This window comes from Pipra filicauda, unplaced genomic scaffold (assembly GCF_003945595.2).
Source record: "Pipra filicauda isolate LSUMZ 115617 unplaced genomic scaffold, ASM394559v2 scaffold60_size3304689_pilon, whole genome shotgun sequence".
Lineage (NCBI taxonomy): Eukaryota > Metazoa > Chordata > Aves > Passeriformes > Pipridae > Pipra > Pipra filicauda.
Window position 1 is genome coordinate 236309 of NW_024104765.1, and position 288358 is coordinate 524666.

At 40.2% G+C, this 288358-nt stretch overlaps 9 protein-coding genes and 2 long non-coding RNA genes across 23 annotated transcripts; 6 read left to right on the plus strand and 5 right to left on the minus strand.

Annotated features, from left to right (window-relative positions):
- Nucleotides 1-3955: 3955 nt before the first annotated feature.
- Nucleotides 3956-12144, minus strand: CGA (glycoprotein hormones, alpha polypeptide). The gene is made up of 4 exons (XM_027743529.2): nt 12008-12144; nt 6961-7067; nt 5824-6008; nt 3956-4370 (listed from the first exon to the last, which is right to left on the minus strand). Exons 2-4 carry the CDS (start codon nt 7058-7060, stop codon nt 4293-4295), a joined length of 363 nt encoding a protein of 120 aa, XP_027599330.1. The 5' UTR covers nt 7061-7067; nt 12008-12144; the 3' UTR covers nt 3956-4292.
- Nucleotides 12145-33200: 21056 nt separating this feature from the next.
- ZNF292 (zinc finger protein 292) lies at nt 33201-92684 on the plus strand. 2 transcript variants are annotated; one of them, XM_027743530.2, is made up of 8 exons: nt 33201-33384; nt 60488-60642; nt 61157-61235; nt 62565-62700; nt 74610-74812; nt 77627-77763; nt 78979-79120; nt 80843-92684. In XM_027743530.2, exons 1-8 carry the CDS (start codon nt 33223-33225, stop codon nt 88010-88012), a joined length of 8184 nt encoding a protein of 2727 aa, XP_027599331.1. In that variant the 5' UTR covers nt 33201-33222; the 3' UTR covers nt 88013-92684. The 2 variants fall into 2 exon arrangements, with proteins under 2 accessions (XP_027599331.1, XP_027599332.1); XM_027743531.2 differs by lacking the exons at nt 33201-33384; nt 60488-60642; nt 61157-61235; nt 62565-62700 and adding an exon at nt 73950-74035.
- A 507-nt stretch (nt 92685-93191) lies between these two features.
- Nucleotides 93192-109471, minus strand: GJB7 (gap junction protein beta 7). 2 transcript variants are annotated; one of them, XM_039388111.1, is made up of 3 exons: nt 107851-109471; nt 100333-100390; nt 93192-95323 (listed from the first exon to the last, which is right to left on the minus strand). In XM_039388111.1, the coding sequence occupies exons 1-3, from the start codon at nt 108027-108029 to the stop codon at nt 94505-94507; spliced, it is 1056 nt and encodes a 351-aa protein (XP_039244045.1). In that variant the 5' UTR covers nt 108030-109471; the 3' UTR covers nt 93192-94504. The 2 variants fall into 2 exon arrangements, with proteins under 2 accessions (XP_039244045.1, XP_039244042.1); XM_039388108.1 differs by lacking the exon at nt 107851-109471 and adding an exon at nt 101757-105729 and having other exon boundaries at nt 100333-100389.
- A 2166-nt stretch (nt 109472-111637) lies between these two features.
- On the plus strand, nt 111638-121795 carry SMIM8 (small integral membrane protein 8). Of its 5 annotated transcripts, none has more exons than XM_039388127.1 (6): nt 111639-111697; nt 112157-112198; nt 112653-112794; nt 113684-113808; nt 114054-114122; nt 121391-121795. In XM_039388127.1, the coding sequence occupies exons 3-5, from the start codon at nt 112675-112677 to the stop codon at nt 114100-114102; spliced, it is 294 nt and encodes a 97-aa protein (XP_039244061.1). In that variant the 5' UTR covers nt 111639-111697; nt 112157-112198; nt 112653-112674; the 3' UTR covers nt 114103-114122; nt 121391-121795. The 5 variants fall into 5 exon arrangements, with proteins under 5 accessions (XP_039244063.1, XP_039244061.1, XP_039244062.1 ...); XM_039388128.1 differs by lacking the exon at nt 121391-121795 and adding an exon at nt 117275-117292; XM_039388129.1 differs by lacking the exon at nt 112157-112198 and having other exon boundaries at nt 111638-111697.
- Nucleotides 121796-126874: 5079 nt separating this feature from the next.
- LOC120324624 lies at nt 126875-128349 on the plus strand. Its single transcript, XR_005566082.1, has 3 exons — nt 126875-127133; nt 127572-127724; nt 128333-128349. It is a non-coding gene; the product is annotated as an uncharacterized LOC120324624 (long non-coding RNA).
- On the minus strand, nt 127921-133702 carry LOC113999843. Its single transcript, XR_003544997.2, has 3 exons — nt 133630-133702; nt 132509-132631; nt 127921-128000 (listed from the first exon to the last, which is right to left on the minus strand). It is a non-coding gene; the product is annotated as an uncharacterized LOC113999843 (long non-coding RNA).
- A 67-nt stretch (nt 133703-133769) lies between these two features.
- Nucleotides 133770-151827, plus strand: CFAP206 (cilia and flagella associated protein 206). 3 transcript variants are annotated; one of them, XM_027743553.2, is made up of 12 exons: nt 133770-134011; nt 135350-135433; nt 135741-135831; nt 136964-137152; nt 137394-137552; nt 139824-140032; nt 141567-141686; nt 144172-144370; nt 145051-145188; nt 147180-147391; nt 148459-148602; nt 151491-151827. In XM_027743553.2, exons 1-12 carry the CDS (start codon nt 133904-133906, stop codon nt 151719-151721), a joined length of 1884 nt encoding a protein of 627 aa, XP_027599354.1. In that variant the 5' UTR covers nt 133770-133903; the 3' UTR covers nt 151722-151827. The 3 variants fall into 3 exon arrangements, with proteins under 3 accessions (XP_027599354.1, XP_027599355.1, XP_039244047.1); XM_027743554.2 differs by having other exon boundaries at nt 147198-147391; XM_039388113.1 differs by lacking the exon at nt 135350-135433.
- Nucleotides 151828-153693: 1866 nt separating this feature from the next.
- Nucleotides 153694-172399, plus strand: SLC35A1 (solute carrier family 35 member A1). The gene is made up of 8 exons (XM_027743556.2): nt 153694-153819; nt 156921-157098; nt 162656-162815; nt 163182-163334; nt 164683-164749; nt 168805-168981; nt 169374-169508; nt 171435-172399. The coding sequence occupies exons 1-8, from the start codon at nt 153729-153731 to the stop codon at nt 171563-171565; spliced, it is 1092 nt and encodes a 363-aa protein (XP_027599357.1). The 5' UTR covers nt 153694-153728; the 3' UTR covers nt 171566-172399.
- Nucleotides 172400-173385: 986 nt separating this feature from the next.
- RARS2 (arginyl-tRNA synthetase 2, mitochondrial) lies at nt 173386-207035 on the minus strand. 2 transcript variants are annotated; one of them, XM_027743555.2, is made up of 20 exons: nt 206946-207035; nt 206204-206277; nt 205490-205595; nt 202573-202656; nt 201080-201177; nt 199918-199973; nt 198261-198344; nt 194602-194678; nt 191779-191934; nt 190264-190370; nt 189566-189661; nt 186309-186369; nt 183104-183180; nt 181687-181811; nt 180082-180149; nt 179873-179982; nt 178747-178842; nt 175773-175847; nt 174832-174895; nt 173386-173536 (listed from the first exon to the last, which is right to left on the minus strand). In XM_027743555.2, exons 1-20 carry the CDS (start codon nt 206982-206984, stop codon nt 173450-173452), a joined length of 1740 nt encoding a protein of 579 aa, XP_027599356.2. In that variant the 5' UTR covers nt 206985-207035; the 3' UTR covers nt 173386-173449. The 2 variants fall into 2 exon arrangements, with proteins under 2 accessions (XP_027599356.2, XP_039244046.1); XM_039388112.1 differs by lacking the exon at nt 178747-178842.
- Nucleotides 207036-207128: 93 nt separating this feature from the next.
- On the plus strand, nt 207129-241461 carry ORC3 (origin recognition complex subunit 3). Of its 4 annotated transcripts, none has more exons than XR_005566072.1 (20): nt 207129-207222; nt 209609-209663; nt 211543-211640; nt 214164-214308; nt 215583-215687; nt 216459-216613; nt 217543-217676; nt 218726-218885; nt 219695-219808; nt 221619-221752; nt 222179-222242; nt 225193-225309; nt 226176-226255; nt 230330-230463; nt 232858-232943; nt 233229-233509; nt 234405-234546; nt 238752-238868; nt 239608-239687; nt 240890-241461. XR_005566072.1 is itself a non-coding variant. In XM_027743547.2 (20 exons), exons 1-20 carry the CDS (start codon nt 207169-207171, stop codon nt 240993-240995), a joined length of 2178 nt encoding a protein of 725 aa, XP_027599348.2. In that variant the 5' UTR covers nt 207129-207168; the 3' UTR covers nt 240996-241459. The 4 variants fall into 4 exon arrangements, 2 of the variants coding, with proteins under 2 accessions (XP_027599348.2, XP_027599349.2); XM_027743547.2 differs by having other exon boundaries at nt 233412-233509; nt 240890-241459; XM_027743548.2 differs by having other exon boundaries at nt 232861-232943; nt 233412-233509; nt 240890-241459.
- A 4754-nt stretch (nt 241462-246215) lies between these two features.
- On the minus strand, nt 246216-263125 carry AKIRIN2 (akirin 2). Its single transcript, XM_027743549.2, has 5 exons — nt 262482-263125; nt 251705-251848; nt 250982-251131; nt 247201-247272; nt 246216-246898 (listed from the first exon to the last, which is right to left on the minus strand). Exons 1-5 carry the CDS (start codon nt 262684-262686, stop codon nt 246888-246890), a joined length of 582 nt encoding a protein of 193 aa, XP_027599350.1. The 5' UTR covers nt 262687-263125; the 3' UTR covers nt 246216-246887.
- Between the last annotated feature and the right edge of the window lie 25233 nt (nt 263126-288358).

Consider the following 288358-nt stretch of genomic DNA (forward strand, 5'->3'; position numbering starts at 1 on the left):
CTGAAAATCACAATACCTAAGAATCATTGAAAAGTTTTTTAGCCTGGCACCCCAAAGCAGTGAGGCACTCACATTGTCAGTCTGTCCATACAGCTGTCTGACAGCCACTCCTCAGCAACTGTTTAACCTTTTTGTCAGTTTTGAGCATTATTTGATGATGGGTAATGACCTGAGCCTTGGAAAGTCTTACCAGTTTTGTGAAAATCAACACCCGCTAATAGCAAAATATAAAAATTGGGGTCTGACTGAAAAGAAGTTGGTAGCAGCCCTAAGAAAACATTCTGGATGGACCAACAGTGACCCTGGCTCTGGCTAATAGCTCTGCAGCAGCTCAGGAGGGCACATGATGGGACCACCAGGGAGGAAGGGCAGGGATTTGCTGAGGACATGGCAAAATGGATCTTCAGTGAGATGTGGCACAGATAGTCAGGAAATCAAGCTTCACTAGTCTCTCTGCTCACAGAATGAATTTTTTATTAGGACTGTGGTGATGTAGGTTTATATAGGTCATTGTGACAGTAAAAACATATCATTTTTATCTTCAGCCTGCTTGATCTTCAGCATTTTTAATCCACAGTATCACTCTGACTGATTTATTGCTACTTATAAAGCACACTGACAAAGACTTCATTTTATCTCCATGCACAAATACTCTGTTCCTAAAATATAGAAGATGCACATTGGCTATCTGTGTAAACAAGAGATTAGGCTTTTTTCTGATTTTGTTACATTTTCTCTCTATGCCCTCTTGAAGATAGATGATCAACCAAGCCTCTATTTCAGCCATTTTCTAATGCAAAGGAACTGTATCATACTTTTTTTGTTTTCCTTTTCTACCGCAAATACCTTATTTAATCCCTACAAATATAAATCTAGCTTGTCCCTAAGTGCCACATCTACACATCTTTTAAATACCTTCAGGGATGGTGACTCAACCAATCCCTGGGCAGCCTGTTCCAATGCTCGACAACCCCTTCTGCGAAGAAACGTTCCCTAATATCCAATCTAAACCTCCCCTGGTGCAACTAGAGGCTATTACCTCATGTCCTATCACTTGATACTTGGGAAAAGAGGCAGACCTCCACCTCACTACAACCTCCTTTCAGGTAGTTGTAGAGATTGATAACGTCTCCCCTGACTTTATCATACTGGTTTCCAGTATATTGGTCTGTTTCGTTGCTGTCACCAAGATTTGTGGGTCCCTCCTCCAAGTTCCTAGCACTTAGGCCTTGCAGCACTCACACGTGGGATACAAAGCAGGATTACACAGAAAAAAGAAGGGGGGGAAAAAGGTTAAGCAAAGGTTTTAATACCAGTATAGTACAGACTGCAGTGATCAGTCAGAGGCTCAGTCAGACAAGCATATTGATTGGCATCTTGCACGCACGACCGGCCCCTTTCCTTTGTTTTCCCGTGCTTGCTCCTCCCCAGTCCATTCTGGTCCCCGCCACCACCTTTCTCCACCTTTGGCCGCTCCTCTAAACGTCCCATAATAAATTTTGCAAAGTCCCAGGAGCACCTTCTGATATCCCATAACGAGTTTTGCCCAGCCCCCAAGCACCCACCGCACCGAAGGCAGCCTCGCTCCCCCTTCCCACCGCTTAGGGAGCTCAGGATGGCTGCCCCCCCCCCGCGGTGCCCGAGGGCCATCCATAATGGCCCATCAGCCAGTGGCTGAAAGGCTCTGATCTTATTTTCTTCACCACCTGCTGTTAAGTTTGTGTATCTAGGTGTTTTTTCTATCACTTTCTTTGTTACTTTCTTTGTGTTAGCACTCCTAAGCTGAAAAGTTAGATAACTTAAAGGGGCTGGTGCTCCCCCATTCCACATACCCTCACGATACACACTTTGCGAGCTCTCGGTGCCTGAGGTTGCCTGAGAGGGGGGAGGGATCCATGAGTTGAAAAGCTCTGCACGAAATGGCTTTGTACAAGCAGGAGGGGTAAAACCGCTGAAAAAACGCCAGGCGTCCTAGGAGGACACAGGGCTAGAGCATCTCGTGTCTTTTTTAAAGCATGGGTTTCACTCTATTTGGTATTTCTATGGTTTTACAATGCAAAATGTAGAATTTGGTTCAGAAGACGCAAACAAAAGTTTATCATGTCGCCAACCTGCTGTTGTGGGCAGCAAAAGATAGACAACCAAGTACTCGATACTGCCGGAGGAGTTCACTTGAGTAAGAGGTCATCCAAGAAGGTTGGCAACACAAAAAAGCACATCACTCCTGAAAATGAACTTCAGAGAACGTGTTACCCTGCTCTCCCTTCCAATCCTGTAAAAGTTATGAAAAAACGCAATACCATTCCCATCCCCAAAGGTAATCATGCTGCATCTTCAAATCACTCCTCTCTTGTTACCCAGAAATCCCAGGCAGGACCTGGCTCTCCTTTAAAAGTAGCCGCATCAATCATGTTTAATAAAATTATACAACAGCTTGGAATTGTGAGTCAGTTATAGCAGCTGTTTGACATGTGTTTCCGTAGTGTCTTGCGTGATGACCCAGAATGAGAAATTACACTTCTCATGTGAAAACCTGTGCTGCTGATGTTATTAAACTAATCTTAAAGACCACCCTACTGAACTTCCTCCCCTCTGACCAAAAGTAATGTTGAAGCAAATGAGACAGATAAAACACTAAGGGTAAAGCTTTCCAGAATGTTGAAATTTTCCAGTATAATGAGAACAGTGAAGCAACAAGATCAGTCTCTTTGGTAGTTTCTGGAATAACCACTGGAGGTTTTTTTCAATACCAAGTCAGACAAAACATCTCCCAGGAATGGCACACTGCACAGTGAAGCTAGGACATGGGATCAGTGGTTCCCAGGGGAGAGAGACTGAATCAGGGGGTTAAAGGCATGGAGATCAGGCTAACAGGGTTTACTGGAAATACATTGAATAATGATTCTCTAAGGACTTCATCTCCTCTATCTATGAAAAGTCTACACAAAATGCCATAACTGTATTCTCAGAAAATAGCACTGAATTTGCACTCCGATAGATAGAAAGGTGGATGAATGATGGATTTAAACAATCATTAAATCCTAGAAACTGCTGGCTCCTCAAGTGCCCCATCATAGCTTAGCCCTGTGGGGCCTGTCTAAACTCCTTCAGTCATTTGGCATTAGCACAGATATCAGCCATGGCCGTGGCCCGGGACAGACCAGCCACCCTCGAAGCCTCGTCCCAGGAAATCTTCCCTATCCCATTAGAAGGTCTTACTGCTATTCTCACAGCTTCTACTGCAGGGAAATCCCCCACAAATATATCTGAGGGTTTTGAGTCAGCATATTTAAACCCTTGCAGCCAGTGACCACAGAAAGGCTGAAATTAGGAAGAAGAGCAAGGGAATTAATCCACTTCAGTTCCCATGGGCAGTCTCTAGACCTGCAAGCAGTTCTTCCAGAGACCCTGATCCAACCCACTACAACTGAACAAGTTTATGATAATAAGGTCATGTATTCTGAGTACATATACTGTGGTCCTCTTCACACCTAACACATTCCCTACCTTTTCCATTTGTATACCTGGGTCTAGGACAGTGCATTTAGGAATTACTAAAGCCCTATACCATGCTGAAGATAAACAGAAGGTAAACAGCTTAAACAGTTAATGCTGTGATACCACTACTCTATTCCACCATTGCTACATGAAAAATGTACAATTCTTCATCATGTTTGATTCTGTGTCCATCTACCTATCTATATGGGAGAAGATTAAATTCAAAGAAAAAAAAGGATGGCACGGAACAACAGAGTATACGCGTAGATGATATACTGTTATACTTTCTGCCCACAGGGTAAAGAAAAAAATAGAAGAGAAGCAGGAAAAACAAAATGCCCCATCTTCAAAAAGTCTAATCATCAAGTGAAAAGGGAGAAATTATTGCTTCTTCTGTCCACTTTCCCATCCCTCCCTTCCTCCTTCAATCCCTCTCCCATTTAAAAAAATCTAGAAATTAATTGTAGGAGAATCTTTTTTTATGTGTGTGTTAAGCTATTAAATCACCATTTTTTTCTCAATAAACATTGATGATTTAACTGACAGTTTATTTTAAAAATAGATCAAGTGTTTGGTTGTCATGCAAGTGCTGTATTTTATCCTTAATGGAAATAATTAGACTTAGTTAAATGCATGAAGAAGCAAAGAGGAAATGAAAAAGCCATCTATCTTATCCAAAGGTCTAGCCAGTGTCTTGACCAGAAAACATAAGATTTTACACAGTAGTGCTATAAAAGCTGAAAAACAAATATTCCATTCACCGTTGTCCTTGATCATTAACAAAGGGAGAGGTTTTAGGATTTATGATAGTAGCAGGTACTGCAGTGACAATCTGTATGGTTTTCTATCTTCACATTGTCCTTAAGGGTAATCTTAAAAAAAGAAAACACACATAAAATGAATAATTAGGATTAGCTACACAGTAAAATCAGCATTCTCAAGTAAAAGATGTTTGAAGCCTTTTTCCTAACCACAAGGTACACAGGCTCTTTGGGGTACGTTTACTAGAAGGACCTCAACACCTACCTATGAAACTGTACCATCAGTGGTTTTGGAGCTGTAAAAAGAAGGTTTTCAATCATGACATGCATAGTGAAAAAATTTGGTGTCCTTACTTTGGACACTTCTTAAAGTGGCTAATTTTCAAAAAGTGTCAAGTAACCCACCTATGAAAAATCAGGAAGTATCCTTAAAATACTTCACACAGGGATTATAAAAATGAACACCAAACCCACAATCTTTGTATTTACTCACAAACAAATTCTAGTTGCTGCTTCAGGGCAAGTATAATGTTGTTGATCTAGAATAAGATCTATGTTCTCCTCAGATGAAGAGCCAGGATGGGTTCAGGTGTAGGTGTCTATAATTAAGTCAGGTGTCTGGGCTCACATCACACAGCACTCTCTTCAGCTGCACACACCGAGCTGTCAATTGCCATTTGAGAGGTCAGAGGGGATCTCACCAAACCCATGTCACTCTAGAAGTGTCACTCTAGAAGCCCTGCTCTGCCAGCCATACACATATGACTTCAGGACCCTAAGGTATCTCAAATGCACCAAATCTGTGAGTGGGTAACTCGGCTGAGCCTCTGTTTGGCACAATGAGCTGGATTCAGGTCACCATAGGATAGACACCTTAGCTTGTTTCAACAAGCTCACCGTTTATTACATTAAACTTAAGGTTTCTTTACTTGGAGCAGAATCACTCCCAAAATAATGAGATTTAGGAGAATCTCTCTTCAAAAGAACCTTCCAGATGAGATTGTTAAAGGCTCAAGTAGCTGTACACATTCACAGTTCCCTCTTGGTTATAATATTAAAAGCAAACAACAATCTCAATTAATCTAATGAGCACAGATGGTTTTGGTCCCTCATTCACATATATGTAATTGATAGTATTGACCAGACACCTTTCCAGGGAACTCCTGCCTATGCAGGAAAGAAGCAAGACAATCAACTTATTAAAATCAAATACACACTGCATAGCATTTAAGAGGAGGGTGCACATCCAGAAGAATTGAAAATTAGGGGTCAAGTCCACTACCAGAACTACTGGTGTCATGAGACCAAACAGTTTTGCTGAAGTCAGTGGCACTGCACCAATTTCCACATCCCAACTGAATACCAGATCACTACTTGTTGATGTTTTAATTTCCTCTTTAGAAAAAAAGAAAGAACCAAGGCACACAGTATATAAATGCCAAAAATTCTTCCCTCAAATAGTTCTCCAGTGTCCTCCAGCAAAGCCATATTCTCCTCTATTCACTGCTTCAGCTTAATATTGCATCCTAAAAGAAGCTTAAGCAGGTCTCATTCACACCCTCACCTTGGTAAAAGCCTTTGCTACGCAGCACGTTGCTTCTGATGTAATGTTCTTTGGAACAAGCATGGTCTTCTTGGACCTCATCGGAGTGGGATAGGCACGGGAGAAACAGCACCCAGTGCACTGGTAGATAGGTGCTCCCGGCTTGGAAAAGAATCTGTTCTCCCCTAGCTTGCACTCTGGACAACCTGCCACAAAAATATAAGGAAGAGACTTTTAGTTGGTCTCCAGCTGTATTTTCATTTCAAAAAGAAAGGGCAAGTGCAGGCAATAAGAGGAAGCACTGGTCACATTCTTCTTCTTGATGTCTGCAGAACAGAAAAGCACAGACAGCAAAGCTCTCCCTTTAGGATTCTTCACCTCTGCAATGTGCACAAGCCGTAAAACTAGACTGTGGCCTTCTAGGTAAAGCACAATTATTCTTGTATCTTTTCTGGTTTTCTTTTCAATTTTGTTGACAATTGTGGAGGTTTGTTTGTATGTCTACAGCACTAGCTGTCCCTAGAAAACTTCCTACAAGCTATAGATAGCTAAATAGCACCAGCAGGATTTGTAGTGCTTCTTAGACTTTGACTGTTTTCAGGCAAGATTCTCTTATTGAGAGTTTTTAAAAAGTTTGGTGATCCCAAGATTTCTGTAGATCACATTTTTCTATATTCAGTTTGAGGCTAACTGAAAAAAAGGTTCAACCTCCAAAATACCCCTAAAATCTTTCTAATATGCATCTTTCATAAAATAGTACACCACCAACATCCCATATTCTGGGCTCTAAAGAGGAAAAATATCTTGCATATTATGATGAGAAGCTATGGTTCTGCTGTTCCTGATGATACATTGTCATTTAGATCTCAAGAGTACAGGCAACCAAATGTTTCTATTTGATAGTGTTCCAAGGATTAAGGTCACCTACATCAACATGAGGGTGTGGTAATCTGGGACATCCTTGACCTGGAGAAATCAAGTTTAGGAAAGAAATAGGAAGCATACTCACAGTGAAATTATCTTGATTTGTTATACCTTCATTGTCAATAAATGGAACTGAATGATAAGATTAATGACCACATTCATAAAACATGTGAAAATTTAATTTATACTCTTTACGAATAATTCTCCTATTTCTAAAGGCTGAAAGCAGCTTACCCTGCATGAGAAACTCTCCATCTGGAAAAGTATGAAGAAGATGTAGAAATACAGACAAAATGGTCAACGTGACAGCTGCATACTTCCCGTAGCAATCCATGATCTGCCTGAAAATACAAACGTTTTTGAAGGACTGTTTTGCACCGGGTACAGTACCAGTTTCTAGGCTATACAATGGTACAGCTTTCACTGCAAGTAACAAAGACAATCTAGAAGCAGGATTGAAAACTGAAAATGCAGTATACTGATGTGCATTTTATAGGCTCAGAAAATTTACTTAATCACAATAACAAAAATGTGCTTTCCTTCCTAGCCCTAATGATTCTTTTCTTTCTAAATAGTAACATAAGCCACAGTACCAAAACTTCAAATGTCGTAACTGTCTAATATTTATGATAGACTGCTGTGCTGGTTTTGACTGGGTTAATTTTCTTCATAGTAGCTAGTGTGGGGATATGTTCTGGATTTTATTGAAAACTATGGATAATAAAGGGATGTTTTCATTATTGCTGAGCAGTGCTTGCACAGCACCAAGGCCTTTTCTGCTTCTCATGGCACCCCACCAGTGAGAAGGCTGGGGGTGCACAGGGATCTGGGAGGAGACACAGCCAGGACAGCTGATCCCAACTGACCCAAGGATATCCCATACCATATGGGGTTCTGCTCAGCATATAAAGCTGGGGGAAGAAGAAGGGAGGGGAGGAACATTCGGAGTGATAGCTTTTATCTTCCCAAGTCACCATCATACGTGATGGAGCCCTGCTTTCCTGGAGATAGCTGAATACCTGCCTGCTCATGGGAAGTGGTGAATGAATTCCTTGTTTTGCTTTGCCTGTATGCGTGGCTTTTGCTTTACTTATTGAACTGTCTTTGTCTCCACCCATGAGTTCTCTCACTTTTACTCTTCCGATTCTCTCCTCCATCCCACCATGCATGAGTGACAAGATTTCTTTTAGGCTTCATTTTACTGATTTGCAGAATTTCCCCCTTAAAAATTATTTTCTTCTAAAGCGTACACCTGAGTCCTTCCTTTATAAATTAATTACTCACAGTGAAGTAATTGGGTCCACAGATGAAAGAGCTGTAGAAAGGATGCTGAAGTATTAAATTACCAAATTGGGGCATCCTGTGCAGGTGACAGAGACAGCAGTGCTCCTTCGCCCAACCTGGCAGGCCAGGGACAGCCTTACCTTGGAGGATTGAGTTTCAGAGTCTTTTTATTGCTGAGATACAGAGCACATTTCAACAGGAGGCCTTTCCAGGCCCTTGCAGCTAATCCTGTGATGAATTCTGGGCTAAGCACTGGTCACCTTCACCCTCAAGAGTGGGTGCTTGGCTGTGAATGTGCAACAAAGCCCCAGTTCTTCCTTACTGGCTTAAGCCAAGCACCCCATGCAGAAACCCAAGCACACAGTTTCTAATCACCAAACTATTTACCTGCCTTCTCAGAAATGTTATCTGATCATGCAGGTCTCTCCACCTCTGCAGTCACCACCCCAGGCCATGCCTGGAGCTAGCCCATAACTTGTTTGGGCTTTGCCTGAACTGCCGCATGAGTTTCTCCAGATTCTTCCAACTGGATCTTTTGAACAGTTTCTTCTGTGCCTGCGTAGACCACCTTATCCTTGATTTTAGAAGACTGGAACTGACACAGAAGAGCATGATGTGCTAATGACTGATGTGTGGGATAAGACCCCAAGCTGACAACGCTGATATATACATTTTAGATACTGAAAGCTATTGTTTTTAGCAAGCAAAAAAACCTCAACAACCTCCCCCACCCCCTACATGAAATCCTTAACTACTTAAGAGCTTCTCTTCTTCCAAATACACCACTAGCCAATGCTCCTACTCCATGATAAATTTCCCCAGGGACAGATCAAATTGTGGCCCCAAACATCTCTAAAAGTGAAGTGGCAATGAGAAGGACAATAATGCCAGCAACACAGAAATCAGTCTAGAGGTATGCTGTAGAGGTTATTTCAACATGCTATACTGATCAGAGAAGGCATTGTCAACACTAACCAGGAAAGATGGTAGAAAATCAAGTATAATTAAATGAAGATAGCTTTCACATAAAGCTAATGTATTTCTTTGCAGATTTTGCACCTAGCCAGCAAAATCCATGCAAGGACTGCCACAATGATGCAAATGTTCAAATAATGCCTGCTCACATCTGGAGGGAGAGGCAAATCTGAGGTTGTTTAAGGAGAAAAGCCACTTGCTTGGTGTCATTATCTAAGAGTGAACCTGGAGCACTGGGATGCGTACAGAGGGAGTATTGATCAGCAGTGTGATGCTCTATCCCTGCACAAATTCCCAGAGATATGTGGGGATGTGGGGCTGCTACACACAGGTCATCAGGTCTTGGTTCATTGATTAAACAGACATACAATGCAGTCCTCAAAGGCAGCAGTTCAGAAGGCAGGGGAGCACAAGCCCTACGAGGAACCTTTGAAACCAGGAAAAAAGATGAAAGAAAGCTCCATCTTTGCAGTAATCAGAAAAAGATCTTGCCCAGGCATATGAGGCTGAGATCAAAGGCAGGATGAAAAGAGCATGACCCCTACCTGACTGGGGTTAGCAAGGTGGAAAGAAACAGTTTATGAGCAAGGCTGATGTGCAATGCTTTCCAGTGTAATGAATGAAGGCAGTGGAAACAAGCATCTTTCTAATTAAGACAGAAAAAAATAGAGGAAAGAGAATGACCTGAAGCCCAGCTAAACAGAATGGCTAAGAGACAATAAGGTTGCAGTTAACAGGTGGTGAGGCTGTGTGCTGAGTACAAGTGACTTTGCTTCTTCCCTCCCACCTGCCCAGTGAGTCAGTTCATGCTGGCAGAAAACAGAGGATAAAGGAGTTAAAAGCAGACAATGAAAATCATGAGGAAAAACATTAGAAACAATTGTGGAAGCACTGGAAATAAGCATTTGGAAGACATAACAAAAAGCCAGTCTAATGTAGGTATGCATGGAGGCTGTATGCAGCCTGAAATTATTAATCTCTGCTTAGGCTTTAACTAAAAATCCTATAAATACAAGAAATAGTCTCCTGACTACACCTGACCATGAGTGGCAAAGGAAATGGGATGCCATTAACACTGAAGCCCCATGAAAGCATTGAACTTGGCTGTCAGGTTCCTGAGAAGCAGCTGCCAGCTCTCTGTGCCCTGTTACTTCGACAGGAGTAAGCTGTGTCTGCAGGAGAAAGGTGATCCTTCACACTGTGTAGATCCACAATCTCCTATGGTCCTGCCAGATGTTTGGGAACTGCACTGAGCTCTGCAGCATCTATGGATGGATGAATGGATTGGCTGGATCCCTCCCTCCAGCAAATGAGGCTTTTTTTCAGGTTGTTTCTGTATGTGCTCTTTCCAGCACCATAGAGAGGGTATGATTGCTGGCAGACTTGCCTGCACTGGGACACAATCCCACAGTTTAATGTTAAGCCCTGCTCCATCCAAGGGGACCTTCCCAGAGTACAAGAAGCCAGCTGGAGTGTCTCATGCATCAGCAGAAGACAGACAGCCTTTTCTTACCGACCTGTTTCTACATCATCCTGAGTCTTTTGATAAGCTGGGTGCTCCAATGACTCCAATATGATGCCAGTCACAACCCTTGAACGATTATCCTGTGATTTCATGCTCTTTGCTGAAGGCACAATGGCATCCTTCATCCTTATTTTTCTAAGAATACATAATGCTATAATTTGGTACATTGTAAGGGTTTGAGGGAATCCCAGAGGGAAGGTTTTTATATTACATTAACCAAAAGGGGAATTGAAATTGCAGTTTTGCACTTCCTCTATTGAGTCAGACTGTCAGGCTCATACAAAACCACCAAAGAGACCTGTCAATAAACCACAGATGTGATCTTCTCTACTTTTCCAATGCAATAGCTGTTTTGCCCGATGGTCTTACTTGGTTTTCTAACTGTGTCTGTGCGGTTAACCCGGTTAGTGTCTACACTGCTCATTTCATCTCACCATCAAATCAAAGGAAACTTTTACTTTGTTCTATTAAATATTATCTTTCTTAAGCTACTGCAACACTACGTAATGCATGAATTTCAGCAGCTCTTTGGAGAGATGGTAGTTTTAAGCCTTTCTCAGTAGTTAAAGTCTCATCTCATTATTTACAATACCTTGTCTTTTTCTGTAAATAAGTTATCATGTTATCAGTTGCCATCGAAAAGACAGGCAATCACCTGTATTTGCAAACAGGTCTTCTGCTCAGGTATGTGTGGGACTCTGGGTGCTTTACATTCATGTGAAGCTCCACTGGATGAGAATCACTTGTCTAACTCTGTGGGCCATGTTCTGACACAGACACGGTAGCAAGCTCTGTTCAAGGGCCATCCTTTGTACTGATTGTATGCAACAACCTAATGAGTTCAGCATAAACTTGAGATGTCCTTCTATATTTTTCCATAGGGTGACGGTGGTGCTGTCATACCCAACAGCAGTTAAACGCTCTACACATTGTGCTCATTTCTTTATGGGGTGCTTGGCCATGAGGTACAGCTGTGTCACAGCAACAGTGAACTACAACTGCAAAACTTCACCTGCAGCCCCATATCATGCACACAGTAATCTGCTTGCACACTGTTGAAGGCTGAAAAATCTTCACTAACATCTTTTTTCCTTCCTCTTAACATATTTGATCATGATTGGAAATTTAAAGATTCTAGAAGATGTGCTAGTACAACAGGTTGTGTAATATTTGACAATTGACAGCAACAACATTGAGCAGGAGAAAAACACACAGTTACTAACAAAAAATTACTGGACCCAAACAGAAATCACACATCATTAACATTTAGCTGCAAGTCAATCCTAGAACCTCATTTTCTCTAGCTTACAAAACTAGTTTAACCCCAAGCACTGATGTTTTAGTTCCAAAGCAACCTTTCAGTTAATTTTCAAAGTAAAAACTTTGACAGAATGGAAGGAGAAGAGAAAGAGAATGAAATGGAGAGAAGGGGAAATAAAGTGAAAAAATATGCAATTGTTCCCCTTCAACAGTGATAAAAAATTAAAAATATATTACCTCCCTTGTTTAACAAGAATAAATCAGAGAAACTGCAGGATGGTGTTTGAAGTTGAGCTGTCCTCGACTCTTGGATATAAGTTCCCAAAACTGATGTATGAAAAAGTTGCATCTTTCTTTTATACCTGTAAAAGCTAGATCATATTCCTCGCCCACATCTAAGCCATTGGATCAACTGTACATTTTCTCTAATGACTGAACATCACTTTATGTAATTACCAGCCCACCTTGCTGATCTTATCTTCAACTTGACTTTCATAAAGATTATTTTTTCCTTATATAATGAAAGAAAGGTCAGATTGAGAGCACAAACTCAGTGCTGTATGAGTTTCTTAGGGAAGTCAAACACTGAACATCCTTTTTTTTTTTTTGCTGCAGTTTTCAGTGAACAGAATCTCACTTTTGAAAAAGGACAAATTACTAAGGTTTCCTAGTACTTCTCATTAAACTGGAGAATAATACTAAAACCCCCTCCCAAAAAACCCAGCATAAACTACTTCTATACCAATGGCATTGTTTTAGCAGAGAATAAAAAAATAAAGAGCAGCAGTGACCTATACAAACATTTAGAAGAATAATCTCCATTTGAATTTAATGCCCAGAAAATGAATGCATGGATAAATATAGTACAATCGCCTCTGTAAAGGTAAGATTTCTGGCAAGATCTTATCTTGGTTTTAGAATAAAGTTAATGCAATGGAGGCACTTCTAAAAACTGCACCAAGGTGAGATTTTTAAGGTTTAGGGACTTGGAAGTCCTCAATTTCAAGTGACAGTGTCTGTGTTAATTCTGGCTAAATAAGATGGGTTCCGCTTTGACTTGAGGCACCGAGACCAAGTGGCACAGCAGGGCTTGCATCCATTCAGCATTTTCCTTTCCCCCCACAAAGGTGAGGCAAACATCCAAATGCCTATTGGGAACATCCCCTGGCAAAGCAGACAGCCCCGGGTTGGTGCTCAAGGCCCTATTGTGTTTTCAAGTCCTGGAGACTTGAAGGAGGTTTACTTCATATGTCAGAAGTTCACTGCAGAAGTTAACTGCCTAAACCCTAGTTATGCACTCTGGTGCACCTATTTTTCATCACTGAGAGTCCAGGGTAACTACCTTGGACTGCTCGCTGTCCTACCCATAGAAATTTACAAATGTTTTATAGATTCAAAAAAATTACTAAGCATCCAAAGCCCTAAAATTACCTTTCAAGCACTTGGTTTGTGTCACGCACTGTTGGAGATGCAATATTGAAAGAGACCCCCTACACCTTCTTGTGTTCCTGCGAAAGCGAGGCTTTGATTCGCAAACAGTCTCTTACAAAATGTTTATTGTATAATTGGATTTGGAGAATCACACCTCTGCAGATTTCTGCTGTTCAGTTTTCTTCTCCCTTGCCTCGATTTTCTTTTTAGTAACAGCAACAGCCCCAGACTCTGTTAGCTATTTCAGACACATTTATCGGAACCTTATCACCTCTGTCTTCATTAACAACCTTATCTGCTTCAAGGTGTCACGCACTTTTTTCTCTTCCATTTGTTCAACTGATCAGTGTAACAAAGTTAAACCCAAAACAATTGTCCCTAGCCTATACTTGTCTTGAAATTGGCTTCTCTTTCACAACTGAAGATGGATTTCTGCACCTGTAAGCTTGTCTGGTGTTTTGAACAATACGTACTGGTCCAATAAAAGAGAAATAAAAAACCAGTCTCTCTCCCTACAAATCTTGCTTAATTTAAGAACAAAAGCATACCACTGAAATTTGAAAGCTATTGGTAACATAGCTTCCTGAGAAATGTTCCCCTGGAAGACAGAAGCTTAATGTTTGTCATTCAAAGCCAATGGCTGAAGTTTATAAAGTGCTTCTGTCCTGTCCATTTCATATTCATCCCACCTTGCAGTCCTACAGAAAACACAGGGTGACTTGTGATGTTTCACAAAAACTGGATAACTATCTTCATAATTGGGAAAACCATAATTATTGTATATTCATATTTACTACTTATTTACCTATGTATTGTAGCATAACAACAACTAACAAAAAGCAAAAGCTATACAAAATATTTATTTCATTAGAAGGACTCCAGCACAGTGACAGTGTTACTCACATAGCAAAGGAGAAAAATTCAAGTTCCCACAACCTGGTACTCTTTCCCTATCAGAATATATTAGGAATAAATCTTGTGAAGTCAATGGAATTACACTGGTATAAAAGATAGTTTAAAGAAAGCTCCTATTTTTATTAAGAGGATTTCTTACTTTAGCCGCTCCAAATCTCCAACTAAAAATACTTGGTCAAATCTGTCTTAATGTGTGACTGAATGAGAAATGAGAGAATGTGGCTCACTGTCTTGGTGGGGGACAGTTTATTAAAAAAATGTATTCTTAAATCACTTAGCAATACTCTTGCAGGTTTTTTTTGCCACACTGCTCTTATGATTTTATAAGCATAAATAAGACTATATAAGTATATGGATGAAAATGTAGGTAAGTATGTACACCAAAATGGACCATCGAATATGCTTTGCCAAGATTAGTATTTTGCCATTCTGGATTGGAAAAATCAACAAATTACTAAAATTTTCTAGTTTCTTTGAGGCCACTATGTTCCAAAATTGGACTGCAACTCTATTAAGGAACATAAGTGAAACTAAATATAGTGCTTGTTAAGACTGAAATCGTCATGAGCTCAGCACCTAAATGTTATGGAGTTTCAGAACTTTCTGCACTTTTCTAGGAGCTGGGTCCCTACAGTTCCTTGTCTGGCTTTCTCTGGAAAGGAGAGTTTAATGTCTCTTCCTCTACTCTGCCAGATGCTGTCTCGGGGTATCTGTCCTACTTCCCTACTTAGCGATATCTGCTTATCTGCAGGCTCCTTCTTGATGCTGCCTCTTCCTCGCTAAAGGAAAGCTTTTCTGCTTTGCCACTCAGCACTGACACCCAGCACTGTCAGTAAAACACTGGGAAAGGGCTCCCTTGCTACAGAAAACAAACACTTCTATTTAAAATAAGTCTACTCAATTATTAAACAGAAAAACACCCTCCAAGTGTGGTCACAGATTAGCACTATTTAACAAAATCTACCTACTTTTAATAAGGGCAGTATAAGGTTTGCTATACCTTACCCCAGCAGAAAAGACAGTAGAGAGCACCTCTACCTTTTTTTTTTTAATTACTGCTGTGTTCATCAGAACCATGTCTACCTTCCTTATTGGTTTTCCTATTTTTTGTAGATAAGCAAATGAGAAGAAACAACCTTTAAAATGAAGTTTTGATAGCATTTTTTGCTTGGATGGATAAACAGGTTGAGTTTTGGAGGATTTTTTTCCAATAATAAATTACATTTCAGAACTTCATCCAAATGCAGCCAAAATCTACCCTTCATAATTTATGCAAAATGAGAAAACAGCAGCCTTCCATCTGAGAGAAAGGAATGCTCACCAAATGGCAGAAACTCCTCTTTCCTTCTCACTTGCAGTCTTTGAATACCTCCTTGGCATCTTTGTCCAGCCCTGCCCTGCTGGCTGACACAGCACCCACAAGTCTGAGCCTGCACTAGACCCTACACCAGACGGCATCCTGAAAGGCTGGTACTATTTCCTGCATTATGGTGTCACTTCCTTCATTTCCCGCGCTGTCTTTCAGATGTTCCAGGAGGAGACTGGCTCCCACATACCACAAGCTGCTCTGCAGTGGCGTAGGCAAATTATCAGAGTTGCTGAAGAGAGAGAACAACAAATGGCCCCACCAGAATGAGTGAGTGAAAGCATATCCCAGAGAGAAAAATATTTCAGGGATTCAAGGAAAAAAAGAAACTTGAGTGCTAAAAAAACAGATAGGTATTTCAATATTTCACTGAGTCTGCCTACTCCTTCCCCGTTTGCTCCTAATTTTTTCAGCTGCCATCCTGCTGTTCCCAGAGACAATAACACCAGCTCAGTATATATACATATAAAAAAGATTCCCCAAGGCAACATAAAATACAGATACACACTGTTAAGAACTCCTGTCTGCTGAAATACTTCATACTGTATTATGGCAAGAGTGAAAGTAAAATCTTCTGTTCTTTTACAGATGTTTTCAACTGATTATCTCAAACTATCTCTCAAAACCATATTTTCTGGCCTCATTCTCCTTTGCTTAAAATTGATGGGAGTTCTGCCATTATTTCAAATGACACTGGATCAGGACTTTTAAGATTAGCTATTAGCATTCTCGAGCTTCAGCCAAACATTGATTATTCTGAGATAATAAGGCTTTCAGTACTTATCGCACATAAATAATTGACTGGAAAGCCTCTCCCATTCTAAAATCATAAAGAGGGTTCACTAATACTTTTTTTTTTGTTTTTTAAAGGAATTAATATTACATATGATGGCACTTCAGAAATATGTGCAATAAACATTATTTCATGAAAGCTAAGTAAAAATTGTACCATTGATGAAAAACAGAAAGATTATAAGGAATAGATATACTTTATTCCCCTTTCTTACTGTAACTTGTCAAGGTCAAAATGTTTAATCATTTCTCGCTATTGGGCAACTTATGGTACTAATAGGATGATGGCTTCTTTTTAGCTCTGTTTTCATGCTTCTTTTTAGAATAGGTTTATTTGAAATCCAATTCCTTTGAGTAATTTTAGAACAGATAATATTACAATTCTCACAGCATTGCGGAACAGCAAACAAAATGTCATTAACATGTAGATTTAACCTCAAGGCCTTTAGAGACAGTATTTGAATATTCTTTTATTCTACTTTTAATTAATAAAAGTAACGACACCTCATATAATGACTAAATGAGCTCACAAGGTAAAAAGAAGGTCTGTTCCTGTTAGTTATAACAAGTTGAAGTAACCAGGTTTGTTAGACTCCTGAAACATTAAGTGCTTATTTTCAGACAGAACTAAAACACTGGACTCTGTAGTCTACTGATCAAACTGATTATGTCAATGAATATGTTCCTGCACTATAAGGGTAGCTCCATAAGGGTAGCCCATGAGAGATAGATAATGCAGCCTTACTTTAAACATATTTCAGCATTTATCTTTTTTTCATGAAAAAAAACCCCACTACAAAAAACCCACCCCAAAAAACATATGAGCAGATCATTACATGTGAGGTTTAGACCTGATACATAGCCATGTAAAAGTGAAATGTATACCTCTAGCACAGCTAAAACAAAGAAGCCTGATCAATAATGCAGGATGTCTCATTTATGCAAATAGCAATTTCAGCAATTCTCATTATCTTATACAGTAATAATTGTTCAGACAATTAACTACTATCTTTCTCTAACCCCAAATCTGAATGCTTTCATATGCTCATTGTATCACCTCTTCTATTAGTAGAGGTTTCTATCATTAATTGCTTTCACATTTCATAGAAGTGTATTTCTTGCTTTTTACAAATTAAAGCAGAAAAAATGCCTAAGTTCCTCAAATTCCAATCAAATTGCAGCAAGAAAGAAGTAGTCTACAGTGCTGATAATAAAAAAATGTACTGACATAGAAACTTAGCTGTAAAAAGGCTTCTGGAGGAAACAGCTTATTTCTATCAAATTACCGAGAGGATCATTACCAGGTTGCTGTTACTCTCTCTACTGTCACTGAACAGAGAAAACTGGCTACCAGGTAATTTGGCTGAATAAAAAGTTCACCATATTTAGGTTCCATATTGCAGCAGCACCTAAAAAAGCCTCACAGAGAACAAGCAGAGATGGTCCCCTGCTCTGGAGAACTCACCATTTTATACTGGGTTTGGAGAAGTAAAGGCATTCCCCTAAACTCTTTCTGTTCCACCCACTTGGGCATTTTTCTTAAGACATCACCAAAACTTCCAGATGAGGTGTCAGGTATACGTAGTGCAGCAGGTCTGGTCCCACACTCACAGTGATCTCTTCTGATCACGTCTAAGCAGCCCCTTCCCACAGCCACCGGCCTCCTTGGAGGAACTGTGTGTAGCATTTGGTTCACGTTTGCCAGAGACTTTCAGAGCAACTAAAAAAGTGAATTATACATGGTATTTGGCTATCAGTGTGACTCAGCACATGGAAAACGGGCTAGAGCATTATAATTAATGCTGTATCGGAAAGTAAAGCAGCCCAATGTTGCCCACCTCCATACAGTTGTCTATCAGAAATAAAAAGGTCTTACATTTACATAATAACACTTCAAAATAGATCTTACAGTGCTTTGAAAACTTTGAGAGCTGATTTCCCACATTGTTGAAATTTAGCCACTCTCACCAGGCAGAGCAGTAGTCATTTGCTGCTGGCAATATTACACAGCTGTGCTCAAGGGCCAACAATCCAGCAAATTTACACCTCAAATTTGAGGTAAATGTTTATCTAACTATATTACAAAGGTCTAAGTTGTAAATCTGTGGGGAGGGAGAGGGCAGGGAAGGCGGTCTGAAAAACAGTAAAAATTTAAAAGCTGCTATTTTATATTATTTTGTGAACCATGCTATTTCTTAAGGTAAGTTTAGATACAAAATTAAAGAGCTGAGAAACAACTAAATAAAATCTCCTAGTTCAAATGGTGTGTCCTCTTTCATCATCATGGCTAGGCTTCGTGTACGAAGATTTGAGAAGGACTCTACCCATGCTTGCTGCAAGCGCGCTGATGGCTGAAAAGGTCAATGCAAGATAGACAAGCCCGGTTGCAAAAGGCAAAGAGGAAAGTCTCCTTAGGCGGTATTGGCAAGACACGGTTCTTTCTGCATTGTCTTTTCTCCTCAAAAATGATTCTGCATGTATTCTCAAAAGAAGCAGCAGAGTTATGAATAGTGTGTCTCCAGACCTCCCAATTGGAGGCCAGAGTAGACCAGTTATGTTGATCAATATGGCCAAAGCTGAGACATTGTTTCAGGGAGTCCTTGTATCTTCTCTTCGGGGCTCCTCTCTTGTGGCAGCCAGTGGCAAGTTCACCATAAAGCAAGATCTTAGGAAGGCGGTGGTCCTTCATCCTTGAGATGTGCCCTGCCCAGTGCAGCTGTGTTCTCAGCAACATGGCCTCAATACTCGTAACTGCTGCCTGTTCAAGAACAGACGCATTAGTCACATAATCAGTCCAGTGGATGTTTAGGATTGTACGGAGGCAGCGTTGATGGAAGCGTTCTAAGAGTCACAAGTGGTGGCGGTAGATGACCCATGATTCAGAACCATATAAGAGAGTAGACAGCACAATGGCTCTGTAAACACTGATCTTTGTACTTTTCTTCAAGTGTTTATTACACCAAACTCTTTTACGGAGTTTTCCGAAAGCTCTCTATGCCTTTGCTAACCTGTTGTCTATCTCTCCGTCAATCTTACCGTCCGAGGAGATGATGCTTCCCAGGTAATTAAACTGCTGGACTGACTTGAGCTCTGATTCACCAATGATGATATGGGGATGATGGAAGACTTCCTGAGGTGCAGATTGGCAGAAAACTTCTAGCTGACTTCCAGCCCAAAAAGCTCAGCAGCCTCTGCAAAGCAGGATGTTAAATGCTGCAGAGCTGCTTCTGTGTCCTCTTTACAGACATGAGAAATGCCATGGGAAATGGTTCAGGGGGTCACTCCCTGCTTCAACACTCAGGAATTATTTTGTTCATGCAACTTTCTGTGTCCACTTCCATAACAAGCTGTCAAGACATATAGATTATTGATATTTTACCCTTGCACAAGTGCGCAAAAGGAGAAAAGATAGCACAGCAGGATTCAAATCCCCTCAACTTCAGACATCTGCAGTACATATGGCCAATATCCAATCTGGTTGCTCTGGCTACCTCTACAGTCAGTGGAAAGACACAGGCATTTTCAGGGTGTCTACTCTATCTTAGCACTCTCATTAAAATGAAATGGGTGATGCCCTACAATTGCTTGTTTCTCTCCACTGGTTATACACAGGTCAAGAAAGCCGTCTTAGATAGTAATATCCATTTTTTACTATATTCACAATTGATCAGAAGAACCCAGTCCAAAGCATCTTTAATGTTTTGTCTATAATCATACTTTTTCTTTTACATTTAGACAATCTGAAGTCCATGCTGTAACTGGAAGTTCTCTGTAACTTCCTTCAGCCCATCCAGGAGGCTAGAAATAGGAGGAAAGTGAGAATTGATCTTATCTGTTAATTGCCTCCTAAGATTCTTTCTTTTTGTCTGTGCTCTTTGTAATCTCTTGTCTTATTGGGTATTTAGCTTGAAAATTCTTTGAAGGTGATCATTTTATTCAAGTTATTTTTATCCATGATGAGGGCTCCTAGACAGTACAACAACTACAGACCAACACCCTGCTTGCTTCATACTAAGAAGAGAACGGACTGCATCCTTTTAAAGGATGGTGCTGCAAGTGCTGCAGACTTCAAGGAACATAATCGCCTTCCCAGAGCTATTCACAGGTAGGAATAACATCACAAGGACCTAGAGTCTGATAGGCATACAGAAGTCCACAGACTAACACAAAACGCATTTAACAGTATTGGGTTTGATTTCATAGAAATATGTATTATGGTCCTTCAGTTTGTAGAGTCTTTGGTACAGGCAGATACTGACAGACTGGCAAAAAATCATGCTGGCAAGTGCCACACAAGATCCTGAATTCACACCTTCAGCTCCAGCTTCAGGATGTTGATGTCTCAGAGTGCACTACACACAACTCTAAGAAGGCAACCAGAGCTGTTGGCTATGGAGTTAATAAAAACATTTCAATGTCCCCATTTGTTAATTGACTGTATTTTTTTTTTCCTGGGGATATCCTTTACAGTTTTTATGGCATGTTTTTCTAAAAATATTTAAAATGCAATATCTAAATGTTAGATGGAAAATTCTGAGATAGCACAACTTTGCTGCTTCTATTGGCTAGTACCAAATACTACCAAGTGAAGTATGACTAGGGAACTAATGTTAACATTTTATATGTCTTGTCAAACAGAAACACACATTTTTTATTTAAACAGAGCTTCACTGCAGCCCTGCAGCAGGCAGAGTGCACTGGCCAGTGAAACCATATTTGCTGCTCTTTTATATGCTACAGAACATGGCAATTCAACTGATTTATTACAGCAAATGAGGTCACGAGTTTACCATTGATTTATTGGTTTGTGTGAAATCAACTCACTCTGACAGGGAAAAGTAAAGCTCAGTGCCAATATCTTTGTGCTTTAACAGTTTCCAGGCTGTCTGCTTTAGCTCTTCCACCAATGTTGCTTCAATGTGCAGTGAAACAGAGGAAGCAACATCCCTGGGAACTTTTTCAGACCTGATACCCACAGTAGTATGCCTTAAAAAGGTATATTAAGCAAATCATGAATTAGTACTCACAAACATACTATTGGCAGTCCTCAGAGCACAACTTGCAGAATCGCTCTGTGCAAACAGGCAGGACAGGGAACATAGTGAGTATGGATTCAGTTTCCTGGGATGTAGAAAAGGGTCCTCTGGGACTATCTTCAGTTTAAGTTAGTTACCCATCCTGCTTTCTGTGAACCAGTGCTGGGTCACAAGGTGTCTAGGTGCTGGTCTAGCAAATATTTGCAAGAAGTAATATGAATCCATGCACATGCTTTCCCTCCCACTCAACCAATTGCTATATACAAAATTGCCATCAGTACCAGCTACAAATGAGAAATGAACAACCGATAACCACAGAGAATGTGATTCATCAGTCTAGCAAATTAAAGTCTAACAAAATAAAATTGAATGCAGATGAAAGAGTGGGGAAGAGGAATGAGAAAAAAAGCAGGCGTGGATATGAACTGATACTTTCATTATTTACCATATTTGGAATGTATCTTTGAGAGTATGGCTACACATATTCCGCAAAATGTAATTGAATGAGCCTGAGATTTGTCTGATTGAACACAGGCAGCTGCCATGCCACATAGACAGGGAAGCTGACATTCTAGATTCCCTCAGAATCAAAATGGGGGGGGGGGGGAGGCACTTTTAGATCTATTTTTAATGACTATCTCAGACCAAGATAAAGACCAAGACTGCTCTCCTTGGTTATAAAGGGAACCCAGACATCTATCTCAGATGTAGGTATGTACAGCTGCACTTCAGATTCTTACATTTGGCCAGATATGGCTCAAAGCAAGCTCCAAAATACCAAAACCTCGCATTTTAGCAGCCCACCTAAAATTACCCTATCTATTCCATATTTCAACCACTACAGCTTTTGTCAGGGCATCACTACAGACACTGAGGTTCTGAAAGCAGGTTAAAAAAGGCCAAGGCAGGTATCTAGAGGCATTCTGCAGTCACTGAATGGCACCAGGATATCCACTGCTGTGGTATGGCCCTGTATAAACACACCAGCTCAGTTACAAAAGAAGTAGAGACATGTCAGTGTGCTGCCACATCTGAATTACTAAGTTCAGCTGAGAAGCAAGACTTGTCACTGGAGTCACAGAGACATCCTGCTGCAAGTGGATTGCTTCTGTACTCGGGATCAGCACAGCTTAGGCACTCTGCACATGTGTCTCTGCTCAGCGAGGAGCTCACATGATCAACCTGTCCGAAGCCAAAGGCAAGACTTGCTGCTTGAGGCTATGCTGGAACACACCCCACTTTAACACCTTGGTGTGCAACACCCAGCGGTGACTCTGCTCACCTCTGTTCTCCTGCACCATTCACACGCCCTTTCCCTTCTAGCCCGGTATGCAGCGTGATAATTTCCAGGTCCCCAGCTGAGCAGTCTGCAGTTGTTTGCAGAGCAGCCATTGGTGTGAAGTCTCATTAACTTCGGTAATGTAGCAAGTCCCAGTGATTTCAGAAGCATTTAATCACGTACTTACACTTCGGCTGAGCAGGGGTGTACATAAAAACACACGCTTTGCTGATTACAACAATTTTTTGACACCAAGCACACATGTTGCAGAATGGTATTGGGATTGTCAAGTACAAGCTTAAAGAGTCCAAACCCTTGATTCCACGATACTTAGAGGAAAAAAAAAAGTTAAAGGTGTTTTAAATTAGTGGGCTGTGACAAAATTAATCACGAATGTTCAGAGAACTAACTGAAGTAATGCTTGAATTATTAATGATAATTTTCAAGAAATAACAGCAAGCACAGAAGGTTCAAACTCTTGAAAAGTATAAATGCAATACTTATTTTTAAAAGAGAGGGTAGAGAACTTAGAGCATTTTATATTGTCAATCTAACTTTTATCCCTTGAAATGGAACAAATTATTAAATAAAAAAATTGTAAATACTTGGAAGCTTATGCTAATTATTAAAAAACAGTTGGAATGGGTTAGTCATGAAAAGAATCATATCAATTGATGCTAATCTCCTTCTCTGACAGGATAATTGCTTTAACAAATAAGTGCAAATAGCAGATATGATGCATCTTGACAATGACAAGCTTTTGACACTGTCCCACACAGCATTTTCCTAAGTAAGCCACAACAGAGCATTCCAGAGGTGAGCAGCAACCCAGTAGATGCACAGTATTTGCAAAATTGTTCTCAAAGTGCAGTAATTGATGGTTTGCTGTCATTCCGGGAAGGTTTCTCAGGAGGAGTGCCACATGATGCCATCCTGGGGCCAGTTTTATACCCCACATCCATTAACAGCCTGGGCAGTGGCACATGTGTGCTCTGACACAGTTTGGCAGTGACATCGGCTCGGGTAAAGTGGCAAAGTGCTTTGAAGGATGGAAACAGCACTAAAAACAGGCCTCAGAAACTGAAGAAGCAGCCTAAAATCAATCAGACAAAATACAAACCAAGCAATGCTTTGGAAAGAGAAATCTAATGAGGGCAGAAAGTTAAATATAGAATAGGAGACGACTGTGTGGGCAGAAAACAATGTGGGAGATCACAAACTAGAGTCAACAATGTAATAGGTAACACAAAGAGTAATTATTCCACTCAACTCAGCTCTGGCAAAATCCCAGCAAGTGCAGTACTGGGTTTGACACTGGTCACTGTGCTCCAATAAAGAAAAATTGCAATTCATCACGGGGGGCAGGGGACACGTAATACAGCAAGGAGAGTTTAGGAAATACCAGCTGTGAGGAAAGCTGAGGGAATGGGGTTTATGTGGCTTACAAATAGGACAGTAAATTGAGAAATAAAGAGCTCAAGGTGGGATATTATAGTAGCACTCAAAAATGTAGCAAGCTGCCATAAAAGATTTGGTGGCTATTATTCCACTGTGACAACTAGAGGAAGAACAAAGATCCAATGAATTTCCAGCAGAGACTTAAGTCGGGTATTATGAATCCATTCAAACAGTTCAGATTGCAAAGCACTGAAATAGGCTATTTTAGAGGCTGTGAAATCTTCCCTCCAGAAAACCTGATCCTACTTCTTTTAAAATAGCACATAGCAACTTTGTCTGTATGATTAATAAAAATACTAAAGGTGTACATGGTCATCTGTGAGTTTGAAAGGTCGGTTCAGTCCCTGTATGCCAAAAGTTACTCAGCTTCTGGTAATGCTACATCATGGCAACTCCACATCGCAATGATACAATGTTTCTGTAAGCAGGGGCTTAAAAGACAACAGGATCAGACCAACATTTTTCCTTGCACAATGGTGCCTAAGTAGTGGAATGCGTGTCTCGGATCTTTTAATGTAACATAATTTAATGCAGATTTTGTATTTGAATAGTATGCATAAATCACTGCAAAAGAACTGCTATCTCACTATAAGAAGAGAGCTACTAAACCGTGTGTCCTAGACAAAGGAAATATTTTTCAAGAGGTTTGCCTGAGGGGGGATTTAACAGAGGAAGTTAATGCATTCTAGCAAGATTCTCCATCACTATACCAGTGGATTAATTGTAAGTAAATCTATAGCTCCGAGTGAGGAAAATTTGTAGCATGAGGAATGTTGATGAAAAGTGTGGGATGGCTGTTGAAGATAAACACATAGTTTAAAAAAAATAAATTATTTTAAACTGGTTATATTTTTTGTTATTCCTATGGATACACTCAGCTGTAAAAATGAGGGGTTTATTTTATTTTATTCTAAGAAATCATTTTTGAATCAAGAATTCATTACATTTCCATCTTTTCATTTTCACTGCAGTAGTTTCTTTCTCTGTGCAACGATTTTATCATCTGATTGCAATCAATATTGCTGCAACAGGCAGTACATGTAGTTCATCATCAGTCAGAGAATGGTAAGGAATTACAGAATATTTATGCTACCCATGCTTAACATCCATCCCTCTACCTCCTCCTCCTGCCATTTGCAGGTTGTACTTCTGGTTTTGCCTTCTATTGATACTATTATACCAACGGTTTTCAGTATTCATTCATGGCTGGGCTTCGCGAACGAAGATTTGGGAAGGGCTCTACCCACATTTGCTACAAGTGCGCTGGTGGCTAAAAAGGCCAATACGAGATAGACGAGACCAGTTGCAAAAGGCACAGCAGAAAGACTCCTTAGGTGGTATCGGCAAGACACGATTCTTTCATTCTTGAGAAGCATTTTTATGCTTTATCACAGTGAAGAGCTGTGTGTCACTACTAAGTAATAAACCGGTTATAAAACAGCTAAATCACAAACAGTCAGGAATGGAGAATGCAGATCAACATGAAAAACAAATGTTCTTTTAACTGACCTTGCACCTACAAGCAAATTCTTCTTTTACCTATCACAAGGATAGTCACAGTTGTTACTTTAAAGAAACTCTTTCCTCTCCCTCCCCAGGTTGTTCACAAGAACTGCCCTATTCTGATGCCCAATCCCTTTCTTCTGTGCTCATCAAAAAGATCCAGTTCTTAGACACAAAATTTAAACAACCACCAAAAAAAAGAAAAAGTGTTTCTGTGGAATCCTCCTAATTTAAGTGCCTATCTTGTCAAATGGGGAAGGAAATTAAGAAAAGAGTAAAATGACGGGAAAACAAATCCATATCCAGGAGACCCTTTCTTTCTTTTAATAATTTTTAAAAGTATAGCTAGAATTCTGTTAGATTCTCTCAATGAGAACAAAACTACTGAGGATTCAGGAAGCACGCACTGAGAATGAACAAAGAAAATGATAAACAGAAAAGACAATTGGAAAGGTAGAAAGGCACCATTAATTATACACATTAGCATTGTGGTTTGTATTAAATTATGTAAAATGAGAACATTGCCACCCCCTTGCTTTTAAGATAGCTCTGAAAATATTTTGTAAGATTCCCTTTTGAGAAAACAATTCAAGGCATAACCCAGGCTATATTTTCAAATGTGCTGTCCTCCCTCATCATTAATTTGCTCCTTTCTGCAACCTGAAAATGGATGTTGCAAAAACTTTCTCCTTTCCTCCTCCCAGTTTATGCAAAAACAACCTACAGACCACACTCTGTACAGTTGTTTTTTTTTTCTTGGTGTCAGACATATAGGTCATGTTGATTACTGAGTAATGTATAGACCTACATCAGTGATTTTGAACATGGGTGAAAATCGTCCTGGCCTTGTGTGGTGGTTTGAAACTCTCAAGAATCTAATTTTTAAGTTCAAGCTCCCCCCCCCCACAGTTTGCCCTTGTGAGAGGGTTTAGTGATGGTATGGACTTGATATCTTTTTCACCTCATGTGGAGAGTTTTCAGACAAAACACAACCATTCGTTATTGGGGAAAGGGGAAAATATTTACAAAGGTTTATTTACACCCACATATATATTTACATTAAATTAAATTTCTCCTTTTCTTCAATGAAAGTCCAAGAAGAAAAAAGTCTTTCTGTCACTCCTCAGGCCACAGTTCCTTCATTTCAGTTTTTTGTGGCACTGGTTAGTGTCCTTCATTTTCCTGAGGCAGCAGATTTAAGTGTGGCAGTCAGGATTTTTGTTCTTACTTTGTGGAAATTTCGAGCCCGAGCCTTCGGGGAATTTCCTTGTAGATCTTCACTCCTCTTGGGTTAGAACATTGAAGGCAGCTTTCAGTTCAGTCTTACCAACGCTCTTTTGCTCTGTCTCAGCTCGACAGCTTGATAGAAACAGCAACAGCAGCAGCAGAGGGCACGGCCACCTCCTCCGCATTCCGTCCTGGCTCAGATCTTCTCAGGACAAACTCCGGGTTTTCAGCTCCTTTCTCCCTCTCTCTAGCTGCTGCTGCATTTTGGGACTCCCTAAGGGTTTGGAAGTCCACCTCTCCTCTTCAGAAAGTCTCTGGTTTTGGGAAAATAATACAGTCTTACCCCGAAACAGCTCTGTTGAGTTTTCCTCTGTTTTGTTCCCTCCTGCAGGAACATCTCTGCGTCTTTCAGCCGGCTTCACGTTATCTCATTGCTACTGGCTATCTTTTGGCTTTCAGCCATCGCTGGCTCTGTTCAGGACTGCTCCGCTGCCGCTTTCAGTGTCTTCTGCTGCTGCTGACAGTAAGGAAACTTTTCCAGCTCTTGATTACGGGACCCAGTCCAGCTTTGACACTATACGGGGTCTCCCGTAGCCTCGGCTGGGATCTGGAGGCCCTTGGCCCCCCAGAGGGGCTCACTGGCCCCCTGCCTCCTCGTGGCTCAGATCATGGCTACCTCTCTTCTACACTATCTTCACCACCTTCTCTTCCGTTTCTATGGGCATGTAATTTCCGTAGGGCGCATGTGGACTATTGATTGGTCCAGTATTATCAGTGGGGCAAACCATCACTACCTCAGAGAAAAGGTTTTTCAAACCACCACAGCTTGACAGAAGTATTACAAAAGATGTGACTACACGAGATTTATTTTCTTCCCCTTTTGCAGTTTATGTTTTATTTGCAATTAATTTTCATGATCAGATTCCATTGCACAAATCTACTACTTTACTGTTTTCGTGAAGTTTCTATTGTAATCTTGTGAAGGAATACTTAAGTGCCTCAGAAACAGCACTACTTATTGCCTAATGTGATAGCGATGTCTGTTTCAACATATTCAGCAATCAGTTAACACCAGTTTTTCTTTACACACTACCATCCTTTAGCTTGAAAAGCTTTTGTCCTAACTGATGCTTACTTTTACTGTCTCTGGACTGAAATTACACTTCTTTTCACCTTTTGTTTCACTAAGCTAAATGAACCATTTTTATTCTCTCTCAGGAAACAGATTCTCCATTTTACTGATCATCCTTTGAGTCCTTCTCTGTACCTCCTGCAGTGTGATTTCATCTTTTCTGAACAATAGTGACCAGAATCACATAAATTGTTTCCGATGAGATGAGACCAATGTTTTTATCTGCAGTATCTAATGGAAATAGCTGACCTGGCAAGTCATGTGATTTTAGTAATTTTTTTGCAGCTGGATGATATCTATGAGTTGGTCATCACCAACTAATACGATGAGCACTTTCTATCCACTGTCACTTCCAACTTATGAGCATCTTCCCCAGCAGAAAGTACTGCTATCGGTCTCCTCGCATGTTGTGTTATTAAAATTAATCACTTCTATTATTTAGGTTCTAAAAGTCATCTAGTCTTGATCCTTCTCATATTGAAATTGTGTCACCATTTTTTGTCATCAGCACATTTCATTATTACAGCTCATATTTTTTTACTTATATCATTAATGGAAAATTCTGGATGAATAAAGATCTTCTAATGTTTCAGATGGGTGTGTGATAGGTTTTTGCTTTCATCTCAAATGTGGAAACATTCGTTTTCATATCTTCTTTCTCATTAGCCCCTGCTTTAATTTGCTTTGTAAGGAAACTCAGCTGAGCTTCTCAAAAGTCTCACTTTACTCTTACCCTTCTTAATATTTTTCAAGTAATTTTGTTTCATTCCTTTCGAGAATTTGATTGTTCCCAATAACCTTTTTGAAGTGGCTATGTATCCAGCTGGGACTGAGTTGCTCTTGTTTGAGATATGAATTACAGATATGGTTTTTTTCAGAAAGATTTGGCAGATGTCAAGCCTTCTCCACATGCAAATCCTCAACCACCTAGATGCATTTGTCATCAACAACTCCTTCCCTTAAATTTCTCAAAGTTTGACCTTCGAAATTAAGAATCTTAATTATCAGCCTACTTTTACTCCAAGTAGTATTTTTCCTAATAATATAATAAAACCTCTTTCTCTCCAGACTTAAACCCAAACATCTCCAGTGTATCTTCATGCTCTCTAAGAGAAGCTCTTTGCCACATTTCCCCAACACCGACTCAAACCAGTTTTATTTTATCTTTCCTGTTGCTGTTTCGTTTCTTTAATATCTATCACACGGCAAATTCTAATCCTCCATTAATCCTCTTTGCTTCCATGAATGTTTTAATATTTGTGTGATTCTGTCCTAATTTCTATTCTGTCATATCTTCTGTTATCCCTAAAACATCTAGTTTTGTTGCCAGGGTTCCAATGCTATACAAACATCACAGTTGTTTCTTGCTAACATGATATTCTCCTTGGAAGAGTTAGTAGTCCTCCTCCCAACTATCATCTAAATACAGTCTAAGCTACACTCTCATCACTATTCCAATCCTTTCTCTTTGCTGTTGTCATCCTAACCTCTGATACTTTTTTTGTTATTTGCTTGATTTCCCTTTCCTGGAAGGGAGGATTTGTATCTAAAACAAATATTGTGACATTACATAAATTGTTGGGGTTTTTTAAAGCTATTTCAAACAACTGGTAGGTAAATAACTCACATAAGGGGGAGTTTAGGTCATGAAGTCTCCTTTATCTCTTATGCATTTCTAACCAGGCCCTGCATCCCAAAACACAGATAGTATCTGATATGCCCCTCTAAATGACAGTTTTATTAAGACATGAGAATTGAAGCATGGAGCTATGAAAACACCACATCATAATGAATCAGTCAAGGAAGTGGCAAGAGAATAAGAGAATGGGGAAGCATGTATCAGAACCCCAAAGAAATTTTTGATGAGTAATCTTTACTGCCACAAGCCCTTACCTTAAAAATTCATTTCTAGCACACCCAATAAGCCTTTGAATTTCTCTTATCATAAAATTTCATCTTTGAAGAGGTGTAAAACTTAGGTCCTTCCCCTTCCAGTTTTCCACCCTTTTTCTGTTCCTTCTCACAATCTCCACTCTCTTTATTCCTTGAACTGTTTTGGTTGGGTTCCTTTTTTTCACCTCTCATGGGATTCATTGTCCTTGCCCATACACACATCTTCCTCATCTGCTTCTTTCTTCTCTGTCTTTTTCCAGTACAGCAAACGGGTTCCTTGACCATATTTCCACTGCAATAATAAGCCTCCTCTCTCATAAATTCACACTTTCACAGTCACATAGTCTGCCCCACAAGTCCATGGAGGAAATGGGTATCTGAAAAGAACATGTTCTCTGCACAATCTTGTTCATGTCACCATCAAGCACCAGCTCTTCTCTTCCATGAGCTCTATCTACCATAGTGCAGATTTTGTCAGGATTCAAATACAAGATGAATAACACAGCTTTATATTTGATCATGCTTTTCAGTCTTTTCCTCTTTCTCAGGCCATCACCATGCTTGCCTCAGTAGCTGTCATCATACTCTCACTGTTGTCAAACAAGAAAAAAAAAAAGAACTCCTCCGTTATTCAACACTGTTTGTGGTTATTCCTTCCACTCACTAATTCCTTTCTTGGTCTCTTAGATGTAAGCTTAGCAATTAACTGCCTGTGAGTCATGATTAAAGGCAGGAATCCTCCCTTGCACAAGGCCCCTGGAGGCTTAAGTACAAGTCCTCTTCAGGGTAGCACAACTGAAGGACAGGCTACTTTCCACTTGACCCTGATAAGAACAAAACAAACAACATTACCATCTCCAAGTGCTAACCTTTTGCAGGAGCAAGAAACTCACATTCCACCTTCCTCCTTCTTTCCTGGCCTGGGCTCAATTCAGAAAGCCCTCTAGGCAAGGAAGAAACAACACAGCTAGCTAAAACAAGGACAGCCTATGAATATGAATTTTGCTATTGTGGTTTACCCTAGATTGAAAATAATTACAAATAGTGCAGTATAGGACAGAGTTATCCAGAGGAGAAGGTATTTTAGCTCCTGCAGATATATTGAGTGAATAAAAAGGGTTTTATGCAATTGTTTCTAGTATTTGCATCACTGATTAGTAGTGTTGTTATAGGCAGTTTGGTAGTGAGGGATACATGGGAACCAAATTTTTCTGGTACTACATTAAGGCTTAAATGCAAAAGCTGAAAGTTTTCTTCTTCTGCTTGTAACAGAATGCACTTCATGTGCAGTAAAAATCAGAAACTTTAAAAGTCTGAGGCATACAAGTCACAAATAAGATATCTACTTGGATACTTGTATGGAAAACTAGAAACATACCACTTTGGGTTCACTGCTATGACCCAAAATGCAGTCATTTCTGGACCAGACCCCCAGGCCTGTCTCCAAAACGTTGCATATTCAGTGTTATCACTGTGAATGTCTTGCCCTGTCTCCAACACGTTGCATATTCAATGCTATCATTGTGAATGTCTACACTTCCAGACTAACCTTTAGCAGTCTTGGAGGAACCTCTTTTCTTTCCAGATCTGATTTAGTGTTCATTCCACCATATGCCTCAGCTTTCAACTGTATGCAGGAAGTAGATAGTGCCACTTTTCCTTTGTGACCAAAAAAACCCCCCAAAACCAAAAGAGAACATAATCATCAAATCAGTACAATGATCATATAAGATAAGTTAGCGGGTGTGGGATATTTTGTTAAATTTTGTTCGGAGCAAGGCTGATTGGCATATTGAGGAGTCTGCAGCTAGTCTCTTCCAGCCAAAAGACTGTTACGCTTTAAGTTTGTGCAATGCACCAGTGTTCCTTATTTTCCAGATGATGTGAAATACCCAGCTTAAGACACCTTCTCTCACTGCTGGCTGCCTAAGAGAAAACCCAATCCAATCCCAACAGCCAGTGCTCTCATTGCAGTAACACATTTACTTCTCACTTCCTCAATGAACGCTGGTACCATGAAGAGTGTGTCAACCTATGCAGCCTAGAAGACTGTAAAACATGTATCCATGCCAACTCAGTGTCTGCCAGGTCCATGTTTTCCTCCTCCTCAGAATCTATGCCTCAGGCCCATCTCCAGTATTTCCAATACCTGTGACGGTATGAAGGAGTCTCCTCAGCATCTTGAGTAGATGCAGGGAAAGTCAGTGTCCACCACTGGTGCTTTCCACTGCTCTGAGGACTTCACCAGAGTGTGAGAGGGTGCTTGGCCCAGCACGAGGACTGAGTGGACAACAAAGTCCAGAACAAAGCCCAGAACTTCCAGATCTCAAGTGCTTCATTTGAAGAGCAAAGCCACACTTCCCATTTCCAATTATAATAAAAGCAGGATGATCCAGGTTTGAGGAAGCCAACTCAGCGGCATTCTTGAGGCTTACACACCCCATTACTTCCTGCAGAGGAAGAAAGGTGAGGAAACAACATGCCACGAAACTCCAGTGGTGTCAGCCATGGCTGTCCCAGCAGTGGTTGGTACCACGTGCTGCTCTCACAGGCAAGAGGAAAGACTGGATGTGGCACTTATTGTCATGGTCCAGTTGACCCGGTGGTGTTCAGTCACGGGTTGGACTCGATGATCTCAGAGGTCTTTTCCAACCTAATTAATTCTGTGAAATAACCCACTCAGGCCCCTGTCGAGAGTTGCAGCCTTCCTTATGCAACAGCAGCTGCAAGGGTGAAGGAGCTCCAGTACCACCAGGCCACACATACATTGTCAGCCAGCAACAGGATGAGAGGACATGGCCTCGAGCTGCACCACGTGAGGTTTAGACTGGACGTTTTTTCACAGAAAGGGTGACTAGACATTGGAATGGGCTGCCCAGGGAGGTGGTGCAGTCACTGTCCCTGGAGGTGCTTAAGGAAAGACCAGACATGGCATGCAGTGTCATAGTCTAGCTGACATGGTGGTGTTTGGCCATAGGCTGGACTCGATGATCTCAGAGGTCTTTTTCAGCTTAATTGATTCTGTGATTCTGAGCTCGAGGGACAGCGGCAAAGACAGAACGGCCTCGCCCCCCCGGGCCGCCGCCATTTGCTGCCGTTTTGCCGCCAAAACCCGTCGCCGGGCGGGCGGGGGAGGGCCCCATCACGTGGCCGCGCGGGGGCGCGCGTGGTGTCGCGTCACGTGACTCCGGGAGGCCCCGCCCCCTTCCCGGCCCCAGCCGTTGCGCTGCGGGGGGGACGGCGGTGCGCGCGCGCGCGCGCCGCGCGCTCCCGCGCATCTCCATCTCCTCCGCACGTGACCCCCCGTCCCTGGAACGTGGCATTGTGTAATCACGTGACCCGGGAGCGGAGCGGGGGGGGCCGGGGGAGGCAGGGAAGGGGGGCGGGGGGGCTGCGTACGCGACGGAGCGGGGTGCGAAGATGGCGGACGAGGAGGCCGAGCGGGAGAGCGGCGGCCCGGGCGGCGACCTCCTGGAGCTGCGGCGCCTGCGGGAGCGGCTGCTGGAGCTGGAGACGGGGCTGCGGGAGAGCCGCGAGCCGGCCGTGCAGGCGGCCACCGAGTACTGCAAGCAGCTCTGCCAGGTCAGGCCGCCTCTTCCCTTCTCCCTTCCCTTCCCTTCCTCCAGTGCCGTGCCCCCGCCCGCGCCCTCCCCTCCCCCGCGGGGTGTGTGCGGGCTGTGCGAGCCCGGCCGGGCCGGGGTGCGGGGGCCGGGCGGCACCAGCGCCGCCCCCGCCGCGGGGAACCCGGAGCGGCGGCGGCCCGGGGGCAGCCGGGGCTCGGGGCCGGGCCGGGCGATCGCCGCTGCTCGTTGTGGCTGAGGCGGAGCGGCCCCGCGCCCGCTGCCGCTCCGGCCCGGCCCGTAATCCCCATCCCCCGCCTCGCTCCCCCCGCCCCGGTTCTCGCGGTCTCCAGGCCCCTTTGTTGTGCTCTGCGGCTCGGCTTATCGAAGGGCCCTTTGTTCCTGGCGGTGGCGGACCGGGGGCCCCCCCGTCCCTCGGACACCCCTCCTCCCCCGGGGGCGAAGGCAGGGAGGCGGCGGGCCGGGCGGTGGGGGCTCCGCCGAGGGGCCGGGCGGGAGGCTGTAAGTCCGTCCCGGGTCCCTCAGCGCGGTGCTCCTGCTCTGTGCCCCCCTTCTCCTCTCGCCCCTTCCCTATCTCGTACCCTGGGGGGATAGCGGAGTTTCTGCCAGCCTGGGAAAGAGGAGGCGGTGGAGTGGTGATGGGCTGAACTAAGTCGCCGGTGGTGGTAGCAGGTCGGTGGGTCTGCGGTGCTGCTCCCCGTTTCCTCGCCCTGTCAAGGCAGCGCAATCCCGCCTCGGGAGAGGGCTCCCAAGCCGGCACTGTTGGAAGCACCATTGTGTGTAATTATTTTACCGTAGGGAAAAGGCCTGCTTCCAGAGAGCTGGGTTTGGTCCTGGAGCACGGTTTGTTTGCAGGTGTTTCTTCTGAGCTGGTGACCCTGCTGAGTATCCCTTCCTAAACAAACTTTGTGGTGCTAGCTCCACAGTTAAAGCAGACTATTCCATTTTAGTCGTGTGTGTGTCTATACATGGCCCTGATTTCTCTTAGATATCCTTTCTTGGCTGGCGTTAGGTGCGTCCCAACGTATAAAACAAGTTCTCAAATATTTTAGGCCACAGAAATTCACAGAAACCACTACTTCTGTAGCTTTACTATGTTTAACAGTCTGTCTGATAAAAGTGATAATGTTTGTTTACACATTACTGTCACCCATTCATGGAATGTAGGCACATTGTTAAAAGGTGGAATGGATAAGAGCGAATTCACATGGTTGGTTTGAATTGTGTTTTATTTGTGATTTTGTATCTGTTTCCTTAGAGTTGATTCTTGGTAGCCATTGTAGCATGCTAATTTCATGTCTGTCACTTCTGGATTAAACTGAGTTCTACTTTTTCCTAACCAGGAAAATTTACTACTAAATAGTTTAAGCATATTTTTTTTCTGTTTTGTATATACAGGAGTTGTATTTCAGGTTCTTTTTCTCTGGTCAAAATTTATCACATTGTACTTGGTTAGAATGTCTGTAGATGCACAGAAACAAGATTGGTTTATGTTGGTTCAGATCAGTGTGTTCTCAGTCTGTTTTATCTTTGTACCTCCTTTCTTACATTTGTACACTGGGAGGTAGAAATCTGCCGTTCCTGGCTCCGGCTTGACTTCTGACTTGTGAATGAGCTCTTCCTTGAACTGAAGTAGTTGGGTAGGTGGGAATGAAGACACCATCCTTAATGCATACAGAGTAGGTTACTGATGTCTAAAGCAGATTTATCATTGAAGTTGTGGTTGTGTGTTCTTGGTTAGTGGCTTCAAGAGTTGATAGGTGGGTTTAAAGTTTAACAAATATGAATATTCTTATTACGTCGGTGATTGTTGTAAGGCCCAAGTTTACCAGTTTTCTTAACCATGCACCTTTTAAAAACAAATCTCACTGAACAAATCAGATGTGTAGAAATTGAGTTAGATGTAAATCTGTGCTGGTTGGAAATGAGTTACTGTTCCTTCCATACCAAGATTTATAGGAAGGCCATATCTGGTTTTGGAGGCTGAAGGCTGATGCGTAACGCTGAGGTTTGAGACATGCCATTCAATGTTGAAAGATCCTGCTTTTCAAATTTTAAACCAAGGTCTAAACAATTGCTTGATTGTGAAGGAGCAAGATGTATTAAAAAGTGTTGTTCTTGGGCAGGCATTTTTTATGCTGGTTCAGTGGGCATTTTTTTAAAATCTGTTCACCTGTACTTGTGGTGCCAGAATACTTATCCAGCCTCTCCTACACTTTTAATCCTTCATTTGGGTTAACACAAAATAGTATTCATGATTCACATAGTAGATTAGCTGCTTAGTTTGTACTGCATCACATAGGCTATAGAAAAATCATGTAATGTAAAAGCCACCTCAGAAATCTCTTTTAAATAATAGTTTAAAGGCATCTGCCTTGGTTTCCTGAATAAAGTCTTTAAATGTGTATTGATGAAGGAATAATTTGGTCAAATGTACGAAACTCAGAGTTGTTATATAATATTTATCAAAAACTGTGTAAATATAACTTATATCTTAGCTCTGGTGCTAAGTATTTGTCTTGATATGATTTCACCTGCCTTTTCTTTTTTTCTTGGTGCTTAGTTTCTAGGCATGCAATAGCTGTAAAGATCTTGTAAAATCTTGTGTCCCTGTTTTATTTTGCCAGGTAGTGACTCTGGAGCCCAGCAAACACAGAGATTATTGCCATAAATTAACTTTTAATTTATTTTTTTAATGAAGTGGGTAACATAATGTTCAAGAAATCAGTGTATTTTCATACTGATGGAAGCTGAAGAATGTGCAGTAGAGCATGGAAAGATCCTTAGGTTCAAAGGCAAAGAAAGGATTTAAGTATTCTGTGCTCGTTAAATGAAGTGGGAGTTGTACAGCCAAATCCCTTATCTGGTTTTTAAAAAATCTCAATTTGAACTATTTTATTTTTTATAACCCCATAGTGTAGAATTCCTGTTATAAATACAGGAATTGTGTTTATACAAGACCCCTTGTACCTTGACAGAAAATGTTATACAACTGTTTTCTTCTCTTATATGAATAAAGTTTGCTTTGATGTATTTTATATGCAGCATTTCATTAGCTACAAATGTATTTGTGTGTTGCTGCTGATTGCACTGTGAAATGATACAATTATTCTTAAAATTTAAGGAGATTATAGACTGGACCTTAATCCTGTACCATATCTATGTGAACTCCATTGGCAGCGTGCAACATTATTGTTATTAACTGAAATTCACATCCGTATGGATATATGTAAAATGACTTTTTCATTGCAATTCGTGCTCTTCTGTTGCAATTTGGTAATTAGCAAATCCATGACAAATGATGATGTTGTCACAAACTGTATGTGTGCATACTGGGGCAGACAGAATAAGTATCTTCAGCTGTAGTGACTAAAACTTGAAAGTGTGAATTTTGCAGGAATTCAGAGTGGTCCAAAGAAAGATTGTTGTTCTTGTCATCATGTGGTGGCTGATTACATTATTTTCAAACTTAGCTCTTAAAGATGGTCTGTTGTGTTCATTCAGTTGGAGAAGATCAAAATGTTTGGGTTTTTTTTTGCCTGAGAGCTAGGTGAATGTGGTGCTGATGGGTATATGAGAACTCCTCACTATGGGCTGTGTTCCCTTCCAGTTGGTCATTACCCATTGTACTCCTTTTTTTTATATTCCAAATTTCAGGCTGCTAACAGAATTTCTTTTGTCACTAGTTAGTTCTGAAATCTTTGTTATCTCCACCTATTCTGTTTTGCTATGGTTTACATGTTTCATCTTTGAGTCTTCCCTGCATTATTATTTTGACTTTTCATCTTTTTCCTGAATCTGATTCTAAGAGTTTTTTTTCCTCTCCTGCTGTACTTTGTGGTACAAATTCTGCAACACTGTGAGATGATCAGGTTTATTCTACTAATGTACAAATTGTCAACATATAGTGACCTATATTATAAATATAAGGAAGTATTTGGACTGCTGTGCAGTCTTTCCTCAATAACTTTGCCTGTACTTTTGGTTCATCCCTTGGTTATCTTATAATGTCTGCCTGTTATGAGAAAAATTGTGTGTTAAAATATGTTAGTAAGTGTTCTTAGCTGTTAGTAGACACATTCATATCCTTCTAGTGTAGACAGTTTACTCAATAGAAACCTAGGAGCTTCTTAACACTAGCAGAAAAAGTGTAATGCTGATGGAAAAATGGGGAGTCATGAAAGTTTTTAGGTATTTCAAAAGAAACCCCAAAACTTCTTTTGAAGAAGCCTTGTTTTTAACTGCTCTGGCTACACAGAGTTTGTTTCTACTGTTTTAAACTGATTTTTACTGTGTTGAGGTTCTAGTGAAGTATTAGGACCTTAAGGTCCTACCCTATTTTTTTTTCCTGTGTGCTGTCATGCTAGAGTAGATCTTGGTAATATTGGGGAATATATACTGTACTAATCTAAGTTGTCCCTCGTAAAAGCAAACATGCATAGGTCTATATAAAAAAGCTTTTTTTTTTGTTATTATTACATACCTCTGATCACTACTTTTTAGAGTATGATCCCTTGCCAAGGGTAATTCTGTCTATAAAGACCTCAACAGCCTTTGAAAGGCTTTTTTTGCTATTTCATCAAGCACCTGCAGTTGTGATGTCCTTCTTTGTGATGCGACCATAAGATTAGTAGTCACTGGTGGTAAAAAACACCACCAGCAAAATGTCAGGTGCCCTTTTAATATAAGTAGAAGACATTTCCTCTTTTTCTTAATATCACGCCTGATCTCTTACTCCAGACAACATTCATCAGACTCTTCACTGAGTGTGTAGATGGATGTCCACCTTAGATTTTGTTTGGCTCAACAGCTAATAGTGATATTTAAATAATATAGTCACAAGCTGCTGGAATGTGATTGTTAGTAAGGTGGATGTTTTTTGAGCTTTCAGTTCAATGATTTCCTGTCTAACCAAGTCTCTGTGTTTTCTTTTGAGTATGCATGAATTCTGTAGCATCTACTTCTTTAAATAAAAAGTGTTTTCTATTGAGTCCAGTGAGCAATTTTTTACACTGAGCCTAACACTTAAAAGTTTGTTTTGATGTTTGTCTTTACACATTTGCTTCTACCATTCTGTGTTTCTTCTGGTCTCACAGTTGCTATTTTTTGTACATGTATTACCATGAATGTAAGATTCCCATCATAACGTCTAATACTTCTAATTTTGCTTTCATACCTGTGACCTCCAGATGTTCTGCTATTCAGGGAGAGATGTACAGCTGCTAGAAATCACAAGGAATCTGCTAAAATATAGTACACCACACAGATTCCCAAGTGCATGAGGAGAAACAGCTGTCATCACTGTGTCATGTCATGCAAACTTTCAGTTGCCTCGGGCATTTTTGTGCTCCTTCATCACTGTAAGACTTGCCCTGTCAAACAGTGATGTTATCTCTTTGAACAGGGAGCGGGGTAGAAACAATAGTCCCAGATTTTTTTAAGTTAAACTATGAGGAGTCAGGGAAATTGTCTTGCTTTCAAATAAAATGGTACGTGCATATTTTATCCAGATATGTGTGTGACAAATGTGTAGACAAAAACACCCTCACTGTTTAGGGTACATCCAACCAGTGAGCATAATTGTTTTAATACCCATTGTCCTCAGTAATGGCATCAAGCCTCAGCGTCGTTCCAGATTGGAGCTGGTCTTCATTAGAACTTCCGAGCTCTGTACTGTAAGATTTTATTAATAAATTTTCCTATATCAAAGTAATTCAGCTAGACCATGATTCCAAAGGCAGATTACTTATTGGTAAGCCATAGCTTGTTTAATCTGTTCTCAAAAATTTCTGGTAAGAAAGATTCAAAAAACCTCCCTGGATAACACGTTGTAGTTAATTTATCTTTGCCTTCAGTCATTTCCCGCCCCCTTGATCTCTAATCTGTTGTTGCAATTTGACACTACTGCGATTTATTGTATCCCATGTAGATAGGAAAAGTAGCATATTCCCTTTCTGTTGGAAGCACCTCTTAGATTTTCAAAACTATTTTCAATCATTTTCCAGTTTTCGCTTTTGAGAACAGAGTTTTTTGCAGTCCTTGATTTTGAATTTTTACTTTTTTTCTCTTTCCTTTTTGCTTTTTTGTTATATCCTTGAAATGTATGTCGTTTTGAAGTCCTTACTTGCAGGGAAGGTAGCAATCTAATAATTCAGTAAGAAAGTGACAATCTATCTAAGACTTAGGATTTAAGTACTTTTCCTGTAAAACGTAGCCTTCGAAGTACAAATACTCACGGGAACAGTGGTAGTTCTCTGAAGCATAACAAAATAAGGTAGTTAAGAAGATTACAAAAGTAGATGGAGGGCTTAAAATTAATAAAACTTCAGCACCTTGACAAAAGCTCACCTTTCTATGTAGGTTCAGCAAATAGATACTTAGTTTGTTAGTTACCCTGATGCACATGTGTTGCTGGGTTAAAGTTATGTGATGCTTTTACTGAAGTTATTGAGAACTCCTTCTATCAGCAAGCTACCATTTCTCTAAGAAATACTTGCAGTTAATAGTTAATAACTACAGGTCATGACATGTGGATACAGTTCCTGCATAATATCCTTGATTCTTGTTGCCCATTCAGAGACTGAGAGGCATTCTGCTACATACAGTCCTTCAGCTCTTTAAAAAAAACCTCTGAAGACCTCACTGTAGATTTCAATTTACTTGCAGTAGTTGGCTGTAAGCAGTAGCTGCACATCTCTGCTAGCATAACTAAATGTATTAAGTACTTTCTGTATTGGCACGTGCCTTTATCTTTTCCCACAAATCCAAGCTTCATTCCCCACTTTTGAACAATATATATCAATAATGTCTAGGTTGCTTTCTCAAAGTGCAGTTATTGAAGATTCATTGTTTCAAAAACAAGAGGTACTGACTATGGAAAACATATTGTGCAGGACTGTATAAGAAATGTATGTATGTTAATATTAACATTTAGTAAGGCATCTCATTCTATCAAAATATCTTCACTGTGTGTCTGAAGTTTCTTGATAAGAATGTGAGATATCTATTTGAATGTCCAATCCATTGTCTATATATTTTACTTTTTTTATTATTGTTATTTTGATAGAGAGTGAATACCACAGGTTTGGGGGGAAGGTGGCAAAAAAGTGCTCTTCTGGGGAATCTTTACTTCCATTGTGACTAAGAATCAGGGAATTTCATCTGGCCTTTTCCATTTACTCTACCATTTAAATATCATAGTATTTTTTTACTCTTGGCTTTATGCGGACATACTGTATATTGCAGGTTGTTTCTACATAAGACTTCCCTAATTTACAGATCAAACTAGAACAGTTAGGAGACATCAATATTTTGTTTCTTCTGTGTGGTGCATTACCTAAACTGACACACAAGGCAAAGAAACTATTTCGAATTCATACACGTATGGAGCATATCTTCAAGAAATAGTGCTGCGGGCAATGGTTAATATCTATAAAATTTTTTTCATTAGTGTTTTTTAAAGGCCTCCATATAAATCCTTGAGCAGTTGTCATACAGCATGTATAATTCTATAGTTTTCAGGAGGGAATGATGTTTTTATGCCGTCAGTGTCTTTAAAATAATGATGTACGGCAACTTGCAAATTTAAGTTAAAATAACAGGTGAACAGTATGGCTTGACACTATCTTTTGAAATAGCATTCCCCATTTTATTAGATCTGTGCTTATGCATATGTTAAGAACTTGATGTCTCATGTCTTAAGAAGCGTGCAGGTCTTTCTTTCTAAGGTGTGGAATATTTTTTAATATTCATCTTTCCAAATATTCCAAAAACAACCCCATGGTGTTATTCCTCGTATCTTTCATCTCTTAAGTATGCACTGCTTTCATTTGGGAAGAGTTAATCTAGTACCACTTAGTACTTGGCAGAACAAAGAGATTCGGAAAGAAGGTATATGTAACATCAAAAAGGCAGTGGAGCTTTATATAAAATTATTCTCTAAAAATAGACCTGAAATTATTCTCTGAAAATAGGAGATTGGACTAAACTTGCAAAAATGTGTACCTGTAGTTTTTGGTAAGAAGAGTTTGATCAAATGTCTTTTCCATCTTCTCTTCTGTAACTGCTGTACAGTCTTCTGGTATACAATATTTCTGGCTTTGTGATTCCTTGTATGAAGATAAATTAAACGTTCATCAGAGAAACAGAAAAATGCTGTGCTAACTCATGTAGTTCTCACTTTATTATTCTGTTAATTATTCTGAGCTAGTCATACAATTCTTTGTCCTTTTAGGGACTCATGTAACATGGACAACTTCTACCAAAGCTCCATCCAGCTTCAGACATGACTGCTGGACAAATGCATTTGTTGCTATGAGAAACTTAACTTGTGGGGCAAAATTCTTTAGACTAAAGACTAGTCTTTATTTTGTAACTCTCTGTTATCTTTTGAGTTGAATATAAAAGTTTTCATTTGAATGGTAGTGAATATGTGTAGCGTTCTTGGTCTCCTGTATATGATAAAGAACAGAACAATGGAGAGAACAGATTCTGTTGAATAGGCAAATCCTGCTTGATGTTTGTGTACCTAATACCCTGAATACTCTTTTGATGAATCAGTAAAGTACATTCAGTGATCAGGCATTAAATCAAATTAGGAATAAGGAGTTCCTCAGGCTTGTGATTTATAGAATCGTAGAATGTTAAAGATCATCTAGTCCCAACCGGTCTGACATGGGCAGGGACACCTCCCACTACACCAGATTGCTCAAGGCCTTATCCATCCTAGCTTTGAACTCTGTCAGGGTTGGGGCATCCACACCTTCCCTGGGCAACCCGTTCTGGTGTCTAATCACCTTCACAGTGAAAAATTTCTTCCTAATACCTAACCTAAATTTCCTCTCTTTCAATTTGTACCCATTCCTCTTTGTCCTATCACTACAGTTCCTTACAAAGAGTCCCTCTCCGGTTTCCCTGTAGGTTCCCTTCAGTTACTGGAAGGTGCTATGAGGTCTCTTCTCCTCCTCTCCAGACTGAACAACCCCAGCTTTCTCAGCCTGTCTTTGTAGGGGAGGTACTCCAGTCCTTTTATCAACTTTGTGGCCCTCCTCTGGACTTGCTCCAACAATTCTTTGTCTCCGGAGCTGGATACCGTACTTCAAGTGGGGTCTCACAAGAGCGGAGTAGAGGGGTAGAATCACTTCTTTTGGCCTGCTGGCCCCACTCCTTTTGATGCAGCTCAGGGTGTTGTTGGCTTTCTGGGCCGTATGTGTGCATCACTGGCTGATGTTTAGTTTTTCATCAACCATCACCCCCAGGTCCATCTCCACAGGGCTGCTCTCAATCACTTCTCCACCCAACCTGTAGGTGTGTTTGGGATAGGAACAGCCCAGGTGCAGGACCTTGCACTTCACTTTGTTGAACTTCATGAGATTTGCATCAGCCCAAGCCTGTCAGGGTCCCTCTGGATGGCATCCCTTCCCTCCAGTGTGTTGACTGCACCACACAGCTTGGTGTTGGCAGCAACTTTGCTGAGGGTGCACCCGATCCCAGTGCCCATGTCACCAACAAAGATATTGATCAATATCGGCCCCAGTACCAACCCCTGAGAGACACCACTCATCACTGGTCTCCACACAGGCAGTGAGCTGTTGACCACAGCTTTTTGTGTGCAGCCATCCAGCCAGTTCTTTACCCACCGAATGGTCCATTCATCAGATCTGTGTCTCCGCAATTTAGAGACAAGGATGTCACATGGGACAGCGTCAAACACTTTGCATAACTCCAGGTAGATGGTGTCAGTTGCTGTACCCCTGTCCACCAATACTGTAGCCCTGTCGTAGAGTACTTGTCTCAGGAGCTTGTGATAATATGCTGCTTTATAACAGAATGAACACAAGGATGAGGACAAAAAGAGATTAACTGTTCAGAACCACAGAAGACAATCTGAACTTCATTGTTTCTTTAATCATGGAGGGTTGCTCTTATGAAGAGAATTGCAGAGATAAAAAGTAACTTCTGCTTATGAATACATGGTAGTGAAGATGATAAAACTTCAGTATCCCAATTCTACAGACCTGGAACTTGCGTAGTGTTTTAGTTAAAACTGGCATGGCAGTTGAACCCTGCTTTTGGATACCCAGCCAGACTGGTGAACCACATCAGTGTGATGGCAGGAACTTAGAGTTCTCTTCAGGTTTGCTAACATATTCACGAGAAAGGATGGTCTTGGCTCCTCTCCTTCTTCACACATGGACACAGTGGCAGTACTGATAAAAGGATACAGGTTGTTGGTTATTAGTGTGGTAGATGTTGCCTTGTTCTTTCACTGGAAATAAAGATCAGATTGAAGCATCCTTTGGGATGCCAGTTTGACTGTGCTGAGTAGACAAGCTTAAAATGATGATTAAGTAACCTTCCTACTGAGGAAGAAGATTATCAATTAAGTTCTCATCAAAATTAAAAAGGTTTGAAGTAGCAGTGGGAGAAGCTGCATTCATCTGATAAATGCTAATACAAAAATGTAATGCAGTTGAACTATAGAAATATTGTAATGTCTCCTTTTTCTTGATGAGAGAGCAGGTTCAAGTCACCTATGCTGCAGGAAATGCACGTTTCCAGATTAGACACAGTTATTTCTGCCTGTCTTCCTATTTTTAATCTGCCCATATGCCAGTCTGATAATTAAAAGAATAGGTAAATTAGATTTCCTGGCAATGGATAAAAGTTTACTGTAATGAACATCCCACCACATTCATGAAATGCTTGTTTAATAGCCAACTGCTGAGTCTTGTTTTTAACTAAACAGACTAAAATATGTATGTTGGGATGACAAAACTGAATTGAGACCTGAATGAAAACCTGAATAGAAAGAAATGCAGCCTAGGACTATAAGGAGTTCACTTCTTATGTAAGGATGCAAGAGAGAAATTAGACACTGATGACCAGATCAGAAAAAGCATATTGAATGCAAAATGTAGAAAGATTAATGGCAAGCCTAAAGATGAGTAATTTCTAATACTGGATATGACAAAACGTGAGGCTTAATGAAATTATTTACTGGTGTTTTAAATAATTTACTTGTTTTAAAATAGTTTATGGATGTAACCATAAGTTGTCCATTCATTTTCTAGGTATTTTTCTAAAACTAGCTAGTTTTTGAATTCTAGGCAAAATAGGGCTTAAAAATAATGAGAGGAAATTTATCTTTTGTTTTACCTCTTTCAGTTTAATAGTTTGCAACCTGAGCTCATGCAGTATGTTCAGCATGCCCAGGTGAAAAACATGGAAATTGCTTGTGCCTTTTAACTTATATTTGGGGAAAGAAACATCTCTCTATTAGCTAACAGAAGGTTCTGTGTTTGGTAATTAACTTCCAGTTTTCTCTCTTTCTTCTGCTGTTTGTTTTTTTTTTTATTATTATTGTTTTTGTGGTGATGGTAGATGACATAATTATTATGAGAGTTGTAGCAGAGCCCCACAGACTCTTCTTCTATTTTTGCTTCCATATATGCTGGGGTGCTTTTTTTCAAACCTTCCTCCAGTGTAGACTCTGCCTTAAAAATATAAATATATTTTTCAACAGCATAGTAACATCTGTCTTGGTTTTGTATCTCTAAACTGGGGGCAGTGGTACTTCCCTGCTATTCAAAGTTATATACTTTATATATATCAGACTGTATATTGGAGAACAATCCTGGATATTTTCACTGTTACTTTATCTGCCTAGTGAAGTAGAAATAGTTGGATTAGGGTCATGGTTAACTTTTTATGCTTGTGTGTTGAAGGCTCGGGGTGCTAATGTCCATAAAAATTGAATTGTAACAATAGTTTAAAAAAAATCCTCAGAAAGTTAATCTTGGGTCTTTGTGGTTGATCATCATTACCTGGATTCTTCCCACAATTAGTCTTAACTCTATTTACTAGAGATATACAACCCAGAGTGTGAGCTACAGTCAAGTAGTTGTAAAGAACCATCAAGGTCATTAACACCTTATGTGGTGTAAATACTAGGGAACAGAACAAAGGTCTTTATGTAACCTTTGTCGACCTCACCAAGGCTTTTGATACTGTGAGCAGAAAAGGTCTGTGGCAGATTTTGGAACGTTTAGGTTGTCCCCCCAAGTTCCTTAAAATGATCATCTCACTTCATGAGGATCAGCACGGCCAAGTCAGGTATGGCAACACACTTTCTGAGCCCTTTTTAATTAAGAATGGTGTGAAACAAGGCTGCGTTCTTGCTCCTACCTTATTCACAGTCTTTTTTAACATGATGCTCCAAAGGGCCACGGCAGACCTCGATGATCAGGACAGTATCTACATTCGATACCGTACTGATGGAAGCCTTTTCAATCTAAGGCATCTGAAGGCCCACACCAAGACCTTAAACCATCTTGTCCAGGAGCTGCTTTATGCTGATGACGCCGCCCTTGTTGCCCACACAGAAGCAGCTCTGCAGTGTTTAACATCCTGCTTTGCAGGTGCTGCTGAGCTCTTTGGGCTGGAAGTCAGCTTAAAGAAGACAGAGGTTGATGGAGACATCAACCTGCACCTCAGGAAGTCCCCCATCATCCCCACATCACCATTGGCCAATCAGAGCTCAAATCAGTCCAGCAGTTTAATTACCTAGGCAGCCTCATCTCTTCGGATGGTAAGATCGACGGGGAGATAGACAACAGGTTGGCAAAGGCATACAGTGCTTTTGGAAAACTCCACAAAAGAGTATGGCATAATAAACACTTGAAGAAAAGCACCAAGACCAGTGTTTACAGAGCCACAGTGCTGTCTACTCTCTTGTATGGTTCCGAATCATGGGTCATCTACCGCCACCACCTGCGACTCCTAGAACGCTTCCATCAACGCTGCCTCCGCACAATCGTAAACATCCACTGGTCAGACTATGTGACCAACACATCTGTTCTAGAGCAAGCAGCAGTCACAAGTATTGAGGCCATGTTGCTGAGAACACAGCTGCGCTGGGTAGGACACATCTCCAGGATGAAGGACCACCGCCTCCCTAAGATCCTGCTTTATGGTGAACTTGCCACTGGCTACCACAACAGAGGAGCCCCGAAGAAAAGATACAAGGACTCCCTGAAACAACATCTCAGCCTTGGCCATATTGATCACCATAACTGGTCTACTCTGGCCTCCAATCGGGAGGCCTGGAGACACACCATCTATAACGCAGCTGTCTCCTTCGAGAACGCACGCAGGATCACTCTTGAGGAAAAAAGGCAACGCAGAAAGAACCGTGTCTTGCAGAATATACCATCTAAGGAGTCTTTCTGCTGTGCCTTTTGCAATCGGACATGTCTGTCACATATTGGCCTCATAAGTCACCAACGTACCTGTAACAAATGTGGATAGAGCCTTCCCAAATCTTCGTTCGCGAAGCCCAGCCATGATGATGGTGTAAATACATGTAGGGAAAGGAGGGGGGAGTTCAGATAATCTATGCATTCTTGCATTTTCAGAATTGTCGAAATCAATTGTTTCATTATTGCATAGTCATAGTAACTAGAGCTGCAGGGAGTTTTCCTAAAAGAAAAAAAAAATCCAGAAAGGAGACCAAAGTAGATGTGGTTATTTGGAGAGAATTTTTTTTGGCAGGAGTTAAAAAGTAGCTCATGGTAATTTTTATTAACTTTCTATCTTTGCTACACTTTTTTTTTTCTGATTTTTGTGGATTGATATTAAACTTATTTTGCATAATAAACTACATAATAGGTACACTATAAAAGCTACTGAATATATGTATGAATGTGTAGTGGTTGAATAAACTGAGAATATGAGTCACTAATTGCAGGGTAGGTTATGTTTTCTGGATTTCAAATGTATTCTAATTCTTACTAATAAATCAAAATTAGTCAGAAAGTAGTATCAGTTCTTTAACAAGTACCTTTTCTCAATGTGTGTTCTGAAATTACTCTTGTCTCCAAAAAGTCTCCGGGAGGATAGCTTTCCTCAAGTATGAACAGAAGTGTTAGTGCAAGACTTGATTTCTCGCTGTTTCTGCGCGTCCCCTTTTCCCTTTCTGGTGGAGCTTGAGCATAAAACCTAGATCTGTATCATCAATGTTTGCTGTTTTACCACAAAAAAAAAGATGTGCAGTTACAGGTCACTTTATTCTTTGTATTCTGGTTTGGTAGACAACATTTTAGATTTACATGGTTCTGAAAATCAGACTGACTGAAAAAAAAGATGGTGAGAGGAGAATGTTTATGTAAGGAAAAAAGGCTTATAGATGGGTAGGATTTTGCAACACTGTTTTACAGATTAAAACTGTTAAGGAAACTAGTACTTAAAAGTACTGGAGCTATTTTTTTTTTGTTTAGATAACACCTAAAAGCATTAGTTTTTAGTAAGTGATGATTGTCTATACCCGAGAGCGCATACCCCTGTGTATCTGGGTACTGAAGGTACCAATAATAAAAATCAGTGCCATCATGTAGGTGGTACTTCACTCTGAGTACAGAACACAGCATAGATGGGCTTTTTTTTCCCCCCCCGTGGAAGGAGAAGCATTGTAGTAAGAGTGTTCAAGAGTATAAAAATATGCATGCTCATACACTACAACGAAACTACTTTTAATGTTCTGATTTTCTCTCTTCAGTAGATGAATGAGAAAGTGAATGGTTGAAAGAACAATTTTAGAAGACACATGTGAACCAAAATAGTGGGTGTCTGGATCAGACAGGGGGTTCACTTTGAAAGTTATCTCATCATCACTGTCACCACACTTTGTTTTACACTGTGGAACAGTCTTTGCAGTGTTGAAATTTCAGAGTGTTTTGGATGAAATTAAACTACAAGCTATGCTCCAGAAGCAGTTGCAGACAGTCTACTTCAGCCACTAATGGGTGTCTGGTTAATGGAACCAGCTGAAATAAGAAAGTCTGAAATGCAACCACCTCTGATGATTTCACTGGGGACTTGGGTTCTCAGAAATGCCTTTTCTGCTGTATGGATCTCCCCCTTGCACATTGCATTGAAACGCTATAGTCATTGTGAACTTCTTGTGGACCACAACTTAACTACAAACTCCAGTTCTGGTTTTGAACTTAGTCTCTGAATGAGTCTCTCTTGACTTTGTGAGTATTTCTTGGACTCACTGATTCAGTACTCACTAATCTTGACTTGCTTTTCCTTGCTTTCAGCTGTGGGGTGGAGAAGCCAGTGGTATTGGGTGTTAGGATGGCATTGCAAAGTGTAAAAGTAGCTGGAGTTTTCTCTTTAAAGGGAAAGGAAAAAAAACAGTGAAGAAGATTGGAACTGCATCCTGTCAGTGGAGAAGAGGAGTAGTAATGGAAAAAAAAATTGGATAGCTCTGCACCATGCCTGCAGAAATTGATAATGAAAACACTTGCTTAAATACAATCTTGTTGTAAGTGATGGAATGAAGAGTCTGGCTTCAGTCCTCTCTTCTGGGCACAAGTCAATATCTCCATTAGAATTAAAGCAGCATCATCTCACTCTTCAGCCAAAGGCATCTTGGTTTTCTAGAGCTATACTTTGCTTAACAACTTCATTGTGAAACTATTTAGAAGACATATTCAAAGCAAAAATAGTGTATCAACAACTTAAAATCTTGAAAGGTTTTAGAAACTAAAACTGAGTACAAATTGGTATTGATGTTTTTTGATTATAACCATAATTTAAATAGTGCTTGAACACTAGAAAATATAATTGCATTTGATTATGTCATTGTATTGGGTCCGATTGAGATGGAGTTCATTTCACCATAGCAGCCCTCACAGTGCTGTGCTTTGCACTGGTAGCTGGAAAGGTGTTGATAACACACCGATGTTTTGGCTGCTGCTGAGAAGCACTGGCACAGCATCAGTGCTGTCTCTCAGCATTCCCCCCCACCAAGGGCTGGGGGTGGGCAAAATCCTGGGAGGGGACACAACTAGGCCAGCTGACCAAACTAACCAAAGGGATATTCCATCCATATGATGTCAGCTCAGATATAAAAGCTAAGGGAAGGAGGAGGAAGGGGGGGACATTTGTTATTTACAGTGTTTGCTTGCTGAGAAACCACAACACGTGCTGAAGCCGTGCTTCCCAGGAAGCGGACGGACATCGCTTGCTGATGGGAAGTAGAGAATAAACGTTCTTTCTCTTTGATTGTGCACACACGAACTTTCGCTTTTGCCTTGTCTCAACCTACAAGTCATTTTCCATCCTGTTTTTTCTCCCCTGTCCAGCTGGGGAGTGCTGGAGCAGCTTGGTGGGCACCTGGCATCCAGCCAAGGTCAACCCACCACAGTCATCCTTAGTTTTGTAAATACAGTCTGATATTCCGTATCTGATGGAGTTTTACTGTTTGATTCTGGATTATATTGTTGTATTATGTTGTATTATAATAATAAACCTGTAAGAGCTAATATTCTCTCAGCAGTCGTCTAGCTACAAAGTCAAAGTAACAATGGTTGTTTGCCTTGGTAAAAGTTTGTTTACCCTGGTAAACAAATACTGAATCAGTTAAGTAGTGCCAGTTTTCATTTGCATAATTAAACTGCTTTGGAAATTATTTAGAAGTAGAGTGCTATTTTGTCTTGCTGTAAAATGACCTCTCCATGCACAGTTCTAAATAAATAGAAACTGATTTTGTTGATTTTGTTTTGGCATATCTGTGAGGGCAGCAGTGTTTCAGATGGTGCTGTTTTGTCTGAGGCTTGTGGACAAGTTTGAAATTTGCGTGCTTTTCTGTGTAAGTTTTTTTGTAATCTAAAAATCAGTTTGCCTGTAGGGCGTCCCAACTAAAAAACCAAAATGGAAACAGGTCATTTATGTTTGAGTTTCTTTGTTGGAGGCAAAGTTGAAAGGGGAATAAAGAGGGATTATTACTATGGTGATTCAGAGAATGCCTCGATCAGAGGGTACTCCTATTTTTTTTATTTTCCTCTTCTCCCCCATACTTTTTAAAATGGGCAGGAGGTATGATGGGGTTCATACTATATAAACATTCAGTTTACTCTTTCAAATGCTTTAAAAATCATCTGTTACAGTATTTATTTCTAGTGCCGTAAATGGTGAAGTCTCATGGGCAATCTGAGGTAGGCTTGGTTTAAATTAGACATAGTAGTAGTAGTAAGGGGTTTTTTAACATGCAGAACTAGTTCAAGAACTATTCAAGTTTTTGCTTGAATACTCTATTTGATTCACTTCTTAGTTGGATAGTTTGTCCTTGTACAAAGTGGTCATAAATGCTGGTTGCATCCCAGCTACTCCTTAGCTGCCTCTAGCCTCCTCAAATTAAAGTGCCTTTCATGGGAACCTTAACCTAACAACTTAAAAGGAGTTGTAGCAGTTGGCTTTTTGTGTATGAAGTTCTTGTTCTCCATCTTCTGGTAAAACACTGAACAACAAGGAGGAGAGAAATCACAACAATAAAACACGGTCTTCAGCTCTACGAGCTGTAGATCATTGAGTCTGAGAATGATGGTATTTTAACACCTCTGGTTTGTTTTGGTGTCCCCTTAGGAGGTAACTTTACTGTGTGACTTTGCAAAGACATCATCTGGTACTAATGCATTGGTACAAAATCCTGTTCACTCCAGATATGTCTGAACTTGGATTTCTAATATATTTTTAGTATCCCAACTAGTTAATTAAAAAGGAAATGTGTTATAAAGCTATTGTCAACCAGTGTGTTCATTTTCCTTGCAGAAGAGAGACATAACATTTTTAGATGCTGTGAGGACATGACTGCCTAGTCCATGGTTCTCTGCTCATTGGTCATGCCTACTATCATCCTAGTCATCTTTTAATTTACAATGGGTTCTTGGGGCAGGGATGATTTGACTACTGCAAACCAGGACTAACGCTCCACTTTGAAGGGAGAGATCTGTTCACTTAGAGATTTATTTCTATTTTACCAGTTCAATTCCATGACTTTTCATTTGATTCTGTAATGATACTGGGACAGCACTGGAGTTGCACTGAAGACTCAAGGCCAGAAGCCTAGCTTAGTTTGTAAACTGTCATAAATTGACCTCAAAAGTAAACTGTTATAAGCTTTCCAGGAATTTGAACAATGCTCAGTTCTTTAGTGGTTGCAGTAGTCAGTGAGATTATACTTCAGGCTCACAGATTATACTTCAGGCTCACTCTGAAAAACGCAGCCCTCAAGTTGAACTTCGCTTGAATGAAATGAATATCTATCCCCAGCACAATAGCTATGTTTTCCAGAAAAAAAAACCAACCAAACAAACCAACACTTTTATTCCCCTAGTGTTAAGTCAGAAGACAGCATCAGCATCACAACTGTATACCTAGCTACTTGATTAAGAATCCACATCTCAAGTCATCATGTTCCTTGTTTCATCTCTTGGGATTCAAGGGCTTTGTCATGAACTAAGGTGTCTTGCAATTTGTAGCACTTGCTGTCTCTCTAGTACCCATGCTCTGTTTCTCTTTAGAGTCTTGTCACCTCTGCATGCAATTTGAGAAATTTCTTCATGGCTATCCTAAGAAGACTAGAGACCCTTTCTTTCTGTTATCTTTATTCCTGGAAAGCAGTGTCTTGGTGAACATTCAGCATTTTTTGACTCCTTTCATAAAGGTGTTTTATTTCTCACTTCACTGTATTGTTCTGTTCTTGATCTGAAGAATTTATGTATGTACAACAAGGTTATATATAATAGTTTAATTTTTACATTGCAGTTAGACATAGTATAACTCATTGATTTTTTTAAAAATACTTTTTGTTTATATGTATTTTCTGTAGATATTTCATTAGTGAGTTCATCAGTATTAAAGAGAAACACTGTATTAATTTTTTAGAGATTTCATCTCAGATATTTTATTTTCTTTTGAGCAATAGTTAAACATAAGCAGTTGCAGCTCGTGACTAGCATACCTTTAAGGTTATCAATGTGAAGCATATGCATGGGAAAATACTTTTTCAGGGGGAAGCAAATAGGTTTTAGTTTTGGAAGTGAAAACTGACTTAAGAGTACAGACCCTTGGAGTTAGTATTGTGAGGGGTGTCTTTAATCTTACTAATTGGGTTATTTTTGTAACCGAATAGTAGACTGCTCCTTTATTGGAAAAAAAATAAAGTAGAGAGAAATGATCTGGGCCTACTAGTCAGACTTTTAAACCCTTGTCTTCATCAAGTGATTATCTGCAAGGTATGGAGATAAATGCAAAAGGCAACAAAAATGAAATACAGAATCATGAAGGGGAAAAATATTTTTTACAAGAGACACAGTGAATCTCACTTGTCTAAACTTCAGTAAAATTGCTTTTGCATGTCAAAAGCAGAAAGATGGCAGCTCAAGAAGGATGAAATGTGTAGGGTACTGGATATTGGGATATAGTAGCCAACGTTTCCATTTTAATTTCAGTTTAAGTTTTGGTAAGACTCTCAGATTACTTTCAGGGCTCCACTTCAATTTTGTAATACAAGGACAACTGTGCTGGTAATACAAAATTGGGGAGCGTCATCTACTCTGTTTTCTTCACGGGTCATCATAGTTGCATTGACAGTGTTCTTTACATTCAGCAGCAGTCAGTTGGCATAAGAAGACTCTTTCAATAGGTATGATAAGTATTTTCATATCCTTACTGCTGCAGTGTCTTGCTTTGTCTAGTTCCCATGGCTCATCATTGCAGGTTTTAGTAACTTGGACATCAACAAGCAGGAGTTAGATTATTATTGTGCATTACATTGCTGAAGTACAGTTGTGTATATTCGAAAGGTAGTTCTTGGTTATCTAAAGTAGTACACAAGAAATTCGAGGAAGCAAGAGTGGAAATAATTGCAAGCTGGTCGTAACATGGAGCTTTTAAAGGTCAATATTAGAGTTACCACTCCCTTTTTGCACTGTTCATTAGCTGACCACAGACAATATATTTCATGACCTGAGGGAAATATACACAGTTTTATTTTTCCTCAGTTTGTGTGGGAAAAGAAAACTGTACAGTGATGAGTAGCCCTTGAGCAGTACTTATGTGGGAGAAATAGTATGTGGTACTGCAAAATCTTCTTCCTGTCACTTTTGTTGTATGTTTTTAAAGGCAATGCCTGGCACTAGATCTGAGTTTATAATAAGATCTAATGTAGAAGACAGCTGCTCACAAAGAACATCTGTTTGAATCATATTTGGGGTTACCTGACCCAGGTGCAGCACCTTGCACTTGGACTTGTTGAACTTCTTGTGGATACTTGTTGATGTTCTTGTGGATACATTTCCGAAGCTTGTCTGGGTCCCTCTGGGTAGTATCCCTTCCTTCTGTGGTGTCAACTGCATCGCTCAGCTCCGTGTCATCTGCAAAGTGCAGACGGTGCACTGAATCCCAGTATCTGTGTCATTAATGAAGATACCGAATAGCATTGGTCCCAAGAAAGAGCCCTGAGGGACACTTCTTCTGGATCAAGTTATGGTATATGTGTTCTTTCTTGCAGTCCCTTTAGTCCTAAATATCCAACTCTAAGCCAGTCCAGAGAAGTAAGTGGAACTTGATTTGACTGAAGTAGTTACGTTATCAGGCTCATTAGGGTGTACAGCATCTGTCTGCATCTTCTTCTATGATGATGCCAAACCCAGGTTCCCCAATTCATTTTCATTTCTTCATGATCCATCTAATGATACAAGCTGTGAATGGCTCTGGTCATTAGAACATACCTGCCTTCTTCACAGGGGAGAATCTTAAGCCAAGAAAAAGGTTCTTTAAATCATATACATGGTTCATACGGGATACCTGCTTCACTGATTTTCTCAAGTTACACTCTTTCTTGGCTGGAGCCCTCACTTTCCTTTGAAATTTCAGTTGATCCTAGCAGAATTGTAGGCATTCCTTACCAGCTTTGAATTTTTTCTTGAATTGGATCCTTTGATGGTTCCTGTGAAAGCAACTGCTCTTTTGGATCTGTTGGTTGTTGAGAGGTGCTGGAGGAGTGAGAGGTGGGAATGTGCCAACTGAGGGGAGTCCTGCCTTTGTGGGAATGCGCAATATGAACCCGAAGGGGCACAGTGATCTCACTGAGAAGTGCTGTTGCTCCTGTGCTTGCCTGTTTGCATGGAGCTCTGTCATTGCTTTGCTACCTCTGCCACTGTGGAGTTTATTTCATGGAGGGCGTTCCTGCAGCCACTCTGTGTGCAGCTCCTAAAGACTCATCTCCAGATAACTTGAGCGTATCAAACTTCTTGCTTGGACTTTTCTGCTGTGTGGATATGCTTGAGGAAAGTCACTGAAATAGAGGTTTTGCTAGTTACTGAAGTGGTTTGGGAAGTGCAGCTTACCCGTGTGACCACTGTCTGTCACTTTCCCAGCATCTTAGTCCTTTGGATTTAGTAAGGAATGAAAATAATAGTCCCAGGCATACATAAATTTAAGTAAGCTTACCCTTATCCAGATACATACAGGGTAAGAATCATTTTTTAAGAGGTGAAGAAACACACAGATGTGGACCATACATGTGTCACTTCAGTTAATAGTAAATAATGCCGCCTTTTAGTATAAAACACTGCTTTGGTGTTGCAGATCTAGTTTTAGCAGAGAGGGTTGTTCAGTATAACTTTGTAAAGTAGCAAAGCATCCTCTGGTGGGTGTGTTGCTACAGCAACATTCTTGTCAGGATTTTGATAAAGGATTAAAAACGATGAAATGTATTGTTTGAAACTTACCTGTGGCTAAATATTTTCCACAGTTTAAATCATGTGTATAATACATATTTATTTTTATCGTACAGATCAAAATGATTCCCTTTTTGGAGGATTCTTGACTATGTAAGCTGCTGCTAAAATAAAATGCCCATTTCAGTCTCACAGAGGAACAAAACCTTGCTGCTGTGCTCTGAATGCACTACTTGGCTTGATTAACAAGCATGTCCTGACTAGGGAGATAAATAACTTAATGAGGCCCAGGGCTGGGGGTAAAATTCTTCCTTTTTATGGTTGCAAGCAGAGCACAACAATAATTCATTAAGCAAAACAGAATGAATTTGATTTTCTTTGTCCAGTGGCAGTGCTGTATAGTCTAGGGACACTCAGACAAGGAAATCTGTCATATTTTTGAAGGGTGTGGCAGGCATAATATAGTTCATGTAATGGCTTGGAAGTGGCTGATCTATATATATGAGATAAAAATAGCACTATTTAATGCTGAAATTAGTGCCATTGTGCTATAGTGCAGACTTCTCTGCTTGCTTTATAGAGTGTATTTGCCACTTTTAAAAGATCATAGTAACAGGTCACCAGCACAATAAATACTTTTTGTTAGATGATGGATTCTGAGAATTTGCCAATCTGTTGATTATATCTATTTTTACTTACTACTAGTACTAAACCTCATATTTTAAAAATGAAATTTTATTTGCTTCAATTTATTCTTATTAATCTGGATTTGAATTGTAGAGATCTTCATTGGACTCTTGTCGGTTCTGCAAGTGCTTTAGTAATTCTCCCATCCAAGTGTTAAGGTCCACATGGTATTTCTGTAAAGTTCCTAATTATCTGTGAGAATTCTATCTGGATTCTGTCATAATGGGCCAGCAGTCTTCAGTATCGTCCCTTGTGCAGATCAGATGGTGATACTGCCTAGCTGGAAGTGTTTTAGCATGCTGACTACTTGCCTATAAAGTCTGTCTCTCCTGCCCCATGAAACTTGAGGTCTTCTGATCTAGTTGTTACAGGTCTCCCTGGTCACTTGCCACAGCCTCCATTATGAATCAGTCTCTCTACTGAGGCTCTTGATTTCTTCTTTAGGTTCTAGTTTTTGCTGTCTTTGTAATGGCAGGCGAGAATCCTCTTGATATTCTTCAGTCAGGCTTCTCAGATGACCAATCACTTGGTTATATCTCCCCGCCTCCTCTTTTCTCACCCCTCTCTTCTTTCCTCTTCTGCTCAACTTAACACTTTGAGACACCTCCAGGATATGTTGTCCTGGCTTGGTAACTAAGTTTGAAATGTCCTTCACTTGCCAAAGCTTGCATTAGTCTTGTTGCTTGCTGTGGTCTTTTGAAGAGGAGAGCAGTTCAGCGCACACTGTGTCTCACCTAAAAAAAAATCCACTGCGCAGGCTCGAAGGGTTAATGACCTTTCCCAAATCTTCGCTCGCGAAGACTGGCCATACATTACCAGTAAAGGTAGGTGGGCTACATTCAAAATGAGACATCAAGTCTTTAATAGGTTAACCTACTGTTTCAAGTATTAAGTAGGATTCATGACTTCATAGATGAGCTTCCTAAATATCAACTCAATTTACTGGCAGAAACTATTTGGCAAATTTGGCTGTTTGGCTGCCAGGCCAGTTGTAACAAGTTTGGATGACCTGGATAAAAGCTGGGTAAAAATGGTACTTTATGCAACCTCTTACTGCCTTGGTCTAATATGTTAGCTACTGCTTGGGGGGTGGGTTATTGTGTTCTGGTTTGGATTTTTTAATATATTTAGTCTAAAAAGAGAAATATGTTGTATCAAATGAATCAGAAAGGAAAGTAATTCATTATGACAATGTTAGCTTTAACTATTTATCTTCAATTACAAAGCTGACTCTGTTTGAGCTAGGTAGCATTCCAAACGAACACAAAGAATTTTCCCAGCATATCTACAAAACAATATGAACAGTAAGCTGTGCTGAATTTCTGATTACCGTGTTTGTCCCTCTTTTATTTAGTAGCACCAGTAACTTGCTTTCACATTTTACCTTTACAGGGAGAATTTGTTTCTTTTAAGCAAGTGTAAAATTGGTTTTATGGTGAACTTGCCACTGGCTGCCGCATGAGAGGAGCCCCGAAGAAAAGATACAAGGACTCCCTGAAACAACATCTCAGCCTTGGCCATATTGATCAACATAACTGGTCTACTCTGGCCTCAAATCGGGAGACCTGGAGACACACCATCTATAACGCAGCTGTCTCCTTTGAGAACACACGCAGGATCACTCTCGAGGAAAAAAGGCAACGCAGAAAGAACCGTGTCTTGCAGAATACACCATCTAAGGAGTCTTTCTGCTGTGCCTTTTGCAATCGGATATGTCTGTCACGTATTGGCCTCATAAGCCACCAGCGTGCCTGTAACAAATGTGGATAAAGCCTTCCCAAATCTTTGTTCGCGAAGCCCAGCTATGATGCAAATTGTAATACTCATTTAACAAAAAGCAGTTGTGTGTTGTTTTCTGCAGTGCAAAAATACAAGTCATACCCAAGCATTTAAAAGAAGAAAAAGTTTATTCCATAAGGAAAAAGGATTATATATGAGCATGTTTTTATTTTACACTGTGAAAGGTGCAGCATTGATTGGTCTGTTGTATACTTAGCAAGAAACATCAAGTTAGGAAGGAGGGTTTCTTCTACAAGTCTGTGGTATTCATGTAAACCTGAAACTTGTCCTATTTGCTCTTTTAATGTGAATACTTATATCATCTGAACAAGAGGAAGAAATTGTTGCCTGTTCCATCCAAAACGTTGCTTCAAGACCCCAAAAGTGAAGGATTATAGTATACTTTCCTGGAGTGTTTTTTGTTCAGCTTTGCTGTTTTGCCACTGGCATCCTTAAACATGTCACATATGACAAGTCAGTAATAGAAATCATAATACTTCTGGTTATGAGAGTATTAGGACAAAGGCTCTTTGCTTTAGTTTCTTTCAAGATTCTTTGAAGCCAAGTGCTTTGTTCTGATTTGATTATTCTAGTGCATTGATCAAAATCACCAAGTGGTACTGATGTTTGCTAATATTGTTAGCTTATTTATCCAGTTCTTCTCTGTTGCTTCTTTCATACTTCAGCTCTGTTTTGCTCTTCCTTGATTTCTTTGCCATGATATGTGGTGCTTTTTTGCTGCTGTTAGGAGAGCGTCATATTGACGGTTGGAGTAAAACAGACAATATTCCAGTCAGGTTCAAGATTCCAGTAGGAAGCACTAGATGCTGCAGAAGCATCTCCTGCTGCAGGAGAGGGATAGAGTATGTAACTTCTTTTAAGGTGACTGTGTATTAGGCTTTAATGCAGCATTCGCTAAAACCTGCATATTTCTTACCTGTTCTGTGAATGCGAATTCAAAAGAATGCAGTACAATTGATCTGTGTTCAGACTGAGTTATATGTAACCTGGTGATAGTATTGTGACTGCAAATGACCACATGAAACAGTTTTCTGATTCAGTTAGTACAGCTGACATTTTTTATCGAGAGGGTTTATTTTGGACATTGCCAAATATGAGAATTTTAGGTATGTTCTTAATAGTACCACTGGTTAACTCAGTACAGATAGCAAGCATAGACAGGGCAGTGCTGTTAATGCTAATCTAAATTAGGCTAAGCTTAGTAGAGTTGAGGATAGGAATAGTCCAAGTTTTGGTTTGTCTTGTATTTTTTTTTATGTGACTGACTTGCCTTTCAGGAATAGTTAAAGTTTGGTTTACTTACTTTCTAATACATAAGCTTGCTCCAAGTATGATTTTATCACTTGAGTTGCATTGTATCTCAGACATAGCAAGATCTTTTAGATTGTTGCATTTGCATATTAACGATTAAACAAAATCTTACCATTTCATGTTACAATGAGTTGAGAACCACTTTGTTCCATTTTTTGTTCAGGTATGTGGGGGACTCTGGAGCAGAAGAGCTTTGTTGTTTAGAGGGATCTGATTTGCCTTACCAGAATAAACCTTGTCAGAACTGAACCACTATTGTCAAAATTCTTTTAATTATAGCTGACCTTAATAAAAAGGGGAACTGTGACTTTTGCTAAATGGCCTTGACAGTATGAGCTATGTAACTTGCTTTCACCCTGACAAACCTAATTTCCTTCTATGATGAAATAGCTGGTTTTGCAGATGAGGAGATAGCAGCAGATGCTGCTGGTGGGAGCAAGTGAGGTAAGGGAGGTCAGAGAGGCTGTTGAGAGGGATGTCAGTATCCAGGGGGAATGGGCTGACACACAGTTAAGCCAAGGCGAGCACAAAGCCTTACAGGTGGGAGAGACTAGCCCCATGCACCAGTAGAGGCTGGGGACCAGCTCTGGAGACACCAACCCAGCTGCCTTCCTGAGCAGCCTCCAGGGTGCCCTTCTGGCAGACCACCAGCTACATCCTCAGCTGTGCTAGCACCAGCTGAGGGAGATTAATCCCTCTATTGAGAACCTGTGGGACTGCATCTAAGTACTCGTGGAGGAAAATCCTGATAAATGATAGTCAAACAGAAACAGTTTGCCCACAAAGGCTGCAGAGTCTCTGTCCTTCAGGATGCTTACAGATCCATCAGACATTCCTCCAAACAACATGTTCTAATGGCCCTGCTTTCAGCAGGATGTCAGGACAACCAAAATTACTCTCTCTTGCTCTTGGCTTTCTGCCTGTTATGCCCCTCAAGAAGCAAAGAGCAAAATTGATCATCTTAATATGACAGGCTGCGTGCAACCTGCCGTAGGGTAGAATTAGATTGCAATCTGTTAAACTACCCTAGGCTTGAGAGCAGGGATCCAAGAGGGATATGGTTTGGATGTTGACATGAGAACGTTACTAGCTACTCTCCCTTAATGTGTGTCTGAGTCCTCCAGCCTTGACTGAAATTAATAGAAGCCTTTTGTATTTTAGGTGGTAATGATTATTTCATCACTCTCATGAGTTTTATTTTGAAGTCACTGTTTGTAGGTATTCGTCTGGCGAGTAGGAAAACAGCTTTTTGACTAATGATTTTTTGGTGTATAAATGGTGTCTTTAAAATGCATACTTCATATTCCTTTCAGGGCCATGTAAAAAGCAATGTCCTGAAGATACCTGTATCAGTAAGGTGGCAAGACAGAGAAGACAAAGTAAAGGCTAGAACTTTCAAATTTACTTGCTTTAGAAGCTGAACTGTAGAGGTGAATGTCTAAAAAATGAGTTTTCAGTGCCTTAATTATGATATGCTCTTCAGGCTTCTATGCTTGGAAAATATGAATGTAAAATGAATCATATGATGGTACCACAGAGAGGAAGTGTCAGTCATAACATTTTTATATGATCAGAGAATGATTGTGTGTGGAGTCTTAAGTTCCAGTTGTTAATGAAACAATAAATTTTAATGGAAAAAGGCATGCTTTGAGAACATGCAATTCATATTAGGGAGAAGAGATGTAATCATCAAGGAGGGTGGTCTACTAGTGAGGAATATAAAATTTAAAACTTACACTTGTTCTTGAGCTTTTGATTGTTTTTTCCTTTTCCAAACAGACTTTGTTGGAATATGCAGAGAAGTGGAAAACATCAGAAGACCCTCTGCCTCTGCTGGAGGTGTACACGGTGGCTATCCGAAGTTATGTTAAAGCACGACCTTATCTTACCTCTGAGTGTGAAAATGTAGCCTTTGTGCTTGAACGTTTAGCACTGTGAGTATATTCTTTTTCGTTACTAAAACCAACCTGTACAGTTTTAACTTTGCACCGCCTAAATGCTTTCCCAATTTGGTGTTTAAAAGGTTAGGAAGCACCTACCTTCCTCGTGGTGGATGCTGTATGTGAGAGAAAATATCTTTCATTGTTTGAAATGAGGCAAGAAGGACTCCTGATATAGGGCAAGCCAACATTCCTGGCTTGAAACACTTTGCTACTATTGATCTGCTTGCAATCTGAAAGTGCATCAGTTTACACAGGCTTTTAGAGGATCGGATTTGATGACAAATCCTTTTTTTTTTATTTTTTTAACAGTATCTTTAGAGAGTTTGCTTTCACAGTTTCTGCAAGAGTGTCTAGGACCTTCTTTTCTTTATGCGTTCAAAGAAAGCAAACTTTTGTGACTGATGTTTCAAACAAATAACTGTTTCGATATTAGAATAAAGAATTGTTGATTATACGTTTTAAAAGTCAAAAATTGCCTCAAATGATTCTTCCATTTGACTTCCAGAAGCTGTATTGAACTTCTACTGTGTCTGCCTCTGGATTTACCTGAAAATAAATGGGAAGAATTTCAGGCTTTTGTACAGGTGAGTTTGATTCATGGAGTGAAGTCTTAATAGCTTTTTAGAATGGTTTGGAAACTTAGGAATGTTGAGCATGTAGCATGTCTGTAAAGAGCAAAGCCTTCAGCTGGAAATCCTATGTACTCTGCAGTAATTGCTGAAGCTCATGTTCACCTGCATGCAGCAGCTGTGGAGAAAAAATATTTACACATTATTGAAAGAAAATTCATGTTTTAAGATATATTTGTCTATTAACACTCCTAGAAATGAAATATTATCATATAAGTCATTATTTACTATATGTGGTTGTACATTTGAAACTTATGAATGAAAGGCCTCTTGATACTGCAGGATTGTTAGATCTCACAGAGGGCACTAGCTGGTTAAGGTTAGAGCTCTACTTTAAAGGAGAGTGTTGGAACAAATTCTGCTCCTCAGTATTTATCACAAATATGTAGTGGGAGGTCCTGTCTACAATTTAGAAGAAAAGGGGATTGGGGAGGAGGAAAGAATAATACTGAAAAAGACCAGATACTGTTGACTCAGGATTCTCAGCCTAAATAACATAGGAAGATGCAAGGCTGATTATTTTATAGTGAATTTTGATTAGCAACTGCCTTATATAAATCAGTTCTGAAGAGATGTGTTTGCTGAGGTGTTCCACAGCCTTCAGAGCAGGTCAAAAAATAATAGAAAAGGGAAAAGAAAGATGTGAACCTTCTTTTTTTTAAGGACCAGTGTAAGTTGTGCATCGCTACTTCAGCTGATTTTTGCAGGTACGTCGTTTGCTCCCAAGTGTATGTCTGCTCCTAGATTTATACTAGTATATAAATGCAGTGAAAAGTATTTTAATTGATTTTAAGACTCCAGCCTACTTTCATCTTATTTGCATAGAACCATGCAATGGGGTCTTACAGCTAAAATCTTTCACAATTACAAAAATGTTTTTTCAGTGTCTCCAGGACTTAGAAATTGAGCCGCTGAAGCGTTTGAGAAGAGTAATAGTTTAGGCAGCTGGTACCAGACCAATACGTGGACCAGAGAAATTGCTCGTCCATTTTTAAAAGAGAGACCTATTTCAAAATTTAGTTTCAGAAATTTCAGAAAGTAGCCCTGTTATTAAATCTCAAGATGAGTTTGAGGACTCAGTTGTTTTCGTTTCTCAGCCTAAATCTTAGGCAACAGTGGCAGAAGTAAGATCTGTATCAGCTGAATATTAAGATTAGTTTGTTATACATTTAACTCTCTTTCTGGTAAGGGGTTATTTTTTCCACGTAAGGTATAAAGGAGTGTGAAAGACTCATTTTTAATGTCTTTTTAACAATACTTTGTTTTGTAAAATATATTATTCAGGTGGCTCATAAAAACTTGATGGAAAATGGCAGCCGGGAACTGCACATTTTAACTACGCTTACACAAGAGAAAGGAGTATGGAAGAACCCAGTATTGTGTGGTATTCTTTCCCAGGAACAGTTGGACCCAGATAAAGGTAAAATTTAAAATTATGGTTGGGATAAAATATACCTCGTTTTTATAATACACTGATATGTTATTATGATACATGGAAGTTCTTTGTTTCATATAGTTTGTGATAGTTTATAAGCTGTATAAATAAATATATGTGTAGCATTGTCTGAATTATTAAGAGATTATGTTCATAGGAATAGACAAGTTACGTTGGCATTTCGCACAAAACATAATCATACCTTGAGATCTCTTGCAGTTTTCTTTATAAGCCGTGTGAAGGGAGTTTACATACAGGCTAATTTGCAATGGGATAAGTTCAGTACTAGAATACAAAAATTACTTGATGTAAACAAAAAAACCCCAAACTGTACGTATATATATATATATTTAATGAGAATGGCATTTACTCAGTTATGAAATGCCAAGAGGGCCATTGCTGAAGATTTGTTTGGACCTGAGTTCTGAGAATGGCTGATAGCAGTTGTGTGGGGAAGGGTATATGATCAACAGGGGCTTACAGTGATACTGTCCTGATATATTATTTCCATTGTTGATGATTGCAATTCAGAAGAGATATCCTTGTGTTAATAAGTCTTAGCTGGTTTTTTGGTTCTTTGCAAAATTGGTTTTAGAATCTTTATGAGTGTCACACCTGAGCATCTGTGGCAGAGCTGCGCTGTTCTTATATCAAGTAAACTAGTTCCTCTTACCATCTGCCTGCCTTTAGCATGGTGCCTGCTTATTTCATATGATAATCTCTATTTGTTAACAAGTAAACAATTCTTGTGTCTTTTAATGAATGCATCATAAGACATGATTCGTTAGACTGCTGTCGTATCTTCTCTCTTCGGTTGTATCTGTTCTGTATCTTCTTGCTTGACTGTCCCATTCCTCATTTGGGGAACCAAAGGTTTATCCAGCAGTCGGTACATAGGTGTACTGATTTTCTGCTTCCTTCTGCATTCCTTTCATAATGTTTCCTAACATTAGACTTGCTTCTTGACTGAGCATTGAACCAGTGTTTTCTTAAATCAGGACTAAACCAGACATTTTTCTTCCTTGAGGACTAGTACCTGTTTCAGTGTTAGCACTTTTCCCTAGCATGCTGCCTGTTTTTAGGACATTTTTTCCTCAATGAAAATAATTTTGGTGATTTTATCAAGATTTTAGTTTTGTCTGTTATGCCACATCATGGACTGCTAGCATGTTTTAACTACCCTGCTTTTGTCAGCGTGTTTTGTGACCTTGTTCTCTACTGCCCCTTTCCAAACGTTTGTAAAAATGTTGGACATAGGTAGAGGTCCCTGGTACAGATCCTCTGGAAACCCACTGAGTTTGTTGTTTTTTTTTTTCTTTTCTTTTTCTATTAACTGATAATTTATCTGTACAAGGATCTTTGTTTTACTACCAAGAGAGGTTGCTGTCTTCTAGGGATTTGAGGGACTTCTTTTAGTGCCTTTAGAAAATTAATTAGATATCTCCTTTTATTCATAGTACCACAGCTCTCTTGGATAAGTCCAGTAAATGTATAATCTGATTTTTTTTTTTTTTACTAAAGTTATGCTTACTCTTCCACAAGATTTACATTTAGTCACTTCTTTTAATTATTTATTACGCATCTGATAGAGATTGTGGATTTGCGTGCAGTTCTCAGAGTTCCCTGGGGTACTCCTTTACTAGCTTCCTATCAACCACCCTCTAGCCATCATAACAGAAAGGTACTTGTAAGAGAGAGGTTTAATTAATATTTTACTCGCCTTATAGTTGAGGCTTTTTAAGAACTCCCTTATGAGTTCAGCATTGGGTGAGGAGGACACAGGGTAGCAAGTACAATTGTAACCATGGACTTCAGGAGAGCTCATCTTAGCATCTTTAGTGATTTTCTTGGAAGAATCCCACGGAAACAGGTCCTGCAGGGGAAAGGGATCCAAAAGATCTGGTTGATATTCAAGGATCATCTCTTCCAGGGTCAAGAACAATGCATTCCAATGAGCAAGAAATCAGGCAAAGGGGGCAAGAGACCTGCATGCTTGAATAAAGAACTCCTGTCATTACTCGAGCATAAGCAGGAAATACACAGGAGATGGAAGCAGAGTCAGGCTACTTGGAATGAAGACAGAGAGGTTATCGGAATAAGTCAAAATGAGACAAGAAAGGCCAAGACCCATCTGGAATTAAATCTTTCCAAGGATGTCAAGGACAACAAAAAGGGCTTTTTCAAATACATCAGTAAAAAAAGGAAAACAAAGGATAGTGTAGGCCCATTATTAACTGGAGAGAGGACCCTGTTGACAGCAAACACAGGGAAGGCAGAGTTACTTACCTTCTTTGCATTGATCTTCAGTGACAAAACCAGCCCTCAGGAATCTCTGGCACAAGAGACCAGTAGAGTGCCTTCATCAAGTTCACTGATGGCACAAACCTGGGAGGAGTGGCCAGTACCCCAGAGTGCCATGCAGTCCTTCAAAAGGACCTTGACAGACTGGAGAGATGGGCAGAGAAGAACTGTCTGAAATTCAACAAAGGCAAATGCAGGGTCCTGCACCTGGGGAGGAATACCCCCAGGTACCATTACAGACTGAGGGCTGACCTGCTGGATAGAGGCTCTGTGGAACAGGACCTGGGGGTCCTCATGGACAACAAGCTGTCCGTGAGACAACCCTTGTGGCCAAGAAGGACAGTGGTATACTGGGGTGCTTTAGGAAGAGCATTGCCAGCAGGTCAAGGGATGTGATCCTGCCCCTCTACTCTGCCCTGGTGAGGCCACATCTGGAGTGCTGTGTCTGCTTCTGGGCCCTTCAGTACAAGAGAGACATGGAGCTCCTGGAACAGGTCCAACAGAGAGCTACAAAGATGATTAAAGGACTGGAGGATCTCTCTTATGAGGAAAGGCTGAGGGAGCTGGGCCTGCTCAGCCTTGAGAAGAGACAAGTGAGAGGGGACCTCACCCATGTCTATAACTATCTGAAGGGAGGGTGTCAAGATACAGTCAAGCTCTTCTTGGTAGTGCCAAGCAATAGGACAAGAGGCAACAGACAGAAACTGATGTGCAGAAGTTCCTCTTGAATATGAGGAAGAACTTCTTTACTGTGCAGGTGACCTGCACTGGAATAGATTGCCCAGAGAGGTTATGGAGTCTCCCTCCCTGCAGATACTCAAGAACTATCTGGACTCAATCCTGTGGAATGTGTTCTTGAATGACTCTGCTTGAGTACGGAGGTTGGATCATTGTGGTTCCTTCCAACCTTACCCATTTCGTGATTTCATAATGAGTTTGGTTTTGATGACTTCATTTTATCAGTGTTTTCCTGCAAAGTTTTTTACAGACATTTCAGGATTCCTTTTGCTTCTGAATGTTGTTTACTCAGGGATGTTTCTGCCTTGTACTTGATTGATTGAATCTTATAACAGTTGTTGCTTGTATCAGTGGCAAGATTGTTGTTATTACACATCCCTATTTTTGTATCTCAGTTGACAAGCTGTTTTCTAGCTATTGTCATTCTCTGTAATAATGCATTATTTTGTGTCATCTTCTTGCTAATTGAAAGGATATTTTAATAATACCAAAATTATTGTCCTATTTTCCTTGTCTGTAATCAAGCGTTCCCAATGTTCTACCACTTACCCTCTCTCAGTGGACAACTGCCTCTTAGCAGTCTTCAACCTGAACTCCAGTATAAGAGTCTTTGGAATATTTGTAAACGTCACTTACAGGACTTTGCTTTTTGTTCTTAATGTTGCCTTTACCATTTGCTATTTCAGAAGTTCCCAAGTATTTAAGCAGTCAGCTTGTTACACAGGATTATTATCATTTGGCAGACTTGATTAACTCAGTCTTTGAGTAATGGCTAGAGTAAACATTTGTCTGTTGGAGGTGAAATTATTAGTTGAGATTGGAGGTTTTTTTTCCTGATCATCCTCTTAAGCTTTTGATGCCTCTATTTGTTTCAGTTATTCCTTCATGGTTTTTTTATTTTATTCCAGTTTTAGTCATCTCAATTATGACCTGTTCAGAATCTTTGCCATAACTGGGTATTTACTGAGTCGGTGATTATCTCTTATGGAAGGCCTCTGTTGTTGACTCCTGAAGGACAGTTTGCCTCTTTGCATCTCCTGTAGGAAGTGCAGCTAGGTGTCTGTTTCATCTCAGAGATCAATACTTTTGAATTCCTTTATTTTCAGTTTTACAAACCCAGGACATAGTGTGAGATAAGTTCATGTTCTCTGATCACACAGTACAGCTTTTTCGTTCTGATTACAGATGAGGAAATGCGGGCTTCTCTGAACTGGGTTGTTCTCTTGCACTCCCAGTTTTGAGAATAGTCTGTTGCATGGGCTCCACCTAAATATGAGCAGGAAGTACTCGCTTCCTAAGATGTTAGGGAGACTGTTCTCTGAGTGCCATGTCATTAAGTATTTGTCTTACTCCTGACTGCCTTGGGCATTGCTTGGTTTTCTGATGAATGTGTGTTTGTAAGGATTTGTGCACTAAGGAGCTCGAAAAAAACTAGAGGATGAATACCCAGTTGTTTAAAGCAGTATTGAGAACAGCATGCCTGTCACTGATTTCTTTGCTGATGAGTATTGCTGCGTTACTACAAGATGTTGATACAGTACTATGATGTAAAATAGTAAAATCCGTTTTGAACTGTAGTGCAGGAATTACATGCATACAGTAGATGCAGATTTGTGGGTTTGTGCACATATAAGATCTTTTCACATTAGAAGTATTCAGCTACTTGTTTTGTCACCTGCTTGGGTGACAAACATTGGCATGGCCCTGGATTTTTAGTCCATGACCACAGAAGTTGGAAAACACTGCTTAAGTTACTAGATTCTATAATAATAAATAAAAGAGAATAAAAGAGGATCTCTTCTTGGGAACTATTTAATGCTGATACCCCACTTGAGTTGTTTCTGAAGAAAATTTATCTCTCTTCCTCTGCAAGTGAAACATGACTATTGTCATTTGTGACTGTACTTGTTCCCACGATGCTAGTCTGTATTGTGTGGAGGAATAGCCTGGAAATGAATATTTGGATCTCCGATGAGCTGAGATATATATTTTTTCTTGTTCTTGGCTGGTGAGTCCAAAGAAAATTTATTTGCAGCAACTGAATTGCCAGTAGGATTTTTGGTTATCATCTGTGGGCCTCCTCAGTGCATATCTGGAGTTGACAGCATTACTTGTGACTGCCATCTGAGAGATTTTCTGAGAAACTCCTTCTGAGATTCCCAGATCTGTTTGTTTTTGCGTCATGGATCAATCTGCATTAATTTAAGAGCTCCCAGGCAATGTTCCACGTAAGCAGTTCAGTGCTGAAAGGACAGATCCTTCCCCCAGTTCCTCATATCTTCTTGTTTCTTGCCTATGTCTCTTGCCTATGTCTTTACCTAACAGGACAACAATTATGTGACTAGGCTGCAACTTCCTTATTCAAATTCTGGTTCTTCAGCAGTATTACCTCTTAGAAGTGTGCTTAGGATCTGTAAACTACTTGTTTGTTCATGTGAATTTTCGTCTTTTTCCACCCTAAACCTATCTCCTATGCCTTTAAAGAACATTTGTCAGATTTGGAGTTTTGTTTATGTAGCATTGTAGACATTTGAGAAGTATTGCCCAAAATTACAGAATCCCATTGGGTCACAGGGATAGCAAAGTACCAGTCTTCTCAAATAATATTTCAAAGATCCATTGGGAGCAGATTGGTAACATTCTTTGCTGTGGAGCACCACTCCATCACTTACCATCAGCCTCAGATAGTGGGAACAACTAGTCTCAGTACCAAAGCAGAAAGAAATCTGGAAAGACATATGAAAATAAAATATCCACACCATTAAATTCAAGAAGGCTGTATTAGCTGTGATCACTGACTAGTCAGAAAGGAAATGGTTCACCTGCTCATGCACTCATCAGCTGGTTCCATGTTGCTGTCAGACATTTCATTGCATTTGCATGCTGACCGGACCTGCTTCTACTTCAGAATTCACCTGCACGACTGCTTTTTTTCTTGACATTGCATAAGACGAACAAGAAGTACATGTATTTGGAGAGAGGAATTTTCCACGTTTCTCCACTTCATTAATTGTTTAGAGAAGGAAACCTTACTAAGGTTGTCTTACTTTTTCACATCATAGTGTGTTTTTTGTCTTACTGGATACCTCCTGAACTACCAGATAGCCTAATTTGAGACCAGGACTGATCTTATTCTAGAATTAAAGCTGATTTGAATTCACGACAACCAAAAATATAGGTTTCCTGAAGTTGTGTGGCTGTCTGTCCAGCCTTACTTCTTAGTGTGCCATTGACTGAAAGCTGAATTACGCTTCAGTGTTTGGGGTTATGTGATAGCCTATTCAGTGGTGAAACTCTCTACTACTGCACTTTCATCCTCAGTTTCTGTCAGTGTGGCTTGTGCTGTTCAGAACGAACTTGTTCTTCCACCCTTGAGATTGTCGTTTTCTGGTAGTGATGGTGTAATCCTTCAAAGCTGTCATTGGTATCTCCTCAGCTGCTACTGAGGGTGAGTGGAGGAACTGTCTAGAGGAAAACGAGCTTGGATAACCTGACAAAAAGCCATGCTGCCACTGCTTTTTTGATACCTGATTCTCTGACTACCCTTAGAGATTTAAACCTGGATGCCAACCAAGAGTTAAGTTTTAGAATTTTTCATAAGTGTAAATGTAGTAGGCAGGCTTCTGAAGAATGTCCCCCTGAAAAAAGCATCAAGGATACTACCATCACTAATCAGAGATTACCAACATGGATAACAGGCAGAATTTAACAGCCAGCATGGAACTATTTTCAGTAATCAGAGCATCTGTCACCAGAAGTTGAATGATACCGGCAGCCTCACTTTTGAGAGAAACAAAAAACCTAGTGTTTTCATTCTGGGTATATTCAAAGAAGCCCTGTGGACTTTTTACCCTTTCGCCAGACAGTATGCCATCATAAAGGCATCTGGGATTGGTGCTGCATTCAGCAGAATTGTGCTGAGTTGCTGTTTGTATGAAGGATTCTGAGTCCCAGCTCCTGGTAAATATGAAAGTATGGAGTCCAGTTCAGAGTCACCCAAATGTGAATGCACATGTGGACAAACACCTGAAGATGACTAAAGAGGTTACTGACTAGTAACTGAAGTTCTTTGAGGTGGGTTGTTGTAGTGGTTTGAACCAGGTTTTCCCCCAGAGGCTAAGAAAATGGTAAAAACCCCAGGGGGTGGTAAACCCCTGGAAGTTTTGAAGTTTTGTCCAATGGGCGCTCCTGCAAAATGTAAACATACCACAAGCAAACGGAAGAGAAGGTTAGTTGTAGTTGGGTGGTAGAAGTGGTAGCCATGTTCTGACACCACAAGGAAAGGGGCTCTGAGCCCCTTGGGGCTTTGGCCCCCAGCTGGGGGGACTGCAGAGACTTGGAACAGTGTTAGACTGAGCTAGGTGTCTGTAGTTAAGCTGGGAGATGTTTTCTCCACCGTGGGCAGCGGAGACAGAGCAGAAGCAGAGATGCAGCGTCCAGAGGCTATGGCTGAAAGCCAGCTGATAAGAACTGAACCGGAGAAACAGCAGAAACAGCATGCAACTGAGTAAGGAAGACACCGAGTTGTCTCAGAGAGCCGAGAGAGAGCCAGCAGAGAGAGAGAGAGAACTGAGTTCTACACAGTTTTGGGGGTAAGAACTGAACCAGACCCCCCAAACTCCTTTGAGAACTCTGAGAAAGGAGGGAGATGGACTCCTATTAAGGAGAGGAGTCTTGGACATGCAGCACTAGAGAGAGAGAGAGGAGCTGAGAAGCTCAAAAGCATCCTGAAGCTGGACCGGGACGGAGAGGAATGCAAAGGGGGGTGACCTTGGCCTTTCCCCCCCCCTCGCCACTGCTGCCAAGGTGGCAGCCTGAAACAGAGCACAGGAGCTCTGGTAGAACTCTTGAGGCAAAGGCTTTCAACTGAATGCTGCCCAAGATGTTCTGACTCAGGGGTGAACTCCCCCGAGGAAGGGTCTTTCACGAAGATGCCCCTGCATTTCGTGATATGCCCATGGTGAAGCGAGTTTAGTCCCTGCTGGCAGTCCACAGGTGAGACCTTCGCTTGGAGTCGAAGGAGAGCCAAGAGGAGTGAAAGGAGACCCCCTTGTGTCTTGAAAGACCCTCGTTTGGAGACGACGGGCCAAGGGGCTTGGAGATCCCCTTGTGTGTATTGAAAAGAAATCCAGCTATCAGCTGCTGCATTGTGAAGAGGACAGATGACTGCTGCCATAGAGAAACTGCTCAGAGACAAGAAGGGATCTGTCCTTCTTCCTTCCTGGACTTTTATTTGGAGGGGAGAAGAGATCTGATCCATTGTAAATACTTATGTCGTGGTAGAGATAGTTGTGATCGTGTGTATAATGTATTATAATATTTATTTCTACAGTCATTGTAATATATTCCCTTTCCCCCATTCTGAGTCTCATGTTTTGTCTGGAAAAAATCATCCCACATTAGGTTGAGATGGGGGAGGGGGCTTAGACTAGGGAATTAGATTTTTGGGGATCTCAAACCATGACAGTTGTCCACATGTACATTCACTCCCTGGTTTCATCCTTCTTGGCCAGAGCAAGGTTGAGAAGACATAAAGGTCTGTGGTAGATAAATCTATACCTACCCTGCAACTGATGAAGGGTAGCGTAGTAGGATTATGAGTGCTTTATAAGGCAGATGTTCTTTGCTTTGTGCTCTACAAGTCCTCTGGTCAGCCAAAACATGACATATGTGTGTGGACTGTCAACCATAGAGAACCTATTACTGCAGAATTGTGCTTGTGGGTTGTTCCTGCGCTCGTGTGCTGCTAATCTATGGATTACTTTTTCTCTGTTTTAATCCATAGTATAGTATTAGCATTTTCTGTAATAAAAGTTCATAGTCGTCCTCGCAGACTTGGCGTGGAATCCCTTGGTTAGTAGGACCTGACATGCCAGCTATGGGATTCAAGGGAGTAACAGGGAAACTGTGTCTAAAAGGTTATATTCCGGTATCCGCAAGCTAATTTGCTAGAGTGAGTGGATCATAGTACCACCTGTCAAATGTCATCTGCTCGTCTTTTTTTCTCTCATGTTAGTTCTGTAATTTTACGTGAATTCTGCATGTGCCTTGCACAAACATATTTGCAAATTTCAATGAGAAGGGGAACATTGCACTAAAATTACATTTAATAATTTTTCCAAGAATCATTCCCATTAAATACTTCAGGGTTTGTACTCAATTCAGTGACTTGTGCTAGAAAAGCACTTGTGCCTCAAAGCGGTTTTATGAATTTACAATTGTCAATTTGTTACTATTTTTCTACAATAACTTTTGAAATAGACATTGCAAGATAAAACACATTTATTGAATGTTAAAAAACAAAAAAACCACGAAACCGTCAAAATCTCGTCCTTAAGACTGTTCCCCATCAAAGATTTACTCCTGTAACCTTGGCACTGTTTTTGTCTAAAAATGTCATCTGTAGTTCAGTTACGAAATAAATATAATTAAAATTCATGTTTTGAATGAGCTTTCAAATGTTAAACTTCATGATTATAATCACTTGGATTAGAATAAAGGCTTAAGAGCTAATATGTAGCTTTAACCCTGAGGTCTTCCTATATCTTGTTGAGAAGATAACAGAAAATGTTCTGATGCTTATGCAACACAGGCTGGCTGAAGCAGTAAACACTAAAGGAAGGGGATTACTGAGTTCTAGCAGACAGAACATAGAGTCTGAAATATTAAATGCAGTAATTATAATAATAAATCAGAGTGAAACATCTTGGGTTACCGATATAGCTTAAAGTCTAAGGTCTTCCTGTATCTTGTTACAGACATAAGGTAAAATGTTCCAATGTTATTCCAGGCAGACTATCTGGGACTAAATGTTATGAGTGAACGGATTATTGGAACCTGGTAGAGGAAGAGCAAGGCTGAAACTATTGAATGTAGTTAATCACTGGGTCATTTGTGGGTTGACAAGAGTATGAACGTTTTTTGTAAGGCATTGGTAATGACATTAAAGGAACGTTCATCTGCTGCTTAAAAGGCAAATGTCCTCTAATAAATACAAAAAATGGCTACTGTCTGCCAACTGTCTTTTAGTGCACTCTGGTTTTCCTTTGTTCCTGCGTGAATAAAAATCGGGTTATAGCTTCATCAACATGGGGAGAGGAAGAAGGAATTAATATTTAATTTGGGTATTTTTACGCATGAGTTAGTTATCATTAGAGATCATTTGTCACAGGGCACAAGAATCCTGAATAAATAATTGAGAAATTGGTTGGAATGATAATTCAACTATAAATCTGAAAATGCATGAAAGATACTGATGAGGTCTAACAAGCCTGATTTCTGCAAAAGGCTATATATTCTGCCCTAAAATTTTGTGTACTAAAGTGATAAAGAACACAGTTGACCTAATTTCAATTTCAAGATGGACTTTTAGCAATATTCTGTGTAAGTAGCTAGAAAAAGGAGAAATCATGAGATAAAATGACAGTCATGAATCAAAAACTAACTAGGATGGGAGGAAGCAAAGAATAAAATGAGATAATTATTTTTCCTTTAGTAAACTTCATGTTTGATATACTAAGACTCCAAATACTAGAGACACAATTTTTGACATGCTGAAAATACTTATTTCATTAAGACCAAACAGGACTTTAAAAGTCAAGAAAACATTAATTAAGTAAACGGGTAACATGATTCAAGTGAAATTAAGGGCGAATAAATTAAGATTAATATCATGAAGGTTTCTACCAAGATGTGTCAGAAAGTGAGCAGTGGAAATGCCTCTGAAAGGTTTCGGGAAGGGGGGATGAAAATACTCAAAGGCTGGAAAAAAGCTCATTTAGAAAAGATCAACATTTTACCCTATCAGTGAAAGTGTATAATGAATCTGCTGTTTTTCACGAAAGAATGGAAACAAAAAACAGTAGAAAATTCTGAATTCTGCTGATTTTAAAAGATTTGAGAATATGTCATGAAATTGAAATATGAATAATTGAAAACCAAAATATTTTTTTATTCAGTGTATATCCACGTTGAGGAAACAGTTGCCTCAGGGAGGGTTTGATGTCAAAAGAATTAAGCAAAGTGATTGCCTAGGTGTCTAGTTTTAATAACTGACTTTAAATATTTTGAAGGTAGTACTACACCTCATGCTTCAAAGCTGTAACAGTTTTGGTCTTGAAGATCTGGATTAGACTCAAGATGTATATTTAAGAATAGGACTGTTAACCTGTGCTCCCCTTTTTTGTAGGATTCTTATGCCTTCCCCTAGAGCACCTAGAGTTGAGTTGTTAGCATAGACTACAGAGTTTAACTCTGGTAGGAGCATATCTGAAAAATACAGGTAATACCCATGTCTTATAAGTTTTAAACTATGCACAATCAATTGTATACAAGATAAGCCTCTTTTTGTAGGAAACTTATTTGTGTTGAAAAACTTCTAAATAAGTTTGACTGCATTCTATGGATGTGTATACAAAACGTAACACCAATAAAAAGCAGTTCAGATATATCCTTTAATAGTAAGATCTTTAAAAGGCAACTGTGTTAGCAAAGGTGTAGCACAAATGTACAAAGGATGTGAGAGCAGTGGCTTTGTGTCACCTTTCTGTAGAGCTATAATTAAAGGGTATCTAAATATTTTAATATTTATGTGCTTTCTAAATTTGTTTTGTGTATCTGTTTTGCCAAGAAATTAGAATTAATTAAAACCTGCAAGTAGATGCAAGGCCTGTGACAGGGAATTCTTACGATAAAGAAGTACAGTTCACACAGAAGCTTTTCCTCATCTTTGCTTCATACCTTTTGTGACTGTTTTGATTTGTATAAATTTCAGGGGTCAACCGTAAATGAGTAAATGTCGTCTGTTAACTCTGCAACATGCATATAATGTTTTGGCTTTTTTTTGTTTTTTTAAGTGAATGAATTTTTAGTGTCTGAAGGCCCTGTCCTGCTGGATATGCGTATTAAGCACCTAATGAAAACAAAGCAATTAACGCAAGCTACTGCCCTGGCAAAACTCTGCTCTGACCATCCAGAAATCAGTGCAAAAGGCAATTTCAAACAAACCTACCTGGTCTGTCTTTGTTCAGGATCACCAAATGAAAAGCTAATGGAAGAAGTAAGTAAAAAACTGAAGGATTTTTTTTTTTTAGGCTCATTTCTTTAATGATAATAAAATCACTAATCATAGGCTCGTTTTCTGTAGAAGAGGTTTTTCTCTTAAAATATGATCTAAAGATATTTTTGGTATTTTGTTTTTTCTTTTCATTTAAGTCAATTCTAAGCTGAGTAGTCATGACTCAAAACACTTGTGGGAGTGTTAATATTAAGTTGCTAGTAGGCATTTTCTGCTTGTAGGCATTTCTCTGCCACAACTTTTTTAATTTTACTTGAAGTATTTTAAAACTCTGCCTCAGATTGCATTAGTAAGATGAAGATAATGGTTTTCCGATTCTTACTATTCTAGCTATAGCTTTTTGTGTACCTAATACATAGAATGAGGCCCTTTAGATGCTACTTGCAGTTCAGAGAATAAATGTAACCTATTTTGACCCAAATTCCTGGGTGCGATAGAAGGTGAAATCAGATACTTTATCTGGTTTGTAATATAAAATCCTTCTAATTTAAATTCAGAAGTCAAAGAGGAGATGACAGTTTTGCTCTTTTGCATTCTTTCAGGTGGCATCTTCATTTCTCATCCCATCCCAAAGTTTTAGCTGAGCTTTTTTCCTTCTTAAAGGATAATTAACTGCAATTGTCGCTTTTCTTGTCTGTCTGTATCTCTACTGTCTTTTTGTTATTGCTGTCTTTTTATGTTAATAAAAAGTATTAAGCATATTGCAGTTGATCATAAAGAGATGAAAGCTATGCACTGATTTGAGCTGAAAAAGTTTCCTACCCTAGTTATAGACTAAATTCCAAGATGACAGCTTCTCACTGACCTTGTTCTTCAGCTCAGTAGGGTTGGATTTGTCTTGCTCTCCCAGCTCTAACTGCTGCTGCAAACCCTGCCCGAACAGGCTCAGGAGGGGCTGTGAAAGGGCTGTGCAGTCTTATCCTTGTTTCTTGAAGACATTCAATGGAACTTGGAATTTATGAGCCTGCAAATATGCTCCCCTTCATTACTCAGCCCCACCGTGCTCCCAGAGCAGGATGGGCTCGTTCAGTGAATGAACTGTGAATCCCCGAAAGGAAGGGGGGGGTAGCCTTTTTTCTTTGGATGCCATAATGTACCGCGAAGTTCAAATTGAGTTATCGCAGAGAACCTAATTCAGATATTTCCAATCTTTGGATTGCTTGGATTGCTTAGATTTGCAGCTTCAGCTTGCAGCAATGTTTCCAGTATTACTAATCATTCTGGAAAGATCACCAAGAGAAGGCAGATATGCTTTAACATGTCAAGGTGGACTTATGAACTGAGAAGGACAGTAATTTTGTAGTGTGAGAACAGCAAGAAAATTGTAAAAAAAAATAAACTGTAAAAAATTTAGTGGTGTGAAAATTTTTATATCTATTAGGCAGAAAAGTAGCATTTGAGGTCATTTTCAGCTTGAATTAGTCTAGTAGTTTGCTTCAATAATGTGAAGAATTCAGATCTGCAGTATGTGAAATGCTAGACTGACAGACTTCATGGCTGGACCTACACAGACCTTTGTTGAAAACTGGGTCCCTTAGGAAGTCTGAGAGGTTGGTAAAGCTTTTCATGAAAAAAATTCTGTTATTGTAAGTTCAGTTTGCCATATTCTTCTCTAAGCTTTTAATTGATAGTCCCTGTCTGAGATGGGGCACCTGGCAAAGCAGACCTTCAGTCTAAATTGCTATAACAGTTATACTGTTCCATCTTAAGAAAGGCAGTTTTCTTTAGAAGATGACTTTGAGGTTGTTAAACCTCAAATGACGTTCAGTGAAAGGTTATGAGTATATTCCCAAAGTGTCAATTTAGAGGTAAAAATGAGTAGTTGTACTGTTCGACATTGTAGTTTGATTGTTGGAGCAGTAGCTGGATGCCACGGTGCCCAATGCATCTGTGCTGCCACCTTATCCAAAGTACTTATCCAAACCACATGGGTGTTTGAGTGGACACTTCTGGTTCTTGCTTTGGAGGGTCTTGTGATTTCTGAAGAGAGAATTCCAACAGTGCTGCTGCCATGGTCAAACTATTCTTTAGCTGCTGGTGTCAAAGAATAAATACTAGCATGTCCTGCCAGATGCACTAATTGATGTAATCAGGCCAGTCTGCTGAGAATCAAATTAGACAGTAGTTGTTATAACAAGTGCGCTGGTTCAGTACTTATACAGCTGTCTAGTACTACTGGGCAAATGTGGTTTTTCCTTTGATTTGCCGTGAAACTAAGAACTTGAACAAACAAATTATATTCTAGAGACTGTAGTGTTCTTCTAGAAGAGCATTCAGTTGACCTGCTTCTTAATGTACAGCTTTCCTTTTCCTTTGTATCTTTGATTTTTTTTAAAAATACTGGAACGTTTGTGTTAAACTTCAGATCACCCAGCTGTAGTATTAAGCAGTAGTAACATCAGGGACAAGTAAACTGAGTTAGAATTTCAGGTAGTTTTATTTCTGTGTTAGGCTGCAATTTAAAACTATAAATCTGTGTATCACAATTATAAGATTAATGTAATATATATTAGTAATTAATGTTGTACTTCAAAATTCTTAGGTTACTGGGACAGTAGATACAAATAAGTCATATGTCTGAGAAACAAGTTTATATTCACTTTAATAAAACGGTTTTTCTGGTGACATAGTCAGTTTTGACAGTCTTTCTAGGAATGTACTGATTTGTTTTTTAAGCTCATTTAAATATTCACCAAGTTCTAAATTACTGTCTTTTTGCAAAGGCTCAGATGACTGAAATTGAAAACACTTTCTTAGTCTTGTTCTTTTCTTGTTCTATCCTTTCCTCCCTTCTAGATTACAGAAGTGGATTGCAAAGATGCTCTGGAAATGATCTGTAACCTAGAATCTGATGGAGATGAAAAAAGTGCTCTAATTTTATGTGCAGCATTTCTATCTCGCCAGCTGCAGCAAGGGGAGATGTACTGTGCCTGGTGAGTTTGAATCTTGTTTTTGTCTAGTGGAACAAAAATTTGGTCTGGAAAAGTTAGAGCTGATACATAAGCCATAAGTGAACTTTCTTCAGCTGATAAAATCTGTGAGCTAAACAGGAGGGAGATAAGGCTCTTGGAGAGCTTAAAAAAAAAAAAAAAGGATTTTGCAAGATTAGCATCCATTTTGAGAATTTGAAGGCCAAACATATGATGAGGCAAATACCAATAGCTGGTTAATAATTTTTCTGTAGAAATAAGAAATTTAATATCTGCAGGCAACTAGTCAACATTATGTCAACATTTAATGGGTAAGTATTGTTCCCATTTGTCCTTCTGTAATAACACAATGTTTCTTTTTCTAATGCACTTTTATTAAAGGAGGAGCTCTTTACTACTATAACTACAGTAATAATTTAGATGAAGATACTTGTTGTTTAGGGCTTGCTTTCTTTAATATGGGAGCAAATAACTGGTCTTTGTTGGCAGATATTTGAGCTGTTAGAGTCTGAATTTCCATCTGCTAACTTGCAAACCTGTACAATTCCTGAAGGATTAGCTTTGTTTGTGCATCTTTTTTTGTGCAGCAGCAGGAGAAAACTGCTAATGCAGGATTTTGCTTCAAGAGATTCTGGTAAAAGTTAGGGGGTTACACCATTCCACAAGGTGCTAGGAACTCTTGGCTATTTGCACCTTAGGAGGAATGAAATAGTGAGATAAAGTAGATGATAATTACTGTTTGGTGTTGGGGGGCTAATTTCTCACTAAATCACAGTCAGATTCAGCTCTTAAAGCAGAGCAACTTGAGGAAAAAAAATGCATCTACCACAGAGAAAAGGCAGTCTTCTGTAGCAGTTAGTAATTAGTAAAAGTTCAGGAGCGTACAGTTCCAGTCAAACTACTGTGCGAGACCTTTCTTTTTTTTTTTTTTTTTTAAGACCACATCATGAATCTGTAAATTATGTAGCATAAAGTATGGTAATACTGGTTTTATTCTGAACTGACCTTCTGGAACTGAGTCATTGTCATAATTTTTAAATTTAGATACTAATAGCATGGGTATTTTAATAAAAGCTTTTCTTGCTAAGATAATGTTTGAATAAATTCAGATTTTTTCCTTTTCCAAAGACAAAATGGAAACTGTTCTCAGCCTTGCATTTCTTGTGATCAGATCAGTGGTTACATTGCTGGCCCTGAAATATTGTTCTCTTGTTCTAGGGAACTGACTCTTTTCTGGAGTAAACTGCAGCAAAGGGTAGAGCCTTCTATTCAAGTGTATCTAGAGAGATGTCGTCAACTATCTGTGTTAACTAAGACTGTTTATCACATTTTCTTCCTGATTAAAGTAATTAATTCAGAGGTAAGGATACTCGTAAAAGAATATTTTTGGCACTTTTAATAGAACTGTAATCAGGAAAATTTATGAAAGCTTCTTGGATAGCCTGTCTTGCTGTACAGCATCAACCTTGGGGCAATCCTAACTGGTTTTAGGAAAGGCTATAGCAACTTCCTTTTACATTAAAAGTTGATTCATTTTGAATCATTAAAGCTTCCTTGTTTCTTTGGAAAAAAATGGGTGTGGGGGGCAGGGCCAGTAGACAGAAAAGCTGACTGTCAGCAACTGGGATGAAGGAAACACTGAAGGTGAGGCTATTAGCCTCTGCTATTGCCCGTGTCCTCTACATGAGGTATTTTCTGTAAGCAGGCCCTAACATTCCTCGTCATTATTTTCTGTATTTCAGAAATTACAGAAAATGGAGAGGAAAAGCTTATGAGGCAAGGAAATGAAGGGTGTATATTAATATATAAGAAAAGTAAAATTACAGAAAGCTTAAAAAGAAAAAAGAAATTACAAAAAAGAAACCCTTTTTAATTGCTTATTTTAATAAATTAAATACTTGCCTTTTGTGGACTTAGATCCAATGTTGTATTAAAACTGTTCATATATCTCGGCTAACCTCACCTTCTAATTTTCTTAATTTCCTTAGTAGTTGCAATATTTAATATTGATAGTTAAACTGAGCTCTTACGAAGCTTTTTAGTTGGGAGATTTCTGTGAGTCAGGATATTAATTCTAAGAATAAAAATTCCAGTTTTCCTTTTGCAGTGTTCTGGTATTGCTAATCATGATCATCTAATCTTAAGGATTGGTTTTTTCCAAAGATCTGAAATAAATTGGAATTAGGGGGGGGAGGAAAATAACTTCCACAGAGTCTTATGATATTAAGAGCTCTGTCTGTTCCATGCCATATTCATTTTTTTCCAGTGAGTAGTGGATCATTTCACTGATGGCAGAAATTGGAGACCACTTAGGTAGTAAACTGGTGCATTCATAAATTCGCTGGACTTTATTCTCATGTATACCACAGCCTCTCTGTGCAGCCCTGGCAGCATAAAGAGTTTGTAAAGTCGATGTAAATGTAAATGATGTTGCCTGAAGGTATGAATGAGAAAAGACCACATGACCTTTGGAACGTTCAAATGATGGAACATTTAACTATACTTAACTATACTTAATGCTTTCAGTTGGACTGAAGCCATGTGTTCAGTTGAGGTCAGTTGACTTTGAAATGTCATAATCTTTAAAAATAAAAATAAACCTTTTTACCTTAAGTGATTTCCAAATTATAGAACTTTCTGAAGATTGTGTTTTTCTTTAACTTGTAGCACTGTTTACCATTTGAATTCTACACAGTGTTAATGCTTCACAGAAGCTCTTCTGCAATAACTGTGACTCAACTGACAGGCTTTGTTTAATGAAAAGGCTCAGTGTTGCTCTAATATAAAATGAACACCTCTAACATACAGTCCTAAAGTCCTCAAACTAGACAGAACATAGAATTAATTTGTCTTTTAGTTGTATGTAAACTTCCACATTTTTGTCATAGCGTGAAGACATATTATGCAACCTAAGGAGTAGCATCAAAAGACAAACCATTATGTTTCTTAAAGTGAAAAGTATTACCGTGAACTCTAGATGCATTTTTTCTGACACTTAGGATTGAATAATGACATCTTTCACTTACAAGTATAGAAAGGGTTATGATAAGCTGACTTAGTAAAATTAGTCTTGCTTTTACAGATTGATGGTGCTGGACTTGCAACCTGCATCGAACTATGTGTGAAAGCATTGCGCTTGGAATCCAGTGAAAATGCAGATGTCAAGATATCTATTTGCAAGACCATCTCCTGCTTACTTCCAGATGATTTGGAAGTTAAACGTGCTTGTCAACTGAGTGAATTTCTTCTCGAACCCACTGTGGATGCATATTATGCTGTTGAAATGCTGTATAATCAGCCTGACCAGAAGTATGATGAAGAGAATCTTCCAATACCGAATTCTTTGCGCTGTGAGCTCTTGCTTGTGCTGAAAACTCAGTGGCCTTTTGATCCAGAGTTCTGGGACTGGAAAACTCTAAAGCGTCAGTGTCTGGCACTTATGGGAGAGGAGGCATCCATCGTGTCCTCAATAGATGAACTAAATGACAGTGAAGTTTATGAGAAGGTTGAGGACTGCCAAGAAGCGACTAAAGAAACTTCTATGAATGGGCTTGCTGGCCTTGATGAAGCTACAAACCTTCTTAAGGGTATCGGAGATGAAAAGCAGAAAAAGAGAGAAATCAAAAAGCTCAGAGAGAGGGGGTTCATATCAGCTAGATTTAGGAACTGGCAAGCTTATATGCAGTATTGTGTGTTATGTGACAAAGAATTCCTAGGTCATAGAATAGTTAGACATGCACAAAAACATTATAAAGATGGAATTTACAGTTGCCCTATTTGTGCCCAAAATTTTAATTCTAAAGAAAACTTTGTTCCCCATGTAACTTTGCATGTTAAAAAATCCAGCAAAGAGAGATTAGCTGCTATGAAACCACTGAGAAGACTGGGAAGACCTCCTAAAATCGCAACTGCCAATGAGAATCAGAAAACTAATTCTGTATCCAAACAGGAGCAGCGACCCATTAAGAAGAACAGTCTCTATTCAACAGACTTTATTGTGTTTAATGATAATGATGGCTCAGATGATGAAAATGATGACAAAGATAAACCTTATGTACCAGATATAGTGCCAGTTCAAAAGCCACTCCCTGTTAATGAATTCACGTGCCCTGTAACATTTTGTAAAAAAGGTTTTAAATATTTTAAAAATCTAATAGCACACGCAAAGGGGCATAAAGATAACGAAGAAGCTAAACGTTTTCTTGAAATGCAAAGCAAAAAAGTGATTTGCCAGTACTGTAGACGACATTTTGTAAGTGTTACTCACCTGAACGATCATTTACAAATGCACTGTGGCAGCAAGCCTTATATCTGCATACAGATGAAATGTAAGGCTGGTTTTAACAGTTATGCTGAGCTACTGACACACAGAAGAGAGCATCAAGTCTTCAGAGCTAAGTGTATGTTTCCTAAATGTGGCAGAGTGTTTTCTGAAGCCTATTTACTCTATGATCATGAAGCACAACACTATAATACCTATACCTGCAAAGTCACAGGCTGTGGAAAGGTATACCGTTCACAGAATGAATTGGAAAAGCATGTTGAGGATCACAACAAGCAGCCTGAAACAGAGCAGCAGCCTGAAAACCAAAATAATCAGTCCAATCTTAGTCAATCTTCTAAAGCTAATGAAAACACCAGTGGAGTTACTGTTAAACAGGAAATGACATCTCCTCCATCTGACAACCGAAGTAGTTCCACTGAAGAAGAAAATGTTGTTTGGAACCAAATCAAAGCAGAGCCAGTAGGGAACGAAAGTGTAAATGCGCCGACGAGTATACTGCAGCAAGGCGATTCCTTGCCTAGTGCTGGTTTAGAGCAGTCTCCTATAGGCTCAGTGAAAACAGAAGTGACAGTTCCAGCAGGCAGCATGAAACTATCTGTTGTTAACCAGAAGATCCGAGATAATTTTGCAAAAAGAGGTAAATTGGGTGCTATTGCCAGTAAAGTAGATACTGCTAAACCTGGAGTGCAGCAGTTGTGCCCATCAGTTGACTCTTGTCTTCCAGTTTTCCAAGAGAGAAAGGAAGAAGACTGTCTCAGTCAGACTCAGAATATTCAGACTGTTTCTGTGACCTCAGACACACTAAAACCAGAAACCCTTGAATCAAAAAGCTTAGAAAGACAAGTAAGCATTGTAAATCCATTCAGCATGCAGAATCAGACAGGATATCGAAACAGTCTACCCATTTCCAAACTTGAAATTGAAGACAGTATTAAAGCTGCAGCTAATCTGTATAACCTGCCTTTAAAAACTTTAGAAAGTATTACATTTATTCCATCACAGCCTAACATAAATAACTCTCTAGTTCCAGCTGTGTTACCAGCAACCCCAGTTCAGAAATTTAATTGTCAGGTTGAAGGTTGTACTCGAACATACAACTCGTCACAGAGCATTGGCAAGCATATGAAGGCAGCACACCCTGACGAATATGCTGCTTTTAAAATGCAGCGTAAAAATAAGAAACCACGAAAATCCAACAATCTGCAAAATGTGCCGAACGATGGGAAGATTGTGTATCTTACGCCATCGCAAGTGGGCAGTCTCAGTGGTGCTGCTTTTACTGCACAGAACAAATCAAATTTGAATCCCACCTGTTCCAGTCAAGTGCAACATGTCTCAAGTTCACTTTTCCCAACCCACCTAGAAAATTTGGCCAATCCTATGTTGCCTGTAGTGGAAAGTGTCATAAATCCAAGTTTGTCTACTCGTATTAAAAGTGAGCCTGAGAGTGTTTTATGTTCACAAATGGAAAATCTTTCTGGTGCAACCTTACCTTCCCAGTTGGATGATTTAGCAAAAACAGTTATGCCTCTGAATATTGATGGCAGTTCAGATCCTTTTCTTCCTTTGCCTGCAGAAAATGGTCCAATGTCTCTGTTTCCTTCGTCAGCAGAGAATCCTCCAAATTCAGTCTTCTCACAACTGGAAAATAACACAAATAGCTTTTCATTGCAACTAGAAGGAAACACTAGTTCTGTTTTCCCAAAAGAGGAAAGTGTTGATCAAATATTTCCCTCACGATTGAGTAATGAAAATAACTTCAGTGAAACTAGTTCTCAACATCCAGCTTCAGAAAAGGTGAAAAAAGATCGTGGCCAGGGCCCAAATGGGAAAGAAAGGAAGCCAAAACATAACAAGCGGGCAAAGTGGCCAGCAATAATTAGAGATGGCAAATTTATCTGTAGCAGGTGCTTCAGAGTTTTCACTAATCCTAGATCGCTTGGTGGCCACTTATCTAAGAGGTCTTATTGTAAGCCTCTTGAAGGATCAGAAATTTCTCCAGAAGCCCTGCAGGCTAATGGACAGTCTTTGCTTGCCAGTATGATTCTTTCTTCAAATTCATTAAACTTGCAGCAACCCCAGGAGTCTGCCTTCAATCCAGAAACGTGTTTTAAAGATCCGTCATTCCTCCAGTTACTTGCAGCTGAAAATCGTTCCACAGCCTTACTGCAGACTATGTTTCCACGAGCCAGTGTGACTAATACCAGTGGGAATGAGGAAGGAAATCAAATTATAAAACAAGCCTTGGAAAGTGCAGGCATCCCGAGTACCTTTGATAACACAGAAGTACTTCCACGCGTAGTGACAACAAGTTGTGTCTCTGGTACGACTCAGATAAATGCAGCTGTTCTGCCCAACTCAGCCACGTCCCCTCTGCTGCAGACAGTCTGTAACCCCAGTACCCTGCTAACAGACCAAAACAGGACCCTCAGTGCCAAAATGCCTCACGAATGCAAGAGTTTGCCTGGTTTTGCAACAGAGGACTTAATGCTAAAGACCATTGAAAAAGGCTTGTGTCCTAGCTCATTTTCTAATACTGTTGCAACAGCACAAAACTTTGCAGGGAACAGTTCACGAGTTTCAGTTATAAGTAGTCCCAAGAATTCAGGATCGAGCAACTTGAATAAGAAGGGAACCAGTTCTTCAAAGAGGAAGAGAAAAACAACTACACCTTTGTTTGTGCCCAGTATATCACAGAAGGTAGCAGTAAATAATGCAACAGTGTTGGGACTTCTAACCAAAAGCACTGAAGGAAACATGAAAATACAGGGAGAAGGTTTTCAGTCCAACTTGCTTGCAAATTGTGGCTCTCAAGCAGTGGTGGAAAATCTCACGCAAAAACTCAACGTTGACAATCAGTTACTCATGGCCAGTATCAAAGAGAATTTCAAAACAAATATCGAGGCTCATAGAGTGTTGCCCCCTTTAACAGTAAAAAGTGAAAATGGGGATTCCCAAATGATGACTGTAAATTCTTGTGTGCGAGCAAATTCGGAGGAACAGATTTCAGAAGACAATGTTATGCAGAACTTTGAAAAAACCTTGGAAATAATTAAAACTGCTATGAATTCACAGATACTTGAGGTGAAAACTGAAATTCAGGATACCATCGCTGATTCAGGACAGAACTTGCAAGTAAATGGTGCACAGGCTTCCTCAGAAAATTCTGCACCCAGTGCAAAACTACCCACTCCTGCACAGTTCTCTGTGCACACTGGGAATGTCACTGCTGCAAAGGGTAGTTCTGCTCAGTCGGAGACATCTCAAAAGGATGATACTAAAATGTTGGAAATTTTGGAGGGCTTGCAAAAACTGAAGCTCGAAGATGATTCTCCTGTTCAGATCTCTGAGACTGTTTCCCAGTGTCCTCCAGCAGGCACGCTAGCACCAGCAGTCCCGGTTGTATCAATTGAAAATAAGCCCCTCATTCAGATATCTCCAGAGGCAAGTAACATTCAGTTTAGTGATAGAGTTAATAAACCTTTTGTATGTCAGAATCCTGGCTGCAATTACAGTGCTATGACAAAAGATGCATTATTTAAACACTATGGCAAGATTCATCAGTACACTGCAGAAATGATACTAGAAATCAAGAAACATCAGTTGAAGTATGCCCCATTCAAATGTGTTGTAGCTACCTGTCCAAAAACATTCACAAGGAACTCTAATCTCCGAGCACACTGTCAGCTTGTACATCATTTTACAACAGAGGAGATGGTAAAATTAAAAATTAAAAGGCCTTATGGCAGAAGATCTCAAAATGAAACTGTAAACACAGCCCCACAACCTGTTGAAATAAAAACTGCGCAGACACTAGTAACAGAAAACAAAACTGTAGCTCCGTTGGTCAAAGAAGCTCAGATAAAGGAAGTTGTAGAACCTGTAGAAGTCTTGGAAAAACTTCTACCAGAAAATAATATTCCTGAAAGACTGGAAAAACCTCCCCAAATGGTTTCTGTTCCGCTTGAGCAGCATAATGCAGCCTCTTTTGGTAGCACAGAGGCACAACCCAAAGCACGCAAGGTTAGGAAGCACAGGAAGGAAAAAGAGGAGAGAAATGGTAGGAAGACTGTAACAAAGTCTCTGGAGTTTCCCACAAGGTACAGCCCTTACAGACCATACCGGTGTGTCCATCAGGGCTGCTTCGCGGCTTTTACAATACAACAAAACCTAATCCTTCACTATCAAGCTGTGCACAAATCAGACCTTCCTGCCTTCTCTGCTGAAGTGGAGGAGGAGATTGAGCAAGGTAAAGAGGAACGAGAGGAGGTGGAAACCAAACCTGCCATCAGAGAGTTCAGGTGCGAGGTGAGTGACTGCTCCCGCATCTTTCAGGAAGTTACCAGCTTGATACAACATTATATGAAGCTTCACAACATGACCCCAGAGCAGATTGGAAACATGAAATCAGCCCCGGAGGTGGGAAGGTTTTTTTGTGACCAGTCTCAGTGTAAGTCTTCGTTTACAGCATATCTTAACTACGTTGTGCATCTTGAGACAGATCACGGTGTTAAGATAAGGCCAAACAAAGTAGAAGATGATGGCGTATTTAAGTGTGACTGTGAAGGCTGTGACCGTATTTATGCTACTAGGTCTAACCTCTTGAGGCATATTTTTAACAAACATAATGACAGGCATAAAGATCATCTAATAAGACCCAGGAGACTGACACCGGGCCAGGAAAACATTTCAAGCAAAGCAAATCAGGAGAAACCATCGAAGTCTAAACAGAGAGGACTCAAAAACAGATCAGGAAAAGAAGGTAACAGGCTGTCAGTGAAAACAAAACGAAAGAAAAACATGAGCTTGGAAAATACCGACTCAAAAGAAATACAAGTTCAAGAAAATAAGGCTTATTCACTGAAACGTGGCAAGTATGTGTATTCAATAAAGACTAGAAACGATGCCTTATCGGAATGTACAAGCAGGTTCATGACTCAGTATCCATGTATGATAAAGGGATGTTCCTCTGTAGTTACAAGTGAAAGTAACATAATCAGGCATTATAAATGTCACAAACTGTCCAAAGCATTTACTTCCCAACACAGAAATCTCCTTATTGTATCTAAAAAGCAGTCTGTCTCCCAGGTTAAGGAAGCCTCTTCTGAGCAAGAGGAGACTGATAAAAAAGCTGATGTGAAAGAGCCTGAACCGAGTTTGATAATGAGCAATAATGATTCAAGCACAACTACCTTACCACAAAAGGAAACTGAAAAAGGTGAGAAGGATGAAGTGGATGAACTGACAGAACTATTCATTACTAAACTAATTAATGAGGATTGCTCAACTGCTGAAAATCAAGCAAAAATCTCTTCCACTGTAAATAGTGACTTGCAGGAGACCGGCTCCTGCTCCTCAGAGAAGCAAAAATCAAACAACCTGAAAAGAGCAAATAAAGAAAAAAATGTATCTCAGAATAAGAGAAAGAGAGCTGAAAAAACTGAGGAAGCACTGCCTGTTGATGTGAGTAGCATGCATAGGGAGGAAGAGACTGCTGTTGCCATTCAAACGGCCGAGGAGCAACCTGCAGCTTTTGACTGGAGCTCGTTTAAGCCAATGGGTTTTGAAGTGTCATTCCTCAAGTTCCTTGAAGAGTCTGCTGTGAAGCAAAAGAAAAACACTGAAAGAGACTTCCACAGTGGCGGAACCAAAAAAGGATCCCATTCAAACTCACGGAAGTCCAGTGAGAAGACCCCTGTAGCAAGTGATAATGTCACTTGGTCATGTTCTGAAACTGAAACCCTTGTACTGTTTGCCAACCCATCACAGCTCCCATGTGGTGATAATGTAAAGATAGTTTTAGACAAGACTCTTAAAGACTGCACTGAGCGTCTGTTGGAGCAACTTCAGGAAATGAAACCTGTTGTCAGTTTGAGAAGGCTTGAAGGACGTTGGGAGGATAATCCAGAGGTTATAGCTGCAAAAGTAATTGTTTTGGGTACTGAGGAAGGGGAATCAAAATACTGAAAACCTAATGTGTTTAACCGTGACCTGTAATAGAATTTATTTTGAATAGGAAGCCATCAAGCATGCTAGTAACTGTGGAGCTCTTTTATTTTGAAGTGATTTAATCTAGCAAAAAACATGACATGAGTCATGTAAATGTCTTATTTGTTTTTATCCCTATGGGACTTGAAGAACAGAGTAATTGCTTCAGTTCTGTAAATACTTTATCAAGACCTCAACTTTCTATCAGATTGTCCTTTCCATAAACTAAATCTTTGTGAGTTGTCTGTGATTGGTATCTTTCACCAGGTTACTTCTCATGTATAACAGTTCTCTTTATTTGTAGATACAATTTTTTTGTATATATTTATTATTGTAAATCATTTGCTGCCACCAGCAGTCTGTAAGTCTAAACTATTAAATGACACATTTATATTCGGAATTTTAATTTGTAACTAAGTGAGCAAGTTTTTAAAACTGTCCTTCAGTCATTTTAAATTAAGAACTTTTGAACTAAAGCTAGCTAAGTCTGTCATATCCAGTTTATTTTGCATAAAGCATTTATTTACAGAAGAGGAGCTGGATAAGATCACATTTCATAGGTTAAACATACTGACACACTCATTTTTGTAAATTTTGACATCCAGTATCTATGGATGTTATTCATATGTAGTTAACACGTAAATATAATAGTTTTCTTATAGCTACATTTTTCATTGCTTTTAATTGGATACAAAGCATTTATGATTCCATAATAAAAATGGAAATGTGAATAAAAATAGTTTGCTACATTGGAGATTTAAAACAATATTTGGTATTAAAGAATCCGTTGTGAATGTGATAGAAAATTAGTAGTGTGGAGCAGTGTATATATTTGAGGTGGTGATTTGTGAAGTAGCCCAGTATTGCCTTAAATAAAAACACATTTCATTTCTTGTTTTATACATGTGATCTTATAAAGGTTATTTTTGTTTCTGTAACTTAGATTGGTGTATAGTTTAATTTTTGTTAAAAAAACAAAACAAAACAAAAAAACTTCAGAAACCGTTTTTGTAAATAGTGGGTTTATAAAACAGATGGTTTATTTTGATAATACCAGTTTGGTATCTATCCATAAAATACACGAGTCCTTATGCCATACCATTAAAAGCTAAATAAACAAGACACTTCCTGAAAGGGAAGTGAGATTGTGATCTTACAGATAAACTCAGTGGTTGTGCTCTATTGATGGCATGGGCTCCCTTTGCGCTCTTCTGCCTCTTGCTGACTGTACCTGGCACCACTCTCACAACCTCTCTTTTCCACACTGGAACGAGCCTCAGAAGCGGTGCTGCTTGTAGTGCCCGGGACTGGAGCAATTCCTCTGTATGCTGCTAACTGAAATGACAGGTATCCAGTTTGTTGAGTAACCAAAAATGTGAATGCATTGGTGGGAGCTGTCAGTACCCAGAAGTCTTCGGTGTTGGTTTTCACATGTGATTATCTTGACTCAGATGGGACAAGCCAGCTGGGTTGTGTGGTACCAAAAATTTTTCTTGGATTATTCTCATTATTGGGTGTGACCTACCTTCAGTAATATAAAATAGTCTTTAACTTGGGTGAGATTGGCTTGATTTTTATTTTTTTTTCTATGAACTTGTCTTGCCATGTAAAGCTTTGTATTAAATGCTACACTTGATTGCTCTTAAGCTATTCACCTGGAATCTTTGATAGTTTTCCTGAATATCAGTCCAGAGGGCACATTCCTACAACAAAATGAAATTACTTGTTGCGAGAGTGAGGATTATGTATGAAACAACAGGAAGGCAACAGTAGTTCAACTTGAGCATAGCCCTTGGTTTGCTTTGTGGTGCTAAATTGCCTACCTTCACAGACAGCCTGTGCTTCCATTTGAACAGAGCCCCTTGGCTCCTCTCGCTTTTGTTCCCTCCCAGGTGACTAAACTGGTAATTCTGCCAAGTTAGTAAATCAAAGGTGTTGTCTGATAAAACCAAAACAAATCCTTGCATTTTAACTCTAGGAGAGTTTGTTATAATAGTTACAAGCACACAGTGCCATGTTCTACCTATTAGAGGCCACGTGGTCCCCCTGGATGGAGCTGCTGTTGGATACCAGCCATGGTGATTGTAGAGGGAACTTCTGCAGGGGAGAAGAGGACAGAGATCCTCTGGAGTGGATCCACAAAGATCGCCTGAAATCTCATTTTCAGCTTTACTTAGCCACTGCAGTCACTGTCAACAGACCTCGCAGCTGTTAGTCTTTTAGAAGAATTTTTGTGTTGTGAATTGAATAGTTTCAGCATCGACATTCCTGATGATAAATTCCACATCATTTGCAGTTCTTGGACTGAGAATGGTATATAACTATTAGCTAAACAATGCTATACTAGAATGCTATTTAAAAAAAAGAGAAAAGGAAAAAAATTCCAATGTCATAAATATCCAGAAAGTAATTTCTGGTTTGTATCTGAATGTAGGGTCTGAATTTCTGAGAATGAAATATTTAATACTGTCTCATCCCAATCCAATTAAAGTAGGTGCTGTTCCAATATAGTCAGTGCCTTCCTTGACCCTTTTAGGTGGGTACTGACACAGGTAAGCTAGTATGGGGCTTGTTTTTTCCTTTTTTAAAAAAAAAGTGTTTTGAACTTAAAATGGGGGACCAAAGGCAGGGTCTGATTTAAGATGTCACAGACTGCAGAGGGCATTCTGGTTTGGTAATGCCACCTAGAAAGGCTCCCAAGGAAATAAAAAAGGTATATATATATAAAACATACCATTTGGATGTTTTATCTTCGGTGATGTGGGAAACCTCCACTGTAGCAGCAGCAGGATGCCTGAAGGGATGGCTTCTCTGGAGCCTGAAGCCATACCTCTGCCCTTGGGGCTGCAGAGCAGGATGGGACTCCAAAGTGGCCAAGGCAGCTCTACCAGCAGCACCTCAGCCTGCAGGGTGCCCCAACACCCAGAGGTGCCGCTGGCCCCATTGCTTACTCCCTCTCTGTCTTCTGCCTTGCCTTTTTCCTTCCTCTGTCTCTGCCTTCCAGACTTGTCACCTGTGAAGGGGGGGGGGAAGGCATTCAGGCAAAAGCTCGCTCTTTTAGCCCCTTGTTGCCATCAGGAATGTACTGACCAAAACAGAAGTCGGTGCTGATGGGGAAACAACCAAATCGAGGAGTCTGGCTGGATGCAGAGAACAGACTTTTGTGACTGAAAGTCACAGTCAGACTCTGTTGTGGTTAACTATGTTTATAAAGAAATCTATTGTCTGAGCCCTAATTCAGTGTAAATAAGAGTAGTGGGTTTGTCCTCACATGTTTTAGGGGGTCCTTCTGAGCAGGATGGGGGGACTGTGGGTTACACTGGGATGTCAAGTCTATGGCTGTTGGATAGCAAGTGAGCAATGCTTGTACAAGTAACACTAGAACCAGTTGTTGGATCAGGTGAGGAAAAGTAGTTGGCTAATTGTTGCAATGAGTTTCTGTGCCAAAGAGTTGGTTATGGCTCCCACCTGTGCAGGCAGGGATATGCTGCCCTGAGGTTTAGGTCCCCTGAGCTGGAGAAGCTCACGCTCAGCCCTGGCTGGAGCCTTGGCATGGAGAAGGTGATACTATTAAAAGGGTGGGAAACAGGGCCAGTGGTACTGGAGAAGGAAGTAGAGGGAATAAACTATCAGCAAATAGGGAAATATTTTTCTGTGTCTTTTTTTCAAACCTCTTCTGTCCCAAGGCAAGGAGCTTACTTGGATTTTAAAGAAAATGAAAGTCTATGTAAGACATGGATCTTTTGATGTTTTGGAATATGAATGAGGTAAATATTTTTGTATGAATGTGCATGGAGTGATCATGTTTTTTCTCCGTTACTGTATAGGCTCAGATCAGCTTCTTATCAATTGATTATATCCTTGTGGAACATAGCACTTGAATTAAATTTTTTAACATGTCTATTTGGGTGACTCAGAAGTTTAGGGGCCAAGCCTGTAAACTCATTTGAACCAAAAAATATAACAGCAAACGCCTTCAGGGATGTATGGATGAGTGAAACTTAAACTGGAGAACAAAAGCCTATAAAGGCAGGGAAAGGACTGTGGAAGGGAAGGAGCCAGTAAAAGGCCAAATGATGGCCAAGAACAAGGGTTCAGAAAGAGATGAGTTTATTTCTGTTCTCTCAGGTTCAGCAAAATCTGACAGAGCTGCCTTGTGTGACTCTCCCTTCCTTTTTGTGAGTTGCTCTATCAAACACTGAAATTTTTCAGCACATGATGTGAAGGCTACTTGGCAGTTTGCTGTGAGTTGGGTTACGCAGAGTTGGTCCGTAATAATAAATTCTCAGAATATTTCTCATGTAAGGTACTGGCTTTGTCAGAACTGAAGTATCCTCCAAGACTCGAAACATGTTGATTTTGGAATTTATTTATCATTTCATGGCTGTTGGAAGATAGAATTAAAAATAAAACTTTGAACATACATTCCAAAGAATTAGAGTTCTTGTTTCATGGGAAAATTTTTGGTCTAAGTGGGAATCTCTGACCAGCCACAGAGCTTTAGGGGATGCTCTAAAACCCTTCAAGCGCTGACTTTATATACTTTTTTATTAGAGAGCAGCTAATGCACAAATTTATCAGAAACCTGTGTTGTCTAAACTGTGTTTGCTTCTCTTCATTTTCTCCCAAATAAACCTTACTTTAAAAACAATGAATACTTTTTCATTAGTGTGCTGTCTTAAAATCTGTCCTCAATAATTAAAACCCAGACGTTTTAGAAACACTTTTTTCTTTCGTAGTGTTGCCCTTATCTTAAAAAAGTTATGCATGAGGGCACAAAAGGTCCAAGATGATTTTGGGTTTTGTTCTCTGTTACTCGGACTGTGGAAGTCACAGTTTCACAGGGCTCATGGGCAGTGGTTTTGCTTCATGCATTCTTTGGTGGGTTTTGTCCAGTAGCTGCAAAAGACTTTCTAACTGGAATTTCCATCATGAGCCACATTCTGTGTATGTAGAAATTTAACAGGAAACATCCTGAGTTGCGTAAAGCACCTTGTCTTGATATAGGTACTGATTCAGCATCACTCAAGATGTAAAACTTTAACTGGCCACAGGCTGGCAAGGTGGTATCTGAGGGACTGCTGTCACTGGTCAGTTCGGCAGCAAAACCTTATAAAAGTAGGTTTATTTTAGGAGAAAAAACAACACACCTTGAAAATCACAGTCAAAAAGCAAATAGTTTATTCACTAGTTCTTAAAGCTAATTCTGTAACTGCTACCCCACTACTCATAAATGTAATGCTAAAGGGTGCATTTTGATCAGGCTCACTACTGATATCTGTTCAAAGGTCTTTCATTTCAGCAACAGAAAGAGCACACCACCCTGAAATAAGTTTTTTTAGGCACTAGTTTCTGTTGTCTTAAAAGTCTAGGTTCAACAGAAGACACGTCTTAGCTAATTTCTATCCCTTTCCTCTTTTCCCAAATGATACACATAACACAGAGCAGAAGTGTATGGTATTTAAGAGATACTCTGAAACTTGGGGGGAAGGGAATAGATGATTCTTTTTTACTTTGTTTCTACTGGAGGTTTTTCATATTTTTACAGCAGAGAAATCTACTGAAGGAAAGAGCAGCAGTATTTTCAGCCTTACTTAAGGGACCAGATTCCAGGCTACTCAATACTAGGGACTACTGGCTACTGTTCTGCCATATTGCATGGTCTGCATTTCTCTACTCACTCCTGTGGAACTGGGAATGATCCTTTCTCTTAAATGCCACAACCACAAAGCAGAAGACAAATCTAATGACTTGGGAGCTGCTTGGTGCTGCTTGCACAAGTTTGAGCAAGTGCCTTTCCTTAGAGGATGTGTTCTGATGATTAATACCCTTAAAATTGTAAAGGGCTCAGATGCTTTCAGAAGGAGGTGCTCCATAAACAGCTAAATAAGCAAGTCTGTCTTTATCACCATGGGCTAAAATAGATTAGTCTACCTCTTCTTGGTTTTTTCTGGTTTTGATATGTTTTCTAGTCTGGTGGAATGGGCGTGTGACTACATAGTTCACTTCAAACACCAGCACTTTCCTATTGCTGTTGCAACAGTCATCAGATCCACCCACCTGACAAATGCTGTACATCCCCTTATTGTTCAGTTTCTTAATCAGTCCCAGGTTCTTCCACCTCTGCGTATAAAAAGCCTATTTTTGCTTGTACCAAAGCAATTCTGTGCAATATTCAATACACAACTGTGAGCAATTGTTTCACATGATTTATCATAAGCATCTGTGTTTATATTAAAACTTCATGGGATTCTCAGACTTCTACACTTCTTGTTTCAACATGAAAAGATCTCGATGATTTTATGTATGACATATATAACGTAACTGAATTTATCAGCTAGAGTAATGGGGAACTAGTAGAGAAACAGTATTTCCTCCGTAACTATCCTTTTCAGTTCCGTAAAGCACTCATGGGAAAAGCAATTTGTCAAAAGCAGCTTGTGTAATGGGAGGGTGGTCTCCAGCCTTCTTTCAAGTCAATGGGGAACATTTTTCTTGTTCGTCTCGTATATTCAGAGGCAAAGATGAGGAGCTATCGGGGAATCGTCCTGCAGGTGCTGCTCTGTTGTAACCAATGATTTCTGATTTGCGACAATTGCTTTTGGAGCCTTGCTGTTTCTTCATGTATCTCTTCAGATAACATTTTGGGGAGTATTTGAAAATTAGATAAGTCAATTCACTTAGATTTAGTATGATGCACAGGCATGAAGTTGCCACCAGAAAAGAGAGGAAAATCATCTCTGTGGGTTTGGAAATATAGCAGTCTATGCTACTGGGACATGGTCTTATGTCACATTTCACAAGATGTGGCATTTTGAATCCATTGTACAATTTATAAAACAGAACAAGAAAAACTATTTCAAATCCTGTTTTTAAAATGAGGCTGATTAGGTAAGTGCACAGCAATCCACCATCTATCTCTCCTGGGTTTCTGTAAAGCTTCTGGTTGTGGTGCTTCTCTCTGTTCTCTCTGTAAGCAACATGAAAAACAACCAAGAGTGAAGGGGTGGAGACCATGATTAATTGCAAAGCCCAAAGTCTGATGTGGGAGACAGGGAAAAAATGGTCAAAGCAGACATTTTCACAACCAGGCTGTTTGATATTGCATTCAAATTCATCATGTTCATATTTCCAGATGTTTTCTGCGGCTGCAACATAAACCAGTAAGCGGAACATGAACACAACAGCTACCCAAATTCTTCCAACTCCTGTTGAGTATTTATTCACTCCACTCAGCAGATCATGTAGGAATCCCCAGCTCATTTTTCTCTTCAAGGAAAGAAGGAAATGCTGTATCAAAGAAACACAGGATCAGAGATTCTTCCTCTTGGGTGAAGAAAAATGAGACATTCATTCAACATGAAATATAACCAATAGCTGAAATAATTTAAAATTATTAGGCATTTAAAAAGGAAAACAACAACAAGCTGATCTTATTTCTGATAATTTGTACATTCTGAGCCTATTACATAAAATTTATGTGCTGTTTAAATACATTTTGTCAATTAGGCTGAAGCTTAATCATTCTGTTAAACTGTCCTCTGTGAGGGGGTCTTCTGACAGGTAGAGCTTTCTCTGGCAAGTTCAGGCTGGCACTTTACCACTGAAGTACACTTAACTTAGACCTGTCAGTTATGCAAATACTAAGCCTAGGCAAATAAGATTTCACTTTCAAATTTATGTATAGGAGCCACGTGTCCCATAATAACTTGACTACACAAGTGCAAATTGATTTCTTTTTGTCTGTGGTCTAACTTCTGGGTAAGCTTGTGCAACATTTTAAATCCTGTCCTGCTTCATTGGATTTTATTTGTTGTATTTCTTATTACGTGTATATCATGTGTATATCTTATCGCTCCAAAAATATGTGCATCTGTGTGTTACAGTTTCTTATCTGCACAAGTTTTCCCCTGTCCTAAATCTGTAACACTTATTTTGGAAGAGCTGGTTAAGGGAGCCAGTGGCAGTGAGACTCTTGTCAAAGTCAAAAGAAGACCTGAGATAACCCCCAAGAATATACAGTCACTTTTCCACCTGGCCCTATCTCCTGGTCTGAGTGGATCTTTGAGGATATCAAGCTCCCTTGTTTTGAAAGAGCAAAAAGTAAACGTAGTCCCAGGACACAGAATGGCTGGAAGATATGAGGAGGGAAATCAGAAGTTTCCAGATCTTTGTGTTCTTTTAATGTCCTTACCCATCTACTGCTCCTGCGAGCTCTGCCTAGCAGGAGAGGAAATGTACCCCTTTGTGGTTGCAGTGGCACATACAAATCCCATTGCTGTAGCTGCAGTTACTCCTGATGTATGAGCAAGTTCATCCTCTGGCAAGTTTGAGTTCAAGTAGCAATGAGGCCACAGCATCACAAAGCTTCACAGGAAATGTTGTCAGGCATTGGAACAGGCTGCCCAGGGAAGTGGTGGGGTCACCATCCCTAGAGGTGTTCAAGAAGTGACTGGACATGGCTCTTAGTGCCACAGTCTAGTTGACAAGGTTGTGATCAGCCAAAGGGTGGACTTGATGATCTTGGAGGTCTTTTCCAACCTAAATGATTCTGTGATTCTATGAAGCTCAGTACTTCTTTTGCTCTCTCTTGATTCTTCAGCCCATCATGACTTCTGCCTATGGCCAGAATTCTGCTGGGGAGCAAGGTTATTTGGGTATTCCTGCAGTGCTACCATTAGAGCTCATGACTTACTCGAGGAGCTGAAGGACAGCTGCAGAAATTAATATATTGCTGATTTATACTGGGAAGAATGGTTACCAAGCTACTTCTCTATGCTGCAGATAAAAAATAACAGCTTATATCTTTTCAGACATATGCTCCTATGCTTTTAAACATGTTTGGAGGATAGTGACTTCGTGAAATACCTCTTTAAAGAGCTGTTTCTGTCCTCCACATCTGCAAACAGAGCTCAAGCAGAAGATTAAACCAAGTTCTTGAAGACAGCAGCACCAGCGCTTTGATGCTTCCTAGGTAAGTAACACCAAATCACTGCATCAGTCTCAAGGGAGCTGAACAGCAAAGCATAATGATACCACTGTGATAAAGCACAGGCAAGGAAACAAAGGGTTCACAGGAGCAGGTATGAATGTGAGCACATATGTGTGCATCTTGTGGATGAGCTGTCCTCTGAAGAAGATTAGACAGAAAAACTAAAGAGGCCCTTCCTAAGATTTTTAAGATGCACACAAGCACTGTCAAAGGGAAGACTGAATTTTGTTATGCCATGTAAAATGAGTACGGCTGAAAGGGGCTTTTGCTAATGGCCACAATAACCACACCATCCCTTTCTAATGTAAAAAGCCTAATGTCACCTATTAATCCATGCCTGGAATTATACCAGTTCTGAGCCTTCAGCTGAACAGAAATAAAAGATATGCTGGGTCACCAGCAAGGCGCAAAAATCAGTGGCAGCCAACACTGGTGGAAATCAGGCCATGGAGATACCTAAATATAGTCTGAGACATTTACTTTGAGGATTTTACAGATCTGAAGATGGTTCCTGGTCTATGTGCTCTGTTGAGGAGAAACTGAAATCTATTAAAGGACTGCAGGTCAGGTCTTGTGGCCAGCAGTGCTTCTACAGCCAGAAGCCTGCAGAACTTTGGTTATATTTTTTTCCACTTGGCAGCCTTCACATGATATTGAGAAATGGCTGTAAAGGACAACCTTCAGCTTCAAGCCTAAAGGGCCACAGAGCCTGTTTCGTGGTATTGTTTGGGTTATAACCAGCACAGCTCCTCTCTTCAAAGGAGCTGCAAATGTGCCTTTAAAAGATTTGTTTGCTTTATGCACCACTCTTGCTATAGATGTGGATGTTAACTGATGCTTTTGTATGCTTTGAAAATGCAATTAATTCACTGAAGCCTTGCAAAGAACATATGGAATGGAAAAACTAAAATGGACCTCAAAGATAAGGAGTTACTCAACTGATAAACAAGAGAAAATTGACTTCATGGAACAGCACGGGCACAGACTGATGAGAAGTAAAGTTAGCTGAGGCTAGAGAAGACAAAGACATTATGTGGGCTGTATGGAATTAAGAGCAAGGTGAGGATTCAGACAACAATAAAAGAGAAATCTTCTAATAAGCACACAGCTGAGCAGTAGGAAAAATATGACAGTGGTAAGAGGTTTTGTAGCACTTCTAGAAGTGGCAACACACATCAAAGCAGATGCTGAGTGGTGTCAGGGTGTGACACTTTGGCAAAATTATATTCTGACTAACCTGAGGACAAGAGAAGAAAAAATGTGATTCAAATCTTTGTAGCCAAGGAGAGATTTCAGCCTTAGCATTCAGAGGAGGTTCATTTTGTGCAGAATGAATCAAAGGGAGTCAAGAAGGGAAGCTGGCTAAAGAAATTGAGTAGATTGTGGAAAATGTAGATGACATCAATTTACATCAATTTACATCCAATGCTGAGGCTGACAATGAAAATACTCAAAGGTTTAAAAAAGCTACAAAAGTGTCAAAGCAGCATCTATTTGGCACTGTGGACATTAAGACCACAAAAAAGACTTGGCCTCTACAGGAAATTACAAAGGAGGCACTAAAGAGTCTTATCAGTAGAAGATAGATTATTTCACAGAATCATTTCTCAGAATATTCTGAGTTGGAAGGACCCACCAAGTGCTCAAGAAAACATTGAATGGAGCAAGAAGTGAGGTTAGATTTACTTCAACCCCCGGCTTGATACACGTGCACACTCCAATTGGGACAAAAGCTGAAGATCAGAGATACATTGATTTGTTTTACTCATTTCTGACTGAAGTACAAGTGATAAGCATGAGAACAAGTTCTGCCAGTCAGTAAATAGAGCAGGTCATCTCTCTTCCTCCTCACATACATAATTTACTTCCTAGATGTGACTTAAACCAACCACCACCAACATACACACACATTTTTTCCTGCTCACTAGAGACACAAATGACCAGAAGAGCCTCCCCACCCCTTGGTTTCCCTCAAATGTATGAGTGACTTGGTTTCCCCCCTTGGGGCTAGGCACATGCTCTGCTGAGCAAACAGAGTAACCTGAATGCACCATTAACTTCTGAATGTGCTGAATGTACTTCATTGAGTAAAGTGTTTGAATAATGCCATTGTTGTTGAATATATTCATCAAATATTCATTTCTGTCATTCACTGAGGTCTACAGAAGATTGACTAATGTACATTGAGTAATGCATCTGTTGAAAAGCACAGGGCTCAGAGAATTGCTTCACCTAGATTTCAATCAGCTCTGCTAATTTAATTACTTTAAAAGCAGAAAAGGTATCTTTGTGTGGAGGAAAATTGGGGGAGAGGAGAGGGACAGTAAGAAAATGCAAGAACAAACTGAATAACTAAAAAGAAGTGGGGAAAGCATCCAAAGTGTTAGAGGCACAAAGAGGGCAGACGATTTGGAGCTTGGAGAGCTGAAAAATTACAGGAAGAAGGCACAGTGTTATGGGAAATGGAAGTGGAATGGCAAGAAATAAGAGAAAGAACACAATCCTGTGAACAGTGGATCTATCAATTCTGCACATGCAAACTGAATTATCCTCACAGGTTGAGAGATGGAAAAACCCCTTTTTCTAAACTAAACATTCCTGGGGAATATTTTGCTGCACCTACAACTTACCCTTTTTTTATATATATTACAGGAAGAAAGAGAACCGTAAATAGTGGCAAAAATGAGAAAGCAGAGAGCAGAATTAGAAATCACAGAGGAGGGTATAGAATCAAAATATCAGAACTGGTAACAGTTTTGAGAGTTCATCCTCTCAATTTTTTTTTTTTTTACACTTTAATCAAAACAGCATCACAGCACTTTTATTTTTTTCCCAAACAGCAAGGAAAAGAAAAAAGAAGCATTGGCACAATGGTTTCCATAAACAACCAAACAAATAATGAAGCCTAACTTCAGATGTTCATTTAGTAACTGCATTTTCCCCTTACCTTCTCTGTTTGTTGATATAAGGAAGTGTGCATCCATTTTATGGTTGCTGAGTCTTTATTTCATGGACTGCCTACTGCTTCCTTACTGACTGCCAGAGGTGTGAAATCCACAGGCTGAAAAACACTGATTTGCTTTTTCTCTGGCTTTAAAACAGCTTAGTTGTGCAGAAACTATTCCTGACAGTTCACCAGTCCCCATCATGGTCTATCTATTTCAGTGCTCCAGTGCTAGAGAAGAGGAGGGATGAGGAAACCTCCTGGGAACACCAAGGAACAGTACCAAGCTGCACATGCACCAGCTGTTCAAACTGTTGCACATCTGCAATAGGAGCTGAAGAACTATTACTACAAGACACTAACCTTGCAACACCTTTGTTTCCTGTTCAATGACGAGAACTCCAAGGTGATCTCCAGATCCTTATAAGAGAGTAAACGAGAAAACAGAGGTCACAAAAATTAACTTTGACTTCTTCAGACAACTCATCTCTTATCATAGAATAAGTAAAGCTGTAACCTTAATATAGTATTGATACTCATTGCTTTTTAAGGCTCTTCAAAACCAAGCCAGGTAAGGTGTGACAACCCATGAGCAAACGGAGCTCTCCTGGCCGTGTGCTGGCCAAGTTGTTCACTTCTGCCACAACAGTTGCTAGTGGTTGGTAGTGCAGCAGAGTCTGTGGTTCTCAGGCTGATGTGAGCCAAAGGTTTCCCACCTGTTTCATCCTTCAGATGCTTTCAGTGGAAGGTGGAGGCCTCCAAATGGCAGAGGTAAATATATTGACAATAGCTTGCTCTTGTCTCATGGATAGACAAAAAAGTAATCTATAACTTTAGAATGAACTTCATTGATATAAACCCTTCATTAACATGTAATAAGAAAGGGAGTCTTATCCTCAAAACATTGGCAATCTAGACAAAGACAACACTTGCTGTTGAGGTGGAGATGTCCACCAGAGAGGTTTACCAGCATCAGTCAGCACATCAGAAGCAGATCTGTGAAAAGAATGATGATCTCTCATAGCCCAGTCCCTTGCTTTCCCCTTAGCTTACTGATTCTAACCACTCACTGTTCTATGCCTATTATTAACTTTTAGCTCCTTGGAGCAAGAAATAAGCCCTTTCGTACATTGGGAGATAAACCGCTGGTTACTCTGATATTAAAAGTAGAAATCCACAAACAATTAAATAGTGCTTAAAATATACATGTGGTGTGTAAAAACATTAGCCTAGGTGTTTATTTGCCAAACAACTACAGAAAAGGAAAAGAAAAGACTAGATGGAAAAGGGCTCAGCTAGTCATTTAGTTCCATACTGAAGCTGGTTGGTTTGGCATTTACACTTGACTTTTGCATGAGCTTCTGCAGTGATTTGGGACAAATCTTCCTTTCTGGGCTTCAGGATCTTAGCTGCCAAACATTCACTTCTCTGAAAATACAACTTCTAAACTACATTTTCAGTGGCTTCATAACATAAAACACGCTTGGCATTATTATTATAGCAAGTGGTGACAAAATCCTGTCTTGTTTTGTATTTAGGAAAACCACAACCACTACTTAAAAAACCAGCAGCTGCTGAGTGTGATGTTTTGCCAGCTGCTAATTGCTGTGGTCTCTTCTCTGCAGCAATGAATGGGTTTTGAGAGAGGGCAGACACAGTTCACTGTTTTCTTTGTTACTTAGTAAACTCTGTAATTAAAAAAAATTAAGTTCAGCAAAATGACTTAATTTTTTTAAGTCATGATGGACATATTTCACCTACACAACTACAACTGCATTTCTCCTCACCTTCATGCCAAACGAATAACCCATCCCTCCCATGCTCTCCTGGTGTAACCAAAAACCTCCTTCCGAAGCAAATGATCTTCAACATTAATAAGTATTACTGTTCCATTCAGGCTACTGTTACTGTTTTAATGCTTTAGTCAACTCATAAAATAAAAAAAGAATTGAAAAAGTCAAAAGATTTCCACATGGACAAGCAATCATCAATGGCCCCATTAAAATTTTTAACTCTATAGTTATAAAGTACTGCGGTAGTGCAGCAAAAAGAGGATTATATCCTTGGTTTATGCTGACTGATGCTACACTCGATTGAGGCTATTATCAAGCCTATTTGACATCTGAAAAACAACTTCTCCTTCAGTGAAACTGCATTTTATAACAAGAAACTCTTAACTTACCTGCACCTCAGTGAATGATTGCAGCTGGACCCCAGCTTTCTAGTGGAATTAACAATTAACAATAGATTTCCGACAAAGGGAGTTACTCTTTAAGCCTTGAAGATGGAAACTGCTTATCTTCTAGGTAATATAAACTAAATGAGTGAAACCTGATCGTCTCTCCTGGCACACTGTTCAAACCAGAACCATAAAGCATCTTGTATCATCAGAAAGATATGAGGAAACCGTGGCATTTATTTGAAGTCACAGGATTTATCTGCATCTTTTGAGCACTCATTGGCATCAGTTCAAACACTGCACACTTTGTTCTTTCACAGTAGCAACGGCACAGCCTGAAGACACGTGTGTTGTGAGCCTTAACTCCCACCCTGTTTGCTGTCTGACATTTTACATCAGATTTGTATTTTGTGTTGTCTTGGGCAAATCAACTGTCCATAAAACACAAATATTCTTTTAGGCACACATCACTCCTAACAATACACTGCACAGTGCTCAGAAAGGCCTTTCTCTTAGAATTTTAAATTACGGTGGTTTTCCTAAGCAAGTGAAGCCTGAATTTATTAAAATATATTTTGGTTACTGTACCTGTTAATTGATTCCCACATTGGACTAGGCAGATGAACCACTCCTCACCAGAAAGCCTATAGCTTTATTTTTAATAACTAAGCTAAGGAATAAGTGTTTATGTTCTGCCTTATGCATCTTACTGAATATCAATGCTTTGGTGGCCATTTTTACCTGGGATGTGGCTATACTGCTGAGTAACATTACAAAATAAGGAGAAAGACCGAATTCCTTGCCTCTTACATGAATTCTTCGCAGTATAATTTATTCATAGTATAGTTTATTTAGCTTAAACTTACTGTGACTGTTATCCAGGAATTATATGTGAATGTTCTGTAGTTTTACAGAGAGGAAGGTACCACATAGCCTAACGGGTGCCTGAATCAGGACCTTGGTACCCCAGAGAAGCTGATGCCTCTGGAGTGTGACTGAAGGTACCATATCTTGGAGCTGGACTGCAAGTCCAAACAAAGCCTTCCAGCTGCATGCTGGAGGGAGCTACCTGCCAGGTGAGCACCTTCCTCCCGGTACTGCTGCTGAATGCCTGACAAAAGCCATGGATGGCTGAACAAGGTCCCATTCACATAAGTAATTCAAAGGCTAAAATCACTGTAGGAATACTGGGATTACCTGTACTACTGTAGGAATATTGTGATCACCTGTAGTACTGAGAAAATCAAAATTTAACTTTAAATCCAAACTTTTTTATGGCATTAAAGACATCTGAGCAATTGTAACTGTCCTACAGAGATGGAAAAGAAAAAAAGCCCCAAGAGCCTATTGAACTGAGTAGTTACAATCCTATCACTTTAATGTCAAACTGTTTAAGCATCTTTATGACACTCACAGTTGTATCTCCATCGTACCTAGTATATAAACATTAAACAGTGCCACTCTATTGTATTGAATTAAGAGGAGCCAGAGGCCATTGAGTGGCAGGAAAGCTATAACATAGTCACCATCATGGAAATATGGTGGAATAACTCCCATGACTGGAGTGTTGCAGTGAATGACTACAAGCTCTTCAAAAGGGATAGGAGAGGAAGGAGAGGTGGTGGGTGGCTCTGTACATTAGGAAGTGTTTCAACTGTATAAAGCTCAATGATAATGATGATTAGGTTGGGTGCCTGGTGGGAGTCTGTTATAGATCACCCAACCAGGATGAAGAGGCAGATGAACTATTTTATAAGTGGCTGGCTGACATTTCATGATCACTAGCCCTTTTTCTTGTGGGAGACTTTAACTTGCTGGATGTCTGCTGGAAGCTCATGACAGCAGAGAGGAGGCAGTCTAGGACGTTCCTGGAGTGTGTGAAAAATAACTTGCTGACACAGCTCATAAGTGAGCCTACTAGTGGTGGGGCCCTGCTTGACCTTCTGTTTACAAACAGAGAAGGTCTGGTGGGAGATATGGTGGTCAGAGGCCACCTTGGGCATAGCAACCATGAAAATATAGTTTTCAATTTGTGATGAAATAAGGAAGTGGGTCAGCAAAACTTCTACCTTGGACTTCAGAGGGTGAACTTCGGTCTGTTCAGGACACTGTTTCAGAGAGTCCCTTGGAAAACAGCCCCTAAAAACAAAGGGGTCCAGGAAGGCTGGACATACTTCAAGAAGGAAATCTTAAAGGCAAAGGAGCAGGCTGTCCCTGTGTGCCAAAGGATGAGCCAGTGGGGAAGAAGACTGGCCTGGATGAATAGGGAGCTTTCACTAGAATTCAGGGAAAAATAGAGAGTTTATGACCTTTGGAAAAAGGGGCAGGAAACTCAGGAAGAGCACAAGGGTCTTGTTAGGTCATGTACAGAGAAAATCAGAAAGGCAAAAGCTCAGCTAGAACTCAATCTGGCTACTGCTGTGAAAGATAATTAAAAGTGCTTTTATAAATACATTAACATTGTAAAGAGGGCCAAGGAAAATCTCCATCCTTTATTGGATGCAGAGGGGAACACTGTAACCAAGGATGAGAAAAAGGCTGAGGTACTTGATGCCTTCTTTGCCTCAGTCTTCAATAGAAAGACCGGTTATCCTCAGGGCAAACAGCCCCCTGAAATTGTAGACAGGGACAGGGAGCAGAACAGGCCCCTGCAATCCAGCAGGAAGTAGTTGGTGGACTGCTGAGCCATTTAGACCCATTTAGTCTGTAGGACCAGATGGGATTCATCTGAGAGTACTGAGGGAGCTGGTGGAAGAGCTCTCCAAGCCCCTTTCCATCATTTATCATCAATCTTGGCTAACTGGAGAGGTCCCAGTTAACTGGAGGTTAACCAATGTGACACCCATCTACAAGAAGGAGGATCCGGGGAACTACAGGTTCCTTATCTCTAGTGTTGGGCAAGGTCAAGGAACAGATCACCTTGAGAGCCATCATGCAGCACAACCAGGGGATCAAGCCCAGCTAGCATGGTTTTGTGAAAGGTAAGTCTTGCCTGACTAACCTGATCTCCTTTTATGACCAGGCGACGCACCCAGTGGGTGAGGGGATGGCTGTGGATGTAGACTACCTGGACTTACAGCAAAGCCTTTGACACCATCTCCCATGGCATTCTCCTGGAAAAGCTGGCAGCCCATGACTTGGACAAGTTCACTCTTTGCTAGGTGAAAAACTAGCTAGATGGCTGGGCCCAAAGGATGGTGGTGACCTGTAGTGCCCCCCAGGGATCAGTGTTGGGGCCAGTCCTCTTTAATATCTTTATTAATGATTTGAGAGAGAGGATAGAGTGAACCCTCAGTGAGTTTGTAGATGACACTAAGTTGGGTGGGAGCGTTGGTCTGTTGGAGGGCAAGAAGGCTCTGCAGAGGGATCTGGACAGGCTGGATTGATGGGCCAAGGCCAGTTGTGTGAGGTTCAATAAGACCAAGTGCTGAGTACTGCACTTGGGTCCCAACAACCCCTTCAGCACTACAGGTTGGGGGCAGAGAGGCTGTAAACCTGCCTGGTGGAAAAGGACCTGGGGGTGCTGGTCAACACCAGCTGAACATTAGCGAGCAGTGGCCAAAAAGGCCAATGGCATCCTGGCTTGTATCAGAAATACTGTAGCCAGCAGGACTAGGGCAGTGATTGTCCCCCTGTACTTGGCCCTGGTGAGACCACACCTCAAGTCTTGTGTCCAGTTCTAGACATCTCACTACAAGCAAGACATTGAGGTACTGGAGTGCATCCAGAGAAGGGTCTAGAGGGTAAGTCCTATGAGGAGCAGATGAGGGAGCTGGGGGTGTTTAGCCTGGAGGAAAGGAGGCTCAGGGGAGACATTTTCAATCTCTAGAATTACCTGAAAGGAGGTTTTAGCCAGGTGGGGGTCAGCCTCTTCTCAGGACAAGAGGGAATGGCCTTAAGCTGTACCAGAGGAGGTTCAGGTTGGAGACTAGAAATGTTGTCACTGAAAGCATGGTTAAGCATTGGAATGGGCTGCACAGGGCAGCGGTAGAATCACCATCCCTGGAAATGTTCAAGAAACGACTGGACATGGCACTTAGCGCTATGGCGTAGTTGGCATGGTGGTGTTCGGTCAAAGGCTGGACTCAATGATTTGGAGGTCTCTTCCAACCTTAATGATTCTATGATTCTATGTGGTGGTATTTATATATTAAAAAGCAACTGTAAGGTGCAGAAAATCTGAGAGTTCCAGGTTACTGCGTGACAGAGTTCCTTACTATGGAGTTCGCTCTGTTGAACCTGTGAAATTTCTGCCCTCTGTAGTCTTCTTAGGAGCTGTGTTCCCTGTCTGAGATCTGAAGAGTGCCTAGATGAGAGAGGGCACTAGAAGGATTTTAACTTATCCCAGCTTAAACTTATTGGGAGCCCAAGTGTTGAAGGCAGAGGTCAGTCCTGGTCTGTGACCCCACTCCCAAATGCCTTCCCAACTGCATTGGCCTGCTTACATCAGATCGTCTCACTCATCCAGCTGAAAAAAATACTTTTTGTTTGTTTGTTTTCTGGCAATATTAGTTTTCAGCTGGACTAGGGAGTTGAGCAAAAAATTGGCCTACTCCAAGGCTGAGCGAATCTGAGATCGCACACAAGGAAGACCAGAGCAACTACGAGCGCAAACAGGTCTCCCCTTGCCCTTCCTTTTTGGAGATGCAGTCTTAGCTCAAGTTTGTCTTTAAACCCACTCTAAGGTATCTGGCTCCCTATTGTTGTAATGAGAAAATTCAGTACTGCACATGTTTCTCTGTTCTTCCTTTGTAGTAGAAACTAGCTTTTTCTTTCCAGAGGGGATGCTTTCAGTTTTGGTATTATTCTGTTCCCAGTTAGAAACAATTTGCTCACTCATTAATGAAAGTAGAACCAAAGAAAGTGTCTTTTTCCTTCCATACTGAATTCTGTTGAAAAAAATTTATCAGCTTAATCAGAAGAATAATTTTTGTTTGAAGAATAATGACTGCTTTAATCTTTGCTGGAAGGCTTGTTTGTCTCTCAGAGACACAGCTGGCTATCAAGTATTATAGAAGACATACACAAAATGTTATGAAACACAGAAGATTCACTCTAAGAGACTTTCATTTTTAAAATGTAAATTGCCTTAAAACTGTTTTGGATTGTCAGTGGTAGGGGTCCCAACCACTGCATGCTGCTGTCTGAAAACTGCCTTTTTTCAATGGGAATGACAGAAATGAGCAAGAGCTGCTGAAAAGCAGCATAAGGACTCTTGAGAATGACATGAGCGGAGCAGCAACCACACAGAACGCTCTCAATGCCACCCCTGTCTAGCTGGTCTGTTTGTTTTTTCTTCTGCAGTTATGTCCTTATTATGACAATATTGTTGCACATGCCTCAGTGCAACAATGGGTTCCCTCATCATTAGCTGTGAGCAAGGGGGAGTACTTCTCATTCCTAATTTTTGCTTTCCCTTCTCCCGTAGACTTGTTCAGGACAAAAAAAAAAAAAAAGTCCCAGTTATCAACTCTAATTAAAATATTGTGAAACTGACAGTGTCTAAAACATTTTAAAAATCAGGCAAAACAGGAATGCAGACACACAGTTTACACTCACATATGAAAACCCTAACAAACGTGATGAAAGTTGCCCCTCTCAGTACAAGTCATAGCAGTGAAGTCCCACCGTTGATGCAAAAAGAATTTTTTCTTCCCACAACAGCTCTGTAACTGTGTTTCTAAAGCAGGGATAATCTTATCAGTAGCTTGAGGCACCCTATCTTTATGCTGAAGACGATATGAAGCTCTGTTCCTGTGCGGTACTTGAAATAGGAAGGAGCTGTGAGGTCAATCAGCAAAGACGTGGAGGCACTGCTGCTGCTCCCCGGACTGCAATAGCCTGGCTGTCGCATGCTAACGATGTCTGCCGGGCACAGCATCGGGTTTGCTCTGTTCCCTACAGAGGCTCTTCTGCAGCTCAAACGATAAGGGGATGTGAGTCTCAAGAAAAGCAGAAACTGCCATTACGTTCTGAATGAATATGGCATACAGCAGAATCCTTTGAATGCAAAATCCCAAAGGAATTTATTTGAAAGGAAAATAAATCTCAGTAACGGACTTAGGTTTGGAAAAGGAAGAGTTTTTTTGTGTGGTTATTTTTCAGAAGAGATACTCAGATATCAGACGATGGGTGACTCAGAAATTCCACAGATATTTACTACTCTACTCTTTATAGAGTCTCTTCTATAAAAAGATGCCAAACAGCTTTATACGCCCTGATGGATTGAACATTTCAACATCCTGTTGGGTCAGATGATAGGAATAAAATATTCACATTAAAGATAAAATACAACACTTTCCCACAGTCATAAAGCAAAACTAGAAACAGTAAGCAATACAAGCTTTTCATCACTGTATGGTTAACCTGGCTAGCTGGAACATGCTTAGTACACATGCCAAGTAACAACATTCACATCAAAACCCAAACTCTCTTCTATGTCCCTCTTTGCTTCTCTTTCTATGCAAAAAGCCTTATCTCACAGCTCTTCACATGGAGAATATTTTCTCTCTGGCCAATGCTGTTCTTTTTACAGAGTCGAATCCTTCCCTGTCAAGGGTGTCTGGGACTTACCTGTCCTCCATAAGAAAGATGGGAAGTGCCCAACAACTAGCACCAATCTAACAGTCCTTGCCACCATTATATGGCAAATGTGTTCTGACATAAACCCATCCTACCACAACCTGGAAAATACTATCATGACCCTGACTGACTTTGGATCAGAACTTTTATCTGCATGGATGGTGTAACTGCTGGGAAGGTGTGCATGTGCCGATAAGCAAGTGTGCTTTCTCAGTGTGGTGATATAAATGTTTTGCCTTCCCATATAAAATGTGAGGAGGAAAATTGCTTGGGAGCTGTATGCAGATAATCTCTTACAGTACTGTAAAAAAATCCCCCTTCCCCTCAAGAAAATCAAGCTACCTTCCCAAAAATGAAGGCTCCTGCAAAAACCTCCTATTGACTTATTTCAATTAGACAAAAATGAAAACAAACAAGAGCAGCAAGCTTCACTTGGATTTCCTACTCAATAGTTTCCAAACAAAATCAGCTGTGTGGCATATGCTGCCAAAACAATAGCTACCAGATTAGCAGATGATATGTTGTGAATTAAATGTTGACACAAAACCCAGACATACCACTCAATCCTCTCTTGACACCAAAACTTATTTCCCTACTAATTTTCTCGTCTTATATTTAGTCACAAAAACAAAAAAAAATTCTTTAGATACTCCATCTGGATTTAGAAGGGACAAGTTAACCTGCAATATACTATTAATCCGCCATCTTTCAAAAAAAAAAAAAAAAGGTAGCTTGATTACTGAAAAAAAGCAAACCATGGAGCAAGTGGTTCCGAGTATCTGGATACCTCTACATTTCATAGAATCATTAAGGTTGGAAATGACCTCTGAGATTATCAAGTGCAACCATACACCTAGCATCACCATCTTCACCACTAAACCATATCCACAAGCGCCACATCCACATGCCTTTCGAGCCCTTGTTGGGCAGCCTGTTCCAACACATGACTACCCTTTCCAAGAAGAAATTTTTCCTAATATCCAATCTAAACCTCCACTGATGCAACTTGTGACCATTTCCTCTTGTCCTGTCACTTGTCCCTTAGGCAAAGAGACTGACCCCCACCTGGCTACAGACTCCTTTCAGGAGTCTGTATTGAGAACAATAACATCCCCCCAAGTCTCCTTTTCTCCATGCTGGAAGACCCCAGCTCCCTCAGCCACTCCTCATAGGACTTGTGCTCCAGACCTTTCATCATTTTCATTGCCCTCCACTGAACCAGCAGAGGGGCCCAGAACTGGACACAGCACTCAAGATGTGGCCTTACCAGCGCTGAGTACAAGAGGATAATCACTGCTCTAGTCCTGCTGGCCACATTATTTCTGATACAAGCCAGGATGCCATTGGCCTTCTTGGCTACCTGGGCACACTGCTAGTTCATGTTCAGCCAGCTATCTGCCAAGACTTATGTTTGTCCCCTTCTGTCCCCATGGTTGCAATATGCTCCACCAAAGTCCTCTCACACACCCTCCAGGTATGAGGAAGTGTGAACTGGAGTTGGTGAGCCCAGAATTACATATGTGCTAATCCTCCAGCTGGCTGCAGCTAGAAGTCTGTAATATTATCCATCATATCTTGGTTCTGCCAGCTGGTTACCTAGGGGAACACTGATCTGTGTACCTCCCTACCCTCCATGTATTGTTTTTTCCAAAAATTCAAATTTCTCCTCTACTTTCTAATGGGGCTGAAACTGCCCGATGGCACTGAAGTCAGTGGAAGTGGAAAGGGTGGCATGAGCAGTCAGAGGTGATCAGGTGGGCTTTGTTTCCTCTGGACTCCGGGCAATTTTCTTAATTTTACTGTTTACAAATGAAAGGAAACAAAACACCACCACAAAGCAGCATTTACATAACCAGGAGTTTTCAGATGCCCAAAGTCTTGGGTTTGGATCTACACAACAGAAATCAAATGTTTAAAATCCAATGTATTTTTCTGCTCAACCAACTGCACTTCCAGAGACCCGTCTTCACATGGAAATACCCTTTCCCCATCCTGGCACTTAAGATCAACAGACGGGCAAAACTTACTACCCCTCCTTTTCCATTTCCCACATTTAAAACATAATTGCTGACAGCCTGATTGCCAGCATTTGCACTGCTGGATGAATCCCGGGCAGCTCTTGGGATTGGCGTGACCGTGCCCGGGCGCTGAGGGGTGAAGGGCTCCTCTGCCCACAGAGCCAGCTCCTTCCCCCACCTCCTTATTCAGCACTGCATTCAGTTTTGGGCCCCTCAGTTTAAAAAGGACATTGAGGTGCTGGAGCATGTCTGGGAAGGGCAACATGTTTAATGAGGAACAGCTGAGGGAGCTAGGAGTGTTTAGGCCAGAGGAGGCTCAAGGGGAGCCTCATCGTCTCTTTTACCACGCCTGCAGTGAGAGGATGAGGAAATGGCCTTTAGCTGAGACACGGGGGACTTAGATCAGACATTAGGAAACAAACTTTTCACTGTTAGGGTGGCCCGGCGTCGGAATAGGTTACCCAAGGAGGTAGGTGGTGGAATCACCATCCCTGGAAGCGTTCAAGAGGCGCCTGGATCTGGCGCTGGGTGATATGGTTTAGTGGTTTAGGGGTTACAGTGGTAGCGCTGGGTAGACGGTTGAACTGGATGATCTTGTAGATCTCCTCCAACCTTTATGATTCTATGATTCATAGAGGAGGCAAGCCCACAGCCCCGCCCGATGGGTACACGCTCCCCGGTCCCCTCCCGCCGCCGGACGGCTGAAAGGACGGGCGGGGCCCGGGCCCTGTCCCGCCCCTCCCGCTGCGCCACTGCCCTCCGCCCGCGAGGGGGCGCCAATGCGCAGGCGCAGCCCTGCCCGCCCCGCCCCGCGGGGAGGAGCCGTTGGCGGCGCGCGGTGAGTAGCGGCGGGGGCGCGCGCGGCATTACCCCCCTCCCCCCGGCCCCTCCTTCCGCTGCTCCCTGAGGCGGCGGGGACGGCGGGAGTCCCGCGTGTCCCGGGAATCCTGTATGTCCTGGGAGTCCCTGCCGGGCTTTTTCCCTGCCAAACTGCCCCCTTCGTCCCGGTGGCGAAGCCAGGAGCCCCCTCGCCGCCCGCCGGGAGGCGTCTGCCCTTCCCCTGCCCTTCCCAGGGAGGTCCCCAGCACCGTGTCGCCTCTGCCCCTCAGTCAGCAGCGTTAGCCAAGGGCGTTTTGCCACCTTTGCTCAGGTGGCATAGAATCATAGAATCACAGAATAGTTTGAGTTGGAAGGGACCATAAAATCATTTAGTTCCAACCTCCCTGACATGGGCAGAGACACCTTTCACTAGAAAAGGTTGCCCCATCCCACCTGGCCTTGAAGGGATGGGGTATCCATAACTTCTCTGGGCAACCTGTTCTAGTGCCTCACCACCCTCACAGTAAAGAGTTTCTTCCATGCTCTAATTCTTATGTATTCTAACTAGCCTAGATTTCCTCTCTTTCAGTTTGAACCCAAGGCATCTTGGACCTGCCCAATGTGTGCAAAAGTGAGACCTGAGTCCTGGGGCTGCTGGGTGGGTGTACTACAGCAGGGTGTGGGCTGTCCTGACGCATATAAGGGTTAAAAAAACCCAAAACAATGTTTCCTGGCACCATCTTTTTAGCCAGTGGTCTGAAGACTGATGCTGCTCAGTCCACAGGTAGCTAAAGCATTAGCCAAAGGCAAGTGAAAAACCCCCAGCCCATTACCGGAAGATTCAGATTTGCTGTATGAAGATGTGCATCTCCAAAAGTTAATTTTAGGGTGCACAAAATTAACAGGATTGAAAATTGGTGTGCTTAAACTGGGAATGTTAGATGACACCAAAGGCAATCATTAATATATGCACAAACTAAAATTCATGCTGAAGGAAGACAAATTGAGTGTGAACTCCTATTCAGTGAATGTAGCTCTTTTATGTTTTTTACAAAAATGACACCTGTTTTTCATTCTGCTTCTAGGAAGTATTCAATATTAAGTAACATGTCTTCCACCAAACCTTCCAATGAAAATGAAACACCCGGAGAGAGAAAACCAGGACTGAGGAGTGTCCAGACAACTATGCTCTTCCGAGCTGTGAACCCAGAGCTTTTCATTAAACCTGTAAGATGCTCAAGAAACTAAATATGCTTGAAGAGACACAGTTGCTTTAAAATAATGATCACAATTCTGTGTGTGTTATATAACAATCTCTTATGCAAACCACTCAGAAATGTAACTAAAAATATTTTTATTTTTTTCCACTCTGATTGTTAAGAGCCCAGAACATTACATTGTTTATTGCAGCTCTTATTTCACTGTTGTGTTGTCTGGTTCTTTTGTACCTAGTCAAGCTTCTTTCAGAAAGTCTGTTTACAGACATGTTACCCATGTAATTTGACAGGTTAAGTAATAGGAATTGTTTTTAATATTTAAAAGGGAACAAATCATAAAATGCAAACTTCTTTGATATGAAATGAGGGGATTTTTGGTAGCTTTTTGGGATTTTGGATTTTTCTTTTTCTTTTATAATTAAGTTAATGAACTTGAGGTTTTATTTGCACTTGCAGAACCCAGCAATGAATGACATTTTATGCGTATAATAGAAGTAAATTTTGTGATAATAATACAAAACCTATAATCGAGGTTGCTTGGTAGGAGCACAGGACATTGTCCCAGTAGTATATCCAGGTGAATTCTGTTAGAAGTTTGTGGTAGTGACCTTTAGTAATTGGTTTTGGCTTATTCATTCATGCTCAAGCAGCATTTCTGCCCAGCAAAATACAGAGCACTGGGCAACGTGGTGTTCTGTCTCCAGAAAGGATCTTCTTTTTGAGAGGAAATTCTTTTTGCTATCAAAAAATTCAATCTGCAAGAAGGCAGTGATGATTTTTGCAGATGTCACAATAGTTTACTGTTCACTTTCTAAACTAAAATAGAAGAATGTAATGTTTGAGTTGAATGAAAAAAGTTTTCACTAAAAAACATGTACTATCTTTTTATTTCTTGTCAGAACAAACCTGTGATGGCGTTTGGACTGATAACAATTAGCCTCTGTGTGGCCTACCTTGGTTATTTGCATGCAACAGCAGAGAATAAAAAAGACCTCTATGAAGCAATCGACAGCGAGGGGGCCAGGTACATGAGAAGGAAAACTTCCAAGTGGGACTGAGAATGTAAGAAAGGAAATCAGCAAATGAGTCACAGAACTTTTCAAGGCTGTGTTTTTTTTCTCTTTCCATTGCATAATGGGTAAATGTCTCTTGCTATCTAATCCAATTCAAGTTCCTTTATAAAATGCTGGCCCTGTACAAATAAGTTGCAATAAAGATACATGCAAACGTAAAAGTGATTTTAAGAATTGCTGTCTGCAATCTCCACAGCATGTCAGAAGATGTGAAATTACCTTGGACCTGCAGTCAGGACTGGTGAATGCCTTAGAAATCAACACGGTAGTTAAGCTTACTTTTCTCTTTGCTTTGATTAATCGAAATCAGGTGTTTGTCTTTTATTTTTAAAACATGAGGCATAATGTATTGTCTGCGAAATTAAAAATTTGATCTCTTGATCAGTTGAAAGATGATAACAGTGGTGCAAATAAAATAATTTTAAGGCAAGAAAGATCTGATAAAGCAATTGGTGAGAGATTTAATAAAGGAATCTGTAAAATACTGGCCAAAATAATCCATAATTGGATGCTAATATACTCTTCCTTACAAATGAAAAAAGGTAAATCAGCAGCCAGATAGAGGAGAAAAAGTGAAATATTTCTGCCAAAGAAAGACAAGAGCAACTCAGCTGTTACCTTTCCTGTTTGGCATCATACAACAGATCAGTGAACATGCTGGCATCATCCTGCCAGTTGATAGGTTTAACTCCAGGTTGTCCAGAGCTTGTGCAATGTTCTTGACTAGTCAGCAGGACTAGTTTTATTTAAGCTCCATTCAAAAATTAAATTTCTCTCTATTACAAAGCAGATTATATAACATTAATTTCTTGTACGTTACTGAACTCAAAATAAGAAATGGAAAGTCTAAAATCCACAGGTGCTGCTGAGAGTGTGGCTGGAGGGCAGGTGGGCATAGTGGCATTTCCCAAGCACGTGTGGTTGTCCCTTGTGAGCCTTTGGGTAAACTGTACAGGCAGTATCTTTCTATTCCAGCATTGAGGCCTTCCCTCGTGAGGTTCCTCAGCTGCTTCTGGGTGCCTGAAATTTCCTAGACAGTTTTGCCCATGATGGTGACCTCTCCCAGCTCTTAACTCATGAATCCTAACTCATGAATCCTTCAATGTTGTTTTTTTTCTCCTCTGTCCGGTTGCAGAGGGGACTGAGAGAGTGGCCTTAGGTACCTCGCACCCAACCAGGGTCAGTTCACTACACTGAGAAAAGACAGGCAAAGAAAAGGAAGGCAACTGCCTTCTGGATCTGAGCCTTCCCGCACTGCTTCATGAGGCTTTTTCGGGTAGAGCATATGAGCACTCCTCAGCCAGGCATTACACAGTACGTCTGACACCTGTCAGCCTTAGTCTTGCAGCCTCCCACCGACTGCTGAAAGGCACACAGAGGATTGCTGGAGTGTTTTGCTTTGAAATTTTATTTCATATAAATTTCTAAATAGCTGTCTGCTTATACTGCATGTGGTCAGAGCAATATGCGTCGCATCTCAAGAGGAAAAGCAAGGAGGTTTACAGTGATCTAAAGCTTTTGACAGAGTTCATTCCATTTTATGGAGAAGTTTTCCAAGGGAGCTCTGTCTCTTGCTGTCATAGCATCTGCTGACAGTAGCTGGCAGAAGCTTAGTTCCTTGTGTTTAACCATTCAATTACTTGCTATAAGCCTATTATATATCTTCCCAGACCCTAAGTGCTGAGGATTTGAACATGAACCATTTGTCCTGATAGTATTGACTCCAGGGAGTAAGGGCTGGGGAGCAGGTATGGGATTCTACAGCTGAAACATAAGGAGCAGATATAACTGAAGTAATTGCAAGATGTTCTATATTCGTTGGGGGTTGTTTCTTGCAGTTCATTTTAAGAGGTGTGTTAACAGTGCTCACTAACAACTAGCTTAGGTGGTAGCAGAAAATTTACTCATCATCTATCTAGGCAAACACATCACTGAATGAGTGATTGAAGAGGGGTTTTAAGTATAGGATAGTTCAAAGACATCTGCTTTCAGCTGATAGCCTCAGGACTGGCTTTTTGCAGCAGTGCTGATGTGGCTGTTCCACCACGGCTACTGATTTTACTTAGGACTCTTGTAGGCAGCTACTGTTTATTTGTCACTTTGCCTTAATTTTTGTTTTGCAAATGCTAGGGCAGAGGTTGGAACATGTAGTGCTTAAGGAGCTTCCCACCAAGTCCTTCTTGAGAAGGAAAAAATCAGAAAATCCGATCAGAAAATCTTTCACTTAGTTGAGCATCAGCACTTGGACCGTGAGGACCTTTGGCTCCACACCTGTATCCTCAGGTGTGGTGTAAGACACACAAGCTTTGAGCACCTACAGCTTGGGTTCTGAGATTTACAGAGTTGCTACTCTATGTAAGAGTGTGAATGAGTATGTAGAGTACTTGCAAGTGAGTGGTTACATGATCTGAAAACTCATGGGGCTTGAAAGTCAGCCTTTGGGCAAAAAGTATGTGCCACCAGGCATGCAAAATAATTTGCCTATGGGAGGACTCAAGTTTATCTATTCACACATGCTTGAAGCCTGCATGGCTTTAGGCCAGTCTCAGTACATTGATTGGGTCTGAGATTTCAGCCTGCCTAAATGTCTGATTTGTCTTCACTGTGTAATAAGACTTCTCACAGCCTTCAGGTAGTATTCACTGAAGTTTTGTGTCTATTTCATTTGTTAGTCTGAAAACACTGTGTAGGATCTGGAGTGTGAGCTGAGCAATGTAAAGGAGCTGCTCCTTACTGTAGGTGATAGAAAGTATAATATGGTGAAAGAAACTCCATAGGCATCTTGTTTAAGGGAGATTTTAAGTGAAGTAATCTGTGCAGCCATCTCTTTCTTATGCTCAAAAACAACACCAGAAAACAAACAAACAAACAAAAAAAGCAGAATAATCTCACAAGTGTCCATCACTCTACCAAACTAAGAAGTGAAGACAAGTGAAGTCAGTGGTTTCTTGTGGAACAGTTTAATTCATATAGAATACTTTGAACAGATATGTGGCACACTTTGGCACTATTTCTGACTGACATGTCTGCAAAGCTTACTTCACTGAATTATAGAAGCTCTGTGGAGAGCTGACGTTCCCTGTTCATTTTCCCCCTTACATTCACATAAAAAAAAATCCAAACTTCGTGTTCACAATTGTCTAATCAAATGCATAAACTGCACAGAACATGCTGTTTTCATCTGTATGTCTGTGCATAAGGCAACACGAGGGGCAATTCTGCAAGTTGCGTGTCAGAAAAGCAACATCATGATGAAGTACTTCAAGTCTCCTTGAACAAAGTTGAAGTTCTCTTACAGTAATAGATAAGTAGATTTGTTTTGTTTTTCTCTACTATGGAGAATATAATATAATCATCATATACTTCTGCAATGCCTTACTGATGGCATGAAGAAAAACAAGTCACCCTGTCTTACAGGATTAGCCCACTTTTTATCTGGGATACAGTGGCAGTGACTGATACAGGCCATGGCTGTCTGCAGGGGTAAGTCCCTCCGGTTGTACTCAATGCACGATGATAATTATGACTGATTGGCAAACTGAAAAAGAAAAGGCTGTTTCATATTCTATAAAATTTTGCATATCAGGTACTATGACTGCATGAGCTATTGGTAGCTAATAAAAATCCTGAGTTCAGACATACAAGCAAGCCTTTCATTGCATGAAGCAGACAGCATATGTTTGTTGGCTTGATTTTGTTCCTGTTTGAGAAAGATTACAGCATAAGAACTAACACTACCCACTTTACTTGCAGTCTGATTCTGAGGGAGTGTGAATACATGCTTTTTGACTGTTTATCTGAATAATGCAAATAAAGAAGCTTTCAGATAACATCTGGATGCTCGAGTGCCAGTGATGGCACATATTGACAGCAGAGTGCATGAGACAAAACATAGAATGGGGAGCTGTAAGGCTGCAGTGAATAATACAGAAAGTAGGATTTCTCTATTAGTCATTCAGGAGATGTCTAATAATTGCCAGAAAGTACCACAGTCTCAAGAACAGCGAAACTTTCTCTCTAAGGCAATGCTATAAAAGACTGAAAAGTGGGTTGTCTAATTACTGTAGCTGAGCAGCTGAACTAGTACAGAGCTGTGGAACATGGCTGATAAGCAGCTAATTAATAAACTAGAGACATCTTGCTCGTTAGTCCCTCAAAGGTCTGCAGAGGAGCTCTGTGATGTCTTAAAAGGAGGATATGCAGATTGTGAAATCTCTGAATGCCATGCGTGGAGAAATGAAGTGTGAAAGGAACTAATGATGCTGGTGGCATTTGGAGTGCGAGCACACGCTGTCTGTGCATGTGAGGCAATTAAGGAACCACAGTGCCTGACAGGCAACAGACCACAGAACGATTACACTGTCTGTGCATGGGTGTGTGGTACCCACACAGACAGAAACCAGCCACGGTGATATAAGTTACTGATGTGATTTCCTTCGCTGGGCTTAATTAACAACAGTTCAGTGTCACATTTGCTGCTAGTTAAAATACAGATAGAGAAAAGGAATATGAGTGACTAATAGAATGCATCAAGTGACTGGTGGGAGATGCAGGTGATGGAACAACTGGCATTAATATTGGCTATTAAGTACAGTACATGGGTGTTTTGGGGATATGTAGGCAGGGTTCTTCCTGGGGACATGTCAGTGGAAGGAAAAACTGAGCCAACAACAATGATAGAAACATCCTGGGAAGTGAGAAAACCTGTGCCCCCTCCATTGCAGTTTGCTGGGACTAGCAAATAATGAGCTGTCTTTTGGTCTGTGAGCAAACTAAGAGTTAGGTAAACAGCTTGATAAACAACAGCTAGTAAACTAACTCCAGGCTCATTCTTATAATTTCTTTTGTGTACTTGGACTTCTCCAATATATAGCTGCAGTCTTCTGTTATGCTTTTCCTAAAGCTTGAGTGACTAGAGAAAAATCCTACCTATCAAAGTGTTTGAGCACCATATTTTTCCATTATTTTTCTCATAAGATTACATTCTTCCTTCCTCCAATAAACTTTGCAAAAGGCACAGGCACTTTGAACTTGTTTATTTGAAAACTTAATCCATACTATAAATAGAATATTGCTGACTATTCCACTTCATTCTGTCTTTTCTCACAGCTTCTTGGGATCATAAATTGCTGATACCAGATTAGTTGCAGGGCTCTGGGTACGATTGCTACTGGACACAAAAGACGCAGTCCCTTCCCTGTGCTGCCTACGCATCCCACAATGATTCCTGGGGTTTGTGTGGTTTTGGTTTTTTTTACCGTTACTGCCATGTACTGGAAGTGTTAGATTTCGGAAAAGAGTAATTTAACTCTGAGGCTAACATCTGAGCTATTTTGACTCTATACCTAGGGTGTCGATCATCTTTGACACATTGCTGATAGTCCCTCTTCAATATGAGGTTTATAATCCTGATTTATACCCAGTTCTGATTTTCAGTGTGGATTTAAAAGTCAGTGGCCTGCACTTTCAGTCTTAAACTTCACCTTGAAGTTTCACACTATAATTTCATTATATTGGTAGGAATCTGATGCTGAGATACTTAGCTGAAGTGAACTGAAGCCCTTCTGTGACATTCCCCTTAAAGTACTAAATATGTCCATCTGCCAGAAATGCTTGATCAACTGACTAGATCATTCCATCTCATCCATAAAACCTGTTTTCTGCTCTCCTGCTTCTAGCTGGACAACATCACCATTCATTTTTGGTGAGTTTTCAGGCATTGCATCTCAATTTTCAGTTATGAAGGATATTTTTAATATCAATAATAATCTCCATTTGAATGTATAATTTCCTATATTTTGAGGAAACTGGTTTTCTGCATACTGTTGTATTATAAACACCTTTGTATATATGAAATTTAAAGACTTTTGAAATAAAGGTCATTGTAATAAGAGGAGATTTATTCTTAGGTTACCTGGTCTAGAACATTTAATTGCATTAAACCTTTAGAGATGACTGTCATGAGAAAAGAACATGAGGAGTCAACTCTTAAAATACTGTTCAGCAGGATATGCATTCTCTTACATTTCCATGTTGACTTCATAAAGTGATACACATAAGCTGTTGTTTACAGACATAGCTTTAAATAGCCTTGGAAAGTCTTGAAGCTCCCAGACCTCTTCCTGTAAGGTCTAATATCTTACTTCTGAACACCAAATACTTGTGCTTTCTGCCTTATGACTTTCCCTGGCCTGCAAGGATGGAGGAACCAAAATGAAATGATACTGCAAAGGGAGACTTAATGCTTCCTTGAATCTTTTCATTAGTTCATTGTTAAGTAGGACCAACACAGAAGGTTTTGAGAAACTGCACTCAAAGCCAATGTTTAGCTAGAGAAAAGTAGAGCACATTTTCTTTTGGGCACTCGCTCACAGTACTTAAGGCACTTTATAACCAAGGTTGTTACAATCTTTGTAACAGCACACATAGGTGCAAAATAATGAGTTACAAATTAAACATTTACACAGCATACCTGGTGCTTCACTAGAAAAAGTATGAAAAATCTATAGCAGAAACTTGTGGAGGCTTTTGCCAAGTTATAGTAGGAGCTGCCATGGTTGAATGTGCATGCAAGTCACCTGAAGATGGGCAGTCTTAGAAAAAGGAAGGTGTTGCTTATGGCTCTTATGAAGACGACCTTTATGAGGAGTTGCTGTCAAACACCACAGGAAAGTGTCAGAAATATCTGAGGCCTGCAAAGTCACTAATCCCAAAGAGTCAGGGTGCATGTGTCACAGATATATCAAAGCACCTTTGGCAAGGCTAGTAGCAAAATGTCAGTTGGGTCAGGACTGAAGCTGAAGTGTCAGTGTTCCTCAAGGTACTTGCAGGGCTGCAAGGCAGCACTAAAGATAGGATCCTTTGGGGGTAATTCTTAGTACAGCCTCTCCCCTTTGTACAAAAGGAGAGTTTCCTCATTAAAACTGGAAAGTTATTCTGCACTTGGAGCTACATATTGAAAACAGATTGTGCCCCTTCACTTTCTGAATCAGGTAATAGAAGTACCCTCACCTTGCTAAAAATACATTAGCATTACCTTCAGGCAAAGGCCACATTTTCACATAATCAAGTGTCCCATAGTAAAACTGGATTAATGTATTGTCCTCCCCACTCTTCTTTTATTCTGGCCCAACCATTTGCTGTGGTGCTGTGAACAGGATCAGGGACCTGATTCCACTTTAAGAGGGGATAGTTGAGAATCCAGGCAACATATTTTTAGATCTTTTGTTATAAAACAGGACCTTTGCTCTTGATTCAATAGAGAACAAGGTAAATGCTTGCTGGCAAGTTTAATGCATTATCATTAATCATGTGGGGAGTGCAGAGGAGGAACTGCCTGCTGCTGTAATGCCTATGTTAAACTTTTCCTAAACTCTTATCTGTGAGACTGACTGTTTTGTGTTGTTTGTGGGTTTTTTTAACAAAACGTGTTTCTCCACTAGAAACTAGAAGTCACAATAACAATCTCTTGTGAATAATAGCTTGGACGAGCCTAGGTTTAAAGTTAACTACCTGTGGTGTGTTTCTTTACAGGGCAACTCTTGAATTCCACAACAGAAAATAAAACAGACAGTAAATGTGCTTGACTTCGGACTTTCGTCTATGAATATATTTAACCCAAGCATTGCATCCTTGTGCTAACGAAAAACCAGAAAGCAAAGACAACAGACTGTGATGAGGAAGAGGAGGCAGTTCAAGGAAGTAAAAAATAGCTGCATCTCCCATTTCTTAATGTGTTTAATTAATATCAGAAAATATCTGTGAAATTATTATTCTAGTAACCAGCTAAGGTTAGTTACCCATTCTGTTTAGGGACTGTTTTAATATAAATAGTAATTTATCTATGGATAATTGAGAATGGAAACTGTGTAAAATTCAAGAATGTATGGATCTATTCAATAATATTCACCTCTTGGTTATTAAACAGATAGTTCTCTATAGAAGACTTGCTGACCTGCTGGATAAAGACTCCTAAATGATTTGGAATGCTGTGTTTGTTAATGAGAGAAATCTGATCTCCATCACAAACTGGACTGATCCTTTCTTCTGTTACAAACCACATTAGATGAAACTGCTGTAGTCAAGAGCAGAAACTTTCCATGCTATCTCACAAACAATGTGAAAGAAACTGTGTTTCAAAGCACGTCTTGGATAAGGCTGTAATACTAGGTTCAGTTCAGTAAGCTGAGCTTTGTAAGTGAAAGCTTGGAATTACTAATTTTGCTGCCAAGGGAAAGTTCTTATTCTTTTAATTCTGCTGCCAAAAGGGGCTGTATTGGCAGGTACTGGAGAGTTCCTGGCTGACTTTGCTGGAGACCTTGCAGTCTTACAGAAACCACCAACCACCCAGTCTGCTGCATATGGGACATGAACTGTGATTCACCGACATTATTGCTGGTCAATTAGAAATGCCCCCATGTGACTGAGGCCTTGATCTGTGTCTCTGCTGTGCAAGCTGGCAAATGCTCTTGCAGGTTTGCCAATTCTGAACTGAGCTCTGTAGAAACCATTCTCTGCAGGGCTTTCACCGTGGACAATGGGGAGTTGGATTCCTTTCATAGTATGATATGGGACCACTGTGATCTTGCCAGACGATTCCTGGGAGGCTGCCAAAAAGACAGCAAAATTTTCTTTTATTCCATTCAGAAGGAAAATAACCTGGGATTCTCCACACACACCACACTAGCAGAGTTCTTTCAGTATGTGCCCCCAGCCTTTTTAGCTTTAAATCCAAGGTTAAGATGTTGAAATGTACATGGTTCAAAGATTCTCCTGAACAAATAGCTTCTAATACTGTAAAAGTCTGAAAGCCTTAGTTTCATCTGTTCCTGTGCTTGGTTCTATCTAAGCAGCAATATGTTGAGTGACTTGAAGTGGGTCTTGAAAGTCTGGCAGTGTAAGAGGACATTCACTGCTTGAAAGAACTGAGCTCATTTGGAAGTGAATAATATGGGTCCAAGTCTATAAGCTCAAGCAGGGTCATCCCAGATCACATGGCACAGGATTGTGTCCAGACAGTTCTTGAATATCTCCAGTGAGAGAGACACCACAGCCTCTCTGGGTGCAGTCACCTGCACAGTAAAGAAGTTCTTCCTCATATTCAGGTGGAACTTCTGTGCATCAGTTTCTGCCTGTTGCCTCTTGTCCTGTTGCTTGGTACCACTGAGAAGAGCCTGGCTCCATCCTCTTGACACCCTCCCTTCAGATAGTTTATACATGGATGACAAGACAAGAGGTCCCCTCTGAGTCATCTCTTCTCAAGGCTGAACAGGCCCAGCTCTCTCAGCCTTTCCTTGTAAGAGAGATACTCCAGTTCCCTCATCATCTTTGTTGCCCTCCACTGGACCTGCTTCAGAAGCTCCATGTCATATATGCATATACAAGTCATCTCTCAGCTTTATTTCCCCCTCACACATACGGCCCCCCCATATGCACAGCCCATTTTTCTTACCTATTGTATTTTCTTCTTGTCTTCTTGACTTCAAATGGTGGATATGTTTATTCTGCTACTGTCAGTACAGGTAGGAGGGAAACATCTTTCCTTTAGCTGCAGGTCTCTAGTTAGTCCCAAGTCCTCAACAGGACATAGAAACAGCTTTTTCCTTCACATGCTGGTCAGAAGCCGCTTCTGCAGCTCATTGAAGATTGCTCTGAGTTACTGGGGTAGGGAATTTTTTGACAAGCAAAGTAATCCACAAATGTGGGTGCTAGGAATATCTGTCTTCATTAAAAGTAGGGGATGCAATGCAGGAACAAAGTAAGGAGCTGTTGTATGAGTGCCCTAAGTACAATAGCATTTCATTCTGGTATTGTGTAAATGTTTGATCTGCTGCTCGTGTTTCAAGGTGTGGCTTGGGCAGGTTCTACTTGACTGGGACATAAACAGGTTTACTGCCAGACATACCCATTGACATGTAGTCATTAACCCAAGCTTTTGGGGAAGTTTTACATTGTGGGTGTTTTGCAGGCAATTCTAGAAGAAGTCTTAATATAGAGAGGATACAAATCTTAGCAGGCTGTAAACTTATATACTTCCTTTTTATGTTCTATATTTATTTACCCATTTAGATGTCCATTATCTAGAATGCTGTGAAGCCTCCAGTGTAAACAAGTGGTCAAAAAAATGACCAGTGGTCTTTCAGCAAAACATGCTTCCAGTTTCACAGGTACTTTTGAAAGAAGTTTGTGCATTAAGGGTCATCCACAAAGCTGAGAAACAAGCTCTAATGCCAGTGTGGCTTCCTTCAAAAACTCTTACACTAGGAGGAAAAGGATATTCTTCTGGATGAAGAAAGGGGGATGTCCTTTTGCAGAGAAGTATAGCAGGCTGGAGAGGTTGAACGTCTTCTGAAGTAAAGAATTGCATCAAGTGCAGCAGCCACTAGGCTTGGAACTGACATGAAAATCTTTGCTTTGCTCCAAATGTCCATTTTTATAAATCTGTGAGTTATTGCGTTGATAGTGTAGGTCAAAGATCAATCCTGAATTCTATTTTTGTGAAAGACACTCATGTCAATACTTAATATGTTGTCTTTTATATCTCATCATAGAGGTCACTTTCATTTTAAGTTATTTCTATCCCTAACTGAACTTTGAAAAGAGGTTGTGAAAGTTCTCAGCTGGAAGTTCTCAGCCCAGTTGTGTGCAAGCTTAAAGACTGCTAATGTGATGTTTTATCAACACAAATGATTCAGTCCTTCAAACACTGTAAAACAAGAATTTTACAATCAGATTAAGTCAATAGTTGAGAGACTAAAGGAACTATACTAACTTTAGAATAGAGAAACTAAATGAAATTGAGGCAGGAGTAGCACTTCCAGATCACTACTGCTTAAACATCAGCACTATGGTGACACACAAGTGGGGAGAATTATGTGAAGTTCAGAAAGATGAACAAAGCCAGACTAAAGATAAAGCCAACAGAGAACTAATTAAAGCTACAGATGAGAAGTAAAACAAGAACTTCCTTGTCTGTTCTATAAAGCTGACCATATCCAGATGATTACTCAGATGACCCAGCGTAACCATTTCTAAGAAAAAGTATCCTTTGTCTGTCATTGGGGGGTTTAAGATTGAAAAAGCATGAAGTTGCACACATATTAAGCTAGAACTAACCATGAAGAATAGTATAAAGAAACTTGGCTGAACAAAGAGCATTATGCATCATGGTTATCTGGTTCAAAATTTGTTTCAGTAAGATAATCCTGTTCAGTTTTCAAATGGAACAACACAAGGGTTCAGCTAGTCAAAGAAAATCAGATTTTAACAGAAACTATTCTGAGGCACTTTTTTTTTTTTTTTGGTGCATAAATACTGTGCTTAAAGGTGTTTGGTTTAACTCAAAAGATCACCTAACCAGAAATTAAATTTTCTTATAAAGTAGAGCCAAATATTCTATAGTAGAGGAAAAAATCAAACTCCGATTTTCAGAGATTTTAATGGATTATCTACAATATCTCATCTGTCACATGCAGAATGCCCATAATTTGCAATACTGGTGTGAGATCCTCATCTAGGCAGGTGAAAGTCCTTGCACCACCCTCAGAGTGGGGTGTAAGTAGCTGTTTCAAGACTCAAAAGGCTTGCAAAAGCTAAGATTTCTGAAAAGTGAATAAACTATATGGAGTTCAACCTTTAAAGGACTGCTTGGCTTCAGCAGAACAAAAATGAGAGGTTCACTTCCCTCTTGAACTCCCCCTAGAATGCAGCAAGGGCACTTCTCCAGAGAGGCCAAATACTGGCCACATCTTTTCTTGGTCCATGTCTGGGTGGAGAGAGGAGTCCCTTGTTGCTTGGACTTGGACTGAAGATTTGGACTACAAGGTAAGACCTAGAGTCTGAAAGGCAAGAACAGGAGTGGAAATCAGGGCAGGTAATTTCCCCACCAGTGAGTGAGTTCTGTAAGGACATAAGGAAGGCTGCTATCAGTAGTGGCCCAAGTCAGGTATATGAACTTTCTGTTTCTAATGCAGATAGCTATCTAGTTAAAAGACATTTAATTACTTACTAGAAACTCTGGGCTTACAGATATTTCTTATATCTCTCTGCTCCTGGTTGATGCTTCAGACCAAGACAGCTATTAGCATGCTGCCTCCCTCATGTGCAGGTATCCATATGTGCATGTCACGATGTGTGTAACTTCAGAATCTTCCTCCCAGGCACCGCTACAGATATCTGTTGAAGAACTTATGAATAAAGTGAGACCTAATGTTGACAAAAAACCCAGGGTTGTTGTGTAGAAATGTTTCTGCTTCAGGATGAGGAGGAGTGTGGCATTGACTGGCGACACTTTTGAAATGGTGACTACTTTTGGCACTTCAAGGGATCAGAGAAGGGAGCAGGGCATGCTCATGGCAGTCTTTTACATCCTTGTACCTCCACACAGAGCTGTTACCAAGGAAATGCCAGAGGCAACAACTAGAACAACTTTGGCAGCAAGAACTCAATGTGAATGTAGGGATTTTCTTTCTGCTTTTTCCAAGAAGTCCTATATGTTGCAAGTGACCAGCTTGAAAGAGCTGCCCAGAAGTAGGGCTTTTTGGAAGCTATTACTTCACACTGTATTTCTCAGTAAAGCAATGTCTTGCTGCAGTATATGAGAGCACTTGTCTTCTACATCTATTAATAATGAAAACTCTTTAAATTTACCATTATGACTTAATGTGCTCAAAATGGTCTGCCAGCAAACCTACTTCTAACTGCCTCAAAACCGTAAAGAATAGGTGTTCTCTTCCCAAAATTCATCTGAGTTCTGTGCTGTGGTGCACTGGAGTCAGTCAGCAGATCTCTATGGCCTCCAGCTTACACTTTGATAAAGGCTTGGAGAACACTCCAGTTTCACTGCAGTCATGGGAAGGAACAGAATGGGAGGTCAGAGTAAGTCAGCATGGTAAACTGTCCTGGCAAAAGGCTTTCAAAACTTCTTTTGAGAAATATCTTTGATTCAAAGCAAACCCAACTGTGCTTCTCAAATATTTGTGCATGCCAAGGAACAGGATTTCTGCCCTTGTTTCAGCAAGATAGACTTTATGGCCATCTCTAAATCCTTTCATTTACATTTTATTTATGTAATTGAATGGTTCCTTCTATATCATGTGTTTTCTGTACTTGTAATTTCACAAATTGGTTTCCTATTGCCTCAGGTTATTTTCTATCCAAATGTTGTATCCATTTCTATTATCAAGATTAACCAACATGCCTGATTGAAATAACAATCACAGCTGGCCAGTGCTGAGTATCTGAAGAAAAGCCTTAGAATTCATTTCTAAACTAAAAGGTAAGAAAAAGTGCCAATTCAGCAATACTTCTGGTTTTCTAAGAGTTACCAGGCACCCATGATGTTAAAATACCACTTTTTTCCAGTCTTTAGTGCTTCTTTTGAAGATTGCTACAAGCAGACAGCTCTTTAAAGAGTTCTTCTGCCAAGTATTCAGCACAAATTGACAGAATCTTAAGAATTAATAGCTGTTTCAGGGGAGAGAAGCTACACTGGGAGTAGAACTGCTTTTGGGAATAGAACTGCTTTTGGGAAACAAAATTCGGAATTTTGAAGAAGGGTATGAAATCTGCACATTAATGGCAAGGTATCCATTTGGTTCCCAAGTCATTTCTTGACACAGGGAAAACACTGCAGGGAGGGCTCTGGAGTAGTGTGGGTAATAATCCTCTTGCCCTCCCTGTCTTATTTACTGATCATTCCCTTCCTTTCTGACAGATGAAGTAAGACCATCTTGTGCATCAGTGAGAAGCCTGTAGCTGGATAAAAGTGAGCTGAGTTTACAAACTGTGGAATAACCACAATGCCATTATTAGAGCATTTTTCTTCTCACACTAAAGGAGTCAGTCACACAGTTACAGGATATTTGCTGTAAGATTCTCCCCTTCATCTATTTATTGGATAGTTGTTGTAGTTCCATAACTTTGGAAGAATTTCCTGTAACCTGAACTGAGAAGCATCAGTCCTGGATCTCCTGATGAATCCCGTGAGTGTGGGGTGCTGCCCAGTAGCCGATTCTTATATTTGTTCGACTCGTGGGAAAATTACTGCATCTTTTTTTCTTCTGTTTGCTTTTGCTTTTGCACACTGGCAGGATTTAGGGCTGTTGCAGTGACTCATCTGAACATTGTACAAGGAGGTGCTCACCTGTAAAAAAATATTAATGTTTCTGAATTATTATCAAGCCCAGTTACTACCTAGCTAAACCATGAAATAGCAGTGTATGCTTCTGGCCAAACTACAGCTCTTTTGAAACGTTAACTCAGCAGGCATATGTGGCAAGTACTTGATATAGATCAAGTCTATGGTAAATCCTAGATTTGAGCAGATTTGTTAGAGGGATGATTAATGGAAAAAGCTCTTGATGTGTGTTACTTTTATAAATGCCTTTGACTGAAATGTTAATGTAATGTTAATATTGTTTAGGAGCCTTAAGTAGTGATTCATCTGAACTCAACTGAATAATGCACCTTTTGCAGGAGTTTCCAGTTGAGGCACTCGATGATGGTATGTCTGGAATCTCTCCACTCTCTCTGCACAGCAAATGCCAGAGTTCTCAAGGTTTGAAGGACAAATAATTTTTCCCTGCAACTTTTTTTGTAACATGGCAAATACAGTGTATCCATTGTGCTTGTTAAGGGATCCAGACTAACAATAGTGCATTTATTAACTGGGTTTCTATGCTTCTGGGGTTTTTTTCCAGAAATGTTTAAATGAAGGATAAACTTTTTGTCTGCTATGTTATCTGTGAGTAATTTTTTTCTATTTCTAAGTTAAAAGCCAAATTGGACTTCTTTGTCCAGCAAAATCTTGCCACCTTGGTGACACTTTCATCCCAGGGATAACTGTCATCTTCCCTGTTCTGAGTTCCCTGTACAATGAGTAAGTCTAATCTTCCTGCTAGGTAGCCTCGTATTGTAGTGAAAGTCTGATACAGTGGGAACTGGGGGTAGACACAGCACTAGTATACCCATATGTCCCTTCTTTACTGCAGAAAAATGATGGAACTGGGAGAAGAAAACAGAAGAGCAGTCTAAGATTCCTTTATCGTATTCCAAAAACACCCTTAATGATATGTGAAACAGTTGCTATAGATGTCGTCTAGGATTCCTTTAAATGTAAACTATTAGTCTGCACTATGCCTCAACAAACCTGTAGTGGTTATTTACCTACCACTTATATAGCTTTCCAGGAGAGTCATGGAAGCTTAAATGGTGCTACCACCGCATGCTCTTGTGTTATTATGTCCTTAAAGCTGAGCTGGTCAGCACTGGTGACTGGCACCACAACTTTGTGCTCCAGGCAAGGCAGCGCTTTTTATTATGTGCAGGTTTGAGGAGGAAGAAGGAATAAAAATACTTGTACCAAAACCCTCTCAGCTTTGAAACTCAGTTTTATTGTGAACTAACAGACAAGCTGAAGAAGGTGGCATGGCCCATCTGTCCTCAGAAAATGGATTTCTGACTGTGCAACTTCAGTGTCAAATAATAAAAGCCGATAGATTAAGTGTATTTCCCACTTGAAAGGGACAGGCCGTTGATTCCTGTGTGAAGACAGGCTTTCATTGCACTGTTCCTTTGGAAGAACCAAGTGTAACCAAGCGTATGTTAATTTCTGCATCAAGGTGCAAGGTAGTTTCAGGACTCTGAAGTGTAGCAAACAAAAACTTGAATCACACAGTTTATGTTTTAACTTCAGATGTGAGGAAAAGGTCACTAACTCAGCTTCTGCTTGGATCCTGCACTGTCAGCTATAAATCCCTGCACTTAGGTGTATCACCTTCAAAGAGCTTTAACTGTGCCTTAAAATGTTTATGGCAGAAGGAGACCTTCAGGCCAAGGGGCTGATGCCCACTCACCAGCAGGACACCGAGTCAGAGGAGGCCTGAGTGCAGAGACAGGCTAACTGAGCTGGAAGGTCTCTTTCAGATGAGCCATGAGTGAGAATGACTGGAGGGTTAGTCATTGCAGAATTCCTTGGTGAATGTGGCTGTGTTAATGGAGCTCAGACAGACTCTTCCTCAGCCCAGCATCTCCACTGGGCACAGGGCAATGGGCAAAGCTTCATAAAGCAATGTTTTTTGCCATCCTGGCAGTCATATCTTCTGGGTGCAAGCTCTCTGTTCACCTAATGTGACTGCTAAGTGCTCAGGCTGTGCCCTAAATTCAACTGGTGAGTCACGTAGGTGGTTCTAGGCTGTTTCCTCTTCAGCTCTGCGATGTAAGAGCACCTGGCTACTTTGTGCCCACTCTAGCAAAATGAGGGAATGTGCTCAGACTTGAACAACCTATTAAGTAAATTCCGTCTTCTGGGAATAGGTGGATAAAGAGGCGACTTCCTAAATGTGATAGCCAGTCTAATGTAATAGCAAACTCATCAAATAGCTGCTATGCTTCCCCATGAAGAAAGCACTAGGGTGTCAAACTTTAGAGAAATTTAAAAGCAACTGTGTTGTTTCTAATGACTCTTCAAACTAATATGGAAAATCCTTATATTGCAAACCTAGAAATCTTTTTACTGTCTCACTCTCAGTCAATGGCTCAGATACACCGCCAGGGGGAAGAGTTTGTCTGTCTATCAGGTACCAAGCCTCCATTCCTAGAACTATTGAAAATTTAATACTGATTCTAAGAGAGAAATCCAACTGTTTTGATTATGAAAGAGTGTTCTGCAACATGAAGTTTTCAGTAGGTTACAAATGAGGTAAATTATTTTTTGTGGTTTAATACAGACTGCAAACCTTCCTTGAAACGATGTTTTTCTTTGGAAAATAAATAAATGGCTGCCTTTCCTTCCTTCCTGCCTTCCTTCCTGCCTGCCTGCCTTCCTTTCTGCCTCCCTCCCTCCATTCCTCCTTTCATAAGAACACTACTGGCAGTTTGTAACTTTTGGATTCTAGTGCTATCTGAAATACAGGTTAATACTATTGAAATGCTTAAAACAATTTAAAAAATTAAATTCTCAATAAGCTAAGCTGCAAATGTATTGTTTTTTCTTTCCAGCCTGCAACCTAAAAGTGTATAGGTAGTTGGATGTCTCCTACTGGGATTTACGAGCGTGAGCTAGTACTGGTGGCTTTTCAGAAGCTCCATATAATGTAAACTTTTGGAAAAGGGATGCAAAACTCAGATGAGGAGAAGAAAGGTGTTAGGGTGTGTAGTATTTTAATTTAGGATCAAGCACGTTTTTATAGAGAGAATCTCTACATAGTCCTCACCTGCTGTGCTTTCGTTTGTGCAGTACAGCAGGCTTGAAGCATGTGACTATTTTGGGTGAAATTAAACTTGAAGGCTCTGGGAGTGCCTCTGATGCACTTGAGCCACAAACATAGGACTACCTGCTGGGACCAGAGTAAAGCTAGTCTGAAGTAGCAACTGCTAAAGTAGATATGGTGTAGCTGTCTGGTCCTCAGCACCAAATTCTGTGCAGAGATTTTGCTCATTGCAGATGTTGACACGGACACGTGTTGAAACAGTCTGTAAAATGTCTTTAAAGAGTCTTTAAATTGTCAAGCCAAAATTGCACAATTATACAGGCTCTGCATTCATACTAAAAACCTGGACAAATCCTACCTGTAGTTTCCTGCTTTCTCTGAAAGTATTCATGAATTTGTGAAGCCTGTGAATTTGTCAGCAACAGCCTCGTACTGTTACAGCAGGGAACTTTCTGCAGCTGCAAAGCTGCAAATTCCACCTCCATCTCTACTGCACATAGTGTTTGGTTGAACTCTAAAATTGTCCACTTTTAGCTGATAATCTTTTCAGGAGGAATTTTTACTGTCACTGCTTTGAGCACCAAGTTTTATTACTGACTTTTGAAATTTGTAGAGACAAACCTGGCTATGCCACCTGCTCTTGTTTCTTCTAATTTCCAAAACTATATTCTTCTTCTCCTCTGGCTCCTCCCTACCTGTAGCTGCAGAACAGCTGGTTCTTGAGTGATTTATCAAGAAGCACAGAGGGAAATATCTGTGACCCTAAGCACACTAACAGCAACATGCTTCTGCTCCAGGAAGGACCCTAAAAGCTTCTCATCCTGCAATTTGTGGAAAAAGAAGTCCTGTAGACATTTATTTTCTTGATGAAAGTCTTGGTATAATTAATGAACTTAAGAGTATTGACTTTTTAAAATGTGAATGCAGAAGATGTATTAAGAAGCCTCATTAGCTGTGCTACTAGAATGAAACCTAAGACTTCACAGTGTCCTTTGAAGGATTATTTTGGTGCCTGTTCCACAGACCTTCTCAAAGTGTATCCCACAGTTGATGCTGGGTCTCTTTACACTGTACCTTTGTACACACACTGACAATGTGATTATCATCCTGAAGCTACTTGCCAGGTAGCATAGTATAATCTTCATTTCACTGTTAAGAGTGACTTGTCTGAGATCACAGTGTAAAAAAATCTTGATCTCATCATGATTCTCAGTGGAGTTCCCTCTGTCTGACAGCTTAAACCGAAGGCATAAAAATCAAATCAGTGGAAAACTGGTGTAGCTTGTCAGCTGTTGTCCCTGCATTCACTGTGCCTTTTGAGCTTACTTGATTGCCTTTTAGGGACATGGTTTTTAAATTTAATTAATGTGCCATTACTCTTTCCTCTTTCTGACATGGAAAAGCTTGAATAAATTGTGTATTGACTAACTGAACCACTTACAGCAAGGCATTGCACTCATCCAGTGGTGTGCACGCTGGTATGTGCAAAATTTGAGGATGAACTTGGGGCCCACTGGGCTGGTACACCTGGGGGAAATGCCACCTCCAGCCGCGAGCATGAGACCTGAAAGCAAATGTGACTCTCTTGTTCATGTTGCAAAGAAAAGTTGCCTTGTCTGTACTGCCTCTGCCTCAAGCACTTGCTATGTACCTCACAAACACGTGTTTTGTGTATACATGTATGTGTGCGTGTATCTACATATTGTATTCATTTATAGGTGTGTAGATACATTTGCCTGTACTGGGTCTGGCTGGGATGGAGTTAGCTTTCTTCTCAGCATCCACTGTGGTGCTGTGCTTTGGATATATGGTCTGTTGTTATCATGTGGGTGTTTTGGCAGTGTGCTTGCATGGCTGGCTTCAAGGTTTTCTTCTTCCCATTCTATCCCCCCAGCAGGCCATTCATAAAATGAATTGGGTTGGAAGGGAGCTTAAAGATCACCTAGTTCCAACCCCCCTGCCATAGGGCTATATATATTGGATGACTCCTTATTGGTCCAGTGGAGTGCCACAAAGATGATTAGGGGTTTAGAATGTCAGAGACTGCAGGAGCTGGGCCTGTTTAATGAGAGAGAATCTCATTAAAGCATATTAAATATCTCAAAGGCAGGTGCCAAGAGGACGGTGCCAGAATCTTTTTGGTGGTGGCCAGTGACAGGATGAGGAGACAATGGCCAGAACAGGCTGGAACAGGCTGCCTGGCGGAGTCTCCCTCTCTGGAGACATTCAAAACCCACCTGGATGAGTTCCTGTGTAACCTGCTCTAGGTGACCCTGCCTTGGCAGGGGGTTGGACTGGCTGATCTCCAGAGGTCCCTTCCAACCCTAACGATTCTGTGATTCTGTGATATTGAGGTACATATACCTATGCACAGTATGTATGTGGCTTTATGCATACATATGTATGTATACCTACATACAGACATAGCTGCAGAGGTGCACATACATGATTTTTATGTGCGCCTAGATGTTTATGTACACATACACATACATTCCTAGGCATCTACAGACGCGTGTTTGGTATATACGCGGGCACGTATGTTTTGCCCTCACACTGACATACATATTCCGTGTAAACGCGTTTGTCTAGGAACACCTCCGTGCTGTGTACGGACACACATCCACGCTGCGCTCACACGGCTCTCCCGGCAGGCCGGACCGGGCCGCGTCCCCATGGCAACGCCCGGCGCTGGCGCTCGGGGGCGGCCGCTGCCGCTCCCCGGCACCGGGGGAGTTTTGGGGGCGGGAGAGGGTGCCCCGACAAGTGGCGACCCTCGGCCCCTCGAAGAGAAACGCTGAAGTAAATGTAACCCCGCTAAGGTTTGTGCTTGCCCAGCATGTCCGGCGAGCTGACCGAAAGTGTCATCAAGGGAATAATCCGCAAAGTCGGACTGGAGTGCGCCGCCCAGGGACAAACCCTGTCTGAAACCTTGGTGGCGTTCATGGTAAGCGCGAATGAAGCGTTCAGGGGGTCGCGGCAGCTGAGGCTTTCAGGGGTGACCTGAGTTTTGGAATATCTTGGTTTCCATTTGCCTGCACTGAGAAATTTTAAAGGGGCGTTCAGCGACATTCAGTATAGGGTCCTAGAAACCTGAAAAAGTATTTTATTCCTCTGAAATGGCATGTATGTGAATGTAAAGTCCCAAGAAGACTGCAAGTCTTGAGTCCTGGAAACGCTCTGAGCTCCAACTCAGAGCTCTTTCTTAGTTTTCTTCTACAGGCAGATAAACCATTGTTTTCTTTCTAAAGCGAAAAAGATAAGTGTTCCCAAGTTTTAATAATGTTTCTTCCCACTCTCATAAATGAACAAAAAGGCATGACACATAGGTGAATGTTTATTGCAGCAGCTGTATTTATTCTTTGACATTTACCTCTTCCCTCTATTGTGAAGGATTATTTTGTTTGTTTCTCTGCTTAGACGGGGCCAGGTGGTATAAATGGGCTGAATATTTGAAGTAGTGGGCTCAGACTCCATTTAAACTGAAAATGTAATGGAATCAGTCTCAGTGTTGTCCTTGGTAGACAACTATAAGTATCCTGAAAACATTATACACTTTATCATCTCTTCAGAGGCACAGCACTGCTGCAGAATATATTCTGAATGTGCCTGCAAAGCCGTGTCTGAAGAAAGAAGGTGCTAGGTTCTTTCTTTATTGGTGATCAGCTCTTGATAAACTTGTACGTGAATGTAAATGATTCACCGTAGTACTGTTAATCTGCAATTTTCCCCCCCCCTCTAAAAGTGGCACTGTGGCTTTAGAAAATACATTGGGCTCAAAAGCAGCATTAATCAATTAAGCAGAAAAATTTTAATGAGTAAAAAGCCTGTACAAGTGGCTGGCAAGACACCCAGCATGAACACTAGTTGCAAACATGCACATATTTTCCTGCATGCAGAACACTATGGATTTTTTATCCAAATGGTAAATGTTTATACTGATACATATAACATCAAGTGAGAAGTTTATAAACAACTATGATGGATTTTCATAAAATGTTACTTAGGAAAATATTTTCCAGGTGATTTCTAAAGAAACCGTATTTAAATATTTATCAAAGTTTGTCTCACAAATAGATTTTTTTTCACTTATGCCTGAGAAGTGAGATTGAAACTGGCAACACATAAAATGAAGTAAGTTTGTTTCGTTATAAAAGATTGAAATGGCGAAAAAGAATGGTAAAGAAATATTGAATGCATCTGAGATTTTTCGGAAAATAAAAGGTTAGTTGTTAAGAGGATATTTTGAGATGTAAATTAATATCTTCCTTTTGGCAATCTCAAGGTGAGAGCTGTTGTTTTAGATCCAAGAAATGGCTTTAATATGGATCAAATCCTTACAGAAAAAGATGTGCAAGATCTCATCCAGGTAATTCTGACATGATGTTGCATCAGTACTTAGCTAAGACTATGGCATTATTTGCTACCTGTTACTGTAACTAAAATGACATGATCACTTTCAAAATTTTAGTGCTACTTTATCCTCATGGTTCTGTAGCTAAAGACTGGACTATGTGTGTTCCTCATGTAAATAAATGCCTTATAAATGCCTTATACAGAGAGAATGGTAGTGAGGGAGCTCTACAGCTGTTGTGAAACCTGTAGCACAGTCACTGTCAGTTCAGAAGTTTCCCTAGAGATGAGAAAGAACTCACTTCTCTGACTCTCTTCTTTAGCTCTCTGTTACCAGACTGCTTGACACAACAAATCCATCCCTGAGCACAATTAAGATGCAAGTTTACTTTGATATGAACTATGCCAACCGAGGTAATTTTGAAAATATGTTTCCATAGAAGTTGATGCTGAGTTTAGAATTTAATAACTCTCTCTGTAGGGCTAGTAATGATTCTTGTTAAATGACTGTTGGCAGTAAAGCAAAATAAAAATCCCAGGAGAAATGTACTGCGTAGAGGATGATGTTTCAGTATGGATGTAGTAAAGAAAAAATGTACATTAGACTTGAGAGTACAATCTTCTCATCGTGTCTGAGAGATTTCCTGAATGTAATGTATTAGATTGCTTGAGAATAATTATGCTTTCAGGTGCAGTGGTTAGCTGCCTTCAGCAAGCAAATCTTGCACTGCACCTGTATGTCTAAAAGTACTCAGAACTCTGCTCATGTATCCAAAAGAAAACTCAATATTTTATCAATATCCCTAATTGAGAGATATAAGTAATCTTGAACAATCAGTTGCAGTTTTAACCTAGTATGTTTTGGTCTTATCAGTGGTAATTTCATATGGTCTGAGAATGGGAATGTAGAAGAAAAATGAGGTGGGGAAAATGCCTCTGCTGCAAATGTAACTTCAAATCTCAGTGGGACAGTGGAAGCTGGCTGGGAAACAGAAGACACAGAACAAGAGTAGACGTTAAAACAAACAAACAAACAAACAAACAAACAAAAAACCCCCACATTTCTGTGTGGGGAAATCATGAAAATGTTTTCTTCTTAGCATGGATCAAAGCAAAAAATTAACAACACTGGGAAGCTGCTCCTAAGTCCTATGGTCTCTATAAGCTCAGTAAGTGCAGTAAGTTTCTGAGATCCTGAGCAGTGTTCAAATTTGAGCTTGTAACTTCAGGTTTGTATGAAATACATGTGTGTGTGTGTGTGTTAGGACTTGTTGCAGTTGGAAGTGTCCAGAGTGTCAAGACACTAATTGCTGCCTAATTTGACCTGAATATTTCTCTGGACTCTACTGACTGATGTTAATCATGCTAATTATGTTAATCTTTAACTCTACCAGTTTCATTTTTAACAGTATGGTACTATGAACATCTCTTCCACATACCTGTGCTTCAGAAATCTTAATCTGACTGTGGAAATAAAATGCACCCTCTGTACAAGCCAAATTCCAAAGAATATAGATAGCACTTTCTAAGTGTCCTTCTTTCCTAGCTGAATTACTCCATGAGCAGCAGCGCATTCTGGAAGGAAAACTGGCTCCTGTGGTCAGAGATATCACAGATAAATGTCCTCCTGTGCAAGAAGAAATAGAGAAAGCGTATCAAAATATTGTTAGCTATGCACTGCTGAGCTCTGGTCTGGGATCCCCTACAGATATCGAGGCTGTCAGGGAGGTAACAGGTGAGTAAACTTCTAGCTCTAAAACTGGGCTTTTCTAATTGAAAAATAAAATTTCACCTTCTCTCTGATCTTTTGATACAAATGTGGTGAACTGTGATGAATGCTTACTACCCAAACTGTCACTGCTCAGACTTAAAGTGGAAATTTGCCATGGATTTCCTACTTTTTGCAGTTGTTCGGGAGAGGGTATTTTTGCTTATTTAATTATCGAGGTTTTTCTTCCCCTTTGAAATGGTTATAGCTGCCTTGCAGAGTGTATTCCCCCAGACAGAGATGACTGCTTTCATTTCACTCAATAAGAAGGACAAAGAACAACAGCTAAAAAATCTTGCCATGCTAGTCACAGGAATTCGACTGTACAACAGGGAGTGCAGGAAAGGAGGAAGGAGCATTGACGACTGTAAGTAAACAACTGCTTTTGGGCTGTGTATTCTCAGTTTTTCCTTCCTGACCTTCTTCACTGGAGCTGCTCCAGTAATACCCAATCTCACTAGATAAACAGCTTTGACTCAGGGCCTGTAAACCTGAAGAAAAAATACATATTTGTTATGATTATTGGGTTCCATGTAGACTACTACTTTCTAGCTAAGAGGGAGCCCTAATGTGGTTGATGTGTAAAGATTATATGTATTAACTTCATGCAAATAATTTACCTCATGATAAGTTGTTCCCAGATCCCTTGCCATTAAGTGAATTAAATATGTAATGTTTGCCTTTTAAAACACTTAATTACAATCCATTTACAAATTTCTGTTGAGTATGTGTGATGAGAATTGATAGAAATGTTAAAATGTTCTTGAAAATCTTTTGCATTTTGAATCTTTCTACTTTTTTAATAAGCAAAATATGTCAATGACCATCCTGGATTTTTTCAAACGCTGTATTAAGGGTAGGGCAAGACTTTGATATTCCTTTTATTTTCTTTTGTTCCCCATCAACCACATCATTTCAGCAAAGTTTACAATAATCAAATAAATGGTCGGTGGAAATGTTTATGTGAATATCCATGTACTATTGCAGCTCAATGTGGAGACTTCTTTATAAGAAAGGTCTGAAGCCCAGTTGTAGGGGAAAACTTTTTCTTTCAAAAGACCAAAGTTTCTGGAATAAAGGCTATAGCACATGCCTCTTCTGATAAGAAAGTCATGCTTTATTGGAAAGCAAAGCACTTGCTGAGCTTGTGGTATTTTAAGTAAAGCAGTGTACGTAGGGAAAAAATATACCTACCATATCAGAGAAAGAAGTAAACAACTCTCTAGATTTTGGTGCTTTTTTTTTTCCTCACATACCAAGCGACACATTAATGGTTTTCTATTTTTATAATACATTCTTTCCCACAAATGTCACCTTTCTGTGTTGTGGCTGTCTCTATTTTATGTTCACTGGGCCTGGCTTGCAGCGTGAGGGAACCTTCAACTACTGTATTATACAAAAGGCATAATTAACAATATGTTGTGGTCTTTCTCACTGTAATATCTGTGGGTTTTGTAACTGATTGGTGTAGATAATATGATTGTTGATCCTGTTACATTTGTTAGGTCACTATAAGATGAACTTCTTTGTGCTGACCTGTTTACATATCGCTTTTGAATAGATGGAAAAAACACAGCATGAATGCTCTTAGGTTAGGAAATTAAATGGATATCTCTATGATTAAGGACAGCAGTTAGACCACTGAAGCCTTAATTTCAGTGTTGGCAGCAGTCTTGCTGAGGTAGAGCTTTGCTTTGGCTTTTTTCCCTGCATCCAGAAAAGAAAATCAGCCAAGTGCTAAGCTCCCTTCACCTGTTGTTAAACCGCTCGTAATACCTTTGCAAATTTACCTCCCCTTCTAGCCTGGTTAAATCTAGCCTTTCTATGCTCATGGGGTTTTGAGCAGACATACCTCAAGCCTTATTACTGCTCTGCTGCTTACCGATGTTGTTAGCATCAGAAGTTCAACACACGCAACAGAGCGCTACACTTAACAAACGTAGCTTGGCCTTATTGTATTTCCTTGCATAGATGTCTGCTTAATAACACAACACATCAAAATATTCAGTGTAATAGTTGCGTGCTGTCAATAATAAAATTGTAAAGAAAAAATTATTTATCATGTTGTATATCAGCTAAAATATGTTTTATTCACCTGTGCCATTTGGGGGAGTCTGGGGGTTTTTTAAGTACTAATGCTGAACTTTAACAACTGCATAGGCATAACTTTTTGTGCTGTTTCTCTCTTCTCTTTTTAATAATAATCTTTGACTCATTCTTAAAGCATGTTAGATCTCAAAGTGCCCAGGAAATGGGAGGCCTGTTATTGTTATTAATGCTTCACAAATTAGGATACTGAGAATTGAAAATGGTGCAGATTGCCTGAAGTCTATCAGGAAACCCATGTCAGTTATAGCAACAGAACTGCATCTACTATAAAGCAGTTTTTTCCACACTCCTTGACTTGACTGTGATATTTACACACCTCTAATTCTAAATATTTGAAACTACTTGACTAGTAAGATACAGTGGTTGAATCTGGTATGTGAGTAGTTAGAAATGCATGAATATAACGACAAAATTTAAAAACCAAAATTTTATTGGAAGACTACTGTGCTCAAATACTGCACTTTAACCATTTGATAATGATTTCATTAATTCTTTTAATACTTATCTCATATTTATTCTATATGAATAGTGCCAGCCATTCTGAATGAAGCCATTCCATCAGCTACACAGACTGTCGATGAAGGTCTTAATACCTGCCACATGCTAGCTCACAAGTACACAGCTCTGTTGGAATCCATGCAGGAAGACTCCCACAGATATATGCAGCTCAGTTCATTTAAATTAAAAGAAGCACTTTTCAATGTGAGACAATATGAGGCCTTCCTTTGCATCCTTATGGTGAGATACCATCATGTTATATATCCTGTGGGTTTTTATCGCAGTTGGAATGTACTGAAGTTACCTACTTGTACAGGGCAGAAATATAAGAAAAATGATTCAGAAATAAATAAAATAAAATGTATCTCTAGACAAAGAATCATAGAACCATAGATAGTTTAGGTCAGAAAATACCTTTAAAATCATCTAGTCCAACCATTAACATGGGGCTGTCAAGTCCACCATTAAACTGTGTCTGTAAGTACGACATCTACACATCTTTTAAATACCTCCAGGGATGGGGACCCAACCACGTCCCTGAGCAGCCTGTTCCAGTGCTTGACAACCCTTTCTGGGAAGAAATTTTCCCTGATATCCAACCTAAACCTCCCCTGGTGCAACTTGAGGCCGTTTCCTGTCATCCTGTCACTTATTACTTTGGGAGAACAGACTGACCCCCACCTGGCTACAGCCTCCTTTCAAGTAGTCATATATAGAGAGAAGGTTCCCCCTGAGCCTCCTTTTCTCCAGGCTGAACTCAGCTCCCTCAGCTGCTTCTCATAAGACTTGGGCTCCAGATCCTTCACCAGCATCTTTGCCCTTGTCTGGACACAATCCAGCACCTCAATATCCTTCCTGAATTGAGAGGCCCAGAACTGGACACAGGATTCGAGGTGTGGCCTTGCCAGGGCCAAGGGGACTATTACTTCCTAGTCCTGCTGGCCACACTATTTCTGATACAAGCCAGGATGCCACCTGGGCACACTGCTAGCTCATGTTTAGCTCCGGTTGACCAGCACCCCCAGGTCCTTTTCTGCTGGGCAGCTTTCCAACTACTCTGCCCCCAGCCTGTAGCACTGCATGGGGTTGTTGGGATCCAAGTGTAGGACCTGGCATTTCGCTTTGTTGAAACTTATACCATTGGCCTCAGTCTATAGATCCAGCCTGTGCAGATCCCTCTGCAGGGCCATCCTACCGTCCAGCAGATTGACACTCCCACTAACTTGGTGTCATCTGCAAACTTACTGAGGGTGCACTTTATCCCCTCATCCAGATCTAAAGATATTAAACAGAGCTGGCTCCAATGCTGAGCCAGCCACCAACTCATACCCCAAAAGGTATGAGAGAAATAAATCATGTTAGTTTTAGTCTGCAGACAGCCCCAAAATTTATGGAATAATATTTGAAGAATATAATTTAAATTCTTGTTTTGTTAATGAAGAGCTTTTCGTTTGTCTTTTGAGAAACTGCAAAGTTTTATTAGTCTCTCTCTATACTATAAAGCATTGAAAAATATTTTTTTTCAATTCTCTTGATTGTGAAAATGTAGAGAATTGTCTATAAAAATTAGTAGTATACATGTTTGAGTGAAGTGCCTGGTTTTATACCTGAGCATTTAAGGAAAAATTTATTTTGTGGTAAGTTAGGGTGCATTTCATTCCTTAAAAGAGTTGTCTGAAAATAGTTGAATGAAGAGATACAAGTAAATACTTATTACTAAATACTTGATTTTTTGAGTTTTATACTTCTTATCTGAAGTAAGTTCTCTTTCCAGTCTGATGCAATTACCAGTGCTCAAGAAGTTGAAACGTTGAGTGTTCAGTTTGCAGCAACAATGATGCAATTGAAAAACACAGTGCAGGATAAGATTTCCGTAGATTCCAAAGAAGTTTTTGTAAGTATTATGAATAGAAAACTCTTTTTTTTCTTCATTATAAAAAATTATGAAATTATTACAGAATACTTTGCTGGTGTATTTTTTAATAGCTTGTGTTACGAAAAAGGCTACATCATTTTCTTATTAATATAATAGCATCTGTGATTTTTGAAGGGGCAACTAAAGTAGCAGTCTCAAGGCAAGAAAAAAGAAAGGAACAAAAAGGGAGCAAAAGAACTAAATGGTATTTTACTGTAAATGTCTTTAATTATTTGCCAGTATTTGTATATTTACAGTGTGTAAATATTCTCTCCTGTTCCTTGCAGAAACTGTAAGAACCTAATGATTACAAAAAACAGCACATCAGAGTGTGCTTCTTTAAAGTCCCTTCAGATAGCAATCCCTTTGATTACAGTATGACTCATTGATATAATTTTTCTAAAGAAACTGGGTTTCTGTGATGGGGATTTCAGCCTCTTTTCCCCTCCCAATAGCTTCTGAACCTGTTGGCAAGTTTCAGTCATGTTTCTCAGACTCCAAAGATCTCAAAATATGTAATTTTCTGCACATTTTCTGGAAAAAAGAGCAACTAGAGAGACACAGTTAGAGCCTTCCTAAGATCAAGTGTGAAATGGTTTGTGGGCTGTCTGGCCAGTGAGCAGCCAGTGAAAGCACCTCTGCACAACTGATGTTTTGTACTGTTTCACTCTGGTTGGGAGCTACAAGATATTGGGAGAAGAGGGTCCCTGATGACCCTGTGAAAACCTGGGATTATTATGCTGGCATGATGTAAAGGAAATGAAAGAGAAATATGTCAGAAACCATCTTCATTAAATTTGCTTTTCATGGAAGAGCTCGTTATTTTGTATGATATATCATACATACATACATACAAATATGATATATTTGTATGATATAAATGTATGATCATTTTAATTCCTTGTAGTTAGCTGCTGAACCAGCATGCAGTTCATACATAGATTATTTTTCATCATTCTAAGCTAATTATTAGAAGGCAAAAAAAAGTCTACTGTGGAGGAGGGAGGAAGGAAGGAAGATCATGGCCCCACATATACTCAGAGTACTTTTTACACTTCCCAGAAGGGCATCTGAGCTGGAAACTCATGGGAATGGCACTTTAACTGAGGTACATCTCAGATATGGTCTGACATTTCAATTTATGTATGCTTGTGATTTTATAAACCAGATGTTCTCAACTGGAGAACAATTTCCCCTCTTGTCCAGAATCTCAGATCAGTTTTTCCTCTTTTACTGTTTCTTCATGGGACTTAAGTGACTGATATATGTTACCCTTTCCCCCAGAAGCTGTCTGCTGTTGTCTGCTGCCTTCCTAGATTTTTTTTCTCTCTTCAGGTTGGTTAGTTGATTTTTCTTCTCTGCTGAAGACACAATATGTAATGGCTTTTGATTTCAGGTCTTTTTCAATTAGAGATTTCTCTATTAAGACACCATTTAAGTAAGTTTCTTGCCTTCAGCTAGTTACTGAGGAGCTGGATCCTCTGCAAAGATAGAGAAGCAGGGCATTCTGCCTTTTAAAATGCATAGGATAAGGCCTATAGTTGTAGTGAACATTTGTTTTAGGAAACACAATACATTTCATTAATATTCTTTGTTTATTCTAGTAAGAATGATTTTGATCTTGCTGCCCTTCCTTTAGCTTTTTCCTGTCTGTGACCGCAACATTTCCACAGCATTAGTGATGCCGATGAATTTCAGAGCTGACCCTGTTGGCCGCTCTTATAACAATGTTGTTAATATGCATAAAATATGTTGTTAAGTGCACGTTTCAGATTTGTTGACTCTCTTCCTATAAATGCTTTCTGTGTGTTTAGATGTAACAGGACATTTTATGTCACTGTCATTGAAATCAGCATTTGTATCTAAAGCTTATAGGCTTCTTCTATATGTGTATACACCCGTATGTCAGCATTGTTGCTGGGAATAGCAGCTTCCAGTTTTGCCCTGAACCCTCTGAGGAGGCCTGCGCCCTGTTAATCTGACACACATGATGCCCCGAGGGCTGTGCTACCAAGACACTCTGGAAACAGGGCAGGCAAAATAACAAAACCTTATTGTTTGTACGTCTAGGTATGGGTTTACCTCATTTACTAACTAATCAGGTATGTTTCTTCTGGCACTTATTCCTGTATACCTTATTTTCAGTTATATAAGTGTATGGCCAGTGAAGTGCTCAATTCCAAGCATGGTCTCAGAGTTACGTATTTGGGAAAGTCTTTGGAGTAAAATGTAGAAAAGTACTTTTCTGGCCTATGGCTCGACATGTTGGATGTATGTGCTTTGGATGTGCTTCTGATGGAAATTCCTCTTAAAATGTCCAGGAGTTCCCCTGAAATTTCTGTTTGCTGAAGGCCTTGGAGATCAGCCTGCTTTGTTCATAGCAGAGATTGTTGTGCACAGCACTTGGGTTACGCTGAGGACATAAAACAAATCTGGATTTCAGATAAGTTTCTTTATGTTCTAGCCTCTCTTCCTTGAACTTTCTAAACTCTGGACCAGCTTTCAGGATGAAATGCTATTGCTAAGCTTCCTCACAAGTATGACTAGCAGTCTCCAACAGTTCTTGGAAATCCAGTCGCAGCTTTTTCCTGATGAAGTGCTAACATCTCTTCTGGAAGGAGTGACTGTGAAAAGTGATGAGGAAAGGATAAGAGAAACCATGGGTACGGAAAGTTAATACTTTTTTGTTTTCCTTCACTTTCCAAGATTTTGTTTGAATTTTCTTTACAGAAGGTGCTACATATTGATTTTTTAATATTCAGAATTTGCACAGTAAATTAAAATAAGTCCGTTAGTGTGTAGATTTATTTTTTCATGTAGTCTAGCTTGGGATTTTATTTTTGCATATAAAATTAAAATATAGCTACTAGATACAAACATACCTTACATAAATGGCAGAATGATCAGAGAATATTTATACTTTTTTATTATTTCTTAAGTTTATTTATGCCTTTTTATACTTTCAGAACTTCTGAAATGGAGGGAGGGTGATAAACAAGCTAATTTAATGGGGCTTTGGTTACCAGAAGTGTTTGTTTGTAAAATGGTATCTATAGGAACCAAGTTTTATACCAGGGGATTTGTAATGCATGGGCGGTTGAAAACAAAATAGAAGAATAAGATATTACCTTCCTGTTGTTGTCCCCTCTTTTTAAAGAAAAATACTAAAGAAGGCTCCCACAGGACTGATTTTTGAGTAGGTTCTCTTTAAAGGCAGGACTAATTTTGGCTTTTGGGATCTTGGCACTGCAGGACATCCTGTGAAAACCAGAGTAATCTAGTCATCCTGTAACATTACTATATTTTAAACACCTAATGTTTTGATGCTGAAATCATTTTTTAGGAACCAAAGTGAATGTTTCTGATTTCAAGAACCAAGAATGGCTTTTTCCAGAGACTACTGATAATTTTGATCAGTTGTTAATCCAGTACCATAGTTTCTGTGCACATGCAATTGGTGTGAAAGGCCTCACCCTACCAGGTATGCTTTGTAATTAGACATTTTCCATACTATATATGTGTACAAGTACTAGGGAAAATTTAAAGGCATTCTGAATGCATCCTCTTACATCAAAGGTGGAGTACTGTATTTCCACATTTGTAATTCTCACCCCAGATAACTTATCTCCCCTGCTAAAGAATTTTTCTTTTTAAAATACACAAATAAAGTGCCCTAAATAGAAGGCAGGAGGGCTTCAAGAGAAAGTAGGCATGAGCAAGCAGAGGCAGCAACAAGATGGGATGGATAAATGTTTCTTCCTGCTGTATATGCATCTGTATAACCTACACTGCAGCTGAATACAGGTTTGTTTGCTGTTGTTAGTGTGCTGTAATACAGGCATAGAAAAATGGTCATTCCTTCTATTTTGTGTATGCCTGTGCTGCAAACACATCCGTTCATGGCTACATCATATGTATTTTAAATAGTCATTATAAAGTAATAAAAATCTTCTTTGAAAAGAATGCAAAAGTGCACTTGATTAAGCTAACTGATCACAGGAAATTTTTTTGTCTCTTCTAGGTTCATTCGTCTTGAGAGCATGCCTTATTTCAGCTACCTCAGCCCATGTTTTCTGTCTCCCTATCCTTTATAGAACCTATCTACATAGAATTTTCTTAAGCCTACAGGGGGTTGAGAGGAAAATATTACCATTACTTGGCAGTATGAAAGAATAGATATTTTAACAGCAATGTGAATTACTTACACTTACTTAGTATTTCATATGAGAACAACTGTCCTGAGTTGGACTGAAGGTCTCTCTAGCCCTGTATCTGATCACTGGATGCAGGCAGGGATGACCACTTCAAGTTTATGAGAAATGAAGTAGGAATGATCCTTCCTTAATTATATCCTTCCCTATTCTAGCAGTTAGTGGTTATGGGATTTCCTCAGAAAAATGTTGAGTCTGTAACCTTCTGTTGAATAATTCTTCATACAGGTTTTTCATTTATCTAATTGATTTTTGAATCCATCTCGAGTTTTCCATGGGATATTCTTATTGTCAAGAGCCCCATAGTTTATAATTATATATGCTATGAAAAGGTACCTCTTTTTGAGATGGCTTTAAGCTCTGGCTGGATAATTTCATCAAGTCATAATAGTCTTTCTATTAGGAAAATTAGCAGATAGTAATTTTATATTGCACACAATTCATGGTTTTATTACTCTATATCATATTATTTCTTTTCAGTTGTTTCTTTTTAATGTTGAGGAGGCCTCTTTCTTTAACCTCTCCTGCTATGAAAGATATTCCAAGCGTCTGATCACTCCCAACTCCCTTTTATTTGTTCTGTTGCGTTGGAGCAAAATATATTATTATAAGTGTAGCATACAGGTTGTTGAAATGCTGGTTTTCTTCTCCTCTGTTTGCATCCTAATAATTCATCATATTCTTTTTGTTTTTTTTGACTGCCACTGAGTAGTGTCATTTAGTATTTTCAAGGCACTGTCTATAATGATTCTAGATCTTTCCTGGGCAATGATGTCTGAAGCAGAGCCTGCCACTGTCCTTGAACTCAATTTGTGCTTTCCTATTTGGCCTTTATTGACACTTCACTTTCTCTGTTGATTTATTGTTCAGCTTCTCAGCTGCTTTATCTGCTTCTCCAGTTAATTTCAGTGTTACGCCCTTTGGTATAGATGCACTGCTGATCTACAATCAGGTATTTTCTGGAGATTATAGGGGGAACATTTGTGAGTGTAGACTGGTTTCTTATGCCTTTGCTATAGATATTTTATCTTTTGTTTTTCTGAGACATGCAGTAAGGCATACAGGATGTGAACTGATCAAAAGCAGTTACACTGACGTAAAAAATATTTTAAAAGCTTTCTTTCAGGGCTTATTCTGATTTCAGAAGAAGAAGGAAGTTGAAACTGACTTGAGGGAAACACAGAATCTTGATTAAAAATGTCTTTTGTATTGGATATCATACTGTTCAGTATTTTATTTGGTGGGTTTTATTTTGGGCTAGTTTTTTCCTCTTTTTTAGGAAATCCTGCTATTGGAATTTTGAAGCACAAGGCGAAATGTTATGTTTTCAGTTCCAAAGAAGCTGCATACACCTTTGCTCAAGATCCAGATAAATTCATTCAGTTGAATGTAGAAAAAGCAAAAGAATATGCAGAGCTAATTCAATTGCTTGAGCTCCGTCATCAGTTTGAATACCTTTTTCCTCAGGCACAGGTACACACTGCCCATGCCTCTTGCTGAACAGCTGTTGGGTCACTGGTTACTCTGTCCTTTCTAGAACATAAAGAGAATAGAGGATACACATCTTTAGGAAAGAAGTAAAATCATCTGCCTATCATACAGAATGTCCGAGGGTCCATCTTTTCCAGGTCTCCAGAGCACTGAAGAAACATTTTCACTTAATGTCATTCTCACCTTATCTCTTCGTAGAAGAATATGTATATCCAAAGGATTGTGGCAGCGATGAAGCTGTCAGTTCATAGCTTAGGAAGGTCTTGTGTCTGATGTTTCTTTTCCTCATTTTTGAAAATGTAGCTTAAAGAGACAGTAAGTAAATGCAACAGAAGATAAGTCAGATACCATATTAACTGAAGTTTTAGCTTATCAGTCCATCGATGTGTTCTGGATGAGGGTGTAGTGATATCTGAGGACAGAAATTATGGAATGTATTACAAAATAAAAGGGGACTCATTAATAATGAATGTGACAGTGCTACTATGTGAAAGCCAAATACTTGATTTGGATTCATAGACATAATCTGTGATCCACTGTGAATTTTAGGTCCCTAGCAGTGGAAACAATGTAGTCTTGAACTGGCCCTTAGTGTGAAAGATATAGTTTGTATCCTGGTTCTAGCAGAGATGTAAGCACTTCTCCCAGTTATGATTTGTGATATTTAGTCCATTTATAAAGACAAATTGAAGTGCCTGCATCATAAAATACCAGTGGTGGTGGTGGTGGTGGTTGGACACCTTTTTACCAAAATCCAATGATTATTCACTCACTCAGGATGTGGGAGTCTGAAATTCAGCTGTGGCCTCTGCCTAAAGGGTTTTCTGTCAGAAATTAAATCCATCAAATAATTAATGGTTTCTTCTTTTTTAGTGAGGGCAAGGGAAACAAAAATATTCTTGAATGTAAAAATCTTTATCCACTTGTGGTTTGCAGGTCTCTATTTGCTTTTAAAAAGTAGCATATCCATATGCTATTTCTCCTAGATGTCTGTATTTTTCTCATTAATGCCTTCCTTGGTTTTGGTTGGGTTTCTTTTTTTCATCCAGGCCAGAACTGCAGACAAATGTTTGATGAAACCAACTGCAAAATGTGACAGTAGTACTCAAACTGATACTCATATCTTGCCTCCAACTATTGTGAGATCCTATGAATGGAATGAATGGGAACTGAGAAGAAAAGCTATAAAACTGGTTTGTATTGTTATTATCAGATTTTCATTGCTGGAAAACAAAGCTGAGAATAAATTATTCTAAACATTTGTTCTTTGAAAAATGAATCCAATCTTTTATTCAAAGATATAAACTTTGTTACAACCAGCTCAATATTTTTTTTCCAGGTAATTTCTCTCCTTACTTCTAGACTTTCTTCTTCTCTCAGTTTTTCCATATTTTTCCTCATTTTTTGACCAGTGCTTCCACTGCTATATCTATTCATTCCAAATTTTTCAGTTGCCTTTTTTATGTAATAACAGTTTGTTGTTTAGCATTGAATATTAAAGTTGTTTTTCTGCACTCAAATCAATTCAACAGGTTGAAGATACTACCGTATAATTCCTTTGTAAGAAAATAATAATGGTTGCACAAAGGTTTGGGTCACGCAAAACTTTATTGCAAGTTGAATAATTTATATTAATATTTGTCACCATGAAGTAAGAGGAAGAAAAATGCAGTAATTGGCAGGTAGAATGATAAGGAATACCTTTGGATATGTTTGACCCTACAGAAGCTTTCTTTGAGCTACTTTTTCATCTTTGAAAGGTATCAAAGCATGAGGGCCTTTTTTTAGATTTTTGTTAGATTATTTTGGTAATGAAATACTTTATATTTTATCCTGGTTCTGTGTGTTCACTAAAAGCAATTCTTCTTTTGAAAAAAAAAATAAAAAAAATAAAAAAATTCTTCTCTCGTGTAGGACCAGAGAGGTAAGAAACAGAGCCAATAGGTTTTCTGCTGTATATATAAGCCAGAGGAAATGTCTGTTATACTGTCATGGTGATTTTCTGATGGATTGGAAGTCAGAGTCCATCCACAGAAGGTTGACTTCATACATAAATAAAAGCTTTTCAATCAACAGTATATATTTCCAAAGCTTCTTTCTAAGGTTTGCCAGCACACACATTTGTCAAGGTTTAGCACCTGATTTTCACAATTCAGTCAAAATGAACTTGTACGTACAGGGAGTACTGCAGTTACCAATATCAACTGGACACAGGTACTGCAGGGTTCTTTTTTTTCCTTCTGTGAACAGATGCCCTTTGGAGGTCTGTGGTCTGCTGGGCAGCCTATTTCCTTTCTGGGTATTTTTTTGCCATCAAATCTCTAACATTATATAAGGAACCCAAAATTTTGGACTGAGGAGTCTTCCCACTGTTGACTGGCTTATAAAGGATTCTAAGAAATAGTTGTTACTGAGGTGTATAAAGAGGCCAATTAGGTTTACAAGAGGCCTAACTAAAAGCCTCCTTTCCTTCTGTAAAGGACAAAAGTACCTAAATAAATGTAAGATGTGGTCAGTGGTTTCTCTTTAGCATAAGCAGAAGTGGATGTTTCCCAATAGCTGATCACAAAGACCATACGCAAACAAATTAGTCTGAAATATTTAGAGAAAATACTTTAAAGTACTAAGGGTATTTTAGCCTCCACTGTCTATATGAGAGATTAGTGATGTGAAGTTGAAATAAAAAATCCCAGATGCCTGCAAAAGTGTTTTGTCTACAGTAACTGGCAATATGGAGGTGATAAAACATTTGGAGTCAAAATGCTAAATGAACAGAAATAGTTTACCAGTGCATTGGTGAATTTGATAGGGGAGCATTGGACATATTTGCTGGTTTTGTTAGAGGATGAGCTCAGATGCCTTTGGTTTTTTTTTCTGTTGTTCATACTTAGCCAGAAAAGTTGTAGTGATATGAAATGTTAAACTAGTACTTTGTTAATATATCTATATGCTGTTAGAAGTAAAATTTTCAGCTCACATATGTTTCTCTGTGCAAGCACAGTTCCTTGCAATAGCATACATTCAGTTTTCAAGAGAGGTAAACTTAGTAGGGAACCAGTATCTATGCCCACTCTTGTTTTAATTGGCATTAAAGCCTTCAGAAAAAAAGACTTGATATATTGTCTTTCTTCACATGCCATCTTATTGTCGTTTTCTGTATGACTCTGCGCATAAAATTCAGTTGTAGATTAAGGTACCAGAATGTGTCTACAGGCAAGTGTTTCACCTTCCATTCAGCTGACAAGAGACATCACTAGTGGAATCTGGAGAATATTTTGACTTGCCCTGATACAAACACCAAATCTGGCCAACTTTATCACTCTCCAACCTCCACTGATTCCAGTCTCCACTGACTGGAAAGGACTCCAGGGACTTACTCACTTGTAGGGGTCTGAATCCCACCACGTGAGATTGTTTCCTATATTTCAATGACAGTATTGTGTCATATGATTTACAGTGTTTTACATAGTTGCTGACATAGAAGGCTGAGTGTAATAAGGAACACGTTGTTGTTTCAAGTGCTGGCTTTGTAATATTAACAGTTTGTGAAAAGTGGTTTTGTGATTCTATCAGTAGCAATTCCTGTGACTAAACAGAGTTTTAATCATAAATTATCTTAACTTTTGCCCCTTGTCAAGGGGTTAGTGAGCAATGTCATGAAAGAAGGCATTTTTCCCTTTTATCTGATGCTTTGTGACACCAGCCTGTAAACCTCATTACATTTTGCAGAAACTAGACAAATACTGGAAGAGCTTACCATAAAAACATTTTATTCTAACAGAAAAAGCCTTCAACACCTAACAAAATTTTCCAGGAAAATGACCAGTGGAAAATAGGAAATTGTTAAAAGACTCACTTAAAGTTGTGTTCTTACACAACTTACAGTGCTGTTCACACATCCTGTTAGTTCAGGAGTTATAAAATCACTGTCACAAACGTGTATTGACAGAAGGACAAAGTTGGCCGTGTTCCAGGTTTGTGAAGCCCGTAGATGTAAAACAGACAAACGCACCTAAGTATATACTAGTGCTAAAATGTTCAAACACAATTTTGCTTAATCTGATTATTTTTCTTTCTTTAGGCCAATTTGCGTCGCAAATTAACTCATGCCATGCAGACTGATCTCAGCCATATGAAAAGAGAGAACTTCACCCAAGTGTACTTGCCAAAAGGTGTTGGCACCCAGACCAAGCGTGACAACTCCAGCAATGTACCCAGACCACAGATTTTCTTGAAAGGTCTCCGAGGACAATCCTCTCTTACTACTCATATGGTCAAAGTAGACTTAACAAGAGCAGTAGATGAAACCTAAGTGGAAATGAGAAACCTAAAGACACATATTGAATGTGTATATAAAAATCCTTCGATATATCTGAATTAAGGTATTAAAGATTTTGCTGTGTCTGTTGATTCCAGGAGCAGTTGGTTTGTTTCATTTATCTTATCTATTGTGGCTGCTGACTGGCCTTAGGTGATAGAAATTATAAGCCTGAAGCACACAGATTTCAAACAGCTTTTTGGATCAAGATGTTCCCATGGACTTTCACCTAAACTAACATTTAAATGTGTAGTGTATGTTCTGGGATTTTCTTGAAGTTTTAGTACAACTTTTGCTTGTTGAAACGCTGTCATTAAGTGAAATAAGAGTCACACATTTGTCACACTCCAGCCTTAGAGCAGAATTGTCAGGAAGGTAAAACCAGCAAAATAAAACCAGTCTGGGTCCTTGGGCCTGTCTGTTTGTGCTGGTGTTAACCCAACCCAATGAGTGTAACCCATTGCAGGGACGTTGAGAAAAGGGAATCTATTTTGGATTGCTCTGGCAGTCCTTTGGATCTCTAGTAATTTCTGTAATTGTTGGCTAAACAGTGTGCTGGGAAGCACGCTGCAAACCATAGGAACTTCAGGGCACCTTTTCGAAAGCTCTGTTTTGTTTGTGTTTGAAAAACTAAAACATAACAGGAAAAGGTTTTTAGCTTTATGTCATTGTGGCAGGGAAATATGTGCCAGGCCTGATCAATGCAACTGCAGCCAGTATTTCTGTATGTGAAAACTCGCATCATTTGAGCTTTAAGATGAAACATCTTCTCAAATGGAAGCAGGGGATACTTCAAATCAGAGATTCTTTTCATGACAACAAAGAACTCCACAAGTCGCTATCTGCAAAATGTCCAGGTGCAGAGCTGTGATTGCATAGGGTGTGCTAAGGTTTCTAAACGTCTTTTTTTTGTGTGCTGTGTGGTGCAGTGTGGTTTCCTGGTCATTGTTACACAAGCCTGTGACAATGAAGCTCGAAGATTCAAGCTGCTGAGTGATTTTTCTAGGGTATTGTGCAGGACAGCATTCTCTTTTTTTTTTTAACTGTTTCCAAGGTATCTGGCTTCACTTTTAAGTTATACAACTGGGACAAATCCACAAAGCATTATTAAAAAACCCAAAGGAGCAGGAGTGGAGCACTAAGAAAGAACTTGGCTAAATGGTCTTTCACTAGGTGATTTTATCTTTTGGGAAAATAAACTAATCAGTAGCAGCCAGATGTGCTGCTCTTCCATGTTTTTAAATTATGAGCTGGCACCAAATGAATCGATTTATTAATAAAAATTTGAATGCGATTACCAGCTGCAGCTTTAAAAAAAAAAAAAAAAAAAAAAGAAAGAAAAGTACCCTATTGCTGCTTTTGCTGCTTTATTAAACACTTCCTGTTGCTGTGATCTCTCTATATTTTTACCATCATTCGCTTTGAGGCTTTTAAGTTACAGTTTTTACCAACAAACTGGTATTTCAGTTTTATCATTTCAGTTATACAGGCTGCCCAGGGAGGTGGTGGAGTTTCCCTCCCTGGAGACATTCAAACCCCACATGGATGTGTTCCTGTGTCACCTGCTCCAGGTGACCCTTCCTTTGGAAGGGGGTTGGACTGGATGATCTCCAGAGGTCCCTTCCAACCCTAACGATTCCGTGAGTTCAAGAATCCAGAAATATATTTTATTTAATAGAAAACCGATGAGTGAAAAATTCCGTTTCTTCTACTTTGTTCTTTTTCATTGGGGAAATTTTACTGCAGCGTTGTAAAATACTGGGGAATACAATTGTAACCCACATCGCAGTTCTGGCGCTGCAGAAACGTGCCGGTACCGAGGAGCTTACTCCTGGCAATGAGAAATACGCGTGTGAGATTCCCGGGTGTTTACTGCCAATAAAACAGTTCCGAAAGAGGCCGGGTGGAGCAGGATTGTACCCAGGATATCCAGGCGGGAGGGAGCCGACTCGATGGTGCGGCGCGGGCGGCGGGGCGCTCTGGGCGGCCGCTCTGCTCTCTATGGTGCGATGGGAGGAGCGGCGGGGCACGGCGGGCGGCTCCGGCCCGGCGGTCCTGGCGCCTTCGGCGAGCACCATGTCGCCTCCGAAAGGTGAGGGCGGCGGCGCGGGGCACCCGGCGGGTTCCGCGGTTCCCAGAGGGCGACAGGGCCGGAGAACGGGGACAATTCCCACCCCCTGCCAAGAGGAAGCGCGACCCGCGCGCCGACGGCTCCCCCCTTCCTCCCCCGCGCCAGAGGGAGTGGAACTGTCCTCCCCGCTGCGGGCTGCGGCGCCGGGCGCCACCACCGCGGGCTCAGGGGGAGGAAGGAAAGGGCTGCGCGGGGTCGCGCCGGGGAGGGGCTCTCCCCGCCTGCCTTCCCGGCCCCCCCGCTCTCCTCCCGCTGCCCAGCCGCCTCTCTCCGAAGTGTAGGGCCGCTGCTTCCCGGCGTGTGGGCCGCCGGTGCTCCCGGTTCGGGGCTCTCCGGGGCGCCTCCGCCTTCAGGATCAGCGGCAGCCGCGTCTCCCCCGCCGCCGGTTCCGGCTTCGGGAGAGTCCGAACGTGGCGCAGCATGTTTGGGGCTTATCCCGAGGTGCAGGTGGTCAGTGCACAGGGACATCCCCTGCTCCTACCCTGCGGGCACCGCCGGATCAAGGTGTCTGTTGGGCTATGCTTAGGCTGGACATTAGGAGGAATTTCTTCACAGAAAGGGTGATTAGACATTGGAATGGTTGCCCAGGGAGGTGGTGGAATCACTGTCTCTGGAGGTGTTTAAGGAAAGACTGGATGTGGCACTTAGTGCCATGGTCTAGTTGACATGATGGTATTAGGTCACAGGTTGGATTCGATGATCTCAGAGGTCTTTTCCAACTCAGTTGATCCTGTGATTCTCTGTGATTCTGTGTACAACGAGGCCAGAGCGCCGGTGGTCCCAAAGCCAGAACCCTCGAGCAAGCCAGGAGGGCTTAAATCCATCAGGAAGGCAACGCCTGCCCCTCTGCTGGCTTCCCCCATGGAGAGCCTTGCACAGGGCTCTCCAGCTCTTGAGGCCGGGAAGGGTGAGGAGCAGGAGGGATCCCTGCAGTGTGTGCCAGGCACCCACCGCCCCAGGTGCCCAGGCAGAGTTGTGCTCCCTATGCCAGGCTTGGCCTTGGCTGCATCCCAGGAGCCCTGGTGGAGCCGTTAGATGAGTTGTGGAGATGTGTGGGAGGCCCGTGCTTATACCCTGAGGCTTTTGGCCTGTCTGGTCCCTTTTGCTGGAAATCATTTCATCCAAGTGGGATCTACAGGGAAAGAAACAACAGCTTCTTTCAGCTCTTTCAGCTCTTACTTTCTTTAGGCTGGTATAAGTTCAGATTTGCCAGGAGAAGATAGGGGTGCCCCAAAGGTGCTTTCCTTCTCCTCCCTGCGCTGCACTGGTACTGATGCAGACACGTGAGCCAGGCTGGAGAAATGTCGAAGCTGAAAACTAGCTGCAGATACTTTTTCACATAATGCTAGAACTATCCGGTCTAGATACTAGATTCATTATGTCCAAATTATGCATTTGGTTTACCTAAGTTTGCAAACCATTGCCAAATTGGGACATTTATTTATTTTTTTAAATAGTAGTTAATATAGGCAGGGATTAAATTCAGTTTTAGTTCATGTGTCAAAACACAGTGTTAATATGATTTCTGTAAGCACTAAAACATCATTAGAAAATACATTTTTGTAAAACTAGACTAGGTTAATTATATTTCCTGGTTGTTATGCCCTTGGATTCCCACTGCCCCTCCCCACAATCCAAATGTAATTTAAAAACTGGATTACAGCTTGTAAATCTCTTCTAAGCATTGTTGGTCCAAAAATTAATTGACTCTACCTTTTAAAAGTGGTTACTGACGTGGGTAAGATTTTTATCTATAAGGAAGTAGCTAATTTAAATGATTGCAGCAGCAGCAGGTATTAACTGTACCTTGCAGAAATGTTACACAATTGAAGACATTGCTGGTTTGAAAGAAACATGAACCAAAACACTGGTTGCACTGGATTCAGCAACTCATTCCCATATTAAATGAGCAAAGTTATTACAGATCTTCTTATCTTGTAGCTCATTCCCTGTTCAGCAGAGGAGCATAAACTTACAGCAATTAAAGTAAGTTTTTTTAGGATGTTCGGAAAACAACAGATAGTGGCCCAAAAGGTGCTGCTGAATGACCAACATCCACAGGACAGATGCCAAACATAACAAAGAATAATCTACCAGTTTGAAAGATAGTTTTGTAGAAGCCACACATTTGCTGATGTGTTGTGGTCGTGCTTCTGTGCAGAGAGAAGTCTGTTTGAAGTCGTGCTCTTTTCTCTCTCTTGGTTCAGATGCAGGATTAGCCGTTCTCTGATGTGGGACTGAACTGGCATAGCCCGGCCGTATCTACCCAAAGGAACTCTCAGGCCTCAGAGGAGTCTCTCATGAAAAACTGCCTTGTGCCAGTAGACCTGGGACAGACTAACTCCCAAATTTTGCAGGATAGTTGTTGGCTGAGGGCAAAACAGTTACAAGAATTGCTATTGTTGTAGGAGTATAGCAGTGGGGAAGGCAGAGGGGATAATGAAGATGATACATAGTCCTTATGTGGTTTAGTTTACTCAAGTAACCATAACCTTAGTGTTTTCCACAGTGAGTTTTTCAAGAAAGCCCTTTGTGTAAAGTCCCATCACCATTCTGAGCAAAACTCTTCCTTTACTAAGTTAGGTGGAAAATAGGGCTGAAGGAAATGCTGCCTTAATTGTTAAGATTTGCTAGACTGATTCCCTTCTTTGCTGATACTGAACTTTTCCTCTCTCTTTGCTTTTGCTTATCTGCTGGTTCTCTGTCAGACATCAGTATATTACGTGGAAAGGATCAGCTGCCATTTCAGAACGAGCTCCTACTGTCAGCTAAAGAGCAGAAAAGCACAGAAAGACTTTTTGATTACTATTAGATAGATATTAATGTCTGATTAATTTTTCTAGAAGGCAAGAGAGCATCTTATTTTCAAACACCTGGAATTCCTATACAAGCTTCTTCGAGAGGGCTTTAAAATTTAACTAAAACTTTTTTATGGGAAGTGTTTCCCAACATTGTAATTATTGTATGCTACCAAAGTATGTGTTTGTTACAGCCCTCCCCCCATTTCAGTTCTTAAATTAAAATGAGGGCCATGCTGAGCTGTCATCTCTGTTTTCTTTCAGAAAATGTCAGCTTACTGTTCAAGCTGTACTGCCTCACAGTGATGACCCTGGTGGCTGCCACGTACACGGTCGCATTGCGGTACACGAGGACAGTGGAGACAGAACTCTACTTTTCAACGACGGCTGTGTGCATCACTGAAGTTATCAAGTTGTTCTTGAGTGTGGGCATCTTGGCTAAGTAAGTGTGGGAATGCTAATCAGTACTTTGAAAACGGGTCCTTGCTTCTAGCCTCAGCTTCTCAGGTACTAAAGTGCAGATACAGTTGAGAATGTGGCTGGATAATCACTGCTGAGGACGGGTAATTTCAGAATGGGTTAGTGACCTCCTCAAGTGAAACTGCTTTGCAAACAGCACAATATTCAGGTGTGTCCTTTCTGCATATTTTCTAGTTTTGTATGCTTTGGAATCGGTTCAAAACGTCAGCATGAATTATCCACAATCTTTTGGGTCTTTAAAATGTTGGTGTAGGTGAAAGTTGGACTGTGAGCCATTGTCTGTTGAGTTACATAAAATTTTAAAGTTCCTACTTATAAATTTTCCCAAACAATGTTATGGACAGATATTTTGCTGTCTCCATTAATCTGGCAAACCAATGCTGAAAGACTGTGGACAGAAAATATTCGTTTCTGTAATCCCAGACTGCTGCCAAGAACTAGAACCTTAGTCCATGCGTAAGCGTCCAAAGTAGAGAGGCCATCAGTCTGCTGTGTTTTCTCTCTGCTTCCCTGTGCTACATCCTTCCTAGGAAGACTCTTTATATTCTGGACTGGTCCAAAAGCCTGGTTCTTGCCATTGTGGTAGAATTTGTTCTTGTAGCGTCTCTGCCTGTTTTGTTGTGACTTTTGGTACATCAGAAGTCTGGCTGTTATATGCTAGAGGAACATGAAATCACATGATATACTTCAGATCTTCATCAGATATTTTCAACTTAATATCCAAATGGCATTTTATTTGCTTTAGTGGTGAGACAATGTCTGAATTTGGTAAGGCAGCTGTGGCAAACTGTCTTTTGTTTAACCTTTTGTTAAATGGAAGGTCTTAAAAAAGGCAAGTGTAAGCAGTGGCAAATTTCTGTTTTTATGCACCCTGGGCTTCTCACTCTGTCAGCACAAAATGCTGGCACAAGCATCTCTGCTGACACGTGGTTGTACTGTGGTTCTCACTGTTGTGACCAGTGTGGATCCCACCTGCTTTCTGGAGACTATAGCAGCCTGTCTTTCCCAATCGTGAGGGACCTGTGGGTGGCATTTGGTAGCCTCACCTATGTGTATAATTTGTCAAATCTTGTGTACTTGGGCCCCAAGCTATTTATAGTATAGCAGAGAGGCCTAGTTCAGCAATGTAAGATGTCCCTTTTGTTTATGTTTTATACGAACAATCTTTTTGCTTGAAATAATTAAAATCAAAATTACTTTTAACTCAGAAAGAAGTCTGTTTTGTTTATGTTTTTAGAACAGCCCTGCAGAGCCAAAAATCCATGTAGCCCATCATTCTCCCTTTGGCAGCAGTCAGCAGAGGGTGCTTAGAACAGAAGTGTAGACAACAGGGAAGCACAGGCTGAGCTTTCCTTAACTGGTGGCAGAAGCTTATGGAGTGCCCATCCTGGATGCTGTGTGCTCTGTGTGATTGTCCAGTTTATTTTTGAAATGCTAGTCCCTACTGTATCTGTGAAGTGACTTTTGAAATTTAATTACATGCTATATGAAAAAGTACTTTTTAATAAACACCTTATCTAGCAGTTTCACTGGACTCTGTTGTCTTGTGTTGACAGATGTCATGAATAATCTTTCCTCCTTCATTTAGCTTTTCATATCTCTACAGATCTGTGTTTTCATCACTCATTTATTTTCTGAGCTAGGAGTCTTAGTTTAATTTTACTGTGATCATCCTAGTACCCATCCCTACAGCATTTCCAGTATAGTTACATCCCTTTTGAAACAGAATCCAGAGCATGCTTGTATTCAGGATGGGAACATGCCATGGCATTAGGCAGAGGGGTGAAGGTGCTTTCACTCTTGGCCTTGGTTCTTTTCCTGAGGATTTGTAGCATTTTGCTGATTTCACTCAACACAGCTAAACCTTGAGCTGGCATCAGCAGAGCTACTCTGATAATTTTTACAGGTGCCCAAAGCTAGATTAGAGATGGTTCTGTATTTAGGGTTGTCATTTCCTACGGTTCTTTCTTATTTATTGACAACCGAGCTTTGTTTACTAATTAAAATGGGAAGAATCTGATTCACTGAGTTGTTCAGAGGTTATAACATCTATTCTGATCTGGTCTGTAGTGGGGTTTTTCTTTCCATAGTTGGGATGGAGATGGGCACCAGCAGACACTGTTCATCAGGCCATGTTCACCTCTTCCCAGTAGGATGTCCTGCATGCTGGTGGGTCCAGATGCTCTTCTTTGCTGTCCAGGTAACTGAGCTGTTTCTCAGATGGCAAAGGATCTGGTGATTTTTGCTTAGTGTAGTGAGGGACTCTTTGGCAACTATTGAAAGTTTCCTTTTGGATATCACATATGATTGAGTATTAATAGCAAACTGCCAATTTCCTAGTAACCTAGTTTTTAGACCACTTATGAATATGCTGAACAGCAGCAATTCCAGCATAGTTTCCTTCTATGTCTCCTTTACAGCTTCCTTCAGTTTTAAATCCTAACCAATTTGTCTCACCCAAGGCAAGTTGCCTTTGTAGTGTAATAACCTGTCAGAAGAGTCATCTGTTTTTTCTGTACCGTAGGATACATTTGGGTGGGTACCTGTTCTTTCTGAAACCACCAGCATTGATAACTGCAGTATGCAGGATACTGGAGTACAACTCTTGCATTGTTCTGCAGAATTTGTTTTCTTACACATTATTACATGATGCCTTGTATTTACTTTTAAGGTATATCCCAGAAGGCACATTGAATGGATGAATGCCAAAAGATTGTCTTTCAAAAGATAAATTTATGATAGTTTAGGCTGTGTTAGTTGTTAACTCGACTGTACTCTCAATTTATCATACTTAAAGTCCTGCTCACCATCAGGTAATAACACTTTCTACATTCTTATCTGGTACATAATTGCTTAGCAATGGATGAAGAAACGTAGAGCTGATTTGCAGTTTTAACTAATTTTAACTTCACCTTTTCTAACAAATGCATGTTTCTGTTGCAGAACAGATTGTTATTAGTATCTCTCACCTATTCATACCCATGAATTGGCTTTAGGTATGGGGTAATGAATTTATGAAAGGGGGAGTGGCTTAAAACTGAAAGAGGGTAGATTTAGATTAGATATTAGGAAAAAATTCTTTACTGTAGGGGTGGTGAGGCTCTGAAACAGGTTGCCCAGAGATGTGGGCATCTAGAAATGTTCAAGGCCAGGTTGGAATAGAGCTCTGAGCAACCTGGTCTAGTGAAAGGAGTCCCTGCTCATGGCAGAGGGATTGGAACTAGGTGATTTTTATAGTCCTTTTTTTTCCAACCTGAACCATTCTACAAAGAAAATTGACTATGTTTTTAAATTCAAATCTAGACCAACTTCAAGAATGCTGAATTCAAACTAGATAATTTTTTATTTTCATATCTGATATTGCAGTGTACCTCTTTGGGCACCTTATTTTTTCAGCTGTACATGGAGACTTATTTTGAATTCTTTTTTGATCAAGTAGATTTAAATCTATATCTGCATGATCTTTGTACTGAATTCAACTTACAGTTGGAGATTCTTGATAAGTGCATGCTTCAGAAAGCACATCCACTGCACAGATGAGCTATTAGATAGTTTTCTCAAAAACCAAAGTGAAGATGGTGGTTATTAGACATGTGTTATTCTTTATTGCTGAAATTTGATGCTAAAAGTGTAAGGAGACAGAAACTACTATTGCTGCTGTGATTTGACTTTAAATGTGTGATCAGCTAATTCACTGAGCATGGTCTGGAACAAAAGCAGGTATAGTTTAAATATAATTTTCTTTTTTGACAGCCTACCTCAGTATCAATGAATAGAAGAAGCTATTATGGTGTGGTATTTTTTGACTTCTTACTTTCATGGAGTAGAACTGTGCCTGTGCTAATTATATTTTATTTATAGCTAGACATTTGAGATAGAAGCACTTCAGTCCAGCTGTACTTGGGTATTACCAGGTTTTCTTATACATCTTATCTCCCGATTATAATAATATAATATATTAAATTTACTGAGGATTAAGTAAATGAAAAATTTTGCCTATAATATAACTCATAACATTTTATGCAGTTCTGTATCTACTGCAACTAACTGTGGTGAGCTGTAGCATGAGCTTTCCCCCTTGTATTGCAAACTTTGCTTGAAGTGTCCATAGATTTCCTTGTCATGATTGTTCCCTCTGGCCAGACATGTCTTGGCTTCTATGTGTGCTCTCTGTTATGGCAAAATGGCAAAAAGAATCCCTTGAGCTTCCTGTATAAAGACTGCTCACTCTGTACAGGGGGGAAAAAAGAAAGAAAAGGAGGTATAGGTGCAGGTATATGCTTGTTGTGAGGCAGGGAAGAAGGCAAGGAAGGAGAGAAACTTCAATGGAATGATAGTGAGAAGTAAAGTCTAAAAATCTTTGGAAAGGAAAGGTTTGAGAACCTGGAGCACAGTGTCAGGGATTGGTCAGGAAAGGAAAATATGCCAAAACAAGGCAGTTAATGAAAGAGTCTGGGGCATAGAGGGATTGCTAATTTTGTTAACTGCTCATAAGAGTTTGAGACAGATAGATGATGTACATTTGTGGAAAAAGAAGCTGGGACATGGTTGAAGTATGGGGAATTGGGCTTCTGGAGTGCTAAGGAGGTTGTGAGCTATTTGTTCATATCTGTGTGCAATAGAAGCACAAGGAGAGTTAAATTTAAGAGCAGTACAGGTTGCAAGTTGAGAGGCCTGTGTGAGGACAGGAGTGATTTTGGATGTTGGTATTTGTTAGTGGCCAAGCAAGAGAAGATTGGAAAGGGGGGCCATGGGACTTGCAGAGAACTGGGGAGAGGACTGGAGCAGCAGTGACAAGTAAGCAGCAAATGCCACATTGATGTACAAATGATAAGGGAGAACAAGGAATGCAGAGGTCTGATGTAAAACCTTGGCAGCAAACCACAAATGAGGACAGCAGCAAGAAGCAATATATTCTTTCCCATTGCCTGCTCTTTCACACACTGTAGGAGATATGTGAAGTGCAAGGCCACAGGGCCACCACATGCCCCACCAGACCTCTTTACGTGTGTGCTGGTGCTGGTCCAGCATCTCCCACAACACATGTGAGAAGAGGAACCCATGGCTGCCTGAGGAAGGAGAGGTGTTTCCAGCAGAGTACTGTGGAATGGTACAATCCTTTTTGGCTGTACTGTGAGGCCCAGTTTAAAGGGGATCTGGAAAATCATGGACATTTGACATCACACACAATATAGCCAATTGAAAAGGGGAGATAGGAACCATATCCTTCTGTTCCACTGCCTATACTGACCCACGTTAGTAACTTACTGTTACAGTATTCATTGTGGTTGTTTACTTTATAACACATTAATGGATCTAACTTCTGATTCCAGAAGGGTTTTCTACTTGTTGAGAACCTCACTGGTTTTTTGCCAGTTAATTTTTTTTTAATGAGCAGAAGGTACAACTGATTGTTGAGAACATGTTTTCAGCCTTCCCAACGGATTCATTGATTTGATTTCTGTTTTAAAATACGAGTTTAAGAGAGCCCTCTGTTATGCTAATGTTATATTTTGCAGAGAAACTGGAAGTCTGGCAAGGTTGATAACATCTTTAAAAGAAAATGTATTTGGAAGTCCTACAGAATTGCTAAAATTAAGTGTTCCATCTTTGGTGTATGCTCTTCAAAACAATATGGCGTTTGTGGCTCTTAGCAACTTGGATGCAGCAGTCTACCAGGTAATACACATTTCTGTCAGTAACTGATCTGTAAATACATTTCTCTTTACTGGTTCATGAGGCACGTGTGCCTGGCACACAGTATTCTCTTTAGCCTCACTGTTAAAAGCCAAACCATGCTTTGTTATATTCAGAGAATGCACTCTGCTGTAGAGCTCTGGTTTCCTGAGCTAACCGCTCGCTGCTGGAGTCATTTCAAATTCACTTTGTTGTAATTGGCAAAATTGGTACAAACCCCCAAGGATCTGTAGGAATTCAATGAATGTAAAAATTGGTCAGTCTTTAGTTAAATTTTCTATTTTATTTTCTTGTTTTGGAGGACTTTATAAAACCACATCCTCTACACTACGTTCCTGTCTTCTTTAGGTGACGTACCAGTTGAAGATCCCTTGTACAGCTTTATGTACAGTCCTGATGCTGAACCGTACCCTCAGTAAGTTGCAGTGGTTCTCTGTGTTCATGCTGTGCGGTGGTGTTACCCTTGTTCAGTGGAAACCTGCTCAGGCTACAAAAGTACAGGTAAGAGTTTGTATTTTGCCTAATCAGATGGAGAATAAACTTCATCTGTACCTTGTATTTCACTTTACAGCAGCTGGGATGAAGGTTGAGTTTCTTGCATTCCACACAGCAGTATCTGTTTCCTATTTCCAGCCACTTCAGGTACAACATATCCACTAGTTTGATCACTGGCTTTCACATTTATGGTGTGCCAGTTCAGGCAGGCTTGTGGTATTGCTCTGGTCTCACTTGTTGGAAAGGCAACTGATTGCTACAATTAGTATTAATTACCACAGTCATCATAATCAGTCTAATGCATCGTCCTAGGAGTGTCTGAGTAATAGATTGTTTCCAGAAGTTGGCCCTGGTAACTTTGTAATTGTTGGAGCAGAGAACTTGGAATCAAAGCACTGGGCGGAATTAGGAGAGAAACTCCAGTGCTGTGTGGGTATGTCATTTAAACACACCCTTCAGAGGCACTGACCTAATCCCATTCTGGGAAGAAACAAGTGTCTCCTGTTTCTTTGGTATTAGTGGGAAAGGCCGTGCTGCTGGGAATATTGGTCACAGCTGAGTAGAGAGTGCCTCTGAGCACTGCAAGAGTACCCACAGAAAATGAAATGCCACACAGCTGCACCGAGGTCCTCTGAAGGACAGCCCTCGATAAGCAAGTACATCTTATACTGCAGTGAAATGCTAATAGTTTTGCTGTACCTAACAACGTAGCTCTGTGTCCTGGTTTTGGCTGGGATACAGTTAATTTTCTTCCTAGCAGCTGATTCAATGCTGTGTTTTGGATTTAGTATGAGAATCATGCTGGTAGCACACTGATGTTCCAGTTGTGTCTAAGTAGTTCTTACCCAAAGTCAAGGACATTTCAGTGTCTCCTGCTCTGCCAGTGAACAGGGACACAAGAAGCCATGAAGGAGCATGGCCAGGACAGCCGACCTGAACTGCCCAAAGGGCTGTTCCATACCATGGAGTATCATGCCCAGTATATAAACTGAAGGACTTGTCCAGTAGGGGCCAATTGCTGCTTGGGATGGCCTGGGGATCGGTCAGGAGGTGATGAGTAATTGTCTTGTGCACCACTTGATTTCCTTGGGTTTTATCTCTCTCTCTCATTTTGTTGCTATTAGAATTATAACTATATTTTATTTTTATATAATTATTAAACTGTTCTTATATCAACCCACAAAGTTTACCTTTGGTTTTCAATTCTCCTCCCCACCATGATGGTTTGGGGGAATTAGTGAGGGGCTAAATGATGCTTAGTTGCTGGCTGGAGCTAAACCATGGCACCCTGGAATCGATTATTGTAAATTACTGAAGTGGTGTATCCTTTTTAAAATAATGGTTGATGTTGCAGGTGGAGCAGAATCCATGGCTAGGGTTCGGAGCGATTGCTGTGGCTGTACTGTGTTCGGGATTTGCAGGTATAGTATTATTTCTGTACCTGGCTTACATCAAAAGGACTGGAGAACTCACAAGGTTCAAAACAGAACATTCCATGTTCATTAACTGTCTTTGTGGATTAGTTTATCCTCTCTGCCCGTAATTATCTTCTGCTTGCAGTAATTGTGACAGATTCATGACATGATTATTCTCGGTGGCAAGCAAATGACTAAGAACATGTACTATTGGTTTTAGATGATACAACTGAGAAGGCTGGTTTGCAAGAGAAAGTGTCTTTCAAATGCTTAGAATAACACTGTAGGGAACATCCAATCACTCTGTACAATTAATTGATATTTGCTTTACAAACACACAAAATACTTGCATTTTTTTTACAAGGGGAACTGAGCTCCTCACTCAGTTCTTGCACCAGCTCAGCCTCAAAATAAACTTTGCCATAGTCCTGTAGGTGGTAAATCTAACTGAGATGCAGAGGGAGCATGAGTAAGGCAGAGAGGTAGATGAGTAGGAGGAAGCCTGGATAAACTCCATGAAGGATTTTGGTTTTCTTTATTTTTGTTTTGTTCTACAACCAGCGTTTCCCCTCAGGGTAGCTTTTTCTCTGGCTTCTGGAAAAAGATAGCAAAACTTGAGAACAAGTGAGCTGGTGCTCAGAAACAAGGAAATGCAAATTACTACTTAATTTGACATTTGACTCACAGGGGCATATTTCACTGGCTGTAAACTGGATCCTCCCCTCTCCCTCTGTAAGAAAGCAAGGTACTATTACCCACCTCTAGTACTGTAAAATCCTGCAAGAATAATCTTGTGCTGTGCATAAATGCTCATTACTCGTGGAAAACATTCTGGTTGGCAGAAGGAGTAGAGAGTCATTTTTGTTTGCTGTCTTTTCACTGAAACGGGTACTTTGAAGCAGAAATACTAAATAAAACTGTGTAGAGCTCAATCAACTTTTCCTGGAAAGTTATAAATTTCCTCATTTAAATAGATGCTTCCAAGCCACAAGACAATACAGCATTCACAGTGGAGCCTTCAGAGTCTCCTAGAGCTCTCCCGCTTTCTCCGATAACGCGGGTCAACAGCTGTGCTTCTAGAGGTCTGCAAATTCAGAGCATTGAAAGGCTGATGCAGGCAGCTTGAGACACTCAGGGCTTTCTTCTGCAAAGGGATTGCAGCCTGTGTGTTTCCTTGCTGACAGCTGAAGCTCAGGGGCAGCTGGGAGGGACAGTGTATTTCATCCGCAGAGCTCCCTGTGCCCTTGGGGCTTTATATGTTGAAAACCTAAATCCTATTCAAATTCTTTTCCTCTTCTTCCTTCCCATGCTCACATGAAGCAGTTCTTTTGGCATTAGGCCTTCAGTTTCTGGCCTGGCCATGTTAAGTGGGTTTTATTATTCCAGTGAAATCAAAAAAAGTTGTGTGGTTTTGTCCCTCAGAGATGGAAGAGAATTTTTTCTTCAAATTGTTGATCTTGTGGTAATTTCCAAGTATCAGGGGCCCCAACAATGCTTATAACAGCATTGGACAGATATTTAATGGCAAATCCTTTGTGACTTAAAACAGTACTGAAGAGTTAATTTCTCCTAAACAGCCCCCCTTCTTTCCTTCATCTTGCCTAGTGGAGTGAATTTTATGTATATTCAGAAATCTGAAAGCATAGTTTATTTGTTTGTTTACTGTTTTCTTAGTTTAGAAATTTTACAAGTATGGTTCATACTCAAGCCAAATTTCTGTTACATTGATTATACCTGATTGTGCTCTGTGGGTCTTCTCAGGGTGGCAGAAATCTCAGGATAATTATTGTGGGTTTTTTTAAGGACTGCAGTTATTAACAATACTAGTTTGTTGTTTCGAAAATTTATATTCTTATGAGATAATATCATATTTCCTTGGGATTTTTATTATTTGAACACCTGAAATATAGATCTGCTCTCTAATTTATTCACCATAAATATTCACTATACTGTATTAAATTATAAATTGCATTTTTCATTAATAAAATCAAATAGCAAGACTTGAAGCTAACTTGGGAGTTTCAGGGTGAGTGTGTACCTAGGGCTTCTAACTCATAAGTCTTTGTGCCACCTTTGTTTGTTCCATATTCTTGTCTCATATTGTATGAAGGATCCTGGGTGACGTTGATAGCAGTAAATGTTTAGTCAGTAGGGCTTCACCAAAAGGTCATGGAACTGGCTGAGAAGATCTGAGTCCTGTGAACTGCTCTGTCTGTTTTTCAATGTGGAGGAAATTCCAGAGATTTGCAGAGCTCTGGTGGGTGAACAGTGGTTAAAAAAGCAGGTAGTGATGGCCTTGTCAAATGTCAGCCTTTTAGTCTGACACAGTGGAATAATGAAAAAGTGAGAAATTTCAATAATGCAAAACATAAAAATAATAGTATCATCAGTCTGGTATAATGAACTAGAGCTTTATATTAAAATGAATTCCACTTCCTCAAAACCGCTTTGTAGTTTCAATTAGCAGAAGGCCTCAGTTTTGATTTGCTCTTGTAGACCCCTGAAGCTGTGGTTTCAGAACAATGCTGCCAAGTGCTCAGCAAGCACAAGGCTTCTGAGGAATTTTCAGTTTTGGCACCGAGGTAATATAGCCCCCCCCGTTTTAGTTTTTTCCTGCGTGTAATGAATAAATGATTTAGGTTGTTTGCTCAAAGAATCACTGGCAACGATATCAGTAAAAGCAGGTTTAACAGAAAAGTGCGACAAATTTTGTTGGCAAGGCTCACCCTACTGCTTACTAGGTGGTTAAAGCACACAGAGAAAAACTGGACTAAAATCAATCAATCTGAAACTAAAATCAAGCTAAAATTAGTCTCCCCATGGAGACTGGGGATGGAAAGAAGGGAAAGTGTAAGGATAAAAAGGAATGAGGAACACCCTCCTGTTGGGTCACAAGGTTCAAAGTGTATCCCTTGCCAAACTTAGTCCCCGATTTGACCAATGGTTTAGGCCTAAAGGTTTTAACTGCATTTAAACTTTATGGCCTAATTTAAACTATTTAACAACAGATTCTATAGAGTTAACTATAAGCACAACAGTAACTCACTTGTAGGCCTAACTTGCTTACAAATCTAAAGCACTTAAGAGTCTAAGAGAGCAACATTCATAGTACATTTACTATAGGATATTCACACTCATACAGACCTAAAGGAGTTTGTACAAGGTATTCACCTGTGAAAAAACTTCCCTTTGGTTCAGTGAAGTACTCACATTGGATGCTTTTGCATCTTCTCAGCAGGCAAAGGGTTGAGCCTCGAGTAGTGGGGGTGTCAGCCCAGGATCCATCGTTGGCATTCGGCAATGGTCCTCCCAGTATGGCAAACTTGGGAGTTTGGTAGCTCTAAAAGGTGTCCTGCTCAGAGGGAGATTGCTGTGCTCTAAAATTGCTCCAAGTTTCCAGGGCTGTTCATTAAAAAACGAGCTCGTTAGACAGCACTAGTTCCTGGGAACAGGCAGTGTTTCTGATAAGCTCAAGAGGAGCTCAGCTCAGGTGCTGTTCATCAAGGCCAAGGCCTAACAAGCATTTCTGAGATCATAGTGCAGCCCTGGCATGGGGGATGGGGAGTGTTTTACCACCACACTGCAAAGCATCCCAGTGGAGAGGAAAAAATGTTCTCCATCTTACTGAAATACATAGACATTTTATCCCATTATTATTCTTATTATTTTATCTCATTATTAAAATAATGAGTGCCAAGGTGAAATGCTTTTTTCTGGTATAGAATTGTGCAGAAGAAACTGCTGGCCAGAATCCTGGCACATCAAACAGAAATGAGTAGTGGCCTCAATGGTCCATAAGGTTCATTGTTACATCTGTAAAGAGAAACAGAATCTATTTTTGGTGTTACATACCCATTATAATGATCCTGTTATAGAAGACAGATTTTAGCAGGATGTGTTGGGTCCTCGGCACTGGGAACTTCTGTGAAACTCATCGGTCTGTAGGACGAGTTGATTCCAGTAGTCTTGTCTGGTTTTAAAATGTACTAAAGCACGAATAATTAAGGATGACACTTGGTCTCATTGAAATGTTTTTGCTTTTTGTTTGGGTTTTTTTTCAGGAGTTTATTTTGAGAAGGTCTTAAAGAGTTCAGATACTTCCTTATGGGTGAGGAACATTCAGCTGTACTTATCTGGGATTGTAGTGACTTTAGTCGGTGTGTACATGTCAGACGGAGCCCAAGTTATGGAGAAAGGGTTTTTCTATGGCTATACATACTACGTCTGGTTTGTCATCTGTAAGTATCTTGTGGTTTTAGAATCTTGATACACTGTTTTTCTTTTTTAACAATGATATAACCGATAACAGGAAGCTACAAATTCAGTCTGACACACTTTCTCCTGTGTTTTGAGGGATTTTATTTAAAAGTATAATTTTCTTGGAAATTATTCACTTAGCTTAAAATTGTGCTGAAACAGCAGTCTAAATAACTGATTAGCAGTAGATCATCTTTAAATGAGTCATGTCTGATTTACTGGATGCCATGTAGACATCCCATTCCACTGCATTAAATCACCAGTTAGGAGAATGTAGCCCAAACAAAAAGAGCACACTGGTGGAGTAAAATGCATAATTTCAAGAGTGACCTACTGCACCTGTACTAATAGTAACACATTATCTGCTTCCCAGTTCTTGCCAGCGTAGGTGGCATCTACACTTCGGTCGTGGTTAAGTACACAGATAACATTATGAAAGGCTTTTCTGCAGCAGCAGCCATTGTTCTCTCTACTGTGGCATCAGTCATCCTCTTTGGCCTCAAAATAAGTAAGTGCTTTTTTGCCTTTGATTTGACAGCATGTGCATGTTTCCTGCCTGCCCAACCCACTGTGCACAGTTCATACCAAAGCCAGTGTTTTTGCCTCCTCTCAGTTGTTCTGGTTTTAACTTCCAAGTCTTCTCCAGAACACCTCTACACTAATGCACCATCATCCCTGTTCTGTTGCACAAGATGCCTGATGATCCTATACTTCCAAAGGCATTCGTGGTTTATTCTTTCAGAGGCAGCTACAATTTCAAACAGAAAGTTTCTTTCTAATTTAAAGAGCTGTACTGATGCATCACTTTGTGATGCAGTTTAATGTGTGGTGTAGCTGTTTACCTGGGACTGCTGTTGCTGAGTTATCGTTTCTTGTTGGGTTTAGTACAGCCACTGCCAAATTAGTTCCTCAGCTCTTTCTTCAAGTGCTTTACACATCCCTGTTAAGTTACACCCACTACTGTGTTAGCTTTTACCTTCCCCATTTGCTGTGGACACCACCATATGAGAGCAAGTCGAGCAGCAGCTGGAGTCGTGACTGATGTGGTGAATTTTTTGTGAGAGGAAACAGCAGATTGCTCTGGGCTGTTCTGCAACTACAAAGGATTTTCTCCCTGATCAAGCCTCTGTCTGGTACTGTGCCCAGTATCTCCCACTCAGTCCTTCACTGTTTAGTTGTGGGTATTGCTTACTTTTCTACCTTAATGCAAAGATGATGTGGCAACATGGTGGAAAAACTAGCTTTCTGATGTAGAATTAGTGAGTCAAAACTTAAGGAAAGCTTGCATAAGGAGGAAACCATTAGTGTTTGGCTGAAAAAGAGCATCATAAAGCAAGGGATGGAAAAAAAAACCACCTGGTTTTAAAAGCTCACTTGGGCAGAGCATTTTCTTGATGGTTGACACAAATCAAACCTGGACTAGTGACCTTTCTGTGAAAGTCTCATTAAAGTGTTTCTTAACCCCATCTAAATCACAGAATTACAGAATATGCTGAGTTGGAAGGGACCCACAAGGATCAAGTCCAATTCCTAGCCCTGCACAGGACCATCCCCAAGTGTCACACCATGTGCCTGAGAACATTGTCCAAACGCCTCTTGAACTCTGTCAGGCTTGGTGACCGCTGTGACCACTTCCCTGGGGAGCCTGTTCCAGAACCCAACCACCCTCTGGGTGAAGAACCTTTTTCTAGTATCCAACTTAAACCTCCTCTGACACAACTTCAGGCTATTCCCTCGGGTCCTGTCAGTGGTCACCACAGAGAAGAGATCAGTGTCTACCCCTCTTCTTCCCCTCATGAGGACATTGTAGACTGCAATGAGGTCTCCCCTCAATCTCCTCTTCTCCAGGCTTAACAGACCAAGTGACCTCAGCCACTTCTCACACAGCTTCCCCTCAAGGCCCTTCACCATCTTTGTTACCCTCCTTTGGACACTCCCCAGTAGCTTAATATCTTTCTTATATTGTGGTGCCTAAAACTGCACACAGTATTCAAGGTGAGGCCTCACTAGTGCAGAGCAGAGTGGGACAGTCACCTTCCTTCACCGGCTGGTAATGCTTTGCCTGATGTGGAGAGGCAAATAAGATGTGTTATCACGGGCTACTTTATTACATCCACTGGTTTTTTATCACTAAGTTTATTGTAACATAAGCCTGTCCGGGTGGCACCTGGAACTGCAGGAGACGCTTCACTCTTGCTTTTATGACCATCACTATGTTCTTGCTGATATGAGACTAATTGGAATGGTGTGGGGATTGTAAACTCAAGAGTTCCCAGTGACAGAGGATAAAGCTAGATGCTGTGTATTAATAGCCTGTTGTTCTGTTTAGAATAACTTCAATACTATCATTCAGATATTGTCATAACTTACATAGCTTGCTGAAGGTTTCTGCTTATATGAATGTGTTTATTTAAACTATTTTGTCTCCTTTCAGCTGTTACCTTCTCCCTGGGTGCTCTCCTGGTGTGTATTTCTATTTACCTCCATGGATTACCTCGACAAGACACCACAAAAATCCAGACCTCAGAGACTAAGAGCTCAAAAGAGAGACTTGCTACTGTGTGACATTGTCCATAAAAATGGACAAAAGAAAAAACAGACTTTAAAAAAAACTTGACTTTTTAAAAAAATTAGCCTTAAGCTAGTCATGAAATGGTTTAAGTGGGACAGACTAAAAGCAGAAGTTATATGTGGAGTTTCCAGTGGTTGATACTGAGGCTACGCTGCATCTGAGGAGCTGCCTGGGTTTTTTATGGAAGGTATTCTTCATTCACATCGACAATGAAGAGTCTCATTTACAAGGAAAACTCAATGAAGGAGCTGATCACTCAATTGTATATAATGTTTATAATGGAGGCAAATTGGTTCTTTGTGCATTTGATAAACTGTGTTGCCCTTTGAGGGCAGAAATGCCTGAAAGCTTCATAAAAAAAAAAACTATTAAAAAGAGCAATTACTGCCAGCATTTTCTCTTAAAATACTTGGCAGCTGTAGTTTGATTAATGACAGGAAAAGTTTTTCTTCTAGGTGATAGGTACGAGACAACTCTACTGGGAATAACCATGCTCTGAGCATCACTTACCTAGGAGTGATTAGAGGTAGCACGTGCTGTATAGTTTATAAAGTCAGGGTGAAAGAAAAGTGTTTCTCTGAAGTTGTGGATTTCCTTTCACTTTTCAAATGTTTTTTATACCTGCTGTAGCTGGTAGAGGGATCTTCTATGTGTTGTACAGGGGAAAGTTTGCACGTATTCCTGTATTTTTGGCTTAAGTATGAATGAGTCAAAAGATTTTTGTCAGTACATTTTCTCTCTAAACATTTCTGTGCACACAGTGATGCTTGAAAAGAGTTCCTGTAATGCATGTTAGGCTTTGAGTTAATTTATTATTGCCAACCATATAATTTCAACTCCTCCCTCATCTTCTAAGGCCGTCCAGAAACTGCAGCTCTACAGTGAGGGAAAAGTGACTTTGGTGCATTTGGGCAGCTTGTTGTCATTCATAGTGGAGTCAAAATGTGACCAAGTTTATACTCTTGGCTAGATTCCTTCAGACATGAGTTAACCAGCTGGGTTTTACTTGAAAGTGGGGCATGTTACACACAGCAGTAACAAACATGCTTAAATTCTGTTCCGGTGGGAGAGGATGCTCCCCTCTGCCTTTCGCCAACTGGTCCATATGTTAGAGCAGCCACCACAGTGCCACTCCTGGGAAGTCGAGGCTTCCGTGGTGGAGGGTATTGCCAACCAGCTGCAGTGCCTCACAGGTGCTGCTCCCCCTCTCTCCAGCAGTGTGATGGCTCAGGGGTGCCAAGCAGCACCTGCCACACCTGACTGTGGGTAGGGTGCAGAGGGAACACTGTACTTCCTGCTCCACCAGCTGTGCAGCCATCTCTGCTCCCCGGCCATCACATCAGAGTGACAGAGGAAGGGGTGAGGAACAGGGTGTGACAGCTGGCAGTTGGGCTTGGCTAAAGGGAGAATGCAGTACTTCACACAGGAAAAGAGCTCTGCATGACCTGACTAGCTCAGTTTGTTACAATATATAGAGCATCTGGAGCCTTTGTGCCATCAGGCCTTAGTACACAATGGCAACCGCAGGAGGGGAGAACTTTGCTTAGGGCAGCACAGTTAATACCACTTCCTCTACCAAAAGGATGTTATATTTACATGGCAAATACAGAGCAGTTCTCTTTTATGGGAAATACCAGGTAGACCTGAGTCTTAAGTACACTGCTCCACCAAGTGCCTGGGAGAAAGTGACTGTGGCAGCCTTACCCCTCCCAGATGGCTGTGCCATGCCTACTCTTCTGCAGTTGGTATGAAGGAGCACAAACCTCTAAGCACAGACGGTGCTTCCAGGCTGCATTAGCAGTGACACGCAGGATTCATATTATCCGGGGGAAAAAAATTTTACTACGAGATGTGACTTTACATTGCATGCAGCCTCATTACATTTGAGTCACAGGTGTAATGCCAAGAAGTTTCATTCCGTTGGCTAGAACCGAGCGTGCAGCTTGAAAGAGACAGAGCCTTGCCTGGAAAACAAAAGAAGAGTCATCTTAGGGTAGTGCTACAGAATAGGGTGTGGTTCTCAGAACAGCATGCATCCTCTGTCCCCACACTGGGATTCAGACCTACATATAACCCCTGTACTGAGAAACACACCAATGCTGGCAGCATTTACACCAGCTGTTGTTAGCCCATTGCAGTGTCAACAAGAGGGACAGTTGGTCAAACAAAGGAAGCTGGAAAGGCGTGTTTAGCCAAGCCCTCTGGGCAGAACAAGCAGAGATGCCTGTGGAAGAGCTAGCAATGACTAAAAAATGAAAATCTTTCATGCACTGGGGGCTAGTACAGCCCTGAGGGTACTGTTGGAATTCCCTCCTCCTGCCCTGCCTGTGTTAGAGGTTGTCAAGCAACTATGGGCTGCTTTTAAAATTTCACTCTTCTTTGTCAATGTCTTGGCTGCTACACAGCTGGCTGTTTGCTCCAAAAACCATAGTTCTTGAAAGCTGTCACATTGTAAGATATTTAGAAAATATTTTTTTTACAAGATAAGGAACTTAAGTTTTCCTTGTAGCTTGGACTGTCTTAGTCCACCTCCAAAGTAGGAATACCTACAGCATCTAAGCTCAAATACAGACTGCAGCTCCATCAATTCCACTGAATGTTTTTCCCCCACAGCACAGCTCAACACTTAAGTGTGATTTACTACCAAAATCAAATAAGTAGTTGCTTTTGAAATAGATGAAAGAAAGTAAGAAAGGCAGTGTAATTAGTGTATCACTTATTGAGCATTTAGGGGGTCAAACATTGGGAGATCAGTAGAAAATAATTTGCATTTATTTGGGACTGCAGATTAAAAGTTGTCAGCCCCTAGCTTTAGCTAGAAAGGCAATACGGACAACTTGGGATATGGAGGTGGCAAGAGGGAGGAGACGGATTTAGTTCTCTCCTAATTCTCTGTCTTCCCACGTAACCACTAAAGGAAACCATCAAAAATTAACCAGCAAGTTTAATGCTCAAATGTTTACTCTTAAAACATTCAAAAGGAAAGGTGACGAGAAGGGGTTTGACTGGATTTGGAGCAGTTGTCGGTTGGGAGCATTGTGTTTTAGGAGGATTAAGCAGAGCAGCCCTTTCCAGAAGCCCTTTCCAGCAATCCCTGCCTTCCCAAAGCAGTGCCACCCACGGGAGAGCCTCCCTGTCGGCTCCTCCGCCTGCGGGTGTGTATTCACACAAGTGGTTACACAGCTGGATTGGCAAAGCCAGAATCCTTCCTCTGGGACACCCTACACAGACTCTAGCCACCTAAGATGCTGTACCATACCTGTGCTACTTCAGGGGTGCTGCCTCTCACAGGAAGGGTTTTGTGTGCCACGGCTACAAGATGGCTGGAATGGAAAACACAGAGACAATGGTGAGAACCAGCAAGTCGCTCTGGGCTACAGAAAGCAGCAGAACTGGAAGGGCCACCCACAACTGCAGCATGCCAGAGGCTGATTTACAACAGCCTCTCACCTGGCTCAAGGAAGGCATGATTTTCTATAGCCTGCATGGTGTCAGGGCATGCCATTAACAACTTATTGCTCCTGAAATAACCCCAAAACAATCTCTCTGCTACCTGCCCATTAAAAAACCAAAACCAAAACCATGCTCAAAACTGGTCTGGGAAATCCTTGAGATTCTACCCAGGCATTCCCAAGGTGTGTGATTCCTTATACAATTTTTCTGAATTTGTTAAAGCCTTTCCCATACACAGGCTCTACATCTTCCTCCACCAAGCCTATTCTTGCATTTCACGGTGCTGTCAAATCAGACAGGTCCCTATGGGAGTCACATACACAGTATGACTTACAGAAATAAGCTTTGTTCATTGGCTGAGATAGTGGTTAAAAATGGTTTGGACAAAGTTTCCTAGCTGAAATTTTGATATTTGAGATGATGTTATCAGCTTAAATCTCCTTAAGATTTCATTAGTTCAGCATGATTTTGGTTCTTACACCGGGTTACAGCCAAGTGACTCTTTTTTCCTAAAAGCAGTTAGTTTCTGAGAAGGCTTCTGGCTCCAGCCTTGATCTCTACTATTTATTATATTATTTGCTATCCTACTTTACTTTATACATTTCCTGCTTCAGGGAGACTGTCCCACAAATTTGCATCTTCCCACTATTTTTACTCTTCAAAGCAGTGCAGATATGAGGGCTGCAGATCCAGCTCAGGAAGACCTGTCCTTACTGGAGACGCCACCAGTATCAGCCATCACCTTACCTAAGTGTGAGGAGGTAGCTGACAATGTGCTTGGGTTGCAGATCCTGAGAAGATCTATACAGGACCTCATCGTACCTGTGAAGGAAGAAAAGAATTGTTTGGTGCTGCAGTAGTAGAGGGTGTGCTCAGATATAAGGCTCATCAGACTTGCTTAAGTCAGAGCAAGCACACAACTACAGCTGTAGAATTAGCAAAACTGATCTTCTGAGCCAGACCTAAGCCATGTCTTTAGCACACAGCGCATTATTCCTTCCTCGTTCACTTATTATTGAAGGAGATTGCTTCTGCTCCTCATTTTGCAAACACCGTAGATGGCAGAGCTCAGAGAGACAGGCTACCCAAGAGAACACAAGAGCTATATTTGCTCCTGGAACATTATGTCTGTTTTTACATCTCAACACTAATTGTAAGTTCCTAGAAGTAAAAAAACGTGTTAAATAACCAAAAGAGTCAAAATAGTCTCTTAGGGGGCCTTGCCTTTAGTAAATGCAGCTTAGACTTTTAAGTAGCTAAAGGGAATCTTGTAACATTAAAAGAAGACAAAAACAATGTGATTTTACATAATCCTGGAATACAGATTCCCACAGAATCACAGAACGGGTCAGGTTGGAAGGGACCACAGTGGGTCATCTGGTCCAACCTCCCTGCTCAAGCACCATCATCCTACATAACTTACACGTAGTTGACTTTGTAAGACAGTATTAAACTGGGCAGTACAGGCAAAGTCATGAAATCTATGTTTTTATTTCATGTGTTCTGCTTTCCTTTTTCACAGTAGGTACCAACACCTCTGGGGCTGAAGAGATTTCAAAGTGGGCAGTGGACTTCCTAATCTTTGCTCAGCTCCCAGGCCCATCCCAGCCAGCATGTCCAAGCTGAACTGCCCTGGGATCTTCCTCCTTTAAAGACAAGCTGCAGAACTGGGAAGTGCGCTCCAGTAACAAGGGCTCAGCAGTCACGTAAGAGCTACAGCACCAAGGAGGGAGCGCTCCTCATCCCATGGGTGGGTAAGCCACAAAAACACCTCTTACACGTGCACTCAGCAGCTGATCTTAGCCAGCATGCCCGAGGTGGTCACTGCTGGGGAAGGTCGCTGCCCTCACACACTGTGCCACTGACATGAGCAAGACAGAACCAGGGGAACCTCCACACGGTCTCAGGGCCAGCACAGACACCAGCAGCTGTTGGTCCCTCAGAGGCAGCAACGTGGGTACAAAGAAATTACTGCTAACAAGCACCATCAAACAGCCACTGATAAAAGCTTCAAACAAAGTTGGTACCAAATAAAGGACCCTGATTTGATACCAGCTTTTTTGCTTCGGGAAGCTGCCATTTCAGTATTGGCCTACAACAACTTGCTAAGATTATTTTATCAGTCAAGTAAGTTTGCTTTTGCAGGGTTATACATAGAATCATAGAATGGTTGGCGGAGATCTTAAAGATTCTCTAGTTCCAATCCCCCTACCAGGTCTGGTTTTGGCAGGTTACTCAGAGCCTGGACTAGTGGAATGTTCCATCTTCTATCTGCTACCTTCAGTCTACTATTCATTAGACTGCAAAGTTAATGGTATTCAGAATTGGGCAGCTATTTTCAGGTATATGTTTGGTATATTTTCAAACAGCAGAAGCAGAGCCTTCTGACAGGCTTTTGACAACTCAGAAGGGTTTATTATGGAAACTTTTCAAGAAGCATTGAGTCATGGCAACTCAGAAGGAGGACTGAACAGTAATTGTTACTCCTGAAACTGTGGAATATTTTAAGATGAGTTTGTTAGCCCTTGAGTGCCTGGTCTAATAGATAACCTCAATACTGCTTTCTGCTGGAAGTAAAGGCCCCTGGAGATGCTTCACAGAGATTCCATATGGTACTGGGCCAGGCTCAAAGACCTTCGCAATAAGCAGACCTGAAGTTCAATAAAATCAAGAGCCCTGCAGTGGATCAACAACTTCTGTCTGAAAATTGACACAAGTCTGCAATGCAGTGATCTCTGCACATAACCCTGTCCGTTTTCACACATAAGACAGGCAGCTATGCACTAATCTGATAAACCCCAAGAAATGACCCTCATGTTTTCCATGAAATACAATGGCACTGGAAAAATAACACACTACTGGTCTTATTTAGAGTGCTGGCTGGTCCTGTTGCTCAAGAGAACATGCAGCATATGATGAATTTCAGGCAGACCTCTTGAGGCAATTACAGTTAGTGATAGGACTCTACAGGCTACAGGCTGAAAGGAACCACCTGGGACACTGGCATGACTTTTGAAAGTCCAGATTTTAAACAGATGCCCTCAAGAAGGTCTTAGTAGGGTCAAAAGAGTTAACTCTCTAGCACTGCACAGTGTGCAGTGCAGTATATAGGACCTCTCACTAGGAATTCTGAAAGCTTCAGATACTTCTGACTCCATCACACACTGTGCAACACGGACAACTCCCTTGTTTCTGTATTTTAACTGCACATCTATGAAATAATGAAAACAGAAACAGCTCAACTTTAAGACTGAATTAATGAAGAACATTACTGCTATTAACAGGTATTAGTTGTGCACACTCAGTAGCTCTGAAGGATGCTGAGCTACTGGATGTGCATGCGCACACTCCGTTTCACCTCACTCAGGAGCACTTCCTCTCTCTTTTCCCACATGACAAAAACAGAATACAAGGGACCAACTAAATCTGCAGTTAATATTTATATAGAGCCTAGCATACTTTTGTGAAGACAAGAAAGAATTAAGAGGATCATGTACACGAGTATGTTCCAAATATAGCTTTTTCTGTCATATGGCTTCTTAAAGCCACAAAAATTTCCAAGTGAGGGCTACTGTTGCAATCAGTGGGGCACAACAGACAAGTCATTGCCTGAAATAGCCATTTCTCATGATCACGCAGTCTGTGCCTTCTCAAAAGGTTGGCAGCATATCCAGAGGTTTATTTTAAGAGAATTGCTATTTGGAAAGAAAACTAGACAAACCTGAGAAGATGCTGAAGAACAGAGATGGCGTCTGGCTCTTGCAAGCATGCCACATTAACATCAGTTAGCTGTGCATTCCCATGCATCCGTTCTAAACTACGGTGTAAGAATGGAAAACAAATGTTGGGATGAAAACCTCCTGTTAGCAAAGTTGAACAAGAAAAACAGTAATTTGTGTTTTTAAGAAAAAGGGTAGGCTCCTTCTGCTCAAGATGAATGGAACACTGAGACAGACTAGCTGACTTCAACTAAGACAAAGAAATATAAAAATTGTGCTAGCCATTCGGTATCAACAGGATTAGACATATCCATGGACAACAGGTCCAGAAGCTGATGCTAAAAGGACTAGAGAGGTACTCAATACCCCACTAATGGTACCTTGGCACCACCAATACCTAGATGATGAGGAAAGACAAGGGGAACAGAATACAGAAAGGGACCAGGCTTGCACATTCTCCCTGAGCACCACCTCCTGCTAGCATTGCCTCAGACAGAACACCAGGGTGGTACAGACCTTTGGCCTGATCCAGGAAGGGGCCTTACACGAAAATACATACTGATTTCTGCATTAAGAATGCTCTGACAGTTCATTATAATTAATAAAAGCGCTCAAACTTGCCTCTTCTGAATCTCTTTTAAAGAAGTGATTAAATGTGTTAGGTGTTCGACCTGAGTCAACAGGAAGGGATCTGCTTTTAGCCTTGGTTACCAAAAGAGGGAAATAACAGAATGTCAAAAAATCCCCACTAGCTACTGCGGTAGCCAAAAGTTCTGTGATGTGGTATATTTAACAAGTATGTGCGTTTTGGTTTTTATGTCACTTTCCCTAATCCTAGGGCTACCATTCCTCATCACTGACACCAACTACAGAGAGGCTGTTCCTAGAACTGGCAAAGTACATGGACAGGCAGCTCAGTTCTGTGGAAATGAGGCAGAAAATTCATTTTAATTGGCTTGCTCTTCTGGGAAGTTTCAATGATTCCTATCATAAACTCACACCTCTGCTGAAAAAGTGAACATGTGTCATATTTTAGGAAGGAGCTGACACTACTACTTAACAAAGCAGTAAGTTAATAAGGTTAAAATTCATGTAAAACTGTACTTTTGTGCATAAACACTAACTTACCTATGGAGTCTGGCATGGGTATACTGCAAGAACACACCTGTGTCTCCACGACTTTGAAGAGCTCGATCCCAGCTAAACTGATAATCAGACGAGAGAAGGCCCCGGAAGTCCTGGAGAAATAAATCACTGTCACCTAGATAAGGCTCTTCATCTCAGTTTTTAACTTTGCACAGAAGATGCAAACAGGTCATGAGGCAGCTCAGACTCACCTGAATTATTAGTGCTGCAAGACCAACCTTCTCTGCTGTCTCCATAGGGTCTTGTATCTCTTTGGTTGCTGAAGAGAAACAGAAAGAAACAATAGTTAAGTCTGCAGTACCATAATGACTCCCTTGCTCAGACTTGGAGATGCCAATAAAATAGCAGATCTTCCAAAACCCTAAACTAGCAATATGAAATTGTCAAGATGCATGCAGCAACAAGTCCAGAATATAAACCTTTCTTAAAAGCTGAAATACAGCTGTTTCAGATGGGCTTTTTCCCACTTCCCCTAGTATGTGGAATACAGATATTTAGGTCAGAAAGGTTCATTACAACAGGATAGCGAGACTACCCTGAATTCCTCTTCACAGTTCTGACAGCCAGTCTCTAAGTTCAGGAGGAGAATGAGAGGGCAATTCAGATTTTGTTGGAAAACTGATAAACTACAAGTGATACAGGTGCATAAACAACCAAAAAAAAGTCGTTCCAATGGTTAATGGAGCATTTGGATACATTCAGGGAGTTGTCACACCATCCACTAAAGAAGATACCTAAATTGACTATACTCAGAGACTCTGAACTGAGAGAATTACAGAATGGTTGGGGTTGGAAGGGCCATTTAAAGATCGTTCCAGTCCAACCCTGGACTGTGAGGTACTCAATACCCCACATTGGTACCACCAATACCTAGAGGATAAGGGAGTACAAGCAGAACAGGCTACATAAAGGGATCAGGCTTGCACACTCTCCATTCACTCCAGCATTAAAATGCTTCCTTTGCACTCAGCTATGACACCAATATTGAGACTGAAGTCTAAGCTCCAATCCTCTCTGCAGTAAAACTGGTTTGAATCGAGGGGCACCCTTCTATCATTTTGCCTGATCCCCTTCTCCTGGTCCACTCTACAAGCAAAATTACCTGGATTAAAAAAGCTGAGGAGGCAGAGCAAGGAAGACGCACACTATTTAACCTGACTAGATGGTTGATTCAATCCAGCACCTAACTCCAGAAAGCACAAGAGGGGGCAGCATTTCACTGAGAACTGCTTAAATCTTTACTGCATCAAGAGGAAAAGGTCGCAGAGCCACAGCCCGAGTGAGGTGAAGGCAAATATCCCCTTCAGCACATTCTGCTGCAGAGCAGTGACCTCCTGAGCACTCTGTGAACAGCCACAGGGCTGGGAGGATGACGAGGCAGTAGTGGAAGGCAAGCTACAGTTACTCTTGCCAGAGAAAACTGTCAGAGTCAAAAATCCTTTGGATGAAATCTGACTGTTGCCTGAACTCCAGCCCCAACCCTTCTATGGGCTAGTTTGTCCCTCCAGAAAAAAGCAACTATTGTCTCCAAAGACAGGTACTTTCTTCCCACTGTAAAGCATGATGAAATAATATCACTGAATGTTAGAATTTGCAAATCTGTAATTTAGGGAAGTTCACAGAGTTGCAAAGAATTATTTTAACATTGTTTATATTATAAGAGGTAAGAAATGCAAATATCAGGGTCTTTCACGGTGATTAGTCTGATTCAGGGAAGAGTGAAGGGTGGAAAAGATGACACATTTTTGATCAACACAGAACATCAAAAGAAACTAATAAGACCTGAAATAGCTAACTTTTTGCGGAAGTCATGTTTTGTAACATCCTCGAGCGAACTTCATTTAAAACATCTTCCAGGAAAATTACTTCTCCTCTTCGAGTCTTCATCCCTTGAACTAGACCAAAAGACACATGCTGGCACCTGTGTCGAAAAGCAGCAGGACCTAAAATTACATTTCAATCAAGAGAAATGTTTGCAGTGTTTGTTCAGAGCTGGATTCTCTACCAGGAAACAGCAATAACAGCTGAATAAATAACACTCCAACGCAGAAAGCTTTGTGATATAATCAGTAACTCTCATTTCAGCAACCAAAGCTCCATATTTATTATATAATGGGAAAATTATGATCAGAATTATGATAACCTGGTCATTTGTGTGCTCTCAGGAACCTCTCTTGCTACTACCTTTAGCACAGAGGCCTCAATGCAATAATTTGCAATAAATTGAAGAGAGGCAGGATGTAGACAGATCAAATTACTGTGCCAACACAGATCTGTTAATATAATTAGAAAGGGAGTCATAATAACTCTATTGTGGGCACATTAAACTAAAAGTATAATTAATCATTGCTAATAATAAAATATTCGTTGCTTCTGCTTATAATAATCCCAAGCATTATTCTGGATCCAGAATCTAAGACAACTTTAAGCACTGTGAAAGGAGGCAGTCTAGTTTTCCAGAAGGCTAAAATGCTATATTTAACCACAAAAGACATGCAGTCTGGCAGAGGAATATGATTTAGTTTGCAGATCCATTACTGACCTTTGCCCAGATTGCTAACAGGATTGGTAACTACAATGAATAACAGCAGGGATACACTTCCTTGCAATAGATACTTCAAGCCTGAAGCATGATTCAAACTCAGATTCAGATCACTGCTAAAATATAATACTTCAAGAATAATAATTTAATATGTTAGCACACAATATCCCAGAAGCTATGCCACAGTCTCTTAAAGATTGTTTCTCTTTTTCACATCAAGCAGTTATGAAGTTAAATGAGAGACAGGGCTGTTTTTCACATCCTGGACACACGGCAATGGCTCCATTCACAAATAAATCAGGGCAGCAGGAGTGGGCATATAGAATGAAAAGGTTGGTGCTGAGGACCTGAGGCCCACACTGCACACTATTCTAAGGGTTTGTTTTGTTATTTTTTTCCTCCTTATTGGACTAGTATTAGTTGGGTCCTACAGGCCAAATGTCTGCTTCCACTCTGGAGTTCATTAGTTGCACACCAGCATCACATCCTGTAGCTTAGCTTCAACCAAAATGCCTACGTGATATGTGCTATAGTATGGTGGTAGGTGGACACAATCAGGAGATTCTCCTCAAAAGAACAGTCTACTGAAATTCCAATGTACAAATTATTCATTTTAAAAAAAAATCAACTCAATAAGATATATAATATAATTAAGATTCATAAATACATACCTTTCTGCCCAGTCATAACCCATGAGCTTCAGTATTTGGAATAACTGTTGAAAATGATGACTTTGACTTTTATCTGTCTAAGGAATAGAATTCATGCATATCAGAAAACACTCCAAGTCTGATAGGGATTAGCTTTTCACACACAAACACACACCACCACAGATACTGTGCCAGTAAGTCACTGCAAGCAGAATTAAAATCTATGAAGACAAACAAGACTTGGAAATTGTGGCAGCTGGAATCTATGTCAATGGGATTTTGCATCATATTAGAAAAAAGTAATCTACCTTTTCAGACATTATTCAAGTCATGAAGCAAAAAGACATGAAGGGAAAGGAAACCTTGATGTTCTTTAGTTTCCCATAATTCGTGAGCTGCCCACAAAAAACCCCCTCCATTTCCACCTCAGAACCTTGCTGCTCGTTATATACCCCTGTTTTACGTCACCAAACGCTAGGGTTCCTTTGGCTTAGAAACAGAACACCTCTTTAAGCTGTCTGTCTCCAGAACCCAATAGTTTCTATTGTCTCTAGTGTGATTTGTAGTTTTACATTATAAGGCAGCTACAGAATTTTAAAAAAAGAAGTATGAATTATCACAATTTCATAACAATTATGCATTTTGTGCTCTCTTACTTCCAGTTACTCTCTCCTATTAACTGAAGTAGTTTCTGATGGTGGTTTATGCCTAACAATGATCTTCATATGTGTTTCTAGCTACAGCTGTTGCTGCAAAGTTCACTTTCCTACCTAGTTGTTTTGACTACACCACTTAGACTCCCTTTTATCCCTCCTTAAAAAACCCTGCCGAGATAACCAAATAGTCACTACTTCCTCATTTGTTTTGTGTTCCAAGACAATGAGTGAGCAGTGAGTGAAGTGCTTATCTGTGTTCCTTCTCAATTCTACCTCTGTATCAAGCACCTGCCTCCTCTTTCAGAGTTCCTCATAAGCTGCTCCACTCCTATCACCTCTCCATGTTGACTCACAAGCAAGGCTAATAAATGGATAGCAGTGGCCAGCATTTCAAACTAGGCCTTCCAAGGTCTTTTCCATTCATCTTCCATCTGAGGTTTATCTCTGTACCTGTAACAAAGCCAGATCTCTCTCACTAAGTGGTTAGCTTTAAGGGAGAAGTGTGCAGTCTGGCAGCATGGATTATATTCAATTCTTCATAAATAAAAGCAGTTTCATCTCATGCTTTGAGTGCAACATTCAATGGTATCTTAGTACGTCTTTAATAATATGTCACACATTTTAAAATGTTTTGAATATTTTTCTCATATCACTGCCTTTTTATGAAAAAAGTAGGATTGAAAAAAATCTAAATTGGTGAATGCACTGATTTACAGCATTACAACTAGTAAACCAATTTAATGTTTTCTTTAACAAGTTGATCTGAGGAAGACAAGATGATCTTATTAAAATAAGACTCAAGAGTCCCTAAATAATTTTCTTGTAACAAGATTAGGATTCTGCTATACCTTTGTATTTAATAATTGAAGACTAAAATCATCAGTGTTCTCATTTAAACCCATGAAGTCCTCTCGCCTCTGGTCACGCTGAGTTAAGACTTAACTCATTACACAGTACTGGCACAAAACAGCAGCAAAGCTCAGTGAGGTTGGCAGGTCCCTCATTAGTCTGTCTGTTCCATAAAGTCTCCTAACGGCCTACGTTATCACCCTCTCATGTTATAACCCACTTTCCCAGTCCTCAGGAAGCCAGAAGTGATAAAAAACCCCTCAAGTCAGACATTCAATTGACACATCAATCACATCACAGTCTGGTTTTGCTGCACATCTGGACTCAGAGTAAGACAAAAAGGGCCAGCCAAGGAAGTAAATAGTTACTGGAGTTCAGCTGTGAGCAGCCAGTCAGCTCAAGACTTGCTTTCACACTCACTCCCTCCATGACCATAACGTTCAGGCAATATCCTAATCTGTGCAAAGCAGAGACCCAACTATTCCTTCTTTCTAATTGTACCTTCTTCCTTGGTCCCCACCACCTCACAGTATAACAAATACAAATAATTACCTATCCCCATGAACTAGACAGGAAACATCCCTAATTCCTAAAGCATTGCATTTTCACAGCCACACTGTCCTTCAATGTCAATTAACCCAGCCAGCAGAGGCAGAAAAACTCCCACCAAATCCAAAGAATTTCCCAAAAAAATTTCCCTGTTCTATAACAAAATGTAGGAATGGCAGGCTATGAAAAACTTCCTGAAGACTGAAATAAAAGGAGGAACGTCATTTAACTAGAAATTGCACTTTCAACTACCTGTGTATTTAATGTTGTGCTTACTGATCTCTCCCTGTCCCCTGAATCTGGTCACATTATACTGACTTCAGAAAAAGTTGTACCAGAGAAAGTATATGGGCATTACTAAACACATCACAGCAACGTGCAGATTTTTTCCACATGTTACTGACTTCATATAAAAGAACACGGTTTACAAAATTATTTTTTTCTAAAGCTGGGAAAAAGAAGATCTAAAAGCATCATGAGATATCTCCCTGGTAATACTAGAGCAAAAAAGAGTTTCACACAAGTGAGGAGGTAATCCAATTATTGATACTGCTGGAACTATTAAAATCAAAATAATCAAACCAAGAAATATAAAAACATTCCCTGACTATAACTGCTTCATCCAGATTGATTAAGGAGAAAATACAATGTCAAACGAAATAAAAGTTCCTTTGAAACTAATTGCAATGAATTTTTATAATAGAGAATAACTCCAGAGCTGATTTTCATAGGATCATAGAAAGGCTTGGGTTGGTAAGGACCTCAAAGATCACCTAATTCCAACCCTCCTGCCATAGGGAGGGACATTTTCCACTACACCACATTGCTCAGAGACCCATCCAACCTGGTCTTGAACACTTCCAAGGATGGGGCATCCACAGCGCCTCTGGGCAAGCTGTTCCAGTGCTTCGTCACTGTCACAGTAAAGAATTTATTACTAATATCGAATCTAAACCTACTCTCTTTTAGTTTAAAGTTATTTTTCAACCATTCTGTGGGTCGTGAACTGAAACAGAACCAAGAAACACTGAGGCACAGCTGCTGGGCAGTAAGGGCATCTATTTTACTGCCAAAAATACCATGTGTCTAAGTCAGATTGTGAGCAAGAGACCCCCCTGGATTACTGGAAAGAGTCAGGCTCAAAAGTGTTTGCTGAATCTAGAATTACTTACCACATAAATCATAGTATCACAGCTGTGCTTGTTCATTCGGTCTATAGCAGCCGCAAGATCTCTGGAAGAGATAATAAGAAACTATTTGGAATTTCACTCAAACATACGTCATTATTTCCCTCTCGGAAAAATAATCTACTTTTTATGAAGGGGAGAGGACTGCCCAGTTAGAAGGATCTATGTATGCCTTACATAAAAAAAAAAGAGATGTATAATTAGCTGATGACATGTTTGAAATGTTTTTTTAAACCACTAACTATGAAAATTACTGAGGAAACAGTTCTTACGTGCAGAGTAGGTCTGCTCTCTGTCTGCCTACTGGGACACGAGAGAAACAACCCTCTCTCGGAAAACTAACCCAGTGCTTAGCATTAGGTTACATGGCACAAAGCTCATCTTCACATACACACACAGCAGTACAGAGAAACAACTTGCTCGAGCCCCTCCCAGGGGCTGTCACAAGAGAGCCATAGGCCCCACGTTCCAGTCTGAAAGCCTCCTCAGGGGCCACCACAGCAGCTCTCCAGACCACCTGACTGAGGGAGGGTACTGCTTAAGGACATGGGACACATGGGATGAAGGGGAAAAGCGTTTTGCAATTGCCCAAGACTTAGCATAGGACGCTCAGGGGAGGAACCAAGGACAGGAAAAGAAAGGGAGATGATAACAGGGACAGGTGGCTTGTAAGCCAATTGCTGGGTAGTATGTTTGCTCAGTTGTGCCCTGAACTTCATCAGCACGATCTCTCCTGTTTTCTCATAAAACTCTATTTCAAACTCTCCCTAGGTGAGGGGGCTCTCTCTTCTGTATGCACGTGAATTTGGAGGTCTAAGTACCATTATCTGCAGTTGGGGCATACAGCTCATATGGGCTGTGCATCTGTGGTGCCAGCAACTGAAGGGAACTGGGCATAAGCGAAATTAAGTGATAGCAACTGGAGTCTGACCATGGGTCACAGGGGCCAAGATGTCTCTGATGCCAACATCTGGAGTGAGGGCACACACATCAACATGTGACTGAGCAATATCAAGCTGAATAGACAGCAAGTAGGAGAAGTAAGCTGGGAAGTATCCAGATAAATGTGTGCCTTCAAAGAGGAGGCACCCAGAGGAGTCTGTACCGTTGGCATCAGGGGGTCCAGGCCAGCAGCTGGAGAGACCATGGGGCCAGGGGGCTGACTGAGAGATCTGTCTGGGTACATGTGTCTCTATGGAGAAGGCAATGGAGCAGAGCAGGGATCCTGAGCCAATAGTCACATGTCTAAGCTCAGTTACTGGAGAGATCCAGTGTGTCTGTGCCAGTAACCAGAGCGGGGCTATGGGCCGTGGGGACTTGCATGTCCAGGTGCCAACAGCTGGGGAGACCTGGGGATCCAGGGACAGCTAATGGGCAGAATATCAGCTACTAGAGGGATACATAGGGTACATACGTACTCTGTACCTACAATACATACGTATATTACTTGGGTTTCTAAATAATACATATCACATAAATAAGTGTGTATATCTCAGGAAGTCCCCCATCATCCCCACATCACCATTGGCCAATCAGAGCTCAGATCAGTCCAACAGTTTAATTACCTCGGTAGCCTCATCTCTTCAGATGGCAAGATCGACGGAGAGATCGACAGCAGGTTAGCAAAGGCATATAGTGCTTTTGGAAAACTCCACAAAAGAGTATGGCGTAACAAACACTTGAAGAAAAGCACCAAGATCAGTGTTTACAGAGCCACAGTGCTGTCTACTCTCTTGTATGGCTCCGAATCATGGGGCATCTACCGCCACCACCTGCGTCTCTTAGAACGCTTCCATCAACGCTGTCTCCGCACAATCCTAAACATCCACTGGTCAGATTATGTGACCAACACATCTGTTCTGGAACAGGCAGCTATCACAAGTATTGAGGCCATGTTGATGAGAACACAGCTGCGATGGGCAGGGCATGTCTCAAGGATGAAGGACCACCGCCTCCCTAAGATCTTGCTTTATGGTGAACTTGCCACTGGCTGCCGCAAGAGAGGAGCCCGGAAGAAAAGATACAAGGACTCCCTGAAACAACATCTCAGCCTTGGCCATATTGATCAACATAACTGGTCTACTCTGGCCTTAAATCGGGAGGCCTGGAGACACACCATCTATAATGCAGCTGTCTCCTTTGAGAACACACGCAGGATCACCCTCGAGGAAAAAAGGCAACGCAGAAAGAACCGTGTATTGCAGAATACACCATCTAAGGAGTCTTTCTGCTGTGCCTTTTGCAATCGGATATGTCTGTCACGTATTGGCCTCATAAGCCACCAGCGTGCCTGTAGCAAATGTGGACAGAGCCTTCCCAAATCTTCGTTCGCGAAGCCCAGCCATGATATCTACACACAGACATATATATCTATTTCTTCATAGTAACAGACCTTCATTCTGATCAGCCAGAGGGGAACAAAACACCAAATGTGCTGTCTGAGGGCTGAGTGGTTTTGGCTGGGGTGTGTGGGTGTGTGGGGGTGTGTGTATTTGTGTGTGTATCTGTGCCTAGTTCGAACAGGTGATCAGCCTTACTACTGCTTGACCTCTGGGCATGGAGCTGTGGCATCATTGTCTCTGTTTGGTTACAGGATTCAGCAGCTCCTTAATGAGCAGGATTGACTGCAACATCTCTCTAATAACCTCACCCTGAAAAGCTGTACACAGTTTACCCTGAGAGCTGGACCTCTGATTTGTTTGCATTACTGGCACAAAGAAACTGTTAAGGCTTCTATATTAAAATACCCAAGAGGAATTTCAGGATACTGATGATGTGGCAGGAAAACAGCAATAAAATTGATGTTACAGTGCTGGTGGTCCACTGAGTAAATGCAGACATGGCTGAGACATCATTTTTTTCTGCATCACATTGTCAATAAACATTTTAAGCAAAGATCTTTCTAAAACCTTCACTATTTGGCAACTATTTACTAGATCAAGAGATCCCAGTTTTGTTTTCAAAGTTAGTAGCTGAAGAAAGTATTATGATTTATGCAAAGAAGAGATTTACTTACAGACTGCTTAAGGGGAGGAAGAGTATTTAAAAGCCATTGTTTTTCCTCATCCATTTTTATCCTGACATAGTTACATTGATAGTTCCAGTTACGATTACTCAACAATAAGGGTGTTCCATCCCAGCAATAAAAAGCTTCAAAATCTGTACTATCAGTTACAAACGTACTCATGTACAAAAGTTTACTGGCAAAATAAATGGCAATGAACACAGATGAGCTTACTTGCCTTGTTATATAAAGAGATGTCCCATCACTACGCATGACAGTGCAAACTGATGAGAGGTCTTTCTTTTCCGAAAGATCCACGATTCCTGTCCCTTTTCTGTAAGTTGAGATAAAATACTGATGTAACTGCAAGCTAATATACAGGTAAATTCAGATAAGACTGAGGTCAGAACCAAAATGGCCTCTTGCCTCCAACCCCCTCACTGTAGACAACTTTATTCTTTTTCTTTGAATGACTGTCTCCTTTAAGTATTTTTGAAGACTGTTCCCGTAAGTGTGTTGTCACCACTGCTTATGCCAGGGAGCCTGTCCATGTTCTGGTGCATTCCATGATTATGGCTTCCATCTCAGTTCAGCCAGGCACCTGCTTCATCAAAGCAAGGATCTCATCTAACTCTGCTCATTAAATGGTACATGCAGCTACCAAATTAATTAACAGCCTAAAAGGCCATTATGAGTTGAACACTGTCATTGTACTTAATTTGTCATGGCCAAGTTTCTGTACTGGCCACAGAAAGGCAAACTTAATTTTTAACTGTGAGTGCACAAATCCTCTTGGTCTTCTACTAGGACAGCTACCAAGACCATTTAAAGAAAACTCTTCGCCTTAGATTATGTACAAACCTCACTCATCATATCTTGTTTGAAATGCAACTGAGATGTTAAGTAAATTACACTGATTGAATAATGAGTCCATACGTTGTTTTTTGAAGAAGTCCCTTATCTTCCAACATCTTTAGAACCTCCTGGGCCTTCTCTCGGTAATGTGACTCTCCAGAATATTCATCAAAGTGCACTCCTAGACGCTGAAAAGTTCCAAGAATATCAAAGAAGGGCAAAACTGATAAGATTGAGGTTAATAATTTCTTCAAATTAAGTAAGACAATAGGTCTGCATCACACATCAGATAGAGTGCAAAGATTAATTTTATTCCAGGAAAGATCACTTCATTGTTAAGAGAAAAGGATATTTGGATTTTGATTTAATTGATTTCTGCATTAGAATTAATCTCCCTAAATTGAATACAGCCTGGGTATAATGTTCATGAGAAATTAGGCGTAAACTGCTTAAAGCAATCAGTACAAAAATTCTGAGGCAGGTCTTTAACTTGGTGTGCTGGAGGTGAGAGCCATGGACTGCAGAGATTGTACTTGGACATAAAACCAACTCTATTTGAAAGGAAACTGAAAGAAATTTAAAAAGGCAGAAGCTGCTCACAAACATTGCTGAGCATACAGAAGTCATCATTACTATGAAGCCTGAAGGTACACTCAGGAAAGACAGGATGACCTTAACTGTCAAAACTGGTCAGTCCATCAGCTGAATATTTATTAGTTTGAATGAAATTGGGAGACAAAGATCTAGCTGTACCAGTCATTATGTGATCAGTGATGAGTGACCATCACAATTCAGCTGCATACACAGCCCAATACCTGTTTACCCTTACAGGTGAGCTTTCCACTAGAATTATCAAGTGTCTCACTTAGGAGATCTTAACTTAGAATACTTGGCTTGACTCCACAGATATGTTTCAGGGAAGAAATTAAAGCACAGACAGGTTATCTGGACTATTGAGGAAAGGGCAGGCAACTTCTGTTTTTAACTTTGCAATCGAGGATGAAACAAAACGTGACCAATTTCTACAAATACAGCAAGAGGAATGAGATAGAAAAGTGAAATTTTAAATAAATAATAATAATAATAGAAGAAGAAAGAGATAGAAAACAAGTCACAAACTCTCTGGAGCTGCAAGTTAAAAAAAAAATGTCTAAGCCCATCAAAACTGGCCACCCATTCCAGAATTCCATCACAAGTGGGAAAAACACCAGCTAATCTTCAGATGGACTCCACTGGCTCTTTAGTAGTATCAATACCAAGAGACTGGATTCAGTGTTACATAGACATCATTAAATAAAAAGTATCTAGGATGTCAGCAACTAAAGTGATGGTCTGCTTGGATGCAGATCAGCTACTGTGCTTTTTCCAAACAGAATGGGGCGTAACCTGGCTTATCGAGAAAAAGCTTCCCCACAACACCCTTAAGGTTATGGGAAAGGCAACGAATCGACAGTATTAGAGCAATCTCTGTTCCTAAGTGAGTTCACTGCTTGGCAATCTCCTGGATGAAAAGGTACTGTGCACTATCAATTATACTGATGAAGCAATAGAGAAAAAGAGACCAAGAACACAGAGAAAGCAGTGGATGATTTGTACCTTATAAATCTGGATGTATTCCTCAATACTGAAGTCTCTAAATTGTTTCCAAAGTGACAATGTCTGCTCATCATGTTCCTCCAGTTTTCTAAAGAAATCCTTCGCCAGTTTTTTTGTGTTTTCATCTTCTGCTGCTTTGTTAATCTGCACATACACCTAAAATATGACAATGTTGAAATAGTATAATCCTCCCCTCCAATAAAATAAAGTTCTACAAGAACAATACAAATACATTTAAAGATGACATTTGTAACGTCAAAATTCTAAAGACATGTTAAAGAAACACATTTCCCATTTAAAGAAAGAATGAATAGCCCAAAGTCCAATAGGAAAATGTGCAGCTTATCTTGAAAGAAGACTAATGCTGTAATTCCTTACTGCTGCTGCTATGATCCTCTTCATAACCTTGAAAGTGCTGCAGCAGCAAAATGTGGAAGAACTCATTTATGTGTGCAAACGAAACCATCACGGACATTTAAACCACAGACCTTTCTTTGGAGAACCACAAAGATGATACTTAAAACAACTACACTGCCTAAAAATGAGATAGGAACTGAAACAGCAAAATCCTTGATAGACTCAGTATTTTACAAGCTCAAAAAGAAAACCCCAACCCATTTATGATGAAAAAAAAGTTAATGCTGTTTAACTTTTAAATATTTGTAGGAGTTTTGATCCTCAAATCATTACAATCTCGATAAAAAATAAGTAATTGTAAAAACTCCATTCCTGTAACGTTCAATGAGTGTGCCAACAATGCAAACCTTGCTTCAACGGGTTCCTCTTTTCTAGAGCAAAACTCACTTTTCCCCTTCAAGTCTGAAGATTTTTGGAGATTTTTAACTGCTGACAAGTTTCAAAGTTTATTGTTTGCTTAGTTCTACTATGAAAAATAAATTTAAAGTAGAGGGAAAATTCAATCTGTTCCAAGAAACCAGTAGTTTCACACATTCTAGTGTCCACCTATGCCCAATCTTTTATGTTATACGGCAAAAAAAAAATGCAAAAAGCATATTTGCATTTGCCTCGTCACCAAAATGGAAGGTGCAAAGATGTTTGGAAAGGTACATTTGTATATACATTTATTTATATAGAAACTGTGCTATGGAAATGTTCTTTTTAAATGAACTATAGGAAAGATTAATTTCATACAACAGCAGAAAAAACACCACTTTGAAACACATCTCAGTTTTTGATATAACTAGGGATACAGCTGAACAAACACTTAGGAATTGGGAATAATTGAAAAATCAATTTGGTCTTAAACGACTACTGTTTTAGAACCTTTTGCATCTTGACTGAATACTGTTCTCTACATTTGAAGGTAATAAAGCCTACAAACTGTTGCAATTTTAAAGCTTTAGTGCAAAATTCAAGTATTAAAAATTTAAATTCTAAGAATGGACTTAAATTATAAAAAAAGTAATACACAGCATGCACAACCACAAAACATGACTACTTTTTTTCTCTTAATCAGTCCTACAGCTCTAAAACACCTCCATATTGAGAATCTATCAATTCAATTCAGCAGGGCTCAGGGATGAAGGAATAAGAACAAAATTTACCTATATCAAAGAAGCTGGCAAGCTCAGAAGGAGCTATTCTGCCACATAAACAATCTCACTAACATGCATTCAGCTGTTGACTATTCAAATACTCAAACACAGTTTGCTCCTTCACCAATAAACAGATTTATGCAGAACAGTCATCCTGCAACACGCTGTCTGAACACTGCTGGCCATGGTTCCCATATCCAGCTCACAGGGTGAAGCACAGTTCAGCTTAGTAATGAGAGAACATCTGACAGTGTCACACAAGAACACTGACAAAGCCTCATTAACGTGTGAGATCTTCCTTTTAGAGGCTGAGGACTTGAACATCAGCCACTCAGAAAATTTTGTCCACCTATCCATACAGTTATTGGATCTGTGCAGGTAAGTATGTAAGTCCTTTTTGTGTATTGTATATATGTTACATCCAGCACGGTTGTCACCCAAAGATCACTTATAAGTACCAAAGACTGACAAAATCTTTTTGGTTCACTGCACTATATGAAAACAAGGAAGTGATATAGGAACTGCTAAAGAGGAAGAAGTAAGTACTAACTCAGATGGTATTAGGCATATTGGAATGGAGCAATCCAACAACCAAAACCATATTAATCCTGGAAAGACAAAGCTTGCTAAAATACCTCAATCTTCATTGCTAACTGGGAGAGTCCACTGAGTCAGGTTTGTCCCTGACACACAGAAATGCAATCGATAGCACTTGTACCATCTGTGGGCTTGGTGGGTAACTGAGAGGGCAACCTCCTGCAATAAAACAGCCTTCCCTACTGCTGCAAGGCATTTCTTGAATGGCTGTCAGCAGAAACTATACCTTCTAATGCTCCTGGCTCTTTCACACTCCTGGAAGAAAGAGCATTCTGCAGAGCCAGAGCAGCATTCTGGAAAGTGACAGTCACTTCTCCTTAGCTATAAATGTTAAAGCTCCATATTAGACACAAAACTCTTTCAAGATCCTTTTGCCCCATCATAGTGAATCGTGCATGGAGCAATGAAAATCAAATTCTAAAAACACTAGCAACAGGCATACATCTCACTTTTCACAACTTTGGTAACCAAAAGCATCAGATGCAGTCTCTACTGCCACAGCCCAGGCTTGCACTACTCCTTCAAGTACGGTCATTTAAATCCCACGTGAGTCTCCTCGTGACCCTGCAGACACATTAAAATCACTTTTTGTACTGATTCTGTACAGAACTGACAGCTAAGTTAAATGGATTGTCCTCTGAAGTGTATAGTTGGTCTTCTCTGAACTTACCTCAAACAGGTGTTGTAAAGGACTGGATTTTAGTTTTTCTTTGTTGCCAAAGGATTGGAAACCAACACCCAATAAGCCTTGAATAACAATTAAATACAGAGTTAGGCAACAACACAGAGTATGTTATGTTATTTTCATAAGCAAGTCTAGTTCTAGCACTGTAGCCAATAAAACAAATGCCCTACATTTTAAAACAATAATGTATGCTACAAAAATAAAGCATATGAAAAGCATAACCTATTATTCCACTGCATGAGAAAAACATCCCAAAAATATAATAGCTAGAAACTAGTAAGAAATACTGTGTTGATTTTTCAATTCCTCATAATTAGAATTTGTGTTTCTGGACTTGTAGAGAAAATCAACTTTTACACAGCCATGACCTGCAAATGACAAGTCACATAGTGGAAACTGTCCAGCAACAGATCATGCTCAAAACTCTGTTTTGCTTTCTCCCTTAAGAGTATTATCGTTTCAAGGACAACAGAAACAGGAACACAATGTGGTATTCCACATATCACTCATGCAATATTTTCAAAGGAACTTTTTGCTGCATGCTTAGAATACGCAGCTTTTTTCACATGTCCAATTTGGCTTCAGCTCTTCCCAAAAGCCACCTGAAAGGGCAAGAAATCCAAATCCCATTCTTTTTGTCTGAAAAAAACACCACACTAACACCTTCAGTAATGTCTCTTAGATTATGTGACGCTAAATTCAAGGCCACCTTACTCCTCTGAGTTGACAAGGACCAGGACTGATGTAGGAATAGGTATGCAGTTATCCTTTTCAAAAACCCTCCGCAACTAAACAAATAGCACTGTCTCAAGACTTCCCTCTAAGAAACACTGAGCGTAGTAGAAGCCATGGCAGACTCAAGGAAGAAAAACAGGTTAGGGTTTAGGAAATAAAATTAGTCTAATCCTACTGAAAGAAAGTTTAGCTAAGGACAGCTTGTTCTACAAACAATTGGAGCTTGATTTCCTAATGATCTCTCTTAGATATTAGTGTACCTAAATATTCCACTTTTCAATGCTGACTTCACAAACCAATCCCCAGCACAACTGCCAGTCTTTATTTAACCCAAACACATCCTTCCACACAGTTTCTGTCTTCCCTGAACTACCTCCAGACCTTGGTACACTCACCAGTTATTGGCAAGATGCAGCACGTGTTGAGACCAGTTCTGAGTTAGAGGTGCTGACTGATTTGCTGGCAGGCTAAACACAAAAGTTAACTCTCTCCCACAGGGCGTTACATTGTATTTTTATCCCTATTCAGCTGCCAACTGTCACAATTCCAAAGGAAATTAGTTTTCTTGGAGACATTTTTCCTTGTCAGATCTGGTTGAAGTTGGTCAATGGGTTCAAAATCTATTAGGAGCAGAGTGACAGGAAGACAGATTGACAGACAGTGTGGCTGCATAAACACTGTTACCTTAAGAAACCTGTCCCAAAACTGCCTGAAGGCTGAGCACTTCTTTGCCACGTTTGAGCAAAATATGTTTTCAATCATTAAATTTTAAAGCCTCTGACAACAGCAGTTGTAAAAGAAATGCTGACAGACGGTTAATTACAGCACTGCTTCTGAGAAAGGACCACTATAGCAATATTTCAATGCTGTAATTTTGTGAAGCATGACTATATTATTTGTTATAATACCTGTCATATATTTGAGCTAAGCCAGCCCAGATAAAGAGGGGATCACCTATTTTGAAAGAAACAGTTGGAACTACTAGGTCAGTTGTGTGCTGCTTAACAGGTACATGTAAATAACAGGCATTGTGATCTTTATACCTTCAGGAAACTTAGCATTAAAATACATTAAATTCCTAATATTGAGAATTCAGAGTGCTATTTAGTATCTTCAAAGAAAGACAGAATGAGGTCAGCTGAGAAGCCTTTTAACCACATTGCATTTCATTGCTTCACTGTCATTGCCACATTGATTATACAATAGCATAGTGATAAAATTATGTTTAAGGGTCAAAAATGAATGAAATATGCAATAATGAAACTGACTGAATTTTTGGTGAACTCATTCCGCATTCAATTCCTATAAACAAATTCTAAGTGAGGCAAAGCTCTGCTATAAGCTACTGTTTCATCAGAAACAGGATCAGGGAAGGCAAGCTGCAGAGGAAATAATTTAACAAAGGAAAGAATATTCTATTACTGGTCTCACAGTCATACGAACATTACACTGCACTGTCTAAATGCCAGGAATTTAATCTAGAAGGATAATGGGTAAACTGAATATTTTTGTTACGTTATCTACAGTTAGGAATCTAAATACATAAATGGAGTGAAAGTAGAGTATTTAGTAACCCAGCTCTGTCCATAAAATTGATTCCTTGATGTCCCCATAAACAGCAGTACCATTGAAACTGGAGGGGGTAGAATAAAGGCTGGAATAAGCAAAAGTGACTGCTTAATGGACACTGCACTTTGTGTTTGCCATTCAAAAATAGTTTCCAAAGCTTATTACAAAAGAAGTGGGGAATTTTTATAGTTTTCACAGGTGTACCAGCCTTAAAGAATGAGCAAGGGAGGATGACTGCCTTTTTTTAAATGCCGAAAATATGTCAAAACAGCTTTTTTGAGGAAATTAGAAAAAAAAGAGGACAATACAAATAAATTTAAAATGCAAGATTAACAGAAGTCAACAAAGTTGTGAATTCTATGGATGGGTCAGCTGCCATAAAAGAGGGATGGCTATAGATCCAGCAATTGGACTTAAATGATCTGTGGTCAGGGAATAAATATCAAGCTATGCAAGGCTGTACATGAGAGGATTTTTCAGTCCTCACTTATCTAATGGACATTTCAGAAGAGGTAGGGGTGTCTATGTGTGTGCATATATGATTGATAGTTTTCCACAACCTATTCACTTGCACATTCTCCACCTATACACCTCTCTTGTGCTACATTTTAAGCGGAAGCTGAATATTTTGGGGAAAGTGTAGGGATATCTTTAAAGATACAAACTCCCTGGGCCTCAACCTGCCAAAATTTGGTTGTTGTGGGAATTAATTATGCTCTATGAATAATGAACTACTTTCCAAAAGGAACAACAACAACAAAAAAAACCACACACAAAAAAAAACCCACATAAAGAAAACACACAAACACACACAAAGACAACCCAAATATAAAATACGCATTGTTACAATTATTCTATTGTTGTGGCCTAGGCAAGTTAGCAAGTTTACTCTTCCACAAGTGTTACACATGCAAAGTCTGAATAAGGAAGACAGGATCACAGCAGACGTGCAACAGTTACGGTAACAGGTACACCTTTTGTCTGGAGGCAGCAGCAGAAGTCTGCTCAGCCACGAGGACTCCAAAGGTGTAACAAGCATACTCAGAAAATAACCCCCAAACTACACACAAGTAATCTGAGAGAGGAGCTACTGAGGGACAGAGGAACTGTTGGGTAAATTTCCTCCTGTTATTTCTTGTACAGCAGTACAGGTCATACTCCTGATGAATCAGTCTGGATTGTTTTGTTCGTATTTTAAGGAAATTAACTATGTATTACATGCATGGAAACAGGATATCACTCTTTATGAGTGCAGAGTGGTCAGTAAAAACTGAAGTTGGACACCTAGACCATATGATACAGTAGAAAAGGAGACAGAATAAACAAGTATTAAAACATACCAAACTGCATGCCCCAGTCACCAAGGTAATTTATTCTTACTACTTCATGTCCCAGTGCAAGTTTGAGATTTGCTATAAAATTCCCTGGTAAGGAAAAAAAAAGATATTACTATTCAGTTGTAGGTAGTTTCTCATGACTACAAAGTTTCTGTTTTCTACAGAAACTTTTGAATACAGTTTGTATAATCTGTATTCAAAAGGAAGAGGAAAAGCAATCAGATGGATTACTCCATAGTATTTCCTAAAATACTTCACAACTAAAAACAATAATAGGAGTAATAGTAAAAAGCGAGTTCCTTTCTGAGCAGAAAAAGAAACGTCATGCATTTTAAAAGTGCCATAAAGTATCTCACACAACAGTGATAAAAACATACACAGGTGTATGGGCATGCACAATCTGCAAAGTACGCAATCACAAAAAACACCTTTTAAAGTCTTCTCGTACTCTCACAAATATGTGTGCATACAAGTATGGATATATAATTCCATCAGAGTCAGGCAACCTCATACCAGGAGGTTAGGCAAGCACTCAAGATTCATAAAGTCCTGGTAACTGTGATGTTAAATAGAGAACATCAAGTCCTGAATCTCCATACACTGTTGGGGCAGTTCTGAGCTCTGCACTCAACGCGCTACACCCCAAACTTATCATATCGCATAAGGACATCTTAGTTCTAACCACTGTTACAACAAAAGCCCCTCATCTCCCTCCTGAGCTTAGCAACAGCCATGGAATTCCAAAAAAGAAATACCCATATCCCTTCCTCCATTTTCCTGTGTTTCAAGGGTGTCTTTTAATTACAATACGGATGTTAAGGATGCAGAAAACTTTCTCTTCTTCTGTTGTTATAACACTGTATTACAGCTTGCAATTACTCTCAATCACATTCTCTGTAGTTAATTCATTCTCTTACCACAGAACAAACACTGATCTACAGAACTGTTTTTGAAAGTGGGTTTTTTTCCTGTAACAAAGGGTCCAGAAATGGAACACAAAGAGTAATCTCACTCAACTATCAGTCCATGAAGAGGCACAATTATCAACTTTATGTAATTAATAATTATACATGATACTTTAAGTACTTTATGACTAATACAATATTAGATGCACAGATGCCGTAGGATCTTCTACTAATAACCTACTAGTTTTTATTGTGAGAGAGGGAAATGAGGGAGCAATAATGTTTTCCATGTGTCACTAGAGTACTGCACAATAAACTTATTAATTATACCATTAGAAATTACAGCAACTGTGCCAGTAATACTGCCATAAAGTAATTAAAAGCAAGCTTTTTCCAAGACAGACACCAAGACATAACTATCTGACTGCTCTGCAGTCCAGTGCAAATTAGGAATTTAAAATTCAAAGGACTCATGACACCTCAATGAAAACTGAATTGGATGTCTTTGCAGACCAATTTAAAACTACTTCATTTAATATTCACAGTTATAAAACTACATTACATGTGACTTAAATCTGCCAGCAACACACCACTTTCTTCTCTTCACTGCATAATAAGCAAAAGGTTTTTAATTAGCAAGTTGAGCCTCACGTGGCCCCTCCACCAGAGGAGTGAAAGGTTTAGCAGTGCTCCCCTGTCAAGTGAAACAGGAAGACAAAGAAGCCCTTTTGGAAGGCAGTTAAATGCACACTTACCTACTATTGTGGAACGCAAATGTCCTATGTGAAACTTTTTGGCAATATTAGGGGAGCTGTAACAAATTTTCACAAATAATGTTTGTTCAATGCACAAGACTACCAGATCACCAAGTCAAAATAATTGAACTCATGCATCTAGCAGAAGAGCTGAAATAAAACCACCATTTTAAATTTTTTCTTAAGATTCCCTGATTAGCTTCTGTTCTAGACAGCAAATTTTCCTATCCAACCAGCTTTTCGTCCAATATCAGCTAACAACTAGTGTTGTAGGGAAAAAAGAAACCACAAAACACCCCAAAACCAACAGCAACAAAAAATCCAAAACAACCAACCCCCAACTATACTAGTGACAAAGAACTGAAAATATCTTCCCACTATTTACATGTTTTGGACATATGGATCATTCTCTTCACACCTTTATTAGAGATAAATCTGATATCAGGACTTGTGTACAAGAATCACTCACAAAAACTCAAAAAAAACCCAAACCAAACAAGAACACAACCCTGTACCCACAACTGTTTGCTCTGATAACAAAATGGAAGTTCAGTTATGAAAATTCACCCTTCAAATTAAAGCCAAGGGCTTGCTTTCCATGACTATAGAAGCCTGCAGAGGGAATATAAGTGAACAAAAATACTTATCCATAAGAAGATCTGAGTCAGCCACTTTTCATTCCACAAGCAAGTGACTGTAAACAAAATTGCACTGGATAGAAATTTTGAGGCTAGCAATAGAGGAGATTTAGCAAGATAAATGCCTGGCTGCTTTAATAAGTCAGGAAGAAAGGTATTAAGGTGACAAAAGAAATAGATTAGTGGCTGAAAATTCAGATCATGTTTCTTGATAACAAAATAAAAGAAGCTTACTTAAAAACTGAATGCTACTATGCACTAAATGAGAATATTCTTAGTGGAGGGCAGTGTGAGGTATGAATCCCTTAAATATCAAAAATATATTCTGGTAAAAAGCCTCAATTCCCTAAATATAACTTATATTCTACTTGGCAAATTAACATTAGAATATTAAATACAGCTGAATACTGTAAAAATATGATTTAACATCACAGGCATCATACATTACAGCAGTGAATATCAACCAGCAAATATCAATTAGCAGACAAGCCAATTCCCTCAAAGGACTCCTCACATGTACTTACCTGAACTCAATCACTGCCTTTTGTCTAGGCACTGCAGAGAAAATTTCACTTTTTACTCCATATTCTGAGCCATCTTTGAACACCTGCTGCAACACAGCCTAAAGCACAAGGAAGATAAAAAAAAAAAATACAAAAGAAAGTTTCAACAAAAGAAAGTTTCAACAACAGAAAGCATCATCAGGAAAACTGTTTACCGGCCACACAAGAGACTGATCCACATCCTTTATCCACATTAGCAATCAGATGGGTGGTCTGCCAAGCAAACAAGGTCTCATATGCAGAAGAAAATGCCATTAGCTTTTGAAAACTGTATCTGCCCAACTAAAAAAGTTAGAGAAAGTGTAGGCAGAGTTTTGGTGAAAATCAATGCTGAATTTTGTAAAAACTTTCTATTTTCTGCTTCTTTAGTGCCAAAGAAAGCCAACTATTCAATCCTCATGTCTCAAAACACCCCTTCTTCTTTTCTCCCACCTGCAAGTCTGTAATGCCACTATGAATGGTCTGCACAAAAATATGTCTGCTTTGCAAGCACGGAACCTGTGTGTAACACCTTAAAATATTTCCTCAACACAGTTTGTGGGAAGAGGAATCCTATGCTGACTACACTATCAGTGATGTGCTCATACAGCAAAGTCAGTCCCTGTACATACCCTACATACTTCACTTTGTCACGCAGGCCAATACATTACAAACCCAGGCCAATACATTACAAAATATTTTTGTTTTATTTTAGCAATTTTGAGCCAAACTCCCATGCCTCTATTTCCAATCAGATCCAGCTGGTTTAACTTACTGCGTATAGATGAAAAAAAAAAAACCTAAAGAATTTCCTGTACCATTGGTTATAAAAAGCATCCAGTAACAACCCTTATGTTCACTAGCAAATTTTCTTCCTCTTCCATGACATGAAAAATTTCTTTGGAAGTGCCTTTGCCTTATTCCAGACTTGAGGCCACTTATCATCAAGAACTGTGGCTTCTTTAATCAGTTAACACTAATATCCATTGGTTTGGTTATAAGCATTAGGTATATACCTTCAGTCAGAATGTCGAGGAATACATCTTCCTTCGTTTTCTTAATTATTTTTTTTTTAGTGAAGCGTGTAATGATAGATCTGCTATCAAATATTTTTATTTGAGGTAAAAACAAGTCTCTTTACATGCAAGATCAAAACTTTTGAGTTGTAAACTGTAGAAACTCAAAGATATAACCAAGTAACCAAGCCTGCATTTTAAAGCAGAGAGAGAGGAAAAAAAAAGGAGTTACGGTTATCAGTGAACAGTAGATACACTGTTTCCTCATAAGGATAAACTTTTTGACCCTCATTCCAAACTCTAGGCCTACATAACAAATCGGCAACAGAGATCCTCGAAGAGAACTTATGAAAGACAGTTTTACAAAAAAAATACCTTTTCAAGACAACAGTAGGTATTCTATAGTTTTATACTGAAGAATTTATTTTTACCTTAAAGCACCTGAAAGATACTACTCACCTTTGCTAATAATTCCCTGTTTATTGTAAAGTTCACTGTTCCTGGACCAGCGCTGATTTCACTCACTACAGCATCACATTTTAGCTAAAAGAACAAAATAAAACAGAAACACTACGTGAAAACAGGTAAACTGGAAAACTGTAATTCGATCCACTATAAATATTGGTTTAGTCCACTGTAAACATTAAATGTTACTTGCTAGTTTGAAGCAATCAGAAATGGATCATTTCATCAATCCTGCTGGAAAAGGAATGATTTTATTATTTCCCATCCATGCTTAATAGGTCTGAATACAACTCGGCTTGAAACGTCACACATATGTTCTATTTCAGCTCCTGCCTGTGCACAGTCTGTGTTTTCTTTTGACTGGGAGCAGTAGTTGAACTCTTCGTACAGACAAAAGCTGAGATACATTTGACAACTTACACAGTACCTGACAGCACTTAACAAAAACAACAAAAAAAGTTTAGTGACAACAGGCTGCAGTGCCCAGTGACACAAAATATACCCTGAGACTGGCTCAGTTGGTTAGAGCACGGTGCTAATAACAACAGGGTCGTGGGTTCAATCCCCATATGAACCGTTCACTTAAGAGCTGGACTGGATAATTCTTGTGAGTCCCTTCCAACTCGGAATATTCTGTGACTCTGTATAAAATAAAGACATTAAAGGGCAATTTATTAAAAATTTTAATTACAACTATCCATGTTTTGAAAATTCTGAACCCATAAGGCATATCTGGGCAACCAACACCTAATGTCAACACAAATTTGGGCCTCTTCATGGGCTGAGAGTTTTGGATCTCAACCTCGCAGGTTTGAGAGCTTCTTATTAAACTAGCTTTCATAGCCAAGAAATTGTCAAAAAAAAAAAAAAAGAAAAAGAGGGACGAAAAGCATATAAAGAAATGACACAAACTTTATCACTTGGTTAAAATCTTTGAGAGGCAAGCTATACATTTCTACTGAAGCTCATCAGCATGAAGAGGAAACTGTACCCCCATGTTAGGTCTCCAGCTTAGACACTGACCTAACCAGGAGAAATGACAGCTAACTTTGAAGTTCTTTAACCTTCGCAAGCTCTGATAACAACAAATACCAGTGTTAATTCACAAGCTACATAAAAAAATCCCCAAACATTTACTGTTTTGATGCTGAATTTCCCATTTTACTGTTTTACAGAAGGTCCTTTCTACTTACGGGGCAGAGAAAAAACAGAAATATACACCGGACTTTCTCCATAACATTTGTTCTGATAAATGTTTTCTACATTTGTCATTTGTCATGTCAGTAGTTTTCATCTCTTTAACATGAGAGCTGATTTGGCCCCTCCATAGTTTTAAAAACCTCTCCTCTCATGACAAAAACTGGTAACTGCCTGCATTTTTCTGGTAGTTTTAGATACACAGTCTTACTTTGTTAGTTTATACACTGCTCACTTCTTTGTAGAAGATATGACCAATGTAAACAAATTATACTAAATGCATCTCCTTTATTCATCACTGAACAAAAAACATTCCTAAGAGATTATGGATTCTTTTCTAACTGGCATGGTCTATGCAATTTGGGAGCTTACACTGATGGTCTGTTCTTTACTGTTACAATTGCTCCTCCATATAAAGCTTTAGGGCTAAATGTCCCAGGTTTATTTAATAAGCCACAAACAATAAAGGAGGGAGGCAATTTTCAGCTTCCTAAACACTGGGAATAGCAGCTGTTTTTAAAATGAAAGACTGGACACAGGATAAAAAACTTGTTCCCACGACAATGTAGTCATTGAAACAGATTACAAAGGAGGTTGTCAGATCTTTGGAGGCTTTCAACACCTGATTTAATTTTAAAAGTCCTCAGCAACCTCATCCAAATATCTTCAACAACCTGCACTGGGGAGGAGATGGGAACAGATAACTTCCTGAGGTCCTTTCCTACCTCAATTATTTTATGGGTCTAGAAAATCTCTAAGCTGCTTCAGAACTTTTGGTTGTACATCTGTGCACCATCAGTTCTTTCACCTGAGTCAGGATACTTATCTTGTTAAAGAAACAGGTCCAAGTTATGGACATCTTCAACATCTCAGCAGTGAAAAACGAGATGCAAAATAGTTTAGCTTCTCAATAGTATTACAACTGGGTTTATTTCTCCTTTTTAACTTCTGATTGTAGAGCAATCCTACTGATTCCTTCTCACACTTGCTGGCAATTTCCTAGTTTATACTCCTCTGCATTGGCATCAGCAACACAGCTTTAGATTGTGATTTTTTTTTTTTTTTGGTACAAATGATCTCTAAAACCTTAGCATCACCCTTCTGATTGCCACTTTTTTCAACTTTACGCAAGCCAGCTTCTCCAGATTTTTATTTCCTTCCATCCTTCAACGTTTGTGTCACTTCTGTAGACCTTGTTTTTCATGCTTCTTCTTTTTTTATGCTGCAGTTAGTCTTAATATCTCAATTACTACGATTTTCCAAACCAGCACCCCCAAAAAAAATTCCTGTTCTAAGAAAACTCAATTTCAAGCAGCTAGGGATTTGAAAGTTTGGCCTGTTTGTCTCAAAGGCTAAATTTACACATTGTTGTTTTAGTGCTGGATTTTGCACCTTTGGTTTTCCAAGCCATCACACACTCAATTTCTTCCTCAAATGCTGGCAACAGTACAGACCATGGCATACCCTTTAGATACCCACCTAACTCCACCAGTATTATTTCTCTCAAACTATTTGAAAACAACAATTTCAAGAGAACCTCAAACTGCTTTCCAATTCCCTGTGAAGATTCTCTGTACAATTACAAGTAGTCATCAAACTATTCTGACCCAGATAGATGCTTGGAGAAAGAACACTTTTTACCTTATGATGTCTCTTACGGCTCTAGTCTGTAAGTTTCTTATTGCATAAATATGTGATGAATGCATTAGCATACCCTTTCAGCCAGCTTCTGAGCTTGAAGATGCAAGTCTTGTGCTAAGCAATCACTAGAACTGTTTTCTATTACAGAAGCAATGGAGAGCTGGAAATCAGCAACATGCCTGAAAAAAAGCACATATGAAAATCAGGAAAAAAACCCTGTTGCAATGCTGGGGAGATCCGGAAGATCCAAGCTGACTTCTGCATATGACAGCTCTAGTTGCCAAGCCTAACCCAGACACATATATCTGAAAGTTTACTATGTTTAGAAAGCTGCAATAGAAGACCAAATATTACCTTTGCTCTGATACAATCAAAAAATAGATATGGTAAGAACACTATTTCAGAATAAACAAAAACTATGCTTATGAATGAGTGTAATTTACTTGCTAACATCATTACCACTCTTGAGCAGGACACTGAAAAAAAATCCCATTATAACTTCACATTGGTTCTAAGCAGTTTCACATTCAGATCATTAATGCTGAAGCATTTGCCATTCAAGCACTGCCCGTAATTCGTACAGGCTTTTAAAAAATTATTTTAAGCTTGCTTGAAAAAATACAGTGATTTGATTAGATTGAACTATCTTCTTACAATTAAATTGGTACATAAGGTTTGGGTTTTTTCTGTATTTCTTTTTCCCTAGAGTTAAGCTCTTGCAATAATAAACATGACATAAAATAATAAAACATGACATAGCACTGTAAGATAAAATGTAAACAACTACCGTTTTTTGGAGACGGGAACGGCAGATATGGACTTTATTAAATTTTCTGGTGGCAGATCCAAAACCTTTGAAAGCTAAATTGGAAATAAAGAACGACTTGGCTTAAGAAGAAAAAAACCACGACAAACACAAACAAACCAAAAAACCCTCAAACAAACAAACAAAAACAACCAAACAAAAAAACCCCAAGGAAAAATACTGCTTCCTGTTTAAATACCTATAGAGGATGCATTGTTTGTATTTGAAAGCAAATTTAAACCCAGGTGAAAAAGGACTTATTAAATATTATGAACAATAGAATAAAATATGCGATACAGACTCAAGAAATGTTAAAGGAGCCTTAGAAAGGCAAAACACCACAGAGGGTTGGGGCTTTTTTTTCCCCACAAAGGATCTCGTCAAACCCTCCCGTGCCATTACCGACCGAAGTAATCATGGAATGGCAGAATGGTTTGGGTTGGAAGTGACCTTTAAGACCTTAAAGTTCCAACTCCCTGTCACGTGCAGGGGCACCTTCCACTAGACCACGTTGCTCAGGGCCCCATCCAACTTGGCCTTGAACACTTCCAGGGATGGCCGCTACACCTCACTCAGTTTATCCCAATCCCAGCTCGGCTGTGGGTCGCGCCCACCGCGAGACGCTCGGGCAGTGTGGGGGGACTCGTAGTGAGGGCGCGAAGGGGATGTGTCGGTCGCGGCGCACTGCCCCTCCGCGCCAGCCGCGGGAGGGAGCGGCGCGTACCTGGGCGGCGATGCTCCTGCGCCAAGACCCCGCTGCCATGGCCGCGCCGCCCGGCGGAACCTCCGCGGCCGCCCCGCCCCCCCCCGCGCCGCTCCTTCCGCCCGCCCAGGGGCGGCCCGGGCCGTACCACCCTCGCGTTACGGGGGGAGGAGGAGGGGACGCGCCGAGAGCGCGCGTGCGCTAAAGTCCTGAGGCGTCCTTCTTCCTTCTCCTCCTCCTCCTCATGTCCGATAACGCCGCGGCGCGGGGCGACATGAGCACGTGCTCCGTATCCAAGGTGAGGCGTGGGAGAGGGGGCGGGGGTCTCCCAGGGAGCAGCGGGGGTTGTGCGGGTGCTGGAGGAGCCGGACCTGCGGTATCGCCCGCCGCGCCCTGCGCCTGCTCCTCTTCCCGCCTCCTCCATTCGCTGCTGTTTCCCGCGTCCCTTGTGCCCAGGTTCCCCGTTGCCCCGTTCCGCTGCCCGTCCCTTCCCAAAGCTTTGGTGGCTTTCCGTGCGCCGGCTCCCTCCGGGTCCTGTTTTTGCCCAAGGCGCTTTGCGTCCTCACCGCAGTCGCACGGAACCACAGAATATTCTGAGGCGGAAGGGATCCACAAGGATCATCGAGCCCAGCTCTTAGTCCTGCCCAGAACATCCCCAGGAATCACACCGTGATTGGTGACTGACACATGGTCATCCATCCACCTGCTCCGCTCTCCCGGTGGCACAATAGGAACGCTTCGCTGGAGCGGAGCAGAGCAGAGCTGTAGCGCCTGTAGGTTTTGTCAGCTGAAGTCTGTTGGCACTTCTTGCTTCGGCTTTCGAAGGCTCGTTGCTTCTGTCCCCAAAACTAATTCAATGCAGAAATAAAGATTAAAGTGCTGTCACCCACAGGTGATGTTAAATATCTGTTATCGCCTTGGTATTTCCGAAATGAAAGCTTTTATCTGGCCAGTAGTCAGGGCTGGCAGTAGGGACAGTGCATTCATCAGAGTGTTAATGCATAGCGAGACTTAAAATGTTATATTGAAACATTTGACATTTAGTCTCGTGCTTGATCATATAGTGAACAACAGCAGTGGTTTCACAGCATCTGTTTTATCATCGCAAGACTGCTGTTACATTGTTTTTCACTCAGTTGCGATGTGTAGCTGGATCCTTTGGTGTGGAAGTTGCTGTGCAGATTATTACTTTCAGGAGCGAAGGGAAGCGCTTCCAAATAAACTTATAACTTAATCCAAAACTGGTGGATTTCTCTTCAGAAAATGGCTGTTGCCTTTTAGTTTGGTAGTGAAATGTGTCACTCCTCTTTGCCTCCCAAGACTTTTGTGTAGTACTTTGCAGTTTTATGTTCTGATCTCAGCTACATTCAGTGGTGTAGGGAAATCCAATGCTTGTAAAGCATTCAATAGTATTTGTGTTTAGTTTGATTAAGTATATATTCTTCTTTTATATAAGTGATTTACAGTTATTCTGGCCAATTCCATTTGTGCTCCTGTTGTGCATACAGCAGCATAAATAAATCCGTATCTTAAGTTTTTGCAGTGGAATCGTTCCAGAGTGTTTAGCACCTGTAGAATAACCATAACTTTTGTCCAGCTGGTTTTAAATGCTTCTTAATATATATGGTAAAATGGAAAGTATCTGAAGGCATCTCCAGTTTATAAGGCTGTTTTTCAGTGGAGGTCAATGTAATGTCTTACTTGTATAAGAAAGGAAATGTCTGAAGTCACGCAACAGAGTGGCGACTGTGATCCGAATTGAATATAACTCTGGTGTTTGATTTTCACTATGTCATTCTTACACTAGTGGCTGGATTATCCTAGGTGGCGTTCAGTAATCCTTGCTTGTATTAGCATCTCCATTGAGAAATATAGGATTGAATCTGTTTATTTTCAACACTTATGTGTTTCCTTCCCCCTAGCTGTAGCATAAGAACCTTACAGTGAGAGTTTTAAGATTTCTGATATATAGGAAATCATTATAACTCTACAAAAGAGATGAGCTTCTGTAGAGAGGGTGAGGGAAGAAATTTCCAATTTTCTAGAGGAAAATGAAAAAAATCTCCTGGAATTCAAAACTTAATACTTTGTGATGAAAGAGGTCTAACTGGGAGATGCCTTCTATCTGGAGGAATTCCTTGGAACAGGGGTTTTTATCTGAACCCTTTTGAAACCATTTGTCATTCTGCTTCTAACTGTCTACTTCTTTGAGTTGGGATGCAGTTATCCTCTAGCTTGGGCGTGTCATTTGTTTTTGTAACTTAGTAATACTCATTGCATTGTTCCGGATCACCTGTTCATCTCAGCCTCTTGCCTTCTGTTTTTAACTGAAACTGTGCTGATGTGTCCTCAGGGAATAATTACCTCTTAATTCCAAACCTGTGGGAGGTTTTGAGACTTTTAAAGAGTATGCTGCTGTTATAGTTGATGGCTAAATTGCAGAATGTTGTGGAAAGATGTAAAAGTTCCTCACAAGTGTGCTGGGATACTGCTTCCGCTAGTGTTACAGCTTGAAACAGGAATATATAGGGACAATATGTAACTTGATATTCTTAAGAGGCTGGCAATTCAGTTCAAATTATTGGTTTAGTGGAGCACTGAAATTAAAGGATAATAAAGTGGCCTCAGGAGCCAGTTAAAATGATGCTCATATTGAAGTCTGTAATTTTTTTGCTATTCTCTAGGGCTGCTTTGTTTTTAAACCAAGTACCAAGAAGAGAAAATTGTCTCAGAGTACAGGTTAGTGCATTTTCATATATGTTCCTGTGCTTGAGAAGGGTTAATCCTGGAAAGTTCATCACATCTAATTGAATTTGTATAATGAGTTCTATCATAGCTGCGTGAGGTTTTCTGTTGCTTCTTGATTGCTGAAAACTCATTTCTTTGGAGGAACATAACCAAATTATAGGCTACTGTAAATGTGTTTTTTTTTCATCTCCAGCAATCAAGACTGTATGGCTGTCATTGTCTTTGCACATTTTGTTACGAGAAAACTCCGTACAATGCTACCATAAATTGTTTACTAACTGATAAACAATTCATCTGAAGAGTCTGAATGAGTCACTTTTAAGCTATGGGAGTCAGAAATTTATATCCCATCCATAAGTCTTATGTTCTGTGTAGTTTGCCTAAGTTTCTTGTAAAAGAAGAAAGAAAAGCCACTTGTGAAGATCCCATGGCTTCTGTATTTGCTGCATACATTTTCTCTAGATGTGTATTTAGGTGTGTTGTCATTTGAGGAAGACTGAACAAGACTGACTCTTATTGGAGCCACAAATAATGCTTCTTGAAGAGTTGCTGATTGAGATTTGATTAGGAAACTTACAGTTCTTATTCCCAGGTTAAACTACTCTTAGCATCACCAGAACTGTCAAAAGGTGTGACAATTTGTATGAAAAAGGTGGAGGGGAAATTAATAGGGCCAGATTTTTGTGGAAATCACCACAGGCTCTCATTCATTACCTACTGTAACATCTTCTTTAATATTAAACCCAAATTATTTTTACTGTGGAAGTTGTGACATCTGTACCTCAGTGAATGGGAGACAGGGAAGTAGAATCCAATCTGTCATTGCAGGTCATTGCAAGATAAATAAACCAACAACCAGGACCTATGCACTTAAACCATGTTGAAATTTTGTCCCTTACTGGATATTACGTTTTCGTTTTTGCAAGCTTAGTAATATTTGGATAAACTACTAAACATGTTGTTCTAGTTAGCAAATGCTTTGAGGCAGGAAAATAAATTTGACTGAACTAAAAACGAGGCAGAGGTGAGCTAGTTTGGTTTCTCACAACATTTGGTTAGTGTTGTTCTAAAACAGTACTTTGATGTGCATCCATCCCATCTGGAAACCCAATCCTGCGAAGTTTCAGTTGTGAAACTTCTGTTATCAATAGTTGATAATACTGTTACACTCCACAAAAGGCCTTCTGAGCATAGTTGCACCTATAGTTTGAGTTTTGGTTGTGTAAAAAAGTATATTATGCCTTAGTATGTTACCAATAATGTGGTGGCTAGATTTTCTTCAGCTAAAAACCTAAGATGTGTAATCAGAGTGGGTTATGTATTTTAAGTGATTTTTCTTAGGGATACAAATGAGGTGATAGTTCAGGGGAGACAATGAAAATGGAGGATTAGGGATGCTTCTTGTTCGTCACTTATATTGCTGTTTTGGGTGATTTTAGTGCTTTGTGAGATTGTGCTCATCAACTGGTTCTTTTCTAGAGATCAAACCACTGCTGATAGTGAAGGAGGATTGAATATTTTATAGGTGAAAGAGACCCACAAAACTTTCTGAAGCAAGGAAAAGATTTTTTTTTTAATTTTGTTTAATTTTAATAATAAAGGCTGTTTGCTCTGATTTAGCTTTTAGCTCATATGGGACTGGAAGTCAGTTCTTTACTTTTTGCCTGCCTACTTGGATAATATATTCTGCTTGTTCCCTCACTTATTCTACCAGATACCAGCAGTTAATTAATTGGTTAAGAGAAAAGTCATCTCCCCTGAATATATATGTATATTAAGAAGTTTGTTTCAGTTGTTTTATTCTCAAGGAAAAAAAATGTTTTGTTTTCATAAGCTTATTTGTGCTTTCTTTTGCTTTCTGTGTTTCTAGCTCATGATTTCGGAATCAGAAACGATGATTCAGAGGATACTGAGTTGCGGTTTGTTACTTGTCAGTCTTTATGGAATCAAATTAAGTCAGAAACAGAGGTGAGTCTTGTGCTTCCTACTAAAGCAGTGTTTTGCATTTATAACAATGCTGCTTGCTTCTTTCTTTCTGGAGATCTTTTTTACATGCTTAAAAGGGCAGTTATTTAACACAGAAATATTGACTGAGACTGAAATACTTGTCCAGAATATAAAATAGTAATAATAAATCCATTACTTACACATTACTTGTAACCATAGAACTGCATGTTTTTGATGCTTCAACCTGCTGCTTCTAAGCTTCTCTTCTTAGTAATTGTCCTTTTTACTAACTCCTGGCATACTGCTGTCTTCTGCCTTCAATTCAGTTAATGCTTGCCAGCCCTCTGAGGATTTTAGGCTGATCTTGACCTCAGTGTTACAGAGTTCATACACAGCAGTCCAGGACTCACGGTGGATTTATGTGAATACAGCTGCATGGATGTCAAATACCGAGTGACACAGCTGCAAATCTAGTACAGACAACGTGAACAGGCTTGTCTGATGGGGGACAGAGTTAATTTCATACTGCACTGTGGCCTCCTAATTGTTGTGTGTTACATGACATGCTGTTTTTGTGTCCATGTAACCAGCTGGCTTGCATTACTGTGTGACTAATTGCTTCCCTACGGCAGGGATTTCCTCCTCTATTGAGTGTCATGGATTCTGGGCAAGTATTCCGTGTTCCTCTGCTTGCATTCGGGCTCTAGACATTATGAGAAATTTTTTCCCAAAGTTTGTTTTGGGATATGCAGTAGAAGCCAGATGGATGTAGCATAAAATCTGGACCCTTGGGCTAAAATCATAAATTCCTGTAATTCTGTTCCTACTATTCCATGATCCAGCTCACTTGGACTACTCAGTAGCCTTTTCAAACCATGATTAGCCAGGCTAATTAGCCAGGTGTAAAGCAGTGCATCACAGTGCCAACCAAAGAGAACACATGGAAATTTGTGGAGGTGTATTTGATATCTGTCTGACAACTACTACAGCTCGATGGGTTAACTACCATCGTTGGCAGCAATGGTGGCAGCTGAGCCAGAAACCACTTTGGCAGCTACATGGTGGATTATAGGGAAGCTGACTTTCTGTGGCTACTTCTGGCAGATCTTCTTTCTTGGATCTTCTTTCTTTGGCACAGTGTTGTCAAGACTTTTGAGACAAATCTCCTGCATGGCCAACAGTGGCTACAGGATTTTTTGGTTGACGAAGTGTTGGATTTTTTCCTAGTGCTCTTCAAGGATTTCTCCTAGAGCAGCAGACACAGCCCATCATAGTGAAAGCGTCCCTTAACCACTCACACAGAGCAGGAGTGAGAGGCACAGAGCCACTGTGCTTCCCATCTGGAAAGTCATCATTGTTTCCTGCTCTAAGTCTCCTACCCTTGTTTTCTTTGAGGCTGTTAGGAGTTTGTCAAATACTTTTTCTGGTCTTACTCCTCCTGATGGAAGACAGTTCATCCTACATTGACAAATTTATAAGGACCTGTCCTTAGAGTTTGAATTGCCCAAGGGAAGATTAACTGCAGTTACTTTTGCTGCTACACATAGAATTTTCTTCATCCAGCTTCTAGGGTATCTGTGATGCTTGTCCTAATGAGTTTTGAATTACCAGCCTTTCATCCTAGTGTTGGCTGATAATGTTTTTTATATATTAAATAGCGTGGTAATTCACGTTGTAGGGGACATTATGAAGTCCCTTGTCTGAACTCCTGCTCAAAGCAGCATCATCTGTGAGGTCAGACCAGGTAGGTGAGGGCTTTATCTAGTTGGGATTTCATTTCTTATAAACTTTCAAACTCTGGTGTAGTAAACCTCATCTGTGGCAGAATACATGGGAAGGTTGTAGTTTGCTGGTTTGGACTTTTATTCTAGGGGTTCTGGTAGTGTGCTAAGGGAGCCTCCCAGGATGTTCTCCAGAGTTTTTGCCAGGGTACTCCTACCTGATGATTTGTTGGCAGGCCCTGTGCTCATGCTGGTCACTAGTATCTCCTTGAGGTGTTGAAAAATGAAAAGGATTTGACTTCCAGGTACTTTGTTGTGGAGCGCTCTTGTTCTTTGTATGTCCGTCATGAACTGTGCTGTGATTGTGGCAGCACCATCTGTCATCTGCTTCTCACAACGTGAAAACCTGACAAAAGTACAGCAGGAACTGTCTTTTGGTTTTGGAAGGTGAATTTTGGAAGGCTTTTTTGTTTCAGTATTGCAAGGTATTCCAGTTTTGACTCCTGCTGTCAGAAATGGCCTTGCAAATGTTCTTATTATGATAAATTTTGTCAAGGGCTTTCAGGAACATTGTTTTCCTGTGAGGCAAGGAATTCCAGTTGAACTATCAGGATCCAGGTTAGAAACAAAAAATACAGAGCTAAAATATGGTAATTTTAGTTTTAATGTGAAGATAATGGTTATCAGACCACACAAGAAATAGTCATGACCAAACCTGATGTTTGTAGCAAGGACTGAAATTCCAGTTCATGTGACTTTTCCAGAGTGATACTCTCGTGTTTTCACATTTTTATAAATAAAATCTCTCTATTTGTGTTTACAGAAAGTACAGGAAGACTTGAATAAGCAGTTGCTTGATAATCTGATGAATTTTTTGAGCCGGTTTCATTCTGAATTTCAAGAGAAGACAGCAGAATGGACTTGCCGGATGAAGTTCAGAGAAATCCCCACTGCAGCTCTTGTCTTAGGTAATTTTTTTATGTTATATTTTTTTATGTACATCTGTTTAAAACTGACAGGGAGATCAAAGAAAATTACCTTGCTGACTCCCAGCAGTTACTGTGAGCAATATCAGCTTCAAAAATGTTAACGGAAGAGAGTGGACTGGGAGAAGGAAGCAAGATAAAACCTCTCTCCCTTTTGTCTATATGCACAATAGTCCAGTAGGTCAACACCTTCCTTAAAGTTTTTTTTTTTAGGCAGGGGGTAGCGCTGAGGCACTGGAGGTACTTTGATTCTGTCCCTGTTTCTGCCACCAGCATGCTTAAACATGACTTTACATAGCTTCTGTTTTTCTGATATATGTTCTTTCAGTGCATCTTTACGTGTAGGAAAGCAGTGTCTGTATCTTGGAAAAGGTACAGAGAATGAAGAAAATGGCTGAATATCATATTACTAAAGATAGTAGAGTTCTGAAGTCTGTCTTTTTTTTTTTCTTTTTTTTTTCCCCCCTGCTTCTTTCTATCAAAGGTTTTTAATTATAATCCTAAACCTGATTCTAAGTAAGTTAATTGCATTTTCAGTGGATCATTTTAGGGAACCTAAAATCAGGCCAATCCTTCAAACTTACCATGTGAGCACTAACAAAGAGGGGAAAGTACTCTGCTTTTATAGGCAGTAGAAAGTAAAAAGCTCCTGCTTGAGATATTTCTGTGAAAGAAGCTCTGAATTGCCTTCTGGAGGGACTTGTTCTTATTTTTTCTTTTTTTTGGTTGACTAAGGGTACTAATAAAGGCATTAAATAGTAGGTAGTTCATAGTGAATTCAGGTGGAGATTCCTACTCATTCGTAGTAGTTTTCCTCTTCACATAAGACGTGAGGATCCAGAACTTGGGCATATGCAGTATTCTTCTGCAGAAGGTGAGCTTAACTTCTTGTCTGCAGACAAGTGGATGGCTTATGAGGATATCAGTAGCAGGGATGTTGGGAAACCAATCCTACTTCTTGCAGTTTTGCACTCTTGAGAAATCTTTCTTCTAAAAAAAAAAAAAAAAACCAAAGTATATGAGGGGCCTTTGCAGTGATTCCTGTTTCTCTTAATCAGGGAAAATCAACATGTATGTCTAGTCTTGTGCTAGTTTTTCATCTTTCGTCATAGCTGATGCCATGCTTTCCATTCCTTCCTTAACTGTGTGAGGTATCTTTTGTTTTTTGTCTGCTGTTCAGTTTATTATTCAGTCATTATGATCACAAATCACAGGAAAAATACCCTTCAAAATTTTTATTTTTTTTTTTTTTCTAGGTGTAAACGTTACAGATCATGACTTGACTTTCAGAAGTGTCTCAGACTTCCTTCAGAATAACATTACTCCTTATATAGCCTTGCTGGAAGCTAAAGACTGCCCAGGTAAATAACGCAATAGTTTTGCTGCTTGTTTGAATAAGGTATCGATTAACTAGAAATTTTGGCTTTTGCCCCCAAATGTAAGAAGAGTGGATGGAGGGATCCTGAAGACTTTCTAAAGATTTGATCAAACCCACGTCATCACAGCAGTAATGCCTACTGTATTTTAAGATGTGTCCAGTTCTTTTTAAATCAATGAAGATTGAAATACTACTTAGATGTAGCATAAATGTCAAGAACATGTTGCTCAGTGTATTGCACGTCAATACTGTAGGCTGGCTTTCTTCTTGTTTAACTGGACAGTGTATGTATGTATTCCACTTTTTAAATGTTTGCAGTCACACTATTACAAGAGAATGGGTATAATAAAATTTTGTCCCACTCTCCTTGCTCCTTTTTTATTTTTTAACTAAAAATAGTAAAAGTCATTTATGGCAGTATCCTCAGTTCTGTGGATTGGCTGCCTTAGTTATTTTTAGGTCACTGTAATGGCAGGTGGCTGGAGTTCAGGAAAAGTGGAAGACCAACATCTTAACCTGAATTGTTGCTATCTAGGCAAGTTAATTGGATAATTTTTATTGCATTGACAACATGCCTTAATGCTTTCTGGAGCAGGAGATGTGCATTCTGGAGAGAGAAGGAGACTAGTTAGAAATGTGAAAAATAGTTGGGGTAATATAAAAAATAATTGGGGTAATATTTTGGAGTATGGATTGGAGAAGTGTTACTGAATAACCGAATGTCTTTATCCTGTGTCTAAAATTTTTTGTGAAGGCATAAAAAATCTGATGCAGAAGCTGATGGGGCAGCTGATGAACTGCTATGTAGATGTGGACTCATTGGAAGATGAGGACTATGTGCAGGTTTCCCAGAATAGAATACGCTGTTCAATGTCTTCTCTTATCAAATGGTATGAGAGTGTAACAAAGGTATGTTGTTTGGGGTTTTTTTTAGTCACCAGTTGATGAAAATTCCTGACCTTTAGATGTGTTTAAAACAAGAATTTAATAACTCAAATTTCTGTGAGAAAATGCCAAAGGTTAACTTTTAATTTAACACTAAAAAAACCTTGAGATTAACGTGATTTGAATATAATATGTAACACATATAACAAATGTGGAGTTAGTTACTGTTAACGTATGAATGTCAGAATTCTGAAACACAAGCAAAAAGTACTGTTTTATCATATTGGGAACTAGAAGCTTAAAATGCAGTATCAGCTTCATGCCAGATGCTTTTCTCCCAGGAGTGCTGAGATGTTTTGTTTATTAAAACAAAACTTGATGGAAGAACAGCCATCCAGGGGAAAGGTACTGTATTACTGCTAATGAGCCATGATGTCATCTGCAGCCCAGAGTACATTGGCAAGCAGTAAGAAAATAACCTTCAAAATGTTTATGTATCTTTCTGTTTGCTACAGCCAATAAAGTTTTATACTTTGTTTCTGTCATGAATACAGTTAGGACTGATTTTCTGATGACTTCATCAGAGCAGTGTGATAAACAAAAGTGTAATGAGTATATGCTCTTTTTGTTACTGGGTAGAGATATAGGAAATAAGTAATGTCTCTGTACACAACTCAAATCTCCTCCCTCAATCCCAACAGAACTTCACCAGTTCTGTCTCACAGAGCTATTCTTGTCTTTGTTGGAATGTGTGCTTAAAATCTGTTTATTCTTTGTACTTCATGCTGTGCCAAACAGAAGGATGAAAAATGGCAGTTCTAGATGCTAATAATAAATACAGCTGACGAAAAGTTCAGTCACGTCACTTTGGAGTAATGTATAATCATAGATGGGATTCAGTCTTTTTATTTTACTGTCTTCTGTTTGTTAATGTTTAATGAATGGCTTTAAAGAAAACGGATTCTGAAACTCCAAGCAAAAAAAGAACTACTTCTACACACTGGCAGTCTCCTCCAGTTGTAGTCATATTCAAAGACATGGAAAGTTTCACCACAAAAGTACTTCAAGACTTCATAGTCATCTGCAGGTAATATGACTTGAAGTTTAGTTACTCCACTGTACCCATTTTATGTTTGCAGCTGTTTTGAAATGTGACAGTGAGGTCAGTGTAGCATTGGAATCAAATATTAGTGTTTCTTCTTTGCAGCAGTGATTGAGCAAAAACATATTTGCTAGGTTTTGGGGATAAATTACCCTAAAGCTAACTTGAGACTCTGAACCAGAGTGCCTAAGGACCAGGCTGAGATACAGGGTGGCTGATTTAATTTTTCACATAGGAGGATTTTTCGGTACTAGTTGTTGTAGAATTTGTGAATGTGAAACTAATTTTTTAAGATGCCTAGATCTTTCTTTTGTAGGCTTTTAAATTTGTTTTCAAAGTATATTTTTGTGTGACTACTGATTTAATGGTGATTAAAGGTCACTAGCTTACCAATAGGAGTGTATGTAAAACTTATACAGTTGGTCAGGATCTGTAATCAGCAGCTGACTACTTCGGGTGCTCCTGTACTTCTGTTCTTCCTTAACCTGTCTTCCTTAATATCATCTCGTGCGTGCTAATCAAAAACTCATGCTGTTCTCCAAAAAGAGCACCTTTCACTTAGTCCCCAGGTTGAAACTGCAGTTGCATCAGAACTGGGGCTGCAGTTGTATGATTAATTCAGGGGCAGCATGTGCACCTGACATTACCTCTAAACAAGGCCCAGGCAATTTCTCTTGCTGAGGGACCAACAATAAAAATAGTTTTCTACTTTGGATCTGGCAGATGGATTCTCAAGGGAACATTTTGAAAAGTAAAATCAGAAGTGCACAGTTATGTGGAAATCAGTAGGGTGTACGGCAGTGAAAAATTAGGTTTTAATTGTTTTTTAAGTGTTGTATTTTCTTTTGCTTTTTGTGGCAAGGATAAATACCTAATTATGAATGTATGGAATGTAGATTAAATGCAACAAATCTTTTAACTTACCCCTTTCTGCATCTAAGCTCAGTGCTGTAGTAAGAACAAAATGCATTTGTTTCATGAGTCTCTATAATGTAACTATTATGGGTTTTTTTCTCCCTTCCATCATTATCTAGTCAGCATATCCATGAATTACCTCTAGTGCTGATTTTTGGAATCGCTACATCACCGATGATTATCCACAGATTACTTCCTCACTCTGTTTCCTCTCTGCTGTGCATAGAGCTTTTCCAGTCCCTTTCCTGTAAGGACCACCTGTCTACTATAATTGACAAGGTAATTCCCTTTATAAATAGAAGGAGAGTGTGTGTATTGCAGCACAGTCTACATGTCTGGCCTTTAAAGGTAGGTTGGTCTGAAGGTTTTGAAAAGGAATCTGTCCCTGAGAGCTGTGGATTTGGGATATTTCTACTCACAGCTGCAGAGTAGCTTAATACTGAGAGCTCCCTTCTCACACTGAGAAACACACCTGCTTTCATCTTTCATTTGCATTGACATCTGTGCATGTATACTTGGGCAATTACACTTTCACATTCACACGTCTTCATTAAAGTAGTGCTTTGATTTTGAGTTTTACTTTGTTCCAGAAAAAGATGGCTTTAAAGTTAGCAAAATAACAGTTCAGCCTGAATTTTGCCACCTCTCAAACATTAGCTGAGTCATCCAAATGTTCAAGCCATGTTATGCCTGTGGATTCTTGGTACGTCGCTTTGTGCAGGATTTCCAAAATCGTTGTTACACGTGCTGAAAGTAGTAGCATCTCTGTTTATTACAGCAGTCTCTGTTCTGTTTGCAGTTTTACAATAAATACAAAACCAGCGTTAAGCAAAAAACTAAATTCAAATATTGCATTAGTAAAAGGTACTTACAAAAATGGGGTAAAATAATAAACTGAAAATCAATCTTTGCGTGGATATGTTAGTAGAAATACTGTTTTTAGAAGCTGGCAGTGTATTTAGTATCTGATTTAGTTGAATGCTAACACATACTGAGAGTTGTATCAAATTGTATATATATGTTTTGCTTATTTTAATTCAGGAGAAAATTTCTACTATGGCTACTTTTTCTTTTTGTCTCTCTTTCAGCTGCTTCTGACAGCCCAGTTTCCCTTTAAACTGGGTGAAAAAGTTCTGCAGGTTCTCATCAACATATTCTTGTACCATGATTTTTCTGTCCAGAATTTTATCAAAGGATTTCAGGTACGCAGTGGTAACAATTCAAATTATGGTTGTGAAAACAAAGGGTAATTACTAGGCATTGAAAGATTTCATAGGACCTAATATTGCTGAATTGTATGTCCTTTGGATACAGGTTGGGTCTATGAACAGATGCATGTTTTAAAACCTTAACTGATAAGGGTTTTAGAGAAAACTTGTAGTGCAGGTATGAAGAAGCAAAAGAAGTAAAAGTTTACTCTGCCACAAAACCCCCAATATTTTACGATTACATTTAAAAGGGTGACCTGCCTTAGTGGGTAGAAAGAACTGTGTTTTGCTGTAGATTAACTTGTAGCTTTCTAACACCCCTTGCAAAACTCTCTGTCTCTGATTTTCTGTACCAGGTCCTTGGACTCTGGTTTGTCTTGGTGTGAATAGGCTACAGCAGTGTCTCTTCCCCTCTTGAACTCTTCTGGCGTAGTTTCTGGATGCACACTTGTTACCTTTTCAGGGGAATAGTAGCTACAGAGTCACTTACTTGTGCCTCAAAGTAGGTAATGCTTGTGCTCCAAGCAGCTGTGCAATGGTGCGGAGTTACATTTACCCTCTCTCGGGAGACAAAGTGGAGGAGTTCAAGGTTTCTAAAAATAGTCTGTACAGAGCACAATAATTAAATTTTCGTTGGCTTGTGTAGATCTTCATATCTAGATGTATTTATGTGTTTGAGTCTCCTTTTGTGGATTTTGTAGCTTTTGTGCATTGCAGAGAAGGGTTCTCTGAAGAATTTGTAGCCCCTGTAATCTGTTTGAATACAGGTTTGTGAAATTGTTTCTTTCTTGCCTAGTTGCATATGTGACCCTGTTAGTAGAACATGCCCTTTTAGTGTCATATACCTTTAGAGTTTCTTGGATTCTTTGCTATCTAAGATTCAATGATTACATGTGGCCAGAAGAAATATCCTAGCTGTAGTACCACTTCCTGCAGACAGATCTGTGTGGGCTTTCGTAGGTTTCAACTCCTCTAATTTGAAAGAGTCATCAAAATCTAATAATTCTCCACTGGCCTGATATGAAAGTGCAAATTCTAGCCCTGACAACATATGGCTATGTCCTTGTGTGTTAAAAGTATTCAGTGATGAAGCAATTTCAGATCAGATTTTCTAAGTAATAAATAGAAGGGATCACAATCATCTCATTATGTCTAAGCATGTTGTTAACTTTTCTGATAGGAAGTGTCTTTCCTCTTTGACAGTTTTTATGTTTTAAAAGTTTTTAGTGAGGTAGTCTGTTTGATCGGGGTTTGTTTGGTTTTTAAGAATAGATGTGATGAGCATGTGCTATTGTTCTGCAAGGCCCTGATGCTGCAAACATTTAATTCGGGTGAAATCGATAATAAAGTGCATTTGTATGTATGCATAGACAGAGCTTAACAGTGTATTTTTGTATACATGAAACAGAAATTGGCTTGTGTACAGCAGTTGCTCTTCATATCTCTAAATGCAACCTTGAATATTTGTAAGCATTGGAGCTGAAATATAAGCTAAAGAATGCAGTAATTCACATAAGTGACTATAAGATATTTGACAAGCTATAGTTACTACATAAGAGAGGGAAATAAGAGATACTGAAAATGAACAGCACATACAGCAAAGAAGGTAATTATGTGATTGTATAATCAGTGCCCTTTAGTGACTTACGGAATCTTTATGAATTGTAATGAATTTTTTTTAGAGAGTACCATTACTGCCATTGTAGTATATGCATTGTAGTAATAAGAAAGCATTAAAAAGTAGATAGATATAGCAGGGAGGATGGATTTTATTATCATCTCTATTTCTTGCTTTGTTTTTCAGCTCTGTATTGTGGAGCACTTCTATTCCCAGCCTCTTAGTGTACTGTGTTGCCAACTGGCAGATCTTCAGAAGAGAGTTCATTCTTTATCTCATGATCAGTGTGAAAACATTCGGAGACTGCCCTCTTTTAGAAGGTAAAAGGGAAAATAAATTTTTTGGACAATCATTTATTGAGTCAGCTTTAAAAAAGAATAAAAGAGCAAAGGCGAATTGATCAAACGGAGGACGGGAAACCTTAATCTAGTCAAGAGAGTACAGCTTCTGTGGTGTGTAATCACTTGAATTTTTTTTCCCTTCTTGTTCTCAATACAGAAACAAGCTACTGTGACAACTAACCATAAATCACTTTTGAACTTGTTAAGCTGATTTGGAGCATAATCTCCAGGGTTTTGGAGTAGCCTTTCAACTTGTTGGATTTGACTGTCCTTTTTCAAGGACAGCCCAAAGGACATTTCTTTCCAAAATAAATCTTTGTAGCAGTGTAAACATTTTAATTTTTTTTAACCTTAGAATCTTTCTTTACTTCATAATTTTATGTTGTTTTTCTTTCTTGCCATCAGGTACGTGGAAGAGCAGGAGTCAGGGAAACAGGTTGCACTACTGACAACAGACAACTTCTTAAAGGTAAAATTTTAAGAATGTCTTTGGAGAACAAAGATAACTTGCCCAATATATTAGTTTGCAGAGCATAATAAAATACAAGACCAAGATGTATAGTCCTATATAGCGTCTTTCATACAGGACATACTGTACTTCATGTCCAGTAATGAAGAATTAGAATTGGCAGGTCAAAATTTCAAATCTCTAGGGTTGCCAGGTCAGCCTTTATACAAAGCTGCACAACTTCCTTGCATCAACTTTTATTTATGTCTGGAAATATAACTGCTTAAAAGGAAGGTTACAAGGTTTATTTATGGCCAAGTCTTTTCATGCTTACTCAGACTGACTTTCTTGGAAGTTCTGTTAAGTGTTTGGAGAATGTGTAAGTAATCTCGAAGGTTATTTCATAAGCTCTTAATCCTTCATACCCTCTGTGTAGTTTCTGATTGAACTCAGTAGGGCAGAGTCTGTGTCCCAAGGCACACATTCACACTAGGTCTCATACAGGATGAAAACTTCAATTTGTTACATGTTTATCTGAAGTTTTGTAAAGTGATTGAAGTCAGAGTACTGCTATTGTGAGCCCTTTAGGGATTCACCAACAAAAATCTGTTGGTTATTTTCATCATCCGAACCACTCCCAGTAAAAGCATTGTTAAAGGTAAAGGGTTTCTCCCAACTCTTCGTATTAAGTCTAACTAACCTGTCAGGCAAATGGTACTATAGGGAGAGAGTAATTAATTTGTCCTAGCAGAGCTTCCTGGACTGTAAGGCTTTTTCAGGTGTGAAGAACAATGGTAATGTCTGCAAGAGAGGTTAGTAGCAGGCAAGTTTGCAAGTGTAATTACGGTAGTCAAGGCGAGACATGATTTTATAATCTTCGTTGGCAAAAATAGCCTAAGCTACTGCTGTTCCCCTGCTGTTTATTCACACCTACTTTGAAAGTTTAAGACTCATCAGCTTAAACTTTCCATGTTTTAAACCTTATATGTTTAGTAATATACCCCTTATTTCACAAGCTTCACCCTGTAATTTTGGGAAGGAAGCCGGAATTCTTGCGCCTAGATGCTTAAGATCCTTATCACAAATTCTAATTGAAGACACTTGTTCTAATCTCTACAGTAGGAGTAGGACCATTATTGCCTGGCCACGCTGGCAGTGTAGTCTGCCTGAGAGGAAAAGTCCTGCTGCTGCATTGATGTGGTGCTGTTATATTCTGTATGTCATGCTAATCTACAGTATCATTCTAAACCTAGGAAACACTTTCAGAGTAATTGTGGTACTTTTTCATATAAATTTACTGTTCATATTTCAGGACCAGGTAAACTTGGTCTTCAAGCTTAGCCCCTAAATCTGCAATACCCTTTATCAGCTGCATTTATATTCCGTGTTGTTGCCACTTTTTTTAATAACTACAGGAAGAGTTTCGCCTACTTAAAATAATCAGTTTTAAAAGCAGTTTTACATCGTGATTTTTAACAAATCTGTCTGAAAGTTTTCATGGCAAATTTAATTTGAAATTATGTAAAAGTGGTGATCTATATCTGTTATCTCCATTTATGGAAATAACATTGCATAGTCTTCTAATAAGGTTTTTAAACTCTTCTAAAACAGCGTATGCCTTTTCACTTCATTATTTGGCAAAATACATTACTATTTATTTATATTAACTACATCAGTCTTGAGCTAAGAAACAAGATGAGGCAAATATAGATGGGTTAATAATGCTCTGGGTTTGGGGAAGTAAGATTGATGTAGCAGTATTAAAGAGAACTTTTTTCTTTTATCGCTTTTTTTGTGGTAGGGATAATTTTTTTCTTAATGATCCTACTTAGAATTAAAGGACAAACTTCTGAGTGTCTACCCTAAGGTCTTGGAAGTCATTTAAACAGTTGTTATATCAGTGACCTTACATTTCAGTATGTAAAAAGTCTGTGAGGAGGAATGTCATTAATATTTTTCAACACCAGAAAGCTTTATAGCACCAAGTGTCTTTGTGGTATTCAGTCTTTGCAGGATGATGCCTTTTCTTTCTGCACGTTAGTACTTCCTTATATTGCTTGCAGGCAAGGGTTTGCTTTTCTTTTCTCTTTGATACTTTTTGTTTCAGTTTAACTTTAGGAAACTTTAGTGGCTTGTTTTATTTTTCTCTGTCTGTTTGGAATAGGTTGCTCAGAGTTGAGCAAAATAGCAATAAAATATGTAGAGAATCCCATGGTTTTTTCCTCTTTATCCTTGACAGAGGACAGGAGAGAGATGATCTTTTGATTCACAAACTTAAATGTAACAAGACCAAAGTACTTTAGTACAGTTACCGGAATTTTTGAGTGGGCCTTTCCAAGTGTTAATATATGCTTCCATGAGAGGCCAGTGATAGTGAGAATTCATCCAGCAGAAGTCAATAATTTCTTTTTCCTAATATGTGATTTTTTTTTCTGCAGTTCTCAACCCATGAATACACAAAAGTCAAATTAAGAACACATAGGAGCAGCAACTGAATATTTCTTTATTTTCTGTGAACTGTTTTTTTATGTATACCTAACTAATAAAAACATCAACCACCCACAATATAAGAAATAAATTTTTAAATGCATTTGTAATATAAAAATGCAAATTTTCAAGTAAACATAGCTATATAACTTCTTTTTGCCTATTAAAGGAATAGTGTATAGTCTCATTATTGTGAGATAACGCACCAAATCTAAAGGCCTAACTCTAGGTGAAAATGGTAAAATAATAATTGTAATCAATAACAAATCTCTACTGAGCTGGAGGAAGAAGGTACAGTTAACATTACACCATGTAAATGCAGTGAACTATTGAACTGAGCTCTTTTGCTCAGTATCTTAATTTAATGTTGGTGATTTTAATTATAGCACACTACATTGTCAGAACTTCACAGTAATTTTAAGTGCTTTATAAGAGTTTTTAATGGATGTCAGAATGACTTAAAAAAATTATTCTGTCACTGTAGGAAGAAACACAGAAACTGCTGGAGGACTTACATGTTTACCACGAAAATTATGTTTCAGTTCTGAGATGTCTTCATGTTTTCACATCTTCTCTTCCAAAGTATCCTTTGGGCAAGCAGGTGATGTACTGTTATATATGGGTTTTGTTGCATTTTTTCTCCAAGTATGATGTCTGAATAAATATTTACTCTTTCTCTTTGTTTACTAATGTGCTGGTTTGCCCTCTGCTTCTTAAAATGGAGACAGATGCTTTCTTGCAGAGGGCAGCAGTGATTTCTTTCTGGGCATAGGTGATACCTTGTCAGTCCACAGGAAGGAGTTTCCAGGAGGACGCAGATGCACAAATCAGCAAAAGAATCCACACATTGACTTTCCCACGTCTGGGACATCTATATGCATTGCAGAGAATGTATACTCTTCTACCACCTATTAGATCACTAGTCAAATTCAGATGAAGAGACTGAGTTTTTAGCAACCTTCTGTACAGGAAAAAACGATAGTTAAGGAACAGTGATAATTGCTTTTAATAACCTATTTCTCTATTGTGATTAATCCACTTTCTCATGCTCAGCAACTTCTTCCAGTAGAAGAGCAGTATACTCTGTGCATGTGCACTTGTCTCTCAGTTCTCCAGGTATTACATACTTAACTAGAGTCTGTCACTAACTGCAAATGCAGCATGAACTGTACCAGTATTTGAGAATAACAGGACATTTTAGCTTGGGCATTTGATTGGAGTTCTTCTCTGTTCACTGCAGTTATCTTCATCTGAATGTTAGTTGTTTTAAACCTGGTGCAGAACAACACACTCTCCAGCAACACTAGAAGCTTAGTTCTGGAAGATATTCACAATTCTTTTGCAGTCATTCTGCATCTTTGGGAAACAAGCTCCAAAAGAATTGCATATTACTTAGAACAACTTGTTGTAAGATTTCTGCACTGCTTTGTAAAACATTTTATCCTTTCTTCACCTTCTGCATAACAGATCAGGGAGCTGCACTGTGCATGTTTGGAAAACCAAGTGTGGGAGACAGAAGAGTATGAGTCATCTCTTCAGCTAGCAAGGTGATTTCCCCCCCACCCCCATTGTGTTTTAATACCACTGTACACGTGGAGAGTATCAATCACCAGTTATTTTGGAACTTGAAGCTGAGGATATTACATATTTACAGCTAGCTTTAGGATTGTTTGCAAATATAAATGACTGCTGTTTTCATTTTGGTTTTCTACTGATTTTTGTGAAATTCAACCAGGTTCTAATATCTCATATACCCCAAGTAATTATGCTGAAACCACTGAGATTATTTTGTGTGAATGAGAACATGATTTGGGTTTTGTCTTTTAAAGTATGATTGTGTTAGATGTTATCAATCAAATTATTAGTGTTAGTTGGCTTAAATGTTAATCTGTTGTGAAAATTAGAATCTGTTCCAAATGAACAGTAGCTGAGACCTTTCTTTTTTTATTTTACTGCTTTCCCTCTGTTCCTCTTTTGTCTAATAGTTTGTATAGGGACTGGGTTAATTTTTTGTGTTATTGTAAGAGTAGGACTTTAGGAGAGCCTCCACTGGTGTTGCCTACCAATTTTCTTAATAGAAAACATTTCAATTGCAGTGTTACAGCTACAGACTTTTAAATGTGCTTTAAACAGACATGTAGCAGGTGTCCTGATAATTGCATTCGTTCAAATAATACATCGGTTCTGTCGCACGGGAGCCAATGCGACGCCATTGCCGTAACTGCCTCTTCTAGAGACTCTGAGCTGGTGAGGTTTGATGTGTTACACTGTAAAACTGAACAGAAAAAACATGTCAGTGGTGGGTGAAGAATAACTTTCTGGGCTCATATACACAAGGAAATATGTGCTTCAGACTGTACCTTTGCCGTACTGAGCGGTTCTTACACATAGCCACTGCTCTGTGTTCTTCACTCTCATCCCTTTGAAAGGATTACGTGCTTGATTTGTCATTTCTGCAATCTGTCCCTCTAATTCCTTCTCTGACTCTCCTGAATCTTGACAGCACTCAGTCACCTATCAACTCTTGCCCACAAATGTGTCATTCTGCTTTCCTGTATTGTCTGTCTGTAATCTCTTAACACTTGGCCATTTTCCCCTCCTTTTTCTTCTCCTATGTTTAATTTGCTTTCATCCTCTGAATTCATCTGTCTCCTATCTCAGAGTGGATGCTGCCATCAGATTCTGGCTTGCTCCCCTTTTATTCTTATCTGTTCATCTCCCTCCTGTTGTTCTTCTGGTCCTGGCTCCCACTGTGGGAGCTTCTGATAGAAATACAGTGAATGTGGTCATTCCTTTCATAGATGATGATTCTATGATTCTTTGTTTTTATCCAGAAAGTCTATTAATTTCCTAACAAAACTCCTCCAACATAATTTCTTCAAATACTTGGAATTCTAGCTGTGACTATTTTTTTTTCAGCTTGTAACTTTAATTCTACCTTCCATTTTACACATACTTCCTCTTGTCTCTACTTTTTCTACATGGAATCTTGCTTGCCATCTTTTAGAAGAAAATGATAAAATGCGATCTTTCCAATTTGACTCGTAATCTTTTTTTTTTCCCCTTTTGTTCAGGTTTAGAAGTTACTCACTGTTCCTTAATATCTCTGCCTTCCCAGGAGCCACATCACCTGTTGATGTCCTTACGTTCACCTTTCCCCATCTCATATTCTTCTTTTCAATGTTTTTCTAAAATCCATCTTTTTTTCCTTGTATTTAGAAAGTAAAAAATAGAAAAGCTTTGGATCAGCTTATTTCTCACTTTCTAACAAAGTATCTCTTTTGCCTTTCGTGAATTATGTTTGAATGTGGGGGTTTCAGTTGAATTGAGTTTCTTTTGTGGTTGGTTTCTCTACTTCAGCCTTTCCTTGGACAGGCTTTTCTCTCTTCTACTAGAAATGCTATCCCCAAAGATCATGTTTCATGTCATTTAACTTTAGCAGTCTAGACAGTAGTTATTCTTCTTGAGTTGCCTTGAGTCAAAAAAGTGTGAGCTTTATTTCACTTTGGATTAATCCAGTCAGAAGAGAGAGAAGATAAGAGATGCTGGAGAGTGTCTCACTGGATTGGTTATGTGGACCTAACTGCCTGGGACATCTGGTCAAGCTTCTAGGTGGCAAAACTTGCAGTCTGACCTATTGTCCTCTGTCTAGACATTGTAGTCTGTTTTTTGTCTGCCAAAGGCTTTTCATCACATGCTGCTTATCACAGTCCTGCCCTTCTGTGACTCGGTCATTTTGGTGCTGACCAATCTCTGTTATCATTTCTTCAGTTGATTCCCCACTTCACCATTCAGAAGAAGTTTCTGTGGACTTCTTCTCTTTCAGAACTGGTCTCTGAATAATCAGATTTATTTACTGCCTTATGATGATCTGAGATCTTACTTTCTGCTGTAAGCCTGACTCCTAGTCAAATTAAAATCTTAACCCCACTCTCGGATAACTGGCATACCTTGCAGTAATCTCAAATGTAAAAGGTTGAAAAGGATCCTTTACTGTTTGCTCATACATGATAACCATCTTTTCTGTTCTTTGGGCCCTATAATCCCATTGTTGTCGTAAATAAGTTTTTCTACAACTTGCAGTTTCATTTTGAATAATATTACTAAAATAAATTTGTTCTTTCTCATTCACAGATCTCTAGATCTGTTTGTCCTCTGTCCATCTTGAGTGTTTAATTATTGCAGTGTTTTGTCTGACCTGGAACAAGGCTATGTTGTTTACCCATTACATTATAGAAGACAGTTTAAAAATGTTTTTTAGCCTGTTGTGTGGTCAAGGCCATCCTTTGTGTTGCTAACTCCTGATGCTTTTCTGTACAAAACAAGTGTATCTGAAGGCAATAGCTGACTTGCAAAAATCCATAACCCTGAAGCAGATAAACTGAAGTTTCAAATTCTAACTTTTATAAGCATTTAACATCAACTGCCAGCTAGAAGCTAGAGCTCAAACTGCAGTTGTCCCTCCAGACATCCACAGAGCTTCCCCAGCCTCTTCTGAAGTCTTCCTTAAATTTCTTAGTCAGTAGGTATCTGATATGGAAACCCACTGCCTGACACACAGACCACCATACTCTAATTCTTTGTCATGCTCTCTTTTTTGTGTAGCTGTGCTTTTTGTGTCTTCTAAAATTCTCAAACTATTAGCATTGTTTTTTTGTATTAGCACCTTTGTTTTGTGTAAGGCAAAGCAAACCCACAAGAATGGGCTGGGAAGGGCTCTTAGTAACAGAGGCTTTACAAATGTATGGTTGATCAGAACCAGAGTGTTTAGCAATGGGAACCTCTTATGCTGCATGAAAAAAAGTTACAGGCATGTGTAATGGTACTGGCAGGATGCAATGACTAATTCTGGATTTTATTTACGGATATTTGCAAGGACTTGCTTTGATATCATTTAAATTAAGATTACGAGATTGAGCAGTGCTTGGTGACATTTGTAAAAGGCATTTGTAATTTAACAGTAAGTAAATGCAGGGCTGGAGGTGGGGCTAGATAATCTCAAGAGGTCCCTTCCAACTTGGATGGTTCTGGGATTCTAGTGGTGGTTAGATTTACAGCAATTCAAAAAAACCCAAAAACAAACAAAACCCCCAGCAATTCTAATTTCATTTGAGGGTCATTCTGAATCACAAAGAGTAATGGATTTTGTGAATGTGTTTACATACTGATTTTTTTTTTTTTTTTTTTTTTACTCTTTTGTTTACTGTTCTTGGGAGTGAGTTATGAATCCTACCATACTTGGGTTTTAAGGTGGTTTTTTTTTTTGGCTTGGGGTTTTTTTGGTTGGTTGGTGCTTTTTAGGGTTTTTTTCTCTCTCACAGTTTCAAAAATTGTAATTCCTGTATTCAGCAAGTGGTTTTAGGTAGAGTATCAGAAAAAACTTCTGTTCTACAGGACAATGTGAAGGATGTCTTCACGAAACAAAATTGGTTTGTTTCTTTCTGTTAATGTCAGCAAGAAAAAAATGGACTTTACCTCTAGGCTAAATGCTTGAAATTCTGGAGATTTTTTTCTTTTAAAAGGAGTTTTTCAATTTTTTTTTTTAACTCTTTTTCAACTAAGAACATTGAAAGCTGTTTCATCACTGCGTTTTAACTTCAGCCAACAATTATGCCTTTTAGGATGTTGAATAAGTCTGATTTGGTAACCATGCTTCAACAATGCATGGAAATTTTGCTGTCATCTTCCGGAAAAGAGTTTGATAAGACAGTAGAGAAGTTGAAGAAGTTCTTGACCGAGTTTGAGAATCTAGAAGGTGGGTGTGTACCATCATGTATTCCACTGTGGATTATATAAAAGCTGTTTTGTTGTCTGACCAATGGGTTTCATTTTCCCCGAGATATCCTGTCACTGTATCAAACCATCAGATTTGCAGGATTGTTTTTTAAATACATGCACAAAATTACAAAATGTTTATATTCTTTACTGCTGTGGCGTTCATGCTTTTTATGGTACGGAAGAGTGATGTAAGATAAGAAACTGGACAGATCAGCAAACATTACTCGCTAAATGTCTCATACGTGTATTTTGAGCATTTTAGCATACGTTGCAATTGCCAAAAACATTTAACAAATTAAAAACTATATTGAAAGATAAATAGCAGCAGACTTCCTTATGACGTGGTATTTAGTCCAAATGTATGTGAAGTTCTTTGACCTGCACGTTCAGAGCTAGGACACCAAGGGCCAGTTGTCAGGGCTCTGTTGACATGCTGTAACTTGTCGAGCCCATATATTTGGTTGTTCGTGGTAGAGGACATATTTCAGAGCAACAGCCTTCTGTCTTTCAGAAGCTGACATATTCCTTCTGAAACAGGAGTATGATGTAATCCAGCATTCTTCTGGAATAGGAATTTCATTGCCTCCCCTGAAATATGGAGAAGCACTCTTCAGTGTTCTCCCCTTTCAAAGATGAATCAGTTATCATCTGGTCTGTTTTATACATATTAATTAAGCTCACTACCAATGTGGTCGCTACCTAGCATTGGACAAGTAGGCAGTAAGCCACCAAATATTAATTAATTAATATTTAATTAATTCAATATTAATTAAAGTAGTCTTGCAATGCTTTAGGGTTAACTGAGCGTTGTTTAGAAGAATTGGCTCTTGCCTGTTCCATGTATTTTTTAATAGATGTAGTAATAGCAGAGCTGTGCTAGAGGAAATAGGTCAGCACTTTGAAAAAGCTGTGTATGTCACTGAAGGTACCAGCACTGAAGAATCTGAACTATGCTGGAAAACCTAAAGGTTCATCTAGTTTGGCTAAAAAAGAATTGAAGCAAAAGGCCTTTAAGTAGTTGGATTTTTACCTTGAGGAAATAAATAAAGAAAAACAACTCTGGGAATTCAGGGACTCGCAGAATTATAAAACAAAAAAGACTACTTATTTTCACTTAGGATTTAAAGATGGTTTTAAAGCAGAGAAGGTCTAATGAATCCATGAATGATCTTAGTTTGTTTTCAAAGTGGATTTAAGCTGTAATGGAAAAATTAGAAGGGGAAGTTAAAATAAACTGTACGTTAATAGGTTGCTGAGTTAGATAACTTTTCACTTTATATATTTATGTGATTGTATTGATCTTTAGCAGGAATTCTCAGAAGTCTGCCAAAAATGTTATGTACCCAAATTGCCCACAGAACCCTTAGAGTGAAAGGGTAGTCCAAAATACTATTTTTTTTAGCAGCAACAAAGTCCATTGTCCTGACTGCCTAATGAACTGAAAAACATAAAATCATGAAGCCTGAGGAAGCAAAATATCTTTATGTTCAGTCTATTTTGAGCTGAAGGATTTGGGGGGAAAAAAAAATTGGTGTAGTAGTGGAGAGGAAGTTTTCTGTTTTGAAATCTTCAACACGCATAGAAATGTCCACAGGGCCCAGGAAATAGCAAATCATTCTATGTAGGTCACAAAAAAGCTTTAATATATCATGATTGTCACGGCTGATTGGAGCTTTACTTGTGACCTATAGGTGGAACCTCCATCTACTATCTTCTTAAGTAAGGCAAGAAATCTAGTTAGCTTTTGGTTTGATATTGTTTATTGCTTATCCTGGTGATGATGATGCTTTGGAAGTTTTTGCTTTTTTGTTTTCTCGTAAAAATTACTAATAATTGGTGCAATTGGTAACAAACTATATGGCTATGAAAATGAAATTTTGTTATAAATTAAGATGAGAATAAAACTGGGCAATGAAATACCTTAGCACACTTCTGGTTTGCTGCTCTAGTTGCAGTTCTGGGTTACATAGGGAGAACTCATTTCTCACTCAATGTTTTCCTTCACATGAGAAGGGAGAAAATACAGTGTGTGGCATTTTGAATACTCCTAAGCATCAGTAGTATCTAATACTCATCTGTCCAATTTAAAAATGTTGAGAATATGACCTAGGATAGCATAAACAGAATTCATATGATGAGCAAGGCTTGTGCTGGATCTTTGCTCAGGGCTGACTTGCTTCAGTTAGTTAATTACTGTTGGTTAAGCTGCACTGCAGACTCCTTGTTTGACAAGGTGCAAGATCAAAAGCTGCCTGTGTTTGGGTCTATGTGAACAAATAACTGAACACTTGTCAGATTGCTTGGGTTAGGGGGTTTATGTAGGTGGACAGGAAAAGTTTACCCCACATATCAAACATCAGTTTTGTTCTAGTAGCAGAAGCTTTCCAAGAACAAGATGTGTCCATATCATCACAAAAGGAGCTCCAGAAGAAGACAGACCTTTATCATCTTCAGAAGGTTAGGCCTGTGCTAGTTCCTTAAATGAATCATTTAAGATGTAATTGTTCATGGTTAGTTCTTCCCAGCTTGCTGGAGCTCTGTGTAAAGGTTGGGTATAAGTGTCTCATCTTAAAAATGAATGAATAAATGCCAACTACGTATGTCAGGCCCTCCTGACACATAGAAAATTATAGAAAATATCTATCATGAACTAGGATTTTAAAATGCAAAGTAGATGTTTTCTTTTAATTTGTCTACTAATTTGAACATTCTGCCTAACACATGTTTCTTTGAATTTCCCAGACTCCTATGGGTTTGAGAATTGAATACATTGGCCTAAATAAAAATAACTGCACAATCACGCGTTCAAACATCATCAGTGAAGACATGCCAGCAAAAATTAATTATACATGTTAAACATATAGATTGTGTTCTCTAGAGAATAACTACCTCCCATGTAGTTTTATGCACCACTTTTTTTTAAAGACTTTGTTGGAGTTGAAGGAATCAAGGCGGTCTAAGAAACTGACAAAGTTTGAAATGCTTCGTTTTGAAGTTGTTGACTATATAGACAGTCTTGTAAGGTGAGCTTTCCCATTTTATATTCCTGTATTAGTTTGCACCATAAGTTGCAAATGAAATTTTACTAACGTGTTAGTCTCATTGAAATTGTGTCTTGGTCCCTGCAGAACACTTTTTTTTGATTCCTGTTCTTTTTTGGAGGTCTTTAAAAACAATAACTAAAAAAACCCACCTCTTTTCTTCAGATTAGTTGAAATAATTGGTATATGGATTGACCAACTTACTTTGGCTACAGAAAAAAAAGTTGAGGGAGGACTGGGTATACATAGCAGAAAAAAGTCAAGAGTTTTTACCCTAATCTTTGCTGATCTGTTCTACTTATGAAACTGTACAGATGTCAAGTGTGATATACTGTTCATTTTGGGAACTGTTTTGGTGAGCAAGCCATAGCAGATACAGTTTTGGAGGCAGCTGTGTAGTGGAAAATGTGAAAGGCTTGTTGTGGTGGGGGAAGAGATGAAGGCACTTAATTATAGAGCCTTGGGCAGGGAGGGAGGCAGAGAAGCTAACAGAACTATGACTGTACCAAGAAAAAAGCTTCAGATATGAAGACAAAGATGAGCAGAGACTCATCATGAGGCCTCAGGATGGATAAGCAAAATCTATGGAGTACATGATGGGTGTTAGCATTTTAGCTGCTGCCCTTATTTTTGAATTTGTCAGTGGCCCAGCTAGAGTTCTATGCTAAATCCATTAGATGTAGAGTTGATAAAAACAGACTTCTCTGCTTAAGAGTTTTTTTTTTTCAGTGCTGTTCATATTGTTTTTTCAGAGATTTGTCTGTACTGGTTGGGAAACATACATTCTTGTAGTCTCTGACTGCAGCAGACTTCTGTTATTTCCCTTAAGCTGAGGCTTGTGTCTCCCCCACTTTCCCCATACCCCATGCTTTTTCAGAAAATACCTGGTTCCTGCAGACCGCAGGACTCTGCATGAGATACTGTATTTCAACACAGCTGCTGTTCTCCGTGGGCACTTGAATGCTGCCCCGAGAACTGCACTTCATACAGCTTTAAATAACCCACACTGGTACCTGAAGGTAAGAAACAAGTGAGTTGTTCGTGGTGCTGGAGTAGTTTCTGAAGGCTACGTGTGAAGATTGTGTGCAAGGATTAGTTTTGCTGTTTCATGAAGCTTAGCACACATTCAGCTGTTTTGCAGAGAACTAGCAAGTATTGATAAGCAACTAGGGACTTTGTTCAAAGAGTTAGGGAATCTGTCTGGCTGAAATAGAAAAGGTAATTCTGGAAAGAGTTCTATATGAGGAATCCATTTTCCAGAGTGTGGTCTAGTCAGAATATTTTTCTTTCTCCTGTAGAGGTAGCAGAAAAGTAATTTTGTCCTCCACTACAAATGGGATGACTGTCCATGGAATAAAATACAATGTCTGTTACTCTTTCCAAAGACTTTCTTTATAGAGCTGGTGCTTAGTCCTCACTGTGTAGATTAGCTGTAAGATGAAGGCTGTTCAGGCGGAGTGAGAACATGAAAACAGCTGAAATACAGCATATTCTTGTGTATTGATATCCTTTGTTTTCTGAGTCCAGGAAAAGGATTGTCCTTGATTTTATCAGCTGACCCTGCCCTTTTCTAGAGGAGAAAAGAAGCCCATTTTCCAGTTCTTTCATAAGTCAAACTCACAGGATGACCAAAAGAAATAGAGCAGGATTTGGAAAAGGAGTGAACATACATTGCTTTTGCTCCTTGATTATAGATGCTACTTGGAAGTTGTCCTTATGCCCTAACATTTTCTTAAAAACACGATTATAGTTTTCAAAAAAAAACGTTGGTTGTAGCTGTATCTGAGTAATTACATGTTACTTTAATCAAAGCCAACACTTATCAGGAATCATACTTGATAGAGATCAGTCTTTGAAATCTGCAACCCGATTTGTATTGGGTTTGTTGGCTCTGTGCCTTGATTTGAATGAGGGTTGTCGGTTTTACTGTGTGACGGAGTTATTTCTAAAACCACTTACAGAGCTTATTTGTGAAAACAGTGAGCTACCATTAAAGAAACCTAATATGGACCTCAGTAATTTATATGATTAGAAAACCTGTAAAAATATAGGACAGCTAGCAAAATCTAACTGCTGATATGTTTAATAAGTATCCTCTTTGATGAGTTGATAGGATTTAAATCCCTCTGTCATCCTGTACTTTGTTCTTTGACATGCTTTAACGTATTTACAATGTTTCCTGAGAAGACTGTGAAGGTTTGGCATGGTTTCTAACAACAGCAGTATTGGCTGAGTACCTTGCCTAGCATTTTAATCCATGTGAGCCAAATAAATATTTTCTTAATTGTATCTATGACTTCTGCATGGCTTGTGTGTTCCTGTGCCATGACCAGAGCAAAGTTCTCTAGAGCTGTCCTTTCAAGAAGGCTAGGACGGAAAAGGGTCTCAGTGGAGTACCAGTGAGTGATTAATATGTAATGCATTGCTTACAGGAATCCAGTCCAGTTATTTATTTAGCAAAATATTTATCATGGAGAACAAAAAAAGAAAAAAAAGAACCCAAAAAACCTGCACCAAAACCAGTGTAATTCTGTTTTCACTGATCCCTTGAAAATTCAATAAGTTGTAACTTGGGGTACCAGCTTCCTTATCAGGGAAAGAGGATTTGGTCCTTGCGATAACAACATTGATTCCAGAGCAAGGTAGGAGTCAGTCCTCTCTCCAGCTTCTAGGGACAGGGTCAGGCAAGAACACTCATCAGCAGTGTTCTGGGGTGCTCCCACTCCCATTCCCTTCTTTCAGAAGCAGCACCTCTGTGCTGTACAGATGGTTTCACAACTGGCTGCTCATTCTAGGGCAGCTTCCTGCATGTCAGCCTAGTTATTTGCTCTGGAGGACATCGCGTGTGCTGCTGCCTCAGGAAGCTGAGGTTTCCCTGACAGCAGCTGCAGCTCCCTCCTGCTGTGCTGCGAAGACTTGGCCTAGTTATCACAGGCAAGGCTGGGAGCTGGCAGGTGCTGGGAGAGACCCTGCAGTGCCAGTCACTAATATCTTTTCTGGATCATTCTTGGCACTTGTATGTGGTCCAGCTAGGGACTAATTTCTACAGATAAACCTGCTCAGGAGAGTACAGTTGCTCAGAAGTTGCATCCTCTCTTGGTTGTGATAACTGTCCTGACCTTAAAACTAGAAAATCAATGCAAAATGTCCAGCAATGCCAGGTTGGCACATGGCTGAGTAGTAGGAAGCCATAGAGTCAGGTGCAGTAGGAGAGGGGAAAAGAGAAGGATGTAGGGTTACCCTTCTCGGCAGTGATGAACCACTAGATCTAGATCAGTCAGAAGGTATAACCTCATGTGTGCTGGTTAGTAACGCAGGAGTATTTGAAACTGTTCTGATACGCTCCTGAATTACAGTCTGGTAAACTAATGTCTGCACTGTCACATTTTGAGGATTTAGCCATGTTTCTCTGAATTTTTCTGGAAACTATCCAGACTGAACTGACAGATATTAACCTAATGTCTGGAACTTTTGTGTTCCTTGTAGAGTAAATAAACTTGAAAATTGCTAGGTGTTCTGGAAAGTGTGAAATGTCTCATAGGTGCTAGTGTCCAAATTGGATCTAAGTCTCACAAATTGCAGGAATTGAGATTTATGAAAAGTAAGCTAGAGATTCTTGAGCAAAGTTATATTCTTTGCCCAGCCTTCTTTCCTATCTTGGAAAGCATTTACTTATAAAGGTGTCATTGCTAGAGGTTTATAACTTTCCAAAATAGCTTGTATATTTTACTAGCATCTAAAAGCATTTTAGAAAAAATTTCTGTGATCAGTGGTTATTTTCATGTTAAGAGGGCTGATTTCTTAGAGTGCATGAAACTGAAATGAAATGCTGTAAATTTCTGCAGCTGTACCTGGGAATTTTGCCTCTGGCTCAAGTGACTTTTCTACTTCTCAAGTAAATGGTTCGGTGCCGATGACCTGTATCCGAGTGGAAAGCTGCCAGAAAAGGATCTGGGGGTGCAGGTCAGCAGCAGCTGAACATGAACCAGCAGTGTGCCTTGGTGGCCAGGAAGGCCAATGGCACCCTGGCCTGTATCAGGAACAGTGTGGCCAGCAGGACTAGGGAAGGGATTGGCCCCCTGTACACTGGTGAGGCCACACCTTGAGTCCTGTGTCCATTTCTGGGCCATTCAATTCAGGAAGGACACTGAGGTGCTGGAGCAGGTCCAGATAAGAGCAGTAAAGGTGGTGAAGGCTCTAGGGAGTGAGTCCTGTGAGGAGCTGCTGAGGGAGCTGGGGTTGTTTAGTCTGGAGAAAAGGACATTCAGGGGAGACCTTATCGCTCTCTACAACTACCTGAATGGAGGTTGTAGCCAGGTGGGGGTCAGTCTCTTCTCCCAGGCAGCTAGTGATAGGAGGAGAGGAAATGGCCTCAAGTTGCACCAGGGGAGGTTTAGATTGGATATTTTGAAAATTGTCTTCCTGGGAAGGGTTGTCAAGCCCTGGAACATGTCGCCCAGGGAAGTTGTGGAGTCACCATCCCTGGAGAGAGATAAAAGAAAGGTAGTGTGGCACTAAAGGACATGGTGTAGAAGTGGCCGTGGCAGTGCTTGGTTAACAGTTGGACTTGATGATTTTAGAGGGCTTTTCCAACCTTAGTGATTCTACGAATTTCCTGAAATATAGAATACTTAGTGAGAAATCAGACTTTTGCTTTTATAGGTGCTGAGTTTCAAGCCAGAGATGAATAATGGTTACATTTCAAACATAAAACTCTGATAAGAGAGAAGCAATTATGGTTTTTAGTACATCTGACAGATCTATACTAAGTCTTCCTCTTCCTTTTGAGGGTGTAGGGGGAAGGGATACTTTTCTATTTTCTACATAGGCAAATCATGACTTGTTTCTTTTCCTGAGTCCATAAAACAGAGTATTTCATATGTAAATAGCACTAGCAAAAGAATTGGGTAAAAGCCTAGTCAGATAACCACTCTTTATAGTAGAGATGGTATAAGTGTACAAATTCATAGAAGGAACACCAGGAGTGAAGTAGCTGGGTGGCATTTTGTTTGCCTTTTTTATGGTATGTTTTCTTATTTTCCTGCTTGTTTTTTGTTTTTTTTTTTTTCTTCTTTGTGCTATCAGCTTGCCATTACACACAAACAGGAAACATTTGGTTAGAATACCTGCCATCTGAATTTCCTGGAATAGTTATAACTAGCCCTTAAAATTGTTCATGATTAAAAACCCATCAAAATTACTGCCTTCAATTTTTTTTCATCAGAATCAAGCTTTGAAGTGTGATGGAGGAAGCATTTCTAATAAAGCCCCTGACATTTGCATAGTGTATAAACTTCATTTGGAGTGTGGCAGATTAATCAATCTCGTTGACTGGTTAGAGGTATGTGATGATGCAAATACTACCTTTACCTGCTTTCAGTATTCTGATTTATCTTTTTCTGCATGTCTGCTTTTCTTTAGTGCCCCTGTTGACAGCTTAGATCCTTGGCATACCTTGGTCCACAAGACCACAAGAACACACAGTAATTCCAATCAGTCTTCCTCTATTGTGAATCATTTATTTCCAGCACTGTTACTCTGTGATGAAAATATTTTGCTTCTGCTTGTATTTTATGTTTGGCACAGGTCACATTTTGTGCTTCACAGCATCCCCTGGCAAGAAACTGTTTAGCTTAACTACCTGCAGTTTAGAGGATACTCCTTTTGCTTGTTCTGTGTTGTTTTCTGCTGCCTTGTTTGTATACTGTATTTTCCTACTCAGACTCCTCTGTCCCTCAGTTTATAGATTTCTGCACAGCCAGCTTTACCTTTCTCATTTCCTCAGAATGTTTAAGCAGTCTCACTTTGAAAATATTTTTCAGTTCTGTGGTTTCTTTGAGAATGGGTCAGTACCCAGAACTGTTTTGAGATTTAAAATTGGAGGCACATGAGTTCACTGAGTGATGTCTTGCATTCTGTATTGCTTGCTCTTTTGATTGTTGCTGAATTGACACGCTCGTAGAGCTATCACTCCAAGATCTCAGTCCTCCTGAGTGATAGCCATTGGCTCAGAGCTCACTATTTTATATGCAGCTCTGTCTGTGAACTGTATTAAATCTGTGCTGCTTTTCTCTTTCTAGGCTTTCTCAACTGTGGTGATGGCAGGTGAGGAACCAAATGCAGATACAGCTTCCTCAGACCAGATGGATGATATTATCCAGTATCCTTTCTCATTTCTCTCAACCTTGACATTTACATGCTTAAAGGATTTATGAACCAATGTTTTTAAAATACAGGTTCATGTGCACTGATAACTAATTTCGGAAAAAATACTACTTTAAACAGCTGTAATGGACTGAAAATGTCTAAGAAACAGATCTGCTGAAACAGTTGGGATGGGAGTGGTGAGGCAGGAGAGTAGCTTTTGTCCATAGGAATTGTTTGGGTCTGAAACAGAACCAAAAGTCCATAAAACAAGTTGAAACTGTTTGGTTAAATCATCTCAGAGTTTGTATAGCTGCTGTATAGGGGTAAGGCATTACTGGGGAACAGATGGTAGGAGGGCTGTGACCTAGAGAGCAGATGGAGAAATAGAAACAAGTAGTCCATTATGAGGAAGATGAAAGCACTAGCAGAGGAGTCACTTACAAATGTGGTGTCTCAGTAGAAGCCGTGAGTTCCAGTACCTTAGGACAAAGTAAGTAGCAGAATGAAGGTTTTGTGGAAACTAATCAACTCTGATCCTGAACTGAGGAATGAAAAATATTTAATGGATGAGCATTAGAACCAAAACCCATGGCTACAGCAGTAATGCTGCCACAGAGTAGAGATGAATAGTTGTACAAAAGGAAGCTTAGAGCACATATATTTATGTGCTCTAATACTATACTTTGCTTTTCTTTAGTATAAGGCCTTTCCTTTTTTACAAGCTCCACTGGTAATTAACACTCACAGTAAACTGAATTCTCTAACTCAGGAATAAAAGCTGTATGTCAGGAATGCAGCAAGAAAGATATAGTGAATAGAAAGTAAGGAGAAGGTGGTGCTGTTTTATGAAATCTCAAAAAAAAATCTCTATAATTATCTATCTTTCCTTTTTTTGTCAAGAGGCACAAAGTATAAATTCTTCTGAGACACCACAAAATTAGTATCTTTGTAGGCTTTAAGCTTCTCTTAGCAGTGGGGAAAGGAACTCTTCCTTTGTTGCTACATTGTATGCATGTAGCAGAAGTACTGATTAGATTGAAGATTTGTGCTTCTGTAGGCAAATCATGCTCTGCCCTTATTTCCAACAACGTTATTGTGCAACATGTTGTGCAAGCCGTCTGTGCTTGCCGTGACTTAGAAATCTTCCCCTCCTAGAGAGAACTCCATCAATGTGTCATAAAAACTGTGCTTGTTTTCCTTTACTGAAATGTCCAGCGCTCGCTTTATTCGAGCTGTTTCTGAGCTGGAGCTCTTGGGCTTCATAAAGCCCAGCAAGCAGAAAACTGACCATGTGGCAAGGTTGACATGGGGGGGCTGTTAACGTGCCACCAAGGTGCTAATAAACCTGTTCTTTCCAACACTGCAATGGCTGTGTTCTCACTGAACCAGTCCTCGCTAACTTTGCTACTGAGTCAAAGTCAACAGTGGCTGAATGTTGTGAGATACATTCCCAGTGCCTGGGCAGGCTTGAATAGCGATGTTGTTTTTTAATGCTCATCCTTCCTGTGCAATGTACTGCACTATTAATGCCCATGTTCCAAATACTGTATTGTTGTGCCAGTTTCAATCTTTGATGTGTGGTATTTAACAGTACACTGATATAACTCAGGCTAGCAAGCCAAAAGGACAACACTGGCTGTGTAAGCTACAGAAGTGATGAAGCAGTATTATTAACATGCTTATAAGCTGATAGGACTTGAGTCATTATTATAAAATGCCTTCCAAATCCCTGAACTTGATTTAAAAATAAATAAAACAAGTACGCTAAAAACAACAATGAACTTCCATGCTCAGCCTCTGTTGTATGTTCTTCAAAACTGGTCCTAACTCCCTAAAAACTGCTTCTTGAGGAAGAGAAGGTGACGTAGTTATGTCCCCAAGAATAGTTATGAATATACAAATTTTTGCTCTTTGAGAAGAGCAAAAGTGAACTGTTTAAATCATCCCCTTTTTCTAGTGAAGTTGATCAGTACTAGCTGACTTTTGCTGTCAGGGAAACTTGTGTCAGTACAGACTATGTGACAACATGGCACTCATGCACATTAGAGGAAGGCAGTAAAATCCACACCTAAAGCACACAGTGTAAACCTCCCTCTTTGCCAAGGATTTGTGCTGTAGGCAGGCAAACACCTGTGTGAAAGTAACTATAGGCTGAGCATGTAAAAGCACTGCTCACATGACAGATCTTCAAAGAACCTTCTCAGCCCAACCTTTTTGCTTGACTCGGTTTGGGGAGCAAATGTTTTTATGCTGATGCCAGCGTCCTGTGTTTTTCAACCATGGGAAAAGCCTTGGAAACCAAAGGGGAAAAGCTGTGTTGCCCTCCAGAGCAGAGTGTCTGCCATGCCCTGAGGGCTTGACAGACGCATTCCAGCAGTTTGTATGGGCGGGGACTTCGGGTCAGCCTTAACACCTTGGAGGGCCTCACTTAAGAGAGGTGTTCAGACTTTGTCCCTCTCAGACTTCAAAGCTGAGTGGTAATTAGTTTATTGTAAAACACTGTATGTACCTCAAAAAAGCTTCCAGACATCCTCAGCTGACAGAGAGGATTACAGGGTTCACTTTCCTTCTGAGGCAGTGAAGTGCTGCTCTTTGAGCACATGTTCAGCCACCACTAAACTCCACATGCTCCCACTTAGTTGCACTGGCACTTCAGCCTACTCAAAACAACTGGAAAGGATAGCCTGGAGCTCTGAGGACTGAACCAGATAAACCAGATCTCACTAGAAGGGGGGAAGTCCTATTACAAGAACCAGTAACTTACCAGGCTGTTTCCCCAGGAATCTATATAAGATAGGTCAGGCTCGTTTTAAACACCTTCAGAGAGGGTAGGAGTATTTTCCAATTGCTCTAATTGCAGACACAGCAACACATCCTGCTGTGCTTAAGGGAGGGCCTGGTTCTAAATGGTGCCAGTTAGTTAGGAGAAGGAGGCTGAGTTTATCAGCCTTTATACTGCCTGAACATACACCCTGGGAAACAACTATGAAAACTCAAAGAGTGTTGAGTTTTTAGCATCACAGTGGAGCACTTCTAAAAGTTCCACGAAGACACAGGGGTAAAGAATTCCACTGTTCTTCCCTGCAAAGAACCGAGCTCAGGGACCTGTCTCGTAGCAGTCTTTGTGTGTGAGGCTCTCCAGCAGCAGAGAGGGAAGCGAGCTGTTTCAGCAGTGGGGAACACTGAACAGCCCGTCCTGAACCTCACCCATTTATCTTGCAAAGGAACTTGACAAATGAAAGAGAGCAGCACCAAATGTCTCTCTGATGTGCAAGAGGACAGGGAGCCAGGACCTCTGCTGCACAGCTGTCCCCTGCCACCTCCCCTCTGCTAACCTCACACTAGCTAACTTTCACACCCCTGTCGGGTAAAACATTCAGAAATAAAGAGAAGCCAGCCTCAACAGTGTGTGGCCTTTAATCCCCAAATGTGCAGGCAACATCACATTAAAACAGTAAAATTAATAGTTATTGGCTATTTCTTCCCTTTAACTAATAACATAAATTTTTAAGGTTAAAGTCACATTTGCTGTGCTACATTATGGTTTCTCAGGATCAAATCTTTAATTCTGTACTTGCCACTTAAGACTGCAAGATTTATAAAGATGTATAAAGACATGTATATTCAATAAAATTATGTAGGAAGTACTGTGTAATTTCATTTTCTTCAGCAAAGAGGGTAGGAAGATTGAACAGTTAAAAACACAAACCTAAGAAAAGAGATCATAAATTTAATTTAGTTTGCCTCTCTTTCTTCAGATGCAGGACTTTGTAGTCAGAGTCCTACCTGCCAGGAAAGACCTTAGCATCACCGAATCTGAAACCAACATCAGTAACAGCTTAGACAACCTCATGTATCTTCACTGAAATACAGACACAGGAGATTTCAAGTGCAGAATTAAAGGTTAGTTTCTACAACTGTCTGCATAGTAAAAACATGTTCTGCAGACACTCCACGAAACCTCCACTGTCTGCAATGTTCACTGAAAACAGAGGACAAAAAAAAAAGTGCCAATGTCTGCAGTAGCTCTGAAACTGTAACAGCATAAAGGTTCTGAACTGCTAACTGTATCATATTCTTAGGTAGCCACATCTTGCAACAAAACTACTGCCAAAAATCAGACCTGAATGCAAGTTAACACTTGTTTTAAGTTTTCAAACTCTTTCTCTACTGTTATAGATGCTGTTCTTTGACACCTCTACACTACTGCACTACTGGTTTCAAACATAAACTTCATAGTTTTTCTTTTATCTCAGAGCCAACAGCAGCAATAAATTACAAGAATATGCCAGGTGCCTGTAAAAGCCATTCATTCTCACAGTTTTCACCACTGAAAATGACTTACAATGCAGAGGTCATGAGCATAAACTCTTAATACTTCACCAGCCTCAGTTTTTTCCTCCCCACTGTGGAATAGGAGAGCTTAAATCCTTTCCGATTCCCAACTCAGGAATGGAGAGTGCACTTTCATGAAACAGTTTCTTAAAAGAACCTGCTACTGGTCGTGCTGCTCAAGAGTACATAGGCAAATCTCAAACATCAGCACACAAGATTGCTTGAAACTCCTTCCTTTGCAACCTTGAAAAATGCTGAACCATCTTATGGTTACATGCTCTCACATCTAGACACAAAAATCAACACACAAGATGTACATGCTGCTTTTTTAAGTGCACAATAACTGAGATCTGCTCAAAATTTACACATCACTACCTCAAAAACAGGCTAACCAAGATCTTTAATTTCACTCTGTTAAGTTGCAATTGACTGTCCTCAGTTTGCCTGGCTTTTGGCTAGACTAGTTACATAGAAATTGCAAAAATATTCTAAATGTGGCCACCACAAAGAGTAGTGCCTATAACTGAGTAGTTATTGAATTGTACCCATTTCTACTTGAATCAAAAGCCTTTGAAAAGGCTCTCCAAGGCAGGTTTATTTTCAAGCACCAGCCTGCTCCTCACAGCACCCCAATTTTCCTAATTTTTTTCAACAGTCATCAAGCTGCCAATCATTTTCCTACTGAAGAATATGTCACTTGTTAGAACAAGCCTTTCATGTGTAATTCATCAAATCAGATACTGATGCCAAGATTAGGAAAAGGAGCCAGTTTATAGTCCAAGACAGAACAAGCAGCAGGTTAAAAAGCGAAATCTTTTGAAGAATGCAACCTCGTTTTCAAAACAGGCACAAATTAGGCATACCACAGCTGTGATGCATGGTAGCATGGTATTTAATATGCCAGAAGACTGCTTATTATGCATCAACTTGGAATAGCACAGGAGTGCCTGGGTGCTAACACAGGAGATACAGGAGATGATCAGGATGCTGGAATTTGCATGGTGGTCTACCTAGAAGCAGTGGTTTTCCTGGCTTGGGCAACTTAACAATAAAAGGGTTGGACTTGATCTCAGAGGTCCCTTCCAACCTGGCTGATTCTATGATAAGGAGATCAAAAAGTGAGAAGAAAGAGGAGGGGGACTGAAGGCTTCAAGGCAGACAACAGAAATTACAACCCTTGATAGTTTTGTTTTTATCTTCAGAGACAGAAGGCCAGAGAGGAGAGTGTAGCAGAGATTTCTCATTTCTGACATTGTGGGCAAAAAAAGTAGAAATTATCCAAATATTTAGGTAAGAGGTTTCAGGAAACAGCAGAAAATACTCTGATACTGTGGCAATATGCCCGACTTTGAACCTGTAATCTTGCTCAGTGAAAAAGTTCACTAAGAACTAGAGCTCATCACATGGCTTCTCTGATACCATAAGCATCAGCAAGAATCAATTACTGAGTCTTTCTACCAGCTGAAGCTGCACAATTACAATTCAACTTAAACTCCTGTTAATTTGAAATAGGACAGAGATCCATCCCAGAGCAGACTTCCACTTAACAAGAGGCTGACAGGAAGTTAGAGAAGACAGCGGTCAAAGTAATCAAAGGATTACTCTGAAACTGCTTTAAAGTTCCCAAAGCAGGTAACTCAAATCCTTTGGCAGCAATACTTCTACCCCACAGCACACAGATCCAGACTTGCCTCGTAGAACTTAGCAGCAATTCATGCTGAGACTCAGCACTGCCCAGGCAGCAGCAGCCAGCACCGACAGAGCAGTCTGCAAACAGCTGAGTGCGTCCAACAACAAACTCTTCAGCCCTGAGTAGAGATTACACACCTTTAGCTCTTGCAATACCTACACAGTTCCAGCCTGCAGTGCATGTGCCCACTCTATCTTATGAACAAATTTCCTTTGATGTGTCATTTAAATCTGAAGGAAGGCAAATGCAGCTGTTTGAGTCAGCTGCAGCAAGTTACATCAACAGTTTCTTGTCAGTTCTGTACCAAACATGCTTCCACAAGAAGAAACAATACAGCCAATCTAAGGAAGATTTCTTTGCCTCTGAAGAATGACCTGAGATTTTCATCCACCTCCTTCTCCTGATCTAAAACTGACCCACCCACTATTGCTAGTAAATAAAGTTTTCATTTAAACACTCAGATTTAAGTTTATTCATACACAGCAAAAGTTCCACCTGCATATTAAAAAAAACAGATTAGAAGTAAATGTTTTATTCTTCCAACTAAATTCCAGTACTACAAGGGCAGTAAAACAATGATACACTGAAAAATTGCAGCAATAAACATTTGTTAAAGACTGATAGAATAAATAAAAACTACAAAAATGAGAAATCATATAAACCCATTCTTAACCCCCAAAAAAGTCATGGAATACAGAAATGCCCTCCTTCACTATTTCACAGGCAGTACTGTGGGCTATTTGCTTAAAATTGTCCTGGGATTACATTCTAACTTAACTGTGATTACAGCTTTGTTGTAGTGCACAGTTATGAAAACCACACTAACTTCAGTCAGAAGTGTCATTCTACATTTTTATTTACACAACCAGTGAAGGGCAACTTCTAGAACACCAGCTTTAATCCTTTACTTTTTCAAACTTATTAACATAAGAAGCCAAATCGTAATGATACAGCAAATGAGGCCACTGGTATTATTACAGGTAGCAAAGGTCCACATCCAGGTGGTACTGACATCAGGGAGCACTCCAAAACCAGTTGCTGCATAAGAGTGGTTGCCACTGACAAAAGCTTGAAATAACCTGTGTTCACAGGGGGAAAAAATATGGCATTGCTGCAAGTCTTTACTGGGACAGCTTGCAACAATAAAACAGGGTGTATAGGGCAGCCCACATATGCAGAAAGTGTGATTCATGAAACATCTGGAAAGAGAAAAAACAAGAGTTAATGACAGAGGTAACAAATGCCAGCTCATTGCAAACCTGCTGTGGCAGTATCAAAACCCAGCAGGCTACGGGAGACAGTTCTATATGTTTTACATGTTTTAAAAACAAGCTCATTTTCTCTCACACCTTCCTTTCAACCTCAGTCTCCCATATTATCCATTTCCAAGTATTTTGCCTTAGGGCCTAGCTGAAGCTTAACAACAAACAACGGCCATTTAAATTATTGAACATTTGGTAATTCAATGCTGCTATCGGGACCAAAAGAAACAGATACTCACAACTGGCAGGCTGTTCTCCATATCGTCGCATGATCTGGTCATGCGTGAACTTCACAAATGCGTCATATTGTTCTGCAAGGACAAAGCGCATTAGAAGTGCATTAAGTTTAACTCAAGCTGAAAAATATTCAGGGCTAATTTTTATACACAGAAATCATACAAAGTTATACACACACCCACTACTAGTCGTTTTAAGTGACATTACACAGTTCATCGCTGTCATTTCCTTCTTATCCCCCAGAACAACAATGCAGCACGTCCCCTTAATTAAAAGACTTCCCCTTACAAACTTCTGTAATGAGGAGGACAGCAATATGCTTGAAGAGAATTATGCTGCACGTAAACAAAGACCTCAATATACCTAACTCCTGCTAATGTCACACACTGTATTTTGAACTAATGAAGTGTGCCCATTTCACAGATCCATAACGGAGGCAGAGTAGTTACAGTGAACATGGCATTAAGGTCAGTGTTAGGGTTGGAAACAATTTCTCTGCTCCTATCACTACCAGATGTAAGAAAATTAATTCAATGAAATGGAAACACAGAAGTGCAGGAAAGGGATTTGCTACAGAGTTAGAAATTCTTTTTTGGTGACCATCAGAAAAATCAAAAGCAAACGAGAAACTAAAAGGATGAAATGCTAAGTGACTAACACCAAGTAATTGCAAGCACAAAAGCAGCTACTATAGGAGACACATAGTTGACTGTGGACTGCATGAAAACAGCTACTGTGCCATCTGAAATGAAATTTAGATATGAAACGTACTAATTTGGCTTTGAACTAAGCTCTGATATTTCCCAGAAAGGTTATTCTTTCTATACACGCATACATACAAATACATTTGCAGTATTTATTCAGTTTTAATATTGCACTCATCAGCAGGATATCACCTTTCAGAATTAGGAAATTGAACAAGGAGAGTAATATCTACCAGATGCCGCTCCTCTCCATTCCCCTTCCTCCCTTGTGGAAAAATACATGTGCAGCAATGTGGGGTGTTCTGAGAAAAGGGCAAGGTCAAAGAAGGCAATCTTGAACCAAAAATGCAGTTAGATTTGTAGTGGTTCCTAGTCCCACAGGTTTGCCCCATTAAAGTTCCCATCCTCTTGCAGGGATGAGCTTCACCTTTGAAGTAAACAGGGTATCAGTAATCAGCAAGTAGTGCAGCAGCAGCCCAAAGTATGGACTGGACCCAAAGATCTAAGGACATTCATCCCTGACCAAGGGGGCCCACAGTCACAGCAGCCAGTTCCCCTCTGCCCACAAGCAGGACCTGTTTCACTGCAGTTCTAACCAACAGCTTTTCAGCAGCCGTGCAAAGACTGTAGCCAAACAACAAAGTAACACAAAGAGCAGATCGAAGGATCTGTTGCCCAGAAACCATTTCAAAAAATAACAGCAACTAGAACTTTTCCTAAAAGTATGTGTTAAAGGCCAAAAATGAGCTTGCAAACTTCCTTCTTTAAAGCTGTATGTCAACATACACAGCTGCTTTGTAACATCATCTTTGTTTGAACTATGGCTTTGCAAATTTTAAAAAATCCAGCTACTAAAAAGCCCCTTTCTTGTGGCATTCAGATTCAGAAGTTAAGCAATCCAAAGGTAACAGCAATCTACAATGAACAATTTGAAAATTTAAGTGAACGCTGGTAAAGATACTTATGTCACTGTCATCCTGTATCATATACATCCTATTTCAAGTCAAAAGGTGGCTAAATGACATGTACACAAATATGATTACTATAGTCTTCACCTCAACCTTTAATATGAAAGGCTGTTTTTCACAAATTCTAGAAAACCTTTCTAGTCAGTCTTTCACTTAGCCCCTTTGCAAGCCCAAGTTCATGCTAACACGGCAGTTTCAGGTAACAGAAGCAGGAAGGGAAATTAGGGCATTACAGTGATCTGAGTTTTCCATTTACCAAATGCTCATTCTGCATGAAAAGCAACTCTGCTCACAAAGAACATGGGAAAAGAAAAGAATAGGCAGTACCTGGCTAACTACCTACACGACAACTGTGATTCAGAAAGGAATAAGGAAAGTGTCTGAATGTACACGTTCAGTTAAGTCCCTTGAAAGAAGCTATTCAATTGAGATTTATTATGGAATTTCCAGTTAATTTCCATTGACTTCACTGAGAATCTCCTTACTGAACAAAGTTTAGAAAAGCATATAACCATTCTGTCAGCAGACAACTACAACTGGCCTTCTATGTAAGGAATTTCTAAATTCTTTTGGCAGTCTCTTTCTAAATTCCCATATAATGCTGAAAATGTATTATTGGCCTCGTATACGAGATGCAGTAACGTGATCTTCCTAATTGCTCTTGGTGAGCACCACTGTAAGAACAAGTAAACCCAACTCACCTCACTAAACCACAACTCCCCAGATGGAATTCAATCCCCTCCTTTCCCAAAACCAAAAATGACAATGCTCCCTTTGGGACTGAAAGATGGAGCACATATAAGGAACTTGACAGAAGGGTTTCCTGCTTGTAAAGAACTACAAGTTGGTACTTTGAAAGCGTCTGAAACAAATGTAAATCTATCTGGCCTTCAAATGGTTATGATCAGTGCTAAATGAAATACTTCTAAGAGAATACAAGAACTAACCTAATTCCTAACAAACACAAATTAGGAGAAAAAAGTTCTGCAGTCCTAATTCATCAGTTTGAAGCAGGTTAAAAAGAAAAACACAGAAATCGAAAGTATTCAGGACTCTAGTTAAGTTGTAAATAGATGCAGATTTACAAAAGACTTAGAACTATAGGAAGTTCTTACACAGAAATGGCAGATCAGCAAGCACAGAACATGAACTGAATCTCAGGTGCAGAGACAATACTATCACAGGCAACCCACAATCCTGACACAGGTCTGTCGACTTTCAGCACAGGCATGCCTGTAGAAGGTTTTATTCACACACCTGAAGAGATCAGAAAACTTTAATTCTGATGTGTTTTCAGGTGGGAAGCAGAACAGCTGTAGGTACTCAAACACAAGTCTGCTGCTGAATGGTGCACTCAGATGCTCATTATAATCACACTAAATATTAAATTAGATACCAGATCATACTATGAAGGCACCTACTCTGAATGCACCAGAATTTAGGTGCTCAAATGCCAGCAAGAGGCTTAGAAGTAGAGGACTTCAAAAACTGAAGAAAGGTCATATTTACAATGCTGACATTAACATGATCCTTTTGGAAAGATAAGCTGGCATCAGGTGCCAAAAATTTCAGCTGAATGGTGTGAAATACAACAATTCAACACGGCACATCAGAAATGCAGTTAAACTGACTCTCAGGCAGATATCAGACACTGCTGGCAGCAGTGTAATGTTAATACCGGGAAGAGAAAGGGAAATCTTAGGTACTGTCATCTTGCCAAATTCCAGAAAAAAGAAGTCAGTTCCCAAGCAGGGAAAAAAATCCAGAACACAAGACGTTCTTCACAAAGAGCTCTTAGGGCAGTAGAATACAAAGTCCTTCTGGGAAAAAAAATGAGGAGGAAACGATCAACTCAGACATGATAGCTAGAGAAAGTTCTAACTGAAATAAAACCACTATTTTCACTGATTAGTAATACCCAGGAGTCATAGTTTCTATCCAAAGCAGCATAGACGAAAAAAAAGGAGTAAACATTGTTTTTTCCATTCTGCATGTAACCCCATTCCTTAATAAGATAGGTCAGGAAAAAAAAAAATATTGTATCACAAAAATAAGAAAAAGTTTTAAGCTTCCAAACTCACTTTAACACATCATTCTGAATTGTAAGATACCTGCAAGTTTTGTGGTCAAAATTTCTTCATACTCTTCACGGATTTTCTCTTCACGTTCTTTCAGCAAACGTTCACAGATCATTCCAACTTGTCTGAGAGTAAAGAGGGGCTGTTCTTTTTTCAATGGTGATGATGCTGCAGATGAAGTACCTAAGATTAAATATTTGGGCACAACAATTTACAAGTAGATCAGAATCATTTTTATAATCAGTTTTCTTCACATCCTTTACATTAAAGGAAGTTTACAAAATATCTGGAGAAATCTTTCTCTGCTACTTGAACCTCCTAATTACTATTAAAGTAGAACTGGACACTCAAAAGGAACATATCTGCAATGGACAACAAGCACAACTATCAAAACACCAAGAGTGTTACACAAACACTATGAACACCATTTATATGGCAGTTGCCATATACAAATTTAAGCTTCTATTTTATATAAAAATTACAGTACAGTATATTAGTGCAATGATAGCTGCTTTGCAAAAGCCTATTATAGTATCAGGGACAGGGTATGCAGGACAGTCTCTTGAAAACAAATGCCAGCTTTACATCCTACCGATTCTTAAAATGAGAAGCTACCATCTTCCAGATCAATGCTAGTATTGACAAAAAAAGGCAGCAGTAACTGGTGAGAATGTGCCATAAACCACCAAGTAACTAGAAAAAATTATTTACACAGAGTCTAAAAACACACAGAATTACACGGAATTTTCTGGGTACCTGGCAAAGCTGGTCCAGTAAGGAGAAATGCATGTGGCTGTGCATCAGTAGAACAACAAGGATCTGTCTGCTGGAAGCTATTTTCTAAATGTCTTCTCTTCTGCATGCGTTTGTACTCCTGTTTTATGTTGTACAGAATTTGTTCTAAAAAAAAAAAAAAAAAATTACATGTCACCATTTTGCTTGATTTTCACTCAGACACCAAAATGCTGTAAGCAAATAACAGATGACAAAAGATAGACTCTTACAACATGGTCTGCAAAACCCACTATGTTTTTTTCAAGACATATACAATTAAACTACTTACAAGAAATGTTAACCCAGACTTTTTTCACCAGGAGAATATTAGCAAAAACATTGTTAGTTAAGGTCAAGTATTGGTGCCAGAGTACTGCTAACAAAAATGAATGGCATCCTAAAATTTAGGAGCTATCAACTATACAATACACAAGGATAAAAATTAGGCTATAAAACTTATACTGGTATTAATAATCTTCCCTTCATACATTTAATTTGCAACCATCTTTCTCCCCCACACAAGGTTTATCACTCATGCACTTAACAGTAACAACAGACTCTAGAATAAAACATCCATATGAAATACCATTCCACTCTGTAGGTTTAGTGGCCTACAGGCAGCACAGTGAAGAAGAAGAAAACACAATTTAGACAACATGCAAAGAGCACCTACCGCTTAAAATATCAAAGAATTGGAAACTACAGGTAAAACACAGAAGCCTTCCACAACATTTCTGACAGCCTCAGATCTATCTAAATAAACGTAATGGATGGATCAATAGTCTCTTTTAAAGGAGTATGGCAATATGTAGTTCAGCACTTGATTACACTAAACAAAATACAGCACATTATTCTAATAACGTCATCTCCACTATAGAATGACAAGGGAAAATGCAATCCCTGCAATGGAACTACCAATCCCGTGTGCCTTCTCCCTGAAATTCCATGTACCAAACGGCTCTCAGGTGCATTAGTGGCCTTAACTGCATATCCTCTAGCAATGTAAAATATTAAAGAAAAAAAAAATATTTTTCTATTTTTTAAGGAGACCTACCCATAAAGAGGCTTCTAAAAACTCTCTTTATGAGAATTCTTAGTTTTAAATGCTCAAATACAAAAAAAAAAAAATCCCTACCAGACTGGCTTTTACTCAGACTTCTAAAGTTTTTGGCAAAGATAGCTTTCCAAAACTCACATACATACAAATCCACGTGATCATGTCAAAGTTGCAAAGGACTCCACTCAGAACCTTCCTATTTCTGTTCTGCATTTTGCCAATACAAAATTCTCAACTAATTTTCACGTCTGTGATCCCTACACTACTGAGGTTCCATATCTGATCATTTTCTAGTAAGCAACCATGTGATGCAAGTGACTTCAGCTACCAGCTTATTCAGTCAGTGGCCGAAGCCTCTAGTAGACCAAGCAGAAGCAAACGCTCGACAATTCTTAGCTCAGATGTTTAAATATTGGCGTGGTTCTTCAATTCTGCAAGTCAGTCTAGAGGCTTCTGATTTACAAAAAGAAAGAAAATTGTTTCCAGTCAACAGGAATACCAGCATTTTCAGCAAAGGAGCTTCTTGGATTTTGTCCATTGATTAAAGCCTTTATACCTTTTCAGTCCAGTGTCTGAAGTTGTACAATTTTCAGCTCCCTTAGATGAGGTCAATAACTTGGTTCAAAGAAGCAGCAAATGCAGAAGACATAAAAAGGAAACACAGCAGGAAAGCTGGAAACTAAGCAAGTGGGGAGAAAAGTACTTGAGGGGGCTTAAGGATTCCTGTTTTTTGTAGGACAAGATACACTGCAGCATGGTACAGAAATATATAAATCGTGTTAAACCAAGATGGACTCAGGCTTCCAAAATTAAACAGAATCCCATCTAGAGTTTGTGAGAGGCACACACACATCAGTCAGAGAATGGCCCTGCAACATTTTTACTCAATGACATTATGGTGGTAAAATAATATTCCTCAAAATCAAGTGCTGTTATCGCTAAAGTGATTCTGCATAATTTTGAGAGAGAACCAAACTAGCTCATAAGACCACATCTGTCCTAAAGCATGTCTACACTATGAGAAACACGACTGCACACATTCACACTGTATTTGCATTAACAAAAAACGTAATAGACCATGTCCATCCTTCACTACGACTACTTCGTCTTGGGCATACTTTACAAATCCCACATGAAAAATATCAGCCAAATTTCAAGTGTAACAACTTGAATAAAAATCTTCTCTACAGCTCTCCTTTGTATTACCTTTTTGCAGAAACATTCTCAAACCACATTAACCACCAGCATCATGGAAAACAAAAAAAGTAAACAGACTGGTCAACTGAGAAAACAGCAAGAGTTAAGTCAACAATCATCAGCCAGGTTTCCTCCAGTCCTAATAACATTAGAAATTAAACAGGCAATAATTTAGAGAAAATGTTAAAATACCAGCCAGAATAGAAGGAGTAAAAGCAACGAGGTGGGGAGTAGGGAAACAGGGAGAGGCAGCAAAGAATTTAGGTACTGACTTCGGGGAAAAAAGTAACAACTAGGATAGAAAATGAAGATTTGTGCACCAAAGACACATTATTCTATTCCAAATTATACTGAATTTCGGACAAAGAAGTCTCTTTTGTTACAGCAGTTTCATCTTTTAATTTGGCAACACTTTTTAATTTGCCACCTTCAAATTTAGCTCTGAAAATCAAAAACCTCAAAAAACGCCATGACAGATACATTGGGAGATCCCTGTCCTGACAAAATCACTTTGACAGTTTGCATTACTATGACTTCAGGTAAAGGTAGAGAACTAAGCATAGTGAGATAGAGGAAGAGACTATTTAATGAACATGACACTGACTACATCGCAAACAGCAACCAGGAGAAAAAAGCCTGAAATGTTAAGGCCTGGCTGAACACTTGTTTGGCACGTACATAACCTAGTTTGGTGAACGATATTCCTCTATTCAGACAAATTTAGGAGATGTAGCGCAATATTGCTCAGTACAGAGAACTGGACTACAAGCTGTACTCAGTGCCTTGCTGATAGTAGGCAAGGTGACTGTGAGAATGACTCGTCTCATGCCTTCCTGATTTAAAAAATCAAGGTTAACAGTCAAGAAACACAAGTTTAACGTGGCACCAAACTTTCAATAACTTCTCACATAAGTGATCAGACCAGAAATGCTTCAAATAAAGCAGGCGCATTTTTGCACCAGCAAAGACTGAGTAGACATTTTTATTAACTTACAGTGGCATAAAATCTTTGACTTTAAAGAAAATGGCTTCACTGTGAAGTGAAATGTAAGACTGCAAATATTTATGACTCATTTTAAATGAAAATCTGAATGCTAAATTAAAATAATCTACTACAGTAAGAAAAGTTGTTTAAGTGCACTAAGTTACTTCTGTCATTTTCAGTTCTGCCTCATAAATCCACAAAAATATGTGGAAAATGTTTTTATAGCATCTCAGCACCTGAGAGAAGCCATGAAATATTAAGGCAGTGCAAGCCAGACAATACCTATATAGCCGACATCTAACTGGAAAGACCTTTAAAGCTCTGGCCCAGTTAAACAAAGCTTAGAGTTAGCAGATCCAACCTAGTTTTGCTTCCAGAAAACCTTCCTGCCTTTTTTAAGTTCAGTTTCTTAACCTCTCTTACTTCCAATTAGCTCTGACTATTCCCTCTGCAGTTGACAACTGAATTAAAATGTGCATTTAACTGGTGTCAAACACAGGACAGGTTGTTTTATGTGTTCCTCAACGTAGAGGTCAAAATTGTCCTTTACAACAATGACATGCATTTTAATTAACAAATTATTTTATATAAAAAACTAGAATCTTAAAGTACACCCGTTAAAGAAAACCTGGTTTATGTGAGTTTCTCTAGGACTATAAAATTGAAGTGAGAACTTGAATCCCATATTACAACTTATTAGGTATTTTAAAGAAATACTTTCATCCATCTTATAGGTGCTGAAGTTCAAATCAAACGTCGTAGATCATACAGTGATTTCATCTGAGGTGACAAAAGTAATATATTTAATATGATCAAACATACATCTCTGTGGCCTATCCTCAGTTTCTTTTTAATTTCAATTTATCCCCTCTACTCAGTGTTTCCTACTGGGGTTAGAGATGCCTCTGAAGGCACAGAGCTATTTAGCAGGGAAGACCAGGCAGAGGTAAAAATGAGAAGTAAAAATGAGACTTGCTGAATCTAGGGTATCAGTAAGAAAAAGCCACACTGCTAACGCACTGAAATGAATTAATACTTCATAAATAACATTTCAAATTCAAGATGACTACGACTCTCTGCCAACTTCTTATACCACCTTCTCCTCCTTCAGGTCCAAGGCTAAGATAAAGAATGATAAACCAAAAATGCTAGTGTCTCACTGTAACCTCTGAAGGGATTCAGTCAAATATACCTCAATACAATGAAATGCATGGACACTTTTTTTATCTGGAGCTGTGTGCTGAGAGCATAAAGTTCAGTACACAGGTTCCTGAAATACTGCATTAAGAAAGACAGCTTTCACACCAATTTTCTTTCAGAACTTGAGATGCAACTCAGAGAAGAAAGATTTCCTAATGAAGAGAGGATGAAACATCAAGGGGGCAAATCAGAGTCCAAGTCTGACATCTGAAATATGATCTGTCATGCTAATGGATTACAAAGCCAAATATTCATTTCCAAGGAGTAATGAAGTCTTCTAACTTCCTTTAATTCATGATAAAAAGTCAAGTTAATCTTTTCCAAAATTCTGTTATCTACTTCCTTCATCCTGACCTATAATTACCTAGAAATTATGTACAAAGGAAACAGCAGTGCAACATGAAAAGGTAACAAGGCAAACAATTATTTTCTCCATTTTAATAACTGCTTATCAACTGTGTAGGTGCTGATTGTTCCCCTGAAGGATTTTTCTTCTTTTAGCTTGATTTTTAAACTAGCAATCTCTCATCTCAGCTTCTGGCTTCTCTCATTTAGCTGAAGGAAAATTCAGCAAAACACACAGGAAGGTGACTCAATAGGCTGAAATCAGAGTAGCAGTTTTCCTGGCCTGAAATGGAATCTTAAGCTCAGGTTTCAGTTTGCATTGTCAGAATTCGACATATGTATTCCAACTTGAACCATGCCTGAGATTTCTTCTGAGTAATAATCAAATGCTGATGTCAACAGCATGCATCTTTAGGGATTTCAGCTTCTGTTAAAGCAAAACTGCTCCACTGTCCCTAGTTCAAATTTATGTATGACATTTCCATTAGGCCTTCGCCCTTATTCAACATCTAGGTGATGCTACCATAAACCTAGTTTTGGTCTCTCTACCAGACTACTGACACAGAATGTCAATTTTAAGATGCCAGCTTCCCCTAAGGGCAGCACTGCAGCAGAGCAATAGGTAACAGTATTCCCCACTTTTTTCTACCTACTTAACCAAGGAATTCACAGGCACAGACAGCCATTACAACCCAGCTAGTCCTCTTACTCGCTTGCTTTGGTCACACTGATGTGACCATTTTATTCCACCGATGTTTCTTAATTAGGCATGGTCTATTAAGACTCCAGTAACAGAATGTATACTTTTGGAAACCATGCTCACCTCAGAGGAGCATGCTGTAAGCCCGAAAGAACACTGATAAAGTGTACACAGTGACACTTCTCAGCCACTGCTATAGCTACACAATGGACAGGAGCAGCTCACAATGGACTCTGGGGCACAGAGTAGGCTCCCTCTCGAGATCCAATTACTTCGGGTTTCAGGCTGACGAAGGCTCTGGTTCTCCCACAACAAGCTGGATGCTCACATATGCATTAGCTCATTCTGCAAATGTGTTATTTCAGGAAATCCCAGTTCTCCTGATCAAGGGGTTGAGGAATGAAAAATAAATCAAGCAATGCAAAATGTATTAGACACAGCAATTAGATCTTTCCCTTCACATAAAAAATTGTCACATTGCATTTATCAGACTTGCCACTGAAACAAAAAACTGCTTCAACATTTTATGACACCTACAACCAAGGATATTTAATATTTATAGTCACCACAGGCATCTATGCAGAAATTTCTCATATAAACTAAATTATCAAGTCCATTACATGACTTTTTTTAAGGGGTGGGAATGTTTTGTTTTTTAAAATCCTAATGATTTCTGCAATACTGGAGCACAATGAGAAATCTGGCATCTCACCAAGATAATTTAGCAATAAATACACATGTGGATAAATGTTAACAAAACAGAAATTAAGTAGAAAGAGATGCAGCACTACTATGTCACATTCCAAAGCCCTTAGATCTGTTCTTTAAAAGCCAAACCTGTACTTGGCCACTGCCTGACCAAGTTTGAGACAGAAGTACTTCTGTTTGCTCAAGAGGGCAACTCAAAGGTCATAGGAGGACAGCTTATAGGGAAGACTAACAGTTCTTCCTATTCAAAGGGCAAAGTAATTTTCTTGCATTAACTTTGAAAACGTGTGTCAATTATATCAATTTTTTCCAGACTATTCTCTGAAAGAAAAGGGTATATATTAAAGGCAAATTCATCTACCTTCTGTTTGTAAAGAGTCCCTCCTGAGGGAAGGACTCTTACAACCAACTCCTGTTGCAATCTGTAACTGCCCTTAAAGCAGTAAATACCAATTAGGCACACTCATTACTAAGTACTGCATAAATTCAATAGTTTTCACATTCTGTCAAACTTTTGACATTATCTCTGCTTGGATTTCGACCAGTGACCTGAGTTGAAGGCCTGTTCTCAAAAGCTCCACCCACTGCAATTTTTGGTTTGCAACATTAGTTAGTTGCTGGGGAAGTCTCAAGGCAGATGAATGTTTCAGATGGAGGAAAACCTGCACGTGCAAAAGTCTGTGGATTTTTAAGTGATTTCATGAACAGCTTTTAACTACAACATTCTTGTATAAAGTTCTACTGGCAAGTTAAACTGATTTTGGATGGAGTGTGGAAAAAGAGCTACCGATTTCAGTTTGTCTTTACAGTTACTATGTACCAGGAATAAGGAGATTTAAATCCCTAAGGTCATCACTCTCTCTCCCTTACACCCCCCACCCCATTTCTTTGGACTGTATTTGCCACTGTAGCTTAAACCTCAGAAATATCCAGACATGCAGGCTTTTAACAACTGACTTGCCTCCAAATTTAAAAAATGTCAGTGTAGTTTTTTCTTTTTTTTCTCCCCACTCCCAAACATAATCTTTCATCATGGTAAAACTGAAAACAAGGGTTCCAAAACATCCAGCAGAGAACAGAAAAAATAGTACTGCCACTGCTTTCTCCCTTCACCCTCTAGAATTCATTTAACAGCTTTCAACAGCAGCCTTCCGACTTCAGAGGAAACCCAACAAGTGTAATGCGTTATTCACAGGCATCCAGACCCAACTGCAGTTATTCTGATTATACAGAACAGTCTCATTTATAGGTAGAACTCACATGAAACTAAAACTCATCTGTAGTATTCAAGCAGTAGAAAAATTCTTAGAGGAGCCACTCTTTCAAAACTAAACCCATTTTATGCCAGGCAGGGATGTTCTGCACTGCTTATAGTGAACACAGTTTTAAAAACACCATTCTACATGCAAACAATGGTATTCAAAAATTAGCAAACATACTTAAGAGTATGCTCAAGCCAGTAAGCACAATTCCGTTTGGCTGCCAAATTCACCAACAAACTGGAAGTGACCTAACAGCTGTTCAAATAACCAAAAAATATTAAAACACTCTCGCAAGAGATAAATTTCATCTTGAGTAAGCCTACCCTCTCTCAAACAAACGTACTGGTTATTTGTCTATGACCACTCTATACAGGCAGCTGTTTTCTCATCTGACTCAGTTCTTAGCACACCCCTCAATCAATCTGTATTCTACTTCTAGATAATTCTTTTTTGAAATAATGAACGATGTAGTAAGAAATCCTGGTGTTGATACAGTTTCCACCGGCTGAAGTTAAACACCAGCAGGACAGAACAGAAGAGAAATGTTTATGGGTGAACTTAAAGTATAAGCATCAGGTTTTATATCCAGAGCTCTGATTTCATATGACCCCTACTTTTCATTAAACAAAATTCAGACAGACATTTTTTAAGTGCTAGAAATCTAAGCATTATAGTAACAGATTGAGGAAACCGTAAGTGAAGTCAACTGAATTCTGGCTATTGTTAACAAATTTCCCAACGCAAAACGGTGACTCAGTTGGGAACACTTTTCAAGTCAGACTGGAATTCTTGTCACACAGAGCAAGATTCATCTAACCCTAATGTAGACATCTGAATGCTTACATGGTCACAAACTCAGTTTGCAGTCACTGGAAAGCAATACATATTTCTGCAGCACACTTTGCCTCAGCCTAAATCAGAGGTCTAGAATAAACCATCTGTTTCTTCCATCTGACTATCAAGAAAACTACAAACTATTAGGTCAGACATACATTTACAAAGTTAGATGAGATGAATCCCACATAATCTTTCAAGTGTCCCCTTTAAAATGATACACTCTGGTTTGCTCACAAATGGTTGAAATGAAATACAGACAATGTGGCAATAACCCCAAATTCAACTGAAGGTAAAAACTAAATAAGCTGATTAACAGACACATTTTTACCAGCATGGTTTATTTAAAGATTTTTTTTTCCTGTAACATAAACCAAAGAGAGAGTTTTTAAGCTAAATCCATGCAAACATGCACAATTTATAAATGCTTCAAGCACTGTAAGAAACATTTTGATTTACTGTCCTTCCTTCTTCATTATATTATACAAATGGCTTACATAAAATACATCCTTGTCTGTACAGAATCACCTTTTCACACAGAGTACTACCTGCACCTCTGATTTTCTCAGGAGATAATGAGGCCTGTATATGCTCAATTTCAGTAACATTTCGATTTCTTAAGCCTTTCAGAATCATTAAGATAGGAGCTTAGGTATTACCTCAAATACTGCTGTAGGTTGACTCTACTAAAAATCTTATTGATTTGTCTCCTTTCCGCAATATATATTTACTGGCCAGATGATATTTCTATTAAATATTCATAACCTAAGCTCTCCAAATCCTAAAGAAACAAGCCAAAAGAAATCCTTGCAAAGAAGCAACACTTATCCTCTAAATTAATTCTGATTTTAAACATCTCAAAGTACATGTAATGCCTCACTGTATCAGGGAGTGCCATCCATCACAACTCTCATCTCAGACCGCTGACTCATTCAAGATCTTTTCCTAGAGGTTCAAAAAACAAATCAAGGCGCCGATGCCAAGTTTAACTCTGTATGTCCAGTATATATTTCCTCCACAGCAATTTTTTTATTATTTCATTAAAACCTGTAAAAAAATGTATTCTACGATATAGTTTTCAAACCAAGAATATCGGAACATGGCACTGCCCTACGTGGAGGAGATGGCAATTTGAAAACACACTCAAACTTACTGCCTGGTAATCTGGAGCCAACTTTTGTTATACAAGAGTACCGAATGCAACGGTGGAAGGAATTCTGCTGCAACAACTGCAGAGGGCTTATTTCCCCTGCACACAAAGGACACGGATGCATCCATACCTCGGCGCTACAGCCGCTCATGGCCGCGAGCTGCACCGTCCCTGAGTGCATTGCTGGAAGCTGCCCACTGGACTAACCATAGCACGGGCCAATCAATCCCGAGTGCCCAGCCAAGATTCATTCCTTTCTTCTCTCCCTACTCGCTGCTAAGAAGAACTCGGTTGATTTTTAATTGACAACCCTTACACAAGCAGACCTGGAGCTTTAAGGGCTGCGACTGACTCATCTCTCGCAGGTTAAGAATGTAAAAGGGTTTCGTTCTTGCCCCGCGTCTCCCAGACGAGGAGAACGCCCGATTCCATTTTATCTGCCCTAAAGGCAACTCTCACCCTTGCACACAACCGCCTTCAACGCTCGGTTTTCCTATGGAACTTTAAGGATGCCATAGAACGGGTCAGCCGGGACGGTGGCCCGCATTAAGGGGCTGGGAGCAGAATCACCCCTTTGTTTTATCCGCTTTTCCCTTTTCCCACTGGTGTTTTGCGGGTGATGGATGACAGGCCGCCCTCCAGCTCCTTCCCTCCCCCCACGATATCTGAGCAACGGGAGGAGGAGGTGCCGCCGCCGCCTCGACCCATGGATAATGGCTGCGAGGAAAGGAGCGATGAGGGCCCCGCCGGCGCTCCCACTCCCGACCCCAGCCCAATCTCGGTCACACCCCCAGCCCCTGCCACCCCCAGCGTTTCCGCAGCTCGACTCGCCCCTGCGGCTCCCCTTGCCACATCCAGGCACCCGGGGAAAAGGAGAAAAAAAAAAAAAAAGCCGGCCTCCCCCCTTCCTAGGATAGAGCTTCCCCTCCACCCAGCACACCTCTCCGCCCCGTTCTCCCGCTCGGGCCCCTTTTTCCAGTCTCCCTCCCGCATTCGCCGACCCCTTTCCCTATGGCCACCCTCCCGCACCGGCTCAACCCGCCCCCCTTCTTCCTCCCCTTCCCTCCTCCTCCTCCCCCTCTCCTGCTGCAAACGGCCATTTCTATTGTGTCTCTCGGTGCCAAGCCGACCACGGATCGCCCCGGCCGCTGCCAGCGGCACAGCCCGGCAGAAAATGGCTGGAGGGGGACGCTAGACCCACCCAACCTTCCCCTCTTCCTGCTCCTTCTCCTCCCCGTTCCCCGGCCGCTTTCCCGGCCCCCTCCCCGCCGAAGTGCCCCCGGGGCGGGTGCCGGGCATAGGGGGTGCCGCGTCCCCTCACCTGTGGTGAGCCGGGACGACACCTCTCCGAAGGGCGAGGGCTCCATGCGCAGGTATTTCTGCGGGGAGGAGGCGGCGGCGGCGAAGGAGGAGGAGGCGGCCGAGGCCGGGGCTGACAATGGCGTACATCGCCTCCGCTTCGGGGACGCCGGGCTCAGCAGCGGGTCAAAATCCAGAGTCCTTTTCAAAGTGGCGCCGCAAGCCATGGCGCGGGGCGGCCAAGGGGGCTCGGAGCGAGGGGCAGCGCAGACGGTGGTGGGAGCAGCAGCAGTCGGCCCTGCCCAGAGGCGCCTTCCCCGCTGTCTGGGGCGGGCTGGGGGGGAGGGAAGGGAAAGGAGGGGGCGGCTGCGTCAGGGCCGCCTCCGCCGCCTCCCCGCCGGCCTCTCTCTGGGGAGCGGCCCCGGCAGCGGCAGCAGCAACCCCGGCTCGGTCCGGCTGGATCTCCGCTCTCCCCGCCCGCTCCGCCCTGCCCGGCCGGGACAAATTCCGCCCTCGGCCGGTGGGGGGGCGCGATCCGTGCCGAGGGGCGCGGGGCCGGTGCCAGGGGCGCGGTGCAGAGCAGCCGATGCGAGGCGATGGCGGCAGAGGGGCCTGGGCGACGGCGATGGCGGCGATGGCGCTCCCGGCCGTAACCCCCGCACCAGCAATATGGCGTCAACAACAACGCCGCCGGTTCAAACGCCAGCCCCCCCCCCGTCCCGCTGCGGAGGCTCACGGGACTCGTGGTTTTCTCGCCCCGCCCCTGACGCTCAAACCCGGGGTGACCACTGGGGCCCTAGAACTACAATTCCCGGCGTACTCCGCGCCGGCCGCGCCGGCTTCCGGGCTCCGGTTTAAATCCCCCCTGGGAGGGTGCGGGCCGGGGTGTGGGACTCGTCGGGGTCCCGGGGAAGGGGTGAGGGTTCTCGTCGGGACAAAGGGTGAGAGCCCTGTCTGGTCTCCGAGTGGCTGCGGTAGCGGCTGTATGTCCGTGGGTCGCTTGTCTGTATGTGAAAAAGGGGCAAAGTGCGTTCAGTGGCCCGCATGGCCAGGGCAGAGCAGGGAACGTGCGGGAATCGGAGGTGACAGCTAAGGACACGCCAGGAAAGGCCTCACGGTGTCGGGAGCTGTATCTCAGGGTAACCGATTGGTTTCCCCGCGATTGCATAAAGGGCATTCTTGCTTAAGGAGGGCGGTGAGGGAAGAGTGCTTGTGGAAAGAGCACAGCTCCTTCCTGTGCAGCTTCCTGATTGAAATAAACTGTGTTGCAGTTCACCCCGATGGAAAAGCTAACAGAGGTTGATAGCCCCCCAAAATATATGTAACTTTTAGCTTTTCTGTATCTTGTTAATTTAACCATGGTCATAAAGACAGCTTGTTTTTGGAAGATAAAATTATGAATATGACCTTGTAAAATTTTAACACTTTGTTGTTTTTTTATTGTGTTCTGAAATGTAAGGTAGGCTTTCTCTAACGGTATAAAAATCCCACAAACCTTACCATCATTTGGAGGCAGGGATTGCTGTATACGCGTTTGGTGTTGGCATATATTGCTAATTAAGCCATAGCAGCACCCATTCAGTCTAAACACAAATGTGCTTTGCTGGCAGTGTGGTTGTGCTGCCCTTAGTATGGCCGAGGTTCCAGGTGGTGGGGTGACCTGGCAGAACCTTTCTGCCCAACAAATGATTTGCTTTCTGGGACAGACAGCTCATGACAATGTTGGAGCAATTAGGTGAAATTCACCATACGTTTGCTTGAGTTGCCTCGGCCTAAAACTGATTATGGAAAATAGGAGAATGATTCCTCTGCTGTGAGCTTTTCCTCTGCACAGGAAGTACTTGGAGTTTTTCCTTGGAAAGGAGGGTGCTGACAAGCCTTTCTAACACTAAGACAAGTTCTGATTCTTCGTAGCAAGACTCAGGAAGTGTACTGCTGTTATTACAGTCTTATAATTGTCCTATTACTATACCGGTACTACGACTTCTGTGGACATTCTTCTTTGCAATAATGATGGCTCATTTTCCATTTGTTTAATTCTTCGTTTCTATTACATTTCCCTAAGCAGATAAGTTTCCCTGTGTTCAGGAATCATCACTGAGTACTCTTACCAAGCACTTCACCCAGCAAGACTAAGGCAAAAGTGCTCTTGCAGGCTTTGAATTAAGGAAGCCCTGTGTGTATGATGTACCTACTTAGTTTGGAATGTCCTTTGCCCTGCTTCTGCCACCATCTGTATGTTGAGAAGTGCTTGTGTTTGGGTGCGATATTGGAAAAAAAGATAAATTTCAGAATAACCAGCATTTTCCCACTGAACTTAATATTTTAGATACATATTCTGCATTCAGCAGCAGCAAAGATTTGGTTATGTTAACTCATGTCACACTAGATCCTAAGGACCATTCAGGTGCAATTTAAGTCAATTAAAACAGTCTGAGGAATCAGGTGAAACTTCATCAAGATAAGCTACTAGAAAGTCAGCTTTTGCCAGCATAGGCAGCACTGTAATTGTAAGCAATTGATTAGAACCATGATTGTCCTAATCAACAGAATTACTTGGCTTTTATCTGACCTTTAGTTGGTTGAATTAAACTGAAGTCTGATTAAAGTCAAAACAAAAATTCACACAGCCCTTTGCAGCAAATTAAACCCAGCTAAACCAATGCAGCTTTGCATGTAGACAAGCCCTAAGGCAGCAAAATGTCCAACAGCAGTGACAAAGTGCTTGATGATCGTCAGGGAACATGTGTTTTTACTTTCATGGTGGCAGGAAACACCATAGGGTCAAGGCTGCAAACCACTGTTTATATTGTTCTTTCTTCTACTTACTTATTATATAACCAATTTGCAGTGCCCCATTATGTGCTACATGGGGTGCCTTTAAAATTATATATTATAAGCATATTTTTAAGATAAATAATACCCGCACATTTTATTAATACTGAGAATGGGAGAGCTTATTCATAAATGGTGATGTGCTAGATTTTATTGGATCTGCACTTCAAGCACGACACCTGTTAAAAAGACAAGTTCAGATGTAGGACAACTTTTTGACCTTTCTATAGCCTTGAATGAGGTGGGAAAGCAACCCTTTCAGTGTATTGCTTTGGGACTGTGATGGGAATGTCATAGGTGACCAAGTGTTGGGCTTTGCATTCTCTTTTCTTCCTCTTCCTTCTGCCATTGCTTTGTTTCCCCATTGTTTTTTGTTTTCTTTTCTTTGCTGTCTTCTTCTCATTCTCTTTGTATACCATCTTGACTCTGCTTTCTTTTCCTTTTCCTTGAGACATCCTTTTAATTTGATGTGAGGTCCGCATCACAGTCCCTATCTTTCTTTTATGCCATCTAACCATATTCCTTCCACTTCACGCAGTGGTTCATTTCTCATTTACCTGTCATGCTTGCCAACATGGGAGCATGGATTAGTTGATCTATTTTCTAGGACTTATTCACCTCACCCAGAGTGAGCGAAACTCACTTTAAGCATTGTCATGCTACTTGAATTTGGATATGCATACCGAAGGTTTCTTACCTGTGTATCAGGCACACGTTTTAGTTGCCAGTTTTGTGACCAAAATGTAGTGGAGGTTATCTGTCAGAACATCAGTGAAGCGTTTGTATGGTGCCAGGTGAGAAGGATGATTTAAGTTGAAAAAAATGGAGGTTAGTGCAGGAGTTGTAAGGTGGGAGAAACAACCAAAATAGAACTGGAATGAATTTCTCAGTCTGTTTTGCTATACAGTCACATAGATAGTGCTGGCCAAAGAGGAAGGATGCACAGGAACAGGAGTGAAAGGCAGAGTCGGTGAAGGTTAGCTCTGCTTATTTAGATGCTGGTAAACTGTATGAAAAATTGTGATCTGAACCTGCAACATGCACTGATTTTCAATAGGACAAATCTATTTCTTAGGCCCGAGATACTAAGGTGTTTCCAGCAGAAGTACAGAAGTATATTTCACAATATGAGAGACATTAAAAGCACCTATTTTCTCTAAAATTCTATATATATTTCCACATACTCAGGAAAGATAAATTAAAACCAGAGTCTGTACAGGTAAAGATGACTGAGCTGATTAGGATAATAGAAATGGAAAAATTAGAGCAGGAAATTAAAGTGTTGTTATTTAAGGATTTTTACCCTAACCAAATAATTGTTGAAGTGTATGATTTTTCTCTAAAACACAAGGAAGAAATAAGTTCAGGAGATCTATTTTTGTGATGAAGACTGTCAGTTACCTCACCCAAACTCTAAATAAGGGAAAGATTTATAAGTGCCAGAGGAATCAGTTTCCAGAGCACTCTTCCAGTAGGAGTAGTATGGGTGAAAATAAACAAAATCAACACCAAATGTTTAGACTAGGGTTAGGTGGGCTTTAGGTAAGGCTTATTATTTTTTTAGAAAGGGATTGTATGGTACAGTTGCTTTCAGTGACATGAGACTATTGAGAATGACCCAGGAAGTTCTGTAATATAAAGTGACAACAACGAAGTCACAGCGAAACTAAACTTTTTACTGGATGGAGTTGATTTTCTTCACAGTAGCTAGTGTGGGATAGGTTTTGGGTTTGTGACCACAACACTTGATAGTACAAGGGATGTTTTCATTATTGCTGACTAGAGCTCATACAGTGTCAAGGCCGTTTTTGTTTCTCACTCCACCAACAAGGATGCACAGTGAGTTGGAAGGGGACACAGCCAGGACAGCTGACCCCAACAGACCAAAGGGACATTCCATATCATATGGCATCATGCTCAGCATATAAAACTGAGGAAAGAAGAAGGGAGGGGGGGGAAGTTCATAGAGACAGCATTTGCCTTCCCGAGTCACTGTTACATGGGATGGAGTCCTGCTTTCCTGGGGATGGCTGAACACCTGCCTGCCTGTGAGAAGTGGTGGAAGAACTTCTTGTTTTGCATTGTTTGTGTGTGCAGCTTTTGCTTTCCCTGTTAAACTGCCTTCATCTCAACCCATGAGTTTTCTCACTTTTACCTTTCCAGTTCTCTCTCCCGTCCCACCAGGAGGGGGTGAGTGATTGGCTGTGTGGTGCTTAGTTCCCAGCTGGAGTTAAACCATGACAACTTGCAAGGAGGTGAAGCAGGAATAACCCATTTGAGTCAGTTCACGTGTATTCAGAATAATATATCAAGGCTATAAAAAGAAAATTACTAAACTCACTGGAGTATATGCATGAATTGTGCTAACAGACCTGGATATACAATAATTAGGAAGCAGTGAGTAAAATTTTGCAGCTCTGACTACTGCAATTACCTCAACAATTTTAGGAAAGCATCAAGTAGTGAAGCATGGACAGTGCACTTTTCTGTCTGTTGTCAGTCACAACCTCATGTAGGATCACCAAAAAAAAAGTAATGGGGTATAAGGAGAGCAGTGTCATGAGGTATTGGAAATGCTACTGCAACCTAAAGAAAGATTGCCTTACATCTTGCATGCCCCTACCCTCTGATGTCAAACATTTTAATACGCAAACGTTTACATGTGGCTATTGGTTATCTTCCTCCCTTTTACTATTGTAAAGAATTCACATTTTTAAACTTCACTTATGATTTTCTCTGCCTGGATTTTGAAGAAACGCTGCACCAAGCTAAACTCTGCATTGCTCTTGATCTTAAAAAAACCTGCCACAGTGCTTTAGCAGAAAGGAAAACTATATTTCTTATGCGAAGATTTTTTTTCCAAAGTGTTCTCTTACATCTTTGTGAAAGAATTTTTAATAATTGATTCTAAGGGTAAAGGAGCAGCATGGTATTGCATATTAACTGGAGAGTAGAATCAAATCAACTAAAAATCCATTGAACTGGAATGCTGAAAAAAATTACAGGCCAAATATTAATTATGTGAGTAATACTGAATATGTGAATTAAGAGCCATTGGAGTAAAATATGCTGAGTTGTAAAAGTTCCTCCACTGTTGTGGTGGACTAGAGCCTGGATCCTCCGTGAGCTTACACAGCTTCCTTGGGTTGAGATATAGTGCAGGTAAGGCTTTTCTTCTGTGCCAGTATGTAAAAGAACAAACCAGCATAGGACAGAGAGACAACTGAGATGTATCAGCTATTTCCTACTGATTTTCTCAGGTCTGGGAGAAGGTTTGAGGCACTATCCATTCTGTTCACTTGCAGCACATAAGAAATGGGCGTGCACTTTCCATTGCAGATCTGTTGCCTCTTGGGAAATTTTGCATGGAAGCTCAGTGGAAACCAGCTGAAAATTTCACTTTTATTAAAGCTCAGTATTCTAGTTTTCTGCATTGAGCAGTGAAGAACTGGGGACTTAAATTAAAGCTCTTATTTTTCCAGATCATTTACTAAGGTTCAACTCCTCTGTCACTGTCTTACCTGTTGTACCCATCCTTTTGTTTTATTCAGATAGCACCTGGCTATGTTTCATTCTCAAACACCTCCTCCCTACCTCTGCAGCTGGCCTTTGGGATGCTCCCTGGTTCCCAGGCGGGTGGTATGTATGTGTACTGTACCTTTTATACATACCTACTTCCTGACCTGCTTCTCCACCTCCGATCGAACATCCCTCTGTTTGCCCACCTCTGCCCATGCTGTGCAGTGCGTCTCACTTAGCATACCTTTTCCATTCATAAAACAAAGGACAACACCCATCTTCTACTGGCAAATCCCTTCCTTGTCCTTTCTTCACCACCACTGGTAATTCTGTCATCCTCCAAGCTCATTTGCTCCATTTTCTCTCCCATATGAAAGCCAGTTTAAGGTCATGCTTGTTCTTCTGTTAAGTATTTCCAATGACCTGTTTCCCCACTTCAGACGTTGTTTCTGAAATTCTTTCCCAGACTTAGGTCACCTCCAGCCTGAAGATGCTCATAAATTACCAGTTTTCTAGAACTTTCTCCCATGGAATCTTTAGTTTCTCCTTTCTACCCACAGTTCAGGGTCTCTCTAATCACCATTTCAGGAGATGAAGTTTTCACTGTCCTCACTCTTTTTCCTCACTAACCAGCAGCACCTCATCACCCTTGTTCTCCTTCTTGGGCATTCTTGGGTTGTTCATCCCTTTGGTTTCAGGCCTCATTGTTGGGGCCTGGCATTCTCCTGCTGATGCATTGATTTGGGATTTGTGTCAAACCCACGCAGTCTGGTTCAGCCCAGCTTTCCTCTAATTGCTTCCTTCCCTCCTTCCTTCCCTCCTCCTGCTTTCCTAAGAGGACTTTGACTCATGCTGCCCTTTTTGTTTAAGCCTGAAACAACTGCACCTATCTTGTGAACCAAATCCATGCTGTCTTCATTCGAATCTCCCCATAAAATATACTTCTGGCATAATGCCTATCCAGCTCAGATTCCTCTGCTGAAATATATCCCGTTCCTCTATAATAAAAACAAATCCTGTTTCATAACAAAACAAAAAGAACTGAGAAAGAGACTGACTACGCAATTAATTTTTGCTGGTTGCTTTCTGCCAAGAGCAACATGCTTGTTCTTATCCCGCTTAGGATTGTCCTCCCCATGTGCCTCCTGTTTGTCCTTTTGTTTTGTTATCGGCTTTCGAGTCCTTCCTGAGTGCTCCTGGCCTGATCCTGTGCTCACATTGGTGTGAAGTGAGAAGTAACTCTGCTGCATCAAACAGAGCTTTGCCAAGGTGAAATTTCTGTGGAAGGCCATCAGCCCTTTGTTTTAATATTAGCTAATAAAGCCTGTGCACAGCTTCAGCACAGCACTCCGGTTTTAATTAATAAGAATTAGCATATACATCTACATACGCTATTTTTTTTCCCCTTTGTGGGCTCAACTACTTTGAAGAAAACCTCTTTGTATGTCTTCCTGGTTATGCTATGTCTTGACATTAAAAAACCCCGGACGAATAAAACCAGAAAACCAAAGTAGCATCAAACTCCCACACACACAAAAGGCTTTGCTGGTGCCGGTGGCGGGGAGCACTGGGAGCAGCTCTTCCCGCCTGCTGAGAGGAGCCGGCTTCCAGGCCCTGCTCCTCACCGCTGGGGAGCCGTCCAATTCCCAGCCCACCATCCCTTCCTCCGCCTTTGCACAATCCCGCTGCAGAGACTTCCCAGTCCTAATTGGAGCCTCTGGGCATTATTGTATTATTATTATTTAATAAACAACTACATAAAACACTGGTTGACATTTAAATAAGAGTAAAGAAAGGAAAGCTCTGACTTCTAGACTGTTTTGTTTTCCTGTCGACTTGGGTGGAAGCCGGAGTAGGTTTTCTATACAATACCCACGCTCACACAACACATGCTTATCTTTAATGTTGTAGGAAAGGCACTACTAATGTGGGCCCAGTGCGGATGAGCGGGCCAGACTCTACTGAAGCTCTTAACCCCTGTTGCAACAGAAACTGTAAATGTAGAGTCATAACCTGATTGTTCCTGGATAAAATGTGCAGCTTTTCTTGCTTGAGCTACAATTTGCAAGGGTTCAGCCTCATTTTCTGCATTGGCACCCCCAGCATGTCCTTCTGAGCAGTTATCTGAAATGTGCAGCCATCAGGGTGCTATTAAGAAGAACAAACGGGAAAGATAGTTTTATTTTTGCATTTGTAAGTTTGAGACATTCCAGTGTGAGAGTTATCAGGACAAAAGAAAACGGTGGTGTCCTTGAAGTGAACATAGAGGAGCACAACTAGTTCAATAAGGTTTTGAAAGAAAAACAAAGAGCTGAAGGCCAGAACTGACTCCTTTAGAAACAAGTCTAAAAGGAGACAGGATTCAAAGTGCTTAAAATATTTTGGTGACAAGCAACAAAGAAGTGGCTGTTACTAGAATTAATTGAATAAAGGAAAGGGAGAGAAAATCTTGAGAACTTTCTAAAAAGTGGAGATTTGATGTGTGGGGAGTATAAGGACAAAATTCTCCTGGGCCACGACTGGAGCCCTGAATCAGCATAACTCTTTTTCTTGAAGAAAGTGAAAACTAGACAAGGGCGAGTACATACACCCTTATTATCCTTTTTCATTGTGGATCAAAGAGGAGGAATTCACAGGGCTGCCAGCTCTCCACTTTTCCTGCAGTGAGTCTGGAGTGCAGGCTGGGTTTATTTCCCTCAGTTAGGCAATACTTCTTTATTACTCTAAATGATCAGGTCCTTTAATGGACTTTTTGTGAGATCTGAATCCTATTTGCTGGCTTGTGATTTTAATGTATTTAGTAGGAGTGAAGCATTCTTGGTGTTTATAAAAATTATGTACATACATGCTTTAATTCTAGGGAGTTCACCCCTCATTCTTCCCACCATTTCATTACATGTTTGCTTTTCTGTATTATATATTAAAAACTTCATGCAGTGGCTCACTTGCATTTACATATGTGGACTGTAATAATTCTGTGATGTTGCTTGGAACTTCTGTATGAACATGTTATACAGAGTCAATGTGGGCATGACAGATTGCAGATTTTTTTGCAGATAAACACAGTCAGTGAATGCAAATATGATTGAATTTGTGTGCAAGTTTTAATATCTAAGCAGAGCTTATAAATGCATAACACCTGTAACCACAACTGTCAGTGCAAACAGGGAAGCTAATTTTAAGGCGTTTGCTCTGATTTAAAAGTGCTGGACTCTGAAATATTTCAGCTGTAATGGTGGAGATGTTTTGGTCCTCTGGAAGGTATTTAAGACCCTGTTATTAAAGAATACAGCCTTTATTAGCAGCTGATATGCCACACTCCTTGTGAAAACAAGTACCAGAATGGTGAGGACTGCTTTATGAAGCAACCTGTGGCTTTTTAAGACATTATGGAAATCTTACCGTGAAATGGATTAAAAAGTACTGGTTAAAGTTCTTAGGGAGATTGGCATTAAGCATGGAGAATTTATTTGGAAAGCAAAATGGGAACTTATCGGAAGGGTGCTGGATTTCCATGAGTGGCTGTGTAGCCAGTACAGCTGCGGTCTCAAAGCAGGGAACTTGCTTAGGAGAGGCACTGCAGTGGCATATAATGTAAGGAGAAAACGGAGTATGTCTGAATATGGGGTGTAGTAATCTTCCCCTGGACGGAGATGGAGTGACTGCTTTTTGTGAGAATACTGAGACAAAACATATTGAATTGTTACCAAAGATGTAGATGAGTGAGTTCTGTAAAGTTTTCTGGTGCATTTTATCAAAACCATTTTATCAAGGCAAGGTTGAATGGGATCTAGTGGAGTTGTAACTAGATGATCTTTAAGGTGCCTTCCAACTCAAACCGTTCTATGATTCTATGAAAATTGTTCATGTCACAAAAAGAAAGAGGTACATACAAGTCCAAGACTTTAGTCAACAAAAAAGGTAAAATGAACCTCTTTCAGCACTTTCTTTTTTCATGAATACAAATCTTTGCTTGTTTCTGTATTTGGTGGAGGTAAAGTTGACCTTAATTGGCTTGCAAAGAATTTCCTAGAGGGATAGTTCAGGTTCAGCATGTGAAGGAAATTGTTTTGAATTCACTGGAAGTCCACCAGCTCTTTCTAAGTAAAACCATATTAGAGTAGCTGTTGAACTGCTATAAGAAAAGTTATGTTTCTCAGACAGAGGAAATTAAAATGTCTTTGTGTTTGCATTTCTTTAGAGCTCAGTCTGAGTGGTTTATTGGTGGAAAATCAGGGGACAATCTTCAAAATGGCCAGTAAACTGAAGAAGCTAGGCTGAGAACATATATATCTTCCCATTTGAAAACATTGCCTGTTGTTTGCTATTACAGAGTACCTGGAAACATTGGTAAAAACCAAATTACATTAGTCCCATTGTGTTTTAGAAGCTCTTTTTTTCTGTGTAACATTAGGATGATGTCAGAGGCTGATTGTATGTTAGGTTGTTCCAGTAAGAACAATTAATGTAGGGGCAAAAGCCAGTGAGGACCCTGTCAGACACTGAACAATGTTTTTGGGTTTTATATACTGATTCATCAGTGTTTATAGGCCTCCAACATGTAAATCACCCTGAGGTAATCTGGAAGGGAAGGATATGAATAAGCCAATTAAATTGGCAAAGAGCCTAAGGAACACCCTGTTTAGGGATAAAATCACATGCCTGTCCTAGTGCCAGTAGTTTTGGAGAAAGAAGTAGAGTTAAAATCTTTGCAGTTAATTTCTTTGCAGAGAGAGCTGATTTAGAAGACTTTGGTCTTCTCCTTTTGTATGTGTGAGCTCAGGTGACTGAGATAAGGTAGTAAGTGTTGTGTTTTCTGCAAGTAACTTTTATTTTGATGACACAGAAGGATGTCATCAAGGTTGCAGAGGGTGTAGGAACTAGTTGCCTCATTTATGGTAATTATTTCGTATTCAGTTTTATGATATGAGCATTCAAAGGACTGAATTGCCCTTTATCTTTCCAAGTACCTCCTCTTTTTTCTTTTTTTTTTTTTTTTAACTGAGGCACAGTTTTCCATCAGGAAGCATCTCCACCTGACTCAGCAGTTACTAGCATACTTTAGGGTGCTCTATATCTAAATAATAACAAAACCAACTACTCTCTTCTTACCATCCGCCAGGCCTGTCCCTTCAAAGATGTGATGTAACAGGAAAAAGGGGCAGAGGTGAAGTAAACCTTTCATTGAAATGCAGATTAAAAAGTATTTCCATTCTTAGTTTACTTGTTTACAGTATAAATCGATTGGTTTTGAGTTTTTAAGAGGCTTGCTGCTTGCTAGAAGACTAACTTTGTATTTCTGCCATTCCACACAGGTTTTTGAATTCAATTCCAATCAGGAAAGTAGCTGGCTTTCTAGAAGAGACTTACTTATGCCTTGACTGAAGGAAATTCCCAGGCAGAACTCATGGCTGACACCAGACACTTTATGTGGGAGTGAATCATTATGGCTTCTTCAAGTGCCAGAGAAGCTATAATTGGCATTTATGTATTATTAAGCACCAGAGAATTTAACTGTAAACAGAAATCCATAGGAAATCAGGAGTCACCAGTTACATTGCTCAGAGAGCTACTATTTAAGAGCAGCTTTTGAGCATTTTTCAGACACTGTTAAGAGCAGAGGAGAGATAACCTCACCTTTTTTCCTCCACCATCTTTGGAATACTAAAAGCATATTCCTGGTTGAAGGGAAGTAACTTTCTGAGACCAAAACCAGACAGAAAGCAACAGAGACATGGGATCACTAGAGACACCACTATCAGCCTTGGATTTGACAGCATCATGAGATCCTAGATACAAATGCACGGATGGGCAAAAGACCCAGATAAACATAGCTGTTAAGATGATTTCAATGCCTCTCACCTAAGTCCAGACACCTGATAGCTCAGCATGTAGCTCACACCGGTCTTCACATCCTATGGAGACAAAGAGGCACCTTTCAGGAACAATTTGTACCACTCCAAGATAGATGTTAAAGAGGTGTAATGAACTCTCTTTGTCTGTCTTTCTGCATTATGTGCTGAGAAGGCCTAGATGACCATCTGAGTTTTTTAGGCAGCAGATATTCAGTGGGATGAATCCCAGCCTTACTGTTCAGCTCCTGCACAGTCTGAGCACACATTGCTGGTAGCAGAACAAACTCCTGTTATTACATGAGGAGTAGAAATTTTGTACCAGTTGTTTAGTTCAAAGATCCCTTTTGTTTTGAACTGGAACTAGAGATTCAGTCAGCCTCTTGGACATGTCTATGGTTCTTATTCATTTTCAAGCAGTCAGGCACTGCTCAGAGCAGTGGAAAGAAAGAGAAATAGCTGCTTTCACTTCTCTTATTGGTGTATGGGCCCTGCAGAGAAACAGGAACCAAAGTAAGGTTAAGCTGGGTTTAAAGGAAGAAGATAACGTTTGGTAGAGGAAGGGAAAAAAGCATAAGCTGGCCATGTCTCTAACTTCAGTGTACATAAACTGTTGTCATGTCTTCAGGAAAACAAGGGATTTTGGAAATAGTCTAAAGCTGGGCCACATGAAATACAGAGCACATGACACAAGCCTGAGACCCTCTGGCTCAATAGGCAGCGCTCTAGAATCGGTATGACCTTACTTCTGCCCTTGTTAGTCTGAAATATGTAGCACAGCTGTAGGACGTAGTTCATCATTTATCAAGGGTAAATACAGTTCTGGATGGGAATGTGGAGGTGAAAAGTGTTCTGCACAAGGCGTTTGCTCGCGTGTTGTAACTTGCTGCTCAGAAAGAAATGGAATGCTTTGTCTTCTTGTAGCACTGAAGAGCGACTCCTTATCATAACCTTGTAAGAGGTTTCAAGTGCATTCATGAATAGGAAGATGATTAAGATGACACATGAAGGTTTTCTGAAAACTTTTTCATATTCAGACACATTCTCATATTTGTGTTTGTTTTCATTCCAGACAAGATGTTTCTAATCTCCAGTGTGATTGGTAGACCACATCCTTTCACTCTTGGTAGCCCAGCTTGCTGTGAAACTTAAGATGAGCAGTAGGAAAGTGAGTTTACATGAGGGGCAGTCAGAGCTAAGGCAACTAATTGAGCTGAAAGGCCCTGCAATGCACTTTGCAAAGGAGGCCTCTATTGTTTTGAGCAGTTACCATGACAAAACCCAAGGCTGAAAACTTGGCAACCTGACTAAAAGGTTTAGTGAGAGAGAAGCTAAATAGGGGATTTAAAAGATCTAATTTGTAGGGTAGAAAGAGGAAGATGTCTGTGTAGCTGGGCAATAGTTGAAAGTCCTGCTCTGAACACATCCATAAATCATCATGCCAGGTAGGGTATTTTCTCTTCTTTCAAGAGTTTCCCGGGATGGGAGTCTGCTCTGGCCCCAGCTGCTTCTCTTCAACAGTCCATTAGAGCCCCAAGACTGGGTTCTGAGCAGGCTGTGTAGGAAGGAGGTAATACTTCTCTCTGTTACGTAGCTGAAGAGTTAGGTCTGTAGCCTGACTTTCTGTGATTCTGTGATGTGCCTTTTTTGAGGAGAGGACCCATATTAATTACCCTACATCTAAGGAAATCTAATTTCAGAGCACAAGGACACAGAGGAAAACAGAAGCCTGATTTTTCCAGTGTTCAGATGATTGTATCAGTGCAGAGATTTGTGTCACAGAGAGTGCCTCTGGGCCTTCTTGCCACCGGGGTTGCTAATAGAGGGCAGAAAAACAACTGAGATCAGTGGCTTCAGTGACAGACAGCAGAGGAATACAGATGTTATCTTTGGCACTAGGCTGAGGGGGCTGCAATAGACAGTGCAATGGCTGAAAGGTTTGCCCTGTGTTGTGTTGGGTCTAGGGCTGTAAATGAGTGCTGACCATACAGACTCAACAGCACAGGTTTCACCACACTTACAAAGTGAAAAAGCTCTGGTGGTTCCCTCTTCTTCAAAGTGTTTTGCAAAGCCATGTTTGGAGTGTGAATGGTATGGACATGTCCAGTTCGGTGGAGGTAGAGGTAATAGGGGGGACAGGTTAAATTTATATTGTAGCCTTGATTGTTCTTGATTTGACAGAGCAAAGAGAGAAATCCCAGAAGTCAAGTATCTTGAGATCTACTCCAAGTCAGTTACAAAGAACACATGAAAAAAATAGGTATACTTCTTGACATGGCTACTCTGACCCTCATGATGTACAGTCCTTCCTGTCTACTTTTCCAGCTCAGCCCCCTGGTCCTACCCCCTTAGCTCTGTAGCCCCAAGGACCAAAATAACACATGCTCCTTGCTGTCTGGTGCCCTCTGGTGCTGCAAATACCTGTCTGGGCTACATCCCATCACACCCTTATGCAGTTGAGGGAACCAGCCTATACCCCAATAGGACTCATGAACTGATATCTGCTTTTTCTCCATTACAGCCTGGCAGTGGAAAGGACACTCTAGTATGCCTTGGAGCAAGTGGGACAGGCCTGGGAGGTCGGAAGAGCTAGTCCTAACTTCTCTAGTCCTGTTTCAGTCCTTGAAGGAGGAGAGTGCGAAGTGGACAGGGTCTCACTGGTCCCCCTTCCAAGTATATCTCCCTTGCTTTACTTCGCCCCTTATCTCTAGCTTTAGCCTCTAACTTCTGTCATCCATACTCTTTTGTTACTGTTACCTTCATGTAATTGCCTGGTCTCACTGCTCTTTCTTCCTTCTCCGAGGTACAGCTCTTCTTCCTCTTGGGAGCTATTACCACCACTCACTCTCTAATCCTGCACCTTACATTGCAGTGCCCATGGCTCAGTAATGTTTGGTGCTTACACATGCTCAGATCCATCGTTCAGAAAACAGGACTTCAGTACCTTTACTGTCATTCCTCTCCCCTCTAATTAATCAATGCTAATTGATTGACTGATGAAGGCTCTCTGGTTCAGCAATATCCCAAGTCCAAGAAGCAGTCACGTGGCTATCATTCCCACACATTTAACTGGTGCATATTAACTTCTAAAAATTAGTTGGAGCCTCTTCTAAATTAGTTTGTATGAATTGGCAGGGCTCATTTCACTGGACAAAAAGAAAACTGACAACAGAGGCAGATAGCAGCAACAGGCTCACAGGTTGTACTCTTGGTTTTGGTCCAAGTAGTTTCTACCATCACAGGGAATGAGTGAACCACTGAGTGGTCACTTGGTGACACAAACTGCACACTGGTGGTAGATTCTTGCCTGCAAGCTGATGCTTGTGCCCTGTTCAGTTTAGTGCTCTCTTCCTAAGATGGTCCAATGCTGTTCATGATGATGTTGTCTTAGTGCTGCACAAATAGTCAGTGTGGTAAACAGGGATCAGTTTAGAGAGGCTGAGGCTGACCAGTCCCTGTTGGTCCCCAGCCTGCTCTTTCTCTGCATGAAACCTGAAGTGACCAAGCCCTTCTCATCTGCTCCAGTGCTTACTCAAATCCCTCAGCTTTCTCTCATTTGGCCCTTTTTGTCCAGCCTCATTACTGGACTTTCTGAGTTGTAGGCAGATGACAGTGCTTTTGTGCTGTTTGTGCAGCTGGGAGTAACTGATGTAAGGAAGAACTAAGCTTCACCTACTGTGTGGGCTGAGACACATTGAGTTCTTGATTGCAATCTGATTAGCTCCAGGAGTCCATTTGGCATAGACCTTCATGGCAGATTCATGACCTGAGGACCATCAACCTAATAAATTTCAATTCTCTGCCACAAGGACTTATAGGAAGCACTTATAGGAAGAAATACACAACATTTTTTCTCTTGGGTTTGTTTGTTTGTTTATTTTGACACATCTCTCCAGGAAACAGCTGAACTGGTTAAACGGAAAGTTAAGATATCTGCCCCAAACTCAACCAAACCAAATCAACCCCCTAAACTCAACAAACAGGTAATGAACTGTTGGCAGGCACTGAGCTTGGAATATGTGAGCTGGAACTGATAAGGATTGGCAGAGATGTAAGGAAACAGAAAATGAGACCTTATAAAGAGAAGTTGGGCAATCTTCAAAAAAGTGGTGCTACCAGTCCTGTCAATGAATACTTAGATATGGCCCTTCCAGATTGCAGGTCCTTTGATGCAATGCTCACTGATGAGTCATTTTGAAGATCACTAATTGAAGGATAGAAAATGGCCTGCTACAGCCCACAGCCATTATGAGCTGCACATTTTTTAAGGGATGTTTGTTGCAATCCCCTTTATTTTCTGCAGATGGGGTGTGGCTCTCCCATTCCTGGCAAAGTGGCTGGTGTGGCCTTTGGTTGGGAAAATATGGGTCCTGTTGCATGACAAGCTGAACTTCCCCTACAGGGGAAGTCACCTTCTTACTTCCTAGTACATCATCAGGGGTGTGACAATTCCCTGAAGCACAACGGAACCACACAGAAATCTGGCAGCTTTATTCAGTTTGTGAATATGAATCTGCCTCATAAAAACATCTGAATCACATTTCAAACTACCTACCTAGCTGCATAAACACTACCCCATCCTGTTCTTAGGATTTGAGCCTTATATTCTCAGACTATGCCTCCTTTTCCTTTTTTCACCAGAGTTCTTATTGCTCCTTGCATAATTATTTGGACTTTCATGAAAGCTGCTGTTTCTGCCTGTAATCAAAAGTGACACTGTCACTCTTTGTTCACGTTAAATACAGGCACCCAAAGTTTCTTTGGCTGCCATGCATTAGAGAACTCATTCTTCATGTGGAATGGGAGGGGCACCACATTGAGCCTCACGGATGACAGAGCATGGATAAGCAGCAATCCTTCAGCTGTGTCTGTGGTGCATAAGACAACCCTTACACCTCCTTCACTTCTTTTTGCTTTTCCACCACTCTGCCTTTCCAGAGGCCACTCACTTTGCCAGTTGAGGACTGCCTGGTCAGCTCTGCTGGAAGTCTGGGGTCACAGAGGAGGAGACAGGCTGTAGCACTGTGCTGCAAGTATGGGAAGCGTGGACTTAGTTTTGTGGAGGCTGAAAGTAGGGAACAGTTTGGTGAGTATTTTCACAGACACTGCACCCAGTCTGGTAGGCAGAGGCTGAAATGTAGCGTCTGTGCTTATGGTAAGATGGAGGTTGCTTTGCTAGGCCAAACTTATTAAGTCTGGTACCCTGCTTCAATCATTGAACACTGGCTGCTAGAGAAGATACAAGAAATGCTGTAGTAAAACTATTCCAGTCCATGCCCTACATGATTCCTCTCACTTAGCTGAAACATTTGTGAGCAAAGAATGATACCCTTCTCATCCTGTTCCTTCAGAAATATATGACAAACCCTATTGTTATCAAAGGTGCAGGTTCAATCCTGTCATTATCTCACACACTGTGCAGTAAATATTGTGACTAAGAGTTAACAGTGTGTCAACAATGATCATCTGTAAGTCCTGTTGGGATGCTTTGTGTGAACTCAGCCAGGTTGTCACTGCCTTCTTCAATGACAATGCAGCAACTACCCTGAATAATCATTTTTTGTCACTGTATAATACAGGTGAAAAATGCAGGTAAACAATATTTTACACACACAGATATGTAACTGATTATATTACAAAGAACTGCAAGAACAAGACATTTATTTTTCACTTCTAGGAATTTGAATGAGGAGATCTCATTACCCAGAATCAGAATGTGTCTGGCTTGGTGAATACAATGACAAATGGATTCTTCAAATCCCTAATCCACAAGCATTTCAGAGAGAGAGATGGTTCAGCAGCACAAGAAAGATGTACTTTTCCTGGAAGTCTCCTGACTCAACTCCTATCCTGTACCTGGCAGTGATTCAGTAGCATGGCAGTTATAATTGATCAAAAACATACCTCTGTTAGCAAACAGGAGGAAGCTGGGCAGCAGCACCAGGATGGCGTTGGACTCTGTGAGTGCCAAGGTGGGTGGTCACACCTGGTCGGGGCTGTGAGACTGGTGATTCAGGCAAGGTGCTCAGGCTTGCAGAGGGAAAATCTGAATTGTCTGACACTGTGTGGTGATAAGAAAGGAGGATGCACAAGGAGGATGATAAGCTTGATGGGCACTTAACGGGGCAAAAATGAGAGAAAACTGCTTCACTTCTATTTCTCTAATTGGTGCTTTACTTACCTTTTTCTTTAGACTGAATACTTTGTATAAGAGAAAGCACCAACTGCAGCACTGAAACACAGTGTGTTTATGCTGTGTTAGTTACTGTTACAGACATTGTGTAATATGGTTGGAGAGAAGATGGATTATCAGCAGGTAACCAGCAACCTGGGGAGAGTTTCTTGAGCTTTGTGTGCTTCCATATGCATCTCCTCAACTCCAACCCGATTTGCTGGGGCTTTGAAAAAAAAGCTTGACTGTGCTCAGTTTATGAAAGAGATAGTGACATCAGGACAAAAATACTTGATCTGTGTAATTCCTGAGGTTGGGGATTACTTACAGGATATGGCTAGGGCATCGATAAAAATTCTACTGAACAAGTGTAAAACTTTTATCACAAGTCTGTCATTAGGAACCCATGGAACCGCTTGTACTTTCAAAAGTGTGGACTGACTCACAACTTCAGCTGCTTTCTTCTTCCTGCTTTTATTTTGTGAATGGAATAGAGCTATGTTGTTCTGGCTTTGTGGAAATGTTTCTACTTGCCTGAATTGGTAATCATAGAATTATAGAATATCCCGAGTGAGAAACGGACCCACAAGCATCACAGAATAGAATATCCTGTTTTGGGAGCGGCCCATGAGGATCATTGAAGTCCAGCTCCTGGCCCTGCAGAGGACCGCCCCAAAAATCACATCGTGTGTCTGAGAGAATTGTCAAAATGCTTCCTGAATTCTGTCAGGCTTGGTGCTGTGATACTTCCCTGGGGAGCCTGTTCCAGTGCCCAATCACTCTGCCGAAGGACTTTTTCCTAATAACTAACCTAAACCTCTCCTGACACAGCTTCATACCATTCCTTTGGGTCATGTCACTGGTTACCAGAGAGAAGAATATGCATAAGAGACTAGTAGGATGAGTCAACTACTTTCTCTTTCTTTTATTTGAAGTTATTTTAAATGACCAAATCTCTGCAAATGGATAAGCCATCAAAATACAATTAAATGGGAATGAAAATTTTCTGTTAAATGCCTCCTCTCTCGCCACTCCAACCTCCTGATTTGAGGTTCTTTCCTATCAGTCAGATCCCTGCACCAATCAGTTTGTGGTCACATCCCTCCTATCTCTGAGTGCCTCACTGGGAGAGAATAATCTGCCCAAATTATCCTAAAGAGAGATTATGGTTTCACTGATTAAACTCCTTGGGGTAGTGATGTGTCCACCAAAGCTTATGACTAGAATTGATGATTAGTTTCAAGCATAGTCCCAATGGCAAAAAAGGCTCTTCCTGCCAAATTTGGTTATTTAGTTTTCACAGCTGAAACGTTTGTTGATGATTTGTGTGTGTGAATAGGTCTTGTTGGTGAGCTATCTTCTCAAACATCTTGGTTACATTTGTCTTATTGCCAACTTCTGTTGACAGCCTTTTGGAGGAAGGAGAGGATGTCATGAATGCGAAGTAAGTCTTCATTTGTTAGGTCTTTTTCCCAGCACATGGATCTAAAATGGCCCCACTGTCTTGTTGCTGTAACTTAATTGCATAGATCAGTTCACATTAATTTTCTGACCCTAAATGTAGCTTTTTTTCCCCTGTCTGTACTTTGTAGAGATTTGGGCTTCGGGGAGCTCCTTCCCTACTGCTGGAAAAATCGACTTACGTTCACTAAGTTCAAAAGAGGACCTTGGCTTCCAGCCAGATGTGCTGATCTGTGGGGCATGTCTGGGTGTATGAGGCATGACCACCGAGAAGACACCTATGGGTCTGTGTTTGGAAAAGAGTTGTAGGAATGCTACCAACAAGCAGCTCTTGGGGCCAGCCATGTCTGTGCAGTGCTCTTGGGTGTATGTCCACTCTCTCTTAAGCAACTGAGTGAGCTCTGAGAAAGACAGATGGGTGTTGTGCTGCGTACATCACTTCCCAGACGTTGCCCTGTCTGAAATCCCACAGCTTTTGTGGACTTTCCTTTCAGCATAACTGTTGCTTTGTCTGAATAAGCCGCGACAGTATCTAAAGAAGCAATAGATTTTGAGACAACTGGAGCAATCATTCTTTGATCCCTGGCAAACCCCAGTGGCTTGATTATTATCCGGTGAAAGGAGCTGATATAAATGAGTTTTCAGGAGTAGGGAACCCAAAAGAGTTCAGGCTGGAGGAAGATTAGAGTGAAGGGTGAGAGGGTGCACCCTGCTCCCAGGATAATGAGGTCAGTCGTGAGCAAGCCACAGGGTCCTCTCAGAGCCCACCGCTTTACAGGACTCACATGCATTTTGTAGGAGCAGGCAGGAATGTTACTTTCCATAGACCTCTGTCCCCTCCTTGGAAGCTGATCAAACACTTTTAATAAAAACCACCATTTGACTTCTAATGTTTTTGTACTGATTAAGAACATTGACTTGGCTGACTGAACAAGGGAACCAATTGTGGCTCAGCCGCTTTATGTTGGAAAAGCTTTGATCGGACTGAGTGGGAGTTTAAGGTACTCTATAAAATGAATTTTGGTGATAAGCTTATAAACTGAATTTGAACCTTGCACAGGCTCCAGAGGGAAGGAATAAACAGCTCAATTTGTATTCTCTAAAGATACACACCAAGCTTTCCCTTTAACCTTTGGGTTTATTACCTTGGGGGTCAAACTGTTTCTTAAACTGTTTGAAATTATTTGTCCAGATTAGCTGTCCATGCTGAAGATGGAGGGCTTTGAGGATAGTTCCCAAGAGCACTGAAGCCAACTATAATGAATGAGTTTGATGTTTTACTCAGAGGAAAAAAGCTGAATGAGTTATAGGGCTGATAAATAGCCCCAGTTCATTCACACAAAGTTAAGGACAAAGTGCTTATCTTAATCCCTACATGATATTGTTAGAATAGTTTATTTCAAGGGCATTCCTGTCAGAGATCTTCCCTCCCTCATTACTTATCAGTCTCTATAGTTATATACAGGCAATTAGAAGACATGAGTATTGGACAGGAAACTCCGGAGACCATGTAGGATTCATCTCAACTTTCTGCTGAAGCTGTGACCTAACTTGCAGGGGAGCAAGTGGAAGCAAGCTCAGATAGTCATCCTGTGAAATCCTCTGTTCCAATAAATCTGAGGAGGGTGTACGTGCATAGGCATCAGTCAGAAGAATCTGATAACTGGTCAAAAAATTATTCATCACCAGTGGTGTGTGCAGCACGGATCTTTGCACAGCCATTATGGAGAGTCCAAAGGTGCTGCAAACCCAGGGACAAAGGATTTGCACATTGCAGCAGCGGTGTGGTCTTTGCCCAGGAGAGATTTTCTTTAGAAGGCGAGGTTGTGATCTGTCTGAACAGATGTCTAAATATTTTATCAGACGAGTTATACCACTGATGTATAAGTCTCAAAACTGTAGGAAAAGTGACTTTTGTTTGCATTTTTTCAAGGTGGAGGGTGGAAATGAAAAAGCTGAAGTCTGGCTCTTTGATGGCCTTCTGCATACCTGTGGGCAAGTCACTCCCACTGTCACGCTGCTCCGGAAGTCTCCCCATGTCTACTCCAAGGGGTAATTGCTAAGAAACAGTAGCACTCTGAGCTTCTACAGTCATTCCTCCTTCCCAGCTTCAAACCAAATCCACTTTATTTATGATAATAAATGGAATATTTTTTTAAACCTAGAACTACAGTTTGTGCCCTAAGTATGTTCATCTCTCTCTTCATCCCTCCCAATGACTTCTACCCTGATACCTAACTTCAGGTAAGTGTAGAGGCCTCAATGTTGTCAAAGTTACACTAAATTTCCATAAAATTGGGAGAGCAAATAGTTCAAATTCGCTTCTACTGAGAGAGAAGTCTTACCAGATATCAGAGGGGAAAGGGAAAGAGGGACAAAGAGAAAGACATAAGAAACAAGTCTTCATTTGCTCATTCTGTTGTACACACTCATTTTGGGTTTTTGTTTTCTCATGACTCATCATTCTCTAAACCTTACTTGGGATTTGAAGTGTAAATTAGTATATTAGCAATGAAAAATTCATCCCATTAGCCCATAGTTGCTCTCAGCAGTGTATCTGGAAAGGCCTAATGCTCACCTGGTATTGACTCTCCACCCATGGCAGAGGTAGAATTTAAGTACAGGGACACTGAACATGCCAAAAGAACAAGTCTGCTAGGAGGTGGAGCAGGTCGGTTCATCAACCAGTTTCACCATATGCTAAGGGAATGCAATAATATATGTCTAAATTGGAGACAAATTGCAAAAAGCTTATTTGTGAACTAGGGCCCCATTTCTTGGAGTAAATGTCTTCTACCTCCACTACCTTTGCCTGTGTAGAAATAACTGTGGGAAAAAGCATCACAAACCACCAGTTTCTGCAAGTCTTTTGAGGGCCTTTCTTCACATACTCGCATTCAGGAATCATAACTCCCTGAACACTTGGTTTCCAACAGAATAGCTTTACTCTCAGCCTGCTCTCTTCATCACACATTATTTTATTCATCTGCTGTAAAATGGCAAGATTTAATTGGCAATCTGGCTCTGGTTTATTAATATCTCCTTGTGCATGGCAAGAGACCTTGAATTCTATGTACTGATTCTCAATCAACATCAGCTTGATATTAACTCAATGTTATTACATTATTGATTTTATTCATCCCAAGAGCTACATCAATTTATCATGGAATTTACACTTCTTTAACAACCAACACAAATCAAGACCATTTGTTAGGCTTGCAATGTAGACTAGAAGGTTTTTGGAATCTGATCTCATTTTTCTTTACATTTGTTTAGATTTCCAGTTAATCTGAATTCCTATCTTGCCCCTTTGAACTCACAACCAACTGTAAATACTTCTGATAAATCTCCATGCTAAAAACTGTATTGCGACATAGTTCTTAAAAAAATAAAAAGGAAAGAAAACCAACTGCAAAATACCCTGTCCCTATGATGTGCTGATGTAACTGGTTCAGGGAAACAAATGGTCAGGTTCTTTAGGTTACACAGTGGCCGATGTAAATTATAAAATCTGTAACCTCAGTCATGCATTTGGTTCTGCTATACAGTATAACTATTTGCAGTTTTAACTCATGTCTTGAAGACCTGTAGCAAATAAAACATAGCAATGTCTGTTCCCATTGCATTTTACTGGCTAACTTATTTGGAACAGATGAAGAAATTCAGGGAAAGTTCATTACCTGCTTCTGCATTTGTTCAGTCTTCCTATCTGGCTGGACTCTTTGATGGCCGGAGAGACACTGAAAAGATGATGTCAGAAGAGTGGGAAGTGAAAGCTGAAAGGAATTTTAATTGGATACTTTGAACTGTTGATTTAAAAAAAAAAAAAGTTAATGACTACATAGCTGAAATGCTGGTTTTCATTTGGGAAAAAGGATGTGGGACACTGGAGAAGCCACAGTACTGATTGGTGTTAACAGAGGTACTTTTCACAGGGCTAAAGCACCTTTACTATCTTCTTTCACCACCGCTGGCTGGAGTGCAAGGGACAGTTATAAACTTTGTTATGCCGTATGGTAATTTTATCACACTGCTGTGTGTTGGTCCTGTTCTTGTGTCTGTTACCTGAGTATAGTAAACTCAGAACATACTATTGCTTAGTAGTAAGAGGATAGAGACCAGTCAGAAACACAAAGATGGACTCTAATTAAAATAAAAGGGCCATTTCAGCTGCATTTAACTTAAAGTGCATGAGTAAGCTAGAAAAAAGAGGATTGCAAAATCTGTGTGTTCATGTCATTGCCAACCTTCAGTGTTACCTAGCACAGTTGGGATTACATCATCAGAATAAACTTTCATCAGTTCATCATGGTTTGGTTATGTGACACAATTCCAAACTCAGAATGGAAGTGATGCTTTCATGTAAATTTGTCCCTTTCAGAGTATTGCAAACGCTGTCAGAAACTCCATCCTGTCATAGCTTGCCATGAAGTGCCTGGGCAGAGAAAGCCACACCTCCCAAAAATATCAAATAAAAAAATTTGGAGTTAGACGATTTGTACAGACTTTCTCTTTGAAGTCACCAAAGCAGGACTTTCTTGGACACATTGCTGAGAAGAGTTTCAGGAACATATAATACCAGTAGTTTCCACATCAATATCCTAGTTTGGGTCTCAGCATTTCACATGGTGGAGAAAGGTGGATACCTAGGTACCTGAGTGTTTGTGAGGTTTGAAATAGATGCAAGAGACAGGGAAGAGAAGACCAAGAACTTCCTTTGGATAACCTGGGTAGACAAATGGGAGTTTTATGCTTTTACTACTCTGATAGCACAGCCAGCTTGCATCAGAAGCCTTTATGTGTTCACTGTTTGCCTAGTGGTAGCTGTGATGCTCAGTGGGTTGTAGCGAGATGTTACAACTCTTCTCAGGCTGAGCTGTACAGCGGGAACTCTCCTCCAGGTCAGACCTGGCATCACCAAAAGGCCAAAGAAGGCACAAACCAGAACAGCTCTGTGGCATGAGAGGCAGCAGGAAGAAACAGAGCAGCTGAAAGGCATGATCTGCTCCTGCCATTATGTGTTTTGCCAGCCAGAGGTTGAGTGAGAAGCTGCTGTGGAGCTGTAGCAAAGGGCTCAGCACTATTCCATAGAGACTGGCCCATGCATGGGATTTGACAAGAGCTGAGATGGTACCTCAGCTGCTGTTTCAAGGGGCGTGGAGGGGTGGCAATTTACTCAAGTGTTCCCTCATCACTGACCAGGTGCACAGGTAAGCAGGTTGTGTCCTTTGCCAGCTTCTCAGACCAAGCCACAGGAAGCCCTAAGGGCTTTTATAAACCCACGCTGCAATTCCATGGACGCTGGGCAAGAGCAGGCAGGTGACCGCTATCAGATTAGCCACTGACTTTGTGCTGCCTTTACACTGCTCTTGGGAGGATGTGATGCAGCAGAGAGGGCAGAGCAGAAAGAGCCTCATCAAGCACCCAGCATGCTTGTACGAGGCTAACCCACTAATGATTTTAAACAAGCATGAGTAGCAAAAGCTGATTTATCAAAGCTTTGCAACATGTGGCATTTGGCTTGGCACTAGGCACCCTAATGCTGGCTTCAACATGTTGCTGGATCACAGCTCTGGTCTGTGGCTTTGCCAGGGTGTTTGGATGGGTTGGTAGAGGTACTTGGCTGTGCTGGGGAGGTTTTGGCTTGTTCACCTTTGCTGCCAATGCTGCAGCAGCATATAGGCTCCAGCTGCTGTGGCTACAAATCACTGTGAGCCCCCAGGCCAAGCCCTAGGGCTCCTCAGAGGGGTATGACTTGCAGCAGCTGTACTATGCCACCTTGAACATTAAAGTATCTTCACTTGTTGCTCGAACTCCCTTGTTTTCCTTTCACTGGCTCTGCACAGCTTACTGCCATCTCAGGAGTCCATCTCAGCAAAGGTCACCCAAGTCATGTTTTCACACACAGAGAAAACTTTTCTCACCCTGCTTTGTAACCATGGTGATTTGTTTTCTTTTAAATTCCTTTCCCTTAGGTTCAATGCTATCTTTAGATGTCATCCTATTTGACAAATGTCCATGTAGTTCCTGATACTATGAGGGAACTATGGCATGACAAGG

Coding starts and splice junctions, on each gene's coding strand:
- CGA (XM_027743529.2), bottom strand. CDS start 7,060: ATGGATTGCTACGGGAAGTATGCAGCTGTCACGTTGACCATTTTGTCT. Junction 6,009..6,960: donor TGGAGAGTTTCTCATGCAGG/GTAAGCTGCTTT, acceptor TTTTTGTGGCAG/GTTGTCCAGAGTGCAAGCTA. Junction 4,371..5,823: donor TAGCAAAGGCTTTTACCAAG/GTGAGGGTGTGA, acceptor TCTTTTTTTAAG/ATTACCCTTAAGGACAATGT.
- ZNF292 (XM_027743530.2), top strand. CDS start 33,223: ATGGCGGACGAGGAGGCCGAGCGGGAGAGCGGCGGCCCGGGCGGCGAC. Junction 62,701..74,609: donor ACAGTTGGACCCAGATAAAG/GTAAAATTTAAA, acceptor TGTTTTTTTAAG/TGAATGAATTTTTAGTGTCT. Junction 77,764..78,978: donor GGGGAGATGTACTGTGCCTG/GTGAGTTTGAAT, acceptor CTCTTGTTCTAG/GGAACTGACTCTTTTCTGGA.
- GJB7 (XM_039388111.1), bottom strand. CDS start 108,029: ATGCTGTGCCCGGCAGACATCGTTAGCATGCGACAGCCAGGCTATTGC. Junction 100,391..107,850: donor ATAGGGTGCCTCAAGCTACT/GATAAGATTATC, acceptor ACTCTCTTATAA/GGATCTGGAGATCACCTTGG. Junction 95,324..100,332: donor GGAAACAAAGGTGTTGCAAG/GTTAGTGTCTTG, acceptor TCTTTGATACAG/CATTTCCTTCTTTCCTTGAA.
- SMIM8 (XM_039388129.1), top strand. CDS start 112,675: ATGTCTTCCACCAAACCTTCCAATGAAAATGAAACACCCGGAGAGAGA. Junction 112,795..113,683: donor CAGAGCTTTTCATTAAACCT/GTAAGATGCTCA, acceptor ATTTCTTGTCAG/AACAAACCTGTGATGGCGTT. Junction 113,809..114,053: donor ATCGACAGCGAGGGGGCCAG/GTACATGAGAAG, acceptor CAATCTCCACAG/CATGTCAGAAGATGTGAAAT.
- CFAP206 (XM_027743553.2), top strand. CDS start 133,904: ATGTCCGGCGAGCTGACCGAAAGTGTCATCAAGGGAATAATCCGCAAA. Junction 140,033..141,566: donor CCTTCCTTTGCATCCTTATG/GTGAGATACCAT, acceptor TTCTCTTTCCAG/TCTGATGCAATTACCAGTGC. Junction 144,371..145,050: donor AAGGATAAGAGAAACCATGG/GTACGGAAAGTT, acceptor ATCATTTTTTAG/GAACCAAAGTGAATGTTTCT.
- SLC35A1 (XM_027743556.2), top strand. CDS start 153,729: ATGGTGCGATGGGAGGAGCGGCGGGGCACGGCGGGCGGCTCCGGCCCG. Junction 164,750..168,804: donor ACTGTGTTCGGGATTTGCAG/GTATAGTATTAT, acceptor GTTTTTTTTCAG/GAGTTTATTTTGAGAAGGTC. Junction 169,509..171,434: donor CCTCTTTGGCCTCAAAATAA/GTAAGTGCTTTT, acceptor GTCTCCTTTCAG/CTGTTACCTTCTCCCTGGGT.
- RARS2 (XM_027743555.2), bottom strand. CDS start 206,984: ATGGCAGCGGGGTCTTGGCGCAGGAGCATCGCCGCCCAG. Junction 199,974..201,079: donor AAGGCAGTGATTGAGTTCAG/GTAAGTACATGT, acceptor AATTTGTTACAG/CTCCCCTAATATTGCCAAAA. Junction 183,181..186,308: donor GTGATACTATGATTTATGTG/GTAAGTAATTCT, acceptor TCTATTCCTTAG/ACAGATAAAAGTCAAAGTCA.
- ORC3 (XM_027743547.2), top strand. CDS start 207,169: ATGTCCGATAACGCCGCGGCGCGGGGCGACATGAGCACGTGCTCCGTA. Junction 215,688..216,458: donor GGAAGCTAAAGACTGCCCAG/GTAAATAACGCA, acceptor TTTTTTGTGAAG/GCATAAAAAATCTGATGCAG. Junction 230,464..232,857: donor CGAGTTTGAGAATCTAGAAG/GTGGGTGTGTAC, acceptor GTTTTGTTCTAG/TAGCAGAAGCTTTCCAAGAA.
- AKIRIN2 (XM_027743549.2), bottom strand. CDS start 262,686: ATGGCTTGCGGCGCCACTTTGAAAAGGACTCTGGATTTTGACCCGCTG. Junction 251,849..262,481: donor GTCGTCCCGGCTCACCACAG/GTGAGGGGACGC, acceptor TTTTTTTTTTAG/AACAAATTCTGTACAACATA. Junction 247,273..250,981: donor TTTGACCACAAAACTTGCAG/GTATCTTACAAT, acceptor TTGTCCTTGCAG/AACAATATGACGCATTTGTG.